Raw genomic sequence first — 288358 nt, 5'->3', positions numbered from 1 at the left:
AGGATTGACCAGCATTGACCAGCATATAGGATTGATCAGCATTGACCAGCATATAGGTTGATCAGCATTGACCAGCATATAGGATTGACCAGCATATAGGTTTGACCAGCATTGACCAGCATATAGGATTGACCAGCATATAGGATTGACCAGCATTGACCAGCATATAGGATTGACCAGCATATAGGATTGACCAGCATATAGGATTGACCAGCATATAGGTTTGACCAGCATTGACCAGCATATAGGATTGACCAGCATTGACCAGCATATAGGATTGATCAGCATTGACCAGCATATAGGATTGATCAGTATTGACCAGCATATAGGATTGATCAGCATTGACCAGCATATAGGTTTGACCAGCATTGACCAGCATATAGGTTTGATCAGCATTGACCAGCATATAGGTTTGATCAGCATTGACCAGCATATAGGTTTGATCAGCATTGACCAGCATATAGCATTGATCAGCATTGAACTGCATATAGTATTGTTCAGCATTGAACTGCATATAGCATTGATCAGCATTGACCAGCATATAGCATTGATCAGCATTGAACTGCATATAGTATTGTTCAGCATTGAACTGCATATAGCATTGATCAGCATTGAACTGCATATAGCATTGTTCAGCATTGAACTGCCTATGGCATTGTTCAGCATTGAACTGCCTATAGCATTGATCAGCATTGAACTGCCTATAGCATTGATCAGCATTGAACTGCCTATAGCATTGTTCAGCATTGAACTGCCTATAGCATTGATCAGCATTGAACTGCCTATAGCATTGATCAGCATTGAACTGCCTATAGCATTGATCAGCATTGAACTGCCTATAGCATTGATCAGCATTGAACTGCATATAGCATTGTTCAGCATTGAACTGCCTATAGCATTGATCAGCATTGAAGTGCCTATAGCATTGATCAGCATTAAACTGCATATAACATTGTTCAGCATTGAACTGCATCCTCATGTATTCAAACTCCCTCACAACACAACTCCTACAAAATAACAAACATGGAATTTTTGAATCTGGTAGAACAAAAATGTGGAAAATTACAACAACAGGAACAAGCTCAAGAGACAAGGCTGGTAAGAGGTAAGAGGTAAAAACCTAAGGAGGATGATCTGAGTGACTTCATTATCCGACATGTAAGAGCATGCGGTGCTGCTGTACCCACAACTGTTGCCATGGCAACCCTCTTGTCATGTCAGCTGTGTCTCATCTTGAATGAATGGAAACCTGAGTGACATGTGAGGGCCCTCCCCCAGGAGCATGGGGCGGAGTGGTAGTGCGTCAGGCAGCCAGGACACACCCACGGCAACCAGGGCTGTTTGTTTGTATCCTCCATGCCAGGATATGGTGACGTTGACGCTGGCTGGCTGGCTTCCTACAAGACTCTTATGTTCTCACCGGAGGGACACCATAACGACAACAACAACATAGCAACTCCTCCCTGTTCTGTGTAGAGACACCTCTGGAGCTGGAGGACTATATTTCCTGTAACCTCTATTAAGGAATGTTTGTCTCTGTGCAAAGCCTTGTTTGGAAAAGTAGGTATTGAAATGCAGTTATCCGGATCCATGCGGCTTTTGTGACACCTTGATAGGGGCATGAATAGAGGCAGGTGGAAACCAAGCAGATTAGAAGGGATAAGACATAAGTAGGACACCTGAATGCATGTGATTGTACTTGAGGAGTTCACTGCCTATGAGCAGCACTCTCTCCTACATCTGCAAACAGACCTTTTTGCTTCCACTGTTTTTCCTCTTGATGTCCTCCATTCTCTTGAGTGCAGATGGGAGGGATGAGGGGATGAGGAGGAAGGCACGGCAGGTTTCCATGACAACAGCTTTTTATTTGCTCTTCCTCCATGGCGTTGGTGGAGAGGAAAGGGTCTGGCAGAGATATTAGGCAGAGAGACAGGCTGGTGGGCCGGGGTGGGCAGGCGGGGGTGGAAGCCAGCTCGCTGGAAGCTGGCTTTGTCTAGAACAGAATGTCCTCTTTGTACACACCCCTCCCTGTCAGCCAACTTACCAACTCGCTGCTTGTTTTCCAACACTAATACCCCAGCAAACCACATTGGGACTGTTTGTCCCACACCAGCTCAACATGGGCTAACCCAGCAAGGGCAAGCCCACACAAGCCCAAAATGGGCTAGCTCACACGAACCCCCCAACACTGGCGAGTTCACACCAATCCTAGTCCAGACCAGACCAACATGGACTAGCCCAGCACAGGCTAGCTAACACCAAGCCCAGCTTGTCAACTACTTCATAATGTAGAAGCAGGGACTCATTAGAATATTTGTGTGTGGGTTCTTGCATACAGTTCTTTTTGTGTAACCGTTACTGAGTGTTGTTCCAGTTTAAAGGGAAATTTCACCTTGGCTCTGGCACTGTATATAGTCATTACTATATTAACAACATTATGTTTTGTCATAAACATTTAAAAATCACCACACCACAAGCTAGAAGAAGTGAATTTGAATTTCACCAGAAGAGTTTCAACTTCCTGTGTATTCCCGCACTCATAGTGAATGCACAATGCACGGCGGGGCCAGAGAAGGAAGCACTGCCCCACACCAAGCTGTACAAAACGAGGCAACGGTGTGCTTTAGGACCATGTGGACGCCACCGAGTGGCCGGGCAGGCTGTTTGGAGTGCTTATCCGACTGGATTACTATTATTATTATTTATTTATTTAAGTTGTCCTTCCCACTTCTAAAACCAAAGTTGCGCCCCTGAATAGGAGCATTTATATTTCACATTGCTGAAAGATGTCCAATTGCTCTATCGAAAAAGGACAAGCATATCTACACGCACACTAACATATACTGCAATCAGTATAACATAGAGGCTTCGCGAAATGCCACAAAGCAGGACTACATTCATTTTCAGATCTCGTCCCGTCAATACACCGGATGCGATCAGTGGGTGTATCAAACCCAGACACGCCTTCTTGATAGCCAATTATGTGTGAAACACATCTCACTGACTTTGTAGTGCCTCGAACACGATCAAAACAAACCCAGAATCATATTAAGGTGAAATTTCCCTTTAAGTGTTCTGTTGTGTAATGCTCAAAAAGTGTTTATCTTATAAAAAAACATATACAGTATGTGATAACAACAACTTGGTTGTCTTTCTGATGCATTGTAACACATTTCCTAAATAGGTCAAGACATGAAAATTATACAAAAATTGTGATAAATACAAATCCTATTAAATTATAGAGAAAACTGCTGAATTGGCATAGAGTGGGCTGCCCTGGTCCAATGCCTTGGCGCTAATGTGGAGTGGATGACTAGGGCACATTGCCCCAATGTGGGCAGCCGACATGGGGCCAATATTTTAACCTGCATTTTTGTTCCTCTCTGATAGAGGGTGGATGCTGACCATGGAAGACTTGGTGGACTTTGGAGTTTCAAAATAAACCTTTTTGCAATAATTCACAAGGACAACACAATCTTGAGTATCCATGTAAACGTTTATTTCAACATTGTAAAATATTCAAATCAATTGATACTGCATGCAAGTTCCTCACTGTATGTGTGTCAGTATCTTCACAGACAGATGCATCCCAGACAAAGTACACATGACAGAGGGGCTCAGTGAACGGGGTCTGGACTCTGTGGAGGAAGATCATTCTGTCAGATGTTGAAGAAGGACAGAGTTCTTGCACTGTGGTCCAGGTACACTCCCAATACTACTACTGAGGGGCGGTAAAACAAGTGGGCCTATGGCAGTAGTCTTCATATTATTGTGCCAGAAACCCCAGCCACTGCAATGACTCTCCTAACCCTAGAACTGATCACTGCCTCCAAACCTCTCCTCCCCTGCAGATCCATTTCTATGAGACAGCTAGAGAAACACGGTCCCCGCTGTTTTCTATCTCCCAGTAGCAGGTTCCAGACAGACCTTCTCTACACAGCACCTGGGGTGAGTGGTAAATCTGTATAAGTGACAATGAACAGATTTGGCCTCCCAACTCCAAGTCACCTCTCAGTCCCCCTCAGACAGATACACGTTTTTATTAGCTGTGTGTGTGTGTGTGTGTGTGTGTGTGTGTGTGTGTGTGTGTGTGTGTGTGTGTGTGTGTGTGTGTGTGTGTGTGTGTGTGTGTGTGTGTGTGTGTGTGTGTGTACTTACAGGTTCTTCCGTCCCTTAGCAGTTTGATATAGGTCACATGGACCATGACTATTTCTTGCTCATGCTCACACACACATCCTCACGCAAATGGGCACACACATACACAGAGCCATGCACAGATTTCACACACACACACACACACACACACACACACACACACACACACAAACACGGATAGTCTGTCTGAGTTAAGCATGACTCACCTCCTCTTCACCTGGAGTACTGCCAACCCTCTCCAGCCTCCACCCCCTTCATTTGCGTGAGCCCTTCAATTCACTCCAGCTCCACTGTCGAGAATTTCAATAATTACTATTAGCTTTAATCACTAGTCTTACACTTAGGGGTAGGGACCGCAGCATGTCCCTGAGCATACTTCAACACACTTAATACATTGATTTATTGCATTGAGCCTGCTGTGAATGGGCTTTCTAAGGTGAGTGGGGAAAAAATGCAAAGCCTTATCCAGGATATGCCTACATCTCAAAAACAATGGATGAAGTTAGCTTTATAATGACAAGGGAAAATGACCAGTGCAGTGTTGAAATCGGGGAAGTGTAGCATCCAAGGCATCAGCTGTGGTCTCCACATAATGACAGAATTAGAGGTCTACTAATAGCTTTGACTAGTCACGGCACAGCACCACTTGGGAGAATCTTTGGGGAAATTATCCAATTTCCACCATGGAAGATCTATAAAGCAGAGAGGACACTGAAAGACCCCCTCTCCCTCCCTAATCCATATTGCCCCCCGGAGACGCATGTTTCGAGACTCCTACACATCTCCACACCACCATCACCACCACTATCCGTCCACCTCCACAAGCAGCATGTGGACAAACCCAGAATAACAATGTGATCTTATTTTACCTCTTAAAGAGACATGGCCATGGTTTGCGTCAAGAGCTGCTATTTCAGCTGTATATCTGAACGTTTTCAACGTATTCTTCTCTTCTGGGAGGTGTGGTCAGTGTAATACAGCTTAAAGGGGGAGCAAATGTGAAAGGCATGCTATTTATGTGATTGGTGCTTGTACTTTTGTTACATAAAGTGACTTCTGATTGTACAATGTTCTTGAATTGCAGTGGCATTTGTATCCCTTTGCAATCGTGAAAAACTTTAAAATTGACAAATACACTGAACAAAAATCTAAACACAACATGTCAAGTGTTGATCCCATGTTTCATGAGCTGAAATAAAAGATTCCAGAAATGTTCCATACTCACAAAAAAAAACATATTTCTCTCAAATTTTGTGCACAAATTTGTTTACATCCCTGTTAGTGAGCATTTCTCCCTTTCCAAGATAATCCATCCATCTGACAGGTGTGGCATATCAAGAAGCTGATTAAACAGCTGGGGACAATAAATGGCCAATCTAAAAATGTGCAGTTTTGTCACACAACACATTGCCACAGAGGGAGCATGCAATTGGCATGCTGACTGCAGGAATGTCCACCAGATCTGTTGCCAGATCATTTAATGTTAATTTCTCTATCATAAGCCGACCTCCAACGTTGTTTTAGAGAATTTGGCAGTACGTCCAACCGGCCTCACAATCGCAGGCCATGTGTAACCATGCCAGTCCCGGACCTCCACATCCGGCTTCTTCACCTGCAGAGACCAGCCACGTGGACAGCTGAGGAAACTGTCAGAAAACCATCTTAGGAAAGCTCATCTGTGTGCTTGTTGTCCTCACCAGGGTCTTGACCTGACTGCAGTTCGGCGTAGTAACTGACTTCAGTGGGCAAATGCTTACATTCGATGGCCACTGGCACGCTGGCAAAGTGTGCTCCTCACGGATGAATCCGATTACATCTGCCGATTACAACTGGTGGCAGACAGCCTGTATGGCGTTGTGTGGGTGAGCAGTTTGCTGATGTTGACATTGACATTGTGAGCAGAGTGCCCCATGGTGGAGGTGGGGTTATGGTATTGGCAGGCATAAGCTATCCACAACAACACAATTGCATTGTATCGATAGCAATTTAAATGCAAAAAGATACCGTGATGAGATCCTGAGGCCCATTGTAGTGCCATTAATTTTCTGCCATCACCTCACGTTACAGCATGATAATGCACAGCCCCATGTTGCAAGGATCTGAAAATGTCCAGGTTCTTCCATGGCTTGCATACTCACCACTCATGTCATCCATGAGCATGTTTGGGATGCTCTGGAATGGTGTGTATGACAGCGTGTTCAAGTTCCCGCCAATATCCAGCAACTTCGCAAAAAGTACTGGGGGTAAGCAAATTGGCATGTCCCAGTAGTGATGTGTAGAGTTGTAGTGACAAGTGACAAGGGATTAAGAGATATATTATTTTGAATGCAGTAAAATGAACAAAAATATTGAATATATTGTAAGAATCTATAAAAACAAAGGAGGCTATTAATTAAAATAACTATTTTTGTCAATCAGTTTTATGTCATAGGTAAATGTTAAAGCCTTGTTAATCACTCATTACAAAGACATACAATGATCTTGAGCATTCCTTCCCGTGGCAAACTGTTATTGGCTAATCACACCCTTTTAGTACGTCATAAATTTGAGGATTCCATTGATAATTGGTGTGTCTAAATCAAAGTGTCACTTGGTGTTAGTCAATTTTAATGAACGTTAATTACATTGTTAGCAAAAATTATTAATCATATCACTTCAGTAAATTATTTTTCAAGGGTTTAAAGACCTTATATTAGAGAATATGTGGCCTCCGTTTAAGAAAATCCTTGATAACCTAAACATTTAAATTGGTGTTACCATCATACTGGTGGCACAATGGTATCATAATGGTAGGAATGATTCTGCCGTAGTAGCTGATTTAGACACACATAAATGATGCTCATCTTTCCCAAAATGCCATGCCCAAATGCCACCGAAATTCAAGAATGACCATTGCGATCCTATTTTAGCAGAGGTCTTGTTTTTTCTTTCGTCGTCCGTTTTGACTTGGCAGTGGTGCTCAGAACCAGAGCAGACAGTTCTGTTGTGTGGGATAATCAGTATGAGTTAAGCAACACGTATGGCAGCTCAGCCTGAACACATCCAGGTTCACACAGCCTCTGCAATGCTGCATTCACATAATAGCAATCAACAACTAACAGAGAATCCACTGCCAGGACACAGCACTATCTGCTGCAGTCAATAAACTTCTGGAAGAACTGGTCCAGGCAGCTGGCACTTACAGCAACCCCCTTCATCTGACTGTATGTTAGTGCAGCTATACTAGAATTAAACATTCTGTTAATTTCATCTGCATTCCATAGGCTACCATTAATTGAGGTTGCACAGACACACATACTAATACATACGTTTAAATGTGCACGTTTTGCAGCATTCATCACTCTTCTCTCACATTAGTTGAATTTGACATTGTTTTGGGGTCCTGAGTGAATAATGGGACATTGTGAACCAGCCTATAGCTGAGAGAGAGAGAGTATGAGGAGGCGGTGAAGCAGTCAGCATTGGGTGGAAAACCGTGGTAACGAACAGGAAGCCGCAGAGAGTGTAGGAGGTAAGGCAGAGGATAGCAGCACTCACGTTGGCCCGGCAGCTCTGGTATTTATAGCCTGGCTGTGGTCGGCACCAATATGCTCCTCTGTCTTGTGTAGTGCAAGAACAGCAACATTGGAGGGGCTGCAAAACTGTCAATCTGATCAGACAGGTCTGGTGAATAGGTGTTTTGAATGGCATGCTTATCTCTGGCATGTTTTATTCTGTATGGTCCTTTGGTTTGTAGACTTAATGTAGCCTACATACAGTAGCTTTGGCTTATTTCAGAGAACAAGTGAAAATGTAAAATCCCTATCTTCAGGAAACATGCCCCCCAGGTATACCACCATTTTCTCACGTCCATGTGCACCTCATGGTGCCATCCCAGACCACAATGCAGCGAATTGAGAAGTAGCGCCCTGACTCAAATCACAAATAAATTAAAGGGGAAACTGGCTTGTTCTACCCACAGTGCGTCCTTTCTCTCATTTGAAACAAAGCAGATTGTAACGGCTTTCGTCTGGTGGAAGAGAAGCGGACCAAAATGCAGCGTGACGGTTATTCATGTTCTTTAATGAAAGGAACTAGACATGAAGTAAGGTGCGGACTCCCGAACGCACATCAAAACAATAGGGGAGGGTCCGGGTGGACGTCTGTCCATGGTGGCGGCTCCGGCGCAGGACGTGGACCCCACTCTATCAATGTCTTAGTCCCTCCTCCTCGCCTCCTAGGATAGTCCACCCTCGCCACCGACCATGGCCTGGTAGTCCTCACCCAGAACCCCACTGGACTGAGGGGCAGCTCGGGACTGAGGGGAAGCTCGGGACTGAGGGGAAGCTCGGGACTGAGGGGAAGCTCAGCACTGAGAGGAACTCAGCACTGAGAGGAACTCAGCACTGAGAGGAAGCCCAGCACAGAGAGGAAGCTCAGGCAGGTAGTTGGATCCGGCAGATCCTGGCTGACTGGCGGATCTGGAAGAGTCTGGCTGACTGGCGGATCTGGAAGAGTCTGGTTGACTGGCGGATCTGGAAGAGTCTGGCTGACTGGCAGATCTGGAAGAGTCTGGCTGACTGGCAGATCTGGAAGAGTCTGGCTGACTGGCAGATCTGGAAGAGTCTGGCTGACTGGTAGATCTGGAAGAGTCTGGCTGACTGGCGGATCTGGAAGAGTCTGGCTGATTGGCGGATCCTGGCAGACTGACGGATCTGGCTGCTCCATGCTGACTGGCGGCTCTGGCTGCTCCATGCTAACTAGCAGCTTGGCGGCTCCTTGCAGACTGGCAGCTCTGGCGGCTCCTTGCAGACTGGCAGCTCCTTGCAGACTGGCAGCTCCTTGCAGACTGGCAGCTCCATGCAGACTGGCAGCTCTGGCTGCTCCATGCAGACTGGCAGCTCTGGCTGCTCCATGCAGACTGACAGCTCTGGCTGCTCCATGCAGGCTGGCAGCTCTGGCTGCACTGAACAGGCAGGAGACTCCAGCAGCGCTGTAGAGGAGGAAGGCTCTGGCAGCGCCGAACAGGCGGGAGACTCCGGCAGCGCTGTAGAGGAGGAAGGCTCTGGCTGCGCTGAACAGGCGGGAGACACCGGCAGCGCAGGAGAGGAGGAAGGCTCGGGCAGTGCTGGACAGGCGGGAGACTCCGGCAGCGCAGGAGAGGAGGAAGGCTCGGGCAGCGCTGAACAGGCGGGAGACTCCGGCAGCGCAGGAGAGGAGAAAGGCTCCGGCAGCGCTGGAGAGGTGAGGCGCACTGTAGGCCTGATGCGTGGTGCTGGCACTGGTGGTACTGTGCCGAGGACACGCACAGGAAGCCTGGTGCGGGGAGCTGCCACCGGAGGGCTGGTGTGTGGAGGTGGCACAGGATGGGCTAGACCGTGAAGGCGTACTGGAGATCTTAAGAGCAGTGCTGACACAGGACGTGCAAGGCTAGGGAGGTGCACAGGAGGCCTGGTGCGTGAGGCTGGCACCATCTTCACCAGCCGACTAACACGCACTTCAGGACGAGTATGGAGCGCTGACCCAGGTGCCATCAAATCCCCGACACGCTCCATTGGGTGAATATCATCCTTAAAGCACCAACACAGCAACTCCCTCATTTCTCTCTCCTCCAATCTCCCCATTAACTCCTTCACAGTCTCTGCCTCACTCACCTCCAACACCGGCTCTGGTTCTGGTCTCCTCCTTGGCTCCTCACGATAAACAGGGAGAGTTGGCTCAGGTCTGACTCCTGACTCTGCCACACTCTCCCTGAGCCCCCTCCAATAAATTTTTGGGGCTGACTCTTGGGCTTCCTCCCGCGCCGCCGTGCTTGCTTCGCCAACCTCATTCTCTCGTAACCTTCCGCACACTGCTCCATCGAATCCCAGGCGGGCTCCGGCACTCTCCCTGGGTCGACCGCCCACCTGTCTATCTCCTCCCAAGTTGTGTAGTCCAGATTTTGTTGCTCCTGCTGCCGCTGTTGCTTCTCCTGCGGCTCCTTTTGCTGTTGCCCGTTACCACGCCGCTTGGTCCTGTTGTGGTTGGTGATTCTGTAACGGCTTTCATCTGGTGGAAGAGAAGCGGACCAAAATGCAGCGTGGTGGTTATTCATGTTCTTTAACAAAAGGAACTAGACATGAAATAACTAAACAAAACAAAAAATGTGTGAAAACCTATACAGCCTATCTGGTGAAAATAAACACAGAGACAGGAACAATCACCCACGAAACACTCAAAGAATATGGCTGCCTTAATATGGTTCCCAATCAGAGACAACGATAAACACCTGCCTCTGATTGAGAACCACTCCAGACAGCCATAGACTATGCTAGACACCCCCAAGACAAAACATACCACACTAAACCCATGTCACACCCCGGCCTGACCAAATAAATGGAGACAAACACAATATATTTCGACCAGGGCGTGACACAGATGTCCTTTCTTGGGTTTGTTTAATATTAGCTCAAACTCAGGTTCCTGCAACTGTCAGTCTAACTCTTACACCAAGTGTAGTCAAAATAACATGACAATAATACCACATGTCTTAAGAGAATGATTGAAAATACAGTAGACCTAGCCTACCCACAAGATTTTATTTTATTTGACCTACTTGTCCACAACAGAGTGGTTATGATGTGAACTATACTGTTGCTTTACCGCCACCCACTGGACTGCGGAGAAACTACTCGAGGCATGCACACACAGAACTTTAGTTATTTATTCATGACTCACACAGATGCTCATAAACAGGGAGGGGAAGGGAGGATGACGCAATGCAGAAAGGATGGCGCCAAGTGCAAACAGTAAAAACCTTAGTATCCCGAATGCAAGCCTACTAATCTCACGTATTAATCAACAATGGGAGTGATTTTTACATGCTTCTCTCCAAAAAAACTCAAGATGGAATTGGTTAGTGAAGAGCTCGAGATGTCCACATCATCAGCCACAAGAAGATGAGCACTTTTAACTCAGTCAAAGAAACCAAAAGTGGACTTGTGTTGATGTTCTGTGTGTCCTCCGCCCAGAAAGAATTAGCGCTTCATGCTAGGATATGTTATCCAGTGAGAGCTTTTGTTCCTGACCCACTACAGTATTTTAGCTGTCAAACTTATGGTAATGTTGCAGAAGTGTGTAGGAGGGAGATTCTGAGATTTAAGTGTGCAGGAGGGCAAAGGCCAAAGGAGTGTTTCGTTTCAGTAGAAAAAGCTGTATGTCAATTGTGGGGGTGCTCATGTTGCTGATCAGAAATGTCTGGTGCGGGTGATATAGTTTGAGGTTGCCAGGGTTCGAGCAGTGTAGAAAGTGTCATGCTGAGGCAGTGAGGAAAGTAGATGGATGATGTGCAAAGGGTGAGGGAGACAGAGGATCCCTGTAAGTAGTAGTAGGCCAGTACAGAGTGACTCAAAGAGTCATAAAACAAAATGCAATTCCATTCCCCAATATTAAACATATTTTCACATGACCCTCCCCTTGTACTGTAAAATAAATTGAACATCCTCTCCCTGCTTAGAATTAACTCAAAATGATGTTTATGGCCAAAAACAACAATAACTGTAGCGACCCTGTGTTTATCAATGTGGATATGGCCACTTCTGTATGCTTTTGTGGCACCGTCGATGCCACACAGGGCTACGGGCCAGAATATTGAGAGTTTGTGGACCTCCATTGACAAGCTCACTCTCCCAGCCTGTTTCATTACTTCACTATCAGAGCCGACTGCAGACAATGATCAGCTAAGGGGAATCAGATTTTATACATTTTGATTCAATATTTACAATGATATAAAATATATGCAACTAATTTTCCACCAACAAGTATCTGTGCTAATGCACCACATAACCACTAAACAAAGCATACCGAATTCGGTCACTTTAATATCACAGTTTGCATTTGCAACACCAAAATAAAGAGACTATGTCAATATCGACGAACAGAAAATAGATCCCTCCCTACCTTGTAGGTTTACCCAATATCGAAGGCTTGGATTGATCATCTCCAAATGTCAAACTTTTTGGTGTTTTGTAAAAGATGTCTCTTTCCATTCATCAGTTGGCCACTGAACAATTTGGATGAATTGATTGACTTTATTTATAAGCTTAAAAAATACATTTATACACAAAGATTTTTTTAAAGTGACAGGGATTGCACAATAAAGTTGGGACTTATTTCCATTGTGGTCCCTATTTTTTACACAAATACATATTCAATTTCATAAATACAGACACATTACAAAGATACAGACAAAAAGATGCTCAACCTCCAGATAAGTTTGAGGGGGGAGTTTAAGTACAATTCTTACAAGATTGTTTGACTGGTAACTTATTCTTTAGATGTTTGGGAATCCTGGTGAACCATGATGTGCATAATCAAAGTGACATTGGACTAGCTCAATTGCCAGAGTCTTTAGGGTGTCTATAGCTAAGTTTCCATCCAATTCGCGACAGATTTTCATGGGAATATTCTAAAATCTTCATAAAAACATTTCAGAGTTTCATTTAGGAAAATGAAGCGCTGATTTTAAGACATTTGAGAAATTGAGCGGACATCCATATGCATTCAGATCGGACCTGGAGCAGACAGCTCCATCAATAAACGAGGGATGTTGACCAAATGAGCCACATTAACGTGTCCTTAAAAACAGCTATAACAATGACAAAAAACACTATTCTTAAAATAATAATGGTCCACCTCACGGTTCAGCTGTAAGAGATTTGAGTACTAAATATATCAGGGCATTGCATACATAGGCCTATAGGCTTAGGTGTCCACTGTATGATATAAATATTTTAATAAATATATATACAGTGCATTCGGGAAAGCATTCAGACCCGTTGACTTTTTTCACATTTTGTTACGTCACAGTCTTGTTCAAAATTGATTACAAATATTTTTTTCCCTCATCAACCTACACACAAAACCCCATAATGACAAAGTGAAAACAAGGGATTTAGAAATGTTTGCAAATGTATATAAAAATATGAAAAAACAGAAATACCTTATTTACGTACACTACTGTTTGAAATTTTGCGGTCACTTAGAAATGCCCTTGTTTGTGGAAGAAAACCTTTTTTTGTCCATTATAATAACATCAAATTGATCGGAAATACAGTGTAGACATTGTTAACATAATAAATGTATATTGTAGCTGGAAACAGCTGATTTTTAATGGAATATCTACATAGGTGTACAGAGGCCCATTACCAGCAACCATCACTCCTGTGTTCCAATGGCACGTTGTGTTAGCTAATCCAAGTTTATCATTTTAAAAGGCTAATTGATAATTAGAAAACCCTTTTGCAATTATTAGCACAGCTTAAACTGTGGCGCTGATTAAAGAAGCAATAAAACGGGCCTTCTTTAGACTATTTGAGTATTTGGAGCATCATCATTTGTGGGTTCGATTACAGGCTCAAAATGCCCAGAAACAAAGGACTTTCTTCTGAAACTCGTCAATCTATTTCTGTTCTGAGAAATGAAGGCTATTACATGTGAGAAATTGCCAAGACACTGAAGATCCCGTACAACGCTGTGTACTACTCCCTTCACAGAACAGCGCAAAGTGGCTCTAAACAGAATAGAAAGAAGAGTGGGAAGCCCCAGTGCACAACTGAGCAAGAGGACAAGTACATTAGAGTGTCTAGTTTGAGAAACAAACGCCTCACAAGTCTTCAACTGGCAGCTTCATTAACTAGTACCAGCAAAACACCAGTCTCAGCGTCAGCTCCGGGATGCTGGCCTTCTAGGCAGAGGTCCTCTGTCCAGTGTCAGTGTTCTGTTGCCCATCTTAATCTTTTCATTGGCCAGTCTGGGATATGGCGTTTTCTTTGCAACTCTGCCTAGAAGGCCAGCATTCCAGAGTTGCCTCTTCACTGTTGACATTGAGACTGATGTTTTAGAATAAGGCTGTAACGTAACAAAATGTGGGAAAACTGAATACTTTCCGAATGCACTGTATATAGCCTATATAAAGGAAGAGAAGCTTAGGCCTAACCCCAGAGAAATAGAGAGAGATATGCCAGGGGCATGCTTCAACACCGAGATGTCTTTATGCCAGATGGCTACTGCGTCTGCGATTTAGATATAGACGTACAGAAGGAGGCTAATTCATAAAAATTCTATCAAAATGTTTTTTTTTATAAAGACGAGCGTTATATTGTTAGATTATAAGAGTAACTCTGGTGGACCTGAAACAGACTTCCTCCCCTGTGCCCAATAAAAAATAAATATTTTGGACCACTGACCCCCTCCCCAGTCAATTTAGATGTCCTTTAGTACATGCCTCACGCACTATATGTGGTTCCTCTGGCCCACACTATGCACAGTTGCGGTAATGCACCAATGTTGGATGCCAACCGCACAAAAAAAACATTAAAGGAGGCCGCAAACTAGGGGACACCGGTACAGTAGTATTTTCACAACTGCTCCGTCATTCTTTTGAAAAAGGTCAAAGGTAATCGTTTTTAAACGTTTGCATACTTAAAAACGGCAGACTTAAAAACCTTTCCACTTCCTTGTCAAAATGAGGCTATCGTGGAGGGGAAGACAATCGTCCGTTTGCCTACTAATGAGGATGGACATTTTCCAAATGAGAAAACCCTAGCGTCATTTCCCCCCGCCTGCTTAACACAGCTTTCCCAGAGTTCTGGTAACGTTACGGCGAGGGAAGTAGCTAGCTAGCGTAGCCAATCCAACTGCGTGGCACTATAAAATAACAAAAAAAATTGGAAACTTTGGCAAAGTGTAAAGTTTACAAAACGCAGTCCACTCTGTTACATATTCTAGTTTTGGAAAAAGAAGACTATGGCTATCAAATGTTTCATCAATCATTTATTTATTTATTTTTGCAAAATGTCGTCCAAAATCCATCTTGCTCCGTCTTCTCCCACTGCCGGCCAATGGGCTTCCTCTCATCACCATATTTGGTAGTGAGTGGAAACGCCAAACGGATGCTTCACATTTATACATCCGGTGCAGTATCTACCTAGTCTGGTACATCAAATCGTATTTGTCACATGCGCCGTGAAATGCTTACTTGCCTGCAAACAATGCTGTTCAAGAAATAGAGTTAAGAAAATATTTACTAAATAAACTAAAGTGAGGTCAATATAAAAAGGATGGATGCCCATTTGATTAATTGTTCAGCAGTCATCGCTTGGGGGTAGAAGTTAATTAAGGAGCCTTTTGGTCCTAGACTTGGCGCTCCGGTACTGCTTGCCGTGCCGTAGCAGAGAGAACAGACTATGACTCGGGTGACTGGAGTCTGATCATTTTTTAGGCCTTCCTCTGACACCGCCTAGTATATAAACCCTGGATGTCAGGAAGCTTGGCCCTAGTGATGTATTGGGCCATACGCACTACCCTCTGTAGCGCCTTACGGTCAAGATGCCGAGCAGTTGCCATACTAGGATGCTCTCGATGGTGCAGCTGTAGAACTTTTTGAGGATCTGGGGACCCATGCCAAATCTTTTCAGTCTCCTGAACTGTCTTGGTGTGTTTGCCAGTGGGCGCGGAATGTAAGCATGTAATAACAGCGGTCTGCAGGTAGATATTTTTTTTGTGAACAAAATGTGCAATTCACACTCTGACCTGTGAACAGCAGCAATACCCAACAAAGCGTCTAGTATACCGGAAAACCACACGAAGAAGAAGAAGAGCTCATAAACAGGAGCCATTTTAATATCTTTCTCAGACGGCGCCAAACTACACAGAGGTGAGTCGAGAGCCACCCAATTCTAACAATTAGCGGGGGAAACATAGGCCTACTAAAATTGCATTGTTAATTTCGACCTTGCAGTTTGCGTTCCTATGGGAGGTTATTGTCTTTGACAAATTACCTGCTAGCCAACGTTAGCTAGCTCTATAATTTAGACAAGCTTACGTTTACTAGTCGATGGAGAATAGATTAACTCTTTGATTAACGTTTACTCGACCCCAGTTCGCATGTAACTTGCCCTTCAACCGTACTCTATTTTGAGTGACAATTTTACTCGTATTTTCACTATTTGACGTTATAACTGGATGTTATTCCAAAGTATAAAATCAGCGTTAACTAGCAAACGTCAGTTACTACATTCCCTACAAAATGGCCGTTCGCTACAGTACTGTAATGCACGCTGCTAGCTAGCAATCCCGTCGCCTACGTTAGCTGGCTACGATTTTTTACACTGCGTGGCAAGTAATTTTACTTACTGCCGCTAACTTTTAATACGCTGGTTTACGTTGCAGGGTGGGCAATATCTGGCCCAGGCCATGTGTACCGAGTGGCTTGAAATTGCTAATTTGACTGGTTTGGCCTGCTAACGTTGGCTAGTTAACGTTAGCTGGTCTGGCTTTGTTTGAGACGGGGAGCTGTGGGTGTTTGTCTAGCGTCGCTATCTAGTAAGTTAATCGCCATCTTTGAGAATTTCCAGCATTCCCGTGTAACTAGCTAGTTAAATTGGCCAGCTAAATTATACACTGTGCATAGCTAGGTAGTTAACTTTGCTGCACGGGTGAAAACATGGCTACTCCACGCATTTGAAAACGAACCGATGGGTGGAAGAAAATGGCGTGCCATCGCTTAAAATGTATGTCATCGTGGTGCCATCCGCATGTGAAAGCCAGTTGGTGCTTTTCTAACATTTTTTTACAGGACTTGGTCACTTTCTTCAAACAGCGAGCATGTGTTGCCATGCTCAGATTTATGAACTATGTTTGCAGGTCATACTCTTAATTTTCCCTTCTAGATAATCCAATATGTCTGACGAGGGGAAGCTTTTTGTTGGAGGATTGTGTTTTGACACCGATGAAACTTCACTGGAAGAGGCGTTTTCAAAATATGGAAACATTGCTAAAGGTATGTTGCATCCAGATCAGGGATTTTTCAGACATTGTTATCTTTGTAATTGTAATATCAGCCAGATTTTTTTTAAAGAATTCAACCGGTGTGGGAAATTAAATGACTAAACTGGACCTATATATTTTCAAATCTGATAATCACAAATATATCTAGTCAGTGAATTTAATTCCAAAACCGCAATGACACATTAGCCATGGGAAAATACACTTAATAGCCAAAAATGTGGCGTTAAAGGTGACTTTGGTTCTGGTGTTTAGACTTTTTATTCAATGTTATAGAACAGCTTTTAATGACTATGTTCAGGATTTACCATTGATCTTATTTTCAAGTGACGAAAAGGTTATGGATGGTTGCATGACAATTCCCCCCCATCACATTTTGTCCAATATCTAAGATTTGGTTGTGCATATAATGAAATTCAAGGTGATACAACACATAATTCAAATAAAATATACTTTTATGGAATGAATATGCATATTAGCAGTACATGAGGAATTACACTAACTTAAGCTCAGTTTTAAGTTATGGTGGTCATGTTCAATTTGTAGCAATTTCTGCAATTTGTATACTGTTTGAAGATAATAATAAATCCACCCAATGTTTGTTTAATGCATGAAATAATTGGTGTTAAATGCATGTAAAAACAAATGTTTTCTGTTATCTGATAGGTGACACTCCAGAACACATTTCCTCGTGTAATGTTTTGGGGGGGACTATCTGTTCCTCGTAGTGAATCTTTTATTCAATGTTTGTATGGGCAAATAGTGGTAATGTCATTTTTGTTTGAACACATTGGTTTTCATGCTCTCGGACACCCACAAGGCTTGTCTGAAGTTGGTACAGCCTCTTTTGCTGAATTTCGTCTCTAAGTGTGTCCGGTTTTAGATGCACACTAATACACCTTATTGGAAAGCTGAGACTCGCGAACACAATGGTGCTCTCCGTTTTGCTCTGATGCCTACAAGCCTAGTCTGAAAGTCCCTGCTATCAGTCATAAGATAAATGGGGTGTATATGGGATAAATGTGTGTAAAAATAGATCTTCCTGATCCATCTTATGGATCATCTTATCTCCAGACACTTAATTCAAGGAATGAAATAAACGTTTGAAGTGATTTCAATCCAAGGATGACAAATGCGCTCAGGACTTCCCCAATACGTCTTAGCAATATGTCACATCGAGCTTGGTCTGGTAGTTTGAGGAATACCTTCCGCCAATGGCGGGCTATTAGTACCAATTTTGCAGTTTTCACCAAAAGGGTTGTCCCACAGTTCAACCATAGCAAGTCACTAGCTGTTATTTGGGCTCATATAACATACATTTCATGAAGTACAGTATTGATACTTTTAGTCATGCGTAACTACTGCGTGTGTTCAAATGATTTATGCATTTTGATGCCTAATTGGCATTTAGTGCGAATGGACTTGTTTACTGCTGTTTGTAAAATTCTCACAACGTCAGTGTCTCCACCTAACATTTACACAAGACGTTCTCTCAGCGCCATAACGGAATGTATATAATTGCAGTAATCAAGTTGAGAATCTCTGCTTATGGCAAAAAAAATTTATTTAAATGTAACAACAAAAGTTGAATTGTTGCTGACCACTCCCCTTTTGAGCCAGAAAAAAACCCATTGGTTTCTACTTGTGAAGTCTAGTGGACTTTGGCCATATTGTGTCAATATTTAGTGGGGATTTTTTCATTTTTTTTCAGTCGACGTTGTCAGAGATCGTGAGACGCAGAGATCCAGGGGTTTCGGCTTTGTGACTTTTGAAAACCCAGAAGATGCTAAAGACGCAATGGCTGCAATGAATGGCAAGGTGAGGGGATGGTTTCCCAGACACATGCATATCTTTGACTGACGTGAATCATTGGTATTATAGATTTTTTTTCCCCCGCCCTCCTGTTTAGTCGGTCGATGGCAGGATGATTCGTGTGGATGAAGCTGGCAAGTCAGGAGGAAGATCTGACCGTGGGGGCGGCTTCAGGGGCGGTTCTGGTGGCTTCAGGGGCGGTTCTGGTGGCTTCAGGGGAGGCAGAGGACGAGGTAAGTGGTTCGCGTCAATTTGCTCCACGTCACACCCCTCCTTTTTAGTGTTTAACTTGCTCCAAAGTGAATGTCCTTTGACTGAAATCCTCTTAATTTTGTCCTAGGTGGTGGAGGTTATGGTGGGGGAGAAAGAAGCTATGGTGGGGACCGCAGCTATGGTGGGGACCGCAGCTATGGTGGGGACCGCAGCTATGGGGGTGGCGGGGACCGCAGCTATGGTGGTGGCTACAGGAGTGGTGGTGGAGGAGGATACTCCTCTGGGGGTGGCAGCGGAGGTTACAGAGAGGCCAGGTAAGAATGTTGCATGGTTTAGTTCTCTAAGTTATCAGTCTCCTAGTTTTAATAACATAGTATTCCATAGCTACCTAAGTTATTTCTCGGATAATCATGTACCGACATGTATTTTCCTTGGTTTCTGTTAACCAGCTTTCATTTGTCCCCCTTTTTAGGAGTGAAGGTGGTTATGGTGGCCGCTCTGGGGGATCCTACAGAGACAGCTATGACAGCTATGGTAAGTATAAAGATGTAGCCTAGTTGTTGCCATGATCTCACTGTTAGTACGAACTAGAAATGTTTAAGAGGAACTGGACATGATTGCATAGACTCCCAGAACGACCCCTGTAAGACTTTGTTGCTCAGAAACGGAAAGCTTGTGCCATCTTGGATTAGTATGTTAAAATACTCATGTCTGCTCAAAGAATCAAACATTTCTTTGAAACGATGGATATCCAGCCCTCTACCACCCTATCGAAAAGCAGAAAGACATTCCTAGATTTTTTTCACTCAGTTTCTTTTGAAGAGGCATAGGTTCTTTCAATGCCCTTGTCCTGGTGCTTTCCTGTTGCAATGATAACTGTGGCACAAAAATATAAATGGGCTCTAGTCTACTGTGAGAAATGTCAGAATGCTGCAGTGCCTTTACACTTGTGCCTACTTCTTGTCCTCAGCTACACACGAGTAAAAACAAAAACAAACTTCCTGATTGCAAGATCGTCCCATCGCTGGCTGTTTTTTTAAAGATGCGCTCTTCGAAGACTTTTTTTTTTCTGTTTGTGGTATCTGGTTCTAGTGTTTTCTTTAACAAATCAGCATCTTTAGTCCTTTTTTATCGTGTTGAAAGTATTCTTCAGGATCTCTGTCCTCATGGCAGTAACTGAAATCCTGTAGCATTTAATTACTGTAAGCCTTGATGCTCAGTAAGGGTCTGAGTACCTTAAGCTCAATATGCCCTCCTGTTGCAGGGAGAATGCACTGGGAGAAAATCAAATTTGATAATTTTATAAAAATGCCTTTGTTTGCAATTAAACCTGTTTCTACTGTTGAATCGTAACCTGTTCAACACAGCCTGATAGCTTCTAAGACAAATTCAATCTTGACGATGTTCCTGCTCAATCGAAAGACTCAAATATCAGTAGCGACATGTTTCCATTTAATCTCATTTTTAACTGGAGTTGTAGTGAATTCTGGTCTTTAAAACAAATGAAATCTATGAAATTTACACTAGAAGCTGGAAAAGCTGTGATTGTGCTCAAGACATGTTGCTCCTTCAGTTCTGTAATGCATTCCTTTAGTGTAGCAAGGTAGGAATGCTAAGTGGGAGCACTGGTTTCCAGCAGACCACCTTGATATTGCTAAAGATTTGTCAATACTCGGTATCCAAAGAGTGAATTACTTTGACTGGTGAACCTACTTTGGCTCTTTGGGCTGTATTCTAGGTGTTAGTTGCAGCCTTCTGCAGTTGGCCTAAGGTACTTTGCTCTTTGCAAACATGTGCATAATATGCTGATGGACTGAACGTTCACTCTCAATGTTACTTCAAGGATATGTGCTCTCTGTTCTGTTAACCAACACCTAAGATTTTTTTGTATATCCTGGCTTCATGAAGCCTATTAAACAACCCCGTTGAAAATGCTCTGATTTATTGTGCCTTCAAAGAACTATAGCCTGTTCACTAAGCCAGCTGAATGTTATGTAATGTGAGTGGTAGCGAGGGATTTAGTAAGGGGGTTGAGAGAAATGATGGCATAGTCTGCTGGAAAGAGTTTTCTGCAAATCAGGATTTCATTATGGAAGGGTGGCTGGGTGTAAGTCTCATTTAGGAATATTGGGAGGTCCTCTGAATTAATACTCAAAACATGCTAAAGGGTCTACCCTGATGCTGAAGCTAGTCAATGTATGTACGGGGGGGCTGGGGGTGTAGAAAGCAGAATAGAAATGAAATGTCATCCTGGTGCTGGCACTGGTTCTTTTATAACGCTTCATTGCGCCCAAGAGCTCTACTATCGTTTTGGAAATCAACAAAGTCCTTGGAGAATGAAGTGTTGTGCCTACCGACATGTGAATCCTCTCTGGTGAATGCTGCTCTCTTGGCTAGTTCATAAGTGGATATAGGCCAGTAATGTGAGGTAACGACTTTTGCTCTCCTGTTCGCATCCCTCAAACAGTTCTCATTTTGATGTCCATCTTATCTACCTTCAACTTTGCCCAAGCACCGCTGTCACTTCCTCAGGCCCTAGACGTTACTGTTCAATACCCAGAGTTGCATGAGAACGTCCAGTAAAGTATCCAGTTTTTGGAGAAACGTTTCACCCTGTCCCCCATTAGACCGAGGGGACTGCTAGAGCCTCTGAAAATCAACATTGAGCTTTTGCAAATTCCATGAGCAGTCATTGCTAAAGTATCCCTAGTGTAAATCACAATATTCTAAGTTTGATCCATCTGTGAAACCAGTGTTTTGTACTGTTCTCCCAGTGATTGCAAAGTTGTCTTCATCTTAAATTCTAGACTCACCTTTTTCTTGTCAAGTATCACTATGTACAGTTTAGTAAATGTCCAGCTTTCAAAACTTGATTATATTGTCTAATGCTAAAAGTTATCAACACATCTGTAGTTCTTTACTAGCTTGATATTGATAAGCAAATGCATGCCTTGTCATTGTTGCCCTCAGACTGTACTACAAACTAATTACCCTTCTTGTTACACGATTAGGTTAAGCGTTGGATGTGAGCAACTAACTCGAGGCCTGACTGCAACTGGTTCCTGCCGATGCTTTCTAGGTGGGTGTCCTCTGGCATGTGTACTGAATGCCTTGTCGCTTAAGTCCTGGCCCTGTTTTGTGTTCCCCCTTCATTATGAAATCGCTGATCTGACGTGAATGGATTGGTGAAAGAAGTGTTGTGGAACCCTACTTTCATCGGTCCTTTAGGCAGGTGGCTTTATCACTGCTCTATGGCCCCCACATGAATTGAAGTATGGAGGGTGTGTTCCTCTGCACAGGTGTGGCTAATACCTGCTAGAACTACGCCTGGATTTTGCGTTTCAGTTAACTCAGTCGCCAGTGTGGCATGCAACCATTGGTGGATGCATGAATGCGTATTAAATCGTTTGCAACCTACATTGTGCCCGGGTTAACTTTTCAGACATTTGCGTCTGTCGATGGACTGTTTAAGGGGCTTTAGGTCAGACCACCAAATCTTGCCATTCATCCGGTAATGGATGACTCCCATTGGAGAGAAACCTTGCAGCAGACTAGTCAAGACTGGCTGATCTACAAATCACCTTGAATAATAGATAATTACTCATTAGTTGTAGTTCAGAAGCACCGACTTGACATTTTGTGGACCAGCCTCAACTATTAGCAGTAGCATATACTCTGCATGGTAAAACTGACTCGGTTTACAAATATAGCAGTGCTATGTACAATAATCATGTCACTACTGTTTCTTCTCGTGCTAATTGTGGCTTCTATTCCAGATTAAGCACAGGATGGCTTGCCCTGAAACGGCAAACTGCTCCTTGGGAGGTCGCTACCAGGAGAGAGATTTGAAGGCTGAATTAGATGTGCTGCTGAACTGGACATGGGGTGTAAATTCAGCAAGATGCCGCGTCTTTGAAAGATGTGATGGAAATATGCCACATAGAACAAACATTACACTCTGACAAGTATAGTAAGGAATCCTGTCTGCTTTATTCATGGCATTTCTATCTGCTTTGTTAGACATTTGGCACCTGAACGTGGCCCTAACTGTCAAGACCAGCCTTAAAATGGGATTGGAAATCAAATCTGGTACTAACATGCACAATACTGTCATTTTTGCATGCTAATTAAATGCTGTATGCAGTGATGTGTATTCATGGATGCCAAAGGAAGCCAGGCTTCAAGAAATAAAATTCAAAACACATGTTAGTCTGTTTTCAAATTGTTTCTTCAATTCCTCAGTCGACTTACAGAAAAGTGTCCGAGGGAGCTAAACACTGCCTCTATGCGTAGGTTATCTGATGCTGTCTGGTCCAAAAGAGTGACGTTGCTGCCTAACTAGCCAACGTTGGCCATGAATGGGAGTTAAAAGAGCAAGAGTTTTAGCCAGGTAGCCCAAACAAATAAGTGTGTACTACATGACATGGTGAGACTGTTTTGTCAACATAGTGAAGGATTGCACTGTCGTTGCTCTACAAGTAGGGTGAGTTTACATGTATTTTTACTTGCATGAAAAACGCTTGCGGACAATCGGAACCATGGACAGCCACATTTAGCTTACGTTGATTGGACTAACTTTTGTTTAATTAGACTAGGCAGAGGTGCTTCGATTATAAAAATGGTCCTGGAATAGTGGAGGCAGTGCCTGTTTCCTTTGAGTCTTGCGGAACTCTGGTTCTAAATCTGTCTGAAATTAAGTTGCTTGACCATGCTGTAGGTCATGTTAGTGTACATGCAATGTGCACTGGACAGAGGTTGCTGTGTGGTTCTGTGATTGAACAAAGATGTAGTGTAATTTATTATCCAACAGTCTTACCTCAGCCTTTAGGCAAGGCATATGAGTTGACCGGTTATCAAGTAAACGCACTTATCACAACAGGTTGTGGTTTTAACCACGCACTGCTACTGACTGTCACGAGATGCAACATGAAATACCTATATTACCAGTATACATAACTGACATTATTTGGTGTTAAGTCATCAAATTAACTGAGTGGTCCATTAATTCTAAGTTTTTGCTTCTCTGGTATAGTTGTTTATAGGACATTACTTTAATGTCAACATTTAGCTATGTTGTAGTACAGGACACTAAGATGGAACACTTAGTTTTTATTTAGAGGACTTGATGTTGGGAACAACTCAATCATTTGACATTCATGTTGACCCAAAAAAGGCATCAACTTAAATGAGACCACGGAACGGGCATTTATACTTGAGTTTACTTATCCGTCTAGTTGATGCTACAACTTAACATGCATGATTTCGCGACCATTGACCGATTAAAAGCAAGTCGAGTTGAATTGATATGCTGGGTCAGATGGCGTGTGCCTACTTAATATTAATAAGATGGGCGTAACCGCAAAGGTCTCATCGATACATAAACCAGGAGGCCCCGCAACTCATTCGTTCCCATCTACTGCAGGTCGGTCGGAAGAGTCACGGTTTTTGTCGGCGGTAAGCGCTTGTAATAGCCTTTTGTTTAGACTTTTAAGTTGGGGACAGTAACAAGATGGTGTCGCGGTAAATTAGGGTCTGACACCCGATAAGTCTGAACGTGGCTATATATGTAACTAGTAGTTAGTCTACAATAACATTCATGTTTGTAAATTTAATTCAAAGTCAATGTATGGACAATTATATTGTGGTGGCATGCGAAAGTCCCCCTTTCTTGCATTCGTCGTTAAAGCAAGGCAATGCCAACCATTTTACTCTGCGAGCGCGCTCACTAGTCGATGCAATGACGCAGTGATGGCTGGCTACCAGGGGCTTCCATTACATTACTATAGCACTATTGTAAAGGCCGTTGTGGTTTAGCTGGACAATGTTGAACAAAGGCAGTTGAATCTAGCTAGGCATAGTACACATGGGGGCGGGAATTACATTGTGTACATACACGAGTTGGCTAGTTTACTGATTCAAATAAACAAAATGGCACCACGGTCATCTGCTTGTCCAGCGAGGCGTGCTTTTTGTGAGAACGTACATTTCATAGGACTACGGTCTATAGGAAAGGGAAGACGGCAGAACTAGCTAGTTACCGGGGGCAGGATGATCTTGGGCCTTTCCGACGTAAACCCCCATACACGTTTGTGCTTCTCTCGCTCGATTATCTCAAACTCTGCCAGGATCTCGCTGACTTTTTTATTTTCGCAATACAAAATACTTTATTAAATCAAGCCATCAACTGTTAGCTAGAATGTAATTTTATTACTGCGTGTATTTGCACCACTGCAAGAATAGAACATGAACAGGTGTTTGGATCCAAAAATAACCTGCTACTAGTTAACAATCTGAACCACATAATAAACATGTTATTCTCTTCTACAGTGGTTAAAAGGAAGGATGTCTGACGAAGGGAAGCTTTTTGTGGGTGGCCTGAGCTTTGACACTAATGAACAGTCATTAGAAGATGTGTTCTCCAAATATGGGCAAATATCTGAAGGTAACTAACTGTTTGATATTGGGTGCACTGTAATTCTTTATTTGGGCATGTGGTCTGCTATTTGAAAATGGTTTGAATGTCTATGGTCTAACTTTTAAAATTGTTTTTCCTCTGTCTAGTTGTTGTAATTAAAGACAGGGAAACTCAGAGGTCCAGGGGCTTTGGTTTCGTCACCTTTGAGAACCCGGATGAGGCCAAGGATGCTATGCTGGCCATGAACGGCAAGGTGACAAATTAAACGGGGGGGACACTCGACCCAAACTACTACAGACCTATAACCTACCCTGCCTTTCTAAGGTCTTCGAAAGCCAAGTCAACAAACCGATTACCGACCATTTCAAATCCCACTATACCTTCTCCGCTATGCAATCTGGTTTCAGAGCTGGTCATGGGTGCACCTCAGCCACGCATGGTCCTAAACGATATCTTAACCGCCATCGATAAGAAACAATACTGTGCAGTCGTATTCATTGACCTGGCCAGGGCTTTCGACTCTGTCAATCACCACATCCTCATCGGCAGACTCGACAGCCTTGGTTTCTCAAATGATTGCCTCGCCTGGTTCACCAACTACTTCTCTGATAGAGTTCAGTGTGTCAAATCGGAGGGTCTGTTGTACGGGTCTCTGGCAGTCTCTATGGGGGTGCCACAGGGTTCAATTCTCGGACCGACTCCCTTCTCTGTATACATCAATGATGTCGCTCTTGCTGCTGGTGAGTCTCTGATCCACCTCTACGCAGACGACACCATTCTGTATACTTCTGGCCCTTCTTTGGACACTGTTAACAACCCTCCAGGTGAGCTTCAATGCCATACAACTCTCCTTCTGTGGCCTCAAACTGCTCTTAAATACAAGTAAAACTAAATGCATGCTCTTCAACCGATTGCTACCTGCCCTGTCCAACATCACTACTCTGGACGGCTCTGACTTATAGAATATGTGGACAACTACAAATACCTAGGTGTCTTGTTAGACTGTAAACTCTCCTTCCAGATTCAGAATTGGCTTCCTATTTCACAACAAAGCATTCTTCACTCATGCTGCCAAACATACCCTTGTAAAACTGACCATCCTACCAACCCTTGACTTCGGCCATGTCTTTTACAAAATAGTCTCTAATACCTTACTCAATAAATTGGATGCAGTCTATCACAGTGCCATCCGTTTTGTCACCAAAGCCCCATATACTACCCACCACTGCGACCTGTACGCTCTCGTTGGCTGGCCCTCGCTTCACACTCGTCGCCAAACCCACTGGCTACAGGTATTCTACAAGACCCTGCTTGGTAAAGTCCCCCCTTATCTCAGCTCGCGTGTCACCATAGCAGCATCCACCTGTAGCACGCGCTCCAGCAGGTATATCTCTGGTCACCCCCAAAACCAATTCTTCCTTTGGCTTAAAGCTAGTGAGGGAGATAAGTGTTTCCAGTTTCAGAGATTTTTGTAGTTCGTCCAGTCATTGGCAACAGAGAACAGGAAAGAGAGGCCTCTTTCCTGTTCTCTGTTGCCAATGACTGGACGAACTACAAAAATCTCTGAAACTGGAAACACTTATCTCCCTCACTAGCTTTAAGCACCAGCTGTCAGAGCAGCTCACAGATTACTGCACCTGTACATAGCCCATCTATAATTTAACCCAAACTACCTCTCCCCCTACTGTATTTATTTATTTTTGCTCCTTTGCACCCCATTATTTCTATCTCTACTTTGCACATTCTTCCACTGCAAATCTACCATTCCAGTGTTTTACTTGCTATATTGTATTTACTTTGCCACCATGGCCTTTTTTTGCCTTCACCTCCCTTATCTCACCTCACTTGCTCACATTGTGTATACACTTATTTTTCTACTGTATTATTGACTGTTTGTTTTACTCGATGTGTAACTCTGTGTCGTTGTATGTGTCGAACTGCTTTGCTTTATCTTGGCCAGGTCGCAATTGTAAATGAGAACTTGTTCTCAACTTGCCTACCTGGTTAAATAAAGGTGAAATAAATAAAAACCTAAACTCTGCCCCGGAACACAACTCTTTGACTGTTCAATGATGATCTTAATGGTGTATTATCTTCCCACCCAACCTTATCTGTGTCAGTCACTTGACGGCAGACAGATCCGTGTCGACCAGGCTGGCAAGTCTGGTGGTGGTGGCAGGTCCGGGGGCGGATTCCGAGGGGGCTCGTCGGGTGGCAGAGGTGGTGGAGGAGGATACTTCCGTGGAGGCAGAGGTGGTGGTGGTGGAAGAGGTGGGCGTGGCTTCTCACGAGGCAAGTTTGTTGTTTTCTATCCTCCAGCATCCAGTTTCCCTCCCATGTTTGCCTTGGAGTGACTGACAGACACCCCAGTCCCAACCCTACAAAGATGTCCTCACACCTTCGCTAGCCTGGGATTCTGTGACTTGCAGAACTAACCAGAAGTAGTCAGTGTGTGCACCCCGTGCTCTGACCCTCCCCTCTGGTCCCTCATCCTTAATAACCACTCTTATCCCACTGGGCAAAAATGGATTGAATTAATGTTTCCACATCAAATAATAATTGTTGAATCAATGTAGAAAACTGATTGGATTTGAAAAAGGTAATCAGCCTGGATTTTGTCATAAAAAATCCAATGACATGGTGAATCTTTTGTTGTTGATTTTATATTAGTTAACAACTCAACCTACTGTAAGTCAAAACTAGAAGTTGAACTGATGCCTGTGCCCAGTGGGTTGTCCTCGTGTCTTGTTTTTGTTTTGCAGTGACTGTTGCCGTTGTCTGGTAGCCGTAGAGGTTTGATTGAACCATCTCTTAGCCTAGCGATAGCATGTCAACACTAAAGTGTCCAATATTCTCTTATCAACTAATTGAACCATAATATGAACACCGTACATGTTTAGTCCACCTTGAGGCAGCTGTTGACCACAAGTTCTATTACAGGTGGTGGGGAGCGGGGATATGGCGGTGGACGTTACGACAACAGAAGTGGTGGCTCATACGGATCAGACCGAGGCTACTACAACAAAGACAGGTGAATGATACACCACCTCAGATACATAGATGCTACATTTGCACATATATCTCTGTTAGACAATCGCTGGAATTTGAAAAGACAGGATTCTATAAATTAATCTTAACACATTTCAAGAAGCGTACGTGCCCACTTTTGATAATAAGCAAGCACTTTTTAGGAATTACTCAAATGCTCATCCAATTCTTGTTTACTGATGTACATTTCTTCTTCGGCCCACAGAGCGCAAGGAGGAGGATACGGAGATCGTTCTGGAGGTTCGTATAGAGATCGCTATGGCGAGGCTTCTTATAAGCTTACACAAGTGTAGTGAGTCAGGATAGGCGGCCAATCCGGTGCCTGGACAGCCACATCACTGCAAGCTGCCATAGATATGTATTCGGCCAATCGACACCAGAGCTTTGGCAGGTCCTTGACCTGTATAGTCGCTTGATGGACTTCAATCAGACTGGGTTCGCCCCCTCTAGTGTTGGGGCCAACCGATGGATGAAAATATCCATTAAAGTAATGAAATAAGTCATTTTTTCAAAGCTTTCCTTTAGTCATATGTAATGGAGAAACAGGTTCCCTATTCCCATTCTTGCCTCACTGTATTAAGAAATACACCCTCCCAAGTTACACTTTTGTCTTTCACAATATGCACTATATAATACATCTTAAAAAAGGGTTGCAAATGAACCCAGTGGTGGGTTCACTGGGCATTTCCAACGAACAAATGCCCTACCTGGTTAGTATTGTAAAATGAGTCATTGGTGCTCATTAAAGGTATGTAGTATATTGAAAGACCCAAGATGCCACTTTAGCTCAGCGTCCATTCCTTTAGGGAGTAGCAGTGGAAGAGAGGGTCTGCAGATGGGCCTTAGTGTACTTGTTTCCCTCCTTGTTGGAGAGCCTGGGACTTCGTCATTAACCACTGGGCTTTCTCTTCTCTGAACAGGCGGTGCTGTTCTCTGGTGCACAGTGAGGCTGCCTCCTGTAGTTGAAATATGTTGAACTGAAGAAACAATATGTTGATGCCCCAGTTTAGCACTGCAAAAAGCCAAGGTAGGCTCTCGGTCTGCAACCGTCTTGGCGCGAGCTGTCAGGGGTTATAGCATTAGCTCTCTACTTCCTGCTTTTCTTGTCATAAGCTTTTTCTGTCTTGCAGCAGCTTGTTTGTAGAGGTATATTTTACTTTTCTTCTTTACCTTGCAGTACTAGGATCTGCATACACAGTGGAGTCAGTCACCTTTCTGGTTGATGTCCTATCTGTCTGCTTTTGTTTAGTTCTTCAAAAACAAAATCTGTCCATGGAATATACCAAGGTAATATTGCTTTTGTGGAGCGACTGTGTTTTCTGAATGGAAACAATGAGTTTATACTCGGATGGCCTGCCTTCAGATGTCTCTGTCACAGTGCCGTTCACACCAGCATAAATTGCTACCAAATCTTAAGTATCTTCAAAAGAGATTAGCGTTCAGTAGCAGCAGGGCCCCTTTCGAAAGACGAGACTCATACCTTCCACAGAATCATGGTAACCTGTGTGTTTTCCGACTTCCTCTACAGGTGACGAGGGCGGCTGGTAGGACGGAGACGACCGGATTTCCTGTCGTCTGGGCACGGCGCCTGGCATGGCCTGGTCCCAGCCCAGGGCCTGCTGCTCCGCAACACTTTAAATCTTCTGAAACCGACCATGTAGATAAGAGCAGTCCTGGATAAGTGCGGGGAGGGCTGGCTCGCACTCCGAGCCTCCCACCACTGGTCTATTCCAAGTTTTTTGTGTTTTAACTTTCTGATTCTCCTTATTTGTTATTGAAAACTGCAGAGAACTACTTTTTTATTTAGTTTTTGTGGGTAGCTCGAAAGAGCAAGGCTCGTGCTTTAGGCCGTTTCCTCACTTTGGTCCGTGCACGCAAAGAGGCACAACCTAAAAGACAAGGAATATATCTTGGATAGATAATGTTAACGCTTTTGTAGTTTTAACTCTGCTTTGTAACAAAGTACAAAAATGCTTGCACTTATTTTGTTTATGATTGACTGTTTTGCCAACTGATAATGGTGATGAGCCTGAATGAGGTAAATGCACACAAAGGTCTGAAATGATCACCACCATGTCTGCGCTGTTCTTCCTGACTGAGAGAGGAGAGTATGAGTAGAGACGTTCTCTAATCGACTGGGCTTGCTAGGATCTCTGTGGGTTCCGGTAAATGAGAACTTACTCATTGGTTTTCTGGAGCACTGACCTGTTGCTTGACTGTCCTGTCTATGGCAGGTTCTTGTCTAATTTATTTTGGTTTCTACTGAGAATGTTTTTTATTTTATTAGCTGCACATTTTAAATAAGGAATGTTTTTTTGTGTGTATCTGAGTCACACAATGGTTTCAAGTACACACAGCGCTGAATTAATGTGAAGCGGGACAGTTCTACTACTTGCAAGCTCTTTTCAACAAACATACTTTCTACGAGGATACAAATAGTGATTTCACAACTGTTCTCGTCATAGCATCAGATTGGTTTTGTATTAGATTTTTTTAAGCGTTCTGTATCTTCATGGTTGTATTTTTCCTAAATAAAAAAACATTTACAAATCTGTTGCTGGTTTGGTCAGGTTTCATTACATATGCATATCCATAATCTAGTCATCTGCAAGTGTTTAAAAAATTAGGTGACTTAATAGCTATACACTCAGTGGCTGGTTCATTAGGTAAACCACCCCATTCACAAAAATGGTTTGCTCTTACATATAGTGAGTCATGTGGCTTGCTTTATAAAGCAGGCATTGAGGCATTCAGTTACTGTTCAATTGAAAGTTAGAATGGGCAAAACGAGTAACCTGAGTGTGGTATGATCATCGGTGCAAGAGCGTCTGCTAAATGACTTAAATGTAAATGTGTGCGGTTTCCAGCATCTCAAACATCTGGCCTATTCACGCATGTCTAGGATTTACTGAGAATGGTGTGACAAACTAAAAACATGCAGTCCTGTGGAGGAAAACAGCTTGATGATGAGAGGTGAATGGCCAGAACCGTGCAAGCAAACAGGAGGGCCGCAAATAACGCCGCAGAACAGCGTCTCGGAACACAACTCGTCAGTCCTGGTCACTGATGGGCTATTGCAGCAGATGACCTCAACGGTACAGACTGGTGTGGATGTTTTCCTGGCATACGTTAAGTCCCTTGATAACAAATGAGCATGTTTCCATGCCCCAAAGAATTCAGGCTGTTCTGGATGACCGGTACTAGATGTGTGTACCTAATAAACGTACCACTGAGTACTTGAGATTCTATTGAAAGGAGTATCTGGGTAGAAGTGTGTGTGAATATATAAATCATTTTTTTAAAGGTACTCACATGCTAATGAATAAATAGAAGTCATGCTAGCTATTGGAATATCCAGGCAAGAGTTAATTATTTTCTGGAAAGTCACGTGAAATGTAGTAGTTCCCTGTTGGAGGGTTTATAGGCCATGCATGTATAAAATAATTCCAGCAGAGGGGGCTGTTGTCCTGTAATCTATTCCATGTGTAGACAAAACTACCTTGGAACTCAAAGAGTATTCTGTCGAACTGAGGTCCCGATCAAACCAATGATTCACCAGTATTCAACAGATCGAGCCTGGCATGCCAGGGCTGATAACGGGGATAATATTATGTAGGTCGGTTGGAATGCTATCATGCTCCATTGAACCACATTGATATTTGACTTTTCTGCTGTTATATCGCTTCTGTTTGCCACAGTATTAGCGATCTTATCGTTAGGCCTATGTAAACAAGTCACGAGAGAAGTTGCTTCATTTATTGCAATTCATTTTGTCCTTGGAATACATCCCAGACTGTTTTGAAGTTCCAATATGTTTTTTAAAATCTCAATATCAAATCACTTCTGGGTAACAATTAAAGGGATAATCCACCCCCAGAAATACAAATCACAAAACTCCTGTCAATTTGGTGCTAGCCTATGTTCTATCATTGGGTAAAATACACATTTTCCCCATGATTTAACTTGTGGTCCATCTGTGAAATCAGGTGTATTATAAAACATCTAATATAATCTTTAAGATCAAATGGATACAAAACTATTTAAAAAATAAGGATTGCATTTGGAATATAATCCCTTATTTAATATTCCAACAGATTGGTGGTCTAGAATTCTTACTCAAATGCAACTTTGATGTGGGTAAAATCCCTATTAAGCTTGCAAACTTTCATAAACAAGTACTTCTAACTTGGAAACTCATGTACAAACACAATTTTTCCCCACATAGTTATACAATCTGGAGTAATAAAGACATAAAATACAAAAACAAGTCTTTGTTTTTCCAGAACTGGTTTGACAACATTATCTGGGTTAAACAATTATTGAATAATAATGATTTTATTCTATATGATTATCCAGAATTCATGAGATCACACAATGTTATATTTACTCCCGAGGAGTATCAAATTGCACTTTATTAGATATACTATATTTGCCAGACAACAAGACTTTGTTCCAGTTCACTTGTCCTAGGGCTGCATTCCATTACATCTAATAAGGTGCAATAAGTATCATACAAACTCATTCATAGAATCTACCCTGTAAAGACCTTTATTATACACAGATTTAAAATAGCTATTGATAACAAGTTGTATTTTGTGGTTGTGACCCAGAAACTCTTGACCATTTATTTTGGGACTGTTCTAGTTAGATTTTATTTGAAAAGAAACGACTATTAATGTTAATCTGAGAGACTCTGATATTATGTTTTGTTTTGATCCAAATTATATGGACCCTGATTTAAGTTTCATTGTTAGTTTGTTTATTTTTCATGGAAGATTCTTTATCCATAAAATGAAGTGGGCAGAGAACAAACCCATCTTCACATTATTTAAGATAGAATGTGAATATTATTTTAAAATGATCAGTAAATGTAAAAACAAAAAAGCAATGTGCACCATAAAAGTGTTTGACAAATTTATAAAATGTATTCGATATGTAATACCCCTGTCTGTTAGGTTTATGTGCTATTGTTTGTATATTTCTGTTTTTTTGTGTTCAAAATGTAAAAATAAAAACATTTAAAAAAATCTAAATATATATATTAACAAATACAAAAAAGTACAAATTTTAAAAAAAACCTGTGAAATCAGGAAATCGTGTAGGAATGCGTCATAGATACATGGTTCTCTTCACTGGAAATAGAGGATAACATGCTATCACATTTCATAAAGCTTTTAAAACAATTACATGCACTCCAGATCGCCAAATCAACCAATATATGGTATGGGCATATGTGTCTATAACACATCCATCCGTTTATATCATTATGACAAAGTATATATTTCGCTTAGATGTGCTCAATCAATTATTCAACTCAGTTTTTCCTTCTCGCTATGCGCCTTGTGGGAAACATAGGAAAGGCAATTGTTGCCATAGCAACGTCATCTGCCCTTGCTCTGGGCCATTTTTATTGTGCCTCAGTGCTCCAGGCAGAGATAATTGCAGGTTGAATTCGGTGAAATAGACTCCTAAATTGATAGTGCAGTTTAAGCGATTTTACAGCTAGCTAGTTAATTCACATGCTGATATTGACTTTGGTATTGTACGTTTGCTAGCTTAGCTACCTAGACAGCCCAGAGAGAGTATTGCATTGTGGGTTTTGTAGTCATTTAAAAAAAAGCTTCAACAGATTTCCACAACGATTTTCTCATGTTGCTACCATACTTATTATAATGAGAAGACAAAACATTTGTTCACCAAAAATATTGTTTTCACATATTAGTGTTATTTAACACTGTTAATCATGGGCATTTGTGGTTTGGGGTGGATACCCTTTAAGTACCTGTTTTCAATTAAAATGGTCAAAAAATGACAAAAATAGCATCTTAGCAAATAACAGTTTCTCAAGCAAGAATTTTACTAGGACTGTCTGGGAGTCTGAGTGGGGAGGGGAAAACTGAAAACTAACTGTTATTGGCAGAGAGGTTTGGAACTCTTTTCTTATGGATCTATTAACTAACTGATGTCACCAGGCAGGCTGAAATTTCAGGCAGCCTTTTCAAACAGCTCTCACACGAAAAGGGCATTATCATAATTTTCACAATTTCACAGTATTATTCAAATCTCATAGTGTGGAAATATATATAAAACACAATAAATCACGTTTTGCACTGCACTGGGCCTTTAATGTATTTTACATGGACTGTATGTTATTCAGATGTGCACAAGGGGGCAGTCTTGTTAAGATTTTTTTTATGCTCGATGTCTTTTACTGCTCATATATTTTCAATATAGCCTACTCCAAAATGCAGTAAGCATTGTGTGATTGCCTCACTGTTTAAAGGACAACTTGATCAAAGCACCTCTTCTCAGTTTGCTCATATTGATATTCACAAAATAAATGTGTTCAATAACATCAACTCTCTATGTATTTAATCCCATGATTCACAATTTAAAATTTAAAACAGCTGCAGCACAGAACAGGACTTGAAAGCATTGTTTGACAGATGGAAATTCAGAGGCTTCAACACAGAACAAGGAGGTTATACTAACAATCTTTGGCTTACTGCATGAAGGCACACAGACATTAACCAGCACCGTTAAATCAATCAGAAAGCATCATAAACACATTTAGATTCTGCAGTATCATAATCATGCTTCTAGGGACCTGGGTGAACAAGTGAACAAACTGTAGAGGTTTCTGGTCAGTGTCGTATCAATTGTTCATGGTGTTGGTGATCCAGTCCAGGTAGTCAGGGATGCGCGTGTAAATGTAGAGTTTGTCTATAGAGCAGGACACCACCCCATAGGCCACACCGTTACAGACCAATGGACTTCCGGAGTCTCCCTGGAAATAACACATGGTGACCACGATACTGACCAAATGAACAGGCACATTTCACTTGGAATGATTCATGCCATCCATCAAGGTGGAAGTATTGTTTTCTTTCTTTACTCCCATGTTCTTTCCCCTGCAAAATGACATACTTTAAGACACCACTTACCTGAGCAGGTCCATTTAGTCCTGAAGAGCAGAACGCATGGTTGTCTGAGCATACTTGACTCGCAACCAGTGTCACGTTGAGGTCCAGTAGCACAGAGGATCCTTTGTTTACTCCCCTGATATTGAAGCCCCAGCCTGACACCAGACAGTCCTTGGGCACCTCCTCATCTTCTGTCTGCGGGAGGCCAATGGGTCTCACACGGTCGGTGACAAGCACATTCTTCTCCAGCTGGGAGGCAGAAAGAGTGGGGATGTCAAATGTTACAACTTACAACCTTAGATGTTCTATAACCTACCTTAATAGTGGTAAACTAATAATTATTATTTGTTGTGACATGTCTGATACAAAGAGATTGCATACTTTGACATTGTAGTCACATCAACATGAATTGCACAATTAAACATAAAAACAGTGTGTGTAACTTTAGGTCCTAACTAGGGGATTTACCTTGAGTAGCATGATATCATTATCATGTTCTTCATTATCATAATGTGGATGTGGAAATGCCTGTTTCACAAACATTTCCTGAGCGCTTTCCTGTTGCACGTTGTGGACTCCCAGCTTGACCTTAATGGATCTGTAACATACACAGACACAAGGTAATACAATATACTGTGGTCTTACACATATCTGCAGCAGGCAGTAGTGGGTTAATCACAGAGGCTGATTGAAAACATAATGTTAATCTATGTCATGTCAATCTACAGTATATTCTTGCACTCCCCTTTGTTTAGCATGTGGCTTGACATTTCAACAGTCTGCAATACATCTTAATGGTGCGTGATCCAATGTACTGGTAGGTTTTTCATACTGGACCTTTGTTTGGCTATTGGAGCTCTTAGCCCTGGGCTAAGCTGTGTTTCACATCTAAATTCTCCAAAGGGGACGTTAGAAATGCATCATGTCAAAATGTGTAAATGCAAAATTAGTAAGAGCTGTGTGAAACATGGGGTATCGTAGGATAGCCCTAGCCTAAAAACAGTAAAAAAAATATTCAGGTGTGAAAAACCTGGTGGCCTATTAAAATGTCCTTTTAATAGGTGGGATTGCAATAAATATCAGTGTTTGACTAGCAATAATTTTGCACTTGTTTTGGCTGAAATCTAATTTCCTGCATATATAAGATAGGAAAGAGAAACAGTTGCATGATTTATAGGGCAGACAATGGCTTATATCTCCCCATATGTTTGCCCCTGGTATTCTCTCACTAGATAAGCGGACATTACTGACCTCCCATTGCAGTGGGCAGCAGTCATCACAAAGTCCTCTCTCACTAGAAAGCCAGCACAGTTTTTGGGCTTCAGGATGTTGGTGGTAGCCCTCTCCAGGAGGACCATGTAGGGTCTACTGTAAGGCACGGTCTCCTTGCCCCCATAGATGCGCCCTGCATGCACTGTGACAGCACCAAAAATCAGGACACACAATATTTAACGATAGATGTGCATTTTTCATCTTACCCTCATAAAGGTTATGCAATACTTGATGTACACCCCCCTCCATATCTATTTGGACATTGAAGCTAACATTTCAAATTTGGCTCTGTACTCCGGTATTTTGGATTTAAGGAGACAGCCCAGAATGTCACCTTTTATTCAAGGGTATTTTCAGACATATCTGCTTTACCATTTAGAAATGAAAGAACTTTATATATCTAGTCCCTCATGATCTTTGTCCCTCTGTAACTTTCTAACTTTTTCTCATTCGCAATTCATTTGTGATTACTCATAATCATGGTAGCATCTACATAAAGGTAGATGTGTTCAGAAACTATTCTAACTTAAAATAAAAGTGACTCAATACATTACTAACCATTCACTTCCTGTTGCACAAAACATAATCCGAAACACAACCAAAACAAGCTGTAAAAGCATCCAAAAAGTTTGTAAAGCCAAAAGCTTGATGTAGTCATTGTGTGCAAGGAATATGGGACCTACCAAACTTTTAACTACTTAATACACTATAAGTGAATTTGTCCAAATACTGATGGGGGTACTAGATACAGTCGAAGGTTTACATACACCTTAGCCAAATACATTTAAACTCCGTTTTTCACAATTCCTGACATTTAATCCTAGTAAAAAAATCCCTGTCTTTGGTGAGTTAGGATCACACTTTATTTTAAGAATGTGAAATGTCAGAATAATAGTAGAGAGAATGATTTCTTTCAGCTTTTATTTATTTCATCACATTCCCAGTGGGTCAGAAGTTTACATACACTCAATTAGCATTTGGTAGCATTGCCTTTAAATTGTTTAACTTGGGTCAAACGTTTTGGGTAGCCTTCCCCAAGCTTCCCACAATAAGTTGGGTGACATTTGAACCATTCCTCCTGACAGAGCTGGTGTAACTGAGTCAGGTTTGTAGGCCTCCTTGCTCGCACACACTTTTTTCAGATCTGCCCACACATTATCTATAGGATTGAGGTCAGGGCTTTGTGATGGCCACTCCAATACCTTGACTTTGTTGTCCTTAAGCCATTTTGCCACATCTTTGGAAGTATGCTTGGGGTCATTGTCCATTTGGAAGACTCATTTGCGACCTAGCTTTAACTTCCTGACTGATGTCTTGAGATGTTGCTTCAATATGTCCACAATTTCCATCCTCATGATGCCATCTATTTTGTGAAGTGCACCAGTCCCTCCTGCAGCAAAGCACCCCCACAACAAGATGTTGTCACCCCCGTGTGTCACGGTTGCGATGGTGTTCTTCGGATTGCAAGCCTCCCCCTTTTCCCACCAAACATAACAATGGTCATTATGGCCAAACAGTTCTACATTTCTCAGAAAAGTACGATCTTTGTCCCCATGTGCAGTTGCAAACCGTAGTCTGGCTTTTTTATGACGGTTTTGGAGCAGTGGCTTCTTCCTGGCTGAGCGGCCTTTCAGGTTATGTGGATATAGGACTCATTTTACTGTGGATATGGATACTTTTGTACCTGTTTCTTCCAGCATCTTCAGAAGGTCCTTTGCTGTTGTTCTGGGATTGATTTGCACTTTGCACTTGCGGAGGTCTACCATTTTTTTCTTGGCTGATTTATTTTGATTTTCCCATAATGAAAAGCAAATAAGCAAGAGTTTGAAGAGGCCTTGAAATACATCCACAGGTACACCTCCAATTTACTCAAATTATGTCAATTAGCCTATCAGTAGCTTCTAAAGCCATGTCATCATTTTCTGGAATTTTCTAAGCTGTTTAAAGGCACAGTATACTTTGTGTATGCAAACGTATGAACCACTGGAATTGTAATACAGTGAATTATAAGTGAAATAATCTGTCTGTAAACAATTGTTGGAAAAATTGCTTGTGTCATTGTGGAGTTGTTGTAAAACGAGTTTTAATGACTCCAACCTAAGTGTATGTAAACTTCCGACCTCAACTGTAGATACATGTATTTCTTTTCTAAATGGTAAAACAGATATGTTTGGAAATATCCTTATTTAAAATATGACATTCTGTACTTTCACCTCATACCAAACATTTTGTCTCAAATCCAAAACGCTGGAGTATAGAACCATATTTAACATTTTGACTTTCTGTCCAAATACATATGGAGGGGAGCGCTTCAGCTGTCTTTTATCAACACTTTTCAGACACATTCTCTTACTGTACATTCCTTGAATTCCCTTCAGTACAAGTTTGGATTGGTAGTAGTAGACTGCAAAAGTACATCAAGACCCTGAATCAATACATACATTTAAAGTCTAGGTATTTGCTTTCTTTACCTTCGCTGTAGAAAATGAGCATTAGGACCAGAGTACCCAGGTTCAGTGGAATGTCCATAGTGAATGGAGTTCAGTTGAGCAATTGATGTGGTTGGAGACCTGTGAGAAATGTCCTTCAGTCTCTTACTACACTCCAGCTTTAAATAGGCCTTGGGGGAGACAGACCAGGAACTAATCATCTATGCATATATTAGGAGCGATTGACACTGAGAGTGATGAATGACAGAGCTTAAACCCTTTCATGTTGTGTGCCTGTCATTTTTCCTGTTGTGTGCATCTTTCATTTAACATTGGTTGTGCATGTAGCCTACTGCCTCTGAACCACTACAAGCAAGACATAAATATTTGAAATGCTGATACTATAGCTAGGCTAGTTGTTGTGGACTATAGGGGTCTTTCGGGAATATCATGGGACTGAAAGGAAAGAACACAGACACATGGATTCTTTTTGAGAACTATTGTCTGCTGTAACGAGAGAAGACCCTTGCGGGTGACATTGAACAAATATCCTATGATGATGATTTATGTTTTGATAGGTTTATACGATGTGAAAAGCCACTTCTAGTGTGTGACCCAAGGCTGACTTATAATTGAGTCTACTGGTGCATCCTTTAGCATAAATCAGGCCATTTGGCCGACTGTGATCCAAATACATCCGTCATAATTTACCATTCAATGTCTCTGAGGTAGAAGCAGCAGACAGCTTTGAAGATTCCCATTCCCTGTTCAAAGTCATGGCTCTTGTAAGAGCCTCTTTGTCTGCCATCGGGCTCCAGAGGTAACGCTATTTCAACGTAACCCCAGTCAAAAGAGAGTGTATCGAAATAGGATTGGTTTGATATAAGGGTTACTTATACCAAGTGCTTTCTGATCTGGGTCATTTGTTTGGTATGAAGAAGGCATTAGTCCTTTAGGAGGAAATCAAGAGGATCAAGTGACTCTCTTACAGTATATTATATTAACATGCACAGACAACAGTGAGCATCACGGTCAGTCATTCTACTTCCAACCAGAAATCCAAATAAAATTATACCACTATTAGAAATATTAATGGATGGCATAAATCAAACGCAGTTAATGATGCATCTTGGGGAAAGTAAAGGAGAAGCTGACTTGAAAGGTATGGGTACCCTCGGTCGTAAAATACCAGCTCAACATCGTTATTCTCTTTGAAAATAATATTTGAAGGATGTTACATTTATTCAAGTGGAAAAATTATTTTAGATTGGAATTAAACTTCAGGGTCAATGATTGGACCACGGACTGTCACACAAGTATCAGAGCTGCCTCATGGATTTAAGTCTAGATCACTTTTAGGAATGTCCATTAATCTCACACATTTTGCATTTTCCCCATTAGCGTGGTGCAATTTGTTTCCAATTGCTTCAGTTGATTTTAGTTCATAACATAACAATAGCAGGGTATTACTAGTATTACCATTTGCCAGAAAAGCAATGAAACAGTTGGCTCCTCTTCTCTCTGTGACCCATGTGAACATATCTATTATTGTACTGTCTCTCACACCCACACACAGGGATGCTGAAGCTGCTTCTGGTTGCCATGCAAATCTAAACCAAAGGTCTGTTTTTCAAACCACATGAACCTCCTTTCTCCCTAAGTGACCCTCCTGTTAAGCTGTTCCAGATACCTTTATGAGATGTATAAAACCTATCAACCAGAAATGCATAAACAAAATGTGATTTGGTAACAACCTATTTCCCTTGGCTGAAAAGGGTACCCATTTGTTTCTGGTATGCAAATAAACTGACCGCATAGCCCCAGGTATGTCTATTACATACCTTCCAGAGTCTAGACTGAATAATACTCCCTTTCATACCTGAGCCACAAGCTTTTTATTTTAATTGTTTGGAATAATGTGCAACAGTGAATTTTGTGAGGAGAAAAGTGGCAGGGAGAAGTGAATGGGCTCTGGGAGCTGTGTGATGGCGTAATGGGAATCACAGGAGGAGGCAGAGAGGAGCTGGACAAAGAGGCAGCCCAGCAGGAGAGGCCTTCACCGTCAGCCTGTCAGCTTTATTGGAACCGCGGGGGTTGAGCTCCGCCTGGTTTAGCCATTGGCCATTGAGGTAGAAAGCGGGGGGAAGTAGTTACAGTCGTAAAAAGTCCATAAATCATGTTGCAAATTACATGTTTATTAAGAAGAAAACAAAACGACAACACTAAAATGAGGACCAAAAAAACGGACATTCCTTGACCATCTTATTGAAATCACATATGTGGTTGGCAGGGGATTCATTCCTGGCCCACTGTAGAGTTGTGGATGTGGCATTATCTCTGTAGTATGATCATGTTATAAAGAGGGCTACACCCAGAAACACATGGATCTGTGTGCCGACGACACGACGGTGGTTGATCACCGAAGACGATGAGACAGCCTATAGCGAGGAGGTCAGAGACCTGGCAGTGCGGTGCCAGGACAACAACCTCTCCCTCAATATCAGCAAGACGAAGGAGCTGATCGTGGACTACAGGAAACGGAGGGCTGAGCCCGCTCCCGTTCACATCGACGGGGCTGTAGTGGAGCCGGTCGCGAGCTTCAATTTCCTCTGTGTCCACGTCACTAAGTTCTTACATGGTCCACACACAGCAACACAGATGTGAAGAGGGCACGACAACGCCTCTTCCCTCTCCAAAGGAAATTGTTTTGGGGCATTGGCCCTCAGATCCTCAAAAAGTTCCACAGCATTGAGAGCATCTTGACTGGCTGCATCCCCGCAACTTCTTGGCATCCGACTACAAGGCGCTACAGACGGTAGTGCGTACGGCCCAGTACACCAGGACCTCTATATCAGGTGGTGTCAGAGGAAGGCCCTAAACCTTTTCTAAAACTCCAGCCACCCAATTCATAGACTGTTTTCTTTGCTATACCGCACGGCAAACGGTACCGAAGCACCAAGTCTGGAACCAACAGGACACGGAACAGCTTCTACCCCCAAGGCATAAGACTGCTACATAGTTAGTTAAATAGTTAACCAAATAGCTACCCGGACCATCTGCATTGACCTTTTTTGCACTCATTGCATACGCTACTGCTACTGTTAATTATCTGTTACTTTATTCATAGTTATATTTGCATATCTACCTCAATGACCTCGTACCCCTGCACATCAACACAGTACTGGTACCCCGTGTATACAGCCAAGTTATCGTTACTCATTGTGAATTTATTAGTACTTTTATTATTACGTGTTTTACTTTTCTATTATTTCTCTATTTTATTTGTCTCTGCATTATTGGGAAGGGCCCGTAAGTAAACATTTCACTGTCGGTCTACACCTGTTGTTTACGAAGCATGTGACGAATAAAATGTGATTTGATTTGTGTTGATAGGATGGAGAGGTACTGAAGACTGACTTCCTGAGTCCTCCATCAGCTCAGTTCTGATTTGTCTGTCCAGATAACTAGCTACAATGCCTCCAGCCTCTGACTGACATCATGCCATGTTTATTATAGAAGTAATCCTTTAGCCACATGTCCATCGTGGCCTCTGAAGCGGCTCACATGACAGCTGAGTGGTCTATGGGACTCTTGGTTGAGAAAGTACAAATCAATAGACATAAAATCTGTAGGGGCTCCAGAGTGGCACAGCGGTCTAAGGCACTGCATCTCAGTGCTAGAGGCCTCACTACAGACACCCTGGTTCAATTCCAGGCTGTATTACAACCAGCCGTGATTGGTATTCCCATAGGGCGGCGCACAATTGGCTCAGCATCGTCCGGGTTTGGCCAGTGTAAGCCGTCTTTGTAAATAAGAATCTGACTTGCCTAGTTAAATAAAGGCTAAATATTTTTATTTTATTTTAATTAATAAAAAAATATATATCTAAAGTCTAGATGCTGTTCTTTAGATGAGGGGGGAAAAGACAACTTCAGTAAAACATTTTATAAGGCACATAAACTGATATATTGTTTCTAAAGTTTGGTGCTTCACAATTCCACAGATGTGTGTTTCAAAATCCCATTCACACTATCAACAATGAAAACTTTGTAAAAACCCAGTCGTATGAATTTGAGTGTTTTTTTCGAGGAGCAGGGTGAAATCAGGCCATAGTTATGCACGCATTGCCCTCTCTCACTCTCTGAGAGGAGAGCTGAAGAAGAAAGGCCCATGTTTGTTGGGGTCCCGCCGGGCCCTGGAAAAGGGCCCTGCCAAACAGATGCACACTAGGCCAGGGGAGAGAGAGAGGAGCCCAGAGCAGTAGCTCAACCCAACCACGGGACCAGGGGACGTGACTAATCCAGGGGACAGAGAGAGGAGCCCAGAGTAGTAGCTCACCCCAACCACGGGACCAGGGGACGTGACTAGTCCAGGGGACAGAGAGAGGAGCCCAGAGTAGTAGCTCACCCCAACCACGAGACCAGGGGACGTGACTAGGCCAGTGTTCCCAAATGGTCCCTTACCCCTTTCCACTTGCTGAGCCAATGAAAATGCTAGTTTAAGTAGGCTTACCCAAGGAGGAACTCATGCCTTTCCCCTGCATAGAGAACAAAAATGGGGGTGGATGCACTCCCTCTCTACACAATCATAGGTAAATTGCTATTTGTTTGACAGCCTGGACTATTTAGAGAGCCAGATGTTATGCTGTTAAGCTTCTTGGCAGACCTCTGTGTATGACTTCATCTGATGTTTTTCATAAGCTTCTTTATGACAGAATCAATAACAAAATATTAATGGTAATAGTAAATGGTAATAACATTTGACAGCTGGTCACCTGTGATTCTTTTCACCAAGTATCATGTCGAGACCGAGGCCAAGTGCACATCCTCTGCCCTCCTCACTCCATTCTATCATTGCTGTATGTTCCCAAAGATGACTCCTGCTGTACGAAAGTGCTTGGAACCGTTTCGAAAGCATACAATTAACAGTAGCATGCATTTTCTAATGAATGGTGAGACTGGTGAACCGTACTGTACTAAAAAACAAGTTATCTGATCAGGTGCTGATATCTGTATCGCTTCACGAGATATACATGTTTATTAAGGCCTTACTCCTCCTGTGACACAGACAAAAACAGTATCTATATCATCTGTCATGTAACCGCTATGCACACGGCTCAGTCCACTCAAACACAAATAGAATTTGTTTCAAAATGACATGTGTAAATTCTTTCTAACTATCGTTATGTTTACTATCTGACAGGACCACACAGCAAGCGATATACTGTACGTCCTGAACATCTTTAAGCATTTGGATGAGTAACACACTCAGGAAATGTGTCTTTGTGAAAGTCATGCACTTTAAACGTTTATCATGATGAGTTGACTGGCCACGCTTCAGCACGCAGTGTATCTTTACTGTGATTATTTACAAAAACTGGCAAGAACAGAAATTAAGTAAATAGTAAATAGAATTGGCAAAGGCGATAGGCCAAAAGCTTCATGGTGATTAACTAGCCCCTTCAACTGTCTGTGTGCCAGACCCTCTTGGCCAAGTCAGCTAGATGTATGCCTGTCGCCATGGTAACGCCACAAGGGTTGCCAAGGCACTAAGCGGATATTACCTGACATCCCACTGTCCAGCACTCAGCGTCTGATGAAAGTAAGACTTCATGCAAAAGTCTCTATCCTATTTACACAGCTGGAAATGTACTGGGGCTACTCAGGTAGCTCATGCTTTCCTACAGTTACTGAAGGCCAGGGAAATAGCAGAGATCCACCTGCGATTTCAATACATGATCTCCAAGTCACGGGTTAAAATGTTTTTTTTGTTGAACTAAATGTAGCTTTTATACTTGCAAATGATCTGTACATCAACACAATGAATGTGATTAGGGTTTCTTAACTGATGGAAGTCCATGGGGGGGGGGGGGGGGTGATGATGAGCTAATGTTGTTATTCATGTGGTTAAGACTAGAAAACCTGCCACTGCTCGTTCTCCTGCAGAGACACAGACACGCACTCTGACTAGAGTTTTAACTAACTTTAGCCCATGGCAGGGATATAGCTAGCTAAATAGTGCCTGGTGGGCTAGCTAGTTAGGCACCTTGTTTGGCTGGCTACATTAGCTAGCTAACGTTGCACCGTATCTCACCGTGGTGTAGTCGAACTTCCCCAATAGACGGTGACATGCTAGCGAATGTGCCTAATGTTAGCGACTAGTTCTAACTAGTGAACTTTAAATATCCCTTCCCTGATGGACTAGCTAGCATGTCACCACCTGTGGGGTCTGGGAAAAAGTCTGACTATATGTAACAGTATAATTTTAGACCGTCCCCTCGCCCATACTCGGGCGTGAACCAGGGACCCTCTGCACACATCAACAACAGTCACCCACGAAGCATTGTTTACCCATCGCTCCTCAAAAGCCGCAGCCCTTGCAGAGCAAGTGGAACTACTACTTCAAGGTCTCAGAGCACGTAACGTCACCGATTGAAACACTATTTAGCGCGCACCACCGCTAACTAAGCTAGCGTTTCACATCCGTTACATATACAAACAATGATTTAACGTAACTAGCTAGCTAAACGTTAAATAAATATCCGTGCCCTGTTGGGTTAACATTAGCTAGCATGTTACCACATTGAAAATGGTTACTACACGAACAGTGCGCTAGAAAATAACTCGCTGGCTAGCTAGCACACAATGGACTTGTAGGCTAAATGTTTTCCAATAAAAAACACATGGTTTTGTTCCACGAGTGCATCTGCTGTACATGACTAGTCAGATAACTCGTGAAGTCAGTTATACATGTCAGCATGGACGGAAATTAAGCTAGCCTGAGTCTGGTACTTTTCACACTCGGCTAGTAGACTATGTGCCAAACTAACCTGACACTGCAATGAAATGGCTAGTAGAAAATGTGCAAACTTGCCGGACACATCAGTGAAATTTTACCGCATGCCACAGATTTAGGAATTGAATGTGCTAGTAGAAATCGTGGTCAGTGCCCAAAATCCTTATGTTCCATCCCGGAATGAATCCTTATAACTGTTGGTCCTCCTCAGTGACCTCAAAGCTGAGTGTAGTATAGCTCATAGTGCAATACTTCACCTCTTTAAGCAAATAGTACCCTAGATTGTCCTGATCATGTAGTTGAACATTCCAGATAATGCCTCCATCGCAGCAGAAATATCCTAACCACATAGTAGGATTTTAGATGTGCAGATAGACCAAAGCCCAGCCTATTTTACTGTGGCTATGATCAAATCTGTGGGTTAAGGTATTTTTTATTTTATTTATTTATTAATTTTTACCCCCCTTTCTCCCCAATTTCGTGGTATCCAATTGTTAGTAATTACTATCTTGTCTCATCGCTACAACTACCGTACGGGCTCGGGAGAGACGAAGGTCGACAGCCATGTCGTCCTCCCAAACACACAACCCAACCAAGCCGCACTGCTTCTTAACACAGCGTGCCTCCAACCCTGAAGCCAGCCGCACCAATGTGTCGGAGGAAACACTGTGCACCTGGCTACCTTGGTTACCGGTCATACCTTCCCTAACCCAGACAGGAGGCGCAATATGAGTTTGTCAGAGGTCATCGCACTGAATGGGGATGGTGATGGAGTCTTTGTGGTCCACACAACGAGAAGTGACAGGTGTTCCAGTCATGTTGAGCTGACATTGGACCTGCTGCCAGTACGGATGATCTTCAGTATGTCCCTCCCTCCTTGATATCGAAATGGTTTGACGTCAGTGCTTCCTCAATGGTAATGTAACTTGCACCGTAGGGACACTTGACCTCCCCAACTGCTGTGGTGCCCACCAGGCACCCAGGATCCCAGGCCCTGTGACCCAAAGCCCTGACTCCTGCACATCCATCCCTGTAGCCATATTGAATGCCTTGATGCCCTCCTCTTCGATATCTGTATTCCACTTTACAGACAACACCCCATTCAACAATTGTGATCTGAGGACGCTTTTTAGCAGCGATGGAGTAATGCGCTTGGCCCTAACCACTGCTCCATAATTGCTGGTCGTCAACTTCCCTCTCCACACTTCTCCACTTTTAATGCTCTTATGCTCATCCTTGAAAATGTCAAAAGTTCTGAAATAGACACCGAAGTCGACATATTGTACAAACAATTATCTAGGCTAAGTAATACAACATCATTTTTTGATCTACTGCTCTGCTAACTAGCTAGCTAAAGTGTAGTCATTGGCTAGCTAAGACAGAGAAAGGGGACAGAAGAAGTTCAACACTTTATTAAATGAATTTCAATACAGCACATGGATTCATCATGGATTGGACACAGGTCTCTGATCACACTGGTGAACGGTAGCTTCCTGCAAGAATTTGTAGTCTTCCTGAGGTCTTGTCTGTTGCTAATCCAGCATTTCACTTTTTTTTAGTAAAGTGAGGCAAATATATTGTTGAAACTCACCCTGTCAGAGAGAGAATTACACGGTTATCAAAATGTCACGCCAAGGTAAGCCTACCCCAAACGCATACCTAGTTTGTAGTGTTTGTAAAATTCACAATGTGAAAAATGAATGGTGAAAAAACAATGGGAACCATTTCCGTGTTTGACTGCTAGGTTTTATTGGTATTATGACGTGTCTGATTGGTCAAAATGACTGAACAACCAGCATCACCTACCCTATTCCACATGAATCAGGGAACCCTGAAACATGCCCCATTCAAGAAATTTAGAACCAGGAACAGATATAGCCCTTGGTTCTCCCCAGACCTGACTGCCCTTAACCAACACAAAAACATCCTATGGCGTTCTGCATTAGCATCAAACAGCCCCCGTGATATGCAGCTGTTCAGGGAAGCTAGAAACCATTATATACAGGCAGTTAGAAAAGCCAAGGCTAGCTTTTTCAAGCAGAAATTTGCTTCCTGCAACACTAACTCAAAAAAATTCTGGGACACTGTAAAGTCCATGGAGAATAAGAACACCTCCTCCCAGCTGCCCACTGCACTGAAGATAGGAAAAAACACTGTCACCACTGATAAATCCACCATAATTGAGAATTTCAATAAGCATTTTTCTACGGCTGGCCATGCTTTCCACCTGGCTACTCCTACCCCGGTCAACAGCACTGTACCCCCCACAACAACTCGCCCAAGCCTTCCCCATTTCTCCTTCTCCCAAATCCGTTCAGCTGATGTTCTGAAAGAGCTGCAAAATATGGACCCCTACAAATCAGCCGGGCTAGACAATCTGGACCCATTCTTTCTAAAATTATCTGCCCCTATTACTAGCCTGTTCAACCTCTCTTTCGTGTTGTCTGAGATTCCCAAAGATTGGAAAGCAGCTGCGGTCATCCCCCTCTTCAAAGGGGGGGACACTCTTGACCCAAACTGCTACAGACCTATATCTATCCTACCATGCCTTTCTAAGGTCTTCGAAAGCCAAGTCAACAAACAGATTACTGACCATTTCGAATCTCACCATACCTTCTCTGCAATGCAATCTGGTTTCAGAGCTGGTCATGGGTGCACCTCAGCCATGCTCAAGGTCCTAAACGATATCTTAAACGCCATCGATAAGAAACATTACTGTGCAGCCATGTTCATTGATCTGGCCAAGGCTTTCGACTCTGTCAATCACCACATCCTCATCGGCAGACTCGACAGCCTTGGTTTCTCAAATGATTGCCTCGCCTGGTTCACCAACTACTTCTCTGATAGAGTTCAGTGTGTCAAATCGGAGGGTCTGCTGTCCGGACCTCTGGCAGTCTCTATGGGGGTGTCACAGGGTTCAATTCTTGGACCGACTCTCTTCACTGTACACATCAATGAGGTCGCTCTTGCTGCTGGTGAGTCTCTGATCCACCTCTACGCAGACGACACCATTCTGTATACTTCTGGCCCTTCTTTGGACACTGTGTTAACAACCCTCCAGGCAAGCTTCAATGCCATACAACTCTCCTTCCGTGGCCTCCAATTGCTCTTAAATACAAGTAAAACTAAATGCATGCTCTTCAACCGATCGCTATCCGCAACTGCCCGCCTGTCCAACATGACTACTCTGGACGGCTCTGACTTAGAATACGTGGACTACATACGTGGACTAACTTAGAATACGTGGACTAACTACAAATACTTAGGTGTCTGGTTAGACTGTAAACTCTCCTTCCAGACCCATATCAAACATCTCCAATCCAAAGTTAAATCTAGAATTGGCTTACTATTTCGCAAACAAAGCATCCTTCACTCATGCTGCCAAACATACCCTTGTAAAACTGACCATCCTACCAATCCTCGACTTTGGCGATGTCATTTACAAAATAGCCTCCAATACCCTACTCAACAAATTGGATGCAGTCTATCACAGTGCAATCCATTTTGTCACCAAAGCCCCATATACTACCCACCATTGCGACCTGTACGCTCTCCTTGGCTGGCCCTCGCTTCATACTCGTCGCCAAACCCACTGGCTCCATGTCATCTACAAGACCCTGCTAGGTAAAGTCCCCCCTTATCTCAGCTCACTGGTCACCATAGCATCTCCCACCAGTAGCACACGCTCCAGCAGGTATATCTCTCTCGTCACCCCCAAAACCAATTCTTTCTTTGGCCGCCTCTCCTTCCAGTTCTATGCTGCCAATGACTGGAACAAACTACAAAAATCTCAGAAACTGTAATCACTTATCTCCCTCACTAACTTTAAGCACCAACTGTCAGAACAGCTCACAGATTACTACACCTGTACATAGCCCACCTATATTTTAGCCCAAACAACTACCTCTTTCCCTACTGTATTTATTTTATTAATTTATTTTGCTCCTTTGCACCCCATTATTTTTATTTCTACTTTGCACATTCTTCCATTGCAAATCTACCATTCCAGTGTTTTACTTGCTATATTGTATTTACTTTGCCACCATGGCCTTTTTTTGCCTTTACCTCCCTTATCTCACCTCATTTGCTCACATCGTATATAGACTTGTTGATACTGTATTATTGACTGTATGTTTGTTTTACTCCATGTGTAACTCTGTGTCGTTGTATGTGTCGAACTGCTTTGCTTTATCTTGGCCAGGTCGCAATTGTAAATGAGAACTTGTTCTCAACTTGCCTACCTGGTTAAATAAAGGTGAAATAAATAAATAAAACCCTAACAAAATGGCAAAATGTTTTTTAAGGGGTATAGGAATCAGACCAAGAATTATCATTTGAAAACACTTTATTTGGATAGTCTATCTGTAGATGCTCTACAAACTATCTACAGACTCAGTAACATTTCAACAAACTATCTACTAAGCATAGCACTAACCTTAACCCTTACCCTAACCCTTATTCTAAACCTTACCCTAACCGCAACATTAGCAAGCAGTTGCTATCAACAGTTTGTTGATAGTATGACCATCTGTAGAGCATCAACAAATGGAAAATCTGGACAATTCGAATGAAGTGTGACCAAAAAACCCAACCGCAGTGTGAGTGTGAAGAACGTTCACTGTCTGTGTCTGACAGACAGATGGACAGAACTGACTCAGTCTGAAGTGTCATGCCATGCTTAGAAGAGAAATAATAGAGGTATCATAGCCTTGTCTGGGGCCTGAAGGATATAAATCATGTCTTCCCGTGTGGATGTTTTGGTGTTCTGCTTGAAGCATTGTGATCCGCAAAGCATATGGTGTACATATTCCAAGGTATCAGATATACAGCAGAATAATAGGAGATGGGGAACATTTCTGCAAATGAGGCTCCTCTAACTCTCAGTCAGTGAGACCATGCAGAGAATGTGGCAGAATGTCAATCTGAAAGCATCGTACACTTGAGACTTCATCTCCTGTGTGGCTACTCAGAAAAGAGGAAATGGAAGAAAAAATAAACTTGCCACTGATTAAACAAGAAACTAACAGAGGTGAAGCCCTGTCAGAAGTCAGAGATACAAGGAGATAAACCATATCAGGGATCTTGGCTGACAAATTTTGCAGCTTTGCACTTCTGTATTGGTTTTAAAGTAATCTGAGAGAAAATTAAACCGATTCATCGTGCAACCACAATATTATGGTTGTGTTAGAGGAGCTAGAGCCCCCTCCTCACTCCTCCGCTCGTTCTATTGACAGAAATACATGCGCATCATGAAACTGAATCTTCTTTAAAGTCAGCTCTGTCTGAGGAATACAAAGCCCCAGGGGAACTACCATGGGATATAGACCCACAGTGGACACTAAAGAGCCCACCCTGTCTCCCTGTTTGTCAGTAGACATATTGAGTGTTCCTGACTACAGACAAGGGCCGTGAAATGCTAATGTGGCGGCCAAACAGTGTGAAAAGGAAAACAGACCTATTGTATAGATATTTAGTGAAAGACAATGAAGTTTGTCATTTTTATTTCATTTATTTTTATTTCACCTTTATTTAACCAGGTAGGCCAGTTGAGAACAAGTTCTCATTTATAACTGCGACCTGGCCAAGATAAAGCAAAGCAGTGCGACAAAAACAACAACACAGAGTTACTCATGGGATAAACATACTTACAGTCAATAACACAATAGAAAATCTGTATACAGTGTGTGCAAATGTATGCAGTGTGTGCAAATGAAGTAAGGAGGTAAGGCAATAAATAGGCCTTAGTGGCGATGTAACTACAATTAAGCAATTAACACTGGAGTGATAGATGTGCAGATGATGATGTGCAAGTAGAAATACTGGTGTGCAAAAGAGCAGAAAAAACAATACGGGGATGAGGTATGTACTCGCTCACTCTCTCACTCTGTGGGTAAAGGCATCATTTAAACATCACAGATATAAATTCCCACTGTGCCCATGATATGAGCACAGACCAGCTGGCTGGTGTGTTTACGGACATATTCAATCAATCCCTATACCAGTCTGCTGTTCCCACATGCTTCAAGAGGGCCACCATTGTTCCTGTTCCCAAGAAAGCTAAGGTAACTGAGCTAAACGACTACCGCCCCGTAGCACTCACTTCCGTCATCATGAAGTGCTTTGAGAGACTAGTCAAGGACCATATCACCTCCACCCTACCTGACACCCTAGACCCACTCCAATTTGCTTACCGCCCAAATAGGTCCACAGACGACGCAATCTCAACCACACTGCACACTGCCCTAACACATCTGGACAAGAGGAATACCTATGTGAGAATGCTGTTCATCGACTACAGCTCGGCATTTAACACCATAGTACCCTCCAAGCTCGTCATCAAGCTCGAGACCCTGGGTCTCGACCCCGCCCTGTGCAACTGGGTACTGGACTTCCTGACGGGCCGCCCCCAGGGGGTGAGGGTAGGCAACAACATCTCCACCCCGCTGATCCTCAACACTGGGGCCCCACAAGGGTGCGTTCTGAGCCCTCTCCTGTACTCCCTGTTCACCCACGACTGCGCGGCAACGCACGCCTCCAACTCAATCATCAAGTTTGCGGACGACACAACAGTGGTAGGCTTGATTACCAACAACGACGAGACGGCCTACAGGGAGGAGGTGAGGGCCCTCGGAGTGTGGTGTCAGGACAATAACCTCACACTCAACGTCAACAAAACTAAGGAGATGATTGTGGACTTCAGGAAACAGCAGAGGGAACACCCCCTATCCACATCGATGGAACAGTAGTGGAGAGAGTAGTAAGTTTTAAGTTCCTCGGCATACACATCACAGACAAACTAAATTGGTCCACTCACACAGACAGCATCGTGAAGAAGGCGCAGCAGCGCCTCTTCAACCTCAGGAGGCTGAAGAAATTTGGCTTGTCACCAAAAACACTCACAAACTTCTACAGATGCACAATCGAGAGCATCCTGGCGGGCTGTATCACCGCCTGGTATGGCAACTGCTCCGCCCACAACCGTAAGGCTCTCCAGAGGGTAGTGAGGTCTGCACAACGTATCACCGGGGGCAAACTACCTGCCCTCCAGGACACCTACACCACCCGATGTTACAGGAAGGCCATAAAGATCATCAAGGACAACACCCACCCGAGCCACTGCCTGTTCACCCCGCTATCATCCAGAAGGCGAGGTCAGTACAGGTGCATCAAAGCTGGGACCGAGAGACTGAAAAACAGCTTCTATCTCAAGGCCATCAGACTGTTAAACAGCAACCACTAACATTGAGTGGCTGCTGCCAACACACTGACTCAACTCCAGCCACTTCAATAATGGGAATTGATGGGAAAGGATGTAAAATATATCACTAACCACTTTAAACAATGCTACCTAATATAATGTTTACATACCCTACATTATTCATCTCATAAGTATACGTATATACTGTACTCTATCATCTACTGCATCCTTATGTAATACATGTATCACTAGTCACTTTAACTATGCCACTTTGTTTACATACTCATCTCATATGTATATACTGTACTCGATACCATCTACTGTATTTTGCCTATGCTGCTCTGCACCATCATCTGCATTCATATCTTTATGTACATATTCTTTATCCCCTTACACTGTGTATAAGATATTAGTTTTGGAATTGTTAGTTAGATTACTTGTTGGTTATGTGGAAGGACCACCAGAGGGCAGGCTGGACTCATGGATAGTAGCCCAACAAGGCATGGGAGACAAGGTAACCAGAGGCAATTAAGCACAGCTGACGGTACTAATGACATACTCTCCTTCCCCTATAAGAGAGAGAATGGAACCAGCAGAGAGGGGGAAAACTATCTCTGGAAGATGGCCACCGAGAGAGAGGAGCTATCCAGGAAGAACCACTAAGACGGTGACAATCCCGTGACTTTTTGTTGTAGTTTAAAGATAATCCTATTGTGTTCCTGTTTCATCTGCAGAAGAAGATGTATGTTTTTTTCCTTGGAAGATTTTCATTGATTATGTTGGAATGTTTTTGTTGACCAAATGCCCTCAATAGAGAACTGTGTTAAATCAAGAAAACCTACTCCTGACTCATTTATTCCACCTTCACGCTTTAGAGTGACGCCCAATTACTTGGTCCACTCACATTGGTGGAGTATGCGGGCACTTAGGTGGACGAGTGACACAAGGATAAGTGAGTAACTCAAGATTCTTCCAGTAGACCCGGAGGAAGCATTCAAGAATGATGGATAACGCCATACTACAACAATTGATCACGGCACAGCAGACAACCATAGAACTCCTGCAACAACAGCTGAGCCGACTAGAGGAACCTAGAGTTAAGCCAAGAGCGGCTGCTCACGCCATCTTACCTCGTCTCTCCAAGGAGGATGATATTGAGGCCTTCCTCATGACCTTCGAAAGGACGGCCACCTTGGAAGAGTGGCCGCCCACAGAATGGGCGAGCGCATTAGTCCCTCTTTTGACCGGGGTGGCTCAGGAAGCCTATTTTGACCTGGATTCCCGCGAAGCTGCGGACTGTGGGCGACTAAAAACCAAGATCCTGTCCCGGTACCAGCTGACTGCCCGAGATAGGGCTGTTAAGTTCCATCAATGGACCTATACAGCTGATCAACCCGTCCGTGCCCAGATCTTCGCCTTAATACGACTGACGAAACAGTGGCTAGAACCTGGAAAGGGAGTAGGACATGTGATAGAGACTCTCGTAGTGGACAAGATATTGAGAGAATTACCCAGTGACTTAAAAAGGGTTGTGGGGCAAGCCAATCCGTTGTCAGCCGACGACATAGCCCAGGCCGTGGAAACATATCGGTCTACAGGGTAGTTGTTAAAAAGTGACAAGGAGGAATGGAAGGAGTCTTCCAATCCCGTACCACGACTCACCCCGGCGCGCCCGCCACCGAAACATCCAAGCCCCCCCCGGAGGTGGGAGAAGTCAGCCACCACACAGCAGGGTCGGTGTTATAAATGTCAGTCTCCCAACCATTATGCCCCACAATGTCCTAGCAAGGATGAGCCCATGGTCACGGAGTCATCACTGCCTACCCCCACACATCCCGTTTTGAGGGGGCAGGATCAACACTGTTGGTTAGCAGAGATAGCCCCAGCCTCCGAGATTCCGGTGCGAGTCGAAGGACAAGATGTGGTAGCTATTCTCGACTCGGGAAGTATGGTTACGTTAGTAGAGGAGCGGATGGTGACCTCTGCAACACTGCTACCAGACAATGTAGCCGTATCCTGTATCCATGGAGACACCCACTATTACCCCACTGTGAATCTGCCTATTCTCACTCCAAAAGGAAGGTGTACAGTCAGGGCAGGGAAAGTGCCCCAGCTGAAGGTGCCATTATTGATCGGGAGAGACTGTCCCCTATATAAGGAACTTCGGCAGATGACGTTATGCACGGGAAGAAGGGGGACAGGAAAGAAATGAAAATCCAAGCCCGAGGTAGTAGTCCTACAAGGAGACGTAGCCGCGTCCTCGTCCTCTGCAGCAGAGGAAGAAATAGCGACCCAACGTTACGACAGATATTCCAGGAAACCACCGATGAAGACACCTGTGAAGGGTTATACACAACACAGGAAGGAAGGAGCAACCAAGCACTAAGGGATATATTCGAAGCTCCATCCGAGGAGGGAACCTGGAAGGGATTCTCCTCGGTCACCCCTGATGGGGATGTGGAACAACCTCCACCTCCCTCTACCGAGGTCGACCTGCCCCAGGAATTAAAGGGACAGTTCGGCACCTCGCAGCATAGAGACCCAGACCTAAGGGAGGCCATGAGGAAGGTGAAGGTGATTGACGGGAGGAACGTTGACGGATCAGGTGAGCCCCCTCTTCCTTACTATGCAATCAGGCGGGGTCTCTTATACTGGGTCGTACGACGAAGGGGGGAAAACCAGGAATTACTAATGGTGCCTAGGCCATACAGGGATACAGTTCTACAGTTAGCCCATTCCCACGTCCTAGGAGGACACCTGGCACGAGACAAGACTATTGACAGAATCATGCAGAGATTCTATTGGCCCCGGGTCACCAGAGATGTGGCATGGTATTGTAGGACGTGTGATCAATGTCAACGTACAGCCCCACGGCCACACCTACGTAACCCTTTGATTCCTCTCCCCATCATAGAGACTCCCTTTGAACGCATAGCTATGGACCTCGTAGGACCCCTCCCAAAATCCGCCAGAGGACATGAGTACATCCTAGTGGTTATAGATTATGCTACCATGTTCCCGGAGGCCATACCCCTGCGTAACATGTCGTCAAAGGGAATTGCCAAGGAGTTATTCCTGATGTTGGAGGTGAGGGAGATGTTGAGGATGGGCGTGATCGAGCCTTCGACGAGTGAGTGGTCCAGTCCCATAGTCCTGGTCCCCAAATCCGATGGTAGTATGAGACTCTGCAACGACTTTAGGGGCGTGAATGCCATCTCTACATTCGATGCGTATCCCATGCCCCGCGTGGATGAACTCTTGGAGCGCTTAGGAAAGGCCAAGTTCATCACTACCCTGGATTTGACGAAGGGATATTTGCAAGTGCCGTAGGCTCCGGAGGATCGCCCAAAGACTGCCTTCGCCACCCCAGAGGGGCTTTTCCAGTATGTGAGGATGCCCTTTGGACTGCACGGTGCCGCTGCAACCTTCCAACGTCTCATGGATGCCATTCTACGGCCCCATCAAGAGTATGCAGCGGCGTACATAGACGATGTGGTCATCCACAGCGAGGACTGGGATAGTCACCTCCTGCGATTACGGGCGGTGCTCGTGAGTTTGGAAGCCACAGGGTTGACAGCCAATCCAAATAAATGCTGCCTGGGCCTGTCCGAAGCGGAATACCTGGGGTACACCGTGGGGAATGGGAAAATACGCCCACAGGCAGAGAAGACCAGGGCAATTCGTGACTGTCCTCGACCCCGGACCAAGCGAGACGTTCGGGCCTTCTTAGGGATAACAGGATATTATCGCCGTTTTATCCCGGGATATGCAACCATTGCCAACCCCCTCACAAACCTCATCAGGAAAAACCTGCCAAACCAGGTAGAGTGGAAATACGAGACGGAAGAGGCCTTTCAATTGCTAAAAGATGGCCTGTGTTCTGATCCCGTTCTAAAGGCTCCGGACTTCTCACAAGAGTTCATTGTGCAGGTCGACGCCTCGGATACAGGGCTCGGGGCCGTACTAGCTCAGGGTAAAGGTGAAGCAGAGAAGCCGATTCTCTTCATTAGTAGGAAGCTCAGCGATCGGGAACAGAGGTATGCGACCGTAGAGAAAGAGGCCTTAGCCATCAAGTGGGCCCTCGATTATCTCCGGTACTACCTACTGGGTCGGAGGTTTGCATTAGTTACTGACCATGCGCCCCTCACGTGGATGGTTGGTAAGAGAAACAATAACAACAGAATAGCCAGATGGTTTTTGTCTTTACAACCGTTCTCTTTCCATGTCATCCACAGGGCCGGATCGAGGAACGGGAATGCAGACGCGCTGTCCCGACGCGACCAAGACGGTGCGTCTGGCGCCCGACCCTCCGGTTCGGTCCTGGGGGGGAAGGTATGTGGAAAGACCACCAGAGGGCAGGCTGGGCTCATGGATAGTAGCCCAACAAGGCATGGGAGACAAGGTAACCAGAGGCAATTAAGCACAGCTGACGGTACTAATGACATACTCTCCTTCCCCTATAAAAGAGAGAATGGAACCAGCAGAGAGGGGGAAAACTATCTCTGGAAGATGGCCACCGAGAGAGAGGAGCTATCCAGGAAGAACCACTAAGATGGTGACAATCCCGTGACTTTTTGTTGTTGTTTAAAGATAATCCTATTGTGTTCCTGTTTTTTGTTGACCAAATGCCCTCAATAGAGAACTGTGTTAAATCAAGAAAACCTACTCCTGACTCGTTTATTCCACCTTCCCGCTTTAGAGTGACGCCCAATTACTTGGTCCGCTCACAATTATTACTGCATTGTCGGAACTGGAAGCACAAGCATTTTGCTACACTCGCATTAACATCTGCTAACCATGTGTATGTGACAAATAAAAAAAATTTGATTTGATAAAATGCGATATGAATTGTGTTGTACTACTGAATGAAAATGTGAGGAGATGCACTCAGACCAGCCTTTGTAATTGAACTTACGTTAACTACATTACTATGTGGAATATTTTGAATATTTTTGGACCATTGGCTTCCTTGGAAACAGGTGCTGACAGGAGGCGCAATATGAGTTTGTCAGAGGTCATCGCACTGAATGGGGATGGTGATGGAGTCTTTGTGGTCCACACAACGAGAAGTGACAGGTGTTCCAGTCATGTTGAGCTGACATTGGACCTGCTGCCAGTACGGATGATCTTCAGCATGTCCCTCCCTCCTTGATATCGAAATCCTTTGACGTCACTGCTTCCTCAATGGTAATGTAACTTGCACCGTAGGGACACTTGACCTCCCATACTACTGTGGTGCCCATCAGGCACCCAGGATCCCAGGCCCTGTGACCCAAAGCCCTGACTCCTGCACATCCATCCCTGTAGCCATATTGAATGCCTTGATGCCCTCTTTGTTATCTGTATTCCACTTTACAGACAACACCCCATTCAACAACTGTGATCTGAGGACCCTTTTTAGCAGCGATGGAGTAATGCGCTTGGGCCTAACCACGGCTCCACAATTGCTGGCCGTCAACTTCCCTCTCGTCGTAGTGTGCCATTTGGGGTTGGTGCGCTGTCCAAATGTTGCCTGCCATATAGCCTTCTGCTGCTTCACTGACAGCGCCATGCCAGCCAGGATAACTGCATGCCCCAGGTGCCCTTGTTTTTTAGCAATGTCCAGTACAGTCAGGGATGACAGGGAGGATAGCAGTTGTTCTGGCTCAGGTTCAATGAGACGTTCTACTGTACCTACCCCGGAGACGGTTCCTTAGCCAATGAAGATTCTCCTCTGTGGGCTCTCAGGACAGACGGTTGTAGTCTTTGGGTCGGTACAGGTCCTCCACTGACTGCACCTGGTTGGGCACGACTGGCTTCCTCCACTCCCATTCCACATCCGTACGGCCAATATTGTCAACCACCAAAATAGGCTGCATGGCTACACTTATGAGCTCCACGGAGGCATTTGCATGTGGTATAGAGAATCCCTTGGTCACCTACATAAACCTCCCAGGAGGAAGGATGTTAAGTGCCACATGCCTTTCAAAGCATGACCTTGAACACCTTGAAATGTATTTGTTGTAAGAAATTTGCTATTTAATATATACTTCTCCACATGGCCAGACTTATAGCGGTCTTCTACACTTTTAATGCTCTTATGCTCATCCTTGAAAAATGCCAAAGGTTCTGAAAGACACCAAAGTCGACATATTGTACAAACAATTATCTAGGCTAAGTAATACAACATATTTTCTGATCTACTGCTCTGCTAACTAGCTAGCTAAAGTGTAGTCATTGGCTAGCTAAGACAGAGAAAGGGGACAGAAGAAGTTCAACACTTAAATGAATTTCAATACAGCACATGGATTCATCATGGATTGGACACAGGTCTCTGATCACACTGGTGAATGGTAGCTTCCTGCAAGAATTTGTAGTCTTCCTGAGGTCTTGTCTGTTGCTAATTAGCATTTCACTTTCTTTTGAGTAAATTGAGGCAAATATATTGTTGAAACATCACCTTGTCCAAGAGAGAATTACACAAAATATCAAAATATCATGCCAAGGTTATCAAAATATCATGCCAAGGTAAGCCTACACCAAACAAATACCTAGTTTGAAATCAAATCAAATGTATTTATATAGCCCTTCTTACATCAGCTGATATCTCAAAGTGCTGTACAGAAACCCAGCCTCAAACCCCAAACGTCAAGCAATGCAGGTGTAGAAGCACAGTGGCTAGGAAAAACTCCCTAGAAAGGCCAAAACCTAGGAAGAAACCTAGAGAGGAACCAGGCTATGAGTGGTGGCCAGTCCTCTTCTGGCTGTGCCGGGTGGAGATTATAACAGAACATGGCCAAGATGTTCAAATGTTCATAAATGACCAGCATGGTCAAATAATAATAATCACAGTAGTTGTCGAGGATGCAGCAAGTCAGCACCTCAGGAGTAAATGTCAGTTGGCTTTTCATAGCCGATCATTAAGGGTATCTCTACCGCTCCTGCTGTCTCTAGAGAGTTGAAAACAGCAGGTCTGGGACAGGTAGCACGTCCGGTGAACAGGTCAGGGTTCCATAGCCGCAGGCAGAACAGTTGAAACTGGAGCAGCAGCAGTGTTTGTAAAATTCACAATGTGAAAAATGAATGGTAAAAAAACAATGGGAACCATATCCATGTTTGACTACTAGGTTTTATAGGTATTGTGACGTGTCTGATTGGTCAAAAGGACTGAACAACCAGCATCACCTACCCTATTCCACATGAATCAGGGAACCCTAACAAAATGGCAAAATGTTTTTTAAGGTATAGGAGTCAGACCAAGAAATGATCATTTGAAAAAAACTGTAACTTTATTTGGATAGTTTGTAGAGCATCTACAGATAGACTATCTACATATTCAGTAACATTTCAACTAACTATCTACTAACCATAGCACTAACCTTAACCCTTACCCTAACCCTTATTCTAAACCTTACCCTAACCGCAACCTTAGCAAGCAGTTGCTATCAACAGTTTGTTGACATTATGACCATCTGTAGAGCATCTACAAATGGAAAATCTGGACAATTCGAATGAAGTGTGACCAAAAAACCCAACCGCAGTGTGAAGAATGTCCACTGTCTGCGTCAGTCAGACAGACAGACAGACAGACAGACAGACAGAGACAGACAGACAGAACTGACTCAGTCTGAAGTGTCATGCCATGCTTAGAAGAGAAATAATAGAGGTATCATAGCCTTGTCTGGGGCCTGAAGGATATAAATCATGTCTTCCCGTGTGGATGTTTTGGTGTTCTGCTTGAAGCATTGTGATCCGCAAAGCATATGGTGTACATATTCCAAGGTATCAGATATACAGCAGAATAATAGGAGATGGGGAACATTTCTGCAAATGAGGCTCCTCTAACTCTCAGTCAGTGAGACCATGCAGAGAATGTGGCAGAATGTCAATCTGAAAGCATCGTACACTTGAGACTTCATCTCCTGTGTGGCTACTCAGAAAAGAGGAAATGGAAGGAAAAATAAACTTGCCACTGATTAAACAAGAAACTAACAGAGGTGAAGCCCTGTCAGAAGTCAGAGATACAAGGAGATAAACCATATCAGGGATCTTGGCTGACAAATTTTGCAGCTTTGCACTTCTGTATTGGTTTTAAAGCAATCTGAGAGAAAATTAAACCGACTCATCGTGCAACCACAATATTATGGTTGTGTTAGAGGAGCTAGAGCCCCCTCCTCACTCCTCCGCTCGTTCTATTGACAGAAATACATGCGCATCATGAAACTGAATCTTCTTTAAAGTCAGCTCTGTCTGAGGAATACAAAGCCCCAGGGGAACTACCATGGGATATAGACCCACAGTGGACACTAAAGAGCCCACTCTGTCTCCCTGTTTGTCAGTAGACATATTGAGTGTTCCAGACTACAGACAAGGGCCGTGAAATGCTAAGGTGGCGCCCAAACAGTGTGAAAAGGAAAACAAACCTATTGTATAGATTTCAGTGAAAGACAATGAAGTTTGTCATTTTTATTTTTTTTATTTTTTATTTAACCTTTATTTAACCAGGCAAGTGGGGACCTGAGACTAAATGTATTAGTAATTTAGTAGGGGTCGTTTGTAATTAATAGGCACTGAAAGGTGATACCTATATTTAGACATTTCCTTGATCCTCAGTTGAGACAAGGGGGATAAACAGACATCCAGATGTAGGCCTAGCTTGTCCAGTCATGGACAAATGTCGTATTGGCTCAAAGGTTTTCTTCATGAAACTTGTTCTGTAGAGGATTAATTTCTGTGGTTGAGTGAATAGAAATTGAACTCCGGTTTATTCTGGCTGCAGGGCAGTCGGAAGAGGAAATGAGGGAGCCGTCATGGAGACAGGTGACTGACTGTTCCCATTCCCCACTGCCACGTGGAGTGACAGACAACCCGGCATCCTCTCAGCCTCTCACAATGATGTGTTGCAAGCTTAACAGCCGGAACATGTTAGATTTTCTCTGCCGGCATTTCTCTAAAGAACCCAAATTGTATTACATGAGAGAATGACAGTCACATTTTCCACGGTTCTAAATGGGTTGATTCGTTGCTACTTCCTCGCAATATAGACCCTACTCTGACTACATGTTCTCATTTGACAGGCCACATGTGTGGCGCCCTCTTGAGCTACAGTGCCTTGCGAAAGTATTCGGCCCCCTTGAACTTTGCGAACTTTTGCCACATTTCAGGCTTCAAACATAAAGATATAAAACTGTATTTTTTTGTGAAGAATCAACAACAAGTGGGACACAATCATGAAGTGGAACGACATTTATTGGATATTTCAAACTTTTTTAACAAATCAAAAACTGAAAAATTGGGCGTGCATAATTATTCAGCCCCTTTACTTTCAGTGCAGCAAACTCTCTCCAGAAGTTCAGTGAGGATCTCTGAATGATCCAATGTTGACCTAAATGACTAATGATGATAAATACAATCCACCTGTGTGTAATCAAGTCTCCGTATAAATGCACCTGCACTGTGATAGTCTCAGAGGTCCGTTAAAAGTGCAGAGAGCATCATGAAGAACAAGGAACACACCAGGCAGGTCCGAGATACTGTTGTGAAGAAGTTTAAAGCCGGATTTGGATACAAAAAGATTTCCCAAGCTTTAAACATCCCAAGGAGCACTGTGCAAGCGATAATATTGAAATGGAAGGAGTATCAGACCACTGCAAATCTACCAAGACCTGGCCGTCCCTCTAAACTTACAGCTCATACAAGGAGAAGACTGATCAGAGATGCAGCCAAGAGGCCCATGATCACTCTGGATGAACTGCAGAGATCTACAGCTGAGGTGGGAGACTCTGTCCATAGGACAACAATCAGTCGCATATTGCACAAATCTGGCCTTTATGGAAGAGTGGCAAGAAGAAAGCCATTTCTTAAAGATATCCATAAAAAGTGTTGTTTAAAGTTTGCCACAAGCCACCTGGGAGACACACCAAACATGTGGAAGAAGGTGCTCTGGTCAGATGAAACCAAAATTGAACTTTTTGGCAACAATGCAAAACGTTATGTTTGGCGTAAAAGCAACACAGCTCATCACCCTGACCACACCATACCCACTGTCAAACATGGTGGTGGCAGCATCATGGTTTGGGCCTGCTTTTCTTCAGCAGGGACAGGGAAGATGGTTAAAATTGATGGGAAGATGGATGGAGCCAAATACAGGACCATTCTGGAAGAAAACCTGATGGAGTCTGTAAAAGACCTGAGACTGAGACGGAGATTTGTCTTCCAACAAGACAATGATCCAAAACATAAAGCAAAATCTGGAATGGTTCAAAAATAAACATATCCAGGTGTTAGAATGGCCAAGTCAAAGTCCAGACCTGAATCCAATCGAGAATCTGTGGAAAGAACTGAAAACTGCTGTTCACAAATGCTCTCCATCCAACCTCACTGAGCTTGAGCTGTTTTGCAAAGGAGGAATGGGAAAAAATTTCAGTCTCTCGATGTGCAAAACTGATAGAGACATACCCCAAGCGACTTACAGCTGTAATCGCAGCAAAAGGTGGCGCTACAAAGTATTAACTTAAGGGGGCTGAATAATTTTGCACGTCCAATTTTTCAGTTTTTGATTTGTTAAAAAAGTTTGAAATATCCAATAAATGTCGTTCCACTTCATGATTGTGTCCCACTTGTTGTTGATTCTTCACAAAAAAATACAGTTTTATATCTTTATGTTTGAAGCCTGAAATGTGGCAAAAGGTCGCAAAGTTCAAGGGGCCGAATACTTTCGCAAGGCACTGTATGTTGAGTGCTTATATTCTAATTTTCTAGAGCGATATAATAATTTTTCTATAGACACAGCTAGAGATCTAGAGATGTATTATATTTCCTCTTCACACTTCCTCAAACATTCATGACAAGATTGTGCAATATGTTTTTTTTCCATTTCAATGTTTATCTCTAGATTTTAAATGAAGTGGAGATATCACATCTGCATTTGAAATGTGAAAAGAAAACTGCAGCCTATAAAATGTAGATCTTTTGACAGAGATTGGGTTTCTGAGTAATGGAATCCCCTTGGATCACCTTAGAGGCAGTCAGAACTTTGAATTCAGTGGTACCACCTGAGGGAGGCTGTCTCTCAACACAGGCAGCACACACACTGGTATTGTGGGTATTTGGCTGTGACTGAGAGGAGAGGTAGATATTTAGGAGTAGTGTGGATAGACAGAGGGAAGGAATGAGGGGAACAAAAGAAAGGATATCTTTAGGTCTTGTTAAGGGGTGGAAACAGCAGAGTAGACAGTCTGTGTTGGTCATTATCGGGCTTTAGAGCAGGGTTTCCCTATCTCTATCCTGGGGCTTGTCATGCCAAATAGTGCCGCCCTGCAAAAATGTGGGATTCGATTTACAATGGGATTTGATTCCGTTGCTATGTCAACGGTGTGATGACCTAACGCCTAGAATTTGAGATAATTATAACAAAAATGACATTTTCAAACAAAGATGATATCTGCAAGAATTTCGCTGTTTAAAGCTGTTTTTTTATTGCTAATACCATGAAAACATAATTTAAAGTTACTTTTGGGTAACTTGTTAATATTTTAAGAGCATGAAATCTATGTCTTTGTCACGTTCTGACCTTAGTTCCTTTGTTTTGTCTTTGTTTTAGTATGGTCAGGGCGTGAGTTGGGGTGGGCAGTTTATGTTCTTTCTTCTATGATTTGGGATTTCTGTGTTTGGCCTGGTATGGTTCTCAATCAGAGGCAGCTGTCAATCGTTGTCCCTGATTGAGAACCTTAGGTAGCCTGTTTTCACCCTTGAGTGGTGGGTGATTATTTTCTGTTGAGTGTTTGTATTCTGCACCAGACAGAACTGTTTCGTTCGTTCACTTTCACGTTTTGTATTTCAGTGTTCAGTTTGATTCATTAAATATTAACATCATGAACACATACCACACTGCGCTTTGGTCCTCACCTTCTTCCACCAACAACGGCCGTGACAGTCTTAAACGTTGCTACGTTTCGGAAATAGCAAAGAGCGTATGTAATCTGCTTGACACATTAATGTTACTTACCTTACAGATCACCAAGTCAACTCATTTCCACTGCATTTATATGCAAATCCAATTCATTGGATATCCTCCAAACACCAGCTTTAAGGGCATTATCACTTAAATATATTTGTACCTGTTGTAGGTCCTAGGCCCCAACAATGAATGATGTTTAACTAAAAAATACCATCAAGGGATACAGTTACAGTTTAAAGCAATGAACTCCTTGTTAAACAGCTGTGAAAACCAACCTGGCAATATTTAAGATTTACATATATAAACTTTGATATTGTGGTACAGGTGTGTCATTAATTTATTTTTACAGATTTGTTGTAGACTCACAGGGCAATCAGACTGAAATACTGCATTTTGGTGTATGGAATAGAGAGGAGGTGGGTGCTGTGTGGGTGGGAGGTTTTGCCTGTCACTTATTCTCAACAGGCAGCCAGTCTCAGAAGGAGGACTCGAAGAGGGAGTCTACGAAGTCCAGGTACTGCTGCTGTCTTCGTTCTGAGTGTTGGCAGTGCTAGTGTTTTTAGTTCATCTGTGCATCTCACATATCCTGGAGAACAGGAGAAGAGTTAAAGGGAACAGGGGAGGAGACAGATGTAAACAAGCAAACACACAGGTACAAATACAGTTATTTATTGATTTAATTTAAATGAAATGCTCGATTAGACATGCAATAATGTTAATGGCAGACAGAAAAGAATGAAAGGATATCTGTCTGTAATTTGTGACGTCAGAGGGGTTGATGAGGGCGGTAAGGAATGGGAGGAGGTCTCCAGAGATGGAGATGAGAGGGCAGATTGTTGGGCAATCAGATGTCACTAGATGTAGAATTTCGTCCGTAGGGAGAGGAGAGAAAGAGTTAAAGGATGAGGAGAGAGGGAAGAGGCAGAATCAAGAGAAAGGAGGTTCTGTAGCTAGTTCTTTCTGTCACTTGTCCTCGACAGGCAGCCAGTCACGGAAGGGGGGCTAACATTTTGCTCAAGCTGGTTGTCGTCTTGAAATCAACAGCAGAGTAAAGGATAAAGGTGAGGAGTCAGGGGTAGCGGGGTGAAAAAGCAAACACAAAGGTTACTTCATTTTCAATAACATGGGCCTGATTTAGTTGAAAACCCTCTCACCAAGTCAAGGTACAGGCAGAGAGAAGGTTTTTGTTTTATTTTACCCTGTTTAATTAAGGTCTTTAACTCCCTACTCTATCTTTTCAGGGTTTGACTTGATGGGGCTTGGATAGGTGAAGCAATATGGTGATGACTCCACACTGCTGTGTAATGGGCTCCAGGACACTTCTGCCATATTACTGACACAAATCTAGAACCTCCAAATGTGCAAACACTAGCTAGAAACCAATGTCCAAATCCAAACCAACCCTGGCCTAAGCTTTCATTTGGAATTGGGCACAAAGGATGAATGGCTAGGGAGAAGGGGTAATGACCAGTAAGGAACTGAACAGTCAATTTCAGTCAATTGAACATTTTACTAGCAATGAATACATTTAGTATGCAGATGGACAAATTTACAGCCAATTCGAGCAAGTTTCAAATATTTACCAGCAAGCAGACTCGTTCAACTCAGACATAATATGGAAATATTATAGCATTATTTGCAGTACAAGACAATTACATGTGCTGTATACTTTCCAAACAACTTACCAACTTCACAGACAATATCTGCAAGAAAACACACCTTTATTCAAATTAAAACATTATTATTACAACATGATTAAGGTTTTTTACAATAACATACAATTTACAACAAGAATTTCTGTAGTAAAATACCTACAAGGGTGGGAAAACAAGATCAGACAAAACAGATGACGGACACGATGGGCAGACAAATTCATGCATATTGATGGAGTGACACAAACAAAACACATGAAAATGCTTGCCGCATCTCATGCACCAAGCCACCTCCTTACCTTCTCTCACGTACTTCCGGCAGAAGCAATGGACACTGACCTCTGTTGTATAGGGTGTGGACACCTTGGGAAGCCTGGTCATGGGAAGCCTGGACCCAGGACGGGGACTGGAATCAGGACAAATGATCAAAGCTTGATGATTAGTTGGTTATTTGAAGCAACTGTGTAGTGCTAGGGCAAAAAACTAAACGTGTACCCAGCGGCCCAGGACCAAGTTTGGAAAACCCTGCTTTAGAGGATGGAGAAAACAGACTGTGGATTTCAGCTGAAGATTCCCAGAGCTATAGGAGGAGGGCTACGAGATGGGGCTAGGGAGAACACTGTGTGTCTCATTCCCTCCTCATGCACAAGCAATTTCTCATCCGACATATGGGCTCCACTATTTGATTAAGGATGTTATCATCAATAATAACACTGTAAAATGCACTACATTGCTTAATTTGTGTTAGTACTAGTCTGTCTACTCTCCTGAGTTAACCACTCTCATCAGTCAAAATGTGTTTTCTAATGTTTACTCACTGAGGAGTTCTCCTTGATTACCTTTGTTCTTGTTTTCTTCTTCTTACCATATTTTGGAAGTGAATTGAATTATATAAACAGCTTCACCACACTTTGCGCAATGACCTCTATATTTCACTTTCACACCTGCTATAAGCTGACCTGGATCTGACTGCAGAGAGCAGGTAACTTGGTAACTTGGGAGCAAATAGAGAGGGAAGTGCTAAAGAACAGGTAAGATTTTTAGTTTTACATTGGCAGTGTCACACCCTGACCATAGATATTTCTGTTTTTCTATATATTTTGGTTAGGTCAGGGTGTGACTAGGGTGGGTACTCTAGTTTTTGTATGTCTAGGGTTTTTGTATGTCTATGTTGGCCTGATATGGTTCCCAATCAGAGAAAGCTGTTTATCGTTGTCTCTGATTGGGGATCATATTTCGGTAGCCATTTTCCTCATTTGTGTTGTGGGATCTTGAGTATGTTTAGTTGCCTGTCTGCACTAAGTTGTATAGCTTCACGTTTCGTTTGTTGTTTTTGTTGTTTTTGTTAAGTGTTTCATTTATTAAAAGAGAATGTACGCATACCACGCTGCGCCTTGGTCCGATCCTTACAACGAACGTGACAGGCAGTGTTTATCCCGTTCTCTGAGATGGTTTATATTTGGTTTCTCTTTCGGACACCATGACAATATGCCAATGTGCTTGAGCGCTGTTCTGGCTTAAATTATGACACAGAATACTGTCTAAATCGTCCCGTTGTTATAGAAGGCCCTCCAACATGAGAAGAGGGGAGGTGGTCTGAGTTAAGATGGCGAATCCATCGGCGAGAGCAGATGTCGAGGCGGGGCCTTGGTGTTCTCAACAGTGTTTCCTGGACCCGCGGTAAATCCCGTTGATCAGAGCCTTGGCGGCTGTCTGGTCCAGAGTTCTCCTGCTAGTTGGCCGTCGGTCCGTCCCCATCACTGGTCTTAACGTAAGCACCCTGCTTCCCTGTATTCCATATTTCAGCAAGAGAATGGTGTCTATTCCTTCACACCGAGGACAGTGCTTTCTTTGGACACCCGGTGATGAGAGCCGTTTCCACTCACCTCAGCGCTCCAGAGGTTGATTTAAGAAGGGTCTCAGTGAAATGTGCATAGACTGGATGGTTTAGAGCCCCCGGAGCTCAGAGTAAACTAGCTGTGGAAGGCCAGACAGACAGTCTTATGGTAGCAGTTCCTTTTTCTTGGGACTGGAGGATGTATATATATTTTTGTTTTAACTATAAAGGTGAGCAGCGCTTGTTCCATTCCAACATAAATGCCACGTTGTTGAAGTAATTTCCTCACATAAACTACAACTCTGTACAGGCTGAGTGTTACTAATAGTATATACTCCAAATTCGACTCAGCAATCTTTGAAGCGAAGGTAGTATTTTGAAGTGAGGAACTGGGACTGAGGTCAGATGCTGTTTGTGGAAGCGGTGGGATTGGATGAGGTAATGTTGAGGCTAGCTTCTGGTGCGACTGTCTGTCACTGTGTATAAGTGCCCTTGAATTCAATTTCGATGGTATTCTTATTCATGACTTTGTTGCTCCCAGTGAACCCCAAACCCATGACCAAAATAATAACTGTTGTCCACGTTGAGGGACAGTGGAGAATCCATTAAATTATATGGGCCATGGGAGAAATAAAGCCTGATCCTCAGGACTGTAAAAGTGTTCACATAAGCCCAGGAAGAGAGGACTGTGAGTTCCGGAGAGGAAATGTATTATTCCTATTGGCATTATTGTTTTATTTTCACAGACTTTTTTGGGAACAATACTCTGCTGTGCCTGAATGATTCATGCTTCTGACCACTGGCATTTAGCAACAACTCTAATATGATATTCCTATGGAGGACGGACAATAAGTTTTTGATATTACAGTTCGCTAGTAATGTGGGAAACATTTGTGAAATACCTGGGACAGGGGCTGAAGCTTTGATTGGGTGAAAGAATGGAGGGATGGACGAGAAAGAGAGTGGGCCGGTGGTGTAACTGCACATACAAGTGACCTGTATGTGGAAAAGCGCTCTCTAACGGGAAAGCTGTCTGGAGTTGAGGAATGGGGTCCAGTGAGAGTGTGCTCAGCTAGGGACATGACAGAAGTGAAATGGAAGGCTTCTGTTCCGTAATGTCACACTGCTGATGCTGATGACCACAGCTCCCAGTAGCAGGAGGGCAGCGAGGCAGGCATGTGATATATCTCTGGGAGGAAAGGAGTAGAAATCAAAAGCTGTCACTTTGACATAATAAGAATGTAATATTATAGAGGATTAGGGGAAGCACCGTAGGGCTCTATGGGTGCCTCTGATAATTTCCTGTCTAGTGAGTGAGATTATGATGAACTAATTAATCACAGTAATAATCAAGCCCCTCAGCAGTCAGGTGATTTATCAACTAAATAGCTGTGCTACTGACTATAAAGATGTTTTTCTAAACTCCTTGCTGTCTTCTGAGTACATGCTGCTAGTGATGCAACCATTTAGGTTTATATTGGCTTCATCTGAAAGGGGATGGAAGGAGGTCCTTTTGATATATTTGCTTTTTATTTTGTAGATGTCAGGACCTGGTTTTCGAACCTGGGTCGCGGAGTGAGAAACAGTCACTTAACCAACTGAGCCACGAATAGTCAGCAGAACCCAGAAGATGAGGCAGACACAGCAGTACTTAAGACGGTGTATTTAATAAAGAAAAAATCCTAAAATACAAAAAATAGCGAATCCAAAAGGTGGTAGGAAAAACACAAAAAGACCTCAAAAGAAACTCACCAAAAAATAAACAAAAACAAAAAACAGAATACCACAAGAACTTCACCCGGAATCGACAAGAGCACACAGAACACTAGGGCAGGGTGCTAACATACAAACACAGAGCACAGAACTGAGGGAAACAAAGGGTTTAAATACAATCAGGGGAAACGAGACACAGGTGCAAACAATAATGGGGATCAAGGGAAAAACACAGGGACAAAAAGCACAATGGGGACATCTACTGACAAAAACCCGGAACAACCCTGGCCAAATCCTGACAGAATCCCCCCTAGGAACGGCTCCTGACGTTCCTACCAGCTCTCTCAGGGTGGAGGACCCTGAACTGACGAATGAGGTCAGGGTCCAGGATGTCTTTGGCAGGAACCCAGGAGCGCTCCTCAGGACCGTAGCCTTCCCAGTCCACCAGATACTGCCAGGACCGCTGCACCCGGCGGGAATCCAGTATCCGGTGGACGGTATAAGCCGGCTGGCCTCCAATGACACGAGGCGGAGGGGGAGGTCTGTCTGCCGGGACAAGGGGAGAAAAAACAACAGGTTTTAACAATGACACATGAAATGTGGGATTAATCTTAAGGGATCTGGGTAAGTGTAGGCGATAAGAAACTGGGTTAACTCTCCTGGCAACCTTGAAGGGACCGATGTATTTTTGGGACAGCTTGCGAGACTCCACCCGTAGAGGTAAGTCTCTTGTGGAAAGCCAGACTCTCTGGCCGGGGCGCAGGGTAGGCCCGGGACGGCGACGTCTGTTGGCTTGTTGTTGATACCTCTGTGAACGCATCAGATTAAGACGGGTCTTCCTCCACATAAGCCGACAGCGTCTGACGAACCTCAAGGCTGAAGGCACTCTGACTTCTGCCTCCTGGTCCGGGAACAATGGAGGAGCATAGCCAAACTGACACTCGTGCGGGGACATACCAGTGGAGGAGGAGCGCAAGGTGTTGTGCGCGTATTCGGCCCAAACAATAAAGGATGACCATGTGGACGGGTTGTCACGAGTCATACATCGGAGGGTGGTTTCCAGCTCTTGATTCATCCTCTCTGTTTGGCCGTTGGACTCCGGATGGTACCCTGAAGATAGACTGGCAGAAGCCCCCATGAGTTGGCAGAAGGCCTTCCAAAACCTTGAGGCGAACTGGGGACCTCTGTCAGAAACCACATCTTGAGGAATGCCGAAGACTCGGAACACATGATTAATTACCAACTCAGCCGTTTCCTTGGCAGAAGGTAACTTAGTCAGAGGGACGAACCTGGCCGCCTTTGAAAACCTGTCGATTATGACTAGGATAGTAGTATTGCCATGGGATGGAGGAAGTCCAGTAATAAAGTCCAATGAGATATGGGACCAGGGTCTGTGGGGAACAGGTAAAGGGTGAAGGAGTCCTTGAGGGCGGAGGTGAGAAGATTTGCCCTGGCAGCACACGGGGCAGGCATTGACGAAAGTGGCAACGTCTTCTCTTATGGTAGGCCACCAGAACTTACGCTGGATGAACTCCAAGGTGCGACCTACGCCCGGATGACAGGTGAGGCGAGAGGAGTGCCCCCACAGAAGGACCTGAGTCCTCACTGCCTTGGGGACAAACAACCGATTGGCAGGGCCTCCTTTAGGGTCCGGTTCGCTAGCTTGAGCACGTCTCACAGTATCCTCAACTTGCCACGAGATCGGAGCCACAATCTTAGCAGCAGGAAGGACAGGCATGTCCGTGTCATCTCGAATGGCAGGAGCGTAGACTCGGGACAGGGCATCCGGTTTGAGATTCTTCGACCCGGGCCGATAGGTGAGGATAAACTGGAATCGATTGAAGAAAAGAGACCATCTAGCTTGTCTAGAGTTCAATCGCTTCGCCTGCTGGATATACTCCAGATTTTTGTGGTCCGTAAGCACTTGAAACGGGTGAGAAGCCCCCTCGAGCCAGTGTCTCCATTCCTTTAATGCCATCTTAACCGCTAGGAGTTCACGATCCCCCACATCGTAGTTCCTCTCAGTCGGGGTAAGCCGGTGTGAGAAGAAAGCGCACGGATGAAGCTTCTTGTCTTCACCCCTCTGAGACAGGACAGCTCCAACACCAACCTCTGATGCGTCTACCTCCACCACAAATGGTTCATCCGTAGTCGGTAGTATCAGGATGGGAGCAGAAAGGACGCGCTGCTTGAGTCCTTGGAAGGCCGTCTCAGCTTCTCTTCCCCACACAAACCTTGCATTGCCACCTTTGGTTAAAGCTGAGAGAGAGGAGCTGCCACCAAACTGAAGTTCTTGATGAACTTGCGGTAAAAGTTTGTGAAGCCCAGGAAACGCTGAACATCCTTAACGGATTTGGGGGTGGGCCAATCCGCTACCGCCCCTACCTTCCTAGGGTCCATTTGGACTCGACCGGGTTCCACTACAAATCCCAGGAATTGTACTCGGGATGAATGGAATTCACATTTTCCGGCTTAACGTACAGATGGCTGTCCAGGAGGCGTTTGAGTACTTGTCTGACATGCTTAGTGTGTTCTTGAAGGGAGCTCGAAAAGATGAGGATGTCATCCAAGTAAACGAACACAAATATGTTAAGCATATCCCTAAGCACATCGTTTATGAGCGCTTGGAACACCGCTGGGGGCGTTGGTCAGGCCGAAGGGCATCACCAAGTATTCATAGTGACCAGTAGGCGTGTTGAAAGCGGTCTTCCACTCGTCACCAGGTTTGATCCGCACAAGATGGTATGCGTTCCGCAGGTCAAGCTTAGTGAAAACAACTGCTTCCTGGAGCAGCTCGAAGGCTGTGGCCATAAGGGGTAGCGGGTAACGGTTACGGACGGTTATGTCATTGAGTCCCCGGTAGTCGATGCAAGGACGTAATCCACCATCTTTCTTGGCCACAAAGAAAAACCCTGCTCCCGCCGGGGAGGTTGATGGACGCATGAGGCCTGCTTCCAGAGAGTCCTTGATGTAGGTATCCATAGCAGCTCGTTCGGGTGGAGATAGGGAAAAGATCCGACCCCTGGGGGGCAAGTGCCCGGAAACAGGTCGATGGGGCAATCGTAAGATCTATGGGGTGGTAGCATGGTGGCCCTCTGTTTGCTAAACACCAGTTTGAGGTCATGGTAACACTCGGGAACTCGGGTCAGGTCGATGGATTCTAAAGACTCGGGAGTAGAACTCGGGGAATTCTGGAAAATACAAGTAGCTTGGCACGTAGGACCCCACTGCTTGATAGTGCCCACAGACCAGTCGATGTGAGGGTTATGGCTGTGAAGCCAGGGGTATCCAAGGACGAGAGGGAACTCGGAACAGGAGATCAAATGAAAGTTCATCAATTCCTGGTGTTGTGAAACTGAAAGTCTCAAGGAGGTAGTGACATGAGTGACAAGTCCAGATCCCAAAGGGCTTCCATCCAATGTAGTAACCCTCATGGGGTCACTTAGAGGTTCAGAGGGAACGCCATTCTCCTTCGCCCAGACACCATCCATGAAGTTACCTGCGGCTCCAGAGTCTACCAAGGCTTGAAGGTGAAGCTTGTGGTTGTCCCAGGAGAGGGTGACTGGAATGAGCAGACGGGAGTTGGACGGATGGGAGGAGGTTATGTTTCCCGTTACAGTTCCCCCGGTCTGTACGGGACAGAGCGTTTCCCTGGAGCCCGGGACACGTGGAACGGAAATGGCCCGGTTTGCCGCAATATAGACAGCGTCGCTCCCTCATCCGGCGGTCTCTCTCAGCCTGGGAGATGCGTCCAATCTGCATGGGTTCTGGTGGAGCCAGCGATGATAAAGGTGGGGACTCGGAGCTGGGACTGATAGGAGCTAGAGGTCTACGGTTGAGTTCTCTCTCTCTCAGACGCTGGTCAATGCGTGAGGCCAACTTGATCAGGGACTCGAGATTGTCCGGTGGTTCCCGAGTGGCCAGTTCATCTTGGATAGTGTCGGAAAGGCCTTTCAGAAAGCACACCGTGAGCGCCTCGTTGTTCCAGCCACTCGCTGCTGCCACCGTGCGGAACTGGATGGCATAGTCCGTCACGCTGCGCCAACCTTGATGGAGAGTCAGGAGCTGTTTGGCTGAGTCAGAACCACTGCTTGGGCCTTGAAACACTCGTTTGAATTCCTCAGCAAAGGCAGAGTAGCTGGCACAGCAGGAACTATGGGCATCCCACACAGCAGTAGCCCAGGCCAGGGCTTTTTCCGACAGCAGGGTAATGATATACGCGATCTTAGACCGGTCGGTCGAAGGTTGCAGCTCAAAGGAGAGAGAACATTGAGTGAGAAAGCCTTTACAAGCACTTGGATCACCTGAGAACCGTTGGGGAGGTGGAAGACGAGGTTCAGCCAGGGGGTTAACTGCCATGGGTACGTGAACCTGAGGTACTGGGACGGGAACCGTTGCCGGGGTAAGTCGATCAGATATCTGCTTTATGGAAGTCAGCATCTCCGACAGAAGATGAGAATGTCTAGCCATTAAGGCCTCTTGCTGAACCAGGGCGGCTTCGTGGCGTTGGACAGTCTCCTGGTGGTGGGACAGCGTGGCAAAAGGTCCTGGGAACTGGCTGCCTCTGGGTTCATTTTTGGCTCTGTGTTTCTGTCAGGACCTGGTTTCGAACCTGGGTCGCCGGAGTGAGAAACAGTCACTTAACCAACTGAGCCACGAATAGTCAGCAGAACCCAGAAGATGAGGCAGACACAGCAGTACTTAAGACGGTGTATTTAATAAAGAAAAAAATCCTAAAATACAAAAAATAGCAAATCCAAAAGGTGGTAGGAAAAACACAAAAAGACCTCAAAAGAAACTCACCAAAAAATAAACAAAAAACAGAATACCACAAGAACTTCACCCGGAATCGACAAGAGCACACAGAACACTAGGGCAGGGTGCTAACATACAAACACAGAGCACAGAACTGAGGGAAACAAAGGGTTTAAATACAATCAGGGGAAACGAGACACAGGTGCAAACAATAATGGGGATCAAAAACCCGGAACAACCCTGGCCAAATCCTGACAGTAGAGACTTTTTTTGTGTAATGGGCATTTGTTCTTAGAAGGATATAGAAGGCCTTATATATCTTTAAAACAATTACCGTTAAATTACTCACCAAACACAAATCAAAGTCCCTTAACTTTGATTTATTTGACCTTTATTTTTCATCTCCAGGTGCAGAAACTCTCAAGGCAAATATGGTTATCATTGGCAAGGGTAAAATAAAACAACAACAAACATGTTGAATGTAGAAAGTTGTCCATTTCCAACCATCCAGCAGAAAGAAGAATGAGAGGGAATGTAAGAGGTCATCTTATAGTGCCAGAGCAGCTGCAACAATTATTTATGATTTGACCTGAGCCATCAGAAACAGATATAGATGAAAAGCTGAGGAGGTCATGAGAACCTCAGGACGGGGAGGTGGAGGTGCCCTTCCCTGTGCCTGCAGACTGCAGTAGGCTGGCAGGGCCGGGCCTCTCAGTGGAGCTAGCAGAGCTGGTGGAGTCTAAACGTCTCTGGCTGGAAAGACATTCAGCACCTCATCAACTGACTCCACAGAGATGTTCCAGCTTCAGCTCTCTCAGAAGAATGTCAGATTGAGGTGAAGATTCTCTGGCTCAGAATCCTCAACCACCCTAGCCCCGTGAGTTTACCTAGTTTCAACAGGTGATAGCATTCTGTAATTGAGGTTTTGAAGGGCACATGCACCATAAATACCTTTGCTTCAAGAGGCAAAAGAGGTATGTTGTTTTCTAACGAGGTGCTGGCATGTTTTCTGTGGCAAACACTGCTATCATTCATATCCATTAGTCTTCCATATCTAACCAGGATACTGCTGACTTGTCGTTTGACACTGATGACCCTGTAGAACGTAATCTAGACATTCTCAAAACATTTAATCTGAATTTCATAGGGAGAATATTTTCAAATCATCATGACTCATTGACCTTCCAAAGACCTCCGCTCAAAAGCACAGACCGACTGGGTCATTAACAAAGAAAAATAGGGAGAACTGGCATCAGAGAAATATTATTGCTATGATTAATGCTTGCACTCCCCCATGCCCTTTCTGGAGATGGCAGGCCACATGCTGCAGTTCATTTTCTATTTAATTTCTCTGCTTCATTCTCTGTTGCCATTTGGTCCTAAGCAATGCTCACTTACCCAGATGGGGGGGGGTCAACCTGCAACCATAACCCCCATTTACATGTCTACCACACACACACATTTATTCCCATAAGCCTATCTGAGACAGCTCCATAACACAGTTACATGAGGGGAAATGTATGAATGGAGAAATAAGTCTGCTCCCACCAAGCATCTTTATGGGTGATATGTATAGTCTCCTGGACCTTGACGGAGCTCTGTTCCTCACCATGTTTCCCCCTGGTGAGAACTGGAGAGTATGTGAGACCAGTGAGACAATTCGATGCTGTAATGTAACTCAGCGTATTGCTCTTGCTAGTCTCCTGGGCTGGCCATGATGAGGTATGATGGCACGCAGCCTTAACATTAACGGGGGGAACAACCTTCTGATCACCCTGGACAGTGCTACACTTGTGTAGGGGATGTGAATTTATCCCGTACAATGTAAGCCCTTAAGCACCTGGAAAACTGCTAGACAGTATGTATACTGTGAATTCAACCCATTATAATGATAAAATAATCAGGAACACAGGCATTAACACAGTACGTTTTCCTCATAGAGATCCTAACAACAAACACAGTGTGCTTATACTAATAACACACAAATGATTGTATTTTTCTTTTCCATATTGAATAAATAATTTAAACTTTCATAGTGTAGGGTGGAAAAATTATGTGAACCCCTAGGCTAATGACTTTTACAAAAACTAATTGGAGTCAGGAGTCAGCTAACCTGGAGTCCAATCAATAAGATGAGATTGGAGATGTTGGTTAAAGCTGCCCTGCCCTATAAAAAAAACACTCCGAAAATTTTAGTTTGCTATTCACAAGAAGCATTATCTGATGTGAACCATGCCTCGAACAAAAGAGATCTCATAATACCTAAGACTAGGAATTGTTGACTTGCATGAAGCTGGAAAGGGTTACAAAAGTATCTCTAAAAGCCTTGATGTTCATCAGTCCACAGTAAGACAAATAGTCTATAAATGGAGAAATTTCAGCACTGTTACTACTCTCCCTAGGAGTGGCTGTCCTGCAAATATGACTGCAAGAGCACAGTGCAGAATGCTCTAGAGTGTCAGCTAAAGACTTACAGAAATCTCTGGAACATGCTAACATCTCTATTGACGAGTCTATGATACGTAAAACGCTAAACAAGAATGATGTTCATGGGAGGACACCACGGAAGAATCCACTACTGCCCAAAGAAAACATTGCTGCACAAGTTCGCAAAAGACCACCTGGATTTTCCACAGCCCTTCTGGCAAAATATTCTGTGGACAGATTAAACTAAAGTTGAGTTGTTTTGAAGGAACACGCAACACTATGTGTTGAGAAAAAAGGCACAGCACACCAACATCAAAACCTCATCCCAACTGTAAAGTATGGTGGAGGGAGCATCATGGTTTGGGGCTGCTCTGCTGCCTCAGGGCCGGGACAGCTTGCTATCATGACGGAAAAATGAATTCCCAGGTTTCTCAAGACATTTTGCAGGAGGCAGGAGAATATAAAGCTATCTGTCCGCCAATTGAAGCTCAACAGAAGTAGGGTGATGCAACAGGACAACGACCCAAAACACAAAAGTAAATCAACAGAAGAAAATAAGCCTCCAGTCCTGACCTCAACCCGATTTTAAAATGCTGTGGCATGACCTCGAGAGCGGTTCACACATCCTAAGAATATTGCTGAACTGAAACAGTTTTGTAAAGATGAATGGTCCAAAATTCATCCTGACCGTTGTGCAGGTCTGATCCGCAACTACAGAAAAATGTTGAGTTTTTTGCTGCCAAAGGAGGGTCAACCAGTTATTAAATCCAAGGTTTCACATACTCTTTCCACCCTATACTATGAATGTTTACACTGTGTGCTTAATAAAGACATTAAAACATATAATTATTTGTGTGTTATTAGTTTAAACAGACTGTATTTGTTTATTGTTGTGACTTAGATGAAGATCAGATCAAATTTGATGACCAATTTATGCAGAAATCCAGGTAATTCCGAAGGGTTCACATACTTTTTCTTGCCACTGTATATGCCAGGCCAAAATGGCATTAACAGGGCAATGATCAATCAATCATTCTAACTCATACAATGCATAATTTATGTAGCCTATTACTCTCCACCAATAATGGACCAACCTAACCTATATGCCACACCATGACAGCATCAAAACAGATCGACATGGCCACCTTGGGTCTCCCTCTATGTTTTTACATGGTGATTTCTCCCCTCCTCTTCCTTCACTCCTCACTTCCCTCCCTTCTGTTTTGCTGGGCCCTGCAGACAGCAGCTTGGAGAACAAAGCGCATCGTGTCTGGATATGATCATAAGTGAGGAGATGTCGAGACAGGAATGCAGTGGAATCTGATCGCTCCTGCAGACCTGCAGCAGAGACGGAGAGAGGTGAAGACAGGGCTCAGACATAACAGTAGAAATGATGCAGTCTTTACACCCGCTAGAATACCTTCATTCTGATCCCTCATGAGTTGGAGTTTTTCCTGACCATAAGACCTGACTGTGGAAAACTCTTGGCCCTAGTTACAGCCTTACTCACGTCGTGAGCACAATCATCTGGAACACTCCCAAAATGTGATGTCTGCATTCAACTTTTTCTTTTATACCTAGAACCTAATGGAAATGTGTGCATACACATCTGCGATGTTAACACTTCCCTCTAGACTGGATCCACACTTCTACATCAGGGGAGGATTATTCCTCTTCTCACATTCTTTCACACTCCATCTCAGCTGTTGGCAAGTGAGCAATGACAGCTGTGTAACATCAAGTTCACTTGTTTTCTATGTCAAGTTATATCTCCACCTTTCAGCCTAACATTTGTACATAGAGAGCCATAGTCAATAGAGAACATGTAGATTCCAACAAAAAGTTTGGAGACGGCAACGTTGACAGGTCAAGTAGTTAGATGGAGGAGATGGAAGTATGTGTTCAATGTTGTATTTCAGCACCTTCTATTGCAGTGATGTGGTCTATTGCTATGCATTCACATAGCTCTGTCATCCAGCATATATGAGGAGCAAGGCCAAACAAAAATCATTTTTTCAAGCATTTTCTCATTTCTGAGTGCAGATGAACCCGCAATTACCTTGTGGAGGAGTGTATCCTTTTTATTATAGTTTTGGATATTGAATACAAAAGGTACATTGTCAGGTTGACACTCTGCAAAACAGGTCTTACTATTACCTGATATACAGCTTGATCTGTCTTGAACCCAAAAAAGTACAAGTGGTCTGTAAGTGAGCTCTAATCAATGTGCTCTCTCAGGACACACTATAATTTCCAGAGGCGCGGTGAGGAACTAGCTACAGGAGAGTTCACCCCAGGGTTCAGTTTCGTGTTGAATTCCCACTATGTCAAGGTCATGTCTGGCAGAACATAGGAGCGACAAATGAGGATGGATATATACCTCCAGAACTCTGGTGATGGGCCATAAGGGACGTGGACATACCTCACCGAAACAAGTTTATTACTTGTACCTCAAATTCATCTCACCTGTTGAAAACTGAAAAATAGCTACATAGCTCATTGTAAATGATGAGAATGAGGTATTATATTTACTGGTAGAGCAGGTACTGTTGTTAGCCTTTAGCTCTTGCTCTGAAGTAATGAAAACCATATTAGCTGGAAAACCGTCCCCCACTCCAAGGTTGGCCAATGAGTTAGGAGACTTTTGAGGGCGTTTGCTGGGATGACGACAGTGTTTTTGGAAACATTAGGAGGCTAATGATGGATGAGTTTGGGCCTCGCTAGCTGCTAAGTATCTTGTCTGAGCAGGGGTCTATTTGGGCCAAATTTAGCCCTGTGAAAAAAAGTTACACTGACCAGTGGCAGCGACAGTTGTTTGCTTGTAGAAGCCAAGTTAATTTATAGACAACTTGCTACGCTCTTGTGATACATTTGGACCTCGGTGGCTGTTCCTTGCTTGCACCTATATTTACTTTTATTGTTATGTTCTGGACTGCTTTCTCCATTTTCTAAAATGCAGTTTGTTTTAACCTCAGCCTTCATCTTTTTTTCTGAATAGAACATTTGGAGCCTTAGTAGTTCTTACTCAGCCACAGTGGCACACCCTGACCATAGTTTGCTTTGTATGTTTCTATGTTTTGTTTGGTCAGGGTGTGATCTGAGTGGGCATTCTATGTTGGATGTCTTGTTTGTCTATTTCTATGTCTGGCCTGGTATGGTTCTCAATCAGAGGCAGGTGTTAGTCATTGTCTCTGATTGGGAACCATATTTAGGTAGCCTGTTTGGTGTTGGATTTTGTGGGTGATTGTTCCTGTCTTTGTGTTTGCACCAGATAGGGCTGTTTTAGGTTTTCACGTTTATTGTTTTGGTAGTCTGTTCATGTGTAGAGTCTTTATTAAAGTACCATGAATAACCACCACGCTGCGTTTTGGTCCACCTCTCCTTCAACTAAAGAAAACCGTTACACACAGTCTGGACCTTTAACTCAGCCACAGTCTGGTCCTTTACATTTTTCCACTTTATACACAGCGGACAATTTGCCAAGTCAGTGCTTTGGACCGTAGCCTGTCATGGTGTCAAGGACACCTCACCCACTTCACAACATTGTATTGTGGGTGACTGGGAACCAGAGGAATGTATTTGAAGAATGCTCTATGACTGCTGAATTCAGAACCCTACCTTGTTACGCAGAGTCCTTAGCGAGAACAGCGGGTAAGGTTGATGGAAAACAAATGAGAAGGCCGTTTGTGCAAAGCTGTGAAATTCCAGTGTGCAGCCCAAGAGTCTGGCTGCGTTGCATCACAGCTAATATAAATGCCTTTGGCACATGCACTTACACAAGTAAACCAAATTTGATCGTTGTGTCTTCCAAATTAGTCTCCAAGACAATAATTTATTCTCCATAACAGATATTTCGTTATAAACCTAATGGGATTTTTAGGACTGTTTTATGAGTGTATTCTGACACCATTTCCTTTAATAGTAATTAATCTAATAAGGAGAAAAGTGGACATTTACTTTCCTTCTATGGATTGAGTCAACATCCAGTGCTGGCATAAAGCTTCCACTGACAAGCCCAGATTCAGCCTTCTCAGACAGCTAGGGCCTGAAGGTCGTATGATGGGCAAATAAAAAGCCCTACTGTCTAATTCTCTTCCGTACTTTATTTACACTCCATAAATCTGACCAGCACGTTCTAGCATCGTCAAACACCTGAGGTGGGGCAATGACTGTCATTATGGGCGCCAGCGGTACAGGTTATTGCTGCACAGCATGTTCTGGGATACGGCGACTGATTTATTCTTTCCATGCATATTTTTCTCCACACAGTATATAGAATTACTACTAAATGCATGTGCTTTCATTGAGGTCAAACCAGCCTGCCTGTGGAAGTAGTTAAGAGGTCAGAACAAGGGGCCTCTGTTTTGGGTTGTGCTACTAGACAGTTGCCGACTAATATCACTGAGCTACTGCCAGCATACCATAGGGCTATTACCATTATAGAGATGGAAACAGAGTGAATAAAAGCTGAAGAAACACAGATCATAAGAAGTAGCCAATATGTACATTTTGGACATCACACATAAAATTGTGATTAGCATAAGAAGATGTATAAATGTACCTTGGTACCGAAGGAAAACCATAACGTCTGTTTTATGTATTCATGACTAATTGGTTTTGGGTCTTTGGATTTTTTGATGATGAATGACTTTCACCATACTGGACACTTTATATAAACTGTAATCCGGAGTAGACCTGCTTAGGCTATAAGAGAAAATATAATAAATGTGGTCTTTATGAAGTGAAATCCTCCAAGCGTTTCAATCACATCATAATCATGTCTCTGTCCAGTCCAGAAAACTATATCAAAGTTAATCATCCAGCAGACTTTATTTAAATACCATAATTCAATTAGATTGATTATATCTTACATTGGGCCATGCAGGAAATTATACATTATCTTTAATTAGTCCGATCTGCGCCAACAAGGATATTCATCTCAGCGAGGCTCAAATCCCAGTCCCAGACTTTAATGAAGGCAAACATGGATCAAATCAGTTTTACCTCATTTCTACCAGCATATCTCATGTGCAACAAACGTGAAGAAACCCCAACTTCTGGTCACCTTTGGTGGCACACACATATTAAACTCTCATCTCTTCCCAACATTTGGTAAATCTGACCATAATTATTTTCTCTTGATTCCATGCTGTCACAGTTAAAACTTTAAAGCAGGACATCCTTATCATTTATCGCCCTCCAGGTTAAGGAAGTCATCAATGAGCTTGATGCCTTGACAGGACTGTTTTCCTGGAACAGACTGGAATATGTTCAGGATTCATTCATTGGGCGAGTATACCATCTCACGTCACCTTTGACTTCATTCCTCTCTGCCTCCTTCTTTCCACTCCTCCCCTCTTTTGACCTCACGTAAATATCCCATCCCCATGGACTCACAGGCAACATCCGACCTCATCTTGAAGGCTGAGCTTCCACTAACCTCATTGCAACTCCCCTCCAAGTCAGGACCACTACCTTGTATCCCCCTCTCGCTCTTATCAATCAATCAAATGTATTTATAAAGCCCTTCTCCCATAAACTGATGTCACAAAGTACTCTCAGAAACCCATCCTAAAATCCCAAACTGAAAGCAATGCAGATCCAGATTCTGCACAGTCCTCAAAAACTCTTCCCTAGAAAGACCGGAATCTAGTAGGAAACCTATCTGCCTCCTATCCTAGAGGAACCAGGCAATGAGGGATGGCCAGTCCGCTCATAAGAAATCCCGCCATGCCCTCAGACAAACCATCAAATTGGCAAAATGTCAATACAGGCCTAAGATTGAATCCTCCCTACACTGGCTCTGATGCTCCTCTGTCTCTGCTGCTAAAGCCACTTTCTACCACTCTAAATTCCAAGCATCTGCGAGCTAACCCAGGAAGCTCTTTGCCACCTTCTCCTCCCTCCTGAATCCTCCTTTATCCTCCCTTCAAGGCAAGCAACATTTTGAAAAGAAGGTGCACGAGAGCACCAGCTGTGCTGTCAAATGACACCGTGTTCTGATCACACTGCCCTACCCTGTGCTCTGAGCAAGACCTTTCTCCAGATGAAATTCACAAAGACACGGCGCCAGACAGATTGCCCGCTTGACCCTATCCTCAAAGCATCTTCTCCAGACCACTGGAAAGTGTCTTAAAACCTCTTGATACTCCCCATCCGGATCCGGGACCGTGAATAAAGTCCCTTCCCTTCAGGCTCATTAGCATAACGACCTACACTCGATCCCTCCGATTTCTGAAAATATCCCTTACATTTACATTTCTCCAAAACTCTTGAAGACGTCTCTTGGCCAGCTCCAGAGCGATCTTCAAATTGGTGAATTCACCTTCTGACATCCAGTGGAACAGCCAACTACAATGCTCTTCTCTAAATCATTAAGGGGGTGGTGAGAAGCTAACTATCTTATCCTAGGTATTCCTTGAAGGTGGGGTTTCAGGTGTCTCCGGAAGGTGGTGATTGATCCTCTGTCCCTGGCTCCGTGGGAGTTTGTTCCACGGCGGGGGCCAGAGCAGCGAACAGTTTTGACTGGGCTGACCAGGGAACTGTACTTCCTCAATGGTAGGGAGGTGAGCAGGCCAGAGGTGGATTCGCAGTGCCCTTCCTTGGGTGTCCTATCAGAGCCTGGAGTCACTGCATAACCTGCCGTTCCCCTCACAGCTCCGTAGGCAAGCACCATGGTCTTCTAGACCGGATGCGAGCTTAACTGGAAGCCAGTGGAGAGAGCGGAGGAGCGGGGTGACGTGAGAGAACTTGGGCATGTCTGAACATATCAGTGTGGATGACGGATCACCAGTTCAAGCTTAATGGCAAGGCAGGAGCTTCCTCCCAGGACAGCCCGTTGCAGTAATCCAGCCATCGGGAGATGACAAGTGCCTGGATCCTAGGACCTGCGCCGCTTCCTGTGTGAGGCCTGGACAACACCCTGGATGTTGTCAACCAACATCACAGGCGGTGGCCCCGTTCCATGATGTTCATTGACAACATCCGCAGGGTGTTGCCTCACCAGGATCACGCGCAGGTTCTCCAGGCACTCTGGGTCAGGACACGTCTGGATTTGTCAACCGTGATGGCTGAGATCATGGTGCGGGCAGTCCTACAACTCATCGGGAGGAAGAGCAGCTCCGTCTTGCCGAGGTTCAGCTTGAGGTGGTGATCCGTCATCCACACTGATATGTCTGCCAGACATGCAGAGATGCGCATTCGCCACCTGGTCATCAGAAGGGGGAAAGGAGAAGATTAATTGTGTGTCGTCTGCATAGCAATGATAGGAGAGACCATGTGAGGCCTATGACAGAGCCAAGTGACTTGGTGTCAGCCCAGAAAAACTGGGCTAGAACAGAGCCCCCAATGGGGGACAAAGTGGTGACGACGCCAGGACAGAGGAGTCAATCACCACCTTCCGACACCTGAAACCCCACCTCTTCAAGGAATACCTGTCAGGATAGGATACGCAATCCTTCGTCACCCCCCGCCTTAAATGATTTAGAGGTCTAAAGTGGCTGTTCCACTGGATGTCAGAAGGTGAATTCACCAATTTGCGGAGCGCTCCGTGATGCAGAGAAGAGCGTCTCAGTTGAATGACTAAATGTAAATGTTAATCATCCAGCAGACTTTGGGTCCTGTGTGGTCATTCTGAGAGAGATAGTGGGAGAGCTGGCCAAGGTAGTGGCACGGTCTGTAGTTGTTGACATCGGAGGGATCGAGTGTAGGTTTTTTCAGAAGGGGTGCAACTCTCGCTCTCTTGAAGACGGAAGGGATTAGCCAGCGGTCAGGGATGAGTTGATGAGCGAGGTGAGGTAAGGGAGAAGGTCCCCGGAAATGGTCTGGAGAAGACTTTATTTAGGGGATAGGGTCATAGCGGGCAGGTTGTTTTACATTGCCGTCATGCAGGAAATTAGATTTCATCTGAGAGAGAGGGGAGAAAGGATATACTACTGGTAGGGCAGTGTGAGGCAAATCCCAGTCAGACTTTAATGAAGGCAAACTTAAATCAGTTTCTCCTCATTTTCCAGCATATCACATCTGCAACATGGGGGAAGGAAAAACAACTCTAGACCACCTTTAGGACACATATTAAACTCTCCTAGGCCCAACATTTGGTAAATCTGACCATAATTATTTTCTCTTGATTACTGCCTACAAGCAAAAACTAAAGCAGGAAGTACCAATGATGCTCAATAAGGAAGTGGTCAGATGACGCGGATGCTACATTACAGGACTGTTTTGCTGGAACAGACTGGTCCATTCATTCATTGAGGAGTATACCATCTCACCAGGGAGGCGACGTAAATATCCCAACCAGAAGGCCATGGATTTTCCTCCATTTCCGCATCGACGACGTGTCCCCACAGAGGCTCCGCACCGAGCTGAAGGCTGGAGCTGACCAAGGAACAGGACACTAATCCTGTTTATCAATCAATCAAATGTATTTATAAAGCCCTTCTTACATAAACTGATGTCACAAAGTAGGGGACAGAAACCCAGCCTAAAATCCCAAACAGAAAGCAATGCAGATGCAGACTCAGGAGTGGTTGGAGAAACTCCCTGAGCAGAGGGAAGAATCTAGGATGGAAAGGAGAGAGGAACCAGGCAATGAGGGATGGCCAGTCCGGTTGAAATCCCGCCATGCCCTCAGACAAACCATCAAATTGGCAAAATGTCAATACAGGCCTAAGATTGAATCCTACTACACTGGCTCTGATGCTCGTCGGATGTGGCAAGGCTTGAAAACTGAGGTTAGTGGAAGGTCATCTAAAAGATGAAACCCAGCGTATTGCTGCCCAGTGAGTAGGGGGCCGACCAGATGAGCTAAATGCCTTTTATGCTTGCTGGAAAGAAGGAGGCAGAGAGGAAGAGCAAAGGTACACTGGGCACCAGCTGTGCTGGATGACAGTGTGATCACGCTCTCCCAGGATGTGAGCAAGACCTTTAAACAGATCAACATTCACAAAGGCACAAGCGCCAGACAGATTACCAGGACGAACCAAAGCATGGCGGACCAACTGGAAAGGATGTTCTTAAAACCTCTAACTGTGACCCCATCCCGGATCCGGGATCGTGAATAATGCCTCAGGCTCATTAGCAGAGAATGTTAACCATTTGGGAAAATGCAAATAAAATGAAAATAATGCGCCTGCTCTCAAGCTTAGCCTTTTCTTAACAACACTGTCATCTCAGATTTTCAAAATATGCTTTTGAACCATAGCAATTCACTAATTTGTGTAAGAGTATGCAAAGCTAGCTTAGCATTCTGAGTAGCATTTAGCACGCAACATTTTCACAAAAACCAGATAACCAAATAAATAAAATAATTTACCTTTGAAGAGCTTCGGCTGTTTTCAATGAGGAGACTCTCAGTTACATAGCAAATGTTCAGTTTTTCCTGAAAGAATCTTTGTGTAGGAGAAATCGCTCCGTTTTGACATCACATTTGGCTACCGAAACGAACCGAAAATTCAGTCACCAAAACGTCAAACTTTTTCCAAATTAACTCCATAATATCGACCGAAACATGGCAAACGTTGTTTGGAATCAATCCTCAAGGTTTTTTTTCACATATCTCTTCATTGATATGCAGTTCGTGGAAGCCTGCTTCCCCCTCAGAATCGCATGGAAAAATACCAGCAGCTGAAAAAGACGCACCAATTTCGACGGAGGACACCGGGCGGACACCTGGCAAATGTAGTCTCTTATGGTCAATCTTCCAATGATATGCCTACAAATACGTCACAATGCTGCAGACACCTTGGGGAAACGACAGAAAGGGCAGGCTCATTCCTCTCGCATTCACAGCCATATAAGGAGACAATGGAAAACGGAGCCTCAAAAATCCTGCTGGTTTCCTGGATGCCGTTTCATCTTGGTTTTGCCTGTAGCTCCCGTTCTAGGGCACGCACAGAGAATATCTTTGCAGTTCTGGAAACGTCAGAGTGTTTTCTTTCCAAAGCTATCAATTATATGCATAGTCGAGCATCTTTTTGTGACAAAATATTGCGCTTAAAACGGGCACGTCTTTTTATCCAAAAATGAAATAGCGCCCCCATAGCATCAAGAGGTTAACTGACATTTTCAACCTCTACCTGACAGTCTGTAATACCTACATGTTTCAAACAGACCACCATAGTCCCTGTGCCCAAGAAAGTTAAGGTAGCACTCAAGTCGGTAGCCATGAAGTGCTTTCAACACCATCATGCCGGAAACCCTAGACCCACTCCAATTCGCAGACCGCCCCAACAGATCCACAGATGACACAATCTCAATCACACTCCACACTGCCCTTTCCCACCTGGACTAAAGGAACACCTTTGTGAGAATGCTGTTCATTGACTAAAGCTAGCGTTCAACACCATAGTGCTCCCAACGCTCATCACTAAGGACCCTGGGACTAAACACCTCCCTCTGCAACTGGATCCTGGACTTCCTGACGGGCTGCCCCCAGGTGGTAAAGGTAGGCATCTTCCATGCTGATCCTCAACATTGGGGCCCCTCAGGGGTGCATGCTTAGTCCCCTCCTGTACTCCCTGTTCACCCACGACTACATGGCCAAGCACAACTCCAACACCAACATTAAGTTTACTGACGACACAACAGTGGTAGGACTGATCACCCACAACGATGAGACAGCCTACAGTGAGGGAAAAAAGTATTTAATCCCCTGCTGATTTTGTATGTTTGCCCACTGACAAAGAAATTATCAATGTATAATTTTAATGGTAGTTTTATTTGAACAGTGAGAGACAGAATAACAACAACAAAAATTCAGAGAAACGCATGTCAAAAATGTTATAAATTGATTTGCATTTTAATGAGGGAAATAAGTATTTTTCCCCTCTGCAAAACATGACTTAGTACTTGGTGGCAAAACCCTTGTTGGCAATCACAGAGCTCAGACGTTTTTTTGTAGTTGGCCACCAGGTTTGCACACATCTCAGGAGGGATTTTGTCCCACTCCTCTTTGCAGATCTTCTCCAAGTCATTAAGGTTTCGAGGCTGACGTTTGGCAACTCAAACCTTCAGCGTCCTCCACATATTTTCTATGGGATTAAGGTCTGAAGATTGGCTAGGCCACTCCAGGACCTTAATTTGCTTCTTCTTGAGCCACTCCTTTGTTGCCTTGGCCGTGTGTTTTGGGTCATTGTCATGCTGGAATACCCATCCACGACCCATTTTCAATGACCTGGCTGAGGGAAGGAGGTTCTCACCCAAGATTTGACGGTACATGGCCCATGGCCATCGTCCCTTTGATGCGGTGAAGTTGTCCTGTTCCCTTAGAAGAAAAACACCCCCAAAGCATAATGTTTCCACCTACATGTTTGATGGTGGGGATGGTGTTCTTGGGGTCATAGGCAGCATTCCTCCTTCTCCAAACACTGCGAGTTGAGTTGATGCCAAAGAGCTCCATTCTAGTCTCATCTGACCACAACACTTTCACCCAGTTGTCCTCTGAATCATTTAGATGTTCATTGGCGAACTTCAGACGGACATGTATATGTGCTGCAGGATTTCAGTCCTTCACGGCGTAGTGTGTTACCAATTGTTTTCTTGGTGACTATGGTCCCAGCTGCCTTGAGATCATTGACAAGATCCCCCCCGTGTAGTTCTGGGCTGATTCCTTACAGTTTTCATGATCATTGCAACTCCACAAGGTCAGATCTTGCATGGAGCCCCAGGCCGAGGGAGATTGACAGTTTTTTTGTGTTTCTTCCATTTGCGAATAATCGCACAAACTGTTGTCATCTTCTCACCAAGCTGCTTGGTGATGGACTTGTAGCCCATTCCAGCCTTGTGTAGGTCTACAATCTTGTCCCTGACATCCTTGGAGAGCTCTTTCATCTTGGCCATGGTGGAGAGTTTGGAATCTGATTGATTGCTTCTGTGGACAGGTGTCTTTTATACAGGTAACAAACTGAGATTAGGAGCACTCCCTTTAAGAGTGTGCTTCTAATCTCAGCTCGTTACCTGTATAAAAGACACCTGGGAGCCAGAAATCTTTCGGATTGAGAGGGGGTCAAATACTTATTTCCCTCATTAAAATGCAAATCAATTTATAACATTTTTGACATGCGTTTTTCTGGATTTGTTTGTTGTTATTCTGTCTCTCACTGTTCAAATAAACCTACCATTACAATTATAGACTGATCATTTCTTTGTCAGTGGGCAAAAGTACAAAATAAGCAGGGGATCAAATACTTTTTTCCCTCACTGTATAGGGAGGAGGTCAGAGACCTGGCAGTGTGGTGCCAGAACAACATCCTGTCCCTCTATGTGAGCAAGACAAAAGAGCTGATTGTGGACTATAGGAAAAGGAGGACAGAACTGGCCCTCATTAACATCGACGGGGCTGAAGTGGAGTGGGTCGAGAGTTTCAAGTTCTTTGTTGTCCACATCACCAACGAACTATCATGATCCAAACACACCGAGAAAGTGGTGAAAAGGGCACAACAACATATTTTCCCCCCCAGGAGGCTGAAAATATTTGGCATGGGTCCCCAGAACCTCAAAAGTTTCCACAGCTGCACCATCGAGAGCATCCTGACCGGTTGCATCACCGCCTGGTATGGGAAGTGCTCGACATCTGACCGCAAGGTGCTACAGAGGGTAGTGTGTATGGCCCGGTACATCACTGGGGCCAAGCTTCCTGACATCCAGGACCTATATAATAGGCGGTGTCAGAGAAATACCCCCAAAATTGTCAAAGACTCCAGTCACCCAAGTCATAGACTGTTCTCTCTGCTACCGCATGGCAAGTGGTACCGGAGCGCCAGGTCTAGGACCAAAAGGCTCCTTAACAGCTTCTACCCCCAAGACTTAAGACTGCTGAACAATTAATCAAATGGCCACCCGGACTATTTACATTTGTTTTTACACTGCTGCTACTCACTGTTTATTATCTATGCAGAGTCACTTTACAAATTACCTTGACTAAACTGTATCATCACACATTGACTAGGTACCTGTACCCCCTGTATATAGCCTCGTTATTGTTATGTCATTTTCCTGTGCTACTTTTTTTATTAGATTTTTTAAACTTTAGTTTATTAGTAAATATTTTCTTGACTCTATTTCTTGAACTGCGTTGTTGGTTAAGGGCTTGTAAGTAAGCATTTCACAGTAATACAACCCCTGTTGTATTCGGCACGTGACAAATAAAATTTGATTGATTTGATCCAATGGCACCATAGTTATAGTCTCTTCATAACTAATATGTCATAGGTTAGAAACAAAGCATTTGGAATATTAAAAACTCCCAGAAATAGCACATTAATTAATGTTAACAGTCCATGGTGTGGGAAAGTCAACCTGGGGATGTCCGATTGCCAAATACTGGACAGAGCCATAATCTCCACCCGGTACAGCCTCCCGGAATGTCCCCTTGCCAAATACTGGACATAATCTACACCCAGCACAGCCAGAAGAGGACTGGCCACCCCTCATAGACTGGTTCCTCTCTAGGTTTCTTCCTAGGTTTCAGCCTTTCTAGGGAGTTTTTCCTAGCCACCGTGCTACTACACCTGCTTGCTGTTTGCGGTTTTAGGCTGGGTTACTGTACAGCACTTTGTGACATCAGCTGATGTAAGAAGGGCTTTATAAATACATTTGATTGAAAGCCAGTCTGGCTTCTACCAAGTTATGGAAAGTCTGAAATCCAAAGAGAATAATAAGCACTATAATTGATAATTGAGAAAATTGTTTTGAACTATTTGCTCACTATATAAAATGTGCCACACAGTACAAAAGTACTTCCAATGTGCTGTTGCTACCCCTGAAATAGTGTTGTCCTCAGCTCTTTTGTATTCAGTGGCCAGATACATTACTGAATGACCACTACTGTATATGGGGGTTTCTAATCTGAGACATAAAATGACCTAATATGTTACATATGACATGTAGGCCTAAACCATGTTTAACTGAGCTATAAACAGAAAAGGCATTAGTGGGTTCTGTCACTGATCCCAGGCATAATGAATGAGATTAGAATCAGGGCCAGACTACTGCATTTGAGGCCCCAGGGCCACATTCTCTGTTTTATAATGCTGTTCTAAATATAATAAAATCCAATTTTATTGGTCACATACACATAGTTAGCAGATGTTATTGTGGGTGTAGCGAAATGCTTGTGCTCCTAGCTCCAACAGTGCAGTAGTATCTAAGAATTCACAACAATACACACAAATCTCGAAGTAAAAGAACGGAATTAAGAAATATATACATTTTAGGACAAGCAATGTCGGTGTGGCATTGACTAGAATATAGGAAATACATATGAAATTAGTAAAACAGTATGTAAACATTATTAAAGTGACCAGTGTTTCATTATTAAAGTGACCAGTGATTCCATCTCTATGTACATAGGGCAGCAGGCTTTAAGGTGCAGGGTTGAGTAACCGGGAGGTAGCCAGATAGTGACAGTGACTAAGTTCAGGGCATGGTACTGGGTGGAGGCCGGCTAGTGATGACTATTTAACAGTCTGGCTGCCTTGAGATAGAAGCTGTTTTTCAGTATCTCGGTCCCAGCTTTGATACACCTGTAAAGACTTCTGGATGACCTTCTGGATGATCGCCAGGTCAACAGGCCGTGGCTCAGGTGGTTGATGTCCTTGGTGATCTTTAGGTGTAGGTGTCCTGGAGGGCAGGCAGTATACTCCCGGTGGGGGCAGACTGCACCACCCTATGGAGAGCCCTGCGGTTGCGGGCGGTGCAGTTGCTGTACCAGGCAGTGATACAGCCGGACAGGATGTTCTCAATGGGGCATCTGTAAAAGTTTGTGAGGGGCCAAACCAAATTTCTTCAGCCTCCACCCACACAGACAGTGTGGGTGGACCATTTCAGATTGTCAGTGATGTGTACACCAGTGAACTTGAAGCTTTTCACCTTCTCCACTGTGGTCCCATCGATGTGGATGGGGGTGTGTTCCCTCTACTGTCTCCCGAAGTCCACGATCAGCTCCTTCATTTTGTTGATGTTGATGGAGAGGTTATTTTCCTTGCACCACTATGCCAGGGCCCTCACCTCCTCCCTGTAGGCTGTCTCGTCATATTTGGTAATCAGGCCTACTACTGTTATGTTGTCTGCTTGGTAATCAGGCCTAATACTGTTGTGTCATCTGCAAACTTGATGAGTGAGTTGGAGGCATGTGTGGCCACGCTGTCATGGGTGAATAGGGAGTACAGGAGGGGGCTGAGCACACACCCTTGTGGGGTTCTTCTGTTGAGGATCAGCGTAGTGGAGGTGTTGTTACTATCTTCGCCACCTGGGGGACGGCCCGTCAGGAAGTCCAGGTGTCATATCCTGATCTATTTCACTTGTCTTTGGGATTGTCTCCATCTCCCTCCAGGTGTCGCCCATCTTCCTCATTTTCCCTTGTGTATGTATACCTGTGTTCTCTGTTTGTCTGTTGCCAGTTCTTTTGTTTCGTCAATCTTACCAGCGTTTTTCCCTCTGCTCCTGTCTCTCGATTGTTTCTGTTTCCTAGTTTTCCCGGTGTTGACCATTCTGCCTGCCCTGACCCTGAGCCTGCCTGCCATCCTGTACCTTTGCCTGCCCTGACCCTGAGCCTGCCTGCCTTGGACCTGCCTTTTGCCAGCCCCTGTTCAATTAATAAACTGGTGTTACTTCGACGTTGTCTGCATCTGGGTTTTACCTGAAACATGATACCATGAGGTTGCAGCTTCTACACATTTTGTCATGAGGTTAAGAGAAAATGTTGCAGTTTTAAAGCTAATTTCCTGCAATTATACACTTTTAGCTATTGGTCAGAGATAAAAAAAAAAAAAGTGCTGTTATATAGCACCCCCCCCCAAAAAAACCCAACAACAACATTTAAAAAAAAACTGTGTGCCTGTGTGCCTGTTTGTTACCTTGCCCTGATTTAGAATGTATGATATTCCTACATTTTAAGAGCCAGTGTTAATGCGTTTCTATTTTGAGTTAAATTTAGGCTAATGTGCTAGAGGGAAATAAAAACAACTGTAGCACCTGTTCCATACTGTTTTGCACAAACATATGGTAACCTATGGCAGTCTGATTAAAATCGAATGCCTTTTTTAAACATGAATTAGGCTTACTGAACAGGTGTGCAAAAAATAAATGATCTGACATTCAGTTGACCCAGTTAAAAATAATCTGTCATCTCTGGCCAATCGCTTGACCTGCGTCTTGAAATCATAGGCTGTTCAAATGTTCTGATGAATGCGGATGACATGACAAGATTACCGGATCCCGATGCCAGTTAGTTTAATGTTACTGAATATTCTCACAAAAAAAACAGTCAATTCTAAAATGCGCAGTCAGTAGGCGGTAAAGGGACTTTATAACGAGTAGTGCAAATAACGGATATTCCCAATTTATTGAAATGGCGTCTGGGAATGAAGAGGAAAGTGCGGGTAGCGTTTCATGGAGGCTAATAGGCCCAGCCTCTGAGCTTTCCAAGAAGCAGTGCCGTTTGATGCACTCCTCCCTCGGCTACGGCTCGGATGTTTGCCTGTTCTACGTGAAAGGGGAATTCTTCGCCATGGATGCTCGCTGCGCTCACTCCGGTAACCACATATGCCTCACTTTACGTTCCACTCGCTATATCTCAGGGCTATAGGCTAGACACAATGCGCTGAAATTCTATAGAAATCACCAGCCGTATGCATATCATACTTTTTTGAAGCTATGAATAACAAAAACACTAATAAACTGTTTTCGTAGGAAATAGATTAAAACTGGTACATTCATTTTGGGTATAAAATGGTAAGATACTGAAAGAATGGAAAAATGCATGGAAGGCAAGTGCTCACTCATACGCATGATTTCTGTTATGAAATGAGTTAAAAAGGCCAGACAAATCAAGTAAACTGCATGTAGATGTTACACCGTATTGCATTTCAACTCCCCTTCTTTCCAGTAATGTCAACATTTCTGGAGTTTAACTCTCTTTGATAATATTGCTCTTCAACGAAATTAAGTATGACATCAGATCATTGATTTCCAGAGGAAACTGTTATTCATGTAACGTTAGTGTGCTGTCTTTGACAGGTGGTCCGCTGTGTGATGGAGACATTGAGGATGCAGATGGTGTTCTGCAGGTCTTCTGTCCCTGGCATGACTATGACTTTAACCTCAGGACAGGACACTCAGGGACTGGTTTACAGGTGAGTCTACCAACTAATGTAGACAAACCAATAAACCAACCTACACTTCTACAAACCCAGAATGCTATGCAATTAAACTAAAAATGAAACAAACTTCACCACAGTTGCAATGAACACTTCTCTAAGCCTTGACCAAGATCTGCAGCCTATGTGCTTAGCCTATTATATGGCACACGATCCATGACAACAATAGTCTCCCTTCCCTCCCTTACCTTTCCTCCTTGAAGTTCAGCTGGCATGACTGGATAGGAGAAAGTGGTGTCGGGAGAGATTTTCACGGTCACTTTCCTGGTCAATGATTCATTCAAGGAGGAAGGGAAGGTTCTGCGTTTCCTATAATGTACCAAAAGGGATGCCACTTTTTCAATCAATTTCTCACCACCACTTCATGTCAATTAATTGCTGGAAATACAAGCAATTTGTTTGTCTTTATAATTCCATGCAGGAGCAAAAACAAGGATCAAGTAGCCTGTGAATGTTATACATTGATTTGTTACAATTACAATGGGGGTAATGATCCAATGTCCAAAGTTAACATAGCTGTCAGATGAGGTGTTTGGGGGTGTCTTGGATGTTGGAACCACTCACAGTGGTGGTCTGACTGCATGTCTGCTGCCTTTTCAAAACGCCAGTAGCTCTGTGTAGGTATGTTATTGTGTTGACTTGCTCACATTTCAAAATGTGTATTCCTAATCAGTGCAGTGTGTGAAAAACAAAATTGGCCCAGGCTACACTAGCAAGTGTGACAGCAATATTGAGTGTTGTGACACATTCTGCCCTTGAGTGTGCTCTCTGCTCATGGTAAAGCTCACAGTCAAGGTGTTGTTTGTTTTCAATTTTTCCAGCCGTCACATGTCCTTGTTTTATGTGTTTATCTGTTTTAGCAACAAGTGTACAAAGTCAAATTGGAGGATGGCAGTGTGTATGTGAAGCACGCAAGCCCTCTCTCATTACAGACCTTCCCATCAGGCAAGAAGAACTGAACTGCTGCCTAAAACCTGTTGTAAGCCTGGGCAATCCATATGGAATGGCCTGTAGCAATACTGGCAATTCTTTCAGATTTATTCTACAAACCCAAGCCATCTGAGGCATTCCTTGCCTTATATGATCATCACAGACCTTTTTCCACTCGGCTCTGGCAATGTTGGACTCTGGGTCATTATCAAGAGGATCGTCTGAAGGGAAGAGATATGACATCATCTTTTTGTTTGAGGTTTTTTGTTGTCGGAGACACTGGGACTTTAGCCATCTGCTGGCAGTGAAATAGAGAAGAGGTTGAAGGGCCACTGCTGATCTTGATAACCGATCAGACATTCAGCAGACATTATGTATTAGCCACTGCTCAACTTAAGTACATTTTCATTCTTCCCTCCCTCAATATATCACAAATCCTTACTGTAACGGGCTCTTATGAAATCTGTGGAGGTTTACAAATATTGTATGTTCTAAATGATATGTCCAATATGTACATCTGACTGGTGCGTTAGGGGCTACTGGGAATATAGATCATTTTAGTAGAGAAGTGTCAACAGCCCATCTTCACACCTTTAAAATGCATTACTGTAAGGTGCAAGAGTATAATTACTGGAACTGATGTGATGTAATTGAGGTTCAAAACATGGTCCCAAATTTGAAATGCCCTTATGCGAAGCTTTTCATTATTTGACCTCAACCGTTTAAAAGCGAACATATAACAACAGCCTAAACACTGCCCAGTATCTGACCTCACATACAACTCGTCAATGCATTTGGTTCACCTCTGGTGAATGATAATAGCTACTGTAACGTTACAGCTACAGTAAAACATCTATTCATTTTGCTGAGTGGTGAGGTTTTGAATGGAATAAAGTGATCCCTGCAGTAGCCCAGAGAGTGAATAGAAACCACAGCTCAGCTATATGACACCCACCTAAACTGGTGCCTGCCATTTGTAGTACCGAGCTGAGATCCAAGCGAACACACATGAAGGGTCCTGTAATTATTACTGGTTATGGTCCAGTAATGAATATTTATTAAAGCCTTGTCAGCATTTCCCCTTTGGCCGATGCACAGACGTGTTTTTCCCTACTGAGGCAAAGGGAAGACTGGTCAACAGGCTGCAGAGCAGACTCAGGACTAAAATGCACTATTCAATCAAGAGAAATGTGTTATTGTAGCTACTTGTGTTTTTTTATGCCTCCTCTTCACCTATACTGGCAACAACATTCACTACATCTTCTATCCACTACATGTTCTCACTCTGACATTAGAGATTGCCAAAAAGGTGTCAGTAAAAGTGTGGCTTGCCATTCTAGTTTTCCCACCTCATAGCCTTTCCTGTTGTGCGACTTTTTACAATAATATTTCCATTGGTGTCGAGTGCTGTGTGGATAGGACCTGTGCCTCGTGTTTAATTATTCATCACCTGAGAGGTAATATTCACTGACAATTGAGATGCAGCCATTGTGTGTTTTGGTAGAACAATCACCTTCTACTGGGTCTGGCGTGCACAGTCCATGAGTGGTTTTCTCATTTTGTGGATCCAGACATTTCCTAGTAATCGGTTTATTGTATTGGATTGCATTCACAAGTTGTCCTTAGACATTAGAGGACCCATCGTTGATGTCAGAACTTTTCAATGTAGGCTATTACATAATGTTTGTCATATGCAAAGCTCTATATTGTTTTTTTTTACTACTGTTTCAAATGTATATGCCAGTCATTAAGCTGCTTATATGGTTTTTCATACCATTTTATATTCATTGTTATGACTGTCTTGTTATTGATGTGGATGTTATGAATTATGCAAACTAAGTTATCCCTTCATTTAGTTTTTTAAATGTAATCTCACGGTACGTCACGTCTTAGTACTACAGTAAAATGGAATATGTCCTTTTGCTGATGACTTTTTTCAAAATAAAATATGTTTCCAGCGCGATCATTAATACGTATCAAATCAGGACATAATATCACCAGAAAAGTCAAAGGTTTATTTACAATTCCTCATACATTTAGTAAATGTCATACAATACACAATTTACACATAAAAACCATATGAAAAAGAAAAACAAATGGGCAACGCCATGCAATACATGTTACATAATGATTTACAGAGAATTCTCAGGAATTGATTTATATAATGTGTGATGGGGGCCCAAGACTTCTCCCAGAGCACAGTGGCAACTATACAAGTCTCTCTTTATAGGCTAGGCAATGGTGGAAATATCCATTGCTCGCTTCACCAGAGGATATTCCAAAATAAGTCCGAGCAGCCAGACAGTACAGGAGAGGACAGATGCATGCACTCATCATGCTGATGGCACAAGCACACTCGGAAAACAACCCGATGCCAAGGCAGGGCTGTATAGTGTCTAGTATTTGACAGGACGAGTAGTAATACAAGACTGCTGAATTGCAATGGAGAAGTGGTGAAAACCAGGAGAAAATGTGAATTGTTATTTAATCACCTATCTGAATTGTGAAGCATGGGCCTGTCTTGGAATTGTTAGAACCTGAAACAGTATCTAGAGTCATAGGGAATCATGTCATTTGGCTATTACTTATTTAAAAAATAAATCACTTTTTTTCCACAAATTGTCAAGTTTCTAAATTTGAAATGGGAAAACTTTCTTTCTCCTTGTTATATGAGTTAGGAAACTCCCAACATTATTTTCAACTCATTAAACAATGTCATCCAGCTCTTAAAGATCTACTTTGAAATCCTCTGAAAGACAAAGAGACTATTTGGATATTCCTTACTATTTTTCTCACTTGATGTGTTACGTAACATTGGCAGTTAAGACTTGCTCTGTATCTCAACCTCCCCCCATAGCCTCTCTATGAAACATCTACCATTCAACATGTCAGTGCACTTTGCCTTTAAATGGTCTACTCCAATATGAGACTGCTTCTGCTTCAGATAAGTGATTGACAGCAAGGTCAAAGAATACTTCCCCCCTTCTCTCTCCAACAGCTCCCTCTTATTAAAAACTATCACAAGATAATCTCATCCTTCTCTCACAAATGACTCCTTTGGATATCTTTGGTATTACATGTCCTCCAGTTGTCCCAATAGCTCTGACACCATTCAGTGGTGAACAGGAGTTGGGAGGGATCATCACAGATGCAGCTCGGCTGCAACAATCTGCTTAGGTGGACTCTCCATGCAAAGAGGGTTTAACAGGCCCATGATGGCAGAAGTCATTGATAATGACTAGAGGACCATAAACCATCATTTCCACATGTTGCTCTTCATAGGCAATTTACAATAGATTTGTACAATCTATTTGATCTCAAAGTAAATGTGGCACATCTATTTAATTGTCCTATTTTTGACTTATGTTTTGCTGACTGAAATGTAAGAAAACACCTTGATTTTTCAGCTAATTTAATAGTAGGGTCATTTTAATGTTGAATGGACTTGACCTCTTGGGCCTAAATCATATCCAACAGCAGTCTGGAAATCAACTTGTTTGGCTTTTTATGAAAGACTTGGTCAAACTCTTCAAAGTGCTCCCAAGAGTATTTGTCATTTATTTCCTCATTAACGACTGGGCTGATAATAACGTGCCAGACCTGTTTGCCGCCTCTGTAGTCCACAGACACTCATTTGGGTTTGGATTAGTTCAGCTCTAGGAGCTCTCCAACGGTCTGAAGGGACCCACAGCCACCCACTACATAGATAAACAAGTTTGGACCTATTATCAATGGGGAACTTTCCTCCAATTACAGAATCCAATTAAATAGGCCTCCTTGAACATCTTCCCACTTGCCACTGTACTGCCAAAGCACTGGAGAGCCTCTAAAAGTCATACTCAGTGAGGGGTAGAAAGATGGTATGCTCAATATTGGTTCTACTGAGGGATTGTTTAAATAAAGATTCATTTTTCCAGAATGTATTTTCCCATTGGGAAACACTTGGAATTGGTCCTGTAATAGACGAAGGTGTGTCTGCAACTTAACTCTAGTAATAAGTTGTTTAGTTGCTACTGGAAAACAGTACAGTTGAGATGTATTTTTCCCTCTGGAAAGGTACTGTGTTCTCTGTAGCTGAAAATATGATTGTACAATTAATGCTAAAAGTTTGAGTCATGCAGCAAGATATGAAAAGTTATCAGAGCAGATTGCCGAAGTATACTTGACACAGACTATGTAAAACGATGACCTAACATTTGAATTATGGTTATTCACTGTAATGCAAAGGAATCCTCTACAAGCTCCCGTATAAATATCTGTATTATAAACTGGGGGGGTTCAAGCCCTGATTGCTGATTGGCTGAAAGCCATGGTATATCAGACTGTATACCACAGGTTTGTATTTTTAAATGTTCTAATTACAGTACCTTGGTAACCAGTTTATAATAGCAATAAGGGACCTCAGGGGTTTGTGGTATATTGCCAATATACTACGGCTAAGGGCTGTATTCAGGCACTCTGCGTTGCGTCGTGCATAAGAACAGCCCTGTCCCTGGTATATTGACCATATACCACACCACCTCAGGCCTTATTACTTAAGTACAGTGCATTCGAAAAGTATTCAGAACCCTTGACTTTTTCCACATTTGTTACATTAAAACTTTATTCTAAAATTGATTAAATAGTTTGTTTCCCCTCATCAATCTATACACAGTACCCCATAATGACAAAGCAAAAACTTTTTTTTAGAAATGTTGGTAAATGTATTACAAAAAAACATATCATATTTACATAAGTATTCAGACCCTTCACTCAGTACTTTGTAATCCCTGCCTAAGGTGCTTCAGACTTGAGTCATAGGTATGACACGACAAGCTTGGGAAGTTTCTCCCATTCTTCTCTGCAGATCCTCTCAAGCTCTGTCAGGTTAGATGGGGAGCGTAGCTGCATAGCTATTTTCAGTTCTTTCCAGAGATGTTCGATCGGGTTCAAGTCCAGGCTCTGGCTGGGCCACTCAAGGGCATTCAGAGACTTGTCCCAAGGCCACTCCTGTGTTGTCTAGGATGTGTGCTTAGGGTCGTTGTCCTGGTGGAAGGTCCTGGGCGCACTGGAGAAGGTTTTCATCAAGGATCTCTTTGAACTTTGCTCAGTTAATCTTTCCCTCCATCATGACTAGTCTCCAAGTCCCTGCCGCTGAAAAACATCCCCATGCTTCACTGTAGGGATGGTGCCAGGTTTCCTCCAGATGTGATGCTTGGCATTCAGGCCAAAGTGTTCAATCTTGGTTTCATCAGACCAGAGAATCTTGTTTCTCATGGTCTGAGTCCTTTAGGTGCTTTTTGGCAAACTCCAAGCGGGCCTTTTACTGAGGAGTGGCTTCCATCTGGCCACCCTACCATAAAAGCCTGATTGGTGGAGTGCTGCAGAGATGGTTGTCCTTCTGGAAGGTTCTCCCATCTTCACAGAGGAACCATTTAAGATTGATGGAGGCCATGTTCTTGGGGACCTTCAATGCTGCATAACATTTTTGGTGCCCTTCCCCAGATCTGTGCCTCAACACAGTCCTGTCTCAGTGCTCTACGGACAATTCCTTCAACCTCATGGTTTGGTTTTTGCTCTGACGTGCACTGTCAACTGTGGGATTTTAAATAGACAGGTGTGTGCCTTTCCAAATCATGTCCAATCAATACAATTTACCATAGCTGGACTCCAATCAAGTTGTAGAAACATCTGAAGGATGATCAATGGAAACAGGATGCACCTGAGCTCAATTTCGAGTCTCAACGCAAAGGGTCTGAATACTTATGTAAATAAGGTATGCTTTTTTATTTTTTAATACATTTGCAAAATCTATGGCGATTTCTAAAAAACAGTTTTTGCTTTGTTATAATTGGGCATTGTGTTTAGATTGATGAGGAAAACATGTAATTTAATCAATTTTACAATAAGGCTGTAACGTAACAAAATATGGAAAAAGTCAAGAGGTCTGAAAACTTTCCGAATGCACTGTATACTGAAGGATTTACCCTATTTACCAGAAGTACCAAGTACAGTATATTGGCTTGTCACATGATGATTTGCAAGGGCTCTCAAGTCAAAATGGAATATAGCTATTGTACTTCATGAGACAAAGACAGACATCCCCCCCACACCAAACAACAATACAGTCTCAGAATTAGTCTAGCTAATTCTCTGCTATGTATAAATAGGGTTTTCATGTCTGTTGTTTATTTGTTTTGTTTTTTACATTCCTGGGATGTTGAAGAACAGACAGAGGTGTGTTGGATGAGTACTTGGGGACTTTGTGGGAAGTGAGGGCTGAAGGTAATTGTGTCATTCCTCACAATCTCTTCTCCCAGGTCCCATACCGCAGGCTCTGTTTAGACTACTGGTGAAATCTGTTAAGGGATGCTTGTCTTGGCTAGGGTCCTGATGCATGTTGTGGTTAAGTTACAGTAAAGTTTGTCTGGATCGCAGTTGGCAATGTGACATGCTAAACATGATTTTTAGTAAACCTAGAAACAAGGGTACTAAAAAGCGCGTCCGTGGAACAGAGAACGATAATTCCTTGCACCCCAATGAATCTTAAATAGGCCTCTTCTTGGCAGAGAATACTTCCCGGTTTCTAGAAAAGGGGCCCACTGTCTGTTACAAACAGACTGGATCACTAGGACCTGATGTTCCTCTGATTTTGAGGAACTCGTGAGTACAATGGAAAGCTTTGGCCAATTAGGAAGTGTTTAGCATTTAGACTGGCTTTTACAGTTGGTTATAACTCATGCGATCATAGACATCAGAAAAGACAGCCACAATGGTTAATGTGGAACGCTACAAATCCAAATATAAACTTGATTTCTCAGAAATGGATTTTGTTGTTTCCTTCATAAAAGCCTATTAATAACGCCAATTAAATTAATGTCCTTTGCTGGACTGATGAAAGCTAAAGAAATGTAGTTCTTCTCAAATAATAAAATGAATATTGATATTTATTGCCAAACCCTTCAAGTAAGTTTCAGAGAAAATACATGTCTTAATTTCTCTCCTCCGTGTGGTTTTGCCGGAATGGTTACTGTTTCAATAGAGTACCGTGCTGTTCAGAGAAAGTTCACATCCAACATCACCAAGCTGACCCAACTTAACATTTCATTATTTGGTTGTGAGGACGCCATCTTCTTATTTCCAACCCAAAGACCTAAGAGTAGATTGAAAGGTGTTAGGAAAACATTACACGCACTAACAATTTTCATTCTGTGGCTCAACAAAAACTTGTAACTCACTTAACGGCAGATCTACTGCCTGTCCTGTGCACGCATCGTGGATCTTCTCCTGGTAGAGGAGCTGGATCTGCGGCTGCTGGAACCAGAGGAGTAGGTCACCACCCGGGAGGACCTTCCCCGGACCTGCAGCCCCTGCGCCTCCCGCATGTCCCGGGCCATCTGAGAAAGAGTCTGGCTGGGGTTCGTCTGGAGGCGTTGGAAGAGACTCTCCCTGGTCACAGTCCTTTCTGGGCAGCTGAAGGTCAGAGCAACTCCAGTGTCTGACTTCATCTCCCTGGAGAACCCGTCAGAGGTACCATCAAAGCAGCGTCCGATGGCGATCTCTTTTGCCACCCTAGGGTTCTGGTCTGTGACAGTGTAAATGCCATAGTTGTGCCCCAAGGGGTCGACAGGGCCCAGCATGTTGAAGGTATGGGACTCGTTGTTCGGTGAGGTAGGGGGGTGCTTGGTCAGGTACTCCTTTAGCAGGCTGTTGACGCCCACTCTCCGACAGTTTCCCTGTGGGAGGACTGATATGAGGGACCTGTCGACTGCGGCTTGGTCGAAGAGCATGCCACTGCACTTGAACTCGAGGCACGCTGCGGAGGTGTTGGCCACATGCATGTCACGGGTGCTGCGGATGTCTCTTATACCGTACAGCTGACCTGCGGTCTCAGGGTGGGTGCCTCCATGGTTCTGTGACCTTATCATGACCTCCTTTTGCCCCTGGATCTTGACCTTGATGTAGCAAGCCCTGAACTCCTGAGGGTTGGGCCACCAGGAGTGGTAGTCACCCGTCCACGATGTTAAGTCGTTCTCTTGGAAGGGCACAACATTGTATTCGTATTTGTCCTTTTCCACTCTGAAGAATCGGAAGTGGTTGGCATCGACTCCAGCATTTTCACAGTCTATTAAACTCTGATAGGGGTATATTGGTCCATTGGTCTCTTCCACATTGTTGGGGTTGGGTTTTGCCAAGTTGATTCTGAAGGCTGTTTTCTTGAGAGCTGGATCATCGTGGTCTGATCGCTGGTAGTCTATCTTGTCTAAGTATGGCTGAGACACTCCAATGATGTTTGGGTTCATCTTTGGGGTTGAGGGAGCTGCCTCCAGCTCTTCACCACCCATAACTCCTGTGACATAAGCTGTGTAAGCATCAGGCACCTGGGCATCACAGAAGGCTGGCAGGCAGGCTCCATTGGGTCCGGTTATCACACTGTCAAAGCGACCCCATGCTCTGGGGTTAGAGGAGAAGCCAGGCTTGGGCTCCAGGTTTATCAGGCTGATGACCACACCTTCCAGCTGTTCAGTATTCAGGAACTTGTCATTCATGTACGCCCGCACTTTAACGTAGCAGCGGCGGTTCTCAGGCACGTCCAGGTTGAAAAGTCGACGCTCCCTGATTTCCATGTTACCTATGAGGAACGTGCGCTCCTCTCGCTTGCTCCTCCCATTACCACCAGATGTGGTCTGAGTGTAGTGAAAGTCACTCTCCTCCTCCCAGATACCTGTGTCTGGGTTGAGGGACCACAGTTTCATTTTGGGAATGTGAGCTTGCATTTTGACGTGCTGCGTGTCTAGGAGTACTTGGACCGCTCCAGCCCCCAGGACTTCCTGGTTCGCCTCATCTCTGAAGTCAACAGAAAACATCCCATATGTCCTCAGTGGAAGCATGTCACCCTCATCGTCCACAAAGTTGAGCTCACCAGGAGCAGCAGCAGCTGTGGTGATGTTCCTGGGGTCAATGAAGGTGACACTGGCTTTCACTGTACCTTTGTACACCTCCCCATTATTCCTGTGGAAAGAATTTGGAGGTATGACGATCTGTCCAATAGGGTCCTCCCCTTTAATTTCTCCTAAGTCAATGGTATTTGTCTCTCCAGCATTGATATCAATAGGTTCCTGCTTTCTCATCACCTTTACGTCATGGTAAACAGACCCTCCTCTCCTGTCGAAGATAAACACCTTAGGAGTGTCAATGAACTTCTGCGTGGGATCCACAAAGTTGACTACTAGCCTCTCTGTGTCTGGGGTTATATTGAGTGTGAAGCCTCCTTTGTACCCTGTGGTGCCTACTCTCTCCTTGCCAATGTACATGTGCCCAAAACGCAGTGGTTCATCGTTGTCTGCTGTGACCACCCTGCCACGTACCAGCACCTTGGGCACTACACACTTCTGGCAGCCACACTCAGTTACCGCTTTGATGGGCAGGCTGTAGCTCCCACAGTCTATTACCCGGCTCTCCATCTTCTGGACCCCACAGCAGTAGCCACCTCCATCCCTGCAGCGCAGGTCAAAGTCCAGGGAGCCTGCACACTTGTTATGGGGGCAGCGGCCGGCGTTGAATAACATAGAGTCCGTCCCTGGCTGAACACAGTCCATGGGCAGTCTGATGAGGTGGTTCTCAGGAGTGGGGTTGCATGCCGGTGTGCCTTTAGCTGTGGAATACACAACACATAGAGTTAGCAATGAGAATACACTTGTGTTTTATGGCTGTAAACATACAAGCATATGCGCATACAGGAGTACATTTACTCATTCACTTATTTCATACAAAAAACAAGATGCAAATGGCCCACTCTGTCATACTTCACATTAACATGTAATTACCTAGAATTTAATTTTCATAGGGAGCATTAGTGTAATTAGTATGCAATAACAATACCTGTAACTATGGTAATATGAACAACATTTAGAGGTTTCCTTTATTCTCAGTGGGAAAAAAAGAGTAGTGTTGTTCTTATAGGTATCTGGTGGTTATGCAATGCTGGTTAATTGCATTGTGGTTATCAAGGTACAATGAAGGTAACTACATGTTAAAGGATACGCAATGTAAAGTGTTCACTTAAACACACGTTCTCTCTCTGTCCACATGCTGAGCGACAACCACGATTAGCCAAGTTGCACAACAAATCATTCATAATGGGGTAATTAGATGTGAACTTCAGGAGAACAATTGTTCACCAACCATCCAGATGGAAATTGGAAAGAAAAGATTTGTGTTTACCCAAATGTTGGCAAAATGATTCATGTGCATGACATCATGGCTGAGTATACGCTCCAGTGTTCCTGTTAAACTCCCCATCCTCCAAATAAGAAGATTATTGCAGACAGATGGAACAGTCTGATTAGCCCAATGTGTAATTTCCGTCCCTGGTCCCTTTGCGTTCTTTCAAAAACTAATTAAAATTACAACAACTAAAAGAAACGATAAGAAAATGGTACAGATGTAAGATCTTAAATTGAGACAGTTTGCTACAGCAGGAAAATAATCCTGCAGCAATAAGATATTTGAATTATGTGGATTATAAATAATGGACATTTGTCTAGGGGTTAATACATTTTTTAGTAATGGAAAATCAAGTCTGACATTTCAAAGTGGAAATTACAAACTTAAGAAGCTTTTCTTAAACCTCAAATACACTGCAAGTTTGACATTTCCTGCATTTCAGGAAAGACCCTACATCTGTAGTCCTGTCTTTTTAATATGAATGAATTGAATTGAATATTTTATTAATTAACTGGAGTGTAGCCTAATGTTCCCTAGTGAAGGGAACCACACTGGGCTGGTAGTGTGAAGCAGGTTCATCACTCACCACTAAGAGCCTTAATGCTCCAGTTGTTGTTGGTCTAGTCACAGGGGCAAATCTCTCAGGCTGTAGCCCGGGGCTGATTGCTTTAGCACACTCCTCCGCAAACCCCATTTGTCAATCTATATCGTGGCTAACAAGCAACTGGGGAATATGCACAATATGTATCTATCCCGCAAGGATGTGGAAACACATTCTTCTCTGACTTGGCAAAAAAAAAATGAACAGGATTTATTGTCAATCTTGGATTTCACTTCAATACGGGGAGCTCTGGAGAACTGGGATTTGGGTTTTTACTGTGTCCACGATTTCTCGGTAAAGAAGATTTGTTTAGACAAGGCTGCTTTCGACCAATGTAAACATAATAAAACCTTACTGCTCCACGTGCTGCCAGATTCTGTGGCCCTTGATATTTAATGATCTTATTTTCCTTGAGTGTATTTTTTTTTTTTAGTTGTAACAGATACAGTAAAATTTGCTGAAGTTTTTTTGTTTTTCCTTTCTCATTCAGTTGACTTCATCCAGCATCCTTCCCATACTGTTCATTATAGGTACAGTTACTATAGGATTTGATGGATAAGGTCTATACATACCGATAACAGTGAGGAATGCCTGTGAAGACTTGCTGCTGCCTGTTTGGCTGCTGGCTTTACAGTAGTAATGTCCAGTCTGCTCTGGCTTCAGGCCTCTCAACAGCAGATCCTCTTCGTATTTAAACACATTCCTATCTAGTAGGGTCCCATTGTGGTACCTGGAAAGGAGAACATGCCATTAAAAAGTTAAAATAGCTTATTAGAATGTTCTGTTTAACATTTAAAATAATGGCATCTAGTCATGATTAAAATAAAAATTGGAGGATTTTTCCAAAATTTAGAAGTAAATGCATTATCTTACCAGTTGTATTTGTCAGGCATGGGCGACCCTGTTGCCTTGCAGCACAACATCACACGCTGTCCCTCGTAGCGCACTTTGTCCTCCGGGTGCTTTACAACATATGGCTTCTCTGCAAAGCAGTAGGAAACAAATCCTTAAAAACCTGGCTCCGAAACTGTTATGAATGGTACCACCGAGGCATCATGATTCCATAAAACTTCATCAGGCCTACAGTTTAAACTCTTGTTGTTCTCCGTACTTATGAAAAATGATTGGTGTGATTATGGTTAAAATACTGCCCCTGTAACTGCACCTGTGTTTAGTTTCCACATACAGCGAGTTCTGGAATGATTGGATCCTTTGATAAAGATGAGCAAAAAATACTTCATAAAATAAATACTGAACTATATTGTATGCTCAAAAACATAGATTTTTACAAATATTTTGTTCAACAAGTAATACAAAAAAAATCCTTAATCTTCGTTTTCAATAGTGCAGCACTCTCCCATTGCGAGAATAACAAAACCCAGCCTTTTCAATCAAATATATTTTATAAAGCCCTTTTTACGTCAGCAGTTGTCACAATGTTTAATGAGATTGGAGAACATATTGAGAGGGATCTTAGACCATTACAGATTCCTTCCAGATCCTTGATATCCTTCATCTGCACTTATGGACAGCCATCTTCAATTCCCAGAAACCCTAGACCCACTCCAATTTGCATACCGCCCCAACAGACCCATACATGATGCAGTCTCTATTGCACTCCACACTGCCCTTTCCCACCTGGACAAAAGGAACACCTATGTGAGAATGCTATGCATTGACTACAGCTCAGCGTTCAACACCATAGTGCCCTCAAAGCTCATCAATAAGCTAAGGACACTGGGACTAAACACCTCCCTCTGCAACTAGATCCTGGACTTCCTGACGGGCCGCCCCCAGGTGGTAAGTGTAGGTAACAACACATCCGCCACGCTGATCCTCAACACAGGGGCCCCTCAGGGGTGCATGCTCAGCCCCCTCCTGTACTCCCTGTTCACTCATGACTGCACGGCCAGGCACGACTCCAACACCATCATTAAATTTGCCGATGACACAACGGTGGTAGGCTTGATCACCGACAACAACGAGACCACCTATAGGGAAGAGCTCAGAGACGTGGCCATGTGGTACCAGGATAACAACCTGTTCCTCAACGTGATCAAGACAAAGGAAATGATTGTGGACTACAGGAAAAAGAGGACCGAGCACGCCCCCATTCTCATCGATGGGGCTGCAGTGGAGCAGATTGAGAGCTTCAAGTTCCTTGGTGTCCACATCACCAACAAACTTACATCATCCAAGAACACCATGACCTTCTTGAAGCGGGAACGACAGAACCAATTTCCCCTCAGGAGACTGAAAAGATTTGGCATGGGTTCTTAGATCCTTAAAAGGTTCAACAGCTGCACCATTGAGAGCATCCTGACTGGTTGCATCACTGCCTGGTATGGCAACTGCTCGGCCTCCAACCACAAGACACTAGAGAGGGTAGTGCGAACGGCCCAGTACATGGGGACAAGCTTCCTGCCATTCAGGACCTCTATACCAGGCGGTGTCAGAGGAAGGCCCTCACAAATTGTCAAAGACTCCAGCCACCCTAGTCATACACGGAATACCTAGGATTTTCTCTGCTACCACACGTAAATCGCTCTGGATAAAGCGGTACCAGAGCGCCAAGTGCTACCACACGGCAAGCGGTACCAGAGCAAGTCTAGGTCCAAGAGGCTTCTAAATAACTTCTACCCCAAGCCATAAGACTCCTGAACATCTAGTCAAATGGCTACCGAGACTATTCACACCCCCCCACCCCCTCCACACACATCACTGCCACTCTGTTGTCATCTATGCATAGTCACTTTAATTAAACTCTACCTACATGTACATACTACCTCAAATAACCGGTGCCCCTGCACATTGACTCTTATGAGCCCCCTGTATATATTGTTATTTTTTACTGCTGCACTTTAATTACTTGTTACTTTTATCTCTTATATGTTTGTTTTTTAACTGCACTGTCGGTTAGGGGCTCGTAAGTAAGCATTTCACTGTAAGGTGAAATGTTGTATTCGGTGTATGTGACTAATACAATTTCATACCGCAGGTTTTCAATGGGGCTCAAGTCTGGAGAATGAGATGGCCATTGCAAAATGTTGATTTTGTGGTCAAATATCAATATCTTTGTGGCTTTGGATGTGTACTTTTGGTATTGTCTTGCTAAAAGATTCACTTGCGGACAATTTTCAGCCTCCTGGCAGAGGCAACCAGGTTTTTGGCTCAAATGTCCTGGTACTTGGTAAAGTTCATGATGCCCGTTGACCTAAACAAGGGGAGGCTGAAACTTGGCCCCAAGTTAATCTTCCAACAAGGCAATAACCCCAAAAACCTCAAATTCCACAAAGAAATTGTTAATTGACCCTCAAAATAAATATTTTGCAATGGCCATCTCAGTTTCCGGACCTGTGGTTTGAATTGAAGCGGGCAGACGAATGATATCAAGGATCTGGAAGGATTCTGTATGGAGGAATAGTCTGAGATCCCTCCCAATGTGTTCTCCAACTCATACATTTTTTTTGTGGAAAAGTCTCAGTGTCGTTATCCTCGCAAGGGAAGGGTGCTGGAGTATTGAAAACAGGGGAGCCAATCATTTTGACCCCTATCATTTTGAGATATTTTTTAATTACCTGTTAAACAAAATCTTTCTCTTAGCAATTGTATTAAAATAAAATAATTTCTAAAAAATTAAATGAGCATGCAATATAGCTCAAGGCAATTCCACAGTTATGCTGAGACTCAGATTTTTCACTTTAAAATGTTTGTCAAATAAAAAAAACAATGATTGCAAAGTTAAACAAACCATACAACTCTATGCACAAGGACTACCTTTAATAGTTTACTTGAACAACACTGCAGAGTTTGGTAACAGAATGATGGTTTTTGCTGTTGGTACAGTCATTCTGTTGTCAAACTTTGCATCTGCACAGTTTTTCAAGTAAATATGTTTTTGTAAAAATGTTAAATGGAAATTGTTAGAAGTGGTCTTTTTGCATAGAGTTCTATGGTTTGTTTAACTTTGCAATCATTGTTTTTTGTTTGGCATACATTTGCAATGTTTATTTTACAGTATTTTTTGCTGATTTTTAAATCAATTGATCCAATAATTCCAGGCCTCACTGTATATACACTACATGACACCTGCTGGTCGAACATCTCATTCCAAAATCATGGTCATTAATATAGAGTTGGTTCCCCCTTTGCTTCTACAACAGTCTCCACTCTTCTGGGAAAGCTTTCCACTAGATGTTGGAACATTGCTGCAGGAACTTGCTTCCATTCAGCCACAAGAGCATTAGAGAGGTCGGGCACTGATGTTGGGCGATGAGGCCTGGCTCGCAGTCGGCGTTCCAATTCATCCCAAAGGTGTTCGATGGGGTTGAGGTCAGAGCTCTGTGCAGGCCAGTCAAGTTCTTCCACACCAATTTCCACAAACTATTTCTGTATGGACCTCACTTTGTGCGTGGGGGCATTGTCGTGCTGAAACAGGAAGGGGCTTCCTCAAACTGTTGTCACAAAGTTGGAAGCACAGAATCATATAAAATGTCATTGTAGTGTAAAGTTAATATTTCCCTTCACTGGAATTAAGGGGCCTAGCCTGAACCATGAAAAAGAGCCCCAGACCATTATTCCTCCTCCACCAAACATTACAGTTGGCACTATACATTAGGGCAGGAAGCGTTCTCCTGGCATCCGGCAAACCCAAATTTGTCCGTCGGACTGCCAGATGCGTGATTCATCACTCCAGAGAATGTTTCCACTGCTCCAGAGTCCAATGGCGGCGAGCTTGACACCACTCCAGCCAACGCTTTGCAATGCACATGGTGATCTTAGGCTTGTGAGCGGCTGCTCAGCCATGAAAACCCACTTCATGAAACTCCTGACTAACAATTATTGCGCTGAAGTTGCCTCTAGAGGCAGTTTGGAACTCGGTAGTGAGTGTTGCAACCGAGGACAGACGATTTGTACACACTACAGCACTCTGCGGTCTCGTTCTGTAAGCTTGTGTGGCCTACCACTTCGCGACTGAGCCGTTGTTGCTGCTAGATGTTTCCACTTCACAGTAACAGCACTTACAGTTGACCTGGACAGCTCTAGCAGGGCAGAAATTTGACAAACTGACTTGTTGGAAAGGTGGCAACCTATGACGCTGCTAAATTGAAAGTCACTGAGCTCTTCAGTAAAGCCATTCTACTGCCAAAGTTTGTCTATGAAGATTGCATGGCTGTGTGCTCAATTTTATACACCTGTCAGCAATGGGTGTGGCTGAAATAGCCAAATCCACTCATTTGAAGGGTTGTCCATATACTCCTGTATATATAATGTATTTGGTTGTAATGGTCTGAACTACTTCAGACTGTTCTCCAGTGGTCCAGATTGTTGATTTATACATCCTTCCCCTAGTTTGACTCTAGTGGTTGGATGGTTATACAGACAGACTGACTGGCTCAACCCAGTAGTAAGTACATAGAGAACATACGTTTGTTAATGTTATTAAGCGTGACTCGCCTGCAGACTTTAGGACCACCCGTACCCAGGATGACCCAGTGCTGTTGCTGGAGGTGGAGGTGGTAACGGGGGCAAACTTCTCCTTGTGAATGTAGAGCTGGGTGGGGGAGCTGGAGCAGACTCCTGGGAGTCTGAAGAGGCCCTTGGAGTCAGTGCGGGCGTAGATGATCTTGGGCTGGCTGGCCAGCGCTATCCTGGCCCCCGCTACAGGGACACCGGACATACTGAGGACCTCGCCCTGGAGCACGTGGCCCTCACACACACAGCGACTGCAGTCCTCACTGGGCCGACCTTTGGGACACTCGCGATTACAATTGGCTGCAGATACACAGACATACACATAAACACCCACACACACAATACATTCAGTATACTTTTACACATTAGATTAGAATTGTTATTTTGTTTTCACAGACATATTCTCTGTCTCTTTAGATTTACAACTTACGTGGGGGGCATGGATTTTTCCCACATTTCTGGATTTCCGCCGCTCGTCCCACACACTGCACTGTTACAGAGGTTCTCACACAGGTCCTCCTCCTGATCCTGCGACCCTTGCCACAGGTCGCCGAGCATGCTCCCCATGGACTCCAAGGAGTCCACTTGGCTGGTCAAATAGCAGAAAGTAAACATTAATGATCCAGATGATAAACTGTAACTGAACTGTAACTTTAAAGCAAGGAGGAAGGAAAGAGGCATTGTAAAAGTATTATCACAGGACTTTTGCCAGACTACTGGTCAACTGATGAAAGTGTTACGTGTCAGGTGGTTTCCTCCTCTCTATGGGATTGAGCAGAGACGGTGCTGCTACTGATTCCCCTTAGGGAGCAAAGTGCACCGTGACAGCCTCCTCCTGATCAAAGCCTTTGGAGCCTTAAACACATCAAACGGTGTGTTTACGACAGTGACAGATAATTGAAAGAAGCCCATGTTCGGGAGAAGTTAGGAGAAATGTGACAGCTAGAGAGAAGAGGCTTTTATGTATGAGAAACTATACTGCTGCCAAAGGCTCTACTGTGGGCGTAGTCTTTGTACTTATTAAACAACCGAACGGCTAATGTACCTACTGCCACATCTCAGATCTGTTGGCTACAGTTCAATGATACCGATTGTTTTCGTGTCAGTGATGACTCTGATCAGCTGAATGTCTCTTGGCAGAGGAGGAATTAGGTAAAAGGTCCATGATAATGATCGGCTTGATGTTAAAGACTGGCGCGGTATACTGTACTGTCACGTATCAATCTCATTCCACGAAGGGCCGAGTGTCTGCAGGTTTTCATTCCTCCCTTGTACATGATTGAAGGTCACTGATTACAGTAGTTAGGAACTCTTCTCACCTGGTTGTCTAGGTCTTAACTGGACACATTGAAAGGAGAAACCAAAAATCAGCAGACACTCTGCCCTCCATGGAATGAGTTTGACACCCCTGCTGTAGGTCTATGTATAGGTTGTGTTGGGAGGGTACCTTCGCATGGTGGGGTGGCACACTCCGTCCTCTCTGTGTGGTGGCCCTGGCATGGGGGCACCAGCAGCAGGGGCAGGGGCTGGATGCTCATACACTTCCTCTTGCGCACCTGGATGCCCACGTCATTACAGGCTGTAGCAGAGCAGGTTCCCCAGGCGGCCCAGTCTGTCCAGTAGGCCTGAACTGGACACACAGAAACAAGACAGAGTGACAAGGGTGAGTGAGTTCTCCACATTGAGATAGAATGGGTAGAATGGACTCAAGTAAGCTGGCCTGAAGTTTGTACAAGCACAGTTCTTTCACAATTTGGGAAAAGACGAACAGATCATTAGTGTCCATAAGCCATGCATCTGCTACTGTGCTAAGTGGCCCTTGTAACCCACGTGAAGGGAGTATTGTGGTCTGTGGGTACCTGGTGGGCACTGGAAGCGGACGTGGTAGTTGGAGCAGATGCGTCCGTAGGGCTGCTCCTTGTTGATGCACCAGAAGCCCTTCTCTAGGCTGGAGTGGGTCACCTCCCCAGTCTCTGCTGCTGCTACCCAGTCCGTGGTGCGGGCCTCCATGGCCACAGGCCGGACACACACCCTCTCCCTGTAGTAGAACCGGATGGCCTCTAACCGCTCGTAGTCTCCATTCCCCCCTGGATGGTCGATGTTGAACCAGGACGTCCATTCAGTCACACCTGCCACACATGCAGAGGGAGACAAAGACAGGGAGATACGAGTCACAACAAGGAGGGAGGTCACAACGTTTAAGAGAAGAGTCTGCTACTGCCACTTTCTGCTGAGTTGAGTCACCCAGGGGATCCTGCGTTGACCAAACTCTTTCCAAGCCCTGCGGCCTCAACTCAGGCAGTCAGATGAGGAGGGCGGAAGGGATAGAGGCACGCTGTCTAGCTTTCGTCTGCCACATGTTCAGCTCTGAGGATTTCCAAAGATGTGAAGAAACAACCTCACTACATTCCCTTAGCAACATACCATGGATCTTTCTTTCTCTGAATAATAGATTGCTTCATTGGAACGAGACCCTTGGGAGGGATCAGGAGCGAAGTGAGGTGATCTATTGAGGGACATTATCAGGATGTGTTCTCTGTGCTGTTGTAGGTAGACAATCTCAACACAGACCTAGTGACCTCTAGTCTCTTTGTTCAATTAAAAACACTTGCAAATTTATCAAAATCCAGTGCATTTTAATCCCTGTGGTGACATTAGGTACTTAGTTTTAATTTCCTGTACTTACTTTGTAATGAATAGTTAAACTGAACTTGTGAATATAAAATAGACTCTTATTTCCATGCACGTTTTTTGTTCTGCTATGATCCTGACAAGTTAACACCATTGTCTTGTTTCACCAGACTGCTCAATCAAAGAAACAAGACGGAATCTAAGCATAATGGAATGTGAATGTCTAGTTGGAACTGAACATTAAGTACACAATACAGGCAGGTCATTTCCTTTCTGGAAATCAATTCAAACTCAGTTGATAAATTGGGGAAAAACCTCATGGTGTCTCACCCTTGGCCTTTGCTAAAAAATTGGACTTGACCCCAAACTCTGATAGGTTGTATGTTAATGTTACTAGTATGTTATAAAACTGTACATATTAACAGTCAATGTTCTGCTCTTACCATGGGTGTGTAAAGTCTAGGAGTTTCAGTACATCAAAAGGGGGAAATCCCTTCTGTCTGGCGCAGAAGACAGTGTTGTGTGAGTTTTCTTCCCTCCCGGGTTCTATTGGTAAACCAGGTGGCATTAGGATTGAGCTCACTCACCTGTGGTCTGCTGTGGCTCGGTCAGTGTGTTGTAGGCCAGCTTCCTGCTCCTTTCTGTCTGGCTCCACTTCTTAAACAGAGAGCTGTTCCAGATGGGTCCTGGATGGGGAAAACCACACCATGAATACACCATTACATCATGACCACCAACCTTACCTGCACCACGACCATACTGTAACAGTGACCTCAGGAGCTCTGTTCAATGGATCCACCACGTTTTACAACAGGGAGAACCAGATTTATGGGGGCGGAAGCATGACGGTTTTCTAGTTTGCGGAGCTACATGTCTGAATAGTGGGTGATCTGCGCGTTCTCATCAGGTTATCTGAGTGTCTGTGAATGTGAGAGGAATGTCTACGTCTCACTCCGCGGGCCATGGTTGAAGGCCACAGGGTAGTCTTGGGGTGGGTTACCCGATCTCGGTACACTGCCCCTGGGGTGTCTGGGTTTCCAGAAAACAAAGACAAGCCGGACTCTATTTTGCCGCCCCTGCAAGCTAGGGAAATGTCAGCAATCATTCTGGAAAAGCTCCATACAGATTTACATTTCCGTGAGAGTTATTTAAGATGCTCTTCAAAGAGGTAGAGTTTCAGAGGTTTTCGAAAGATTGGCAGGGACTCCGCTGTTCTCACTTTAGGGGGAAGCTTGTTCCACTACTGGGATGCCAGGACAGAGAAGAGCTTTGACTGGGCGCAGTAGGAGCTGCCCTCACGTAGGGTTGGGATGGTCAAGAGAACAGAGGTGGTGGAACGGAGTGCTCGGATTAGGATCTAGGGTTTGAGCAAATTTGAAGTTTTATTAGTCGTATGTACGAGATACACGTTATACACGATCCAACATAATGCTTACTTGCAGGTTCCTTCTCGACAACGCAACAACAATAATAAAAGATAAGAATATGAACATAAAGTAAATGTCTCAGTAGAATAGAATAATGATTTTAACACAAGTATAATAAAGGAAGGCACATTTTGTAGTCCAATATTTACACGTTTGTTTTCGGGAAATGGGGACTGGGGGCAAGTGTTTAAATTGTGCATTATTTACAAATCATAATAAGAGTCTGGTAGCATCAGTTGTGATGTAAGTGTGTGTGTGTGTTTGTGTGTGTGTGTTAGGCTTGGGCGGTATCCAGATTGTCATACGGGATATTCGGTAATACCGGCACTGAACACAAGGGGCGATCATTTCAAACCCTCCTGAGCCTTTGTATTTCGAAGATTACCAATGCTAACAAGTACATGTATAATCCAATAGAGAATGCTAACTAAATACTAATGAGCGCATTACGAACATTTTATACAGTCTCTGACTTAAAGTATTTCCGGGACAGACATCCCAGTTCATAAAGTTATACAAGTAACAAAAAAATGCTACTCACCGTTTGCTCCACGCACAAAACAAGTACAAACCAGCAAGGCTCTTATTCCAGGAGGGGATTCTCTGCTGTTGCCAAGCGAAGCTTGATTTTGGAAGACGCTAACCACATAGCTAGGTAGCTAACTAGCTACTAAATTAGCTAACCTAATACACAACTGCAGGGCATTTAGCACATTTTAGACTGTTAACTTAATAGTTATAAGATATCTAGCTGGCAAACATTTAGCTGTGAATTCTATACTGTAACTAGATCACCGGGAACATGCTGCACAACAGTGAGTAATTCACAAGGCTCCGCCCCGTCTCTTGTCGTTGTGCTTCTAAACAAACACCATGTGACTGGGGACAACCAGTAAACTTCATAATGAAAAATTATGTGACAGGTGAAATGAAGAACGCGATCTTCTTTATCTCCTAACAAATTGCATGAATTAACTGCAGATATTTACTTAAAGTATACACAATTATTCAAATTTATTTAAAAAAATCAAAGATGTTAAAGAAATACTGTAGTTTCGGTATTGGAAAAACCATCCTGTGGCTATTTCCAAATACCCTGGTATAGGTATATATGGTATATTATACAATGCATTCAGACCCCTTGACTTTTTCCACATTTTGTTACGTTACAGCATTATTCTAAAATTGATACAACATATTTTCTTCTCATCAATCTGCACAAAATACCCCATAATGACAAAGCAAAAACAGGTTTTTAGAAACCTTATTTACATAAGTGTTCAGACCCTTTGCTATGAGACTCAAAATTGAGCTCAGGTGCATCCTGTTTCCATTGATCATCCTTCAGATGTTTCTACAAGTCGATTGGAGTCCACCTGTGGTAAATTCAATTGATTGGACATGATTTGGAAAGGCACACCGCTGTGTATATAAGTTCCCACAGTGGACAGTGCATGTCAGGTGAACAAGAACTCAATGGTCACTCTGACAAAGCTCCAGAGTGCCTCTGTGAAGATGGGAGAACCTTCCAGAAGAACAACCATCTCTGCAGCGCTCCACCAATAAGGCATTTATATTATAATGGCCACGCAAAAGCCACTCCTCAGTAAAAGGCACATGACAGCCCGCTTGGAGTTTGCCAAAAGGCACCTAAAGGACTCACAGACCTTGAGAAACAAGATTATCTGGTCTGATGTATCCAATATTGAACTCCTTGGCCTGAATGCCAAGTGTCACATCTGGAGGAAATCTGGCACCATCTCGAAGGTGAAGCATGGTGGTGGCAGCATCATACTGTGGGGATGTTTTTCAGCGGCAGGGACTGGGAGACTAGTCAGGATTGTGGGAAAGATGAACAGAACGAAGTACAGAGAGATCCTTGATGAAAACCTTCTCCAGAGCACTCAGGACCTCCAACTGGGGCAAAGGTTCACCTTCCAACAGGACAACGACCCTAAACACACAGCCAAGACAACGCAGGAGTGGCTTCGGGACAAGTCTCTGAATGTCCTTCAGAGTGGCCCAGCCAGAGCCCAGACTTAAACCTGATCGAAAATCTCTGGAGAGACCTGAAAATAGCTGTGCAGCGATGCTCCCCATCCAACCTGACAGAGCTTGAGAGGATCAGCAGAGAAGAATAAGAGAAACTCCCCACATACAGGTGTGCCATGCTTGTAGCATCATACCGCAAGAAGACTCGAGGCTGAAATCGCTGCCAAAGGTGCTTCAACAAAGTACTGAGTAAAGGGTCTGAATACTTATGTAAATGTGATATTTTTATTTTTAAGAAATGTGCTAAAATTTCTGAACCTGTTTTTGCTTTGTTATTATGGGGTATTGTGTGTAGATTGATGAGGGGGGGGAATGATTCGATCAGTTTTAGAATAAGGCTGTAACGTAACACTTTCCGAATGCACGGGCCTGCAGAACCAGGAGCCAATGAACTGGGTCCAGTTGACCACAGCAGATCCATCTGTCCCTTTTGTCATCTGTACATCTGCCTTCTCTATATCTGCATCTGATCTTGTCATTATGCTGGTTGAATTCTACAGACAGCAGTCATTCCCTTTGATATTACACACACAAACACACTTCTAGTCACTCCCCACATATGCGGCAGCATTAGGCATCAAAGGGCTAACAGCGGAGTCCTTTCTTTCGGTTCCCAACCAAGTGCCTGAAGCCATTGCGGCCTGAGAAAGCCATTCACACCATGGACTGTCTCACGGCCTGACTGGCTGTCTGTGAGAGTGCTTACCGCTTTAGGAGGGACACTGCAGAGTTTTGGGACACATTCACTAAGTCACGCAATGCAGGGGCAAGCGTCAGTCTAGTCCCTCTGGTTGTTATTGCTGACTGTGGCTCTTTTTTGTTACGCCAACACGATTCTCTTCCAATTTCATGGCTTTAGAGCATTTTCTCACGGTATGCTGGTCACCCCAGGGAATGGCTTGTCTTCTAATTTGTATTACGTACATTAGGTTCCAGGTCAGTCTTCGCAGTCTGGTTAAACCAGACTGCCTGCTGTGCTCACAGGCCTACATACTGCAGGTGTATCTGTAACATGAAAGCAATGGGCTGCAGTCAATGCAAGGTGGGCTTTTCTAGCTTGATACTGTCGATCATAAACAGGGGTTTTCATATTTGATATCAGTTTTCCGTCATTGATATGGAATAACTGGATAAATAGAAACAAATGCCTCTCCACACAACCTCTGCAGCGCAGATGTGAATGCCTATGCAGCAAACTACCTCTGACAGTTTCTCTTACTCTCTCTGTAGCTTTCCTAATCATTACTAGATGAACTGTGGAGGAAAACAACTCCGACATTAATGAGTGGATACATGTCGGGTTTGGACACACGTCCAACTGACCTTGTCGCATTAAATGGACGTTGATTTGATTCGAGTTTAAAGATGTGTGGGTTGCAGTCACTGCTGTGGCTTGATGGAGCAGTTTGTTACAGGGAGTGTTTGTAAGTACCAATGCCATCATTAGTTAATTGTGTGGGGTTGTGCCTATTCTACTTCCTGCTTTTGGAAATTAGAAACTGATATTGTTTGTGTTTTTTGTTGGAAGGGGCAGGGTTTTGATGGAACAATCTACTGGACAGAGAACTGCACTATTACAGGCTGTGGCTACTCTAACATGGACACATTGCTTACACTTACCACTTCAAGATGTTTCATAATGCAACCTCAACCATTAAAAGATTACAAGAGTAGTTTTACGAGGTGCATTAGGGCATTTTATATAGGAATTCATATTTGATCAAAGGGCCACATTATGTTCTGTATTCAGCTATGGCAGGTGTCTAAGTGCACTGGCCTCTGCTCCAGTGGTTGACTTTGACTAGTTAACGTTCCTTTGAGTGCCTTGTTAACACTTTATATGTGAATTTAAAAAGCCAGTGATTTTATCTGCGCTGTTTCCTGATAATGATACGTGAGTGGGTTTACTTCATCTACAATGTGTTAAAACACACTTATGTGTGAGGAAACACAATTAAACTGAACCGGATTTTCTCCTCTGTTTGAAGTCTATACTCCTGGTTAACCTTCCCTAATAGAGGCCTCTCTCCTACCCCGCCATGACCCTTGTAAAACACCAACCCAGTAACAAGATACTGGAAATGGTCAAAGTATAGTCCCCATGTAATGGAAACAATACATTAACAACGGCTCCAAGTATGTTTCTGTACCTATTAACAGACCCTCTTTCTCCCCCTTAATATAGACACACAGGCTAGCTTAACTTAATAAAGATGAATACCAGGCAATGTTCTATTAGTCATGGAGGGAGACTCTCAACTGGGTGTTGGAATTTCTTTTCCAGCCCCAGTATTGTCTCTGTAATGCTAGCAACCCACTGCACCCGAACTGCCTTGGCTTAACCATTCTGGTGCCAATGTCTGGTATGCCTGGCGTTGTTGTACCTACTGGCCTCTGCTCCTTATTCTGGTAGCACTTCTATTTGAGGTGTGTTCAGCATTCTCCCATTCATGTCATAAAGCTGCTTTTAATGTGGTGCTGTGCTTTAGATAAAGGGTACACGAGGACAAAACCATCTATTAATACAGCAGGGTCTTCTAAAGGGCATTCTCCTGTTGCCTTCTCAGCAGCTCGGCCTGGTGTTTTCCTCGACAGAGCAGCATGTACACTTGGCCATTGCCTCATGCTAATAAAAATTTGCAAGAAAATAAAAGTATATGTTTGTGAAGTTTGATACCCAGAGAAAGACTTCAGTCAGATTAGACAGGCAGCCCAGACAGATGTGTGTTGGCAGAGACACAGACTTTTCAGCAGGTCTGGAGGTTGTTTAAAATATTCCAGAGCCTTTACAAGAAGAAAATGTAAAAACACTTTTCTGTGTTATGAAATGGCTTGGATGGAGTGGCGGGTGAGCGTTGGGCGTCTCTCCACACAGTGTTGATGCAGCTTTGCCATGCCTCAGCCCCACAGTTAAGTGTAATAACAGGCGTGTGCAGTGAAGCATTAGAGCCCTGGAAACATCTGTTACAGAGCCTGGCCTTATTTGGATTTAGGTAATAAGGAGGTATTTGTCCAAAATCAGAAGCATTTTATTTAGAAAAAAGGTTTGTGGCAAACCATTGGGCTGAAAAGTTAATTCTGCCATCCAGTATGGATTAATGGACATAAATGATTGCCCAGAACAGAAAGTAAGGGTTTTTGATGTGTGTGTGTCTGTGAGTGAGTGTTTATGCCATGGCCTTGCAAACATGTGGAAGCTGTTTTGTTTCTTTGGCCCATACTCTGGCTGAGATGTACTGTAGTGGAAGAATCAGACGGTCTGTTCTCTTTCGCTCCCTCTCTCACTCCACTCCCTCTCACTCCACTCCCTCTCACTCCACTCCCTCCCTCTCTACTCTCTCACTCCACTCCCTCTCTCTACACTCTCACTCCACTCCCTCTCTCTACTCTCTCACTCCACTCACTCCCCTCACTCCACTCCACTCCCTCACTCCACTCCACTCCACTCCACTCCCTCCCTACCTCCACTCCCCTCCCTCCCTCCCTCCACTCCACTCCACTCCACTCCACTCCCTACCTCCACTCCCCTCCCTCCCTCCCTCCCTCCCTCCCTCCATTCCACTTCACTCTACTCCCTCCCTCCCTCTTGGCTGCAGGGCTGGTTGGGGAGCTACTGATTGATTATTGGTCAGCAGCATCTGTGGTCCATTATCCTGAACACAGTTTTCCCCCAGACATTAACTAATGATGCAAATCAACCACAACATTTGGGGGGATTTTAAAAAAGGATAACAGAGGCTTTGTGTTCTTCGCGTCAACTTATTCTACCGTACTAAATGTACTAATTCAAGCTATAAAAAACAACTAATGGTCTCAGTGGTATTTTCCTAGTAATACAGTATGTCTGCAAGTGCTTGTCTATGCTTCTACAATAGCTATACAGGAGCTTGAGAAATAACTGCTTCTTGAGCCTTAACCTATTCCTATGTCTCAGAAAGTAATGCTAGTGTACATAGCTCCTTCAATGCAGACATCAGCATGATCAAACGGTAGGAGAGAAACCTGAGTCATTTCATTTGAAGAGCCTTGATGTGACGATTGATGGGAATACAGGGGACTTACTTTGATCCCTTTCTTCTCCCTCCCTTTCTCATTAAAGTCAATGGGCTAGACTCCCTGGTGACTGGTTTAGCTGGCCCACTGCTCTCCAGTCAGTCTGTGGAAGCATCTGGAGAATTAGCTAGTCTCTCTGAATGAGGCCGATTAGCACAGGACAACATTGATTTTGGAGTTCTGAGACGACGTCTTCATGGTCCCAGTTGGCCCACCTCTATCTCGAGACTGGCACGGCCACAGAACATTACAGTTCATTAACAGGCAGCCTTCTTGGCATTTGGCTATATAAAACACTCAACTAAGACCTAGGACTAGGTTTAGCCTGACTGACTGAGTAATGTCAGTCACAGTGTTCTGTCTCGGCACCTCAGTAGCGCCCAGCATCCAGGAGCAGAGCAGCTGTCTCCCCGAATAGAGAAACAGGTCATAAATCTCTGAATGCTGAGCGTGATGAAGAGAATGATGGAGGGAAGGTGAGATAGAGGCATCAGGAGGGGAAATAAAAGTGAAAGTTTTCTTGGGGAGTGCAGACTGAGTCCCGCGAAGAGTCTGCAGCTACTGATTAATGTATTGAGGTGAGATGGGGACAAAATACCACATCTGCCACAATGTGTTGGTGAGTGAATTCGTCACTGTCCATTCTATCAAACACCTAGTTAGTGTGATACTTTTTCTGTACAGACAAGACTGTACACGCACTGAATTCTAAAATAATCCCAGGGCTATCCATCCATTATAACAGCTTCAAGGCTAGCTTCAATCCGATCGACAGATACTGCATTCACGGTAAACGCTGCATATGTAGGCTCAATCGGCAAGGACCTTTCAATGTCAATTGTCCTCGGTCCGAATTGAATCTAGGCCTTACTGTATACTGTAACTAGTCTACAGCCACCAGGACGTTGTACAATCAACGTCAGAGAAACACGTGTTGCCACTAGACCAGAGCCCCAAACATCCATCTGCTTCTCATGAACATGACAGCGTGTTAATGAAATGAGCGTTCTGATGACTTAACACCACACGATTAACACCTCCAGAGGTGGGATAACCCTGCAGGGACAGACAGCATCCCTATGGTGCTACAGTAGGATCAAACCACTAACACCTAAAAGACCACACACAGCACACTGAATGTTGATCTGCTATTCTTCCGCCGATCGTTCGGGCACGCTGTGTTTTTTTTGTCGACCACCCCGCTGGTGGATGTCTGACTGCTGAACAAAAACACATGAGAAATCAAATAAGAACACGAGAATGTAAGTGAGCTATATGCAGGGCCAGAGTCAGTGCCAATACCATATTTACTGTGAATTTAACGCCTTCTCACAAAGCTACTGTTTTGATGATGCAGAGGTTGTTGATTCTGCTCTTCACAAGCCCTCACTGTCAACCCTAGTTATGGAAACAAAATGTCCCTAGTTTCACATAAGGGCGTATTCACTAATGTAACACTGGTGACCACTGTTGGTCCAACACTGACATCCACTGGGACAGGCTATTTTCTCACCTTCTAAAGTTCAGGGGGACAGACATCTGTGCACGTATTGAATTACCATAAACACCATTCTAACAACATTTTCAAACGTTTAAATCGAAGCATGAGAGCTGTCGCTATTTTCCCCATTTACTGTAGAAACCAAGAGTGCTCTACTAGAGACGGTAGATCATTGACAGTGTGTCAGAATGATGCAGCTGTTCAGGGTGCAGGGTTGAATTGGCTCTTATGGACTTCTCATTTGAGTAATGATATTGCTTACCACAGTGACAGTTAAATGGCATCTCAAACAAAGGCATTGATACAAACACAGTGTCATATATTATGAAATATTTGTGGAAAATATTCGGCTTCTTTTGGGATAGATTAACCAACATCTTAAAACACAGTTCACACTTTAAAAAAGTATATATATTTGAAAACTCTGATTTATGTAGGCTAATTTATAGCAATCAATCATTAATTCAAATGAACATGCCATTGTGAGGACATTAACTTGACGTACCTTGAGCCACAGCCACTGCCACCAGGAAAGACAGGAGTAGTGTCATCTCTGTAAAGTCCCACATGGTGTCCCTCTCACAATCACAAACTTGGATGACTTCTTTCTCTCTGTATTATAGTGTCAAGTCAAGAGGAAAATGTGTTTCTTTTCAAAATGGGATGGCTACAGTGTCTTTGAGTGTTCTCAGGTGTGGATGATGCTGGTTGGAAGCCTGCTCCTGTCCCTATACCCAGTCATATGAGGATTGTGAGTTAGACAGAGCACAGGAGTTTTAAAAGAAGAGACACCCAGAGAGCAGTCCAATCCATCCCCCCTTTGCTCACCATTGGCCAGTGCTCTCTCACATCTGTCCCCCATACCACTCCCCAAAAAAATCAGGAGAGAGAGGGGGTGGGGGGGAATTACCTCATATACAAGTTTTTTTCTCACTTTCCATAGATTAAGATTGAACCTGTTCTGACTGCTTTAAGGTCTTCATTTCCCCTGCTTTGTAATGTGTTTTTGGGATGGTACCGAAGGTGGTATCCTCTCAGAACAGGTGTGTATATACCTCCAGAATACAGAGAAAACACACTCAGATATTATGATAAAGTGTAATATTATGTGTTTGGGTCCAGAACTGACAGCTATTGTTCAGTAAGTAAGTGCTCAATCTCAGTGTAGTGTGATTAATGATACCGTAACTAACAAGAGACAGGCCTGACAACTGCCTAACAATAGCAATCCAAATTATCCAGAACCAAAAATATACACTGTGGCTTGGTTTTTGTCATGCTATTTATCAAAACAACTGAAAAGGTTAGTGCTGTCCGGGATCCTTGGAAATCGCTACCCTAAACCCTTACCTAACCCTATCCATTTTAAACGTCAACTTCAATGAGATAATGTCAGAGTTGGGACGTCCCAAGGATCCAGTATAGTTAACTACACTGAACAAAAATATTATCGCAACATGTAAAATGTTTTGTGCCATGTTTCATGAGCTGGATTAAAAGCTCCCAGAAATGTTGCATATGCACAAAAAAGCTAATTTCTCTCATAATTCTGTGCACTAATTTGTTTACATCCCTGTTAGTGAGCATTTCTCCTTTGCCAAGACGTGTGGCATATCAAGGAGCTGATTAAACAGGGTCTTGACCTGACTGCAGTTTGGTGTCATAACCGACTTCAGTGGGCAAATACTCACCTTCGATGGCCACTGGCACGCTAGAGAAGTGTGCTTCTCACGGATGAATCCTGGTTTCAGCTGTGCTGGGCAGATGGCAGACAGCGTGTATGGTGTCGTGTGGGTGAGCGGTTTGCTGATGTCAACATTGTGAACAGAGTTCCCCATGGTGGCGGTGGGGTTATGGTATGGCAGGCATAAGCTATGCACAACCATACAATTGCATTGTCTATAGCAATTTAAATGCACAGAGATACTTGGAAAAGATCCTGAGGCCCATTTTCGTGCCATTCATCTGCCGCCATTACCTCGGTCACAGTTCTTCCATGGCCTGCATAATCACCAGACACCCATTGAGCATGTTTGGGATGCTCTGAATTGAAGTGTACAACAGCATGTTCCAGTTCCCGCCTATATCCAGCAACTTTGCACAGCCATTGAAGAGGAGTGGGACAACATTCCACAGGTCACAATCAACAGCCTGCATAAGGCAAGTCACAACAGATACTGACTGGTTTTCTGATCCACACCCCTACTTTTTTTTAAGGAGTCTGTGAAATCCATAGATTAGGGCCTAATGAATTCCTGTATATTGACTGTAAAATGTTTGACATTTTAGCATGTTGGGTTTATATTTTTATTCAGTATATTTTTCTTGCCTAAATTAGCCGGACAGCTGTAGTCATGCCCAGAGTTTTTGAGCTCTTCCATAAACTGTCATGTCGTCTCCCTGTCACAGACCATGCCTTACAGCAGATCTGCACATTGTTTATGTACTGGCAGATAGCATGACAATGCCAGATGGTCAATTTCTGGTTTGGCTTTGTAACTTTAACAACCGCTGATTGCACGATGGAGTGCTGCCAAATAGGGAAGTGGCTTCATACACCATTCAACAAACACTCACTTCAAAACACACAGAGACATCCTTGTGAGATGGAATGCACTGAATAGTTGCAAATGCATCATTAGCAATTGTAATGATGTTTAGGAATGATTCTGTAAAAGTCCCTCAGGCAGGCAGGATAATTCCATGCAGATCTGTAAAAGACTCTGTTCTAGTCTACCCTCTCACTTAAATGATCTGGCTTAGTTTCATATCACTGAAATCCAGAGCAGCCTGGTGATGAACTGTATTAGAACATGTATCCTCAATGACATTAGTATCGGTTATTTAAGTGATAATGCCAGAGAAGCCGGTGGGATATACAGTACTGGCATGGGTGTTTTGGAGGGCCGGCAAACCGTGCTAATATATCCTCCAAACACCAGCTTCGAGGGCATTATCACTTTTATACAAGGTGTTATCAACATATTCAAATAATGATTGACATATTTTCATTAAAATATTTATTTTGATTCATTTATTCAGACTATTTCCTCCTTCCATGAGATACAGTCCCGACACAAAGCTAGGGTTGCTACCCAACTCCACTGGTCGTTTGTTCTATCGTTTCGGTTGCCAGAGACGCGACCCAGTCGTTCAGTCTTTTTGTTCTATATTTATGGATGCGACCCAGTCATTCAGTCTAAATATTCTATTGCCATACTGTCTGGCAATGTTCTTATCCCTTGCTTGCTATCAATCCAACTACGGCTAACTTACAGCCCAGTCAAACAGTGCAGCCAGAATAACAGCAAAGTAGCTGCATTTGTTTAAGCTGTTTTCTAATGATATTTATTTGAAAACATCCATAACAATGAGCCAATGATGCTTGATTTCACCTGGCATAGAAAAGGTGCTCTCTCGTCAGGACACTGTTGTTCAGAGGAGCTCGCCAACACCACAGCTAACACATTCACTTCAAACTGAAGCTGGAACGACTGCAAACTAGCTGCATTTCGTTTCTGTTTTACCTGTTTTCTATTGACATTTCTTATATATATATATATATATAAAATAAAATAATGCCGATTCATGATTTCGACTGGCTGAGAAAAGTCTAGACACTGTCAGAGAGACAGAGGCCGTATCTAGACTTGACAGTTCATGCAGCTTTAGTATTCTGATCATAGAGTTCTGATCATGGAATTCAGAATGCGTCGTGCATCTACATCTAAATGTGTCTACCGGGTCCATAGTGTGTCCGGATTCCCTTTTCCTGCGCTATATTCAAATGCCAGTATGCATTCTACAAACGGTGGAATAGGCTAAATATGATAACACAACAACGACTGTTGGCAGTAGCTAACTACTGTAGCTAACTTTTGTAGCTAGCCAACAAGCTAGCAAGCAACACTAAAGAGATTGCTAGCCTCAAATCCTAACCCGTTTGCAAACACTTTCCTCACACGCTAGGAACATATTTCCTCCAACGTTGTAATGAATAGGTGCCTCTCGATCCCAAAGCACAAGTTTTCTGGAGACTTGTGGGAGGAGTACTGATGACCTCGCCCATTGTTTGCGCCACTGATTGCATCCAGACTGAGAAGAAATCTGCACACAATGCATCCATGACCACCTCCTGAAGTGGTCAGCTAGATCTGAACACAATCAGAACACAATGCAACTTTGGTGCATATAGACCCGTCTTTTCAATGCAATCTTTGTGTTCTGATAGCAGAAGTTGCATGTAAGTGTCAAGTGTAGACACGACCAGACAGCAAATTTATACAAATCTCTGCTATTGAAAACTAATTGCTAGTCTAAAAGAAATGGGAGATAATGTCTGGATGCTTTTTATCGTGGAGATCAAGTTTATAAATTGTCTGGCTGGGCTGATAAGACAGTGGATTGCACATAGAGATGGAACAGAGTAAATGGGCATTTCAACGTCATAGCTTTAGCCGGTGGTAACTTGTGGAATAGACACAATGCAGTTTTAACCAATCTGCGTCCAGGATTAGACCCACCTGTTGTATAATATATCTTAATTCTTTTCCACCCTCTAAAGACTTTTAACTTTTAAAACTTTGAATATCCTTAATTTAACATCAGAAACTTAAATACATTAAAAAGTGTCTCTGAAAATGCAGAGGATCAGAATAAAAAATATGAGGTGTAAATGTTCAGCTGTACTCCAAAAGCCTCTGGGCTCTTTGCTCTTGACAGGTTAACACCAATGTTTATTAAGGGATCAATGTTCCAACACTGACTTCCTACACACGGCGGTAACACTTAGAGGACACTGCAAGGTTTGCTATAAATACACTAGCTCGTACATAAACAGTCCTGTACCCCATTTACATCCCTTCACTGGCCTATTATGAACATGTTTAGAGACAGGTCAAAATGATGAGACATTCCTCATCAACTAATTACCACTACACTGCTTTTTGTTTACCAGATTGGTTCCCAAATTTAATTCAGTTGTAAACCAATAAACCAGACAGACACCTTGTTTTACTGTAGCATCCCAAAATATAAAAGGCCTCCTCAAATTCATACAGAATATGAAAAAAGGCCTCCTCAAATTCATACAGAATATGAAAAAAGGCCTCCTCAAATTCATACAGAATATGAAAAAAGGCCTCCTCAAATTCATACAGAATATGAAAAAAAGGCCTCCTCAAATTCATACAGAATATGAAAAAAGGCCTCCACAAATTCATACAGAATATGAAAAAAGGCCTCCTCAAATTCATACAGAATATGAAAAAAAGGAAAAGGCCTCTCAAATGGATATGACACAAGTTCTGATGATTTCACTCCATCGGCTCTGGTTTCAGAGAGGAGGGAAAAGATTCACTCCGACTCTGGTTTCAGAGAGGAGGGAAAAGATTCAGCATGTCATATAATCTGTTTAATCTCCTGTCTGATCTCCTCTAACAATATCTGAGGCTTTGTATGGATTTGCATAGTTTACTGTGTGATCTCTATAGTTATAAAGCATACTGGAAATTTCATCCACCAACACAGTATAGATTCTACCAAGTTTTCACTCCTGTGGACGATTTAGAGCTCTATTCAATCTGTAATCCACGCTAGAAATATCAAGGTAATTTACGATTGGGTCAACGTATGCTGTGTTTACCGTGAATGTAAGTCTCCGCTAAGGCGGGAAAATTACTTTTAAATTTCGAACACGCTGTACAGTTGAACTTCTGAGATGCGGATTGAATAGAGCCCTTTAGTTTCATGATTACCTTTCAATTTTGTCAGCTGTCATCTTTCCTAAGTTTCTTACATTGAATCACGTAGAAATCAAAACAAATAACGACTAAATTAGATATTTTATTGGACAAATAGTTAACTCTACAACTGCCAATCAATGAACAGGTGTTACTTGGATTAAGGAAATGCAGTAGTGTAGACTGAATCAAATAAAATAAAAAACAGCTGATCGAAAGTACATTTCTGTAACCCAAAAATCAAACATTCTTCAATAAAATAAAATAAACTAAAAGAATAGCACTTAAGTCGAGGGTTGCATTCATCAGTTGAGGCTGTGGGAGAAAGAACATCTTGAAACTATGCTAAGAAGATATCACAAAAAGGAGAATGTCGCAACTCACATGGAAACTCCTCAAACCATTTCCAAAACAGACATACAACTCAGACCACCCACAGATACTAAATATCATCTTTCTATTGTTTATGAGTGGATTCTGGCTAAGGCGCAACCTCCTTTAGTCTACATCCATTGGAGAGATAGCACATGAACGATAAAGCACAGTAACAATCTATAAAATACAAAACATGTAAATATATTATCCATATTTATCCAAAATGAGGACTGCAGGGTGTACTATAGATGTTACAGTTCTATAAGACAGTCTGTGCCTGGGTATTCTGGCAGGTTCAGATCGTATTTCTTTTGGATGTCATAAGGCAGGAAGCGTCCTGCTAAGAAGTGCTTCCCCGAGAAGCTGGTGGCGCACTTCTTTGGTGCCGTGAGCGAGATGAGGACGTCTGGATTGATCCCATCTGAGGTCACCTGGTCCACATCCCAACCTTTGACAGACAAACAATGATCATCATTTAAATTCCACCTCCATAGTTTGAGCAACAAATCGGTTGACATCTACTGGCTAAATGTCATGTGACATAACAGCAAGGAGAGAGTATCTCACTTGATCTTCTCCTTTCAACTTTAAATGGGCATGTTATATCTTACAGATGAGAAACCTGCTGGCTAGCAGCATTCCAAAGCAAAATAAATGAGGAGAGGGTATGATGTAATGGACAGAGCCAGATGCCAAATAGATGTACTACACTAAGCTACATGCTTTACTGTCTCAGTCCATCCAGCTTGACCTTTACCACTCCTAGCTCGACAGTGTTGAGGTTGACTTGAGATTGATCTGACGAAACCTATTGCAGTTGCAAATGTGGTTGTGTATTGTGGTACATGTACAGGCTTTTCTTTTTTATGACTAATTCATGTTTAGCTCAGAGGTAAACCCCGTTTTGGGCAGTTTTCTGTACATCTGTGCACCATTGGCAAATGTTGGGTGTACAGCATACTGTACAGTGCCTTGCAAAAGTATCCAGACCCCTTGGATTTCTTCACATTTTATTGTGTTATAAAGTGGGACAATTTACGCAAAATACTCTGTCAAGTGGAATATGTTGTTTATTTTTGGGTGGGGGGTTAATACAAATGAAATAACTAAAATATAGTTGTTGTATAAGTATTCATCTCCCTGAGTCAATACATGTTAGAAACACCTTTCACATCAATTACAGCTGTCAGTCTTCTTGGGTACAACTATAAGAGCTTTGCACACACAATATTTGCCCATTATTATTTTCAAAAGAATTGTTGGGGATCATGGGAAGTCATTTTCAAGTCTTGCCATAGAGCAGCAGTGGTTACAGCATTTGGCCAGTAACTGAAAGGTTGCTGGATGGAATCCCCGAGCTGACAAGGTCAAAATCTGTCTTTCTGCCCCTGAACAAGGCAGTTAACCCACTGTTCCCTGGTAGGCCGGCATTGTAAACAAGAATAAAAACTGACTTGCCGAAATAAAGGTGAAATTAAAATGTAAAAATAAATGTTCAAGCAGATTTCAGTCAAAACTGTAACTTGGCCACTCAAGAACATACATTTTTCTATTATCTGCCGAAATTGTTGCAACCCCTATTACTAACCTGTTCAACCTCTCTTTCGTATCGTCTGAGATTCCCAAAGATTGAAAAGCTGCCGCGGTCATCCCCCTCTTCAAAGGGGGTGACACTAGACCCAAACTACTACAGACCTATCCTACCCTGTCTTTCTAAGGTCTTCGAAAGCCAAGTTAACAAACTGATTACGAAGCATTTCAAATCCCACTGTACCTTCTCCGCTATGCAATCTGGTTTCAGAGCTGGTCGTGGGTGCACCTCAGCCACGCTCAAGTTCCTAAACGATATCATAACCGCCATCGATAAGAGACATTACTGTGCAGCCATATTCATCGACCTGGCCAAGGCTTTCGACTCTGTCAATCACCACATTCTTATTGGCAGACTCGACAGCCTTGGTTTCTCAAATGATTGCCTTGCCTGGTTTGCCAACTACTTCTCTGATAGAGTTCAGTGTGTCAAATCGGAGGGCCTGTTTTCCGGACCTCTGGCAGTCTCTATGGGGGTGCCACAGGGTTGGACACTGTGTTAACTAACCTCCAGACGAGCTTCAATGTCATACAACTCTCCTTCCGTGGCCTCCAACTGCTCTTAAATGCAAGTAAAACTAAATGCATGCTATTCAACCGACCACTGCCCGCACCTGCTCGCCCGTCCAGCATCACTACTCTGGACAGCTCTGACTTAGAATACATGGACAACTACAAATACCTAGGTGTCTGAATAGACTGTAAACTCTCCTTCCAGACTCACATTAAGCATCTCCTTTCCAAAATTAAATCTAGAGTCAGCTTCCTATATCGCAACAAATCCCCCTTCACTCATGCTGCCAAACATACCCTCATAAAACTGACCATCCTACCGATCCTCAACTTCGGTGATGTCATCTGTAGAATAGCCTCCAAGACTCTACTCGACAACCTGGATGCAGTCTATCACAGTGCCATCCGTTTTGTCACCAAAGCCCCATACACTACCCACCATTGCGACATGTACGCTCTCGTTGGCTGACACTCGCTTCATACTCATCGCCAAACCCACTGGCTACAGGTTATCTACAAGTCTCAGCTAGGTAAAGCCCCGCCTTATCTCAGCTCACTGGTCACCATAATAGTACCCACTCGTAGCACGCGCTCCAGCAGGTATATCTCACTGGTCACCCCCAAAGCCAATTTCTCCTTTGGTCGTCTTTCCTTCCAGTTCTCTGCTGCCAATGACTGGAACGAACTGCAAAAATCTCTGAAGCTGGAAACTCATATCTCCCTCACTAGCTTTAAGCACCAGCTGTCAGAGCAGCTCACAGATCACTGCACCTGTACATAGCCCATCTGTAAACAGTCCATCTATCTACCTACCTCATCCCCATACTGTATTTATTTATTTATCTTGCTCCTTTGCACTCCAGTATCTCTACTTGCACATCTACAATTCCAGTGCTTAATTGCTATATTGTAATTACTTTGCCACCATGACCTATTTATTGCCTTAACTCCCTTATCTTACCTCATTTGCACTCACTGTATATAGACTTTTTCTTTTGTTCTACTGAATTATTGACTATGTTTTGTTTATTCCATGTGTAAGTCTGTGTTGTTGTATGTGTCGAATTGCTATGCTTCATCTTGGCCAGGTCGCAGTTGGTTAAATAAAGGTGAAATTAAAATAAAAAAATAATAAAATAAATGTTCTTCTTGGTAAGCAACTCCAGTGTAGATTTTGCCATTTGTTGTAGGTTATTGTCCTGCTGAATTCCTCTCGCAGTCTCTTGAATAAAGCAGACCGAAGCAGGTTTTCCTCTAGGATTTTGCCTGTGCTTAGCTCCATCCCGTTTCTTTTCATCCTGAAAAACCCCCCAATATTTGCAGAGGTCAAGCATACCCATAACATGACGCAGCCACCACCATGCTTGAAAATAAGGAGGCAGTTACTCAGTGATGTGTTGTGTTGGATTTGTCCCAAACATGTGGCGTTGCATTTAGACCAAAAAGTGTATTCCTTTGCTGTATTTTTTCCACAGTATTACTTTAGTGCCTAGTTACATACAAGATGCATATTTTGGAATATTTTTATTCTGTGTATTTGTATTCTTCTTTTCACTCTGTCATTTAGGTCATTATTGTGGAGTCACTCCAATGTTGTCGATCCATCCTCAGTTTTCTCCCATCACAGCCGTTTTAAAGTCACCAATGGCTTCATGGTAACATCCCTTAGCAGTTTCATTCCTGTCCTGCAGCTCGGTTCAAAGGGGATGACTATCTTCGATGTGTCTGGGTGGTTTATTATATAATCCACACTTGACCACGTTTAAAGAGATATTCAATGTCTGATGTGTTATCGTTTACCTATCTACCAATCACGCCCCTTCTTCATGAGGCTTTTGAAAAGCTCCCTGGTCTTTGTAATTGAATCTGTGTTTGAAATTCAATACTTGACTGAGGAAGTCAAATTTGACTCCTGAACTAATTTAGGCTTGCTTAAACAAACGGGCTGAATAATTATGCAATGACTCAATTTTTTCTATAAAACAGTATATAATGTATTTGTCTTGAACCAAAAAAATGAAAAATACATTTTAATCCCAGTTTGTAACAATAAAATGTGATGAAATCCAAGGGGTCTGAATACTTTTGAAAGGCACTGTAGCTCGCAGCCTTACCTGAGGGCATGTCCACACTGGCGATGGGGATCTTGACCTGCTTGAGGGTGACTAGGATGCCAGCATAGGGCTCCTTCACATCTGTGTGGTCAGTCTCTGGCCCCAGGATGGCATCGATCACCAGGTTATAGGCATCGTTGATCAGCTGCACCTGAACACACAACCCAAACTCTGATCAATATCTAGAAAAGAGCTCTACATTATTCTCCCAGCTCCAGCAAGCTCAGCCGGGGCCACATCCAGTGAGATGCAGGTGCTCAACTCATGGTGCACTTGCATAAATCAGTTACATTTGCAAATGTCAAGCTTAATTCAAGGATGAATGTGTCTATAAATGTCTTATAGTCCTTTGTGATGTTGCTCACCTCTGTTGGGAGATAGGAGAGGAATGGGATGTCCATCTTCTCACACTGAACTGTGAAGTCCTGATGAATGGTGTTAGGAGTGCGTTTGGGATAGTAGATGGTGGGCTCATACTCCTTTTGGAAGGAAGGAGAGAGGCGAGAGCGAGAGGGGAGAAAGAGGGGAAGGGAGAGCGAGCGAGGGAGGGAGGGAGGGGTAGGTAAAGAGAGAGAGCGAGCGAGAGAGAGAATGACAGAGAGGCAGTGCAAGTATATCAAAATGAAGTATAGCAATGAATACATGCCCTCTAACAAGGAGAACATTTATGAGAGGATGTACGCTGCTGTTTTTCCTGCCCTCTCTCTCGTCTGTCTGTGTATAGTAAATCAGGGCTGGATAGATAGACTGACAAGGCACCCCTCTGATTAGCACAGCACTGTAGGCCTCTAGCCCTCAGGTCTGGAGGATGACTGAATTAGACCTCCATGGTTAATGATAGACGTTTAGGGAAAGCCAGACACCTGTGGCTTGTGTTGTTAAACAATGGACACCCGTGATCTCCACTGCTAATGGACCTCAATCCCAGCAATTAATAGTCAATGTGAAAGGGCCTCAGTGTGCTGCTGCTGTGCTTTCAGTGGAAGGCCTGGCTGGTTAGATGGTTGCGTAAGGAGGAGGTACTGTAAACTAGGCAGTGAGAGGTTCAGGTCTCTCCATCTCTGACTAACTGGCCCTGGTCAGATTCAGATGGGGAAGTGGTCTGTCACTCCAGACGTCAGTCCACACGCTCCTGAGAGACATTAAACCAATCAGACCTCAACATCGGGCCAGAGAGGCCGGGGAACGGACTACTGACGCCATCTTTCGTTGCTGCAGCTAAAGTACCCAGAGAGAGATGTCCCCTCTGGGTTGGCAGCGACCCCTCTGTGATCCCCTAGTGCCTTGACCTAGAAGAGGTTACATCATCAACGTCAGCCAGACGTACCTCAGTGACGGAGGCACCGTCAGGATGCTCTCTAGCGTCAACAAGCGTCATGGAGCAGGAGTACAGGAGACATGAGGCCTATGACTACAGGTTACAGACAGGTCACAAGCCTTTTCCTGTTGATGTTAAGCATTCCCGATATTGAACTTCCTCTCCCTGAAGGCATTCTGGGTTGGCCATGAAGGAGCATCATCCCTTTAGTCACAGTCCATTGAGATTCACGTGGTTTTGTCAAATTGGAAACAAAGACCACATTGTTGAATCTTGGGGATTCATGTGTCATGTGATAAACAACTTGATTCTTTCAGACGTTGAGGCCAAGGTGTTTTTTCTTCACTAGAAACATAAAATAACCACATAATGTTCTGAAAGAACTGTGGAACATCATGTGCATTCTCCCTTGCGTGAACAACAAGCTGGACTAACGTTCACGGTCATAATGAATCATATTCAGACAGAATCTGACAAAAATGAACTTTGACTCTTGGAATATTTGTCTTTTCCATATGCAATATTTTGGTTTGGCATTTAACAGTGGAATGAACCAAGGATGCATGCCAAACACATGCTAGCTCGGTGAACACGGACGGCCAGCTCAGGGCCGCGGTGCAAATCAGTCCGGCTTAGGTCATTTGCTCCGGGGCTAAATAGTCAGCTACTCTCTGTTTAATCTAATCTACAGTTCCCAGATCAGAGCGAAAGACTATGGTATTATCTGCTGCGGTGCACTGCCTCTAAAACCTGAACTAGCAAATCCTGCAGGGAATAAGAGTAATGCCACGGTCAGGGATTCATCGACCGATGATACGTTTTCTTTGGATCAAAGTTATGTGGAAATGCTTTATGCATTCCCGGGATCCTGGTGTAAAATATATCCGTGTGTTGACCCCAGGCCAGGTCGCTGCCCCGAAAACTTCACAGACAGTCATCTTACAACTTTAACAGATTCTGTCAACGCGGTTTTAATCAGAGATATTGACACTTCATAAATCTGGCATCTCAGACACATATGGAGATGTTATATAGATACATTCTGTTCCAAGGCAGGGAAACCAAAGCACGTCTATGGTTTCCACCACATAGAATAAAGATGGTAGATTTTCCTCAGTAGATCACTGGTAAATCCTTGTTCAGATTGTTTTTAGTTAGTGTAATCGTCTGTAATATTGCAATTAATGCATGTACACCACAGAACAGCATTATCCACAGTCATGCAAACTAATGTGACCATGACATCATGTTACATTACCGCTGCCAACTGTAACCAGACAGTATTTAACGAGGGTAACGGTATTTAATGAGGGTCACAATGAAATGATGTCATTGACATTTTCAATCCCGTAATGGATCAATTAATCATGACTCAGATGACTATTTATGGGAGTTGAAATGAAAGTCTCCTAATACTGCAATTAAACCCAGTGAACCATTTGTTAACTTCTAACTATTTTCTGATATTGTCCACATGGCCATGTGTGTGTGTGATGCCTGGCGGGTGAAGAGTCTATTGTGGTATACTTACGAATATGCGCAGGTGGCGGGCACACACCAGGCCGATGGAGCCATTCTGGTCAGGACCACAGACCACCAACACTGTCGGCTGCTTCTTAGCCAGGGAGGTCAGAGGAAAGGCCTGGAGGGAGGTGATTGAGTGAGTGACGGATAGAGGGAGGGAGGGAGACAGAGAGTGAGACAGACATCACCAACTAGCCTAGCAGACTCATTGTCCAGTGGACGGGTCATTCTATCCGCGAGGCTGACCTTCCATCACTGTCAGAGACTCTCTCCTTCTCGTGCCAGGAAGTCCATGCCATGGCCAGGGGAAATAGCACCCAGGTCTTTTTTTAAAGACAGACAGCCCAAAACGCATTAAAATAACCCTGACAGGAATGGAAACAATACCAGAGGCGGACGCCACAGGATGCTCCCTTTAAATAACACACTACTTTCAATCAGGCCTGAGCCATGAGTTTCCCCACTAGGCTACTGGCATCTCCACCTCTCTGTTTTACAGGGGCACAGCACATATCCTAGTAAATCCCCTCACACGTCCTTAAATGAGGCAGCAGGTCTCTAACACTTTCCTGTTGACTTAAGTGGTCTAATCTTCCTCCTCACGCTAGTGGAGGCTGGTGCGAGGAGCAATAGGAGGATGGGCTTATTGTAATGGCTGGAATGGAATAAATGGAACAGGGAGACAAACATGTGGTTTCCATATGTTTGATGTGTTCAATACCGTTCCATTCCAGCCATTATAATGTGCCCATCCTCCTATAGCTCCTCCCACCAGCCTCCTCTGCTTCACACACGCCTAAATAGAACCAGTGGGGGAGTGAATCATGTAGCTAGTGTTGCTAGTGAGAGTGTCTCACCTCACCCCGCAACGCCTTCACCAAACCAAATGTTGGGTAAAGGCCCCTATAACCGGAACTCTAAATGGAGGGGTACATTACAGTGCAACAAATGGAGCCGTACTCTAATTGCAGTATTCAATTAATACAGACTTGAAAGCATTAATTACAGTAATGATGCTGGGAGAGGGGAGACAGCAGCCATTATCTCTAACATAAATATTCTGTCTGGGAGCAGATACACTCTAAATTAGATGGAAGAAGGATGGTAATGACAGCTCAGGCCCATGAGTCGGAAGCGAGAGATAGGCTCCATTTTCTTATCTGCGTGGCTGAAACAGTTTCCTGGTGTATCTCCCACTGTGCAACAGGATTTTGGTGTGTGTGTCTCGATGTGATGGCACCCTCTCTGACTTGTTCCCCTGAGGTAAATGCAAAGGCTAATAAGCACAATATAATGACCAGCCATCTTTGATAGGAGTGGAAGTGGCATTCAATATGAACATACTGTGCAGTGGGAAGCCCGAGTGCCTTTTACAGCTGCTTTTAGGATTAGGATGGTTTTAGGATTAGGATTTTTGCAATAACAGAGTGATTAAAGAGCTAATGTCAATAATGCACATCCAGTGGGAAACCAGAAAAGGCTAGTTTTAGAGGAGCACGATAAACAGAGAAACCTGGTCTGGATTTGGCTATCTGTTAGGGCCCTTCTGCCCAAACCCAGACCAGGTTATCTGTTAGGGCCCTTCTGCCCAGCTCCTGGCTTCTTTCTGGAGGAATGCTAATACAGTGCATTTGGAAAGTATTCAAACCCTTTGATTTTTCCCCACATTTTGTTATGTTACAGCCTTAATCATTTTTTTAAACAATTATAATAATTACAAATCTCATCAATTTATCCACAATACCCCATCATCCTTCTTCCCCCCCCCCCCTTAAATGATTTAGATGCACTATTGTAAAGTGGCTGTTCCACTGGATGTCAGAAGGTGAATTCACCAATTTGTAAGTCGCTCTGGATAAGAGCGTCTGCTAAATGACTTAAATGTAAATGTAAATGTAATGACAAAGCGAAAACAGGTTACCTTATTTATTTCAGTATTCAGACCCTTTGCTATGAGACTCAAAATTGAGCTCAGGTGCATCCTGTTTTCATTGATCATCTATGACATGTTTCTACAACTTGATTGGAATCCACATGTGGTAAATTCAATTGATTGAACATGATTTGGAAAGGCACACACTTGTCTATATAAGGTCCTACAGTTGACAGTGCATGTCAGAGCAAAAACCAAGCCATGAGGTCGAAGGAATTGTCCGTAGAGCTCCGAGACAGGATTGTGTTGATGCACAGATCTGGGGAAGGGTAAAAAAAAATTCTGCAGCATTGAAGGTCCCCAAGAATACAGTGGCCTCCATCATTCTTAAATGGAAGAAGTTTGGAACGACCAAGACTCTTCCTAGGGCTGGCCGCCCGGCCAAACTGAGCTTCAGGGGAGAAGAGGAAGGAAGTGACCAAGAACCCGATGGTCACTCTGACAGAGCTCCAGAGTTTCTCTGTGGAGATGGGAGAACCTTCCAGAAGGACCACCATCTCTGCAGTACTCCACCAATCAGGCCTTTATGGTAGAGTGGCCAGACGGAAGCCATTACTCAGTAAAAGACACATGACAGCCTGCTTGGAGTTTGCCAAAAGGCACCTGAAGGCCAGGCACCACAGGCTAATAGGGATGTTTTTCCCTTTACTCTCATCAGACTGAAACGTTACCAGTTGAAAGTATACATGAATACAATGTAGTATTGTATTACAAGTTTTATTTATAAAACATTTTAAATATGCAAATAGGCAAGCCCTCCTTAAATGGCGCTAACCTGTTATTCAACACATTGCTTCAAGGCAGGTTTTTTGTTTTATTGTGATAAGACACTCAATGGTCAGACTTTTACAGATCAGTTTATCAAAATATTGTCATTTCATTTAATTATTCAAAAAATCTCGTCACATGTTTAACGGATGCATATTTTGAATATATTTACACATAAAATGACACTTAAAATCAAAACGACAAGATAAAAAAAATTAAAAAGCCTCTGAAAATATGACTATAAGTCCTAAGACCCTGTGTGTGGAATAATGTAAATACACGTCCTTTGAAGCCTGAGAAAAATGAATTGGCGCAGGGGGAACATGTCATTTTTAGAAAATGGTTGATAAAGATGCTAATGCAATTAAAATGTACTTTCCATAAATATGACAATTTATGACACATTAATTAGACTTATGTATAGATATCTTCTAAACGGACAAATAAACATCAAATATACATTTGACATTAGCACATTTGATACATTTGTTTCAAGCAATAGAGCATATGCTTTGAATACTGGTCTGTTAGGCAGTTCTGGGCAAATTCTCATATCACTTTACTCAATTTGTCACATACAAGGATTTTTTGTATGGCTGTTGAAATGTGCAGAACATTAATCAGCTATGCCTGCCCCATATGTAAGGCCCTCTTTGAGTTGTTGCTGGTGCAGCTTTACTCTCTTGACTGTGTCATGGGACCTGCGCCTACGCTTGGCACACTCCATTGAAGAAAAATCAGCTCTCACAACATGCCTTGCATCCTCCTCTCTGATTGCTTCCAGTGTCACCAATGTGCTGTCAAGCCACAATTTGTTCATCACATTTGATTTAGCAGTGGCTCCCTCATTGAACGTGGTTACTGCCATACTGCCTGCTCCGTCAATGTGGCTTTTGCCCACAAAGACAGTTTTGGGGCATCTGCGCCGACGCAGAGTTCAGAGTTCAGACAACCATTTGCTTTCTGGGTTCCTCCGTGCTACATCCTTTTGAGGACGTTATCATTTGACATCCTATGATATACAGGTACCATTTTCTGTGCAACCTCTAAAAATGTATGGCCTCCAAGGTTTGTGACAGGGTGGATCTTCACTATTTTCTAGGGCTCGCAGCAATGCACACACCTATCCCATAGTTGGAAGGGAATCCTCTCATGCCAAGTGCCATCAAATTTAGCAGTACGTCCAACTGGCGCACAACCGCAGACCATGTGTAACCACGCAAGCATAAGACCACCACATCTGGCTTCGTCAACTGCGGGATCGTCTGAGACCAGCCACCCAGACTGCTGATGAAACTGAGGAGTATTTCTGTCTGTAATAAAGCCCTTTGTGGCGGAAAACTCGTTCTGATTGGCTGGACCTGGCTCCCCAGTGGGTGGGCCTATGCTCTCCCAGGCCGGGGGGGTTTTACTTGGGTCATCGAGCTCTAGCGACTCCTTGTGGCGAGCCGGGTGCCTGCAGGCTCACCTCGGTCATCAGTTGAACGATGTTTCCTCCAACACATTGGTGCGGCTGGCTTCCGGGTTAAGCAGGCAGTCATGTTTTGGAGGATGCATGACTCGACCTTCACCTCCCGAGCCTGTTGGGGAGTTGCAGCGATGAGACAAGTCAGAAAATGGGGAGGAAAAGGGGGTAAAATAGGAATAAATAAATAAGATTTATGGGTAAAAATTATAAAGTGTAAGAAAAATACATACACAAGGATACACAGACACACACACGCCCCCCCCTCACACACACACCCCCCCACCCCCCTCACAAACACACACACACACACACACATATATAAATACAGCCACACACTATTAATGGAAGCTGCACAGGATAATGAATATGTTTTACGACGGACATGTCGACATATTGAACACATCCTGAGTAGACAGAACAGGGACCCAGGGACAACACACTCCAGCGTTTACTGCTCCATGGAAGCAGAACATTATTTGTCTCCCCTGGTGTTGAAAGGCTTCCCAACCCAGGCTGAACGCAGGCGCCGCTCCACACGCACTCCAGCCCAGATCACAGAGGAACACACCGGAGATGGACCCGTCATGGCCCGTGTGGTTGCTGCCGGGGGGATTGGATGTCTTTGGACGTATGGGGGGGGGGATTACTTGGTGAAAAATGTATCTATCTGGCAACTGCAACGACTGCAGTGAAATCTTAAGGCCCTACTACTGCACTTTTCTTCAATAACAGTGATGTCATGCATGTGTGTGCAGAAGTCCCAGGCCGATCCGGGTCGAGCCAGGCGCTGTTTGTCTAGCTACGGTATGTGTGCTGCGGCTGTGTCCGCTCTGGCCATGGACCATTGGCTGCTGGTGATAATGGTGGTAAGGGGATGTGGTTGAGGTAATCAGACTTTCTCTCTCTCTGAAAGGAAAGTGTCTCATATGTCTGGAATCTCAGGGAACATTTATCACACCACACTGGGTGCCCGTGGAGCAAACGACCGCAGGGTTAAACCAACCAACCGTCTGGTCAAAGGAACCTCGTGTGTTCCTGACAGCTCCACAGAGACGCACTCCAGACACTGCTGCTGCTACCGCTGACTACAGGCAGTCTGACTTGGAGAACTTACACACGCACACACACACACACACACACAAGCTAAAAACAGACACATGATACATAAGCAGACACATACACGTGCTAACACACACACAAAAGGGACTGATAAGGGGCATGTGGACTTGCCAGACTGGCTCCCAGCTGAGCAGATTAGTCTCTCATCAGACAATCAGGCCAGATAGAGCCTCTGTTCACTGATGTGCCTCAGGGTTTATGGAGCAGAGACACAGCATTGTTGAGGGGGACAGTTCTCCCACAACTGTAAATAAACACCCACACTCACTGTTTTTTCAAGAATACAGGGCCTCCCGGGTGGCGCAGTGGTTAAGGGCGCTGTACTGCAGCGCCAGCTGTGCCACCAGACACTCTGGGTTCGCGGCCAGGCTTTGTCGTAACCGGCCACGACCAGGAGGTCCGTGCGGCGACGCACAATTGGCCTAGCGTCGTCCGGGTTAGGGACGGCTTGGCCGGTAGGGATATCCTTGTGTCATCGCGCATCAGTGACTCCTGTGGCGGGTCGGGCGCAGTGCACGCCAACCAAGGTTGCCAGGTGCACTGTGTTTCCTCCGACACATTGGTGCGGCTGGCTTCCGGGTTGGATGTGTGCTGTGTTAAGAAGCAGTGCGGCTTGGTTGGTTTGTGTATCGGAGCACGCATGACTTTCAACCTTCGTCTCTTCCGAGCCCGTATGGGAGTTGTAGCAATGAGACAAGATAGTAGCAACTAAAACAATTGGATACAACGAAATTGGGGAGAAAAAAGGGGTAAAAAAAGAAAAAAAGAATACAGAGAACAGAACAGTCCCTGTGTGTTCCCTAAATCTCTATTCACGGTTCCTAGCTATTAGAAAGTTGCATGGGTTTGAAATACTATTAATACTATTAGGTGGAACAGAATCTGGGGAATGAGGGATGGATGAAATGGATGAATGGTCCCAAAAAAGGTGATTATTGGAAAAGAATACCTTGGTGATGGCGATGGCACAGGCGTGCCCCCAGATCTCTATGAGCTGCTGCTGGCCAAACCTGTAGTCCCTCAGCAGCTCCGTCTCAATGGCTGCTGTCTCCACTTTACTGTAGGGAAACACAACACCGATCATTAGCATCATCAATCAGATTCAGTCAATCACAATTCCATTATATACTGCACTGTTTATGCATCTCTCAGCAAACTGGAAATAAACCTCAAAAACACATGTTTTGCGTGTTAGATTACAGTTTTTTTCGATTGCTAAACGACAGTGGACACAACTGGAGTCACATGTGCAAAACTCTAACTACAGTCTGCACAGCAGCAGTTCATGTGGACCAAACTCTAGTTCGTTTTTCATTGCTTGAACACAGTTTTCAAAACTCTACACACTTATCCCATGACTTTAACCACAACCTGCACAACACAGTGGATTTACAGCACTTTGTTCAAATGCTAACACACTGCTGTCAAAACTGTGAACCACACATTCAAAACGGAATAGATTTCAGCCTTGTGCCTTTCAAACACTGCTGATTGCAATTTCAGCTGAAAGGCTAAGCAGGTGTCTTGTTTTAGACTTGTTAGTGAACACACACACATATTACAGTATATATAGATAGAGCTCAGAAAGACTCATTTTGGAAATGGAACAAGGAAGATGGGTTCGTGGAGGGAGAAGGGTGACAGGGAGATGGCGGATGCGTGGAGGAAGACAAAGAAGACAAAGAGCTGTTATTTCAGATGAAATAAGGGCTACACTTATAGACCATGTCGTGAACCATGGTCTCTCATTGAGAGAGGCAGGGTTGAGGGTGCAACCCAATCTGCAAAGATCCACAGTGGCATCTGTAATGCGAATTTTCCATCATACAAACAGGTGAGAGTTACATCCTTACAGTAAATGAAAACATTACAGGAATCTATTTTGTATTGCAATTATAGAATATTTACACAGATATATATTACAGTAAGTTTGACTGTAAAATATATTTTTACAACAGGACCCAAAGGCTGCCCCCAATAAGGGGAAGAGGAAAAATATTTTCAGATGCGCAGGAAAATGCTATTGTTGACATGGTTGTTGTCAACAATGCAATACAACTGCGGGAGATTCAAGATAGAGTGCTGGCTGATAATGATATATTTGAAAATGTTAATTCTGTCAGAACAACAACTATTGCTCGAGTCCTAAAGAAACACCAAGTTACAATGAAACAGTTATACACTGTACCGTTCGAGAGAAACAGTGAACGGGAAAGAGCAAAGATACCAATATGTCCAGGTAAGACGTCTGAGGTTACGTACACAGCTATACAAAATATTTACAGTAAAAACAAACACTAGCATTTCTACAGTAAAATTGCGCACTTACTGTTTTTCAGAGAGTAATGGAGGTGGAAGCACTGGAAAGACCACATTCATTTGTATTTATCGATGAAGCTGGATATAACCTTGCCAAAACACGGCACAGAGGAAGGAATGTTATAGGTCAAAGGGCCACTGTGGAGGTTCCAGGCCATAGGGGGAAATATCACCATGTGTGCTGCCATGGCCAATGATGGTTTGCTTCTCAACACACCACTCATTGGCCCATACAACACAGAAAGGCTTATAGCTTTCCTAGAACAGCTCTATGCTCAACTAGTGCCAGCAGAACAGGGGGAGCCAGTAAGAAACCCCCAAGTTTTTGTCATAGTTTGCGATAACGTTGCTTTTCACCACTCTGCAGCTGTCACAGATTGGTTTGCAGCACATCACAGATTTATGGTTTTGTACCTGCCTGCATATTCACCCTTCCTCAACCCAATAGAGGAGTTTTTCTCTGCCTGGAGGTGGAAAGTTTTTGGTCACCACCCACATGACCAAATGTCTCTTTTGGAAGCCATGCGTGCCGGATGTGAGGACACAAGTCCAGAGGACTGCCAGGGATGGATAAGGCACTCCAGAAGGTTCTTCCCCAGGTGCATGGCAAGAAAAAACATTAGATGTGATGTTGAAGAAAACCTGTGGCCTGATGCTAGAGAGAGGCAGGATTAGCCCCTCAATTATTTGTTCGAATTACAGTATGTACTTTTAGTTTCTACCTTTTTTTCTCATTACTGTAATTCCGTAAATTACTACAGACTATTGAAGCAAACTGCTAATTTTCATTTACCTTAAAGAATTGTTATGTTCTAAAAAAAATTATAAATCATGTGAAAGAATGTCACTCTTTTCTTTGAAGAAAATATTACTTTGTATGAAGTCACTGAAATTGTTCAAACTGTAAAGATGAAAAGTTTGTATTTTCTGTATTGGTGTTTGATGCTAGTGTTTTTACTCTCAGTGTGTTCTGAGAGACAGTGTGTGTTATCTCAGTGAGGGTTGTGCATAGTGTTTGGCTGCACTGAGCGTGTTTTGAGCCATGTGTTAAGAGTTGTGTTGCTTGGAATGAGTTTTGCAGGTGATGTGAACTGTTTAGCTCAGGTGACTGTTGGTAGTGCAGACTGTAGTTAGAGTTTTGCACATGTGACTCCAGTTGTGCCCACTGTCGTTTAGCAATCGAAAAAAACTGTAAATGCTTGGTTGGGGATTGTCTGAGGCCTGAAGTCTTTCCGGTACCAAGTTTAAGTTTATGAAGTAGGTATTTACATGGCACTGAAAGAGGGTGCTGTCAGGAACAAAATGATTGGCACCCTTGATAAAGATGAGCAAAAACAACTGTATATAATAAATAATACAAATACTGAGTTATAAAATATGCTAATTTTTAACTAATATAAATTGCTCAGAGAAAGAGATTTTAAAAAAGATAGGGGTAAAGATTATTGGCACCCCTTTTTTCAGTACTGCAGCACCCTAACCTTGCGAGGCACCCGAACCTTGCGAGGCACCCGAACCTTGAGAGGCACCCGAACCTTGAGAGGCACCCGAACCTTGAGAGGCACCCGAACCTTGAGAGGCACCCGAACCTTGAGAGGCACCCGAACCTTGCGAGGCACCCGAACCTTGAGAGGCACCCGAACCTTGAGAGGCACCCGAACCTTGAGAGGCACCCGAACCTTGAGAGGCACCCGAACCTTGAGAGGCACCCGAACCTTGAGAGGCACCCGAACCTTGAGAGGCACCCGAACCTTGAGAGGCACCCGAACCTTGAGAGGCACCCGAACCTTGAGAGGCACCCGAACCTTGAGAGGCACCCGAACCTTGCGAGGCACCGAACCTTGCGAGGCACCCGAACCTTGCGAGGCACCCGAACCTTGAGAGGCACCCGAACCTTGAGAGGCACCCGAACCTTGAGAGGCACCCGAACCTTGCGAGGTTCACAACACAGTCTTTTTCTAAAATGTTTAATGAGATTACAGAAGACATTTGGAGAGATCTTAGATCATTCAGAATCTTTACAGATCCTTGATATCCTTCGTCTGCGCTCATGGACAGCCCTCTTCAATTCAAACCAAAGGTTTTTAATGGGGTTCAAGTCCAGAGACTTTTTTTCAATCAACTATTTCTTTGTGGATGTTGATGTGAGCTTGGGGTTGTTGTCTTGCTGGAAGATCCATTTGCTGCAAACTGCCAGCCTCCTGGCAGAGGCAAACAGGTTTTGGCTAAAATGTCATGGTACTTGGTAAAGTTCATAATGCCGCTGACCTTTAACAAGGGTCATAGTACCAGTGGAAGCAAAATAGCCCCATAACGTCAAAGATGCACCACCATATTTTACCGTAGGTATGAGATACTTTTCTGCATAGGCTTCTGTTTTTCGACACCAAAGCCACCATTGGTGTGTGTGGCCAAAGAGCTCTATTTTCATGTCGTCTGACCATAGCACCACCTGGAGTTTGATAAACGGCATTTACACTTGGATTTGAACCGCTGCATGGTCAATTATGAATTAGGTAGTTGCATGGCTCTGAAACAGGTATATGTAAAAGGATTCAAGTTGAAACAGACCGTAAACTGATGACAATATACTGGGGTGTGCTGTTAAACCAGAGAGGGAAGGGGAGCATTGAAAACCGATCCTACAGTAGCACCGAGTGTGTGCTTGTGTGCAGTATGTGCCTCATTTATGTGTGTATGTGAATTCTGGATGCATTGTTTCTGTGCTATTTGTCATTCTGTGCATGCTGGCTGTGTGACTAATGCTCCTGTATCAGAGCGAGGGAGGTTGGTCTGCTGGTTTGACCTGTCAGGTTTTAGTCTGACTGTGTGTGTCACAGGTCAGGACAGGTGGCAGGGACACTGCTACTGATATGTCCCCTCCCATCCACTACGTGAACAGATCCTATAAGGCAAAAAAAAATGGCTTGTGTTGTCTGCACGTGAGCTGCTGTAGGCACACAGAAAGTACAGTATTCCTTATCACACTAGGGACACCTGGTGGAGAGCTGGAGTACTACATCACAACTTTCTCTTGACGACGATGGAGAACATTATAATCGAAGCATATTGTATGATAGCATATCTAAATGGACGTGTTTATAAGGTGTAATAATTGAACACAACATTCTAATAACAACAGTCAGTAATGTCGATGTCCTATTTGCCCAAATGTTCGCAGATAAAAAATAAATAATGTGTTACCAAGACAACATAGATCCATTTAGTTTGCATGAGTTCAGCAGAGAAAGGGAGAGAGGAAGAGAAGGAGAGAAATCAATCACATCAATATACTATGGGAGCAGCGGGATCTAACCATTTCGAACCTCTCCAGCTATAGAGGTAACGGTCAGTTTGTGTGTGTGCGTGTTCGCACGCGGGTGTGTCACTGCTGCTTGCGCATGTGTGTCACGTGTTTGCCTTTAAAGCGGCATTTGTGTTTCCAGCAGGAGTATTTTTGTTTACAACATAATCTGTGTCAGCTGATGCTTTGCTCTCACACATACAATATAAAGGAGCACAAATAATCTCTTCTTCTCATAACCTTTTTCATCCTCCATTTGTGACTACAGAGACAATCTAAAGCAGTTAACAGCATTAGGACTCAATTCAATCCATAGCGTTGAAGATCTGCTTTATAGCGCGATTGACAATTAATGGCAATGTTCCCACAGTCGCAGAGATTGCATTCGAGGTAAACGCTGCATATGTCGGATCAATTGGAAATTACTTTAAAAATGTGAACCGCACTACAATGCAGATGTTCTGTGCTATGGATTGAGTCGAGCCCCTTGGCAGCTCAACAATGACTTTAGAAGCTCAACAATGACTAAGGAGTTTGTCTCTGATGTAAGTCTGAATAAGGTTTGACATCTTATGACGAAACGCTTTAATAGTTATTTCAGGTCCTCAACAGCTGAAAGTCATATGTTGAAAGCATTTCAAACGCTATCACCCTGGCAGACAAACCCCACATTCACATCTCCGAACCAACAAAACAGATGGTGAAAAAACACCATCCGAAGAAAATAAATAGCCTTCAGGCTAACACACAGGCATCATAAACATAACCTTCTTTCATCATAACCAGAACATTAATTTCACTGTAACTAGTTGAATGCTAAAGGTTGGCCCATTGTTCCCTTCTCTTGTGGCTCTAGGATCACTGTGTTAAAACCCACCTCTTCCAACAGGGCTTTTGGCATTTAGCTCAGCCAATAGAGCATCACAGCTGTCACCCAGGGCTAGCCTGGGGCAGACTGCCTGGCTCACTGACACATGATGGTCTTTACAAAGATCACCTTTGTCCACTATGTTGGATGGATGCTCTTATAATAGGACTATGGTACTTTTGCAGTAAGCTATGGAGTAGAATTGATCCTTGGTCACTGCCTGTAGGGCTAAATAAAATGTAAAGCTAACTCTTGTCACCTTGGTTAGATGTTGCCCGTAAGCACCAATTTAGGGTCAGCTAACCATCGCCCAATCCTAACCTTAACCATTAGGGTGGGTGGGGGGCATAAAACTGACCTAAGATCTGTGTTAGTCTGGGGAACATCATCCTACCCCACTATTTACAGTTCTCTTGGTAGTGAGGAGATATCACCACTAGGAAGCAGTGTAGAGCATACAGAATGCAAGATCCCTGATCATGGCATCTAGACCAGGCCAAATGGCACCCATATTGAGTGTGCTGGGTCGACAGAATTCAATATAACTTATTGTATCTCTTTAGCTGGGTCAATAATGAGACAGAACTCCCTGTAGTTCATGTTCCCAGTGAACAGAAAACACACAATACTGTAGTCATTCAAAAAGTATGTGAACCCTTAGTAATTACCTGCATTTTGGCATAAATTGGTCATAAAATTTGACCTGATCGTCATCTAAGTCACAACAATAGACAAACACAGTCTGTTTAAACTAATAAAGCACAGACAATTATGAATTTTCATGTCTTGATTGAACACAACGTGTAAACATTCACAGTACAGGGTGGGAAAAGTATGTGAACCCTTGGACTTGATAACTGACCCTCTATTGGCAGCAATAACCTCAACCAAACGTTTTCTGTAGTTTTCTGCACAACTGTCAGGAGGAATTTTCAACCATTCCTCTTTACAAAACTGTTTCAGTTCAGCAATATTCTTAGGATGTCTGGTGTGAATCGCTCTCGAGGTCATGCCACAGCATCTCAATCAGGTTGAGGTCAGGACTCCGAATGGGCCACTCCAGAAGGCGTATTTTCTTCTGTTGTAGTCATTCTGTTGTTGATTTACTTCTGTGTTTTGGGTCCTGTTGCGCTTCAATTGGTGGACAGATAGCCTTACATTCTCCTGTAAAATGTCTTAATAAATTTGGGAATTCATCCATCGATGATAGCAAGCTGTCCAAACCCTGAGGCAGCAAAACAGCCCCAAACCATGCCGCCCCTCCACCAGACTTTACAGTTGGGATGAGGTTTTGATGTTGGTGTGCTGGGCCTTTTTTTCTCCACCACATAGTGTTGTGTGTTCCTTCAAAACAACTCAACTTTAGTTGAATCTGTCCACAGAATATTTTGCCAGAAGCACTGTGGAACATCCAGGTGCTCTTTTGCGAACTTCAGACGTGCAGCAAAGGTTTTTTTTTGGACAGCAGTGGCTTCATCCGTGGTGTCCTCCCATTAATACCATTCTTGTTTAGTGTTTTACATATCGTATCCTCGTCAATAGAGATGTTAGCATGTTCCAAAGATTTTCTGTACCTATTTAGCTGACACTCTGGGATTATTCTTAACCTCATTGAGCATTCTGTGCTGTGCTCTTGCAGTCATCTTTGCAGAACAGCCAGGAGAGTAGCAACAGTGCTGAACTTTCTCCATTCATAGACAATTTGTCTTACCATGGACTGATGAACATCAAGGCTTTTAGAGATACTTTTGTAACCCTTTCCAGCTTTATTCAAGTCAACAATTCTTGATCTTAGGTCTTCTCTTTTTTTTCGAGGCATGGTTCACATCAGGCAATGCTTCTTGTGAATAGCAAACTCAAATATTGCTGTGTTTTTTATAGGACAAGGCAGCTCTAACCAAGATCTTCAATCTTGACTCATTGATTGTACTCCAGGAAAGCTGACCCCTGATAGGCTAATGACTTCTCCAAAAGCTATGGGTACACATACCTTTTCTAACCTACACTGTGAATGTTTAAATTATGTATTCAATATAGACAAGAAAAATACAATCATGTGTGTGTTATTTGTTTAAGCACACTGTTGTCTTGTTGTGATTTACATCAAGATCAGATCAAATTTGATAACCAATTTATGCAGAAATCCAGGTAATTCCAAAGGGTTCACATAATTTTTTTGCCAGTGTAGCAGCAGCAGAGACGGTAACAAGCTGGAGAGTCCCAGTGTTGCACCCCTCCCTTCCTCCCCTGGAGTCTCCATTAATTTCCCTGTGTGTGTGGTGGCCAAAGTGTCCCCATGGTGTGGCGTTGCTCCACGCCACTCAGGCTTTGGCTCAGGGTGCTCAGCTGTGAACAATTGCCTCTTAATGAGCCTGTTTACTTCCACAGCCCCAGCCTGAGGGGAACAGACAGACACACACGCATGTATGCGCCACAAGTACACACAAACACACACTCACTAGCATTTGTATTATTATGAGCAGAGGGCTGCTTGTAAAACACTTTGCTTCCACGTCACTCCAACAATGACATGTAAACGTACAGTAGGGCCTACACACAAAACGCACACAATTAAGACTGTGTGGACCACATGACTCAACATCACAACACTCTCTCTAATGCAGTGCTTCCCAAAATGTTTGTCATAATTGGGGGACATCCCGCACAATTCTGCACATTTTGCCATGTCTTGTATATTCCTGGATTATCTGAGTGACTCAAACATTGCATCAAAATCAATGGGCTAAAAAGCCAAGCTAAAAAAACATTAGCAGACATGGGTTAGTTGATCAAATGGACAATTCTATAAATGGCTCTCTAAGGTCTTTAATGAATGACATGACAAGAGGAAAACTCCTGATGCACTACACAATTTTCGAAATTACACTTTGTGCATTCTATTATTACAACTTTCAAGAGTAAGTTGAAAGCCCGACTGGGTTAAAAAAATATGTTTTTTTCCTTAGTATTTGTTAATCTCCCCTACCTCTCCACTAGGGCTGACCCCAATTAGTCGACTGGTCAATTGTTTGGTCGTTAGGCTGTTGGTCAACCGAGACTATTATAGTCGAGCAGTAACAAATATACACTGCTCAAAAAAATAAAGGGAACACTTAAACAACACAATGTAACTCCAAGTCAATCACACTTCTGTGAATTCAAACTGTCCACTTAGGAAGCAACACTGATTGACAAATTTCACATGCTGTTTGTGCAAATGGAATAGACAACAGGTGGAAATTATAGGCAATTAGCAAGACACCCCCAATAAAGGAGTGGTTCTGCAGGTGTGGACCACAGACCACTTCTCAGTTCCTATGCTTCCTGGCTGATGTTTTGGTCACTTTTGAATGCTGGCGGTGCTTTCACTCTAGTGGTAGCATGAGACGGAGTCTACAACCCACACAAGTGGCTTCGGTAGTGCAGCTCATCCAGGATGGAACATCAATGCGAGCTGTGGCACGAAGGTTTGCTGTGTCTGTCAGCGTAGTGTCCAGAGCATGGAGGCGCTACCAGGAGACAGGCCAGTACATCAGGAGATGTGGAGGAGGCCGTAGGAGGGCAACAACCCAGAAGCAGGACCGCTACCTCCGCCTTTGTGCAAGGAGGAGCAAGAGGAGCACTGCCAGAGCCCTGCAAAATTACCTTCAGCAGGCCACAAATGTGCATGTGTCTGCTCAAACGGTCAGAAACAGACTCCATGAGGGTGGTATGAGGGCCCGACGTCCACAGGTGGGGGTTGTGCTTACAGCCCAACACCGTGCAGGACGTTTGGCATTTGTCAGAGAACACCAAGATTGGCAAATTCGCCACTGGCGCCACTGTGCTCTTCACAGATGAAAGCAGGTTCACACTGAGCACATGTGACAGACGTGACAGAGTCTGGAGACGCCGTGGAGAACGTTCTGCTGCCTGCAACATCCTCCAGCATGACCGGTTTGGCGGTGGGTCAGTCATGGTGAGGGGGGGGGGGGGCATTTCTTTGGGGGGGGCCGCACAGCCCTCCATGTGCTCGCCAGAGGTAGCCTGACTGCCATTAGGTACCTAGATGAGATCCTAAGACCCCTTGTGAGACCATATGCTGGTGCGGTTGGCCCTGGGTTCCTCCTAATGCAAGACAATGCAAGACCTCATGTGGCTGGAGTGTGTCAGCAGTTCTGCAAGAGGAAAGCATTGATGCTATGGACTGGCCCACCCGTTCCCCAGACCTGAATCCAATTGAGCACATCTGGGACATCATGACATCAGGATGCTTTAGTCCAGGTCTGGGAGGAGATCCCTCAGGAGACCATCCGCCACCTCATCAGGAACATGCCCGGGTGTTGTTGGTAGGTCATACAGGCACGTGGAGGCCACACACACTACTGAGCATCATTTTGACTTGTTTTAAGGACATTACATCAAAGTTGGATCAGCCTGTAGTGTGGTATTCCACTTTAATTTTGAGTGTGACTCCAAATCCAGACCTCTATGGGTTGATAAATTTGATTTCCATTGATAATTTTTGTTTGATTTTGTTGTCAGCACATTCAACTCAGACTATTTAATAAGAATATTTCATTCATTCAGATCTAGGATGTGTTATTTTAGTGTTACCTTTTATTTTTTTGAGCAGTGTAGTTTGTTTTTGACGAAAATGAAAAGTGGTCAGTTTGTCACTTTCACATGTTCAACTACTTAAGACATTGACTCTAATCTAGGTTGTGCCTTTAGATTTCCAGAAAATTATAAACTAAGGAATAATTGTAAAAATTCTCTCATCGACCCTATCTGGTCAGCGGAGTCTGCTTCGGAAGCGTTCTCGGAATATCGCGATGTTGGGCCACTGGGTTTAGAAAGTTTGTGCTATTAAACCTGGTGTCTCTCCTCTCTGTTCCTTCTTTCTGTTCCTCTTCTCTGTCCTCCTCTCTCAACCTCCACTGCCCTCTTTTCTGTCCTGATCTGACCCAACACATCAGAGAATAGCCACATCACATGTGGTAAAAGAGAAACAAGTTAAAATGGAGGAGCGTGTGATGGACACAGTATGTGGATTTTTCCGGAAACCCCCCCATTTCTCTTTCTCTCTCTGTCTCAGGCTGTTCTCTCTCGCTCAGACTTCTCTCTCTCTCGCGCTCAGACTGTTCTCTCTCTCGCTCAGACTGTTCTCGCTCTCTCGCTCAGACTGTTCTCTCTGACTGTTCTCGCTCTCTCGCTCAGACTGTTCTCTATCTCTCTCGCTCAGACTGTTCTCTATCTCTCTCGCTCAGACTGTTCTCTCTCTCTCGCTCAGACTGTTCTCTATCTCTCTCGCTCAGACTGTTCTCTTTCCCTCTCGCTCAGACTGTTCTCTCTCGCGCTCAGACTGCTCTCTCTCTCTCTCTCGCTCAGACTGCTCTCTCTCTCTCTCTCTCTCTCGCTCAGACTGTTCTCTCTCACTCGCTCAGACTGTTCTCTCTCTCACTCGCTCAGACTGTTCTCGCTCTCACTCGCTCAGACTGTTCTCTATCTCTCTCGCTCAGACTGTTCTCTATCTCTCTCGCTCAGACTGTTCTCTATCTCTCTCGCTCAGACTGCTCTCTCTCTCTCTCTCTCTCGCTCAGACTGTTCTCTCTCACTCGCTCAGACTGTTCTCTCTCTCACTCGCTCAGACTGTTCTCGCTCTCACTCGCTCAGACTGTTCTCTCTCTCACTCGCTCAGACTGTTCTCGCTCTCACTCGCTCAGACTGTTCTCTCTCTCTCGCTCAGACTGTTCTCTATCTCTAACGCTCAGACTGCTCTCTCTCGCTCAGACTGTTCTCTCTCTCTCTCTCTCTCTCTCGCTCAGACTGTTCTCTCTCACTCGCTCAGACTGTTCTCTCTCACTCGCTCAGACTGTTCTCTCTCACTCGCTCAGACTGTTCTCTCTCACTCGCTCAGACTGTTCTCTCTCTCGCTCAGACTGTTCTCTCTCTCGCTCAGACTGTTCTCTCTCTCGCTCAGACTGTTCTCTCTCTCGCTCAGACTGTTCTCTCTCTCGGACTGTTCTCTCTCTCTCTCTCTCTCTGACTGTTCTCTCTCTGACTGTTCTCCCTCTCTCTCTGACTGTTCTCTCTCTCTCTCTGACTGTTCTCGCTCTGGCTGTTCTCGCTCTCGCTCTGACTGTTCTCTCTCTCGCTCAGACTGTTCTCTCTCTCGCTCAGACTGTTCTCTCTCTCGCTCAGACTGTTCTCTCTCTCTCTCTGACTGTTCTCTCTCTTTCTCTCTGACTGTTCTCTCTCTCTCTCTGACTGTTCTCTCTCTCTGACTGTTCTCTCTCTCGCTCAGACTGTTCTCTCTCTCTGGCTGTTCTCGCTCTCGCTCTGACTGTTCTCTCTCTCGCTCTGACTGTTCTCTCTCTCGCTCACTGTTCTCTCTCTCTCTCGCTCAGACTGTTCTCTCTCTCTCTCTCTGACTGTTCTCTCTCTGACTGCTCTCTCTCTCTGACTGTTCTCTCTCTGACTGTTCTCTCTCTCTGACTGTTCTCTCTCTGACTGTTCTCTCTCTCTCTGACTGTTCTCTCTCTCTCTGACTGTTCTCTCTCTCTGACTGTTCTCTCTCGCTCTCTCTGACTGTTCTCTCTCGCTCTCTCTCTGACTGTTCTCTCTCTGACTTCTCTCTCTCGCTCAGACTTCTCTCTCTCGCTCAGACTGTTCTCTCTCTCGCTCAGACTGTTCTCTCTCTCGCTCAGACTGTTCTCTCTCTCGCTCAGACTGTTCTCTCTGACTGTTCTCTCTCTCTCTGACTGCTCTCTCTCTGACTGTTCTCTCTCGCTCTCTGACTGTTCTCTCGCTCTCTCTCGCTCAGACTGTTCTCTCGCTCTCTCTCGCTCAGACTGTTCTCTCGCTCGCTCTCATTCAGACTGTTCTCTCTCGCTCTCTCTCTGACTGTTCTCTCTCTGACTTCTCTCTCTCGCTCAGACTGTTCTCTCTCTCGCTCAGACTGTTCTCTCTCTCTCGCTCAGACTGTTCTCTCTCTCTCGCTCAGACTGTTCTCTCTCTCTCGCTCAGACTGTTCTCTCTCTCTCGCTCAGACTGTTCTCTCTCTCTCGCTCAGACTGTTCTCTCTCACTCGCTCAGACTGTTCTCTCTCTCGCTCAGACTGTTCTCTCTGACTGTTCTCTCTCTCTCTGACTGCTCTCTCTCTGACTGTTCTCTCTCGCTCTCTGACTGTTCTCTCGCTCTCTCTCGCTCAGACTGTTCTCTCGCTCTCTCTCGCTCACTGTTCTCTCGCTCTCTCTCGCTCACTGTTCTCTCGCTCTGACTGTTCTCTCGCTCTCTCTCGCTCAGACTGTTCTCTCGCTCGCTCTCATTCAGACTGTTCTCTCACTCTCTCTCGCTCAGACTGTTCTCTCTCTCGTTCACTGTTCTCGCTCTCGCTCAGACTGTTTCGCTCTCTCTCTCTCTCTCTCGCTCAGACTGCTCTCTCTCTCTCTCTCTCTCTCGCTCAGACTGCTCTCTCTCTCTCTCTCTCGCTCAGACTGCTCTCTCGCTCTCTCTCTCTCTCTCTCGCTCAGACTGCTCTCTCTCTCTCTCGCTCAGACTGCTCTCTCTCTCTCTCTCTGACTGCTCTCTCGCTCTCTCTCTCTCTCTCGCTCAGACTGCTCTCTCGCTCTCTCTCTGACTGCTCTCTCGCTCTCTTTCTCTCTCGCTCAGACTGCTCTCTCGCTCGCTCAGACTGCTCTCTCGCTCTCTCTCTCGCTCAGACTGCTCTCTCGCTCTCTCTCTCGCTCAGACTGCTCTCTCGCTCTCTCTCGTTCAGACTGCTCTCTCGCTCTCTCTCGTTCAGACTGCTCTCTCTCTCTCTCTCTCGCTCAGACTGCTCTCTCTCTCGCTCAGACTGCTCTCTCTCTCTCTCTCGCTCAGACTGCTCTCTCGCTCTCTCTCGCTCAGACTGATCTCTCGCTCTCTCTCTCGCTCAGACTGATCTCTCGCTCTCTCTCGCTCAGACTGCTCTCTCGCTCTCTCTCGCTCAGACTGTTCTCTCTCTCGCTCAGACTGTTCTCTCTCTCTCGCTCAGACTGTTCTCTCTCTCTCGCTCAGACTGTTCTCTCTCTCGCTCAGACTGTTCTCTCTGACTGTTCTCTCTCTCTCTGACTGCTCTCTCTCTGACTGTTCTCTCTCGCTCTCTGACTGTTCTCTCGCTCTCTCTCGCTCAGACTGTTCTCTCGCTCTCTCTCGCTCACTGTTCTCTCGCTCTCTCTCGCTCACTGTTCTCTCGCTCAGACTGTTCTCTCGCTCTCTCTCGCTCAGACTGTTCTCTCGCTCGCTCTCATTCAGACTGTTCTCTCACTCTCTCTCGCTCAGACTGTTCTCTCTCTCGTTCACTGTTCTCGCTCTCGCTCAGACTGTTTCGCTCTCTCTCTCTCGCTCAGACTGCTCTCTCTCTCTCTCTCTCTCTCGCTCAGACTGCTCGCTCTCTCTCTCTCTGACTGCTCACTCGCTCTCTCTCTCTCTCTCGCTCAGACTGCTCTCTCTCTCTCTCACTCAGACTGCTCTCTCTCTCTCGCTCAGACTGCTCACTCGCTCTCTCTCTCTCTGACTGCTCTCTCGCTCTCTCGCTCTCTCTCTGACTGCTCTCTCGCTCTCTCTCTCTCGCTCAGACTGCTCTCTCACTCTCTGACTGCTCTCTCGCTCTCTCTCTCGCTCAGACTGCTCTCTCGCTCTCTCTCGCTCAGACTGCTCTCTCGCTCTCTCTCGTTCAGACTGCTCTCTCGCTCTCTCTCGTTCAGACTGCTCACTCGCTCTCTCTCTCTCGCTCAGACTGCTCTCTCTCTCGCTCAGACTGCTCTCTCTCTCTCTCTCGCTCAGACTGCTCTCTCTCTCTCTCTCGCTCAGACTGCTCTCTCGCTCTCTCTCTCTCTCTCTCGCTCAGACTGATCTCTTGCTCTCTCTCTCTCTCTCTCGCTCAGACTGATCTCTCGCTCTCTCTCTCTCTCTCGCTCAGACTGATCTCTCGCTCTCTCTCTCTCTCTCTCTCTCTCGCTCAGACTGATCTCTCGCTCTCTCTCTCTCTCTCTCTCGCTCAGACTGCTCTCTCTCTCTCTCTCGCTCAGACTGCTCTCTCTCTCTCTCTCGCTCAGACTGCTCTCTTGCTCAGACTTCTCTCTGTCCTCTCTCTCTCTCTCTCTGTTCTCTCTGACTGTTCTCTCTCCCTCTCTCTGTTCTCTCTCTGACTGTTCTCTCTCTCTCTCTCTCTGACTGTTCTCTCAAATCAAATCAAATCATCAAATCAAATTTTATTTGTCACATACACATGGTTAGCAGATGTTAATGCAAGTGTAGCGAAATGCTTGTGCTTCCAGTTCCGACAATGCAGTAATAACCAACAAGTAATCTAACTAACAATTCCAAAACTAATTTCTTATACACAGTGTAAGGGGATAAAGAATATGTACATCAGATATGAATGAGTGATGGTGCAGAGCAGCATAGGCAAGATACAGTAGATGGTATCGAGTACAGTGTATACATATGAGATGAGTATGTAAACAAAGTGGCAGTTAAAGTGGCTAGTGATACATGTATTACATAAGGATGCAGTAGATGATAGAGTACAGTATATACGCATACATATGAGATGAATAATGTAGGGTTTAAAGTGGCTAGTGATACATGTATTACATAAAGATGGCAAGATGCAGTAGATGGTATAGAGTACAGTATATACATATGAGATAAGTAATGTAGGGTATGTAAACATTATATTAAGTGGCATTGTTTAAAGTGGCTAGTGATACATTTTTTACGTCCATTTTTCCATCATTAAAGTGGCTGGAGATGAGTCAGGATGTTGGCAGCAGCAACTCAATGTTAGTGGTGGCTGTTTAGCAGTCTGATGGCCTTGAGATAGAAGCTGTTTTTCAGTCTCTCGGTCCCTGCTTTGATGCACCTGTACTGACCTCGCCTTCTGGATGATAGCGGGGTGAACAGGCAGTGGCTCGGGTGGGTGTTGTCCTTGATGATCTTTGTGGCCTTCCTGTAACATCGGGTGGTGTAGGTGTCCTGGAGGGCAGCTAGTTTGCCCCCGGTGATACGTTGTGCAGACCTCACTACCCTCTGGAGAGACTTACGGTTGTGGGCGGAGCAGTTGCCGTACCAGGCGGTGATACAGCCCGCCAGGATGCTCTCGATTGTGCATCTGTAGAAGTTTGTGAGTGCTTTTGGTGACAAGCCAAATTTTTTCAGCCTCCTGAGGTTGAAGAGGCGCTGCTGCGCCTTCTTCACGATGCGGTCTGTGTGAGTGGACCAATTCAGTTTGTCTGTGATGTGTATGCCGAGGAACTTAAAACTTACTACCCTCTCCACTACTGTTCCATCGATGTGGATAGGGGGGTGTTCCCTCTGCTGTTTCCTGAAGTCCACAATCATCTCCTTAGTTTTGTTGACGTTGAGTGTGAGGTTATTGTCCTGACACCACACTCCGAGGGCCCTCACCTCCTCCCTGTAGGCCGTCTCGTCGTTGTTGGTAATCAAGCCTACCACTTGTGTCGTCCGTAAACTTGATGATTGAGTTGGAGGCGTGCGTTGCCGCGCAGTCGTGGCTGAACAGGGAGTACAGGAGAGGACTCAGAACGCACCCTTGTGGGGCCCCAGTGTTAAGGATCAGCGGGGTGGAGATGTTGTTGCCTACCCTCACCACCTGGGGGCGGCCCGTCAGGAAGTCCAGTACCCAGTTGCACAGGGCGGGGTCGAGACCCAGGGCTTGATGACGAGCTTGGAGGGTACTATGGTGTTAAATGCCGAGCTGTAGTCGATGAACAGCATTCTCGCATAGGTATTCCTCTTGTCCAGATGGGTTAGGGCAGTGTGGTTGAGATTGCGTCGTCTGTGGACCTATTTGGGCGGTAAGCAAATTGGAGTGGGTCTAGGGTGTCAGGTAGGGTGGAGGTGATATGGTCCTTGACTAGTCTCTCAAAGCACTTCATGATGACGAAGTGAGTGCTACGGGGCGGTAGTCGTTTAGCTCAGTTACCTTAGCTTTCATGGGAACAGGAACAATGGTGGCCCTCTTGAAGCATGTGGGAACAGCAGACTGGTATAGGGATCTCTCTCTGACTGTTCTCTCTCTCTCTCTCTCTCTCTCTCTCTGACTGTTCGCTCTCTCTCTGACTGTTCGCTCTCTCTCTGACTGTTCGCTCTCTCTCTGACTGTTCGCTCTCTCTCTCTCTCTCTGACTGTTCGCTCTCTCTCGCTCTGACTGTTCTCTCTCTCTCTCTCTCTCTCTCGCTCTCTCTCTCTCGCTCTCTCTCTCTCGCTCAGACTGTTCGCTCACTCACACACAGCCAGTCTCCTTAATTTCTCCCTGTAGAACCTTGCATTAGCATTAAAATAAGCGCATAATGACATTAAATGTGATTAAGTGGTGCAACAGCAAAAAGGGTTCAGTCATAAGAATAAAGGCGACCGGGGAAATAGAATATTGGAGTTTAGCAGCACTTAGAGACTGATGAGAAAAGCTGTGGAATTGCTTCCTCTGCTGAGCACTCAAGAAGTTCCTGGGTTAAAAATCAGAGGCTAGCGCAGTGTTTCCCAAACTCAAACAAAAGAGAAATGGAACAGAGAGAAAATGTAGCAATTATATAATGAATATCATGCAATTCTACTCATTCGGCCATGGGGCAGAGAGAAACATTTGCAGCTAATTTCCAGTAATTCTACATATTTAGCCATGGTGTGAAGAGAAATGTTTGCAGTTTTAAAGCTCATTTCCTGTGATTCTATACATTTTGCCATGACGTATGCCATGTTAATATTTGAGTGGGAGTGACTAACAAAATCAAATGGGGGTCCCGTGGAATTAAGGGCCCCTGGACACGTGCGCTGCATGCCAGGGCCCGGTTTCCCAAAAGCATCTTAAGGCTAAGTTCATCGTTAGACTCTTCACAAGAGCATTGTTAAATCTCCAAACTGTTTCCCAAAAGCATTATTATTAACGCTGCACTTAACAAAATGATGTAATCTAAACGCCTGCCGATGACCTCTCATAGAACAGATGTGCATCACTTTATACACTAAAGATCTCCTCTAAACATAGAATCAGATGGTTTATTCGTCTCTCTGTGACCGCCGATATCTTCAGAACAATGTTGACTACAAATACAAAAGTTGTTCATGTCTTGCAATGGATAAAAACCAGCAAAGTATAAAAAATATGCTTCAAATGAAAACAGAGGACTGCATTCAAATAGAAAACGGTAGGCTATATCTCTCTCTCTCGCGCTCAGACTGCTCTCTCTCTCTCTCTCTTATATTTTGCTACTTGTAGGCTACTGTCTGTAATTTGTCTCAATACATTTCATTGTGTGTGTGTAATGATGTGCGAAATCTGGGATTTTTCTTTCATTCTTATTGGATAAGCATTAGAATAAGCCACCTCAATATTTGCAGCCATAGATGGTAATGTCTCTCTAGGAGCTGATCTGTCATCAGTACTGTGAAATAATTTGAACGGATTTGAATGGAGAATGCGGATTTTGAAATTGCACCTTGTGTATTCTACTAGTCTAACTCTCAACAGTACGTTGAGACCCAGACTGAGTTTCTAAAGAAGAAATATATTGATCAAAAATATAAGTAACATGTAAAGTGTTTCATGAGCTGACAAAAGATCCCAGAGATCTTTTAGCGCAAAATGCTTATTTCTCTCAAATTTTGTGCACAAATTTGTTAACATCCCTGTTAGTGAGTATTTCTCCTTTGCCAAGATAATACATCCACCTGACAGGTGTGGCATATCAAAAAGCAGATTTAAAAAACATTACACAGGTGCACCTTGTGCTGGGGACAGTGAAGGCCACTCTAAAATGGGCAGTTTTGTCCCACAATACAATGCTACAGATGTTTCATGTTCTGAGGGAGCGTGCAATTGGCATGCTGACCGCAGAAATATCCACCGGAGCTGTTGTCAGAGAATTGAATGTACATTTCTGTACCATGTCACCTCCAACATCACTTTAGAAAATTTGGCAGTACAGCCAACCGGCCTCACAACCGCAGACCACATGTAACCACGCCAGCCCAGGACCTCCACATCCGGCTTCTTCACCAGCGGGTTCGTCTGAGACCAGCCACCCGGACAGCTTATGAAACTGTGGGTTTGCACAACCAAAGAATTTCTGCACAAACTGTCAGAAACCGTCTCAGGGAAGCTCATCTGCGTGCTCGTTGTCCTCACCATGGTCTTGACATTACTGCAGTTTGGCATCGTAACTGACTTCAGAGAGCAAATGCTCACCTTCGATGACCACTGGCACGCTGGAGAAGTGTGCTCTTCACAGATGAATCCCAGTTTCAATTGTACCCGGGCAGATGGCAGACGGCGTGTAAGGTGTCGTGTGGGCGGGTGGTTTGCTGATGTCAACATTGTGAACAGAGTGCCCCATATTGGAGGTGGGGTTATGGTATGGGGCATACATAACTTATGGACAACGAACACAATTGCATTTTATCGATGGCAATTTGAATGCACAGAGATACTGAGACCAGATCCTGAGGCACATTGTCGTGCCATTCATCTGCCACCATCACCTCATGTTTCAGCATGATAATGCACGGCTCCATGTTGCAAGGATCTGTACACAATTTCTGGAAGCTGAAAATGTCCCAATCCTTCCATGGCCTGCATACTCACCACACATATCACCCATTGAGCATGTTTGGGATGCTCTGGATCGATGTGTACATCAGCATGTTCCAGTTCCCTTCAACATCCAGCAACTTCGCACAGCCATTGAAGAGGAGTGGGACAACATTCCACAATCAACAGCCTGATCATATCTATGCGAATGAGATGTGTCGCACTGCCTGAGGCAAATGGTGGCCACGCCAGATACTGACTGGTTTTCTGTTCCACAGCCCTACCTATTTTTTTTTCTTCAGATGCATATCTGTATTCCCAGTCATGTGAAATACATACATTAGGGCCTAATTAATTTATATGAACTGTAACTCAGGAAAATCTTTGAAATTGTTCCATGTTGCGTTTATATTTCTATAATAAAAATGGATAATAAAAAAATATTTTAGATTTGTCGCTTAACATACTTTAATTTTTTTTTTTAACCTTTATTTAACTAGGCAAGTCAGTTAAGAACAAATTCTTATTTTCAATGACGGCCCAGGAACAGTGGGTTAACTGCCTGTTCAGGGGCAGAACGACAGATTTGTACCTTGTCAGCTCGGGGGTTTGAACTTGCAACCTTCCGATTACTAGTCCAATGCTCTAACCACTAGGCTACGCTGCCGCCCCAGATAGCACTGTTGTGTGTGCATACAGTGCCTTCGGGAAGTATTCAGACCCATTGACTTTTCACACATTTTGTTGTGTTACAGCCTTATTCTAAAATGGATTCCATTTTTTAAAAAGATCCTCATCAATCTATACACAATATCTCATAATTACAAAGCGAAAACAGTTTTTTTGAAATAATAATAATAATTAAAACCTGAAATACCTTATTTACATAAGTATTCAGACCCTTTGCTAGGAGACTCGAAATTGAGCTCAGGTGCATCCTATTTCCATTGATCATCCTTGATGTTTCTACAACTTGATTGGAGTCCACCTGTGGTAAATTCAATTGATTGGACATGATTTGTAAAGGCATAAACATGTCTATATAAGGTCTCACAGTCCATGTCAGAGCAAAAGCCAAGCCATGAGGTCGAAGGAATTGTCCGTAGAGCTCCGAGACAGGATTGTGTCAAGGCAACCAAAAACATTCTGCAGCACTGAAGGTCCCCAAGAACACAGTAGCCTCCATCATTCTTAAATAGAAGAAGTTTGGAACCAAGACTCGGCCAAACTGAGCAATCGGGGGAGAAAGGCTTTGTTTTTTGTTTTGTTTTTTATACATTTGCAAACATTTTAAACACCTGTTTTTGCTTTTTCATTATGGGGTATTGTGTGTAGATTGATGAGGCTGTAACGTAACAAAATGTTGCAATACTTTCTGAATGCACTGTAGTGTGTATGTGTGTGCTCACTAAGGCACAATGTCACTTAAGGACACACAAAAGACAAAGTACATTTTCCTCATCACTCAAGACAAGTGTGGTCACAGGAAGCATCCCATCTTGGAGCACAGGATAGGAGAGGAAGAAGAGGCAGGGGTTATTAGACGTTAGCAGTGAGCCGAACAGAGAGAGATAGAGAACAGAGATTAGTGAGGCCATCCATCTCTGGCTCAGTCCAGCCTCAGCCTGAGGGGAACAAGATGATTTAGTGGTGTGAGGGCTAGAAGCGAGGAAAGATGGAGAGAAAGAGATACATATATATATAAATATATATATGAGTGCGTGCTTGTGTGTGTGCGTATGTGCACGCGTTCGCATGCGTGTGTCTGATCAGGGCCAGAGTAGAAAACATCAGGTGTGTGTGTGTGTTTGCTTTTGGCTGTCGGCCATCAGTGAAGCTGGAGCAGGCGCTGTAGCAGCCGTGATGTACCCCCACAGCCACACCTACAGCCTCAGCTGCCACAGAGAAGACTGTATTATACCTTCAATTTGCTCAGTTCAAATCTAATAGAAAGATTCAGTTTGTCACACATCTCCCCATGAACGATGCACTGGGATATCTTGGACATCAGGGTCTTAAATCTATAGTCACAGTGCCACTCACAACAGTGAGTCATAATTCAATTCATTTCAGGGCTATAATGGATCCTGGGGGTGGATGTAGGTATTGTATGGACATTTGTGGACAATATACAGTATGTATTGTATGGACAATGTATGCACTCATGACTGGAAGTCGCTTTGGATTAAAGCGTCTGCTAAATGGCATATATTATTATTAATATATATTATTTATATTCCACCAGGTGCTGGGTATCTCATATCCTGATTAATTGCCAGGTGCAGGCAGCATACAGCGTGTTCAGGGCCTTAGCACCGTGTGGTGATCTTCAGGGCAATGACTGATGTTCAGTCAGGTCTACTTAATAAGGCACAGAGAGTGGAGGGTGTGTGTGTCCGGTGCACCTGGAAATCCTATTAGGCTTCAGCTCAGCTGGCTAACTCACCACAGAAGGACTTTTATCTGGATGGATGACTACACAGAACACAAAAGTGAGCCACATCAATAGAGTAATCATTTTAGCGGGCGATGCTAGCGCTAACTTCTGGCTACTGTTACAATACCCTATACTGATCAGCAGTAACACAATTCTTCAGCCACAAGGCATCGGGAATCTGCAGATACATTAATTTAAAGACAAAGTCTTGTCACTTCCCATTGAGTTAGTGACCCTAAAACATGCTGCAGGTACTGAACCAGTGAGCAGGATCGCTAACTCAATTTACAAACCTATTGGCCTGGATACAGCCGACTGACGATGACCCTTCTCTACTTCTACCCAACCTGAAACATAACAATACGTTTACTGTCCTGTTTTCATGAAAAGACAGTCTGGGTCTAACTACGTGTCAGTGTCTGAGTTTCTCATTTTATCCCTCACGCTGCCGGCTCTCTCTCTCTCTGCTGGGGCTGAATCACTTCTTTCATTATTTTCTTATTTCCCTCTCTCGCTCACCCCCCCCCCCTTCCCCTCTACTCTGGGCAGTGTTTCCAGACACTCAGGTCTGAGATAAGCAGAGAGAAGCCAGACTGCGTGGTGGGCCGTGTGCCCGTCTGGATGGCAGCAGGAGGCAGACACCCTGATTAGAGGGGCTGAGCTGGGCTTTCAACCACCACCTCACTTTGACCACAGAACAACCACTGAACCATAGCTGCACTTAACCATGAACACAGACTGGATAGGTTAGGTCAGGTCGATTTTTGAAAACATCTGCCGCATCCAATGTTTTCAGATCTATACGTGCCTTTAGAGGCTAGAGTTTGTAGTTTACCTACTGTGCTGCTGGTTGTAATTTCAACATGATCATATTGTCTGATGCAAAGCGTCAACACCGGACTAAGATCGAATCGTTCTACACCCGCTCCGATGCTTGTTGGATGTGGAAGGGCTTGCAAACCATTACAGACTACAAAGGAAAGCACAGCTGAGAGCTGCCCAGTGACACAAGCCTACCAGACGAGCTAAATTACTTCTACGCTCGCAAGGCAAGTAACACTGAAACATTTATGAGAGCATCAGCTGTTCTGGACGACTGTGTATTCACGCCAGCCGCAGACGATGTGAGTAAGACCTTTAAACAGGTCAACATTCATAAGGCCGCAGGGCCAGATGGATTACCAGGATGTGTACTCCGAGCATGCGCTGAGTCTGTAATACCAACATGTTTCAAGCAGACCACCATAAACCTTGTGCCCAAGAACACTAAGGTAACCTGCCTAAATGACTACCGACCCGTAGCACTCACGTCCGTAGCCATGAAGTGCTTTGAAAGGCTGGTCCTGGGTCATATCAACACCATTATCCGAGAAACCCTAGACCCACTCCAATTTGCATACCGCCCCAAAAGTTCCACAGATGATGCAATCTCTATTGCACTCCACACTGCACTTTCACACCTGGACAAAAGGAACACCTATGTGAGAATGCGATTCAATGGACTACAGCTCAGCGTTCAACACCATAGTGCCCTCACAGCTCATCACTAAGCAAAGGACACTGGGACTAAACACCTCCCTCTGCAACTGGATCCTGGACTTCCTGGCGGGCTGCCCCCAAGTGGTAAGGGTAGGTACCAACACATCCACCACGCTGATCCTCAACACGGGAGCCCCTCAGTGGTGCGTGCTCAGTCCCCTTCTGTACTCCCTGTTCACTCATGACTGCACGGCCAGGCACAACTCTAACACCATCATTAAGTTTGCCGACGACACAACAGTGGTAAGCCTGATCACCGACAACGACGAGACAGCCTATAGGGACGAGGTCAGAGACCTGACCGTGTGGTGCAAGGACAACAACCTCCCCCTCAACGTGATTTTGACAAAGGAGAGGATTGTGGACTACAGAAAAAGGAGGACCGAACACGCCCCCATTCGCATCGACAGGGCTATAGTGGAGCAGGTTGAGAGCTTCAAGTTCCTTGGTGTCCACTGCCTGGTATGGCAACTGCTCGGCCTCCGACCGCAAGACACTACAGAGGGTAGTGCGTACGGCCCAATACATCACTGGGGCCAAGCATCCTGCCATCCAGGACCTCTATACCGGTGTCAGAGGAACATCCTAATTATTGTGAAAGACTCCAGCCACGCTAGTCATAGACTGTCCTTTCTGCTACCGCATGACAAGCGGTATCGGAGTACCAAGTCTAGATCCAAGAGGCTTCTAAACTCTAAACAGCTTCTACCCCCAAGCCATAAGATTCCTGAACATCTAATCAAATGGCTACCCAGACTATTTGCATTGCCCCCCCCCCCCCCCTTTTAAGCTGCTGCTACTCTCTGTTATCTATGCATAGTCACTTTAATAACTCTACCTACATGTACATATTACCTCAACTAACTGGTGCCCCTGCACATTGACTCTGTACCGGAACCCCCTGTGTATAGCCTCGCTATTGTTATTTTACTGCTGCTCTTTAATTACTTGTTCCTTTTATTTATTTTTTTGCCGGGGTATTTTTCTTCAAACTGTATTGTTGGTTAAGGACTCGAAAGTAAGCATTTCACTGTAAACGTCTACACCTGTTGTATTCGGCGCCTCTGGCAAATAACGTTTGATTTGATTTGATATCAACTCGAACAGTAGGAAACGACAGGTGTGATTGGGAAAGTGCAAGGTAATTATGGAATATTCAATCTAACTAAATGCCATGGGTTAGAAATCAGAGAGCTAAAACACTCTTTAATGACATTGCAAAAAGGCTTAAATACCTCCTGCTGGTTGGCACATGGCCCTCTGTGGTCATGTGACTAAATGCAGGAGCAGTGGAGAATGTGTAAGTGGCTTGGTAATAAAAGTAATTGTGAGAAATACTGAGTCCATGCCGGGAGATGCAGAAGCGACCATGGCAACGGAGGGAGAGAGCAAGAGAGAGAGAGAGAGAGAGAGAGAGAGAGAGAGCAGTAGAGCGGTAGAGCTGTCAGTGCATGGAGATTTAACAAAAGAGGAGAAGGAAGGAAGGAGTGGGAGAAGGAAAAGAAAGAGGTGTCACTACCTCAAACCCAATTAACACCACCACCTCAGGGGCTCTGAGAATATAAAGGAATTTAAATAAAATAATTCAACCAATCAACCTCTCCAGCCAAGTGGACAATTATTCTAGAACTGGCCTCAACAGCTGTGTTTAGCTGGGAAATAACCCCTGAAATACAAAGCTAATAGCATGATTTTACAGGATGCCCTACAAATACATACAGTGCCTTGCGAAAGTATTCGGCCCCCTTGAACTTTGCGACCTTTTGCCACATTTCAGGCTTCAAACATAAAGATATAAAACTGTATTTTTTTGTGAAGAATCAACAAAAAGTGGGACACAATCATGAAGTGGAACGACATTTATTGGATATTTCAAACTTTTTTAACAAATCAAAAACTGAAAAATTGGGCGTGCAAAATTATTCAGCCCCTTTACTTTCAGTGCAGCAAACTCTCTCCAGAAGTTCAGTGAGGATCTCTGAATGATCCAATGTTGACCTAAATGACTAATGATGATAAATACAATCCACCTGTGTGTAATCAAGTCTCCGTATAAATGCACCTGCACTGTGATAGTCTCAGAGGTCCGTTAAAAGCGCAGAGAGCATCATGAAGAACAAGGAACACACCAGGCAGGTCCGAGATACTGTTGTGAAGAAGTTTAAAGCCGGATTTGGATACAAAAAGATTTCTCAAGCTTTAAACATCCCAAGGAGCACTGTGCAAGCGATAATATTGAAATGGAAGGAGTATCAGACCACTGCAAATCTACCAAGACCTGGCCGTCCCTCTAAACTTTCAGCTCATACAAGGAGAAGACTGATCAGAGATGCAGCCAAGAGGCCCATGATCACTCTGGATGAACTGCAGAGATCTACAGCTGAGGTGGGAGACTCTGTCCATATGACAACAATCAGTCGTATATTGCACAAATCTGGCCTTTATGGAAGAGTGGCAAGAAGAAAGCCATTTCTTAAAGATATCCATAAAAAGTGTTGTTTAAAGTTTGCCACAAGCCACCTGGGAGACACATCAAACATGTGGAAGAAGGTGCTCTGGTCAGATGAAACCAAAATTCAACTTTTTGGCAACAATGCACAACGTTATGTTTTGCGTAAAAGCAACACAGCTCATCACCCTGGACACACCATACCCACTGTCAAACATGGTGGTGGCAGCATCATGGTTTGGGCCTGCTTTTCTTCAGCAGGGACAGGGAAGATGGTTAAAATTGACGGGAAGATGGATGGAGCCAAATACAGGACCATTCTGGAAGATGGAGTCTGCAAAAGACCTGAGACTGGGATGGAGATTTGTCTTCCAACAAGACAATGATCCAAAACATGAAGCAAAATCTACAATGGAATGGTTAAAAAATAAACATATCCAGGTGTTAGAATGGCCAAGTCAAAGTCCAGACCTGAATCCAATCGAGAATCTGTGGAAAGAACTGAAAACTGCTGTTCACAAATGCTCTCCATCCAACCTCACTGAGCTCGAGCTGTTTTGCAAAGGAGGAATGGGAAAAAATTTCAGTCTCTCGATGTGAAGTCGGAAGTTTACATACACTTAGGTTGGTGTCATTAAAACTAGTTTTTCAACCACTTCACAAATTTCTTGTTAACAAACTATAGTTTTGCCAAGTCGGTTAGGACATCTACTTTGCATGACACAAGTAATATTTCCAACAATTGTTTACAGACAGGTTATTTCACAGGTTGGTTCATCCTTAGGAACAATTTCCAAACACCTGAAGGTACCACGTTCATCTGTACAAACAATAGTACACAAGTATAAACACCATGGGAGCACGCAGCCGTCATACCGCTCAGGAAGGAGATGCGGTCGGTCTCCTAGAGATGAACGTACTTTGGTGCGAAAAGTGCAAATCAATCGCAGAACAACAGCAAAGGACCTTGTGAAGATGCTGGAGGAAACAGGTATAAAAGTATCTATATACACAGTAAAACAAATCCTATGTCAACATAACCTGAAAAGCCGTTCAGCAATGAAGAAGCCACTGCTCCAAAACTGCCATAAAAAAGCCAGACTACGGTTTGCAACTGCACATGGGGACAAAGATCATACTTTTTGGAGAAACCTCAATTCTATAGAACATTTGTGGGCAGAACTTAAAAAGCATGTGCGAGCAAGGAGGCCTACAAACCTGACTCAGTTACACCAGCTCTGTCAGGAGGAATGGGCCAAAATTCACTCAAATTATTGTGGAAAGCTTGTGGAAGGCTTCCCGAAAAGTTTGACCCAAGTTAAACAACTTTAAAGGCAATGCTACCAAATACTAATTGAGTGTATGTAAACTTCTAATCAAAGCTGAAATAAATCATTCTCTCTACTATTATCTCACATTCAGTGGTGATCCTAACGGACATAAAACAGGTCATTTTTACTAGGATTAATTGTGAAAAACTGAGTTGAAATGTATTTTGCTAAGGTGCATGTAAACTTCCGACTTCAACTGTTTATGATTAACAGAGAGTAGCAGCAGCGTAAAAGAGGGTTGGGGGGGGAGGCACAACGCAAATAGTCTGGGTAGCCATTTGATTACCAGTTCAGTTGTCTTATGGCTTGGGGTAAAAGCTGTTGAGAAGCCTTTTGGACCTAGTCTTGGCGCTCCGGTACCGCTTGCCATGTGGTAGCAGAGAGAACAGACTATGACTGGGATGGCTGGGGTCTTAGACAATTATGAGGGCCTTCCTCTGACACGGCTTGGTGTAGAGGTCCTGGATGGCAGGATCATTGATGTACTGGGCCGTACGCACTATCCTCTGTAGTGCTTGTGGTTGGAGGCCGAGCAGTTGCCGTACCAGGCAGTGATGCAACCAGTCAGGATACTCTCGATGTTGCAGTTGTAGAACCTTTTGAGGATCTGTGGACCCATGCCAAATCTTTTTAATTTCCTGAGGGGGAATAGGTTTTGTCGTGCCCGCTTCATGACTGTCTTGGTGTGTTTGGACCATTGTAGTTTGTTGGTGATTTTGACACCAAGGAACTTGAAGCTCTCAACCTGCTCCACTACAGCCCCCTCGATGAGAATGGGGGCATGCTCGGTCCTCCTTTTCCTGTAGTCCACAATCGTCTCAGTCTTTGAGGGATAGGTTGTTATTCTGGCACCACCCGGCCAGATCTCCGATCTCCTCCATATTGGCTGTCTCTTGTTGTTGGTGATCAGGCCTAGTACTGTTGTTTTGTCTGCAAACTTAATGATGGTGTTGGAGTCGTGCCTGGCCATGCTGTCGTGGGTGAACAGGGAGTACAGGAGGGGACTGAGCACACACCCCTGGGGAGCTCCAGTGTTGAGGATCAGCGTGGCAGATGTGTTGCTACCTACCCTCACCACCTGGGGGCGGCCTGTCAGGAAGTCCAGGATCCAGTTGTAGAAGGAGGTGTTTAGTCCCAGGATCCTTAGCTTAGTGATTAGCTTTGAGGGTACTATGGTGTTAAATGCTGAGCTGTAGTCAATGACTAGCATTCTCATGTAGGTGTTCCTTTTGTCCAGGTGGGAAAGGGCCGTGTGGAGTACAATAGAGATTGCATTATCTGTGGATCTGTTTGGATAGTATGCAAATTGGAGTGGGTCTAGGGTTTCTGGGATAAGGGTTGCGCATTTAACATGTTGATAGACATTAGGTAAAACTGATTTAAGTTTCCCTGCATCAAAGTCTCTGGCCACTAGGAGCGCCGCTTCTGCGTGAGCAGTTTCCTGTTTGCTTATTTCCTTATACAGCTGACTGAGTGCGGTCTTAGTGCCCCCGTATCTGTTTGTGGTGGTAAATAAACAGCCACGAAATGTAGATGAAAACTCTCTTGGCAAATAGTGTGGTCTACAGTTCATCATAAGATACTCTACTTCAGCCGAGCAAAATCTAGAGACTTCCTCAGATTTCGTGCACCAGTTGTTGTTTACAAATATGCACAAACCGACCCCCCTCGTCTTACTGTGCTGTTCGATCTTGCCGGTGCAACGTATATCCTGCTAGCTGAATATCCATGTCACCATTCGGCCACGATTCCGTGAAACATAACATGCTACAGTTTTTGATGTCCCATTGGAGGGATATTCGTGATCGTACCTCGTTTAATTTATTGTCCAATGATTGTACGTTGGCGAGTAATATTGACAGTAAACGGCAGTTTTCCCACTTGCTTTCTGCGGATCGTTACGAGGTACCTGTGTCCTTTTACCTTCATCTCTTTCTCTTGTCAATACCGGGGATGTTGGCCTTGTCGGATGTTGGGAAAATGTCCTGTGCGTCTTGATTGTTGAAGAAAAAAAATCTTTGTCTAATCCGAGGTGAGTGATCACTGTCCTGAAATCCAGAAGCTCTTTTTTTGCCCCAAGATACAGTGGCAGAAATATTATGTACAAAATAAGTTACAAATCATGCAAAGCCCCCCCACATAATAGCACAATTAGTTAGGTGCCCGTAAAACTGCTGCCATTTCTTCCGGCACCATTTTACAGTGGTTTGAAGGCTATGCATGTCAGCCAGGAGATGCTAAAAGTGTTTATGTTAATCAGCGGTCAATTACCATGAGACTGGCAGTTAGTTGCTTGACAATCACCGGCTTACAAAATTGAATGACCACCACAGTCCTAGTTGTACCCGAACCCGGCTTGTTAGCCTTTTTGTTTGCGTTAGCCATCTTACTCAGCCAGTTAGTTCTTCTGCCTGTTTAGCCTGGCTAACAGATTCAGTAGGAAACTCACAAAATCATATACCAAGCTTTAAGACACAACGTCCAGAAGAAGCACAGTGGGATTGTTAAGTTAGAGTAAAGCCTGATGGATTTCGGGTTCCCATGTCATTTTAAAGAATGTGTGAAATTGTTCTGCTCAGCTCGAGGTGAAGAATTTAAGGAATTAATCCATGCCTCGGGTTTATTACCGGTGGAAGGCAGGGCATTCGGTGAGACGCGGTGTTATTGGCCTTGTCTGGCGTGAATCTAATGTTCTTCATTAGAGGGCGCTAGCATGCGAACTCCCCATAGCTGTGTTGTACCAACTGAAAGGTAACCCCTCCATTTTGTACTCTTTTCTTATCTAGACTCTCCCCCCCTCTATCTCTACCTACCTCTCTCCTGTGACATTCTCCTATCCCCTGGCAGTTCCTACGAGAGAAGCAGATTAATATGCTCATTGGGAGTCAGTCCTACAGTGCCTTTCCCCAGTAGGTCTCTGTGTGACATTAACATATTGACTCGTCTTTTCAAACCAAAACAGTCTGTCAATGTTGGCTCATGCTTGCCCATGTGTTCCATTCAAACATATCTGATTTTATGGGATTGTTTATTTTGAATGTTATCTGACTGGTTTTGTGTGAATGTGTGAATTTAAAAAAATGTGTGTGAATCTGAAGATATTAAAGGTGTTGTCATTCTCAGATAGAGCAGTGTCAGATAATCCTATGAAAAGGCTATACAGCAAAGGCAATAACACGTCGTTCACACAGAACATTACGTTTCCTTTATTCGAGACTCTTCAAGCCACTAGCAGAACGACAACAAAGAGAAAGGTATTGAAAGAGGTGAGACGCGTACTGTGTCCAAAAAGCTAATTCTTTGTCGGGAAATTCCCAGATTCAAAAAAGAAAGGTTCAGAAACTCTGGAGGATAAATTGCTGCATTTTGATTACTTCAGCAACTCTGAATCACCTCTCTGCAGTACCTATGGGCCTGTATCAAATGCATTTCTCTCATCGCTGGCTTTCTATGATGGAAGGGGGTTTTCACTCAATCTCACGATACATGGCCCCATTCATTCTTTCCTTTACACGGATCAGTCATCCTGGTCCCTTTGAAGAAAAACAGCCCCAAAGCATGATGTTTCCACCCCCATGCTTCACAGTAGGTATGGTGTTCTTTGGATGCAACTCAGCATTCTTTGTCCTCCAAACACGATGAGTTGAGTTTTTACCAAAAAGTTATATTTTGGTTTCATCTGACCATATGACATTCTCCCAATCTTCTTCTGGATCATCCAAATGCTCTCTAGAAAACTTCAGACGGGCCTGGGCAACTACTGGCTTAAGCAGGGGGACACGTCTGGCACTGCAGGATTTGAGTCCCTGGCGGCGTTGTGTGTTACTGATGGTAGGCTTTGTTATTTTGGTCCCAGTTTTCTGCAGGTCATTCACTAGGTCCCCCCGTGTGGTTCTGGGATTTTTGCTCACCGTTCTTGTGATCATTTTAACCCCATGGGTTGAGATCTTGTGTGGAGCCCCAGATCAAGGGAGATTATCAGTGGTCTTGTATGTCTTCCATTTCCTAATAATTGCTCACACAGTTGATTTCTTCAAACCAAGCTGCTTACCTATTGCAGATTCAGTCTTCCAAGCCTGGTGCAGGTCTACAATTTTGTTTCTGGTGTCCTTTGACAGCTCTTTGGTCTTGGCCATAGTGGAGTTTGGAGTGAGACTGTTTGAGGTTGTGGACAGGTGTCTTTTATACTGATAAGTTCAAACAGGTGCCATTAATACAGGTAACGAGTGGAGAACAGAGGAGCCTCTTAAAGAAGAAGTTACAGGTCTGTGAGAGCCAGAAATCTTGCTTGTTTGTAGGTGACCAAATACTTATTTTACACCATAATTTGCAAATAAATTCATTAAAAATCCTACAATGTGATTTTCTGGATTTCTTTTTCTCATTTTGTCTGTCATAGTTGAAGTGTACCTATGATGGAAATTACAGGCCTCTCATCTTTTTAAGTGGGAGAACTTGCACAATTGGTGGCTGACTAAATACTTTTTTGCCCCACTGTACATGTGGGTATGGTTAAAGTGACTATGCATATATGATGAACAGAGAGTAGCAGTAGCGTAAAAAGAAGGGCTGGCGGGTGGTGGGACACAATGCAGATAGCCAGGTTAGCCAATGTGCGGGAGCACTGGTTGGGTCGGGCCAATTGAGGTCGTATGTACATGAACACATAGTTAAAGTGACTATGTATATAAGATAAACAGAGAGAAGCAGCAGCATAAAAGAGGGGTTGGGGGAGGTGCACACAATGCAAATAGTCCAGGTAAACATTTGGTTACCTGTTCAGGAGTCTTATGGCTTGGGAGTAAAAACTGTTGAGAAGCCTTTTTTGTCCTAGACTTGGCACTCCTGTACTGCTTGCCATGCAGTACTAGAGAGAACAGTCTATGACTGGGGTGGCTGGTGTCTTTGACCATTTTTAGGGCCTTCCTCTGGCACCGCCTGGTCTGGAGGTCCTGGATGGCAGGCAGCTTTGCCCCAGTGATGTACTGGGCCATACGTACTACCTTCTGAAGTGCCAGAGGCCGAGCAATTGCCGTACCAGGCAGTGATGCAACCGTTCAGGATGCTCTCGATGTTGCAGCTATAGAACCTTTTGTGTATCTCAGGACCCATGCCAAATCTTTTTAATTTCCTGAGGGGGAATAGGCTTTGTCGTGCCCTCTTCACGACTGTCTTGGTGTGTTTGGACCATTCTAGTTTGTTGTTGATGTGGACACCAAGGAACTTGAAGCACTCAACCTGCTCCACTACAGCCCCGTCGATGAGAATGGGGCCGTGCTCGGTGCTCCTTTTCCTGTAGTCCACAATCATCTCCTTAGTTTTGGTTTCGTTGAGGGATAGGTTGTTATTCTGGCACCACCCGGCCAGGTCTCTGACCTCCTCCCTTTAGGCTGTCTCGTTGTTGTCGGTGATCAGGCCTACCACTGTTGTGTCATCTGCAAACTTAATGATGGTGTTGGCGTCGTGCCTGGCCATGCAGTCATGGGTGAACAGGGAGTACAGGAGGGGACAGAGCACGCACCCCTGGGGAGCTCCAGTGTTGAGGATCAGCGTGGCAGATGTGTTGCTATCTACCCTCACCACCTGGGGGCGGCCCGTCAGGAAGTCCAGGATCCAGTTCCAGAGGGAGGTGTTTCGTCCCAGGTTCCTTAGCTTAGTGATGAGCTTTGAGGGTACTATGGTGTTGAACGCTGAGCTGTAGTCAATGAATAGCACTCTCACATAGGTGTTCCTTTTGTCCAGGTGGGAAAGGGCAGTGTGGAGTGCAATAGAGATTGCATCATCTGTGGATCTGTTTGGGCGGTATGCAAATTGGAGTGGGTCTAGAGTTTCTTGGATAATGGTGTTGATGTGAGCTATTGCCAGCCTTTCAAAGCACTTCATGGCTACGGACGTGAGTGCTACGGGTCTGTAGTCATTTAGGCAGGTTGCCTTTGTGTTCTTGGGCACAGGGACTATGGTGGTCTGCTTGAAACATGTTGGTATTACAGACTCAGACAGGGACATGTTGAAAATATCAGTGAAGACACCTGCCAGTTGATCAGCACATGCCTGGAGCACACGTCCTGGTAATCCGTCTCTCCCCGCAGCCAGTGTATGTTGACCTGTTTAAAGGTCTTACTCACGTCGGCTACGGAGAGCGTTATCACACAGTCGTCCGCAACAGCTGATGCTCTCATGCATGCCTCAGTGTTGCTTGCCTCAAAGCGAGCATAGAAGTGATTTGGCTTGTCTGGTAGGCTCGTGTCACTGGGCACCTCGCGGCTGTGCTTCCCTTTGTAGTCTGTAATAGTTTGCAAGCCCTGCCACATCCGACGAGCGTCGGAGCCGGTGTAGTATGATTCAATCTTAGCCCTGTATTGACGCTTTGCCTGTTTTATGTTTTGTCGCAGGACATATGGGACACATTACAGCGGAAGAATATCTTGGGTGGTGGACTGAAAACTATGCTGTTACAGATACACAGGCAGAACACACACAATACAACCCCCTACACACACACACACACACACACACAATCCCCACACCCCTCCCAAAACACACACGCCAGGTGCAGTGTTTCCTCCACCTCTGCCTGGCCTGTGTATAATTGATGAGAGGAGCAGTAAGGGGGATCATGACAGAGCGTGGGGGCCCGGGATGTCTACCCTGGCAAGGTGCTGACCTTTGACAGCTGCTGGCAGATGGGAGTGTGGAGGTGGGTGGAGGGCAGATGGAAGCCAGTAAAGCCACAAAGAGAACAGGACTGAAATGGGGAGGAGAACGACAGCATAATGCTCCAGAGATGCCTGGTATCTAAGGTTTCTCCTATGAGCAATGGGGAGAGGACCATTAGATCTCACTGCATCTAGAGGAGATGTTTAACGTTTCATTAGTAGAGAGATGGTGTGGGTGGGTGTGACAGCAGGGCAATCAACCTGTCAACCCACACAACAGTGATTCAATACTTGGCCACAACAAACAAATTACAATTACCTTCCAGGTAGATAACCTTTACAAAATCAAATTATGCTTCAAAGACTGTCCAGTTAAAAGGCCTGTTAAAGACCAATTACGACCCTTTTTAAAGCCTGTTCTGCTCCCCTCAACGTATATAAGATGACGGGTGAGAGCACTTGCTGAGAACGTGTTTGTACTGTTAACCTTAAACTCAGGGCACCTCTGATCTTTTCAAAGCTCGACTCTCATAAACCTTCTACTAAACCTGTGGTGCTCACTTATAAATGTATGCACACTTTCCATTAGGACACATTATGCAAAGAATGTCACCAGCAGAGGTGCTTGGGGAGCCAGAGGGGGTAGTAAAGGGGGAGTGATAGAGGGACATGGGAGGAAGGATCTACCACACCTGGCACCCCTCTGATGATTAGGAGGGGAAGCAGCAGGGAGGGACAGGTACAGGAATGTGTACATCACTTGCCATAGGAGGGGGTACAGTGGGGGGTAGAGGGGTGGGAGGGATGAGGGAATACCTACTGAGCCTGGAGACTGGAACCATTTCCCTACATGGCCTGATCTATCATCAGAGACCCAGGGAGTGAAATTATCTCCCATCCAGTGCAATCACCACCATGTCACCACTTCAGGCCCAGCACCACTGGCCCTTACTCAAGCTGAGATGAATATGCTCCATGGATCAGTGATGTAGTGGATACATAGGATGGTCCCAGGTCCAAGGTCCAAGGCCTAAGCCCTGATATGGCCAGTTACATTATTAGGTTACAGTAATAGTGGGCTAGGGCAGCCCCAAGCCCAGAGGACAGACCTACAGTACAGTATCCTTCTTATGTAAGAAACAAAAAATCACATGACCTCCAATCCCCAATAGGCCAAGAGAAGATGAGCTAACGCCATTACTCCTCATCTTTCAACCCTGACGAAGGCATTGTGTGTCAAAACACTGGTTCAGTCATTCAATAAATATCTGGGAGTGTTTCTTTTTTATTTCACCTTTACTTAACCAGGTAGGCCAGTTGAGAACAAGTTCTCATTTACAACGGCGACCTGGCCAAGATAAAGCAAAGCAGTGCGACAAAAACAACAGAGTTAAACATCAACAAACGTACAGTCAATAACACAAAAGAAAAGAAAAATAGATTTTTCTATGTACAGTGTGTGCAAATGTAGAAGAGTAGGGAGGTAGGCAATAAATAAGCCCTAGAGGCAAAAATAATTACAATTTATCATTAATACCGGAGTAATAGATGTGCAGATGATGATGTTCAAATAGAGATACTGGGGTGCAAAAGAGTAGAGTTATGGGGGCTATTTTGTAAATGACATCGCCAAAGTCAAGGATCGGTAGGAGTCAGTTTTACGAGGGTAAGTATGGCGGCATGAGTGAAGGAGGCTTTGTTGCGAAATAGGAAGCCGATTCTAAATTTAATTTTGGATTGGAGATGCTTAATGTGAGTCTGGAAGGAGAGTTTACAGTCTAACCAGACACCTAAGTATTTGTAGTTGTCCACATATTCTAGGTCAGAACCGTCCAGAGTAGTGATGCTAGTCGGGTGGGCAACAATCGGTTTAGCATGTCCCAGTTTAGGTCACCTAACAGTACAAACTCTGAAGGTGGATGGGGGGGGGCAATCAATTCACATATGATGTCCAGGGCACAACTGGGGGCCGAGGGGTGTCTATAACAAGCGGCAATGGTGAGAGACTTGTTTCTGGAATGGTGGAGTTTTAAAAGTAGAAGCTCAAATTGTTTGGGCACAGACCTGGATAGTATGACAGAACTCTGCAGGCTCTCTTGCAACTCCGCCCCCTTTGGCAGTTCTATCTTGTCAGAAAATGTTATAGTTAGGGATGGAAATGTCAGGATTTTTGGTGGCCTTCCTAAGCCAGGATTCAGACACGACTAGGACATCCGGGTTGGTGGAGTGTGCTAAAGCAGTGAATAAAACAAACTTAGAGAAGAGGCTTCTAATGTTAACATGCATGAAACCAATGCTTTAACGGTTACAGAAGTCCACAAATAAGAGCGCCTAGGGAGTGGGAGTGATGCTGGGGGATACAGGGCTGGGGTTAACCTTTACATCACCAGAGAAACAGAGGAGGAGTAGGATAAGAGTGCGGCTAAAGGCTAAAAGAACTGGTTATCTAGTGCGTTCGGAACAGGGACTAAGAGGAGCAGGTTTCTGGGTGCAGAAGAATAGATTAAAGACAATGTACAGACAAGGGTATGGTAGGATGTGAGTACAGTGGAGCTAAGCCTAGGCATTGAGTGGCGATGAGAGGTTTTGTCTCTAGAGGCACCATTTAAGCCAGGTGCGGTCACCGCGTGTGTGGGGGGTGGAACATACGGGCTAGCTAAGGCATATTGAGCAGGGTTGGAGGCTTTACAGTGAAATAAGACAAATGATTAACGGCATCAGTCAGACAAATTAAATAGCGATATGATATCACAACAAATGTCAACCGTTACAGCGGATTAAACATCTGAAAACTGCTGAGCAAAACTACGCTCAACATCCTTGCAGATAAGGAAACACCCCTCGTGTGTTTATATTGACAAGGAGGCAATGGAGCACCCCTTACTTGAAAGAGAGAGAGAGAGATGCAGGGAATTATCTGTAATTGAAGGTCGTGCCTGCGGGCTGCTTTAAGACGGTTGTCTCTGGTGTGTTTGAACTGGATAGTAGTCTATTGGTCACGCTGGGAACAGAGAGATGAGCAAAGTCATGGTTAATGGATTGAGCCACAGGAGTACAGCCATGAGGTTACAGTTAGCTTTCCACCTATAGACCAACACCAGTCTATATCGATCCAGACTGGGCTAGAATAGCTGTGGAGTCTCTCTTGGGCTTCTATGACATTAGGATTATATTTTTCATCATTAGGCAGTAGGCAGATGGTCTTAACCAGATAGACTGCTTAAATACAGGGGCATAAAATGTGCTAAAGCTTCAAGGACCAATGCAGTTTATTTTTATATCAAATAATGTATGGGTAACAATTAAGCACCTTACTGTAATAGTTTTCCATAAAAAATGTCAGCAAAATTATTCTCAAGCAAGAATCTGGGAGTGGCCTGAGTGGGGAGGGGAAAACTGAAAACTTATTGGCAGAGCGGTTTGGAACTCTTTGTTATTGGTTAATTAACTAATTTACCGCCTGGTGATGTCACCAACTCCACCCATGCAAAACAAGCTGATGAAAAAGGTCCTGTGTAGATTGTATTTTCAACCAGGAAATATATTTTTTTTAAATCACACTTTCACTTTAATTAGCTGTTGTACAATATGATACAAAACACAGGGAAACTGCATTTTGATTGCACTGGGCCTTTAAGTTTTTAAAAGCAAGTGTTGACAGAAGTCTTCTGACAACAATAAAAAAAAGAGTGACTTATTATCCCTTAACACTCGCGGGAATTGGCCGATATGGCTACAGCTAAATTAAAATGTTTCTTAATGAAGAAATATTAAATGGATATGCATCAATATGGCAGCAATTGAAAGGAACAGTTCAGAGATCATGGAAAAATTATTAGAACAAACACAACAGTTCACCTGACAAGACTGAAACCAAACATTACACTGTTTGTGCCTGACATTTACTGTACTTTTCGCCGCATTTGTTGATAACGTAATCTGAAAATACTCTGGATACATTCAGTAACATGATAAGACTATTCCTGGAAAATGTCCGGCAGGTGCAACGTAAAACATAACAGGGGTTTGTGTCTCCAAGTGGCGACACACCTCTCCAAAGTGTGCACATATCCCAAGTCATTTCAATGCACTTTTATAACTCAAAGAAGAGTCAACTGTAAGGTTGTGCCATTGAGGAACTAGAGCAAGCACACTTGTATTGGTTTAATTTGGAACACAACCCTGCATCCCTGCCGCCACACAATTACGGTTGTTTATGAAATCCAAAAACAGCCCATTATAAATCACAATCTGGGTCAGGTGGGCATGATTTTAAAGTGTGTTGTATTGCCAACATGACTAGCTACGTTATAAAACACGATCTTAGTGTATCAGAGAAAAATATCGTAATTCTGGTGCACATAGAAAGGAGACATGAGTGCATTCAGGTGCATGTGCCACAGCGAATTTTCTTCAAACAAACAAACAAAAACAGGCTCACTCTGTTCAGAACAACGCAGGGTATGACCACATGTCATCTTGTAAATGTACATCAAACATAGTGACCATAAACGTTGACACTATATGACATGCGTTTTATGATTTGGACATTTTAAGTGCACATCTGAACAGGTTTTCGGCTTGCTTGTATGACATAAAAGCGGAATGTATTATAATCCTCAACATCTCATCTTTCAAAATGCACCGAGTCATCTTCATTTACAGCATTTCTCTCACTCAGACAACAAAAAAATTACAAAAGTTGCCAAATTAGTGGGAGGGATGGTGGCAACTTCTTGTTGCACGCGGTGCTCAAGTCTAGAACCGCTGTCAATCAAAACCCATACAGAGCTATTTTAATTTGACCTTTATTTAACTAGGCAAGTCAGTTAGGAACAAATTCTTATTTTCAATGACAGCCTAGGAACAGTGGGTTAACTGCCTTGTTCAGAGGAAGAACAACACATTTTTACCTTGTCAGCTCGGGGATTCGATCTTGCAACCTTGCGGTTACGAGTCCAACGTTCTAACCACCAAATACTCTGAAGTAAAAGTTGTGAAGCGCTGACGTCCCGTATAGCATGTTACCGTACAGCCACTACATTCCAATTTAGGCAACGATTAGTGCCCAGGTCTTCAATTTTCAACCCATATACAGGTACAAGTGTAAAGGGTTGTAACAACTCCTATGGAATTAGATTCTCTGCCAGCCCTCTCTGGATTCAGTGTTATCATCTGGCTAAACTATAGGATTGTTATTATGGTTTCTCAACTCAAACAGCGAGAAATGATTGTTCAAATGAATGACAAAAATCAGTCATATGTTAAATTGGAATAATATAATAATATTGTGAGAACCTACCAAATAGCGAATTACAATTGTCACTGCCTTGAAATAAAATATTTGAATATGTGCTAACTGGCATTGATGCTCTATCATGCAGCAGTAATGATTATATTAATTCAGCGGGATGATAAAGGCTGATGCTCTCTCAAAAAGCTTTAAATGCATCTATGTACTGCCAGAAAACGGGAGAGGGATATGGAGCTCATGCAAATGAGTGGCCCCTTCCATCCTATGTGTTAGTCCGACAAATGGCTTATGTAAATGGGGTCCTGCCCTTCACAAGTCATGAGCCGGTATTCCTTGAGGGGAAACAAAACAAAGCAACAATCAAAGCTCAGCAGAGCAAGACATTGAACCCAATTATGGGCGATGGCCTTCCTCTGTCTCCTGTGACACACACACACACACATACAGTACAAGACACGTATGCACACACAGTGGTGGAAAAAGTACCCAATTGTCATACTTGAGTAAAAGTAAAAGATACCTTAACATAAATGAGTGAGTCACCCAGTAAAATACTACTTGAGTAAAAGTCTTAAAGTATATGGTTTTAAATATACTTAGGTATCAAAAGTAAATGTAATTGCTAAAATATACTTAAGTATCAAAAGAAAAAAAGTATAAATCATTTCAAATTCCTTATATTAAGCAAATCCTCAGAAACATGACCCGCCAAACCGCGCTTCTTAATTAACACACGCCTGCTTAACCCGGAAGCCAGCCACACCAATGTGTCTGAGGAAACACTTCACCTGACGACCGAGGTGAGCCTGCAGGCACCTGGCCCGCCACAAGAAGTTGCTAGAGCACGATAAGCCAAGTAAAGCCCCTCCGGCCAAACCCTCTCCAAACTCGGACGAGGCTGGGCCAATTGTGCGCCGCTCTATGGTACTCCTGATCACTTCCGGTTGTGATACAGCCTGGGAACGAACCAGGGTCTGTAGTGATGCCTCTAGCACTGCGATGCAGTGGGAGGTTCCTGGTAGAAAGCCAGACACGATCCCCAGAGTGGTACACGGGCATCTCACTGTGGTGGTGGTCTGCCTGCTCCTTTTGACAGTAGACGGGGCGCTGGAGTCTCGTGAGCATCACTCCACACTTCACGCCTGAACCACTCATCAACCACAAGAGCTTCAGTTTGGCCCGGGGTCCACGAAGCCAGGGCCGGCTGAAAACCGAGTGGAAGGGGGTCAACCCAGTGGCGGAGTGACGTAGCGAGTTCTAGGCAAACTTTGCCCATGGAAGGAATCTCCCTGCCGGTCCAGACAGTGACTCCTCAAGAACCTCCTGGTTCATCCTGTCCACCCTCCCGTTGAACTGAGGCTGGGCGTGACCCCGAGCATCTCCATAAAGGCTCTCCATATCTGAGATGTGAATTGTGGGCCACGGTCGGAGAAGATGTCCTCTGGAAGGCCATAATGCGGGAAGACCTGCTGGAATAGTGCCTCAGCGACCTGGGGAGCAGTATGAAGACCAGAAATAGGGATTATACGACATGATTTTTAAAATCTATCCACTACCACCAAAATGGTGGTGAAACCAACAGAGGAGGGGAGATCAGTAACAAAGTCAATGGATAGATGGGACCAGGGACGCTGGGACCAGGGACGCTGAGGCACAGGAAGGAGTTTCCCTGCTGGAGTGTTCTGGGGGGATTGGTTTGGGCATATACGGAACAGGAGTTGACGGAACGAGTGATGTCCTGCACCAAGGTGGGCCACCAGTACTTCCTCAGAGATGGATTGGGTAGGGCGAGAAATACCTGGATGTCCAGCGACGACAGCTGTGTGCGCCCAGGTCAGCAGCTGATCCCTTATCGCCATGGGAATGTAGATGCACTTAGGAGAACAGTTAGTGGGTGCGCGGTCCCTCTCCAGAGCCTGGCGAATGTCCACATCTACGACCCAGACCACAGGAGCTACGAGTCGGGAGGATGGGATTATAGGTGCATTCTGGACAGAACCCTCTCCCGAATTGTAGAGACGGGACAGGGCATCGGCCTTGGTGTTTTTTTTAAATCTGGGCGATAAGTCAGCGTGAAGTCTAACCTTGTGAAGAAAAGGGCCCACCTTGCTTGGCGCAGATTCAGCCTCCTCGTTGTCTGTATGTACTCTGGGTTCCGATTGTCGGTGAGGATGACGAATGGTTTCTTGGCGGTAATGGTACTTTGTGGTGATTTAATTGAGTCCTCTGTAATTGATACATGGACGTAATCCTCCATCCTCCTTGGCCATGAAGAATCCAGCCGACGCAGGAGAAGTGGACGTGCGGATGAAACCTTGTTGGAGAGCCTCTTGGGTGTAATCCTCCATGGCGTGGGTCTCAGCCACCGACAGAGGGTAGATGCGTCTGCGCGAAAGTGATGGCACAGTACCAGGGACGATGAGGAGAAAGACCCTACCTGACACCCTAGACCCACTCCAATTTGCTTACCGCCCAAATAGGTCCACAGACGATGCAATCTCAACCACACTGCACACTGCCCTAACCCATCTGGACAAGAGGAATACCTATGTGAGAATGCTGTTCATCGACTACAGCTCGGCATTCAACACCATAGTACCCTCCAAGCTCGTCATCAAGCTCGAGACCCAGGGTCTCGACCCCGCCCTGTGCAACTGGGTACTGGACTTCCTGACGGGCCGCCCCCAGGTGGTGAGGGTAGGTAACAACATCTCCTCCCCGCTGATCCTCAACACTGGGGCCCCACAAGGGTGCGTTCTGAGCCCTCTCCTGTACTCCCTGTTCACCCACGACTGCGTGGCCACGCACACCTCCAACTCAATCATCAAGTTTGCGGACGACACAACAGTGGTAGGCTTGATTACCAACAATGTCGAGACGGCCTACAGGGAGGAGGTGAGGACCCTCGGAGTGTGGTGTCAGGAAAATAACCTCACACTCAACGTCAACAAAACTAAGGAGATGATTATGGACTTCAGGAAACAGCAGAGGGAACACCCCCCTATCCACATCGATGGAACAGTAGTGGAGAGAGTAGCAAGTTTTAAGTTCCTCGGCATACACATCACAGACAAACTGAATTGGTCCACTCACACAGACAGCATCGTGAAGAAGGCGCAGCAGCGCCTCTTCAACCTCAGGAGGCTGAAGAAATTCGGCTTGTCACCAAAAGCACTCACAAACTTCTACAGATGCACAATCGAGAGCATCCTGGCGGGCTGTATCACCGCCTGGTACGGCAACTGCTCCGCCCTCAACCGTAAGGCTCTCTAGAGGGTAGTGAGATCTGCACAACGCATCACCGGGGGCAAACTACCTGCCCTCCAGGACACCTACACCACCCGATGTTACAGGAAGGCCATAAAGATCATCAAGGACATCAACCACCCGAGCCACTGCCTGTTCACCCCGCTATCATCCAGAAGGCGAGGTCAGTACAGGTGCATCAAAGCTGGGACCGAGAGACTGAAAAACAGCTTCTATCTCAAGGCCATCAGACTGTTAAACAGCCACCACTAACATTGAGTGGCTGCTGCCAACACACTGACACTGACTCAACTCCAGCCACTTTAATAATGGGAATTGATGGGAAATGATGTAAATATATCACTAGCCACTTTAAACAATGCTACCTTATATAATGTTACTTACCCTACATTATTCATCTCATATGCATACGTATATACTGTACTCTATATCATCGACTGCATCCTTATGTAATACATGTATCACTAGCCACTTTAACTATGCCACTTTGTTTACATACTCATCTCATATGTATATACTGTACTCGATACCATCTACTGTATCTTGCCTATGCTGCTCTGTACCATCACTCATTCATATATCCTTATGTACATATTCTTTATCCCCTTACACTGTGTATAAGACAGTAGTTTAGGAATTGTTAGTTAGATTACTTGTTGGTTATTACTGCATTGTCGGAACTAGAAGCACAAGCATTTCGCTACACTCGCATTAACATCTGCTAACCATGTGTATGTGACAAATAAAATTTGTTTTGATTTGATTTGATTTAGGTGGCAAGCATCTTGGAAAATACTTCCCACAGGTCCTGGTATACCTCCGAGATGTTGGACTGAAGGGCAACCATACGACTCTCAACCGACGTGGAACATCAGGGGATGGGGAAGCAGGTCCTCCGGCATTTGGGTGACCAGTCTGTGATTCTCATCCTCAACCATGAGATGGTGGAGTTGTGGCATTGAAGCCAACGGAGGCAGAGGATGATCTTGTGAACTGGTAATTAAGGGGATGTTCTCTTAATGAATGAAATCCACGGTGAGAGTGAGTGGTTGGGTGATGTGTGTGATGGTTCCGGATCCTAATGGCTGACTATCAAGGGCTTGAACCGGGAAAGGAGAGGAGAACGGGTATGAGATGATGTTGAGAGGAGGCAAGGTTCTGGTCAATAAAGTTCCCCACGGCACCAGAATCCAATAATGTTGTAGACACAGTACACAAGGGACAGTCAACTAGTGTGATGGACACCAAAAAGAGTTTAGCAGAAAGTGATGAAGATGGAATACTCACTTCTGCCCCAGGAGGTAGAAGATCATGTGACCGTCGCTCTGCTCTTGTGGATCCTGGATTGGGAAGTGCCGGACACCGCTGGAGCTGGTGTCCTCCTTGACCACAATACAGACCTCCATGGGTTCAGGCTCTGATCCAGAGTGTTCACTGATGGAGGGAGAGAAGCGATGAGAGTACCGACGCTCCCGGAGTGGGTTATCCAGATGGATGGCCATCACAATGAGTGCGTCCAAGGAGAGATTGTTGTCTCGACAGGCCAGTTCCATCTCGCGCAGGAGGTCCAGATGGCCGTGGCCCATTCCAACGCGTCTCCCAGACGGCCGTGGCCCATTCCAACGCCCGCCCAGTGAGCAGAGAAATAACCGTGGCAACCTTGGACCTCTTGGTGGTGGGGGCTCCCATCTGGTGTGTAAAGTAGAGGAAGCACTGAAGTAGGAAGCCACAACATTTAGATGGGGTACCGTCATATTTATCCAGGAGGGACAAACGGGCATTGCTGACCTGAGCGCATTGCTGAATGGGCGGTTGTGCTGGCTCGCTGGGTTGATTGGCTGTAGAGTACCCTGCGCTAGTTGACATCAACGCCTCCCGGGTATGTTCGAGACGTTGCACACTGCGAAGAACCTCTTCCATAGCCATTTCAGTTGTGCCAGCTGGTCATGATGTTGACTTAGAAGATATCCCTTGCTCGTAGACCGTCTGGTAGACATTCTATGTTGCTGCTGCTTCCATTGTTGGAGTCACTATTCTGTAAAGTATACCCTGGGAGTCAGAAAGCAAGTGCAGGTGGTGAGTTTAATAATAATTGGAACATTGAACAATATAACAAACACGAGTGGCGTATAGACATGAAACACAAACAATACTGACTGGGGAAAGAACCGAATGGCGTGTCAGATATAGGGGAGGTAATGGAGTCCAGGTGTGCCTGATGATGACATCCAGGTGTGCATAATGATGGATAGCAGGACCAGTGGTCAGTATACCGGCAACGTCAAACACCGAAGGGGAGGAGCGGGAGTAGACGTGACACCGCCAGATCAGAGGCTGTAGAGATGACCAGGGATGTTCTCTTGATAAGTGTGTGAATTTGTCAATTTCGCTGACCTGCTAAGCATTCAAAATGTAACGAGTACTTTGGGTGTCATGGAAAATGTATGGAGTAAAAAGTATGTTATTTTCTTTAGGAATGTAGGGAAGTAAAAGTTGTAAAAAAACAAATATGAATACTAAACTATAGATACCCCCCAAAAATACTTTAGTAATTTAAAGTATTGTTTACTTAAGTACCTTACACCAATGCACACAAATGACACACACATGTGCATGCACACACACAATCACGTGCACAGACACACAGGGGCAGAGAAGAGAGAGATGAAGAGAAAGAGGATAGTCGAACAGGCAAATGTAATGCAGTGTATGCACCTACTGCAACATAACACACACACACACGGATATCCTCCTACTGTCTCGTGTCTTCTTGGACATTGCAGTTGAAGATTACACAATAACACAATGTTCTTATAAAACATACTTGCTTTTATCTTAAACTGAATAACTGTGTTTGACTCAAAATAATGAAAAGCCATATAGAAATATGAAAGGAGAAAACACATCACACTTACAACCTACTTTTCCCTCTCCCACCCAACTGGTTGCACGCCCACGGTTCTATGGTGACTCAATCAAATACAACACGTGAGTGGCAAGTGTTAAAAGCTCATAAGAAAACGACATCTGCTGACAAATGATCTACACAGATCTTATTAATTGATGCCTGCTTCTCTTAGGTCCTGGATGTGTCCTATCTCTCTGGGAAGGTGTGATGTGTGCGTGTGTGATGGTACGTCAGCTACACAGTACATCAGTGGTCAATGCTCTCATTTGGTCAATATGAGAACATCTTGTTGCAGACATATTTATTTTTGACCCATTTGGATTATAGTTGCGCTGGTCGGTACGACTATATTAGGGATTGATTGAAGCGCAAGGTTAAATTCAAATCTCCCTACGGTCATATCTAAGCCAATATGACACCAATGTCAATGTAAATTCGCAACAGATCCCTGCCTCGTCATGATCCGTCTGGCCGTTGCCGAAAGCCACTATACCAGATTTTTGACAGGGTCGTTAGCATTAGGGTCGTCATACAATTTGTTGCCCAAACCTCGCTCAAATTCTAGACGTTGGATTAAAACGAGACTACAGCGTCCATGAAATGACAATTAGACTTGGATCCATTTGGACTGAATACGTTTAAGTGCAACAGTTTTGATTCAAATAAATAATTTAAAAAAATCGCTCTCACATGCACATTTCAGTCCATTAAGAACCAACTATGTGCTGCCTTTTTGTTGCATCTTTTCAGGCGAATCTCAGAGTTCTAAAAACTGGGACCATCAACCCAGTAGCTAGCTAACACCAGTAAAAAGAAAAAGGACGTATTGTCAAGTACTAGATAGGTGCAGTGAAAAGCATTGTTTTACAGGGTCAGCTATAGTAGTATGGCGCCACTGGAGCAAATTATGTTTAAGTACCTTGCTCAAGGGCACAGACAGATTTTCACCTTGTTGGCTCAGGTATTCGAACCAGCAACATTGTGGTTACTAGCCCAACACTCTAACCGCATCTAGAAGCAAGCTACAAGCAAAGGAAGCTAGATATGTAGGTATATTTTGCTATGGAACGATTTTTACATATGGCTGACGTCATCTGTGTAAAATAAATCAAAGCATAAACAAATAAGATAACAAACGTCCTTGACTGCTATTATTGCTAGTTAGCTAGCCATCGAGTAGCTACAAGCCAATGAAACTGTACCATAGCTGTATAGATCGTGCACCAACCACAATTCAATGTTGTCAATATATCATAGCTAGCTACATTATTCCATAAAGCATAGTTTGCTAGCTGACAAAGTAAAGTTCATAATCAACACCAAACTTTGAGAAACTGCCATGCTGCTAACTTGTGATACATGCAATGGGCATTGCTAATCTAGCTACTCCGGCATGATACTTCAGCGAGAAAGCTTTTATCTTACATGTGCAGCCAGATGTCAGTTTCAGCACAAACACAGCTAGCTTGCCGACATTTCCTCAACCAAAACCAGCCTCTCACAACACAGACTGTAGTTGATAAACAAATTGTCTTGCTAAGAAATAGTTAGCTATGTTGAATCTAAACCCAGCCAATGCACATGCAAGTAGCACTGTGCATTGCATTGAGTGTACACATGCTAGCTAGCTAATTAGCTAGATCAACACACATTGGACAGAAGACACAACGCTGTTCGAGCATTCAGAACAAATTCCAGCCCTTGCTGACGTTGAAGCTAGTTTCTGAATGAAAGGTGAAAAAAAAGGCTTTTCAGGAAGTTTAAAAGATGTATTTTCCGAACATTGAAAATACGAATTGAAAAAGTGTCTCCAGTGGACCAACACTGGACAATAGAGGAGTGGAAAAACAATTTTCCAAGATGGCGCAGCAGTGAGACGTGTTTGTTTTAGTTCCATGTAAATATTCAGATCTTTTTTGTTTTTTGTATACATTTCATTATATTTAAATCTCTTTTTTCCATTTTTGAATTAAATATACCTTCCTGCAACCCGCCTCTCCCAATGTGGTAGGGATCTGCTATTTCCTAGACCTTACAACTGGAACCTCCATCAGCAGCTAGCCATCAGAAGCTAGCCAGCTAATTAGCTACGAGCTATTTAGTCATTGTTAGCCACTGCTCGCGGTCTTTACCTTTAGCTCGGACACCAGCCGCTTTAGCCCAGATAGCCTGGATAATAATACCTGTCAGTCTACACAGCGCAATATCAGCCCTGAGCATGTCAGACTGCTTTTTTTCTACTACATCACCGGATTCCTGCCGCAAGCTCTGGACCATTACACCTGATCTTCGCAGTTGCTATTGTGGCTAACACCCTTGTCCAGAAGCATGCACCAGTTTAAGGAAATACAGGCAGGCAGCACATTACAACAAGACAAAAACAGTTCAAACAGCTATGCACAGTGCCCCCCCCCGTTCACGAAAATGGTTTGCGTCTACAGACAATGATCCAGTTTGTTCCGAAACAAAGCGTAGTAGACACAGCTCCAACAGCGCTGGAACCGTTCATTTACCTTTCCAGACAGAGGGCTCCATTGGAAAACTCATCTGGCACTAACTTTGTAAGCAGCTTATCTCGGTTAGCAGCTCTTTCAAGCAGACCGGGACAAAAAAATAGCGGTCCTTGCTGTTAAAAGCTAACTGCAAGAACAAGTTTGGTATTTATGTTTAACAAAAATTGGTTGTGTTTTAGTTAAAATAAGCCCCACCGATTCTTCACAACTGGTCTGCTGACGTAATTCGGACGATGTGCTCTCAACCGGCCTCTGCGTTGTGGATGTTGGTGATGATCCATCTGCTAGCCCCGGCCCAATAGCTTGCTGAATGCCGTGTCTCCCGCTCGCCTAGCGCAGTAGTTGACTAACGAAAGGCCCCCTGTTTTATCTATTGCTGCTCATTGGACCCTATGATCACTCGGCTACACAGCTGATGCCTGCTGGACTGTTCGTTAACAAGGTACTTCTTTTTGTTTATCTATCGGCCCCAGCCTCGAACTCAGGCCCTGTGTGTAACTGACACATCGCTATCAACATGCTATCAACATGCCTCAGATAGCTTAACTGGCATCTCTCGAGATGCAACCTCTCTCATCGTCGCTCAATGCCTAGGTTTACCCCCACTGTACTCGCACCCTACCATACCCTTGTCTGTACACTATGACCTGAATCTATCCTACCACGCCCAGAAATCTGCTCCTTTTATTCTCTGTTCCCAAAGCACGAGACAACCAGTTCTTATAGCCTTTAGCCGTACCCTCATCCTACTCCTCCTCCGTTCTTCTGGTGATGTAGAGGTTAACCCAGGCGCTGTGTGTCCCCAGGAGCTCTCATTTGTTGACTTCTGCAACCGTAAAAGCCTTGGGTTCATGCATGTTAACATCAGAAGCCTCCTCCCTAAGTTTGCTATATTCACTGCCACCGCCAACCCTGATGTCCTAGCCGTGTCTGACACCTGGCTTACGAAGGCCACCAAAAATTCTGAAACTTCCATCCCCAATTACAACAGGGGGCGGAATTGCAATCTACTGTAGAGATAGCCTGCAGAGTTCTGTCATACTATCCAGGTCTGTGCCCAAACAGTTTGAGATTCTACTTTTAAAGATCCACCTCTCCAGAAATAAGTCCCTCACTGTTGCTTCTTGTTCTTGACAAGTAATTTTTCCAACAATTGTTTACAGACAGATTATTTCACTGTATCACAATCCTAGTGGGTCAGAAGTGTACATACACTAAGTTGACAGTGCCTGTAAACAGCTTGGGAAATTCCAGAAAATGTCATGCCTATAGAAGCTTCTGATAGGCTAATTGACATCATGTGAGTCAATTGGAGGTGTATCTGTAGATGTATTTCAAGGCCTACCTTCAAACTCAGTGCCTCTTTGCTTGACATCATGGGAAAATATATATTTTTTTTAAATCAGCCAAATGTAGACCTCCACAAGTCTGGTTCATCCTTGGGAACAATTTCCAAACGCCTGAAGGTACCACATTCATTTGTACAAACAATAGTACGCAAGTATAAACACCATGGGACCACGCAGCCGCCATACCACTCAGGAAGGAGACGCATAGGTGCAAATGAATCCCAGAACAACGGCAAAGGATCTTGTCGAGATGCTGGAGGAAGCAGGTACAAAAGTATCTATATCCACAGTAAAACAAGTCCTATATCAACATAACCTGAAAGGCCGCTCAGCAAGGAAGAAGCCACTGCTCCAAAACCGCCATAAAAAAGCCAGACTACGGTTGCAACTGCACTTGGGGACAAAGATCATACTTTTTGTAGAAATGCCCTCTGGTCTGATGAAACAAAAATAGAACTGTTTGGCCATAATGACCATCGTTATGTTTGGAGGAAAAAAGGAGGAGACTTGCAGGAGGCCAAACCAACCCTGAAGCACGGGGGTGGCAGCATCATGTTGTCGGGGTTCTTTGCTGCAGGAGGGAGGGACTGGTGCACGTCACAAAATAGATGGCATCACGAGCATGGGAAATTATGTGGATATATTGAAGCATCATCTCAAGACATCAGTCAGGAAGTTAAAGCTTGGTCGCAAATGGGTCTTCCAAATGGACAATGGCCCCAAGCATACTTCAAAAGTTGTGGCAAAATGGCTTAAAGGACAACACAGTCAAGGTATTGGAGTGGCCTTCACAAAACACTGACCTCAATCCTATAAAAAAAATTGGTGGGCAGAACTGAAAAAGCATGTGCGAGCAAGGAGGCCTACAAACCTGACAGTTACACCAGCTCTGAGGAATGGGCCAAAATTTACCCAACTTATTGTGGGAAGCTTGTGGAAGGCTACCCGAAACGTTTGACCCAAGTTAAACAATTTAAAGGCAATGCTACCAAATACTAATTGAGCGTATGTAAACTTCTGACCCACTGGGAATGTGATGAAAAAAATAAAAGCTCAAATAAATCACTCTACTATATTGTTCTGACATTTCACATTCTTAAAGTAAAGTGGTGATCCTAACTGACCTAAGACAGGGAATTTTTACAAAGATTAAATGTCAGGAATTGTGAAAAACTGAGTTTAAATGTATTTGGCTAAGGTGTATGTAATCTTATGACTTCAACTGTATATCCATCCTGCACTTTCTTTCTAAAGTCTTCGAAATCCAAGTGAACAAACAGATCACCGACCATTTCAAATCCCACCATACCTTCACTATGCAATCTGGTTCCCGAGCTGGGCACAGCTGCACCTCAGCCACGCTCAAGGTCCTAAACGATATCGTAACTGCCATCAATAAAAGACAGTACTGTGCAGCCGTCTTCATCGACCTGGCCAAGTCTTGACTCTGTCAATCATCGTAATCTTATCAGCAGCTTCAAAAGCCTTAGTTCTCTAATGACTGCCTCGTCTGGTTCACTAACTACTTCTCAGATAGAGTTCAGTGTGTTAAATTGGAGGGCCTGTTGTCCGGACCTCTGGCAGTCTCTATGGGGGTGCCACAAGGTAACATTTTCAGGCCGACTCTTTTCTCTGTATATGTCAATGACGTCGCTCATGCTGCAGGCGATTCTTTGATCCACCTCTACGCAGACGACACTTCTCTGTATACATCTAGCTCTTCTTTGGACACAGTTAACAATCCTCTAAAATGAGCTTCAACGCCATATAACACTCCTTCCGTGGCCTCCAACTGCTCTTAAATGCTAGTAAAACAAAATGCATGCTCTTCAACCGATCGCTGCCCGCACCGCCCGCCCGACTAGCATCACTACTCTGGACGGTTTTTGTTGGAATGGAATATTGAAAAGGGACAATGTTTTAATCAAAACGGAACCAAAAGACATTCAACTTCAGGCCCAGGTTAAACTCTGGTCTTCTTCTGGAGTACAAGACTCCTTAGAAAACAATCCCCGGGGGGGACCACGTGACCCTTGAACGAGATGGCTGCATGAACAAAGAGCTCCGCACAAGTAGTTTCCAATTACTAATCTTACCTCCACTCCAAGTTCAAACTCATTTAGCTTTAGTAAGAAAAAGTCATGGCGGCTACAAAAGGCGACATTTTTACCCGGACACGAGTATTAGCGACGGAAAAAGCCTCCAGGAAGAAGCTAGCTTCAGAAAAAACTAGCGCCATTAGCCAGGAGCAAGAGAACCCTCCCCCCCCCCGAATGCCAACCTCGCACTCTGTCGAAGACATCCTTTCTGAGTTGAGATCCCAACATACAGAACTAAACACCAAATTAGATGCCATTAACTCTCAGCTCAGTGCGATAGGGGGCAAGGTGACAATCCTGGAAAACGCTTTCCCTGACTTCAACAACAAGATGTCCAGGCGCCCCGCGTTTATAGTTGAGGCAGAGGGGCGAATCCTATCCATGGAAAACTTATTGACAGATGCCATGGAAACAATAGCATATGCTAAAAAGAAAATCAAGCATCTGGAAGAGAAAACAGAGGACCTGGAAAACAGAGGGCGAAGGAATAATTGTGTTCTATTCAATCTTGCAAGACAAACTTCCCGAGTGGCTCCACCTGTCCACCGACAGGCCCATAGAACTCGAGAGAGCTCACCGAGCACTGAGACCCCCACCAGCAGCCAGACAATCACCGCGCCCAATCACCATACGTTTCCTGAGATTCACCGACAAGGAACGAGTCCTACAGGCGGCGAAAAACAACACCATCACAGTGGGAAACGCCAAACTCGCTTTACACCAGGACCTGTCAGCTGGAATACGCCGAAAGGGCCGAGAGTTTGACGAAGTGAAGAAATACTCAATTGACCGAGGCATCTTCAGGGGATTCAAATACCCAAACGAGCTCAGGATTCTTCACCAAGGAGCCTTGCGACACTTCAAAACTCCCGAAGAGGCCAAACGTTTTTTGAAAGACAATCCTGGTCAATGAGAAACAGACCAATGACTAAATGCGATTAATGCCATTACTAAAGGAGGTAAGACAACATATAGCCGATATCCAGAGACCCACCCCCTAAATGTCATTATAGCCGTCCAATTTATATTAATTTTCCTTTAACTGAGAGGGATGGGCTGTATAGCCTAACCTAGGCCTACTAATGTTCCAGCCTACTTTTATTTCCCTGTTTTTTTGTTGCTTTTATTACTCGGGGTTCCCTATGTCCCTTGGGGGAGGTATATGTAGGCTGGGCTATTGATTTTATTTTTCTCCCCTCTATTAGTGTGGTCTGGACGAGGGCAACTGTGTCATTTACTCAATGCGGGGTGGAGAGGATGAGGCATTTCTTTGGTGGGGAGAGGGAGACGTTGTGCGTTGCTAACTGTTCCCGGGTTTTTGTTTTATTCGGAACACAGAATTGAGCCTGAGCGTAATAGATCCAACGGGATGTGTAGAGTTGTTTGGGAACTCGGCTGGGGTGTTCAGAGATTATTATTTTATGTACACCATTTATTTTCATTTTATGTGAACACAGCTGTAACTACTATCCACTTTTACCCAGTGATGACTTGCACTAAAACCGATTTCTGTTCGATGACGATGACTAGTACCTTAAATCTATTGACATGGAACTGCCATGGTCTAGGGCATGCAATAAAACGGAAAAAGATACTATGTGCTCTAAAAAAGGAAAAAGCAGACATCGCGCTATTACAAGAGACACACCTCTGTGATGCTGAACATGCCAAACTCCGCAGAGCTTGGGTGGGACAGGTGTATTTCTCATCTTTCTAATCAAACAGTAGAGGCACAGCCATACTTATCCATAAAAATGTTCCATTCATAATTGACAAAAACATATCTGATCCGAAGGGGAGATTTATTTTGATAACTGGGTCACTATATGGTCAACCAATTACTATATTAAACATATACACCCCTAACACAGATACTCCTGCCTTCATGTCAAAAATTATAACCCTGTTCAATGAGCATTGTGTCTCCTTTGGCGTGGTGGCCAGAGATTTTAATTGTACCCTTAACCCAACCCTAGACAAATCATCTCAAGTCCCCACCACAAATCCTAGATCTGCAAAGATGTTGAACTCTCTTACTAAAGAGATGGGACTGATAGATATCTGGAGACGGACTAATAGCTCATCTATGGACTATACATACTACTCTAATGTCCATAACACCTACTCCCGTATAGATTACATTTTTATCCCAAAGAGTTTAATAAATTCAGCCACATGTACAATCGGACCCATAGCACTTTCAGATCACGCCTTTGTCCACCTCCGCTTTGACGTCTGCAAAAACATCCAAGGTCAAAGAGCTGGAAATTCAACACCTCCATGCTATCAAATGAAGCGTTCCATACATTGGTAACTACATGGATAGACAACTATACACAAGACAACAAAGAGTCTCCTGTTTCTCCGGCCACAATGTGGGACGCTGCTAAAGCCACACTAAGAGGCCATCTAATCACATATGCTTCCTCTAAGAAAAAAGCAATGGAAGCACACAGGCTAGATCTTGAGAGGGAGCTGGAATGCTGTGAAAGAATACATAAACAATCCCCAGACAGCACCTCCTGGAGTCATCTTCAAGCAGCCAAAGACAAACTGAATTTGGACTATACTCGGGAGATAAAAAAAGGTTTTTAAACAGAAATACCATGAGTATAGCAATAGGCCCAGTAGATTGCTTGCTTACCAATTAAAAAAGGAGCAGTCAGAGCGTACAATCATGGCTATCCGAACAGCAGAGGACGAGGTCACATACGACCCAAAAAATATCAATTTAACTTTTCATGATTTTTACTGCAAACTATACACCTCTGAGAGAAAACACACGGAGGCAGAACTCCACTCTTTCCTAGAGGGAATCTCGCTACCTAAACTATCAGACACCGACCAAGAAGATCTCAACTCCCCCTTCACTCCTGAGGAGATCCTGGAGGCAATTACCTCCATGCCACCTAATAGAGAGTTCTACAAAGCTTTTTGGCCCCAGCTCCGCCCTATCTTCATGCCAATGCTGGAGGATTTTTGCAAAAACTGAGTTTTCCCAGACTCGATGCACACAGCTCGCATTACAGTGTTGATCAAGTAAACGCACAGAAGACCCCTGTCCTGCTGGCTTCACTGGATGCTGAGAAGGCGTTTGACAGGATGGAGTGGAGCTTTCTGTTTTCAGTCTTAGAAAAGTTCAATATGGGCCCAAATGTTATTAAATGGATCAAATCACTATACTCTCATTCAAATGCCATGGTGACTACTAATGGACTTAACTCTGACAGATTCCCTCTAGAACGGGGCACAAGACAGGGGTGCTCGCTGTCCCCCCTGCTCTACTTGTTGGGGGCGGAGCCTCTGACAGAGTTGATAAGGAGCAATCCAAGTATTATGGGTGTTTCTGCAGGCGGCCTGCAGCACAAGATTTCGCTTTACGTGGATGATGTCTTGCTCTACATATCCAACCCTGAGAAATCCCTCCCTCTCATTTTAGACACAATTGCTCAGTATGGCAAGTTTTCAGGTTATAAGATCAATTTGAACAAATCCACTGTCTGCCCTCTCAATATTACACTCACCAGCTCTATGAAGACATTATGTCCTTTCCAATGGAAAACACAGGGGTTTCAATACCTCGGGATCTTCATAACACCAGATTTGAATAGCCTTTTTAAGGAAAATTATCTTCCACTCCTGGATCGAATCAAGAAGGATCTCCAAACCTGGATCTCCCTCCCAATTAGCTTAGTAGGAAGAATTAATGTCATCAGTATGAACGTCCTCCCTAGACTGAACTACTTATTTCAGATGCTCCCATGCTATCTCTCAGTTTCCGTCTTCAAAACAACTAACCAAAGCATCATCAAATTTATATGGGGCAATAAAAAAACCTAGGATCAAGTTTTCCACTCTATCAAAACCTGAATCTAAGGGTGGTCTGCCCTTCCCTCCCTTCAATTGTACTACTGGTCTGCCCAAATCCGCAACATGCTAACATGGATCACAAACAGACAAGAGTCAACGTGGATTCAGATAGAAGCCCAATCCTGTGGTTCATTGCCCTTAAGCTCAATTATATTCATTAATAACTTTAGTGAAGTGGGCAACATAGCCAAAACCTTTGTGATTTACAGCACCCTACTAGCGTGGAGAGACTGTAAGAAATACCTGGGCATTTCCTCCCAAGTATGTTCTCACTAGCCTATAGTAGGCAACCCAGACTTGCCAAAAGCCCTGAGGGATGCCAACTTTAATCTTTGGCATACTCTAGGAATCAGGACCTTTTCAGACCTATTTCATCAGAAAACCACTACACTGAAATCCTTTCAAGAGCTCTGCAGTGAATTCGATGTGCCAAGATCCAATTTTTTTTAATATCTTCAAATTAGACATGTAATTTCCTCATTTACCTCCAAGAGGAGGTTTAGAACTCAGTTGAATGAAGTTGAAACCCTTCTCGTCACAGCACAATCCATTAAAGGCTAAATATCTTACATCTATAGACTTCTTTCTGAGAAAGGAGGCTCCTCCTTTACTCATTTGAAAATAATCTGGGAAAAGGACCTTGGTCTGACTATCAGTGATGAGTTATGGGCGGAGGTTTGAGACAGGGTATACTGCTCCTCTACCAATGTAAAAATGAAAGAATAGATTTACAAATTTTTGTACAAATTTTATTATACTCCTTTGAGACTCCATAGAATGAAAACAGATATGTCTCCTAACTGTAAAAGATGTACATCTGAAAGTGGAACCTATATGCATGTAATTTGGAGCTGTAGAGAGATTGCCAGAATCTGGCAATCTATACATACTGCTGCACAGAAAATACTAGAGGTACAGTTTGATATGACCCCGGGTATCTATCTTCTTAATGCCCAGCAGGACTTTGTTCTTGATCCTGACAGAGAAAATTTGCTTATGACTATTACATACTTTGCTAAGAAATGTAGTCTTCTATTGTGGGCCTCTAATACCCCTCCTACATTTAAAATGTGAATTGACCAGATTGTTGACTTTCTCCCTCTTGAAAAGCTCACTTATGACCTCCACAAGAGACAGCCCAAGTTTGATAGACTCTGGTCTCCACTACTCAACTATATTTCAAACTGGACAGAGTGAACGGGGTGACTAGGGAAATGCGCAGATACATGTTGTGTAAGGTACTGTAAAACCTAAAAACGAATTATTGGCCCGTCTTCTCAGCGAATGCTAGAAATAGCTGATAAGAACCTTAATAGTGCTGCTGCAAGTGTTATATATGTTGTTTTTTTGTGTTTTTATTTTAATTTTGTTTTTGAGTATGTATGTATGTATGGGTAAGTGAGATAGATAGATAGATAGATAGATAGATAGATAGATAGATAGATAGATAGATAGATAGATAGATAGATAGATAGATAGATAGATAGATAGATAGATAGATAGATAGATAGATAGATAGATAGATAGATAGATAGATAGATAGATAGATAGATAGATAGATAGATAGATAGATAGATAGATAGATAGATAGATAGATAGATAGATAGATAGATAGATAGATAGACACACACACCAAGGAAAATAAATAGATAAAGTCCAATAAAAACTCTTAGTTTTCTTAATCTTTCATTTTAATTGTATTTTTATTTTTTCAAATGTACTATTATATTTTTTGACTTTTTATTTTTTTTAAGCCTGTCACATCTGTGAATGTGGAATGTGTTTTGTTGGTTGATTGAAAAACAAGAAAACTTAATAAAACTTTAAATTGAAAAAAAAAGAAAACAATCCCGTGTTATACACCATTATAAATCTGAGGTACGTAAAATGAAATTCAGAGACCTCCCTAAAATAACCCTGGGCAAGCTAGAATGTTCCTGTGCTCACCGTGCTGGAATTTGGCCTCCTGTTGTCATGGAGATGGGAGAAGAAGAAAAAAAGAGAAAAAAAAAATCGGTGTGGGGGGGGGGGGGGTCGCTCCAAACTGTTCCCCTTACTGCTTCTTCACACCTCTCTATGCTATCCATGTACACACGGAAACACACACACACACACACACTTCAGTCCTGCCCACTCTCTCTTATACCCTCGTGACGGTACTATACATTCCAGTCTCAGGAAGATATGGAGCTAACATAACATGCTGGAGCTGAGAAAACGTCTCTCACCGAGGGAGCTGCTCGTACCCTCCACAAGGGTTGTTACACAGGCAGTAGCCTGAGTAAATACTGCCAAGCTTTATCCTGAGCCCTTGGCATCAAAGGGACAAGGAGCTGCTCTCATTGGTCCTGCCTGTCCTGTTAACCCCACCTATCACTATGCATAATGTTAGCAGGGGTCCACGCACATACTCAGGTACAAAAACGTCTGCGAATACACTACTACTCATACCGTATTCATGCTAATGATCAAGGAAAAAGGGGTAATACTGCACTTCTCCTCCCCAACAACTGATTCAGTCAATGCAACAAGAAATGTGATATCTAGTCTGCAAGTTTCCATGGAACCAATATATAATGCTATTTCAAGTATCCCACCTTACCAATATACGAAGAGGGGGTGAAAGGGAATATTAAATTCGTTTTTTGGTTGGAAGGCACCTCTAAGCTCTGTGAAATTGTCCCAAGCTCTGCACATTATAATGTACTTTGCCTCTTGAAAGTGAAATAATGAGGAGGACACTGATTGGTAGAGGACAGAGAACAACAACAATGGAGAGAGTATTGGGAAGGAGAGGGCATTTTCTCAAGGGCATCTCAATCACATTACGTTTTCCAGGATGTGAAGAGCCTGTACTGAGTTTTTTTCTTCCATCACAAACAATCTCTCTGATTCCCACTCCTCCCCTCTCCAGCTCTACCTGTCCCCCACAGCACACACACACACACACACACACACTCTCTCTCTCTCTCTCTCTTCATCACAAAGACTTAGCCTCTACTGACGCTTATTAGAGGGGTTCGGAAGAGAAGAGAATCTGTCCATCTTACTTTTCCTGCTGAGTTGCATCACCCTTTACTTCCTTAATCACCTTCATACACCCCCCTTCATACACCCCTAGCTCAGTGTGTCCACAGAGAATACACACAGGTGTTTTGGCCAGAGCATCATTAAAAAAATTCTGATATTTAGAGGTCAGATAAACAAGATTTTTATCAGTCATTTGAATAATCTAAAATAAATGTTTGCCTTTTTGAACAAGCTCATTTGTACAGAGAAAGCATTTTCCCTGCCCTTTTCTCCTTCTCCCTGCCACCCTCCCTTTTCTCTTTCTCCCTGCCACCCTCCCTTTTCTCTTTCTCCCTGCCACCCTCCCTTTTCTCTTTCTCCCTGCCACCCTCCCTTTTCTCTTTCTCCCAGCCACCCTCCCTTTTCTCTTTCTCCCAGCCACCCTCCCTTTTCTCTTTCTCCCTGCCACCCTCCCTTTTCTCTTTCTCCCTGCCACCCTCCCTTCTCTTTCTCCCTGCCACCCTCCCCTTTCTCTTTCTTCCTGCCACCCTCCCTTTTCTCTTTCTCCCTGCCACCCTCCCTTTTCTCTTTCTCCCTGCCACCCTCCCTTTTCTCTTTCTCCCTGCCACCCTCCCTTTTCTCTTTCTCCCTGCCACCCTCCCTTTTCTCTTTCTCCCAGCCACCCTCCCTTTTCTCTTTCTCCCAGCCACCCTCCCTTTTCTCTTTCTCCCAGCCACCCTCCCTTTTCTCTTTCTCCCAGCCACCCTCCCTTTTCTCTTTCTCCCTGCCACCCTCCCTTTTCTCTTTCTCCCTGCCACCCTCCCTTTTCTCTTTCTCCCTGCCACCCTCCCTTTTCTCATTCTCTCTTTCTCCCTCCCACCCTCTCTCTCACTCATTCTCTTGTTCTAATGCGTTGAAAGCCTGGACACCCTGCTGAATGAAGCTTTGGGTCGAATATAAACCAGACTCAGCAGTGTTCTGTCAAGGGTAGCTAAAGAAGACAGGAACTATCCAGAATTTAAACATTCATAAGAACAAAAGCTCCCATCTCAGAAAATGTTGGGCAGCTGTGTCCCTCATTCCACCCTGCCCAGGGGACTGGGAACGGCTAGCTAACTCTGCCCAGAATGGATGTACTGCTGTTGGCAAAGACAGTGTCCCTCTCCCTGTCTGCGGGTCTCTTAACCCTGCACACGATCAGCAGGCCACAGTAAACCAGAGACTGTATGAAAAACCAGATCAAAGAAGGCATCCTTTTTCACTCCCGTAATTCAATTGAAGCCGGCCTATCTGCAGCTCCGCGCCCACCCACACCCAGACCCCCCACAGCCCACCTCCTCAACCCTCACACCCTCTCACTTCAAACACAATAAATCAAGTGCTTGTTACACCTAATTTGACTTGAATGGCCTGCAACCATTACAGATGATACATCATCCCTCTTTCTGAGTTTCCACCCTCCTTCCCTCCTCCTCAGTCTCCATTATTACGTTTGGAACCACCTATAAATAAACCCCTCAGCTCAGCCGCCCCTCAGTCACACAGAGAAATTGAGCTTTACAGCAGAGCTGCTGCCAATGTGGCAATGAACAGGAGGCAAGCCAGAAGAATAACAATCAGGCCTTTGCTGCAGTCGAGACAGATGGACAAGACAGACTGATGGACAGGCAGGCAAAGCTGTCTGGGACAGCAGTGTTACGCAGGTCGACTGGCTTTGACACAGAGAGAGAGAGAGAGAGAGAGAGAGAGAGAGAGAGAGACCGAGAGAGACAGAACTAGCCCAGCCGATTACACTGACAACACTCCACTCTAAACAACATCTATCATTGCCATCACATATCCCTCCCATCCTCGAAGATAGTTGCTATGACAATAACAGTTCCGGTGATCAGGACTGTACAATGTTGGTCCGACCAATCAGAATCCATTCTCCAAGACTGTTTTGATCAGGGGGACTGGAATATGTTCTGGGTCGCCGTGGATTGATGCCAGTCTTGTCGGGAAACTGAAGGAGAGAGATGCTGCTGATAAACATGGAAAGTTGACCGGGGACAATTGTATAGTTAAACAGTACAAATACGACATAGGCAGATCGATCAAGATGGCGAAACAAAGGTATAGGGGAAAAGTGGTGGAGCAAATCAGCGGGTCAGGCATGAGGCGTATGTGGCTGGGACTTCTAACGATCACGGATTACAAAAAGATAGCCAGGCACGTTGCGGACAACAACACCACCCTACTGGACGAGCTTAACCTCTTTTTATCATGCTTAGAGCAAAACGACTCTTCACTGCCGAGAGAGAGAGAGCCCCTGAGAACAATGAGGGCTATGTACTGACGGTCTCCACGGAGGACGTCTGGAAGTCACTGAAACATGTCAACCCTCGCAAGACTGCTGGCCCAGATGGCATTCCTAGCCGCACCCTCAGAGCATGTGCTGTTGTGTTGCGTTTTCAGACATTTTCAATCTGTCTCTAGCTCAGGCCGTTATCCCCACCTGCTTCAAGTCGTTCACTGTCATCCCCGTGCCCAAACAAGGGAAAGTAACTGAATGACTACCGACCCGTAGCACTCACTTCCGTCATCATGAAGTACTTTGAGAAGCTAGTCAAAGACCACATCATCTCCTCCCTCGCCGACACACTCGACTCTCTCCAATTCACCTACCGTCCCGACAGATCCACGGACTACGCAATAGCCATTGCACTGCACACTGCCCTCATCCACCCGATCAAAAGGAATGCATGTGAGGAAGCTCGACAACAGCTTGCATAAAAGTAAGGTGCCCTCTAAACTCACGGCCCTGAACTCCTCCCTATGCACTGGGTCCTGAACCTTAGGCAACATTACCTCCTCCACACTGATCCTCAACACAGGGCCCCACAAGGGTGCGTCCTCAGTCCCCTCATGTACTCCCTGTATACCCACTGAGTGGCCTCACACAGGTCCAACTCCATCATCAAGTTCGCTGACGACACGACAGTAGAAGGCCTGATTACCAACAACAGCGAGATGACCTACAGGGAGGAGGCATTATGACCGCGTGGTGCTAGGTAAACAACCTCTCCCTCATCATCAGTAAAACAAAGGAGCTGATTGTGGACTTCAGGGGGAACCAGGCTCGGCACGCCTCCATCCTCCGAGGAGCTGAAATGGTCAAACCTCACGGACACCAGGAGGATGAAGAAATTGGTGTTGCAGGAAGACCAAGAAGGTCATCAGGGACCCCAGCCACAGACTGATGGAAGCGGGGAGAACACTGGCAGTATAGGAGCATCATGGTAAAAACTGAAAGAATGGTCAATAGCTTCTACCCCCAGATCATCAGGCTGCTGAATAACCACCCTAGTCATCAAAATGTTTACATTTGAGTCATTTAGCAAACCCTCTTATCCAGAGCGACTTCCAGGAGCAATTAGGGTTAAATGTCTTGCTCAAGGGGACAGAGATTTGTTTCACCTAGCCAACTCGGTCATTCAAACCAGTGACTTTTCAGTTACTGGCCCAACACTCTTAACCGCCCCACTACCTGCTCCCCCTGTCCCCCAAGACCCCCCCCGCTGCTCCCCCTACGGAAATGTTTTCCTCGCCCTCAACTGACATCTTCTTTGCCCCCACCCCAATGGTCATGTATCATGTATCAGTTGTAAATACAGTATATTATTATTATTATTTCATTCACTTCCCTTTGACCTGCACTGTTGTAACTCGGAGCTTAAGATTTTCACTGTGCCCTGCATTTATATATGTAACCCTGTGCATGTAACTAATAAACTCTCCAAATCTTATAATAATACAGAAAACAATGGATGCATATGTAAAATATACATCACGCACTACATAATGTGACCTATCCCTATGCATTATGAAGGGAGTTATTGGTGTTTGGTAAATGAACCACTCATCAGCATGGTTATGTGAGTGGCTGTTTCCCTGCAGTATACCTAAAGCCCAGAGGTAAGGACTATAAAAGCAGTGTAACCTGTTACTGGCATGGCTTCATATAGCTTCATTAACACCATTATCCTGCACAGGCAGCAAACAACCAGGGGAGATCAGTGAGACTGGAGCTCTCTCTCTCCAGGGTAATTCTCTACTCTATGAGGCTCACGTCTGGAAGGCAGTGGCACTACAGGACTCATTACAATGAGTGTGTTAGTAAGAGTGGCAATTAGGTTTACCATAGGGGACATGGACAATGTTGAGACAACATCACTCTGAGGCTGAAAGACTGACACTAGTGAATGTGAGGATAATGTAAACCAATCTCACTAGTCAAGTTCATTACATGCTAATGCAGACTAACTGAATACAGCATGGCAAGTAATGCATATCAATGGGCTGTCAGCTACACTATATACACAAAAGTATGTTGACACCCCTTAGTGGATCCGGCTATTTCATTCACACCCGTTGCTGACTGGTGTATAAATATGAGCACACAGCCATGCAATCTCCTTAGACAAACATTGGCAGTAGAATGGCCTTACTGAAGAGTTCAGTGACTTTCAACGTGACACTGACATAGGATGCTACCTTTCCAACAAGTCAGTTCATCAAATGTCTGCCCTGCTAGAGCTGCCCCGGTCAACTGTAAGTGCTGTTATTGTAAACGCCTAGGAGCAACAAGGGCTCAGCCGTGAAGTGGAAGGCCACACAAGCTCACAGAACGGGACCACTGAAATGTGTAAAAATCGTCTGTCCTCGGGTTGCATCACTCACTACCGAGTTCCAAACTGCCTCTGGAAGCAACATCAGCACAAGAACTGTTTGTCGGGAGCTTCATGAAATGGGTGTCCATGCCTGAGCAGCCGCACACAAGCCTAAGATCACCATGTGCAATGCCAAGCGTCGGCTGGAGTGGTGTAAAGCTTGCCGCAACTGAACTCTGGAAACACATTCTCTGAAGTGATGAATCACGCTTCACCATCTGGCAGTACGACAGACGAATCTGGGTTTGGCGCTACCTGCCCCAATGCATAATGCCTTTTCTTGTTTCAGCAAGATCAATGCCCTCTTGCACAAAGCGAGGTCCATACAGAAATGTTTGTCAAGATTGGTGTGGAAGAACTTGACTGGCCTGCACAGAGCTCTGACCTCAACCCCTTCGAACACCTTTGGGATGAATTGGAACTCCGACTGCAAGCCAGGCCTAATCACCAAACATCAGTGCCCGACCTCACTAATGCTTGTGGCTGAATGGAAGCAAGTCCCCGCAGCAATATTCCAACATCTAGTGGAAAGCTTTCCCAGAAGAGTGGAGACTGTTGTAGAAGCAAAGTGGGGACCAACTCCATATTAATGACCATGATTTGGGAATGAGATGTTCGACCAGGTGTCCACATGCTTTCGGTCATGTAGTGTATCAGGCCAGTAGCGGTGACAGTGACAGACCAACCTCATGTGTTTCATGCCAAGCTAATACATACAAATGAATACAAATAGAATGTCTGTTGGTAATGCATATGAATGAGCCATAGCTATCAAGGCTGGTGACAGTGTGACAGGCCATCAGGACATAAAGACCAGACACAGGGGTGTGACAGTGACAGGGAGGGTAGAAATCTCCCCAGCATCCATATATTAAGCCTGTAATATCCCCATTGTGTTATATCCAACACCATGTAATTGACCATGTTCCTCACTGACTGCATGGTGCCAGTATGTGCCAGTCAGTGTGTGTGCGCATTTGTGTTAGTGTGTGTCTCTGCATGTATGTGTCTATGTGCAGCATGTGTTCGCGCAAGTATGTGTGAGGAGAAGCCCCTTCAAAACACCTATTTTGGCAGTGCTAAGCTGTCTCCTGCTCTATAGATAGAGGAACAAGCCCTCTCTGTGTGGACTATGAGGACATGTGGCTGAGTGCAACCTGCTGTGTTGCCCACCGCCAGGTACCATTGTCATGGTGTTATGTAATGGACTGATTAACTAACAGGGCCGATTTACAAGTGACGAAATGACATTAGGATGGCAGCAGGGACATGGTCAGCATAACAACACTGAATTAAACATGAATAGCTGACTCAATCACAGAAACCGTCATTATAATTCAATCAGGCATCTTGATCCCGCTAAGGAGGAAAGGAGGGGAGAGAATGGACCTAGCTAGAAAACTCGCAGCAGATTTTCTGGGATTGATTTCTGTTATTTTGTGGGGGGGGGGGTTCCATAGTCTCTGCCGAAGTCTTATCAAAGTCAACGCCAGGTCGCAACTGTAAATGAGACCTTGTTCTCTACTGGCCTACCTGGTTAAATAAAGGTGAAATAAAAAATAAAACATGTACTAAAAGCAATGCTCAAAGATCAATGTATGCAAATTGTCTTTAGAGAAACCATTTGATATTCATATATTCATTCATTATAATGTAAATTATAGAAAACATTATCCTAGGGGATTTGCTCATGCAACACCTCTATAGCCCTACCTACGCACTGTAGCCTATGCATCCTCTGTGTCAAGTCACAATAGGGAGCCAAAGGTTTGTGGACACACGTTAATATTATCCATCATCATCTTTCATTCCGACACAGAGTGTAGGTAATTACAAATCAGCCTGGAACTTTGCCTTCTGTCTTAGACAGACAAGGGATCGCCGGCAGGTGATTACACATCCTGCTCCTCAACAGTACCTGACAGGCAGGCAGAAAAATCAAGCACCAGCAGGTATCATTGCAGCCTTGATTTGAGCCCCTGATCTCTTTCTCAGACACTCTTTTTTCCCCCTCACACGCTCTCTTTCTCTCACACACACACACACACACACACACACACACACACACACACACACACACACACACACAAATAGACTGATGTGAAGGGCAGAGATAGAAATAAGAATTGGTGCGACAGGTTCCGTTATCTGTTGCATAAAAGTAAGGTGAATGAATGCAGCCGCTGGCAGGACTGCTCTGGACACCTGTCTCTACACAGAGAACCTCTCTGGATGGAAAAACTGCGTCACACACCCAACTTTATGTCTACAACATAAAAACATGCACAAGAGCTCATACGCCATCAGCGATCAAAGGTCAGTTCATATTTATAAGCAGGATGTGCAAAACAGAGTTCACAAACCACAATAAAAGTTGTAAACTACTGAGGGTATTGGAGAATTTAAGTGAATTGAGAGCAGGAATAGCGGTGTTGTCCTGATTTTGTTGGTGCCTACCTGAGATAGCGCAGGGGCTCGATGGTCTCCGCCAGTTCAGTCGAGCTGTGGTTCATCTTGTCAGCCTGGGAGGATTCAGCACAGAAGAAGAAGAAGGGAAGAATGAGTTGCACTGCTTTACAGAATACACTCTTGTTCTCTCTCTAACTGCCCGCTATCTCCCACTCAAAACCTTCCTCTCTCTCTCTCTGGCTCCTGTTCTCTCTCTCTGTGATGAAACCGGCTAGCTGTTTGTATCAGTAGCCCTTCTCTAGAGGAGGCAGCCAATTAAGAGGCAGGGAGACACGGGAGTAGCCAGCTTATTGGCCCAGCCTTCGGTGAGTCATAGCAGCTCAGTCAGCCAGAAAGTGGCTGAACCAACAAACCCTCTGTGGAGAAACTGGAGCAGAGTGGGGAATGACTCAAAGCTCTGCAAGTGGCACTCACACACAATAACAATGCCAATCACTTTATAGAGGAGGCAGGAAATGCATATGGATTTAGATAGAATTGTACATATTTGCTGGCATTGAGCATAATAACAATGGCATATGTACAGTATATTCTAAAATACCAGATAAATGTATTGCATTTCATTCATTTATGGTTTCATCTGCATTGCCTGAAACTTGAAATAGATTGGATTTGACATCAGGTTTAAATGTGTTTAAAGCATCAAAGAGAAGTTTTACAAAATGTAAGGGAAATCCCCAACAGCACACATACACACAGCCACACATTATGCATGCAAGTGTATGACACAGACACACGCACAACCTCCATAAGCAAAATTGTATATAGTATATTTCATTTGCACAACTCTTGCCAATAGCTGCCAAGCCAAGGGCTGCAGCTCCTAACTGGGTCATATTAACAAACAATAGCTCACATTCTTCAGGAAAGGTCAGTGCTGCGCTCAACATTCTAGCCTGTTTGTTCAGCGTTCTAGCAGGCCTGTTCTATAAAGTCTGCTCGTTTTATGAACAATTGAAAGGCCAGTTTTTTTGGTCCGTTTGTAGAGTGGTGAGTGACAGGACAATGGGAAGACACTCTTCTGGACACCAATTTTAAGGTCAATTTAGATTGGACTACATCCTTTTTGTTCCTCCTATTGAGTTATGTAAGCCCTTGTTAAAAAAGGAACCCCAAACAGCTGTACCAGTATATTTTTTGAGAAAGAGAGAGGTGGATAAGGCGAAGGAGATTCTTGGTGCAGTCTGCCATCCTGAGGTCATATGAAGACATTACAGCCAACAGTATCCAATTATCGGAAGTCTACTCCAGATGATGGAATAGAACTGTCATTTTGTTTAATTTCATACAGCTAAATAGTCCAAATAAGGTGATAGAAATCTAGTTATTATTGTTCAGATGCAATAAATCATAACACGAATATAGTACTGTAAGAGAGTAGGACTACGGTAGCCTAGGCCTGCCACTGAAGCTTAGCGACCCTCAGAATGTCGTCACGGTTTGTCACAATGTCGTCATAATGCAAGCGCAAAAACGCCCGTGACCTTATCAATAAGTGTATCTAGTATATCACAACGTTGTCACCGCCACCTGAGAAACATCCTAACGTTCCTCAAATTGGTCGAAGAGCTTGTGACCACTCGGGGTTTATTCCCTGATGGAGCAGCAGCAAGACAAATTTTGAAGAGCAGTAAGTCAACCATACCTTTTTGAAAATGTACACAGAGAAAGTTCTGCGCGAGATGGGCTACAAGTTGGGAGCAACAATCGGCGAGGGAAGCTACTCCAAAGTGAAATTAGCCATCTCCCAGAAACACAATTCTGAGGTGGCCATAAAAATTGTGGACCGCAAAAAGGCTCCCCACGACTTCGTCCACAAGTTTCTACCCAGGGAGCTGACACTTTTGAGGGGAGTGAGACATAACAATATTGTACATGTGCACGAATTCATTGAGGTTTGCAACGGCCGACTATACATAGTGATGGAGGCGGCAGCGACGGATCTTCTTCAAAAAATCCAAGAGGTCAATTCCATCCCCATAGCCCAAGCCAAGACCATGTTTTCCCAGATTGTCAGCGCTGTGAACTATCTCAATCAAAACAACATCGTCCATCGGGACATGAAATGTGAGAATGTGCTGCTGACTAGGGACAACCAAGTAAAGATCACAGACTTTGGTTTTGGGAGGTTTGCTAAGGGCTACCCTGAGCTGAGCAGCACCTACTGTGGTTCAGCGGCCTACGCTCCACCTGAGGTACTGCTCGGAGTTCCATACGACCCTAAGAAATATGATGTGTGGAGCTTGGGTGTGATTCTCTATGTCATGGTCACTGGGTGTATGCCGTACGACGATTCCAATGTCAGCAAACTCCCGCGGGCTCAGCGCAAGGCCTTGGTCTACCCGGACGACGTCACCGTGGAAGAGCCATGCCAGCAGTTAATTGCCTATCTGATGCAGTTCAGCCCTTCTAACCGCCCGACAATCCAACAGGTGGCAGAGCAGTCTTGGTTGCAATAAGCAAGAGGCCAGGATAATGTGAGTGATTAAATCATGTGCAATTGAAAATCTCTTGACTTTCGTTTGTTCCCCATGTAGGCTAATAAAAGTTATTAGCGGTCAGCTGCTGGAAATATTGTAGGTCTAGCCTACTAATAATACTGATAATATGCTATTCACATGTATCCTATTCATCACGGACAGTGATTTTATATTCTCAAACAATAAAATTGTATAAGTAGACTCGGGAGACCACAAACGCTGCAATCTAAAAGTAAAACATTCAATAGTTCTTAGGTCTGGCTACTTTGCCTAGCCTACTTTTTTTCTGCCATTGATAATGAACACACATGAAGCAAACCGTTCACTGATCAACTGTTAACCTGGCAACTGTCCTGTTGAAACAGAAAACGGTCTAATTACATGGTAACAATATCTGAACGTTCGTTCACACCTGTAAATCAAAAAGGATGACAGATGCACTGGCCGCGTTGTCTACACAGGCACACACCACACCCACAGCTTCAAAATGTCGAGCACAGAGAGAGTCAGGTCTCTTACCGTGAGCCAGAAACATGCTCACAAAGCGAACCCAAGAACGCACGGCAAGTGGAAAGATACTCTGCTTTGGAGCGGCATGACCAGACGGCCAACACGTCTCCAAAATGGCGAGTATTTTACGCACACCTATGCGGTCTTACTATTGATGGAAAATGTGGATTCTATGCTGAATTCTAAATCATGCCTTTAGATCATTTATGAATAGACTCTTGGGCAATTTCAATGACGTATGTGAGTGGTATAACAAATACTAAATCCCTGATGACCTTTTATATGGCTTTGAAAAGGGCAGGGCAATAAGCCAGATCATGTTATAATTAAACTACAAGGTAATCTAATTAGTTTTTGTATAGGCCTACAAAAATCATTAAAACATTTTAGTCAGGAAAAGTCATTCAAATCAACATTGTAAAATCTATAACAAAGCCTGGACTAAAAAGGAAAAGGGGTTAAATTGTTTATTTTTTACTTGATAGAGCAAGAAAACAATTCTAAACAAATAGGAACTTTTTTTTAGGGTGAGGCGCTACACGGTAAACAGTGCTAGCACCCCAGATAAAACGGAATGGTGTTAGTCGTCAAACAGCAGTAGTCAGCACAGCACACTAATGGCTGCTGCACCTGCAGCCTGGAACCAGAGATAGACAGAGGACTCATCTTTATATCTGTGCCATTATAGCATGGACAGCACCATTGAGGCTATCTCCATTTTGAAGTAGTCAATTCATTTTCTTCACGATTAGCTGATCCCTCCTGATAACCCGGTTGGACATGTCACCAGGAGGGATCAGCCAATTAAGTTGGAAGTCCCACTGAGTTGACTACATTAAAATGGTGGAAGCCCTCAATGGCGCTGTGCATGCTAATACAGCCTTTTGGCGACTTAGAGGCCCGATCATTCTCTATGCCTGGAACGCATGCCAAGGACCCCAACCATCATGGCTCTGAGCAGGGCTCCAGAAGATGAACAGGCAAATCTCAAATGACACCCTATTCCCCATATAGTGAATTTATCTCTCTGAAATCTCATAATAGGGTAGGTATGGGGGAGGGGGGGCGGCAAATCTATAACAATGGGAGATTAGCCAAATTGCTTGGTGGTTACAGAAAACAATGGGATTCATATGAAAAGGACAAGCTGGGGAGTTGCTGTATGAACCAGCACTTTATTAATTAACACTTACGGTGTCTCATTGTTAACACAAACACACTTGGTTTATCCGGAGGTCTGGAACACCACACACACTGCTATCAAAACGTATTAAATCAGGGGAAAGCATGTACTCCACATTTGTTGGAGGAAAAAAACAAACATTGTGGCAGCACAAGATAGAACCTAAATTCAAAGCATTGTTTGATAATTTCCTTTCAGTTTAATTTCTATTAGGCCACTGAACTGTTGTGTAGCTCTGAACCATGTTTGGATACAGAAGCTCGACCTCATAAGACCTCGTACTGACACAGCACCATCTTATTCCTTCTGAGAGGGAGCTTTGTAAGCATGGTGCATATTTCAACACTTTCTTACCCTGTACTGCACCACCTATATAAATGCAATACCGCTGGCATTTCCACCAGATGGGCTAGCAAGCTAGCTAATTAAGGGATCTGACATAACTCATACTCTCCCTTGTAAAAGAAAACAGAAATAAAAGTATAAATGTTTCTAGGGTTTCGCATAACTACATTCTGAAAGCTGTCCAGCTTTTTAGACCAATGAATGGGCGCGCGTAGAAAACACTGGACACAAGAAAATAATCTAAAGTGGAGATCCATTGGAACTGAGGGCATAAGCATACATCTTAACTAGTGACCCTATAAATATACCCAGACACAGCATGTGTCTGTAAGAAAAGTAATGTCCCACAATCTATGACTAAAAGCAAAATGGCTTCATAAAATGAAGTCCCTTTCCCCTCCCCTTTTGCATTTCAGAAAAAAAGCACATCCTGTCTATTTTGAACATCAAGGATTTAAAACAAGAGTAGAATGAAAGGATCATTTGGGCTGCACTATTTCTTTGGAAGGCTCCATTTTTAGTTTTTTTTAAAGTTTTTTTTTTACCATTTACAAGAATAGTCCTCCCACAATGTGTTCCGTGTTTGTACATATTAAAAAAGTTAAGTTAGTTACTTAATCCTTTTTCAGCTTAGAAAACAAAGTCTTTCAAATTGAAACACTAAACCAACAGATGTAAAACCACCTCAACAGTAACGTTACCTTTCAAACAAACAGAGACCTCCACAAAAGAGTCCAGTTCCAAAATAGAAGGGAGCAGAATCTTTTGACTTATAAAAAAAACAAAAAATATTCTAACATTCAGCCATACAAAATAACCAGACACACTCCGGGCTGCTCCTCTGTTCTGCACACCGTCGGTTCAAAGACAAGGCAGTCTATTCTGTGGATAGATTTTGTTCTTCTTCCAAAAGTCTTCTTTTTTTTTTGCAAAGCTTAAGCTATTTTAGTATTCCTTGGATGGTCCTCTAGGCTCACACCTTGATCACACCGATAGTCATTACGCAAATTAGTACGCAGCATCATCTGGATATGTGTGCAACAAAAATTCAACATTCACCGTCTGCTACCATTTCCGTCAAGCTGTCTATGCATACAGTTTGACACACAAGTTAAATCCAACGTATGCACCACACAGAGCGCACTGAAACTGCCTCTGCAACGCAATGCTGCAAGGCAAACGCAGCGTTCCATTGGAAATGAATGTACTTCTGGTGTAACAAAATGCAATAAAACCGTCGGTGTGATCGAGGCATCACCCACAGTCCCTGCCACGACATCTGTCTGTCTGCAGTCTTGTGCCACCAGCCATGCCAGGCTACCACTGAGGCCAGAGAGAGACCCGGTCCTGGCTCTCCCAGGTAGAAGGGGGAGATGAAGTAAGGCGCATCATTCACAGTGGACAATGTTGACGGTTGCGTCACCTGGATAGCCAATCAGAGCCACAGACACAGCTGGACTGGGACATCCCTCCCTCTCAGTGTGAATGTATGAAGATCAAAACTGACCAGGAAAGGAAGCGAGGCACCATAAATGTTTGAGATTGATTAAGTCCATGCCACCCTTTTAGATGTAGCATCTCTCAGAGCCCTGTAGTCTCCCAGTACAAAACCAGTGCGCCACACTAGAACTGAAGACTCACAGGAAGATAGATGGCGGAGGGAGAGAACATAAGGAGAGGTGCGTTTTAGTTTTTATTTCATTGGTCAATGATAGATTATGTGAAATTGTTTTCCAGAGAGGAGTCCTTTGTTAAATTGATAATGAGTGACTATTATTCAGATTAATTATAAGGGTTGATAGAGGGGTGGTGTTATTTCCATGTGTTGGCTGTCTGAGAGATGGAGCGGGAGGGGATCATGTCCAGGAGGTACTCTCTCTGGCGCTCCAGGTTGGTGGAGGTGGTGGTCTTGTTGACAGACAGGCTGGGGTTCACATATGCCATGGTCACACCTGGAAGGAGACGATAACCACAGCAGTGAGTACACAGGACTGGAACCAGGGACACAAACAGGAAACATCTCAAACATCTCACCCTCTACCATCCTTTTGCCTGTCTGCAGCCATTACAGCAAAAATCAAGGACACACTTTTTTTATTGGAATGAATGGATTCTACATTTTAAAAACACACAAATGAGTCTGATCCACCACCAGAGGAAAGGCAAAGAGAGAGAAAGGGTCAGCTGGCTAAAGCCTATCTACATCTCAGACTAATAGTCACCCCATTTGTATTTATTTATTTATTTAACTAGGCAAGCATACAGTCACCCCATTGAGGTAGTAATGCACCTTCCACAACCTTTTGTGACACTAGAATGTATTTTAGGTCGCCAGGGAGAGCGAGAAGAGGAGAAAGAGGGAGAGGAGAGAAAAAGAGAAGCAGGTGAGGACAGGGTCTTGTCTCTGTCCTGTAGAGGTTCATCTACCTGAGTTCCCGGTGGTCTGCTTCCTCCAGGCGTTGGGGTTGGCCGAGGGGTTACTGCTGCTGCCCTTTGTCCCCTGCGCCGGGCGCATGGCATGCTTACCTGGCCTGCTGGCCAGCGCGGCCGCCGTCACAGCGTTCTGCAACTGCTGAGAGGATGTGGGGAACGAGTGACTGACACCGCGAGACCCCACCGCCTGCTGCACACTACGGGACAGTTGACCAGGGCTCTGAAAAGGGGAGGGAGAAAATATTAGGTTTAGTAACCAATGTGTTAATATAATTAAAAAGGATGCCACTGTTTTTTTAAGGTATCAAAATGTACAGACAAGCTTCCCCTTTCGTACAAGTTAGTTGTGTGTAATGTTGCGTCCCAGTGCTGACCTGCTTGATGGAGGAGTGGTGGCGGGCCACAGGCGTGCCTCTATGCTGCTGCTGAAGTTGGGCTCTGGCCTGCTTGTACTGCTGTGACACCAGCACGTGCTGCTGGTGCTCACTCTTCATCCCAGAGGAAGAGGAGGGTGTTTTGGAGACAGGAGAGGCGGCCTGATGGAGGATGCGCTGCTCTATCTCCTGCTCCTGCTGCAGGGCCTTGACGAAGGCCGCCTTCAGCCGGTTGGTGTGCTCTGCCTTCAGGGCCTTCTTCAGGTTGGACGACATGCAGTGGTCGCACAGGACGGGGCCGCTCTTCTCCGAGCGCCAGCGCGACGTGAAGTCAGTCTTGCACTGGGCGCAGGTGTGCGGCTCCTCGGGGACGGGGGTCTCCGGGGCAACAGACTGACCCTGCTGCTTGCCTGAGAGAAACACAGAAAAGTGACATGCCAGTATTACGTACCTTATGCCAGCAGCTTTCAAATAGAGCAAGGGAGGTCGAATGAAGAGATTAGCTACTACTACTACCATAAAAAGCGTATAAAACTGCTGATGCAAGGAATCAATATTTCTGAATGAAAGTTTTAACTCACCCCGTCCCAGTGTGTCCAGCAGGTTCTGCACCACCTCCTCCAGGCCCACCAGGTAGATGAACTCGTTGTTGGCTGCTGACGGCAAGAAGTTGAATTCGGGGGCGGGAGGTTTGGGAGGAGGGATATCCAGCAGGGTCTTCTCCAGCTGCTTACGCAGAGCCAGCTTGGCAGCCGCCTGGCGAGCAGCCGGGGACTCATTGGCCTGGACCGTAGACACACTGCTGCCCATCCCGGCCTGGGACGTCACGGACGAGCCCTTCTGAGAGCCCTGTGGAACAGAGACACATATTAGTCCAGATGAAAAGCGATGGAGAAGTAATGCTGTTGGAAGTCGAAGGGGTCTTAATGTAAAATGCTGGCCAGTACGTTTAGTGACCTGTGTTTCTGACTGTCCTGGGTGATAGTGGTCTGACCTGTGGTATGTTGACCAGGACGTTGGTGTTTGGGACGTTGGCTACCCTGATGAGGCCCTGCTGGATGATCCTCTGGCCCTGCACCTGGACGTTGGGGACCGAGGCTCTGGGGGCCAGCAGCAGGGGAGGAGGGCCCGACCCAGAGTGCTGCTGCTGCTGCTGCCGCAGGGACGCGATCTGCTGGGGAGATACCGCGATGGGCTGACAACGTCACACACACACACACAGGAAGATAGGGTACGGCATGGACATAAGGGAGAGGGGAGTCACACACAGGGAGAGGGACAGAGGCAGGAGAGGGCGTGGGAGAGAGATTGAGAGAAGATATGCAAAATATAATTGTAAAATGAATTTACTGGAAAAGACTGACAAGCGTGTGTGTTATGCATTTGGTCTATTGGTTGCAGAGAGTTCACATCCAAGGAATTTGTTTAGAAAGCAGCATAAAAATGTGAAAATATACACTGAATATGCAGAGAACTTTAGAAATCGTATTTCTTAATTTTTAAAGTCAGTTAAGAACAAATACTTATCTACAATGACAGCCTACCGGGGAACAGTGGGTTAACTGCCTTGTTCAGGGGCAGAATGACAGATCTTTACCTTGTCAGCTCGTGGGTTCGATCTAGCAACCTTTCAGTTACTGGCCCAACGCTCTAACCACTAGGCTACCTGCCTTATTAATAACTGACATTGCACAAGTACCAAAGGGGCATACTCAACAGACAACAACAAAAGTATGTTTAAAAAAGGTAAGTACCAGAGTATAAGTTACCTGCGCCCCTCTGACCAGGGGTGGCATGGTGGTCTGGGAGTTCTGCTTGGACGGGACATGCTGCCCACCCCGGACTAATGGAGGAGGGATCACTGTGCCTGAGCTACGGACTGACGACACCTGGACACAAAAACAACAGGGTTTACACGCAACACAACCACATGATGAACCCATACGATGAGGGGCGATTCCCAACTCAAAAGCCACACGTGTAACTCAGACCTTTGGCTAAATCATGATTTAATGGCAATGAGATTTGCCCATGAAAGCGTCACATGATCAGTGTTGACATTTGCTGGCAAGTGGCCAGTCCCTGTCATGTCATATTTAAAATTGTTTTGTCAAGTCACATACAGTAAATGCTAAACAGAGCCATTTCACATCAGCTGTAGTGTGTCACCGCTAACTGCGTGTGATTACCCTCAGACAGCACAGCATGGTTGAACAGATGACACACTGACAACAAGCTAGTACAGAGAGCTTGAATGTGCTTAGTGGCTGAATGGATGCAATGGTATACTATTACAAGGAGCGTGAATGTATGGTACACAACAGCAGCAATGTACATCCGTATGATTGTATTGTGTAGTGGTGGTGAGCAGTAGCTGCCTGTACCTGTAGCACTCCTTTGCCTGATGTCATGCTGCCTCTGACCAGAGGTGGAGGAGTGGCTACAGAGCCAGAGGTTGGCTGGAAGAGAGAGAGAGACCAGACTATTCATGGCAATCTAGGGGTTTAGCGCAAACAGTGTGTGTGTGCGTGCGCATTTGTTTAGATACCTTCTGTACAGTGCTCTCCTTCTGTGTCTGGCTCTGTCGTAGTTTCTTCAGCAGCACCAGCTTGGCCTCCTGTAGTCTCAGCTCCTCCATCAACTGTTTGATGATGCACTCCCTCTCATCTGGCCTGCTCTTCTACACAAGGGAAGACAGCAGGGGGTCATACACACAACTACATTAGAATGTATTTGCATCCGTGGTAGATAAAGAAACATTGTGAATAGTACAAAGGAGAGGAGTTGCTGTGTGTGTGTGTGTGTGTGTGTGTGTGTGTGTGTGTGTGTGTGTGTGTGTGTGTGTGTGTGTGTGTGTGTGTGTGTGTGTGTCGGTTCGTACCATGAGCAGGTCAGTGTCTGTCTTCCTGAAATGGTTCAGGCCGTTCATGACGGGGCTGGACGGCTCGTTGTCTGACAGCACTATGACGTCATTGTTTGGTGATAGGGGCTGCCTCTCTTTCTTTAAGTCACTGGGAGAAGAGAGAGAAACAAACAATTTACTTTATAAGCTAAACTCTACTAGGCAAAATGTAAACATGGAGAGCAAAACCCCCCTTGAGTGACAATCCCTCTCCTCACACAATTTGGAAATTAATCTGAGTGTGATCATACAACACTAATCACCTAGCAAATGAGAACCACAAGGGCATGTATGCAAAAAGCTACAGTTGCAAGATGGGTCCAGTAGAGGGCGGTAAATTCTAACATTTCAGTGGTCTATGAGTGAGCAGCAGTTGTGGGACACCCAAGTTGATCTGAGATCAATAGAGCCGTCATGGTGGAGTGGGAGCTCTGTTCAGAGCCCTGTCTGAATAACAAGCAGACTCCAACTCCTTACAACTGGAATATAAGAGGAGAAAATGAATGCATTCAAAACAAGGCCAAAATACGTGAGCTTCTAGGCCCGAGCTACAAGTTGCAGACTTAGGCCGGCTGTGTGATTAGATCTGGCCTCATAGCTCCCTCTGTGGCTTTAGCTAGCTGTTGTTTCCTCCAGCCTGAGGAGGACAAAGAGGAGCAGCGGTATACAGCGTGGAGCCTGTGACGGAGAGGGGGAGTGAAAGGCCGATGGAGGAGATAGCTCGCTGGCCCCTACACAGCAGGCGTCCTGCTTATACCCAGTGGGGGAGTGAGGCTGGGAGGTGGGTAGGTGACGCTTTGTACGGACAGTAGCTATGCCTGCGGCCCCACCCCTCCCAGCTGCTGACACCAGAGTCGCAGAGCAGAGGCCCGCAGGAGACACTGGAGGGGAGAGAGAGGGGTGGGGGAGGGGAACATGGCTAGGAGACAGCCTATTGTATACATTCTGACTGACTGTGTGTCTTGGGCTACGGTGCAGAGGGTAGGACACAGGCATATCAACAAGGACACAGTCATCCTGGTTGGTGCAAAACATCCCAGGGCCCTGCGGTGGTAACAGGGCTGAGGCCTCGTTGTTTAGAGGGCAGGCCGAGAAAGATAGAGTAGCTATGGTTTACAAATCACACAATCCACAGCTTGTGATACAGAGGGCTTGTAAAGCAATGGACCAAGTAGGGCAAAAAGTAAACCAATGGATAGGACCACACACACACGACCTAACCAGGAGTAACTCCAAGCCCAGGCAATGGGCAAAGCGAGGGTTATTATATATATGGTGACGAGGTGATCATCTCCACCCTAAAAGCTGATTTGACAAGCATAAACAAAAGCCAAGTACGTGGTTACATAAGATCCAGTGGCCACGGCTTCCGTTTCTACAAGCTACTAACGTTAGTTCTCTGGAATACTCAGCAGTGTTGACTCACACTTCCTCTGAAAGTGTTAACTCATGGGTGGTAGGTATTCCTACCAGTACAAACCACTATTCATGAAACTGGACATGGACAAATGTCCTCAACCGTTTGCTTTAGCCTATAAAAAGGTCTATCTGGCCAAAATAAGTGTTTTTATATCTTTCTAATTATGACATTGGAAAGCAATGCATATTCTATTACTCGGCACCCAGTTTCTGAAACAGTTGGATCAAAATGCTAGATCTCCTCTGCAAACACTAAAAGTTCTACAAAAAAAAAACATGGAAACAGTAGCAGCATAGGCTTAGGGTGAAGAAAAGGGCAAAGGTGACATGAGGGTGAACTACTACAATGCATAACTGCAAAGCCCTTCCTTGGCGGCTATCTTCCTTGCGTACTACTGCTCTCACCTCCAGTGTATATTAATGACTCTACCAAGTGAAGAGATCACATCATGACATCAGGCATTTGGTCATGTGACACACACACTCAACAACGGCCCCCTCCTTTCCCCAACTGCTCCTTCCAAAGTGGAAACCATGGCAACGACCGGCTGGAACCAGTTTGTGACACATAGCCTTCATTTTGTATGAAGTGAGGCAGAGTTCAGGTGCTGGAGAAAATGGAGCCCGTCAGCCAAAGCCTCAGACTTCTCAAAATGGGTGCAGGCCACCAGGAACAGAGGGAGCACAGACATGCACTTCCTGTGTGAGAAGCCCACTCGCTAGCTAACGCAGACAGCAGTTCAAACACACCTACACATAGTTGTTGCAACACACACACACTAACAGCCTAGGCTTCAACATGTCAAAAAATAACTTTTTCCATAACCAACCAACCCCCCCACCATCAACAACAGCACATGACCATCCATGCATACCCTCATAACTCATTTTAACCCAACCATATCTGAAGATCTGGACAAGGCCTCTCTCACATACTGCCTCAGTAGAGACATACAACTTTCAAAATTAACCAAAACCTTAACAGCTGGATAATCAATTCAAGACATTATCAACATCATCCCATATTTGCCTTTTTGGATTTGCAATGTTCCACTTTTAAAATGGTATTTTGAAGGCAAACTTGCTTTTCCTTTCCAGTCATAACAAAGCACTACATTCCCTAGTCACAAATGTACCATGTGCAGACTCCAAGACAACCCATCATATTGTAAACATGCACCAAAGGCCAGATGGAAAAAATAACATTTTAGAGCAATGTTCTAAAACTAAATCCAGAGAGTGATGGTAATATTATTATTACCAAAAATAGACACGTCTGAGGGTACCACAGTCCAGTTAGGCCTTGTTCAAATGTACAGCCAGAAAGAGTGTAGGCTTAGACCATGTGCGTAATCAGTGTTCTTCTCACCTCTTGGGCGTGCTCATGTCGACAGGCCCGTCCCCGGTCTGCACCTCCACTTTGATGGTAGCCTTGACCTCGTCGGTCTTCAGGATGCTCATGCTGGCCACCTTGGCTGCCTGCTCCGTCTTCACCACATCTCCTCCCCCCACAGCCACGAGAGCTATAGGGCCGTCTGCTGCAGGTGGCTGTTCACTGTTCTCCAGCTTCACCTTCTTAATGTCCAGCTCCCCCCCGGGGCTGCCAGGGGCCACCACGTCCCTCTCCAGGGCCCGCTTCTGGCTGCGCGTCAGACGCACCGCCTCCTCCGACATCGCTCTACCTGGCGACACAGAACGAGAGACAGGGGGGTTAAAGATATGGATAAACAAACACAGAGGTCTGTGTCAGCGGCGGCCAGGCTTAAGTAGCATCGCACCACCCCAAGATGAGATGGAAGTTGAACACTGGCTGATAATGAGTGGTCATGCAATGCAAACACCACTGTCGGGGAAAGACAAACAAACACTGGACCAATTCAACAGTGAGGCACTTGACCAATGAAAACTGGACAAATCTAGGCCTAAATGCTCACTGAGGCACCATATCAGTGTGGATGTGTGGTAGCGGGCCGGTCAGTAATTCCTCCAGCTGTGCTGGAGGGGGGGGAGCTCTCTGTCTGACTGACCTGACTGCAGCACAGGCCTGCCTCAGTGCCAGCTCCCCAGATGCTGACCCAAATCCCCCATCATTAAAGTAATAGCAGAGGATGGAGCAGGAGGAAGACGCACTCAGCTTGAACATCAGCCTGACCCACAACTATGGCACTACACCATGGATAAAGCATACACTCACACAGACATGAACATCTCACAGACGCACAGGTTATGAACTGAAACAAGAATCAGAGCTCAATGTGTACTTGACACTGTGTGTGTGTGTTCTGGACTAGAGTTGAAGTACAGGGAAGTGGGGGTTTGGAAGACCATTAGGCCTACTCTTATCACCTTTCAAGCCTGCTGACTCCAGTACTTCTAGTCTGCCGTCTCCCCTTAAGTAAATATAATTGCCTCATCACTCCCCTTATAGAGGTTGTAAACAATCATTGGGGCAGCCACTGTATAGACTACCTGAGTGTACACACTTCTACCATCAGATAAAGAAGGCTGACTCAAGGTCTTTCTCATCCACTGTGACATCACCAGAGCAGAGCTCCATATTAACCTTCCCAAGATTCTATGGGAGACACACAAAGCCTTTCCATGAGAACCGGTTTAAATCAGTCTGAGGGTTGAGAAAAGGCTGGGGGGAGCAGGTTTTAACCCAGAGAGACCACTGGGAGATTTTCTTGGGGGGGTGAGGTGCTGTCGCCTACATTCCAAAACACAAATGTTTGCCAGAGAACAGGAGGCGGACAGCATCATAGACACCACTGAAAAATGTACAGAGACAACTGAAGGATGCAAAATGGCAATCAATCTATAACACAGAACTAATCACTATCAATAGTGAAGTGTTCCATGTCCATAACATGTCAACTTTATTTAGGTCTAATTGCTTAAAACATTGATTGTCAATGACACACACACGGAATCAATAGATTAATTCGGAGGGGGAAAAAGGAGACTTAAGAGATTCGAACGCCTAGATTTCAGTATGATCTGTATTTAATTAATTCAGGTGGTGACACAATATGCTATAGAATAAAACTTCCACCAGTGCTCTGAATCGTGTTTACCCTTTCACATCTGGAAACCATAACGTTGGCCATGTTCAATTAGTGTCATAAACTGTGCCCTATAAAATGTGCTGGCACATTAGAATCAGGTCTTTACAAACTTTGTACACATGAAAACATCTTTGCTATGGCTCACATCAAAACGGGTGAATGGGTGAACCACACCTCGTGTTGGCCTGTCAAACAAGGAACTGATTTTCACACTTGCGTACCTTGGAGTGTGTACAAGGCCAGCCTAAACCCTCAGTCACTCAGGCTACTTTCTGCAAAATGGCTATTGTAATATCATCTTGACACAAGCACAAAAATACATTCACCAGTCAAGGTTAAGAATTAACACGTAGAGTAAAATGCTTTGATGACTGTAAACTAAATCGATGATGCTCACAAGGCCGATAAATTCATCAAGGGCTTGTCAAGTGTATGCAGTTCACATTGACAACAAACTCACTTGTGACAAAAAACAACACTTGATTGCCAGTTTGTTGGACCTGTAACTGAGTTGAGTGGATCAGTCTGAAATTCTCCAATGTTGGTTGGGACTCAGTTCAATTCCCACTTGACTTAAAACACACATAAGAAGAAAGAAAAAAAACAGATGCTTGGACTTGGCGTTTTAGTGAGTCATTGGTAGCTGAACACACACACTTCACCCCAGGAGACCAATACCAGTCACTCCTAGCACTGATGCTTAGACTACCTAAACAGGATTCAAATTAAAACACCCTCAAACATGAGAGGTAGTACAGCTGGGCAATACATCTAATTAATGTTTTAGCAAGATATTCCAAATGCCTGTATCGCAAGAATGTAGCTCTGATTGTTCTCATTTCCTTCACTCTTTCTACTGTGACTGCACCTTCCCATTCACACACCAAACTCCTCCCCCTGCAACTCAGAACAACAATGATGAAAGATCACTTCTTTCTCTGACAAGTGGTTTCAACTCGCTATTTGCATTTAAGGTTTGGTCGAATAAAAAACACTTATATGAACTAGAGGTCGACCGGCTATGATTTTTCAACGCCGATACCAATTATTGGAGGACCAAAAAAAGCTGATACCGATTAAATCGGACGATTATATTATTAATTAATTAAATTAATTAATTAAATAATTAAATATCAAATTTTATTTGTCACATACACATGGTTAGCAGATGTTAATGCGAGTGTAGCGAAATGCTTGTGCTTCTAGTTCCGACAATGCAGTAATAAACAACAAGTAATCTAACTAACAATTCCAAAACTACTGTCTTATACACAAGTGTAAGGGGATAAAGAATATGTACATAAAGATATATGAATGAGTGATGGTACAGAGCAGCATAGGCAAGATACAGTAGATGGTATCGAGTACAGTATATACATATGAGATGAGTATGTAAACAAAGTGGCATAGTTAGTGGCTAGTGATACATGTATTACATAAAGATGCAGTGGATGATATAGAGTACAGTATATACGTATACATATGAGATGAATAAATAATAAATAATAATGACAATTACAACAATACTGAATGAACACTTATTTTAACTTAATATGATACATCAATAAAACAAATTTAGTCTCAAATAAATAATGAACCATGTTCAATTTGGTTTAAATAATGCAAAAACAAAGTGTTAAAGAAGAAAGTAAAAGTGCAATATTTGCCATGTAAAAAAGTTAACTTTAAGAAAGCTGGTGGTTCCTTTTAACATGAGTCTTCAATATTCCCAGGTAAGATGGTTTTTAGGAATTCTAAGACTCTCTCTCTATATACCATTTGTATTTCATACACCTTTGACTATTTGATGTTCTTATAGGCACTATAGTATTGCCAGCCTAATCTCGGGAGTCCTATAGGATTGAAGTCATAAACAGCGCAATGCTTGAAGCACAGTGAAGAGCTGGTGGCAAATGCAGGAAAGTGTTGTTTGAATTAATGCTTACGAGCCTGCTGCTGCCTACCACCGCTCAGTCAGACTGCTCTATAAAATATCAAATCATAGACTTAATAATAATAATAATACACAGAAACACGAGCCTCACACGAAACCCAAACCGGCTGCGCGCGTGCGCCATTGTGCATTTACATTTATTTTGTCCCCCTACACCAAATGCGATCACAACACACAGGTTAAAATATCAAAACAAACTGACAATGAGATTAATTTGGGGACAGCTCAAAAAACATTAAACATGTATGGCAATTTAGCTAGTTAGCTTGCACTTGCTAGCTAATTTGTCCTATTTAGCTAGCTCGCTGTTGCTAGCTAATTTGTCCTGGGATATAAACATTGAGTTGTTATTTTACCTGAAATGCACAATGTCCTCTACTCCGACAATTAATCCACACAAACAATCAACCAAATCATTTCTAGTCATCGCTCCTCCTTCCAGGCATTTCCATCTTTGAACTTATATGGTGATTGGCAACTACACTTTCATAGTATTACCACGACAACCGGCAAAACAGTTAGTCTTTCAATCACCCATGTGGGTATAACCAATGAGGCGATGGCATGTGGGTACGTGCTTCTATAAACCAATGAGGAGATGGGAGAGGCAGGACTTGCAGCGCGATTTGCGTCAGAAATAGGAATGACTTCTATTTTAGCCCTTGGCAACGCAGACGCTCGTTGGCGCACGCGAGCAGTGTGGGTGCAATAATTGAATAACATGGATTTCTAAATTTATTTTGCATTACTCACGCACGCGACTTGTCCGGTCTGGTCAGCATGTTAGGTCATTAATATGGTCAAATCCGGAAACTATCATCTCGAAAACAAACATTTATTCTTTCAGTGAAATACGAAACCGTTCCATATTTTATTGAATGGGTGACTTCCCTAAGTCTAAATATTGCTGTTACATTGCACAACCTTCAATGTTATATCATAATTATGCACAATTCTGGCAAATTAATTACGGAAGAAATGGTCCTCACACAGTTCGCAATGAGCCAGGCAGCCCAAACTGCTGCATATACCCTGAGACTCTACTTGCACAGAACTCAAGAGAAGTGACACAATTTCCCTAGTTAAAATAAATTCATGTTAGGAGGCAATATTAACTAAATATGCAGGTTTAAAAATATATAATTGTGTATTGATTTTAAGAAAAGGCATTGATGTTTATGGTTAGGTACATTGGCGCAACAAGTGCTTTTTTCGCGAATGCGCTTGTTAAATCATCACCTGATTGGCAAAGTAGGCTGTGATTCGATGATAAACTAACAAGCACCGCATCGATTATATGCAACGCATGACAAGATAAACTAGTAATGTCATCAACCAAATCAAATCAAATTTTATTTGTCACATACACATGGTTAGCAGATGTGTGTTTTTTTTGTTTTTTATTTTTTTTAAAATGTACCCCTTTTTCTCCCCAATTTCGTGGTGTCCAATTGTTGTAGTAGATACTATCTTGTCTCATCGCTACAACTCCCGTACGGGCTCGGGAGAGACGAAGGTTGAAAGTCATGCGTCCTCCGATACACAACCCAACCAGCCGTACTGCTTCTTAACACAGCACGCATCCAACCCGGAAGCCAGCGGCACCAATGTGTCGGAGGGTACATCGTGCACCTGGCAACCTTGGTTAGCGCGCACTGCGCCCGGCCCGCCACAGGAGTCGCTGGTGCGTGATGAGACAAGGACATCCCTACCGACCAAGCCCTCCCGAACCCGGACGATGCTAGGCCAATTGTGCGTCGCCCCACGGACCTCCCGGTCACGGCCGGTTAAGACAGAGCTTGGGCGCGAACCCAGGGACTCTGATGGCACAGCTGGCGCTGCAGTACAGCGCCCTTAACCACTGCACCACCCGGGGGGCCGGTTAGCAGATGTTAATGCAAGTGTAGTGAAATGCTTGTGCTTCAAGTTCCGACAATGCAGTAATAACCAACGAGTAATCTAGCTAACAATTCCAAAACTACTACCTTATACACATAAGTGTAAAGGGATAAAGAATATGTACATAAAGATATATGAATGAGTGATGGTACAGAGCGGCATAGGCAAGATGCAGTAGATGGTATCGAGTACAGTATATACATATGAGATGAGTATGTAAACAAAGTGGCATAGTTTAAAGTGGCTAGTGATACACGTATTACATAAAGATGCAGTAGATGATAGAGTACACTATATATGTAAACATTATATTAAGTAGCATTGTTTAAAGTGGCTAGTGATATATTTTACTGCCACGCAGTCTCCTCGTGGAGTGCAATGTAATCAGCCATAATCGGTGTCCAAAAATGCCAATTACCGATTATTATGAAAACTTGAAATCAGCCCAAATTATTCAGCCATTCCGATGAAATCAGTCGACCTCGAACATGGACACCGAAACACATTGAGACATCATTTCACTATAATGGAGGACAACTGAACCTTTCTAACTATAGTCTTTATGTCTCAACTCCTCAAACTGCATGAAGAGCAGACCCCTAAAAACAGACTATCAATGAACATTGATTCTGGAAAATGAATGTAGCAGTGTAGCCACAGACCTATACTAGCTGTCTAGTCTGTGTTATGTACAATGAGCATAAAAAACTATTATATAACGAATTGGCACCTCGTTCTCATTCTGAGAAATAAGATATTGAAATCCAGTGGCCCATCTGAACAAAGTGGACAGGCTAGCATGCTGTTCAAACAGTTGGAGTCGGACAGACGGGTGCGTTCATAACAATTCAACTGTTCTACCATGTTAACCAGCAAAAAGCTTATTTAGAGACAATATAATACATTGATATATATTGTGAATCGCCATAAGGTTGAAAAAAATCTAATCAAATAGATTATTTTTAGGCCATATCGCCCAGCCCTAAGAGGAACCAGTTGGCCAGGCTGCTGAAACTGGTCAGCTCAGCTTTTTTCGCCCACTCAGCACTTGCATTGCCACAGTGCTATAGTGATTCATAATATCCCCCACATCTGCTCAATGTCTCACTAAAATCTGCCTATTTTCCAGGAAGGCAGGGCATTTTCAACTAAAACAAACAAAGGCCAGATTTAGGAAGCTCAAGCAATGATAACAGAACCAAGAGAGGTGGAGGGCATGAGAGGTGGAGGCAAGAGGGACCCTGCCTATAAAATGGTGGGGTGGAAACACTGTTGCGCTAAGAGGGACTGAGCACTGCGACATAACAAGGACAGATGTGCCCCATTTCTACCCATCCCATGAGCACAAAGGGCATCTATCTGAAGGGGGTGGAGCATGCATGAACCACAGAGCACACAGCTCTTTACTATCATGCCCTGAGCTCACACATTCACAAACACAATTAGTGACACTGGAGGGAACTGGTGGTCGCTGAACGTCCTCCCTGAATGCAGCCAGGGACAGCAAGGCTCAAAATGGCCGCAGGGCCTGAGTGGCACAGCACAGTGTAGTATTACCTGCTCTTGACGTAGGTCTACATGTGAATCATAGGAGCCAGAATGGCCTCTGCAATTCCCTCCCCGCTGATGAGATCCAGTAGAGTCATCTCTAAGGGAGCTATTCTTGTTTGTAGCTCGGGCATGCATGACTCATCTCATAGTAGATGGATGGCATCATGAAGATGTAACATTTGAGAGACTTATGTGCCCGTCCTCAAATGTCACGTCACACTTTGCCTACCTACCACCCTGTTGAAGCTCATTTGCTATTCACCAAGCAATGTCTATCTATAGCTAGGTTTCCATCCAATTGGCAACAGATTTTCATGCAAATATTCCAAAATCTGCATTAAACAATATGCGCATTTTCCCACCAAATTGACTAAAGGCTGGGCGTGATAACGTAGTGCACATACAAATAACTTGCCGTTAAATTCCCATTTACTGAATAAAAGTTCAAATGCGTTTCCATTGCATTTCCAACTTTGATGGTTGTCTGCATTATATAGCAAAATGTGCCCACTCTGGTCTTGGCACGTGCTCTCTAGCCAACAGCTCTCAGATACAGTGTGGGTAGGCTACCTACATGATGAGATTATTATGGACAAAAGAGCCAGATTACTTTTATTTGTCAAATGTCAGCCAAGCGTCAATCACCATGTGATTGCAATTCCAAGTTTACGTCAAGATGGTTATTATATCAATATTAGCAAATAAAAGGCGTTTCACTGCAATTTTTAGCGTAGTTAATTTTACAGACAAATATATCCCACCTTGTCTAGCGTATTTTGATTTGTTGACATTAGGAACATTTACCGCCAAATTTGCTGTTTCCATCAGGCCTGTCTTGACATGTAATTTATTTGCATAAAAACACTTGGATGGAAACCTGGATTATGTGAGAAAAATCAGGAGATGTTGCATTAGACAACCTCTGGGAAAACAGACAGAGCAATAAACAGTAGAGTACAGCTAAAACATGTGTACTAAAAGGCCAAGTAGGAAAGTGAGTTTATCCATTCACTGCCTTTCAAAGTAACGTGAGAGGGATTGACTGGGGAATAACATGGCAACAGTACTTCAACCAGTCATCTGCACTGACACGGGCTGAGAGAGTACTTTGGAAGCAGGTGATGGCAGGGAGGTACCAGGAAGGAGTGGAATGAAGAGAGTGCTTAGAGCCCATACAAGGACAGATTGATGACATTTCTTTCTGCCTCTCACTATAGGGTGTCAATCACGAGACTGTGCTGTGAGAATTGAGCCTTGCTTTCAGTCAATGACCCTCCATTCAAGAAAACAAAAGCATTTCATCATGAAAAGACAGGAAAAAACGAGTTCAGGATTTCTTTCATTACTTGAAAATGGCCAGTACAAAACACTGAAAAACATGTTTAGTTTGAAACAGAGTGTAGATCATTCTTGCTGTGGGCAGAGGGCCAAGTATGGATCTAGAATCAATGATGGTGCCTAATGACACTATCTGGCAACTCCAGTGAGAGTCAGTAAAATACAGTGGAATTTGGAAGACAATTTCATCTCACAAAATAACCCCAATCTGTCGATCAACACCTGTATTGTAAAGGAATCAACCGGTCCGACTGAAGTAGGCTATGCATTTCAAACAAGCAAAACATCATGTGTCAAGTGGGGGTGGAGTGAGACAACCTGGTCTCAGAGCATTTTTTATTATTCTCTATGTAAATTCGAGACACTCCATTTGGTATGCTAGGTTATGTTTCGTATGGTTACATAAGGAAGATGGTTAATTAAGGCAAAAAAGAAAGGAAGGTGGTTGGTCGGGGTGGATGGGTCGGCGTATAACAAACTTCGAGCAACCCAAAGGTTTGCAAGTTGGAATCTCATCATGGATATCTTCAGCATTTTAGCTAATTAGCAACTTTAACAACTTACTACTTTGCATGTTAGCTAACCCTTCCTCTAACCTTAACCCTTCGCCTAGTCCCTAGACTAGCTAATGTTAGTGAGCTAGCTAACGTTAGCCACCTAGCTACAATTTGTAACATATCATACATTAAGAAAATTAGTAACATACTGTACATAATGCAAATTCGTAACATAATAAAATTGTCATTCTTAAAACATAACATAAATTAATACTTACCATATCATACTAAAATGGAATGTCTCAGATTTATGTACAGAATAATACAAAATGCTCTCAGCACATCACACGATATAAAGTTTGCAAAGGTGATGGTAACATAGTATGTATCAGAAAACAAATGCTTTAATTGGACTCGATAACTGGCTTTGTAATGTACAGCGTTAATCTACACATTCTAAAGAAAAACCGTCACCTCAGGTTTCTAAATGACGTGTGCTCATACATTGCACTCTATCCATTATCAACAGGGTTGGAAAATTACACCCGCCAAATGCTCGGCCTCCAACCGCAAGGCACTACAGAGGATAGTGCGAATGGCCCAGTACATCACTGGGGCCAAGCTTCCTGCCATCCAGGACCTCAAAACCAGGCGGTGTCAGAGGAACGCCCTGAAAATTGTCAAAGACTCCAGCCACCTAGTTATAGACTGTTCTCTCTGATACCACACGGCAAGCGGTACTGGAGAGCCAAGTCTAGGTCCAAGAGGCTTCTGAACAGCTTCTACCCCCAAGCCATAAGACTCCTAGTCAAATGCCAAATGGCTACCGAGACTATTCACATTGCTGCTGCCCCCCCCACTAAAGTGTGACTTTGCCCTCGTGTTTCTTGGCCAGTTATATAGTACTGCATGTATTGTTTTAGAAAAACAGAAAGCATGCTCATTTACCACTTTTGAATTAGTTTAGGCCCATTCCATTTTAAGCGATTCCTGCTATAAACATTGGATCGATTACACAGTTGGATGGAACAATATGGAGAACCTGGTATGACTCTCCAGTGAGCACATTCTAATTTCATGTGAAATCCTTCAGGGGTATAGGATCAATCAAAATGCTCCATTTCCTCAGGCTGCTAGCTAATCTTCTATCTGATATGTAAATTACCTTCCCTAGGGATTGTATTTAGCGAGCTAGAACATTAACAGCACACTGACACTTAAAACGGGCTCTATTGGGTCCAGTGAGAGAGGGATACAACATAATATTGCCCAATAGGGATACAATAGGGATACACAAAGCTATTAAATCTCCCTCCTATGCAAAAATCTGTTCCCTGTGATATGCCGATTTTAAAATGTGTATCGTCCTAGATATGAATAACGCAAAATACATTTGTTTAATTATCCATTTAAGCACTACAGATCATGTTTTAGGTTCAGAATGACGTCAACTCCTAATATGAATTTAGAAAGAAAGTAAAACTTCAACCCGCTGCATTTTCTTTGGAATATCTGATTGTGACAAAAAACACATTGCTTAATCTGGTTCCACCAAGCTGAGTACATGGATACTAAACAGAGAGGGAGAGAGAGCATAGAAAGAAGAGTGAAAGAGAGGGAGCCAGCTGACTGGGTGGTGGGGGAGGGTAGAGTGGCTGGCCATAGATCTACTGTACACTGATAAACACTTTTCCTCTTCAGCGTCCTCACTCTCCGTCTCCCATTGGTTGTGGCAGCATGGAGGCAGGGAGGGTGCCCCTACTGGTTCGGTCCTGAACACCAAGGGTTAAGCCCTGCCATTTTAACGCAACTGACAGATCAGGCCATTAGGGTGTTACCTAACAAAATGGAGGCCTTTAGCCCTGCATCTACCAGAGTGAGGCTCCACCTGGATTCCCCTTAGCAACCGGACGACGACCGAGGACACGCGCAAAGCCCAAGAGGTGCAGCGAGCCTCCTACACGTGAGCACAAAGGAATGTGCACGTACGGAAAAGACTCAATCACAAACACCAAGCACACTGCCCCCCCCTCAAACATACACGCACACACACACACACACACACACACACACACACACACACACAATCCCAGTTTCTGAGAGGAAGAGGACTACTTTACATTAGTGTTTGCAGTCACGATGCAGGCCGATCGAGCCGCAGCATGCATTGGGACATTAAGAGCAGATTAGTTCATAGATCATAATTAGTATGAAATACCAGCCGCTGTACCTCTGATTCCATTAACCATGTGATCTTCATGATGATACTGCCAGTGGATAAACTGATCAGCTAGACTAGACTCGTTTTAGCTTGAAGTCCTGAATTTGAATGGCAGCACTGTTGAAGTTGAGTTTACCCTGCTCAATAGGTCAACTTCCTGGACCGTGATTCTGCAGAACTCAAAGTGAAGGGTTGCACAGGGGTGGGCAATTCCAGTCCTCGAGGGCCTGATTGGTGTCACAGTTTTGCCCCAGCCCTGACTCCAATAATCACCTAATAATGATCTTCAGTTTAGAATGCAATTTGATTTAATCAGTTGTGTTTGCTAGGGATGGAGAAAGTGTGACACCAAATCAGGCCCTCTAGGACTGGAGTTGCCCACCCCTGCAGGCTAGCACATAGCCTACTTGAGGCAATATGCTGGCAACAATATTTGAACGTTATTCTTCAGCACAGGCTACCTGTAGCCTAAAAATAATTTCTACCCTAGTATATGGAAAAATACCCTTCTTAAAAGGGATATTTTATCCCAATCATATAACGCATCGCCACACTATTTACTTTGTACTGAAAGTGATACATCTTGAAAACTTACTGCTTGACATGGGATCATATCAACAGTGGACTATTGAACAAAATAATCAAATATGTTTGCGTAAAATATCCCTTTAAATCTCTACTGTTATAAGGTGTTTGTGAATCCTGATGCAAATTCCCTTAAAGGCATACTATGGGATTTTGCCATGAACTTCCTTCCTACTGGATGCAGAGACTTAAATGGTATCCATGAGTTCATCTGACTCATACAGTACACATAATCTAGCAACCTCAGGGATTCCTTTTCCTCTGGGAATATGGAGCAATTTCTGTGCCAACAGAAATTGTATTTGAATTCCATTATTTTGAATTTGTATTAGGATATTGAATTTGAAATGCACATATTGAATCATTGAATTCATAAACGTAACTTGTATTACATGATTTTAAACTGTATTCAATGAAGTGCATTCTGTTAAATTGTATTGAATATTCAATTTAGCATATATACACATACATAGCATTCATTGTCTGTGTATCAAGTTAAACTATAATTTCTCAAGTTTATTATAAGTTTCATAATCAACTTCCCTGATGCAGTTTTGAAATTCAGTTCTCCAAATTCAGATCCAAAACCAGACACAACATCCAGGTACTTTGCCAGCCAAGAAAAGTAGAAGAGAACCGATAGATTTAAACGCTCTCTGTGATAAAAACCAAAGCTAGTAGTATGAACAGTGTGATTTCTGGTGCTTTTTTGAAGACAATGTGGCATGTTTATTTCTTCCTATAAATTTGGCTCAAGCATTAATAATGGCGCAGGAGAGGATGGCTGCCGTTTTTACAGTCTCCTAACCTACTGTGCTATTTTGTTTGTAATTCATTTTGTACATAATGTTGCTGCTACCGTCTGGACATCAGAACAGCGATTACTCACCACGAACTGAACAAAGATTTTTTTATTTAAAATTAGTCCGACGTGAGAGAAATACTGCCCGAAAAAAGGGGGAGGAGGGCGCATCACTAAGCTAAGGACCCTGGGACTGAATACCTCCCTCTGCAACTGGATCCTGGACTTCCTGACGGGCCACCCCCAGGTGGTAAGGGTAGACAACAACATGTGCCACGCTGATCCTCAAAACTGGGGCCACTTAAGGGTGCATGCTCAGTCCCCTCCTGTACTCTCTGTTCACCCACTGCTCCGTGGCCAAGCATGACTCCAACACCATTATTATGTTTGCTGACGACAACAGTGGTAGGCCTGATCACCGACAACGATGAGACAGCCTATAGAGAGGTCAGAGACCTGGCAGTGTGGTGCCAGCACAACAACATTTCAATGTGAGCAAGACAAACGGGTCTGATCATGAACTATAGGAAAAGGAGGGCCAAACAAGCCCCCATTAACCTCTTGAAACTCTGGGGGCGCTATTTCATTTTTGGATGAAAAACATTCCCGTTTTAAGCGCAATATTTTGTCACAAAAAGATGCTCGACTATGCATATAATTGGTAGCTTTGGAAAGAAAACACTCTGACGTTTCCAGAACTGCAAAGATATTTTCTGTGCGTGCCTTAGAACGTGAGCTTCAGGCAAAACCAAGATGAGACGGCATCCAGGAAATGAGCAGGATTTTTGAGGCTCTGTTTTCCATTGTCTCCTTATATGGCTGTGAATGCGAGAGGAGTAAGTCTGCCCTTTCTGTCGTTTCCCCAAGGTGTCTGCAGCATTGTGACGTATTTGTAGGCATATCATTGGAAGATTGACCATAAGAGACCACATTTACCAGGTGTCCGCCCGGTGTCCTGCGCCGAAATTGGTGCGCAAAAGTCAGCCGCAAGTATTTTTCCACAGAATTCAGAGAAGAATGCAGGCTTCCACGAACGATATATCAATGAAGAGATATGTGAAAAAACACCTTGAGGATTGATTCCAAACAACGTTTGCCATGTTTCGGTCGATATTATGGAGTTAATTCGGAAAAAGTTTGACGTTGTAGGTGACTGAATTTTCGGTTCGTTTCGGTAGCCAAATGTGATGTACAAAACGGAGCGATTTCTCCTACACACAGACGCTTTCAGGAAAAACTGCGCATTTGCTATGTAACTGAGAGTCTCCTCATTGAAAACATCCGAAGCTCTTCAAAGGTAAATGATTTTATTTATTTGGTTATCTGGTTTTTGTGAAAATGTTGCGTGCTAAATGCTACTCAAAATGCTAAGCTAGCTTAGCATACTCTTACACAAATTAGTCAATTGCTATGGTTCAAAAGCATATTTTGAAAATCTGAGATGACAGTGTTGTTAAGAAAAGGCTAAGCTTGAGAGTAGGCGCATTATTTTCATTTTATTTGCGATTTTCAGAAATCGTTAACGTTGCGTTATGCTAATGAGCCTGAGGCTGTATTCACGATCCCGGATCCGGGATGGGTAGTATCAAGAAGTTTTAACACCGACGGGGCTGTAGCGGAGCGGGTCGAGAGATTCAAGTTCCTTGGTGTCCACATCACCAACAAACTACCATGGTCCAAACACACCAAGACACTTGTGAAGAGGGCACGACAACACCTTTCCCCCCTCAGGAGACTGAAAAGATTTGGCATGGGTCCCCAAATCCTCAAAAGGTTCCACAGCCGCACCAGAGAGCATCCTGACCGGTTACATCACCGCCTGGTATGGCAATTGCTCGGCATCTATGTACATTTATTATGTAGATTTATTGTGTTTGTTTTTACATTTAGTAAATATTTTCTTAACTTTCTTGAACTGCATTGTTGGTTTCGGGCTTGTAAGCATTTCACGTTAAGTTCTACACCTGTTTTATTCAGCGCATGGGACAAGTAAAATTAGATTTGATCTGTTTGGGCTTCCCCTCTATGATGCTCACAGGCCGAGCAGTATATGTTAGAGCTGAGAGTAACAAATACCACAATTTGGCTCTCATAAGAATATAATTGAATAGCCCCGTCATGGCTCTTCTAAGGATAGCTTTTCCACTCCCTATTTAAATCTTACTCTTGTGACTGACTTGGTTCGAACAAGGTCTACTGCATGTCACAAGACTGTGTTAGTTTCCTGTGGGCTTCAGCTAAGTGGGCTAACAAGTCTCCAGCTTGGTTACTCTACTAAAAAAAAATGTATATATAGATCCAGTGCCTTGCGAAAGTATTCGGCCCCCTTGAACTTTGCGACCTTTTGCCACAATTCAGGCTTCAAACATAAAGATATAAAACTGTATTTTTTTGTGAAGAATCAACAACAAGTGATACACAATCATGAAGTGGAACGACATTTATTGGATATTTCAAACTTTTTTAACAAATCAAAAACTGAAAAATTGGGCGTGCAAAATTATTCAGCCCCTTTACTTTCAGTGCAGCAAACTCTCTCCAGAAGTTCAGTGAGGATCTCTGAATGATCCAATGTTGACCTAAATGACTAATGATGATAAATACAATCCACCTGTGTGTAATCAAGTCTCCGTATAAATGCACCTGCACAATGATAGTCTCGGGGGTTCGTTAAAAGCGCAGAGAGCATCATGGAGAACAAGGAACACACCAGGCAGGTCTGAGATACTGTTGTGAAGAAGTTTAAAGCCGGATTTGGATACAAAAAGATTTCCCAAGCTTTGAACATCCCAAGGAGCACTGTGCAAGCGATAATATTGAAATGGAAGGAGTATCAGACCACTGCAAATCTACCAAGACCTGGCCGTCCCTCTAAACTTTCAGCTCATACAAGGAGAAAACTGATCAGAGATGCAGCCAAGAGGCCCATGATCACTCTGGATGAACTGCAGAGATCTACAGCTGAGGTGGGAGACTCTGTCCATAGGACAACAATCAGTCGTATATTGCACAAATCTGGCCTTTATGGAAGAATGGCAAGAAGAAAGCCATTTCTTAAAGATATCCATAAAAAGTGTTGTTTAAAGTTTGCCACAAGCCACCTGGGAGACACACCAAACATGTGGAAGAAGGTGCTCTGGTCAGATGAAACCAAAATTGAACTTTTTGGCAACAATGCAAAACGTTATGTTTGACGTAAAAGCAACACAGCTCATCACCCTGAACACACCATCTCCACTGTCAAACATGGTGGTGGCAGCATCATGGTTTGGGCCTGCTTTTCTTCAGCAGGGACAGGGAAGATGGTTAAAATTGATGGGAAGATGGATGGAGCCAAATACAGGACCATTCTGGAAGAAAACCTGATGGAGTCTGCAAAAGACCTGAGACTGGGACGGAGATTTGTCTTCCAACAAGACAATGATCCAAAACACAAAGCAAAATCTACAATGGAATGGTTAAAAAATAAACATATCCAGGTGTTAGAATGGCCAAGTCAAAGTCCAGACCTGAATCCAATCGGGAATCTGTGGAAAGAACTGAAAACTGCTGTTCACAAATGCTCTCCATCCAACCTCACTGAGCTCGAGCGGTTTTGCAAGGAGGAATGGGAAAAAATGTCAGTCTCTCGATGTGCAAAACTGATAGAGACATACCCCAAGCGACTTACAGCTGTAATCGCAGCAAAAGGTGGCTCTACAAAGTATTAACTTAAGGGGGCTGAATTTTTTGCACGCCCAATTTTTCAGTTTTTGATTTGTTAAAAAAGTTTGAAATATCCAATAAATGTCGTTCCACTTCATGATTGTGTCCCACTTGTTGTTGATTCTTCACAAAAAAAATACAGTTTTATATCTTTATGTTTGAAGCCTGAAATGTGGCAAAAGGTCGCAAAGTTCAAGGGGGCCGAATACTTTCGCAAGGCACTGTATAAATATAAATAAAAACACATTTTTTTGTTAATATGTGGTTTGTTGAACCCCCTCGTTTACATTTCACTCGCCTTTGACCTCATACTCAGAGATCACGGAACCAATATAACTGACTGTGCTCGAAACCAGGCCTACTGCAAAACACCACCACTTTCTGTGGCAGAAGGATCTCAGAAAAGTCACTAATCACACAAGCGTAGTCACAAAACCACCGGTGTTACACTTCACCCCCCTTTGACCTCCTCCTTGAGGAGACCCATCCAAGTCACAGGCGCAATGCCTAGGCTTTAGCTCAGCAGGCTAACACAGTCAACCCAGTCAGTCACATTACCATTATAATGACTACCCTTGCTGGAGACTTGAAACTAACACGTCTCATCACATAAGCACAGAATACCAAACCACACTATTTTGATGAGTAACATTGCTGGATCTTGAAGACTTGTATTAGTGTAGCAGATGGGGATCTGTGTAACTCACTCCTCAGCCTGAAGTGTTGCTTGCCCCTTGCGCAATTGAAGAAGGCCATTTTTAATACTACGATGGGTTGGAATGCTTCAGGAGGGTGGTCACGTGTGTTTGAGGCAGTGTCCAACGTGTGTCCTAAGTTCGAGTATCCGAATGAGCTGAATCAGGGGGAAGTAGCACCCGCCAAGCAAGCAGTGTGTCGTCCTTTACATGAACTTATCCCTATAGGCTTTAGCTATATGGGCTAACACAATTTTGTGACATGCAAGAGACCGGATTCAATCCCAGACAGTTACAAGAGCAAGATTAAATATGGATTGGAACGGCTATCCTTAGAAGGGCTATTCAACTATAATCTTATTGTGGCCAAATTGTGTTTTTTTTGTGACACTCCCTTCTTACGTGTCCGTCACAGCCTGTGATCATCAGAGGGCAGCAGAAGGCATGTCCATGTGCCAGTGTCTTAGCTTTCAGGAATGGGGTCAAAATAGCTTATAGCCAAAACGGTTCAAACGCTAGAGGCAAATTCATAGAAAGAAAATAAATTCAACAGGCAACATTGGCTTCAGAAATAGCCAGAAGCTTCCATTTACCACAGACTCATACACTCTATCTTTTCTCCTCTACCTTTCCTGGCTGGCAAAGTACTAGAATGTTGTCTCTGGTTTTGAATCTGAATTTAGATAACCAAAACTGAATCTGAATGTGTCGGGGAAGTTGAATATATTACATTTTGATCAACTTGAAATTATATTTTGTAAACTTGATACAGACAATGAATGCAATATCTACGATATTGAAACCGAATATCAATATCAATATTGAATATTCAATTATATTGAAATTTTAAAATATGCAATGTCCATTCAATTTATGAATTAAATTATTCAATTTGTGCATTACAAATAAACATATCTTATTCAAATTCAAAATCCAAAGACAAATTCTAAATCATGGAATTCAAATCACTCCATAGGGGAACTCTACAAAAGTTCCACGTATTTGTTAAGTCTGACAAACAAGCTATTTAGTAACATTGATCTCACATCAAACCTTGAAGGAATCCCCATCAAGGGTAATGTATATTGCCCCAAAGCATAAAAATGTAACTAAATAAGGCTGCTTGAGATGAACTTCCAAATAATGAGTTTAACCTTCAAACCACACGTGTTCCTGGTGAAAGGGGCTTCTTGATCTGCACTGAATATTACTTCAAAACACTCATCACAAACCCCAGAAATCTAGACAGGGGGGGGGGGACAATTGCAGGCAATCTCTCCCACAGCACTGAACAGATAGAGGGGATCCCAACAAACAAAAGACAATACACTCCTTTTGTGCCAGATCAACAGCTACCAACAAAACCAGTATCTGACCTCCAGTACTATTATCTACCTGGAAGCCCACTCCTGAGCGTTGACGCAGGTAGCCATGTTTAATTAAACACCCTCTGAAGCGGTGACGGTCAAACACACTATAGGTGTGCTAGATGATGAGCAGTCAGCACCTCCACTAGTGTAACGTCAGCTCAGCAAACATCAAGCTGGCATGTTTGCGACACAGGCAGCCAGCAGGGCATCTGGATGCTTGGTACCCCTCCTGGATGAGTGCCTTGATGCTGTATACGTGTGGCTGCCGCACTGAGTTCCAGAGTTGCCATGTCAGAGCTGGCCAGTTAAAACAGACAGTGGGAGCTATTGTTAGGCGAATAACTGGAATAATGTAGCAATGTCAGAGCCCTCACTTCTTCATCCACTACTCTTAATATACCCAGTCGGAAAATGATTGGCAATGTTGAGGCATTCCTGAGAAGTATGTGTGATCATATTTTGAAACCGTTTTCAGGAGTTTGACGATATGTATGATGTCGCAATAACAACTCAACGCATTATTCATGTGAAAATAGGACACAAGGATAACTGTTGGCAGACAGGAAAGTAATTTGGTTCTCATAAAAAGTCACAACTCAATAAAATATATAGCACACTAGTAGACAAGATACTCCATAATTATTGAAGAACCCCTATGGCCTACCTACCTGGTTAACAGGTGGCGAATCCCCTATGGAATACCAGCACCGACTCCTAATGTCTGACCAGCTTTACAGCTCCATGTTGAAAGACAGGAGCCTCTCATTTGTGAATTCACAATAAGGCAACACAATGAGGAACCATGCTTGAATTGAGCTAGCTGCCCGTTGACCCCTGGGCTATGAATGAGCAGCCATGTTGGAGATGATGGCCTCCACCAAGTATACAACTCAGTCATCAACAGCCAAAGGGGGCATTTCAATAAACTACTTTTCTCTCCTAACCTCCTTTCCTCCCTGATCTGAAATAATAGGTCAAGTGAAAGCAATTCCTTGGTAGAATTCTGTCCTGTTGCTTTCACCTGTCAAACCAGTGCAGAGTCGTCGAGGAGAGGAATATACTGTTGAGACGCACCAGAAGTGGAGTACTCACTTCTTCCTGATACTAAGGGTCATTGCTCAGAGTTCACATCTATACTCACATGATCACCAAAGTCCTAATCTGTTCTGGATTACCAGATGAGGGTGGAATCCAGTACAAACACAGCATTTCTCAAGTGCTAGAGCTGTTCTGGTCCTGACATGAGGAAATGGTCAACTTGACATCCACACACAGTTGAGTCAACATGAAGTCCAACTAGGGCTGGCGATATGGCCCAAAAAAATTCTCCCTAATTTACTCACACATACATTGTGTTTTCTCTAAATAAACTTTGTTGCACAACTAAAGGTCAAAACACTGCATTTCACAACTCAATAAATTGTTGTAAATGAGAACTTGTTCTCAACTAGTCTACCTGGTGAAATAAATGTGAAATAAAAAATAAAAATTCAAACTGTCAGGAATAATCAAATAAAATCAGGGCTTGTAAAATTATACCTAGGCTAAATAAGCCTTCCACAACCATAAGACCCACTAATAATTGAATTATTTTATCAGAATTGTTTAACCTGCTTTGTTACAATAAATATGTCTATGAAAATGCCCTTTAGGTTACAAATGTAACCAGAACCATGCACAATACACATGCCCTTATAATGACCAACTTCTGGTAGAGGCATTATAGAACATTAACACAGGTCTCAAACAATCTCTCAAGCACAAACCCACGTGCCAGTGAGTAGCCACCTAATCTTTATATTTAGTGGACATATTTGCTTGATAACAAGGTAGAACTTATTAATCCACCCTCCTGTCCATCTCCAACTGTTGGAACAACATAGGCTGTTCACTTTGTTTAGATGTTGAAATCAAGTGGCCTAGCTGGATAAGATGCTTACTTGACAATGAGTTGCCAATTCCTTATATAAAATGTGTATTTTTATGCACGTGGCACATTTGTTGGACCAAACCTCAAATGCTAATAGCGAGATGAAACTGCCCGTTGTCATAGAGGCAGAACCGATATTTCGTCTTTGTTGTTGCGAGTTGAAGGGGGAGTGTTGCATCTCGCTCATCTCAATACCCTTAACTTGGAAAAACAGCAAGCGACAGCAGCGAAGTCCAGTATGGCAATACTTAGAGAAGTTAAATGAGAAGGAAATGCAAACTTTGCGAGGTGGAATGGAGGTTCAGTAATTGATACGTCACCTTGTCCAAAAGAGATTTACACAGTTATCAAAACTTCACGCCAGGGTAAGCCTCCACGAAACAAGTGTTTCTAAAATCCCCTATGGGAAAAATGAATGGTGGGAAAAGATTAGAACCATTTCCTTGTTTAACCACTAGGTTTTATGGGTATTATGACTCATACTGTGGTACGCTATACTCTTAGTACAAAGGAAAACATGTGGATTGACAGGATCTGTACTCCTCACACACTGAAGATGACACCAAGACATGCCCTAGAAATGTACACAACATTATCACCACAGGACGGATCTGAAAAAGAGACAACCTGACGTGTTCCCCTCTGGAAAATGATGTAACAGATGAAAAATTCATATTTTATCAATTATTGAAAAGCGCCACATCATGTGAGATATCATAGGGACCTTTTGGCATTTGCTCCACTCCCTGGAGCTCGAGTCGTGACATGCACACTAAATTTGCTAATGAAGTGTCTTCTAAAGATAAAATGAGCATGTGTATCTTTAGGCTGGCTCTACCTTGTACTACACATCCTGATTTGAATGCCTGCACTGGCCCTGTATAGCCGAGTAATAGAACATTAATCTGAACCCATCCTCCCTATAGTGTCAGGAAGCTGGTCTCAGGGAAACTGAAGCCTCTGACTGGTTGACTCGGGCCACGTGTCGCCTTCCTGCGTTTCCTGTTTACCACTCTGCGACTCCGTACAATTCCCTGGCCAGCAATATCAACAGAGAGGACACCAGCCCACGAGCGCGCCATCTCATCTGACCGGCTGCCATTCCATATTCATCTCTCTGTCCCTTATAACCTCATCGCTCAAGATGACCAGAGCCCGACCTGTTCAACAATCACTCTGTTCCAACGTTCACTGTAGTCCTTGAAGGTTCCCTGTTGTGCTATGACAATACATCAGCCAGACATGTGGATGGATGGAAACAATATTCACCCCTCCATAGAGTGCAGTAGGCTTCTAAATGAACTCTAAATTGAGGAGCATTAGAAGAGACCGATGCAGAGCTGAATATTTTATTAATCACACAGAGACACTTTTCTATCTGAGAATCCCCTTTCACTCATCAGCTGAAGAGCGGCAGACATCTCGCTGTGAAATCAGACATCCAGCTTGCTCTCTGTCAACTGTGGTGCTGAAATGGATGCTAACTTAGCACTAAACACAAAATGTTTCTATCCCATGCATTCTGTAACATTTCTAAACAATAGATGAACATACTACTACTACCCCCCCCCCCCCCAGACCCAAGGAGGTTAAATTACATAACAAGGTCGATAGTGTCCATAGCTCATCAATCTCGTGGGAAAAGGTAAGCCAATCTGGTGGCGCAACTGACAGCAATGAGACAAAGTCCCCACAAAGCAATTCACAGTCACACTGAAACAGACATTCTGTTACTTTGTGGTAACAATGAATTCTGGCAGACAGACACACTGACTTGTAATGAAAGTGAAAGTCATCACCCATTTGAGGCATTGGTAGAGGCCTGTAGTGCAATCCAGTCCTCTAAACAAGTTCAATGCACCTTAATTTCTCTAATAATGTCTGTAAAGAAATTGGCTACTGAGCCACAATACCTAAATTACATTTTGAAAAGCTTATCTTAAATCCTGGAGTTCAAAAAGCTGAGGACTGCGTAGATGGAGGGGTAGAAAAACAAAAGAGAGTCCAAATCTAACCTTTACTCATTTAAACAATTCTTTCTCAATGTGGTCTAGTCTAGTAGTTAGCTCTAAAGTTCTACCCTGATGCAGCACCCGTGGATGTCAAGTCAGCCGAGTCATGCTTGTCTGATCACATCATTCTTTAAAGTGTTTTTCACAAGGGACACCGCTTCTCGGGCAGCTCTATGGCCCGTCACAAGATGCAAAGTGACATGTCTCCCGCCACTAGCCAAGGGTGCCCAGTCTCCATGGAGGCCGCTTGGCAGGAGGGGGAATGTGCACTGCTATGGTACCTAATCTGGAGGCTATTGACCCCCACAGAGGCAATTACATCTGGAAAAAAAGAGCACTTTCAAAAATGTCCACAAGGCCATGGAGTGCAATGCCTCATTCGCTAAATTTGCCATATTATACAGTGTTCGCTATTACTCTTTTTTGTATCTGCATTAGCAGTTAACTTGATCCCAATTATAATTCCAAGACTTCAATAAAGTAATTTATTTGCATATTGAACCATGTTGCAGGCAGTACAACTCTGTGGTAGTGCTAAAACAATGACATCATATCTGAATTCCTCCATCGTTATGCACCTTAGCCATTTTGGTGTAGCCCTGAACCAGCATACCTGATTCAAATAGTCAAGGGCCTGTTGATTAGTTGAAGAGTTAAATCAGGTGTGCTAGTTCTGTGGTCCTCAATAAGAGGTTCGAAAAGGCTGCAATTAGAACAACTACCAGGCAATGAGTCTTGTCTCAGGACTTGAGCAAATGGCTTGCCATGCGCAGAACTTTATTGCAGAAAGGAAATAAAGTCCAAACAACTATTTAGGTAAAATTGTATATTTTTGATTATGGCAGTCATGTGGGGTCTCACACCAAGGGACACTACCATCGTCCACCATTACGTACGCCTCCAATTTCCTATCAAAATAAAAACCACTCCAAGCAATTATGAGAGAATGCCGGCTTCTTAAGTGTGCTGCAACTAACATATACAATTATTTATTGTAATGTGTTATTTAGTGATAAAATAAAAACCCAAAACTTTTTTTTGTCGCTCAGTAACAACAACCTGTCTCCCACAGTCCAACTGACTAGCTAACGTAGTAACATATAGCCAGGTCGTGGGCTAACAAGCTATCGAGTTAGCATAACTGCCATTGGATTCATACGGTGATGAAAATTGAAGACGTCCTGAGATCGTATGGGTTAAATCTCTTATTACAATGTAGAATAATTCGTATGTTAAACCAGCAAGTGGTGAGATTGACCCAATGACTATAGGGATTGACCAAATTCGGACACCAAATCCACTCTCCTGGCTGGCTAGCTAACGAACTCCCGGCCTCGGACACTTGCAGACAGAGACAGACACTCCGGATTCGGTCACAAACAATCGATGTGTGAGAGTCGAAACTAAAATGTTAGTTTTTAGACTGCTTGAATGGATGTTGTGAAGAAAATACGTGTCTCCGACTTTTTAAACATCAACCGGTACAAGTTTACATGCATTCTTTGACTTTTGAGGCGGTGTGTTCTTGGCAGTCGCTAGGTAGGTGTGTGTGGCTAGCTAATTACAGCTAGCGAGGCACACACAAACCATTACCTAGCACTCACTCAGCAGTAAGCTAGGTAGCTATGATAGCTAACGACTAGAAAAAAAACTTCAAGTTGTCGACTTAATTAAATAAAAAAATCAATATTACTTTTACCCATCAACTGAAATTATATTTTAACTTACGGAGAAGAGGTGTCCCTTTTGCTTTTCACTTGTTTTGACAGACAATTTACACCCGTAATTCGATGTACAAAAAGAATAAATCCCGGGGATCCCCTCTTCAGCCCTGCCCGCTGCCACTCTGACCGGTTGCCAAATAATGAGCTACTCTCACACATGGAACAAGGCGTCACTTCACTATCATGTGGTCACACAAGGGGCAACCGAGTCAGCATACATTAGGACCACTGATCATATCATACATGTAAAAAGTCCACTGTTTTCAGTTGCCTCCTCTGTCTCGTCATTGCAGTGCTTAGCCCCCCATCTAGTTTTGAATACTATAGTTGCCATCACAGTCTCCACCACACTGCTGTTTTGTCATAAAACAATTAAATTATTGTCTGAGAAAAAGTATATATAAGCAGTAACTATGAGAAAAAAAAGTAAAAGCATAGGCCAATAGATAGTCATTGAAAACGGTTATTGATCTGTAAATATTTCTTATTGTCATCATGGTACATGACACGTCATTGCTTTAGTTTGAAATCTCAACAAAACAATAATGAGCAGCTCGAAAGTCAATACTACAACAACAACAAACAAACTAAATACTGGTGCTTAGCAATGTGGGACATACCAGACTTATGAATGTGCTATATGATGTCTCCACTCTCTTTCAATGAGTCCTGACCAATACCAATAATTCTCCAGATCATGTCCTTGGGGACATGCAGATCTTGGAACAGTATCTCAGTGCAGACTTATTGAGAGAGAGACTGGGAATGGGATGCAAGTAATATAAGTGAGAACTTATATCAGATTGCATCAGATTGTGGGCTAAATTCCACCAATTCAAAAGTCAAATTCAACCCCTGAATATCACTATAATTGAACCTTATCAATATCACAATCCCACCACAGCGGTCCCAATACCTCCCTGTGACTGAGTCATGCTATGAACCTAATTTCAATCTAAAGTGAACCAAACCTTATACTGATCAACTAGGCCAGGGTTTCCAAAACTTGGTCCTGGGGCCACCCTCCTGGGTGCACATTTTGTTTTTTTGCACTAGCAACACACAGCTGATACAAATAGCCAAGTCATCATCAAGCTTTGATTATTTGAATCTGCTGTGTAGTGCTAGGGTAAAACCCAAACATGTACCCATGGGGGGCCCCAGGACCCGAGGGGAAACCCTGAATAAGGCTGATTGAAGTGCCTTCAAACCTTGGTGTCCTCATAACAATCAGTTATAAATTCAAACATGAAATTGGATACATTGACCAAAAGTGTATGTTATGCCTGGACCAAAAACAAAGCATACATCCAACTATAAATAGCTGAGGGCACCAAAATCAATGCCCTTGTCTAGCCACTGTATTCGCAATACCTAATTTGTTGTGTGAACTCAAGAGTAGTTCAAAAGAACACCTGTGGCGTAAAGCTTGCATCCTCTTCTGAATGAGTTGATGACATTCCCTTTCCTGGATGGAGCAGTGAGAAATTAGAGAAACAGGAGAAATTATACAGTACCAGTGCCCTCTGCTCAATCCTTTCTATTTGGGGCCGAATGTCAAGCGATATGTGAAGTGTCATAAATCTGGCCTTTAGAGAAAAGGAAAATGGATTGAATCCATTGCTTCAAATCAGTACAAAATAAATATATGGACTATGTGTGACACTGGCTGTAAACAACAAGGCACTATTAACTTAATCCCTTCTGAAGTACAGTATCAAAGCAGGAAGTACCCCTCCCTGTCATGATCAACATTACTCACTATTTGGCAGGAAGCAACTTCTTTCAGAACTGTTTATGCTGACACTTATCACCTAACAAGCATCACTGCCCCAACAGCACTTATGAACATAGCCAAAATCCAACAATATATTACTTTTTAAAATGACATACAAAACCGTGAGGCTGATTGGTGTAAAACGATTGTAGTTTGTTGGGTGTCCAGCAATTGTAAACTTGTTGAGTGTGCAAGTCATATCAAAGGAAAGACAGCCATAACAACTGCATGGCGGACTAGTCAAATGTGACCATTACTGCAACACTGACCCTGAGGTCAGTATTTATCCCTGCAGTAATTCACCATCAGGAGGGCTTCAGCATTCCCCTGGATAAGGAACACCTCACAAGGACTACAAATCAGACTCATCCGTCAAGTCAAAGGGAAAGGGTGGTTTAAAAAGGTACCCTCCTCTATCCTGTGCCTGAATGATACTCTACCCAAACTAACTCAACTTTGAATCTCACATTAGACCCACAAGAAGCAACGTGTCTTTTCTGTATGGGATCATGTATTGGAATGTGCAGTTAGCTGGGGAAAATGTACTTTATGAAAGTGTTATCATAAAAGTTAAAAGAAGTTGTTTCCAACCAATTTCACAGCACAATATGAATATAGTTCTAATTCTAATTCATGTAGGCTTTACAAAAGTTATAATAAACATCTAAGTACACTTCCTGACAAACATTTCCAAACAGTTTGGTTGTAAAAAAAAAATCATGTTTATTCAGACTTCTAAAAAAATAATAATAATAATTAATAAAAAAACACATGCACAGAGTACTCAAGCTTTGTGTCCATATATTTTTACATTTCCACATGGGACACCTTCCTGAACTGTGGCAATTTCAAAAATAGTTCTGAGTTTGGGATGTACAGTACCAGTCAATAGTTTGGACACACCTACTCATTCAAGGATTTTTCTTTATTTGACTATTTTCTACATTGTAGAATTAGAAAAATAGTGAAGACATCAAAACTATGAAATAACACATATGGAATCATGTAGTAACCACATTCTCTTTAAACAAATCCACATATATTTTAGAAGCCACCATTTGCCTTGATGACAGCTTTGCACACTCTTGGCATTATCTCAACCAGCTTCATGAGGTAGTCACCTGGAATGCATTTAAATTAACAGGTGTGCCTTGTTAAAAGTTAATTTGTGGAATATCTTTCCTTCTTAATGCGTTTGAGCCAATTCGTTGTGTTGTGACAAGGTAGGGTTGGTATACAGAAGATAGCCCTATTTGGTAAAAGACCAAGTCCATATTATGGCAAGATCAGCTCAAATATGCAAAGAGAAATGACAGTCCATCATTACTTTAAGACATGAAGGTCAGTCAATCCAGAAAAGTGCAGTCGCAAAAAACTTCAAGTGCTATGATGAAACTAACTCTCATGATGACAGCTCCAGGAAAGGAAGTTACCTCTGCTGCAAAGGGTAAGTTTATTAGAGTTAACTGCACCTCCGATTGCAGCCCAAATAAATGCTTCCCAGAGTTAAATTAACAGACACATCTCATCAACTATTCAGAGGAGACTGTGTGAATCAGGCCTTCATGGTTGAATTCCTGCAAAGAAACCACTACTAAAGAACACCAATAAGTGGAAGAGACTTGCTGGGGCCAAGAAACATGAACAATTGACTTTAGACTGGTGGAAATCTGTCCTTTGGTCTGATGAGTCCGAATTTGAGATTTAGAGTAGGTGAACGGATGATCTCCGTATGTGTGGTTCCCACCATGAAGCATAGAGGAGGAGGTGTGATGGTGTAGGCATGCTTTGCTGGTGACATTGTCTGATTTATTTAGAATTCAAGGCACACTTAACCAGCATGGCTACCACAGCATTCTGCAGCGATACACCATCCCATCTGGTTTGCGGTTAGTGGGACGAGCATTGGTTTTTCAACAGGATAATAACCCAAAACACACCTCCGGGATATGTAAGGGCTATTTGACCAAGAAGGAGAGTGATGGAGTGCTGCATCAGATGACCTGGCCTCCACAATCATCGGCCTCAACCCAATTGAGATGGTTTGGGATGAGTTGGACTGCAGAGTGAAGGAAAAGCAGCCAACAAGTGCTCAACATATGTGGGAACTCTTTCAAGAATGCTGGAAAAGCATTCCAGGTGAAGCTGGTTGAGAGAATGCCAAGAGTGTGCAAAGCTGTCATCAAAGCAAAGGGTGGCTACTTTGAAGAATCTCAAATATAGAATATATTTTGATTTGTTTAACACTTTTTTGGTTATAACATGATTATATCAGGTATGAAGGTAAGACCCAGATGCAGACAACGTAGAATGAACAATGGTTTAATAATCCAACAGGGGCAGGCAATAGACAGGTCAAGGCAGGCAGGGGTCAATAAACCAGAGGTGGGGCAACGGACGACAGGCAGGCTCAGGGTAGGCAGAGGTCAATAATCCAGAGGTGCAGGTTGGCAGGCATGGTCAGGCAGAATGATCCGGCAGGCAGAGTCAAGACAGACAAGTGTCAAAACCAGAAGGGCAATAAAAAGAGAGACTGGGAAAAGCAAGCGCTGATCCAAAAACGCTGGTTGACTAGACAAACAAGATGAACTGGCAACAGACAGAGAACACAGGTATAAATATACAGGGATAATGGGGAAGATGGGCGACACCTGGAGGTGGGTGGAGACAATCACAAAGACAGGTGAAACAGATCAGGGAGTGACAGATTCCATATGTGTTATTTCATAGCTTTGATGTCTTCACCATTATGTAGAAAACAGTAAAAATAAAGAAAAACCCTTGAATGAGTAGGTGTGTCCAAACGTTTGACTGGTGCTGTATATAATCAAAAAGGAACATGTGTATTTATGACAGGGGCCAAATGTTACAGAAGTTTGCTGTCTCAAAGCAGGTTTATCAAAACACAGCTCAAAAGGGGCACCTGCTGGTCCAATAAATAACTGCACTTGAAATGCAAACCTTATTACTGAATTCAAAAGAATGTTCTGCTACAAAAATTATGCCTAGTTGTGAAAATCCTCAGGAATTGACTAGCAGCAGCAATTGCATAATTGTATCAGTAAATTCAGTGCATAAGGAAAATAACATTTGTACAAAGTAAACCAAACTGTTTACCACAACTTAATAACAATCCTTAAATGAAAATCAATTATTGAGTGTGATCATATCTGTTTGGCTATTCTCTCTTTGCCACATAGTTGAAGACGTGCACAAGGACAACTTGGTCATCCTGGCATTTCTTTCCTCCCATTCCTCACGGGGGCCAGACAGTTCTGGTTCCTTTGGCCCAGCGTCTTTGGAACAGTTATTGCGAGTGTTCATATCTCTTTGGCTGCCTATTTCTTTGTTCTTCTCTCTGTTGTCCAGCAGCCACAGTGTACCCTGAAACAAAGATGCCTCTGCCCTTTTCCTGGCATGCCTTTCCTTCTCTTCCTTAGTGGGACAATAATAATGTTTGGCACAGTCTCCTGTCTCCCAGAATCCTTGCAGTGTCCTTGTAAACCAATTTCACTGTTCTGCATTTAGCCCAGCACTCTGTCAGCTGTCAGCTGGTCATGCATCATCTGCAGCACTTTGTCCAAGTTATGCTAGTCCTCTGATAGGGCTGCAGCTACTCTGCAGTGCTGCTGCTGCTGCTGCCACTGCAGCTTATGGTGCAACTCCTGAAGCTCTGACTAGAGTGGCTGCTGCTGTGAGATGACAGCCTTGTGTACCAAGATCAGAAAATGGTGGTCAGAGTAGAGGCTCTTGCACTTCAAGGCAACTTTAAGGCCTTGCTCTTTGTCTACATGACTCTGTACTCACTTGTCAGAGTATGGAGCTTGGTCTGGAGGCCCTGGTAGTCTAACCCAACGTCCTGGAGCTTAGACTGCAGGCTGTGCTAGGAGGGTTTCATGTTCAGAGACCATGGTTTTATGTTCAGACATGAACTTCTGGTATTCAGCGAGGAGGTTGTGATGATCTGAGAGGAGCTCCTGAAGCTCCCCCTCTAGCGCCTGGTGATGAACTTCCAGTGGTTGGTGCTGATGGTTTGGTGCTGCAACATCAGGGCTTGGTGCTGCAACATCAGGGCTTGGTGCAGCGACTTCTGAGCCTCACATGCTGAGCTTTCTGTCTGCAGCCTCTCACTCAGCTGAGCACTGTGGACCTTCACTGTGTCCAAAGCTGACTTCAGCTCCTTGACCATGGCCTCACATTCCACTAATAGCCGGTGGCAGCGACTGCTCTCGGCCTGCAGGCTGGAAGCTAGGTCACTCTGTTCTTGCTTGCTCTTTGCAAAATTAACGGAATTTCTCAGCTTTGACCATCTCTGAGGCCACAGCCTCCTCCAAGTCACTGCAGACCGCTTTGGTCTCTTGACGCTCCTCCAGCACAATCTAATGCTTGGAGAGGGCAGCCTCGAGGTAAGCCTCAAGGTCAGCCTGGAGTTTCTGTGTCCTGTTCTTTTCCTCTGTCATTCTGACAATGCTCAGACTCATTTCTGCATTGACCTCCAGGAAGGCCTTCACTTGAACCCTCAGGTCCTGCACTTGGGAGCTCTGATGTCGCTTTTCAAAGATCTCTCTCTCTCTCGGCTCCCTCTCTCTTTCGGCTCTCTCATTTAACTGTTCACTTTGAGATTTATCTGCAGATTAAGTATCTCTATCACCATGGCCTGCCTCAGATGGACACACTCTTCCAGAGGTTATTGCTGCTCATAGAGGGCAGCCTCGACGTCTAACTTTAGCTTCTGGCTCCTGCCTTGTTCCTCTGCCAGTTCAGAGGCCAGTTGGTCAGCCTTCAGCATAAGAGAAGGCAAGAGATTACTCTGTTCCTGCGCTCAGCTCCAGCTTCTCATCTTGCTTCTTGATCTTGCTCTGCTCCATCTTGAGGTCTGAAGCTATTTGAAGCTTCATGCTTGTGCAATGCTCCTTGTCCAGTGATGCCTGCAGAACAGCTAGCTGCCCCCCTTTTCTTCAGAGCCTCTCTCAGTGCAGCCATCTCGGATCCTCCCCGTGGGATGGATGTGCAAGGGACCTAGATGACTTGTTCCCTTCCTCAGCATACTTTTTTTGAGCTGGCAAAGACAGAGTGTGTGGAGTGGGCAGGCTGTTCCCGGACCTCGTTAGCAATAGATGAGGCAGACTTTTCACGTGTCTCCTTAATGATAGAGGTAGATTCCTTTCTCTGCATTTATTCCTGGGGCAGCAGCACCAGATGAAACATAGATATTTTAGTATCAGTATGTGGCCACTCTTTGAGCATCTTTACTCACATTAAAACAGTCATATAAAAATGATTCTCACCCGTGTCCTGAGGGATGGAAGGGAATGGGTGGCCTTGTCATGGGCATGTTCTTCACACTGTACCTGGTTGAAGCAAAGAAGTCAGAGAAGGTGGAAGAGGACGATTGCTCCTAGAGGAGGCAGACAGCTTCTGGGCCTCAATGACAGGGACAGACTTCTCATTAGATTCCTGATGTAGCAACATGAAACACATGAAACAAAGGTATCTAGCATTAATGTGGCAGCTGGGGCCTGTCTTGTTGGATCTTTACTCACACTAAGATCACACTATTTGGCTGCTCCTGGATGCCCATAGGAATACTCTGAAGAGACTCCTCATCAGACAACTGAGGCAGCAACATGAAACACATGAAACATCCAATATTTGTACGGGCCACATTGAATTAATGTTTGTCCACCCACTGTAAGTGTAGTAGATTAAATGTTACCTGTTTATTGAGGGAAGACTTGTCACTTCCCTCTGCTTTCTGACTTTGGACACAAGAGGCAGCCATGCCATCAGTATTGTGAAAGGATGATGCTGAGGAGGCAGGTTGCTTTTGGATCTGCTCAGCAATGGTGGAAAACTGCTCCTCTGCCTCCTCAATGATAAAGGCAGACTGCTTGTGGGCCTCCTTGGTGATAGAGGAGGCAGACTGCTCTAACTGTATCTCATCCTGTATCTCATGTATGTGGCCATTCTAAGAGCCTCTTTACTCACACTAAGAACAGCAGGGTGATTATTACCAGTGTCCTGAGGGATGGAAGGAACCAGGGTTCTTGTTGCCTCCCTTATTGGACATGTTCTCCACACTGTGGTTGACTGAGTCAAAGAAGGCGGTATATTTCTCCTGGACTTCAACAATAGAGACAGACTTCTCCTGCACCTCCTCCACAATAGAGACAGACTTCTCCTGCACCTCCTCCACAATAGAGACAGACTTCTCCTGCACCCCCTCCACAATAGAGACAGACTTCTCCTGCACCTCCTCCACAATAGAGACAGACTTCTCCTGCACCTCCTCCACAATAGAGACAGACTTCTCCTGCACCCCCTCCACAATAGAGACAGACTTCTCCTGCACCTCCTCCACAATAGAGACAGACTTCTCCTGCACCTCCTCCACAATAGAGGCAGACTTCTCCTGCGCCTCCTCCACAATAGAGGCAGACTTCTCCTGCGCCTCCTCCACAATAGAGACAGACTTCTCCTGCACCTCCTCCACAATAGAGACAGACTTCTCCTGCACCTCGTCAACAATAAAGACATACCTCTCCTGCACCTCGTCAACAATAAAGACAGACTTTTCCTGCACCTCTTCAACAATAAAGACAGACTTCTCCTGCACCTCTTCAACAATAAAGACAGACTTCTCCTGCACCTCTTCAACAATAAAGACAGACTTCTCCTGCACCTCTTCAACAATAAAGACAGACTTCTCCTGCACCTCTTCAACAACAAAGACAGACTTCTCCTGCACCTCTTCAACAACAAAGACAGACTTCTCCTGCACCTCTTCAACAATAAAGACAGACTTCTCCTGCACCTCTTCAACAATAAAGACAGACGTCTACTGCACCTCTTCAACAATAGAGGCAAACTTCTCCTGCACCTCTTCAACAATAGAGGCAGACATCTCCTGCACCTCTTCAACAATAGAGGCAGACTTCTCTGTCTGTCTCTCACCAGTCCTAAAGCAGCAACATCACATGAAACAGGTTCCTTATATTACCTTTAGTTCAAATTAAATACATCTTTACCCACCCACTGTAAGTATATGTGAAGTAGATATAATCTTAACAGTTTATTGAGGTTGGACTTATCACCTGCCTTGGATGGTTCCTCCACTGCTCTCTGGGTTTCGGCAAAGGAATCAGTATTGCCAACAGCATTGTGACACGAGGATGCTGAAGATGGTGGATGTTCCTGGATCCCCTCAACAACAGAAGAGTCAGACTCCTCTCTCCTCTTTTCATCACAGTGCTGGGGCAGCAGCATCACATGAAACAGAGGTATCTAGTATGAGAATAATGGTCCATTCTCAGAGCAGCATTTTTACGGACTCCTCTTTCCAAAACTCAGTTGTCCTGAGTCTGCACAGAACTGCAAGGACGTATGATCAATGGAGACACTCAAGTTTTTTTATCCTGTATTTCTCAACACATTCATGAAAATGGCCTCCAAACCTTCCAGCTGGGGGAGATCTTCGTGGGCTATACTCCACCTTGTTTCAGGGTAGTAAGTTGGTGGTCTGTTGATATCCTTCTAGCAGTGTGGGGGCTGTGCTTTGTCCAGGGTTATCGTAGGATGGTGCCAAAGTGTCCCCGACTAACCCCTGTCTCTGTCTCCAGTATCTATGCTGCAACAGTCTATGTGCCGGGGGGCTAGAGTCAGTCTGTCCGATTTGGTGTAAATCTCCTGTCTTATCTGGGGTCCTGTGTGAACTTAAGTATGCTCCCTCTAATTCTCTCGTCTCTCTCTTCTCTCTCAGAGGACCTGAGCCCTAGGACCATGCCTCAGGACTACCTGGCCTAACGACTCCAGGCCCGGTCCCCAGTCCACCTGGCCGTGCTGCTGATCGAGTTTCTGCTGCTTTAACCTTTTGCTATGGAACCCTAAACTGTTCACCAGACGTGCTACCTTGTTCCGGACCTGCTGTTTTCGACCCTTTCTCTCCCTCTCCCTCCCTCTCTAACGCACCTGCTGTCTCAATCTCTGAATAGCTATGAAAAACCAACTGACATTTACTCCTGAGGTACTGCCCTGTTACACCCTCTACAACCACTGTGATTATTATTTGACCCTGATGGTCATCTATGAACGTTTGAACATCTTGAAGAACGATCTGGCTTAAATGGCCATGTACTCTTATAATCTCCACCCGGCACAGCCAGAAGAGGACTGGCCAACCCTCAGACCATGGTTCCTCTTCCTTGGTTCCTGCCTTTCTATGGAGTTTTTCCTAGCCACTGTGCTTCTACATCTGCTTTACATGTTCTTTTTGGGGTTTAATGTTGGGTTTCTGTATAAGCACTTTGTGACGTCTGCTGATATAAAAACAGCTTTATAAATACATTTGATTGAAACCTCACCGGTTTATTGAGGGATGTCTTGACACTCTTAGAGGAGTTTTCACCTCCCTCACCATTTATCTCCTGCACTTCCTGGCTATGAGCACAGCATAGTGGCCTTGTCCCCAGTGCTTGGACAGGAGGGAACAGGAGTGATGCTGCAATGGATAGCAGCCTTTTTAAGGGCTCCTGACCAATCCTGCTATTTTGTGTGTTTTTTGCACTGATTGTAACTCTTTTTTGAAAATAAGGTTTCTGCCATTTTTTCCTATGACCGGAAAGAACTTCTGGACATCAGAACAGCGCGAAAATATGTTGGTGAGTGCATAAACCGCCTCTACCCTCCATTCTATTGGCGAACGTATCACTGGAGAACAAACTGGATGAGCACCGTTCAAGGCTATCCTATCCTAACGGAACCTGAAGAACTGTAATATCCTATGTTTCTCTGAGTTGTGGCTGAACAAGGACATGGATCATATGCATCAAGCTGTTTTTTTATGCATCGGCCAGACAGAACGGAAGCGTCCGGTAAGCTCAAGGTGGAGGTGTGTGTCTCTTTGTTAAAAACACCTGGTGCTCAATCTCTAATATTAAGGAAGTCTTGAGGTTCAGCTCACCTGAGTTAAAATACGTCATGATAATTTGTAGACAATTGTAACGGTCGTCGTATGAAGGAGAGGACCAAAGTGCAGCGTGGTAAGTGTTCATCTTGATTTTTAATACGAATAGTGAACACTGAAACAAAAACAATAAAACGACAAACGAACAGTCCTGAACGGTGAAATAAAACACAGAACAGAAAATAAACACCCACAAAACACAAGTGGGAAAAGGCTACCTAAGTATGATTCTCAATCAGAGACAACTAACGACACCTGTTTCTGATTGAGAACCATACCAGGCCAAACGCAAACACAACATAGAAAACGGAACATAGACAACCCACCCAACTTACGCCCTGACCATACTAAAACAAAGACATAATAAAATAACTAAGGTCAGAACGTGACAGTACTCCCCACCAAAGGTGCGGACTCCGGCCGCAAAACCGAAACCTATACGGAAGGGTCTGGGTGGGTGTCTGTCCGCAGTGGTGGCTCTGGCGTGGGACGTGGACCCCACTCCACCATAGTCCTTCTCCGCCTCTTTACCCGCCTCCGTGGCCTCTTTAACGTGGCGACCCTCGCCGCTGACCTTGGACTGGGGACCCAAGCCACGGGTCCCGAATGGACGGGAGATTCTGGCAGCACCAGACGGACGGGAGATTCCAGCAGCACCGGACAGGCGGGAGACTCCGGCAGCTCCAGAGTGAAGGGCGATTCCGGCAGTTCCGGGCTGACGGACGGCTCCGACAGCTCCTGGCTTACTGATGGCTCCGGCAGCTCCAGGCTGACGGACGGCTCCGACAGCTCCTGGCTTACTGATGGCTCCGGCAGCTCCAGGCTGACTGACGGCTCGATGCCCACTCTAGCCCGGCCGATACAAGGCGCTGCTATGTATCGCACCGGGCTATGCCTGCGCAACGGGGACACCGTGCGCCTCACGGCATAACACGGTGCCTGCCCGGTCCCCCTCTCTCCACGGTAAGCACGGGAGTTGGCTTAGGTCTCCTACCTGCCTTAGCCACACTCCCCATGTGCCCCCCTCAATAAATGTTTGGGGCTGCCTCTCGGGCTTCCCTCCGCGCTGCTGTGCTGCCTCCTCATAACGCCGCCTCTGGCCAGTGATTTTGATGCAGTGAAACTGTTTTACCTCACTTCTATCAGCATGTCACCTGTGGCGAAGAAACTCTAGACGATCTTTACTCCACACACAGAAACGCATACAAAGCTTTCCGTCACCCTCCATTTGGCAAATCTGGCCATAACTCTATCCTCCTTATTCCTGTTTACAAGCAAAAACTCAATCTGGAAGTACCAGTGATGCACTCAATATGGAAGTGGTTCGATGACGCGGATACTAAGCTACAGGACTGTTCAGGGATTTATTTAGAGTTTATTACATCAGTCACCGGCTTCATTAATAAATGCATCGACAACGTTATCCCCACATTGACCTTATGTATATATCCCAACCAGAAGCCATGGACTACAGGCAACATCCGTGCTGAGCTAAAGGCTAGAGCTGCCGCTATCAAAGAGCGAGACACTAATCCAGACACTGATAAGAAATCTCGCTACGTCCTCCGATGAACCATCAAACAGGCAAAGTGTCAATACAGGACTAAGATCGAATCCTACTACACCGGCTCTGATGCTCATTGGATGTGGCAGGGCTTGCAAACTATCATGGATTAAAAAAGGAAACCCCGTCGCGACCAGTGACGGAATCCTACCAGACAAGCTAAATGTCTTCTATGCTCACTTCGAGGCAAGCCACACTGAACCATGCATGAGAGCACCAGCTGTTCCGGATGACTTTGTGATCATGCTGTCCTTAGCCGATGTGAGTAAGACTGTTAAACAGGTCAACATTCACCAGGCCACAGGGCAAGGTGGATTACCAGGAAGGGTACTCAGAGCATGCGTTGACCAGCTGGCAAGTGTCTTCACTGAAATGTTCAACCTCTCCCTGACACAGTCCGTAATACCTAAGTTTCAAGCAGACCACCATAGTTCCTGTGTCCAAGAACGCCAAGGTAACCTCCCTAAATTACTATCGCCTAGTAGCACTCCCATCTGTAGCCAAGAAATGCTTTGAAAGGCTGGTCATGGCTCACATCAACACCAAAAGATTTTGCATGGGCCCTTAGAAAGTTCTACAGCTGCACCATTGAGAGCATATTGACTGGCAGCATCACCGCTTGGTATGGCAACTGCTTGGCATCCGACCGCAAGGCACTACAGAGGGTAATGCATATGGCCCAGTACATCGCTTGGGTCAAGCTCCCAGCCATCCAGGACCTCTATAACAGGCGATGTCAGAGGAAGGCCCTACTCCAGCCATCCAAATCATAGACTGTTCTCTCTGCTACCGCACAGCAAACGGTATCGATGCACCAAGTCTGGAACCAACAGGAACCCGAATAGCTTCCACCACCAAGCCATAAGACTGCTACATAGTTAGTTAAATAGTTAACCAAATAGCTACCCAGACAATCTGTATAGACCCTTTTTGCACTAACTTTTTAGAAGTCACATAGGCTGCTACTATGTATTATTATTCGTAGTTATATGTACTGTACATATCTACCACAATGAACTTGTACCCCTGCACATCAACTCGGTAATGGTACCCCTGTATATAACCAAGTTATCATTACTCCTTGTGTATTTATTAGTACTTTTATTATGAGGTGCTTTACTTTTCTGTTATTTCACTATTTTCTTTGTCTCTGTATTGTTGGGAAGGGCCCTTGAGTAAGCATTTCACTGTTGGTCTACAACTGTTGTTTAGGAAGCATGTGACAAATAAAATGTGATTTGATTTGAGAGGCAGGATGGTCCGCCACCACCTCCTTTGACTCTCTGGCCTGACATGGCTCTGCAATGAAGGAGCAATGATTTCAAGATAGAGCTATTTGTACAGACACAGTACGTCTTTCTTTATGGTAGGAAATAACTGGTGACATGATAGTATTAGCATTTTAGTATTTTATTAGGATCCCCATTAGCTGATGCTGAAGGAGCAGCTACTCTTGCTGGGGTCCACACAAAACACAAACATGGCATAATACAGAACATCAATAGACGAGAACAGCTCAGAGTTGCATATTTGAATACTCTGAAATCTTAGGAACACTTTACATGGAATGGTGGAAAATAATCCAAAACATACATATCATCTTCTGAAAGGGCTTCAATTGCACAAGGAGATGCATGTGTTGTTTTCGAAGGATACACACAAATACCAACAGAAATAGCAGTACATTAAAAAAATGTATCACTGGAGCTAAAGTCCTGTTGCACATCTGGAGATGAATCAAAGTATAAATGTAAGTTATAATACAGAATGGGTGTATCACTGAAACAATATTTCTCTGTCCTACTAAACACCTACTACATTGCAAACCTGTTACTGGACTGTTTTAAAGTGCATTGAATTCATATCACACTAATGAATACTGTTAGTTGTACAGATAGTTAGTCCATACCAATATAAATCAAATCAAATGTCGTTCTTCACATGCGCCGAATACAACACCTTACAGTGAAATGCTTACTTACAAGCTCTTAACCAAAAATGCAATGTTAGAAAAAAAGTGTTAAGAAAGTATTTACTAAATTAAACGGCAGTAAAAAACGTATCACTCCAGTAGCCTGCACTCCAGTAGACTGCACTCCAGTAGCCTGCACTCCAGTAGACTGCATTCCAGTAGCCTGCACTCCAGTAGCCTGCACTCCAGTAGACTGCACTCCAGTAGCCTGCACTCCAGTAGCCTGCACTCCAGTAGACTGCACTCCAGTAGCCTGCACTCCAGTAGCCTGCACTCCAGTAGACTGCACTCCAGTAGCCTGCACTCCAGTAGACTGCACTCCAGTAGCCTGCACTCCAGTAGACTGCACTCCAGTAGACTGCACTCCAGTAGCCTGCACTCCAGTAGACTACACTCCAGGTGCCTGCACTCCAGTAGACTGCACTCCAGTAGCCTGCACTCCAGTAGACTACACTCCAGTAGACTGCACTCCAGTAGCCTGCACTCCAGTAGCCTGCACTCCAGGTGCCTGCACTCCAGTAGACTGCACTCCAGTAGCCTGCACTCCAGTAGACTGCACTCCAGTTGACTGCACTCCAGGTGCCTGCACTCCAGTAGACTGCACTCTAGTAGACTACACTCCAGGTGCCTGCACTCCAGTAGACTGCACTCCAGTAGCCTGCACTCCAGTAGACTGCACTCCAGTAGCCTGCACTCCAGTAGACTGCACTCCAGTAGCCTGCACTCCAGTAGACTACACTCCAGGTGCCTGCACTCCAGTAGACTGCACTCCAGTAGCCTGCACTCCAGTAGACTACACTCCAGTAGACTGCACTCCAGTAGCCTGCACTCTAGTAGACTGCACTCCAGTAGCCTGCACTCCAGTAGCCTGCACTCCAGTAGACTGCACTCCAGTAGCCTGCACTCCAGTAGCCTGCACTCCAGTAGCCTGCACTCCAGTAGACTGCACTCCAGGTGCCTGCACTCCAGTAGCCTGCACTCCAGGTGCCTGCACTCCAGTAGACTGCACTCCAGTAGCCTGCACTCCAGTAGCCTGCACTCCAGTAGACTGCACTCCAGTAGACTGCACTCCAGTAGCCTGCACTCCAGTAGACTGCACTCCAGGTGCCTGCACTCCCAGACTGCACTCCAGTAGCCTGCACTCCAGTAGACTGCACTCCAGGTGCCTGCACTCCAGTAGCACTCCTGCACTCCAGGTGCCTGCACTCCAGTAGCCTGCACTCCAGGTGCCTGCACTCCAGTAGACTGCACTCCAGTAGCCTGCACTCCAGTAGACTACACTCCAGGTGCCTGCACTCCAGTAGACTGCACTCCAGTAGACTGCACTCCAGTAGACTGCACTCCAGTAGACTGCACTCCAGTAGCCTGCACTCCAGTAGACTGCACTCCAGTAGCCTGCACTCCAGTAGACTACACTCCAGTAGACTACACTCCAGGTGCCTGCACTCCAGTAGATGGTGCAAATGAAGCATCAATTTTCTGTAAATTTCTTAGGCCTATTTAATCATTCTATTTCATTGCTCCCATTTGACTTTAGTCTTGGTGCACTGCACACACAGCACAACTGACCATTATGCATGAAGTTAAAGATTGTCGCATACAGTAGGTACAGTGAAATGTGTTGTTTTACAGGGAATTGGGGTCAATAATTTACAATTAATTAATTCAGGGGGTGAATTGCACTCACCTATGACTCATGTTGACATGTCTTTCATAAATAGTTATCATGGTATGAAATCATATGCATGCATTTCACTACATGTTCGTGGGAAAAGTCATGATAAATTGAAGATGATCAAATCTGCCACGGACAAACAGAGGTTTTTTGAAAACTGCATTGTTGGTTAAGGGCTTGTAAGTAAGCATTTCACTGTAAGGTCTACTACACCTGTTGTATTCGGCATGTGACAAATACTTTTTTTTTTTTGAAACAACACAAAATGGTTGCAAATACCACATTTATTCAGACTTTGTCCCCCAAAATATTGAAAAACAATATAATCAATAAAAACATAGGCATTGGATAGAATATGGCAAATACTCAAGCTTCTGACATGTCCATATAGATTGACTTAAATAGCAAGCATTGAGTTGGATTTCTACATGTGATACTGGTAGTTAAAATACATTACACACTTGACTACATTTACTTTATAAAATGTCACTGTACAATAAAGGTTTCCCATGTGGCATATGTATACAATGTATTGTAAAGAAAACCTTTAACTAGACAAATTATAACACAACAAAAAGTAATACACTGATTTGTCTTTATCCAAAAGTTTCTTGTATGTTCAAAAAATGTCCATCTTCATGATCTATGGAACTCAATAAATGAACTAGAATTCATATGTATATCCAATAGTTGTGTTTGTGATGCATCTTTAAAATGGGCAAATCGGTGATCTATGACATGCCAAATGTTACAACAAATATTCCTCTCTCAAAGCAGATTTATCAAATCACAGCTCAAAAGGGACACCTGCTGGTCCATTAAGTAACTGCACCAATGAACATTCCAACTCCTTCACTATTCTCTCATGCACTCTTTCAGGAAGTAATTCAAACCCTTTATCTCAACACTACCAATTTAACATGAAACAAAACATGTTGCTGGTTCAATCCATGAGAAGTAATGCCAAGTGTACCTACACTAATTTACGTGGATGTGGTGCTAGAAAACAATGACTAGCTGTGTAAATCCTCAGCAAATGATGAGCAACAGTTGAAGAGTTAATCAACATCAGTAACTTCCATGCATAGGAAAAATGGCATTCATACAAAGAAAAGCGTTCAAATATTTTGCTAAAGTTACAAAAATATCAACATTAATAAATTAATTGTATAACTGCTACTGTTTTCCTAGTACCCCTCTAATTTTCAAAAGACGTAAAGAAACAATAGTTGAATTATAGACATCTTTGAGGCGAGAAGAATGGTAGCCCTTGTGTGTTGTCAGTTTGCTCTCGCTCTCTCGTATGCATGTGTATGACGGAGCCATGTGTTCATAGCAGGCTGGCCAGGCTGGTTGTCGGGCCGTTCTGGGCTTGAAACTGCCCAGGTGGTGGGCCGTCCGTCCACTGTCACAGAGGAGATTAGTATTGTTAATTACCCATCTGAGCCAGACAGACAACAGAAGCACAGCTAAACAACCTATATTATCTATTTATAATACACAACTTTTACGGCAGTAATAATTCAAGATAAAAAGTTAAAGATAAATTGATATGTACGCTGATGAGGTTGTGCTCGGGGAGGCTGCAGGCAGCGATGTGGTCCTGGAGAAGCTGCTGGGAGAAGTTCTGGTGCATCTGAGCAGCTTCATGGGCATCTATGGTGTTTCCCAGGGCCTTGTTCAGATCTACAGGGACAAGACAAAAACAGCGTGGTCAAGGAAACCTGCATCAAATACTTTAAGCTTAGGAGGGAGCATTGAAGCTCAATCCAAAGACAAAAGAAATGCACAGGTAGGGACGTACCTTTTAAAAGGGCAGAGGACCACAGCTGGACAGACATGTCAGGGATCTTGCTGGCCAGCTGCATCGCTGGAACCACCATGTTGTTGCTTTCCTAGAGAAAAACAAAAACATATTGTTACGCAAGCTACAGTTTGAGTCAGAAGTTTACATACACCTTAGCCAAATACATTTAAACTCAGTTTTTCACAATTCCTGAGATTTAATCCTTGTAAGAAATTCCCTGTCTTTAGGATCACCACTTTATTTTCAGAATGTGAAATGTCAGAATAATAGCAGAGAGAATGATTTAGTTCAGCTTTTATATGTCTTTCATCACATTCCCAGTGGGTCAGAAGTTTACATACACTCAATTAGTATTTGGTAGCATTGCCTTTAAATTGCTTAACTTGGGTCAAATGTTTCAGGAAGCCTTCCACAAGCTTCCCACAATAAGTTGGGTGACTTTTGGCCCATTCCTCCTGACAGAGCTGATGTAACGGAGTCAGGGTTGTAGCCCTCCTTGATCGCACACGCTTTTTCAGTTCTGCCCACAATTTTCCATAGGGTTGAGGTCAGGGCTTTGTTATGGCCACTCCACTACCTCAACTTTGTTGTCCTTAAGCCATTTTGACACAACTTTGGAAGTATGCTTGAGGTCATTGTCCATGCGACCAAGCTTTAACTTCCTCGCTGTCTTGAGATGTTGCTTCAATATATCCACATCATTTTCCTTCCTCACAATGCCATTATTTTGTGAAGTGCACCAGTCCCTCCTGCAGCAAAACACCCCACCAACATAATGCTGCCACCCCCATGCTTCACGGTTGGGATGGTGTTCTTCGGCTTGCTAGGCTCCCCTTTTTCCTCCAAACATAATGATGGTCATTATGGCCAAACACTTCTATTTTTGTTTCATCAGACCAGAGGACACTTCTCCAAAAAGTACGATCTTTGTCCCCATGTGCAGTTGCAAACCGTAATCTGGCTTTTTTATGGCAGTTTTGGAGCAGTGGCTTCTTCCTTGCTGAGCGGCCTTTCAGGTTATGTCGATATAGGACTCATTTGACAGTAGATACTTTTGTACCTGTTTCCTCCAGCATCTTCACAAGGTCCTTTGCTGTTGTTCTGGGATTGATTTGCACTTTTCGCACCAAAGCACGTTCATCTCTAGGAGACAGAACACGTCTCCTTCCTGAGCGGCATGACGGCTGCGTGGTCCCATGGTGTTTATACTTGCGTACTATTGTTTGTACAGATGAACGTGGTACCTACAGGCATTTAGAAATAGCTCCCAAGACTGAACCAGACTTGTGGAGGTCTACAATTTGTTTTCTGAGGTCTTGGCTGATTTCTTTTGAATTTCCCATTATGTCAAGCAAAGAGGCACTGCTTTTGAAGGGAGACCTTGAAATACATCCACAGATACACCTCCAATTGACTCAAATGATGTCAATTAGCCTATCAGATGCTTCTAAAGCCATTACATAATTTTCTGGACTTTTCCAAGCTGTTTAAAGGCACAGTCAACTTAGTGTATGTAAACTTCTGACCCACTGGAATTGTGATACAGTGAATTATAAGTAAAATAATCTGTCTGTAAACAATTGTTGGAAAAATTACATGCAAAAAGTAGCTGTCCTAACCGACTTGCCAAAACTATAGTTTGTTAACAAGAAATTTGTAGAGTAGTTGAAAAACAAGTTTTAATGACTCCAACCTTAGTGTATGTAAACTTCTGCCTTCAACTGTACATACACAAATACCTTTTTCCGTTGAATAAAATGTATACTATACAGTAAGCTATGGACCCATACATCATTTTTGTAAAGGGGCAGGGTAGATGTTCCTTGAAAAATATCAATTTGTGACCATTGTGGAGTGATCTTACCCTGTGGTTTCCCAGTACATAGAATATATGGCCTAGCAGAACCAGTGAGCAGGCTGTCAGTCTATTCAGGTCCTCCGCATTGGACATCTTCAGAGTTTCTCTAAGGAACCGTCTGTAATAAGAGTATCATTATGAAATTATGTATTTTCCAATTCCCACTGAAAATTTGAGGACTTATGGGACACTTCTCAGCAACTCTGTAAAAGAGGTGGGGGAGACTCACTTGGCCTCGTTGTAGCGTCCTTGGAAGAAGGACAGGAGTCCTCGGATGTAGAAAGCTGCAGCGCGGAGACAGTGAGAGCTGCAACACAACCAAACAAACAAGCCTATCAGCTTGTAGTCAAATACACCAGCTCAGCAACGGGCTGCATTCTTAGCCTTAAAAAAACAAGGTATTTGGCTCTGAGAATGTGTTTGGATTACAAAGCAAAATTGAGCAACCATTAAAATCTCTGTGTTATGCAATACATATCAACACACCTCACAGGAAAGTTGTGATCAGGGTTTATCCTCTCAAGGAGACTGTAGAGCTTTAAAAGAAACAAGGTTAATACAGTTGACAATACTTTATTTTGAGTAAAAATTAATAGTGTGTGTGTGTGTGTCTACTAACCTCCTGGTGTCTGTTTCCTTCCCTGATGTAGACGCTGGCCAGGTTTGTCACAATGAACGCCCACAGTTCCTGGTGTGTGGTTAGCTGGAAAGGAAACACCTACAGATGAACTTACTATCCAAAACGTGACAATGTAATACATATTGAACACATGCAGAGAGAACCCGTATAATAAGCTTAGCGTTACGACTTACGTCACTTACCCGCAAAGCGGCGGTGAACTGTGCCTCTGCGTTGTCCATACAGTTGACAGATATGCAATACAGGCCCTGAGAAATGGAACAGCACATAAAGTTAAAAGAAGGGAGTTTTAGAGTTCCAGTTAGAGAAGTGGGTGGTAAACTGTTATTCAAGATAGTGAATTGAGGGTATGTATTCTGGGTGAAGGTTTCAAATACTTACTAGTAGAGTGTGGAGTTGGGCAGCGTGATTGGTGAATAACCTGGGGGACTGTTGGCACAGTTGGCAGACCTGGGAGATCTGGGATATGGAGAGAGAAAGTCATCATCTCAACTGTCAATGGGCATGAAATTGCCCATCATATATTCCAGTAGCTACTTTGATTGAACTTTTAAACATTCCACTGTAACTTCGCACAGTGTTTATGTTCAGAGTGAACGAGTAAAACAGAAATAAGATTGGTCCATGGATGCTTCTACATTACCTCTTGTAATGCAGTAGCCTTGTGACCAGTGACTAGCCGACACATGATGATGTGCTCCAGCAGAATGACCTGGAACGTTGAAAGGATGGGACTGCTGTCCAGCACTGAAATAAGGGGGGTGGGACGTTTTAGACAACAGTGGGTGTTAAACAGATGATTTTGATAGTGGTACAGAAAAGAGGCGACGCATGTGGGCTTCAAATCACTTACTTTTTAGTTTCTCAAGCTGCATGAGTGCTTTGTCTGTGTATTTCTGTGCCTTCTCCAAATACCCTGCTTGCATGGAGTGCATGACAGTCACCTGGAACATATAGAGAACAAGGTTATTACCATGTTACATGTTGCTTTTACCTATCCAGTCCTTTCAGATCTGAACCAGTGTCTGTGGGGGATCAGTCCTCAGGTATCAGATGAGAAGGGGAAATATGGGGCTCACCAGGTAGACGAGAACACACATGTGCTCCTTGGGCAGCCAGTGGAAGAGGTCAGCAGGGTTACTGGGCAGGATCTCATCATCATGGAGTGTAGAGATGGTCTGGATGCACTGCTGCAGCTGCTTAAGACAGGGCTTCACACTCTTCACCTGCAACATAACATGAAGGTGGTCAATACCAGTGAAGCTGTTTCAGCTACACTACAAATGAGTGGGAAAGCATATAGGCCATCTTGTCCAGGGGTGCATGACTACAATGTTGGGTGTTATTGCCGTTGTGGACCACAGTTAGTGCATCGGTGGTTTTGATCCAGCCTGACAGGCGTCTTTACCTGTCCGGCATCCAGGTAGTGTGTGACCTGCAGCACCAGGAAAAATACCCTGAGAGACTCTTTCTGGATGGGGTTTCCCTGCCAGTTCTCCACGATCGTCCCGCACAGCGTGAGCAGAGGGTGCACCTCCCCCAGCTTCCTCTCCATCAGTAGGAGCTGATACAAAGGATAAACAGAACATTATGGTATGGATTCTCTAGTGCAAAATATTAGTTTATAACCATGCTATAAGTGCATTGCATACTTAAGATATCTGTTAATACATACTAAAACACAAATGACAGATACAAAATTCTGCATTTTCATAAAAGAATTTGAGACTTACCATTCCTTTACTCAGGAGGAACAGCGCCCTGAGAAACACACATTGCATACTCAGCCGACCGCGATAAAAACGTTTTCATTAAGTTCACTGGAGGGCATGTTTAACATAACATCTACTGTATCTTGTTTTATGGATGATTAAATGTGGACAAAAAAAGTAAATAGTTCAGCGCAGCAAGGTTACAGTACCTGGTGTATTCCGAGCCCACCACTCTGGCATACTCAGCACCGACCCCTAGGAGGTCACAGGCAGACACAAGGTCTTTCTCCAGAGTGTGCAGTTGCTGATAAAAGGAAAAAAAATAAAGACACATTCAATGCACTGCAATGTAAAGGCTTACAATCAAACATCCAAAAGAGACAAGTCAATTCAGTCAGTATTTACAGTACATCTGACAGTACAACATACCGCTAGTTGAAACAGCAGGCGACAGTGCCAATAGGGAGTTTGCTGTGAGATCTGGATTGCCTTTCGCAGTAAAGGCTTTGCAGAATCCACCAGATTCTGAAAACAACAAATACAGAATCAAAACTACTCGACCTTACACTTGAATGAAAACATGTTTGTCAAAATGGGTCTCCAGACATTGAAAAAGCAGGAAATGTGTTTTAGCTTTATTTACCGGTACCTGCTGACAATAGAGTTCGGACAAAAGACTTGCTGCTTCAAATTTAACATCTTCAAATTGTGGGATCTGAGATATTCTGTTAAGGAAACCCCTTAATTGACATTGAATACAGATTTTTACTATCGAGAAATAATGTACCAGATGGAACAGCAAACACAGAACTGAGAAATGTTCTGCAGAATTGCACGACATTGTAATGCTCGTTACTGTAGTGTTGGCGTTGAAACCATAGCATTGAAAAGGATACTTGTTGTGATATTAACCACTGAAAAAAATAGAAAAGAGGAGATGTTAGAGACAAAATACAGTACAATGTTGCATGCAGTCAAAGGAAGCAACAGTAGTGGCAACTTCTAACACATTGAACGTGTGAAAGATGCGCAGGCCTACCGGCTAGGCTATCATGCTAGCAAATTATCTTCTGAGTCCAAATACTTATGACTGATACCAGAAAGCCAGGCTCTAACGCTAGTTATCGAACTTATTACTGTTCCCATTTCACTATTCAAGGCCTCGACTAACGCATCTCTGGATCCATCATCGAGCTTTCCTAAACTCTCCCTCACCGCTTTCTCCAAGTGGCTCCGCGCCAGCTCGCTGTTCTTCGTATGATGATAGAGCACCGAGCCGAGTTGAAGGTGAGTTCTGGCCTCCACCCTTTGCGGGGGTTTAAACTGAAAAACCGCTTGAAGACAATGCACACACAGACGAATTTTGGGTGGACTTGAGGTGCGGAAATGTTCTGCAAAGCCAAGGAGGGCGAGGTACCACGACTCCGGGGCTTCTACGTTGGACGCCATTTTCCCGAAAACAACAACAACAACAAGTACTGATCGCTGTGTCAAAAAAAAACTGAGTGCTGTGTCTCCCTCGCGTGATTTCGCGTGGAGTCCAATGTTCGGTTTGAATTATATATGGGACTTGTAGTCCAAAACAATTGTACGTGCCCTCAAACTGATAAACCTTTGAAAGACAATAATCTCGTGCGCGAGCAAACTCCAATATTTTTAGGATAAAAATAGGCCATCACCTTCCTTGTCGCAGTTTGGCAGCTGTCGTTTTCAATCACCTTGGAAAAAAACGTAAACGCTGAGATAGACGGACAAGTTGACTGTTGTGTTGACCACAGATATTGACCCAACGACACCAAACAGAGAGAAATGTGGCGACGGATCTCGGAAGACGACAGAGGAGTTGAACACTGAATGTGAAACATTGCTGAAGATTGTTCAAGATTGGCCGGATTTGCAACAAACACAGGCACAGTAATCAAGATTAAAGGCGAGGAATTCGTATGCGCATTCATTTGCACTGCTTTATTTTTAGCCCAAGTGGTGTGCGGCAATGCTTACTTTTTCACACTTAACGTTTCATTATTTATTTTGATTATTTTGCAGGGATTGGTGAATGTGTCATAATAATAGTAGATCATATATTGTGTTCATAATAAGTAAACATGTTACATTTAGTTGGGAATATTCTAGAATGAATTGGATAGCCAATTGTGATGTACTGTTTTATTACAGAGGAAATTAAACAGTGTGTAGCTAGGTGGTCATTATTTTCTGTTACTTTGCAAATAGGGAAGTTGATACATTTAACAGCATATTTATTGAAGGTGACACAGAGCTCCTCTATGCATGCAGTGGGAGGATATGTTGTTTATCATCATGTTTCTATCTCCTGCAGTGGATTGTCGGGTGTTGACTGACTGTCAGATACTGGGCGTCATCAAGGGCACACATGGCCCATACAGTGCAGGACCACCAGATGGCACAGCCCCAGGCAGCAGTGTTGTCTCTCCCTCCCTCCGGCCAGGCTAAAGTGAGCCCCCCTCAGCCCCTACATCATGGGTTTTCCCTGATGCAGTAGCCTAACAGCAGCCAGGCAGGCTTACATACCACAGAGCTGTTTATAGCAGGAACATGCAGGCCAAGACCAACCAGCTGAAGGCTGCCATACATGTTTACCAGAACAGCAAGTAACCTTTGGCTAGTATGGGAGACCCTGGGACATGGATATGGGGTTAGAGTGGACTAGACTAGATTGCACCTTTTATCTTTATTTATTGTTAAGTAGTACCAAATGACACTGGCAACATTAGTCATCACTAATTTGGGGCTCTGAGTGGCGCAGCGGTCTAAGGCACTGCATATCAGTGCTAGAGGCTTCACTACAGACCCTGGTTCGATTCCAGGCTGTATCACAACCGGCCGTGATCGGGAGTCCCGTAGAGCGGTGCATAATTGGCCCAGCGTCGTCCAGGTTAGGGTAGACCGTCATTGTAAATAAGAATTTGTTCTTAACTCTGTAAAAAAAGGTGCTGTAATGCAAATGTTTGGGGTGGCCAAGAGCGAAACAAAGAGCAGTACAGAAGTCGGACACCATAAAAAGCAGTATCTCTCTCTCTCTCTCTCTCTGCCTATCTCGATGGCTGCTCAAGTCAAAATATTCCTGCATTGCTGCAGACTGCTTGGAGATTCCCAGTGTGGCCTCAAAAGCCTTCTCTCCCTCTGCATCCTAAACATACCTTATCAGGGTTTTTACTGGGTCCACCGTCCAATTAACTTTTACAACCCACACCCTCACACACACAAACACATTCTGAACCAGCTAAGAGATTATCTCCACCTCCAGTTAGAGGCAAGTAAAGCTGTTTATGTCTGGAGTGCTGTACACTAAAGTAGCCTACATGATATAATGGCGCATTACTGCTCTGCAGATCATATGAAGTGTATACTCATGGAGGAGAGGTTTACTACAGTCTACTGTAGAATGGGTTCGGAATCTGTTGAAAGATAGTTCAAATTACACCCTGGCAGTACTCCAAGAGCATGAGAAACCTATATGTGATACCTTTAGCCCAGGGGTCTCCAACCCTGTTCCTGGAGAGCTACCCTCCTGTAGGTTTTCACTCCAACCCCAGTTGTAACTAACTTGGTTGGTTTATCAACCTATTCTAATTAGTAGAACCAGGTGTGCTAGATTAGGGTTACAGGATGGTAGCTCTCCAGGAACACGGTTGAAGAGCCCTGCTTTAGCCTGTATCTGCAGCCAGTGATCATGACATATTATAGTCCCCATTACTGCTGTAGTGTTTATTTATTTTATTTCACCTTTATTTAACCAGGTAGGCCAGTTGAGAACAAGTTATCATTTACAACTGCGACCTGCGACAAAAACAACAACATAAATGTACAGTCAATAACACAGTCGAAAAATTCTATGTACAGTGTGTGCAAATGTAGAAGAGTAGTGAGGTAAGGCAATAAATAGGCCATAGAGGTGAAATAATTACAATTTAGCAATTAACACTGGAATGATAGATGTGCAGATGATGATGTGCAAGTAGAGATACTGGGGTGCAAAAGAGCAAGAAGATAAATAACAATATGGGATGAGGTAGTTGGGTGTGCTATTTACAGATTGGCTGTGTACAGGTACAGTGATCGGTAAGCTGTTCTGACAGCTGATGCTTAAAGTTAGAGAGGGAGATATAAGTCTCCAGCTTCAGTGATTTTTGCAATTCATTACAGTCATTGGCAGCAGAGAACTGGAAGGAAAGGCAGCCAAAGGATGTGTTGGCTTTTGGGATGACCAGCGAAATATACCTGCTGGAGTGTTTGATACGGGTGGTGACCAGTGAGCTGAGATAAGGCGGGGCTTTACCGAGCAAAGATTATAGATTACCTGGAGCCAGTGGGTTTGGCGACAAATATGAAGCGAGGGCCAGTCAACGAGAGCATACAGGTCGCAGTGGTGGGTAGTATATGGGGCTTTGGTGAAAAACGGTTGGCACTGTGATAGACCGTATCCAATTTGCTGAGTGGAGTGTTGGAGGCTATTTTGTAAATAACATCGCTGAAGTCAAGGATCTGTAGGATAGTCCGTTTTACGTGGGTATGTTTGAAAGCATGAGTGAAGGATGCTTTGTTGCGAAATAGGAAGCAGATTCTAGATTTAACTATGGATTGGAGATGCTTAATGTGAGTCTGGAAGGAGAGTTTACATTCTAGCCAGACACCTCGGTATTTGTAGGTGTCCACATATTCTAAGTCAGAACCGTCCAGAATAGTGATGCTAGTCATGAGTTATGGAGTATGTTTATGACTGATATAATTTCAAAGTGAGTTTGTCTTTTGTGTCCTGTGTGAAGTGGAACACTGAGTGTTTCTTTCTGTGTGCAGAGATGGACAGTGTTGGACTCCCTGCTATGTGGAGCATTGGCAGGAGCCGTGGCCAAAACAGTCATAGCTCCTCTGGACAGAACCAAGATCATCTTCCAAGGTAATGCCATTTCCCTGGAAGACCATGCACTCAGAATATAAAGTAGGGGTTCCTTTTGTAAATATATAGTTAGTATCTTTGCCTTAATACTTATTTTCTTCCTTCTCCTACTTTAGTGTCTTCACAAAGATTCTCTGCTAAGGTGAGTTTATTATATAACTCACATTGAAATAGTAAAGATGTACTCGATGTACTGTATGTCTTCCCAATTGGCAGAGGCTGGCAGAGCAGGATTTAATGGTGTTAGCTCTTAGATGGGAATGTTATTTGGTCACTTGGGTGTGTGTTACTTTTTAATCTGTCTGTCTGAAGCTGGATGACACAAAACATTGCTATTTCAAAGGTAATGTTCTGTATATTAAATATTAGAACGCTGAACAGTCACAAATTCTCTCCGTGCTGCCATAAGGGTGAATCCTAACTTCCACTTAAATCACATTTTCACATAGTCATGCATTGACGTCAATGGGAGACTAAGTGACAACTTGAAGTTGGTGTAGACTGTCTTGTTTAGTTAATAATAATACATATAGCTGCAAGCTGCAATTACCTGGGGTCCAAGCCTTTTTCCACGTTTAGCCCTCTTCTCTTTCTGAAATATTACGGCCTTATTTTACATAATCAAATTCGGTTCAGGCACAACACCAACAATTCCTCACTGTCTAGGGATGTCTATCTGAAAGCTGCATTGGTGAGATTTGAACCCGGCCCGCCATGGGATGGCATGTTGTATTACAACCCTCTGAGCCATGCTCACCTCATGGAAAAAGTCAGGGTTGAACACTATGGAAGAGCATGCATTTGTTGTAGGTTCCAGTCCTGACTCCATTTCTTGCACTTACACAAATCTTATAACGTGTAATATATGCCATTTAGCAGGTTGCTTTTATCCAAAGCAACTTACTCATGCGTGTATACTTTCTTTACATTTGGGTGGTCGCGAGAATTGAACCCACAATCCTGGCGTTGCAAGAGCCATGCTCGACCAACTCAGCTACAGAGGACCACCATGTGAATAATGGACCAGTGCACGCTTCAGGAAATAGTATAGATTATTGAGATGCTTAGCCAGTAGGGAGGTCCAACCCTCCAAGAGCCCAAACATAGACGCATCTTTGGCCCAAACATTACCAGTCTAATGTATTGTACTTTACTGTACTCAAGTTTACTCTACTGATCTTGTTTTTCCCCATTTAAACTGGTCTGGTCATGGTCTCGATACACTGGTCCTTGGTCTGTGTCTCAGAAAGTCTAGTCTTGTTCTGCGTCTTGATTAGGGATGTACATTTCTGTCAATTTTCCGGCTGACTAACCGACCCTCATTAATCAGTCAACAAACGGTAAAAACAATTCCAAATAGTAAAATTGTGTGACCAACAAAAAATACTATGCATGGATACAAGGAACAGACATTTTTCATTAATGAAAACATGCAACAATAAGCCTATCGTCTTAGTCAAAAGGCTATAGCCTATTATGGAACATGCAGCTGCTGTAATGAAGCAGCTAATAAAACATAATTTGCTAAAACAGTTTTAAACCTAATGCCTGCGGAGCTGAAAACACTGTTCTAAACAGCTCACCTAATGCCAGTGGTTCCATATGTGACAGAGGTAAAATCTCAGTTAGCAGTAGAAAGAGGGTGAATCTGATAGCCGCAACTAGGATGGGTTGCTAATATGACTAGGATTGTGCCACTGGCATCTGGACAATGAAATAAAGTTGATATGAATGGGAGTTGCGCTTTAATTCCAAGTTGAGATTGAGAAATAAAAATATTAGCTTTTTTAATCGTGGTCATCAAAGTTTTTAACACGCAATTGCATTTAGAATTATAATATTTTGCGCAATGACTGGGTTATAAAAAGCATGTTTCACTCCAGTACCAGCTTTTTGAGGAGCCGCTCTGACAGGTGATAGGCCATTCCGCTCCTCAAACTAGGCTGTGTATGCTGTGCGAGTGTGATAAGACGCATGACGACTAACGAAAATACAAAGTCGGCAATTTAATTCCACACAATTAGGCAAATTAACCTATAGACCGATAAGCATGGTCAAATATATTTTTTTCCGGCGGCTAACGAATTTAATGGTTAACCATTAACATCTTTAGTCCATTCCCTCCAAGAGCGACTTAAATTGTCAGGCCCAACCTCACTCAACTTCATTAGCTCACAGCGGCCATGACGTTTAAGATATCAACTTAATTTATAATACATTTACAAATCTTGGTCTATAGATGTTTTACACCAAGTTTTGGAGAAATCGGTTTAGTGGTCTCTGAGGAGATGCTGTTAAAAATGTAAAACCTTTTTTAAGTCAAATGTTGTTTGTAGCGCCACCATTTGGCCGAGACTGTAACCAGACGTGTAACCAGATGTATTCAGCCACCAATTTACACCTCCCACCAAGTTTGTAGGTCTTACCATTTAAGAGCTATAGCTCTCCAAAAATAGGGGAAACAATTATAAATGTAATATTAATCCTAGCAATTATAATAGGGTTCCATCCCTTTCAGGGCTTGGACCATTAATAATAGTAAAAATAATTTGGTAGGTGCTTATATTTCTCCTATTTCACACACGTACATGTGTGATTTGGAAATGTTTTTTTTTTTAGCATATTCCACACAATGAGACATCCTCGGAGAGTGGGTTCAGGATAGAGGTCAACCGATTATGATTTTTCAACGCCGATACCGATTATTGGAGGACCAAAAAAAGCAGATACCGATTAATCAATTTTTATTTTATTTTATTTGTAATAATGACAATTACAACAATACTGAATGAACACTTATTTTAACTTAATACATCAATAAAATCAATTTAGCCTCAAATAATAAATATGGGCTTGAACCAGGAACACAACGACAACAGCCACCCTCGAAGCAGCGTTACCCATGCAGAGCAAGGGGAACAACCACTCCAAGTCTCAGAGCGAGTGACGTTTGAAACGCTATTAGCGGCACCCCGCTAACTAGCTAGCCATTTCACATCGGTTACACTAGCCTCATCTCGGGAGTTGATAGGCTTGAAGTCATAAACAGCGCAATGCTTGACGCACAACGAAGAGCCGCTAGCAAAACGCACGAAAGTGCTGTTTGAATGAATGCTTACGAGCCTGCTGCTGCCTACTACCGCTCAGTCAGATACTTGTATGCTTGTATGCTCAGTCAGATTATATGCAACGCAGGACAAGCTAGATAAACTAGTAATATCATCAACCATGTGTAGTTAACTAGTGATTATGATTGATTGATTGTTTTTATAAGATAAGTTTAATGCTAGCTAGCAACTTAACTTGGCTTACTGCATTCGCGTATCAGGCAGTCAGTCTCCTCATGGAGTGCAACGAGAGGCAGGTGGTTATAGCGTTGGACTAGTTAACTGTAAGTTTGCAAGATTGGTTCCTCGAGCTGACAAGGTGAAAGTCTGTCGTTCTGCCCCTGAACGAGGCAGTTAACCCACCTTTCCTAGGCCTTCATTGAAAATAAGAATGTGTTCTTAACTGACTTGCCTAGTTAAATAAAGGTGTAATTTTTATTTATTTTTTTAATCGGCAAAATCGGTGTCCAAAAATACCGATTTCCGATTGTTATGACAACTTGAAATCGGCCCTAATTAATCGGCCATTCCGATTAATCTGTCGACCTCTAGTTCAGGACCACAAATGTCTTGTTGAGTTAGTGTTAAGGGTGTTGTGTTGCTGTGTGCCCCCTCCCTCCAGGAAGCCTTCAGACTCCTCTACTGTACATACATGAAAGATGGCTTCCTCAGCCTGTGGAGGGGCAACTCTGCCACCATGGTGCGGGTCATCCCCTACGCTGCCATCCAGTTCTGCTCCCACGACCAGTACAAGAGAATCCTGGGGGGATACTATGGCTTCCAGGGAAAGTGAGTAAAGTACCCCTCAGTAAAAATAATTGAGAATGCACATATGTATCATGGCGCCGGAGAAGATGGCTCACATTTTACGTGCCCCTAACCGAATGTGTTTTTTTATTCATTTTTTTGAGTTGTTTGTAACTTATTTTTGAACTTTTTTCTGTACATAATGTTGCTGCTACCATCTCTAATGACGGCAAATAACTTCTGGACATCAGAACAGCGATTACTCACCACGAACTGGCAGAAGCTTTTTTTTCCTTTAACGAGCCCGACGTGAAGGACATGCTGCTTTCCCGGGAACAGGCCCAAATCCCCGTTATTTGCGAGAAGTCAGAGCAAAAGCGGACGGAGGTCGGGCTGGCTTCTGAGAATTTGTAGGCAATTGAATAAACCCCCACTGCCTTCCATTCTTCTAGCTAACATGCAATCATGTTAGCTAGAAATAAAATCGATGACCTAGGAGGAAGATTAAACTACCAACGGGACATTAAACGACATACAGCTGTCTGGTTATACACTGTATGGCAGGATAGAACAGCGGCGTCTGGTACAGGGGGGTGCGGACTATGTGTATTTGTAAACAACAGCTGGTGCATGATATCTAAGGAGGTCTTGAGGTTTTGCTCGCCTGAGGTAGAGTATCTCATGATAAGCTGTAGACCACACAATCTACCTAGAGTTTATCTGTATTTTTTGTAGCTGTTTACATACCACCACAGACCGATGCTGGCACTAAGACCACACTCAATGAGCTCTATTCCGCCATAAGCAAACAGGAAAACGCTCATCCAGAAGCGGCACTGCTATTGGCCGGGGAATTAAATGCAGGAAAATTTAAATCCGTCTTACCAAATTTCTATCAGCATGTTAAATGTGCGGGGGAAAAAACTCTAGACCACCTTTACTCCACACACAGAGATGTGTACAAAGCTCTCCCTCACACACCATTTGGAAAATCTAACCATAATTCTATCCTCCTGATTCCTGCTTACAAGCAAAAATTAAACCAGGAAGCACCAGTGACTCGGTCAAAAAAAAAGTGGGTCAGATGAAGCCGATGCTAAGCTACAGGACTGTTTTGCTAGCACAGACTGGAATATGTTCTGGGATTCTTCTGATGGCATTGAGGACTACACCACATCAGTCACTGGCTTCATCAATAAGTGCATCGATGATGTCGCCCCCACAGTGACTGTACGTATATACCCCAACCAGAAGCCATGGATTGTAGGCAACATCCGCACTGAGCTAAAGGCTAGAGCTAGGACTCAAACCCGGAAACTTATAAGAAATCCCGCTATGCCCTCTGACGAACCATCAAACAGGCAAAGCGTCAATACATGACTGAGATTGAATTGTATTACATCGGCTCTGGTGGTCCTTGGATGTGGCAGGGCTTGCAAACCATTACAGACTACAAAGGGAAGCACAGCCGAGAGCTGCCCAGTGACATGAGCCTACCAGACGAGCTAAACTACTTCTATGCTTGCTTCGAGGCAAATAACACTGAAACATGCATGAGAGCACCAGCTGGTCTGGACGACTGTGTGATAACGCTCTCCACAGCCGATGTGAGTAAGACCTTTAAACAGGTCAACATTTACAAGGCCGCAGGGCCAGATTAATTACCAGGACGTGTACTGCGGGCATGCGCTGACCAACTGGCAAGTGTCTTCACTGACATTTTCAACCTCTCCTTGTCCGAGTCTGTAATATCAACATGTTTCAAGCAGACCACCATGGTTCCTGTGCCCATGAACACTAAGGTAACCTGCCTAAATGACTACCAACCCGTAGCACTCATGTCTGTAAACATGAAGTGCTTTGAAAGGCTGGTCATGGCTCACATCAACACCATTGTCCCAGAAACCCTAGACCCACTCCAATTTGCACACCGCCCTAACAGATCCACAGATGAGATGATGCAATCTCTATTGCACTCCACACTGCCTTTTCCCACCTGGACAAAAGGAACATCTATGTGAGAATGCTATTCCTTGACTACAGCTCATCGTTCAACACCATAGTGGCCTCAAAGCTCATCAATATGCTAAGGACCCTGAGACTAAACATCTCCCTCTGCAACTGGATCCTGGACTTCCTGATGGGCCACCCCCAGGTGGTAAGGAAAGGTAACAACACATCCGCCACGCTTATCCTCAACCAAGGACCCCTCGGGGGTGCGTGCTCAGTCCCCTCCTGTACTCCCTGTTTACTCATGACTGCACTGCCAGGCACGATTTCAACACCATCATTACGTTTGCAGATGACACAACAGTGGTAGGCCTGATCACCGACAACAACGAGACAGCCTATAGGGAGGAGGTCAGAGACCTGGTCGTGTGGTGCCAGGACAACAACATCTCCCTCAACGTGATCAAGACAAAGGAGATGATTGTAGACTACAGGAAAAGGAGGACTGAGTACACCCCCATTCTCATTGTTGGGGCTTTAGGGGAGCAGGTTGAGAGCTTCAAGTTCCTTGGTGTCCACATCACCAACAAACTAACATGGTCCAAGCACACCAAGACAGTTGTGAAGAAGGCACAACAGAACCTATTCCCCCTTAGGAGAAAAGATTTGGCATGGGTCCTCAGATCCTCAAAAGGTTGTACACCTGCATCATCGAGAGCATCCTGACTGGCTGCATCACTGCCTGGTATGGCAACTGCTCGGCCTCAGACCGCAATGCACTACAGAGGGTAGTGCGAACGGCCCAGTACATCACTCGGACCAAGCTTCCTGCCATCCAGGACCTCTATACCAGGCGGTGTCAGAGGAACGCCAGCGACTCCAGCTACCCTAGTCATAGACTGTTCTTTCTGCTACCACACGGCAAGCGGTACCGGAGCGCCAAGTCTAGGTCCAAGAGGCTTCTAAACAGCCTCTACCCCCAAGCCATAAGACTCTTGAACATCTAATCAAAATGGCTACCCAGACTATTTGTATTGCCCCCCCAACCCCTCTATAAGCCGCTGCTATTATGTTATTGTCTATGCATAGTCACTAACTCTTCCTACATGTTCATATTACCTCAATTACCTCAACTAATCGGTGCCCCTGCACATTGACTCTGTACCGGTACCCCCTGTATATAGTCTCGCTATTGTTATTTTACTGCTGCTCTTTTTATTTCTTAATTTTTAAACTACATTGTTGGTTAGGGGCTTGTAAGTAAGCATTTCACTGTAAGGCCTACACCTCTTGTATTCGGCGCATGTGACTAATACAATTTGATTTGTTAATGTAGCACCATTCTGAACTCTGATGGTCATCATCAGCCTCCAAGGCAACCCTTCAGTGATCTTTCTTGAACAGAACAAACCATTTTCTCTAGTGTGAAAAACAAAATCATAATAATACAGTGATCTCCATTGTCGAAACCATAGCTGCACTCTAATGTAATTTGATCTGTCTGTTTCAGAGCCCTTACTCCTTTTCCACGTTTTCTGGCAGGGTCGTTGGCTGGCACCACAGCTGCCATGCTCACCTACCCCCTGGACATGGTGCGGGCCAGGATGGCAGTGACACCCAGACAAATGTAGGGCTCTCCAATAACACTCGTAAATGTCAGTCTTTTGAATGTATAAACATACCTGCACACGGGGCTCTAAAGTGCGACAAAAAAAATGTGAACAAATATTTTGCTGTGCGACCAGGAATTTTATTTTGGGAGCACTGTGTGACTATGAACAAAATCTCCCATAATTGTTGTTTCCAAGTGCCTTAAAGAAACAAGTGAATGCAGATGTGTTAGCGTCATGGTTGCACCATTACTACATTAAAACAGCTAGCTTCCTTCGAACCCAACTAAGATCTGACCTATATTACCACCTCAACATTTTTATATTTCTATAGTGGATTGCATTGACCACATTTTACATTCATAAACCATTTCGTGGGCCATTCTAAAACTACTCAAAACTCCGGGAACACTTGCGAAACAGACCAAGCAGACTAAGCCAGGGTTTGGGGTTTGAGAAGTCAATGAGAAAAGTGAAAAATTCATCCATAGTTGTTAATTGTCTCAATCTAAAGACACAATCTAGACTCTAGCGAATGTCTGAAGTAGTTAAACATGTTACTCCTCCAACCGTGTGAAAGTGATTTTCGTCAAGAAATTACTTTATATTGAGGATTGCCTTTGATTTGATGGCCTGCACATGAACAGTTTGGCGCGATACAAAAGTTAGACCCAATGACATGTTTCTACTCATGAGTTTAGCTAGCCAACTTCGCCATGACATCGCCGACAAGTGTGATCTGGGATTTATATTGAAGAAGCAGTTTCTGCCTATCTTCATACTGTACTGTCTTTGTCCAAACATTTGGGGTCTTAGAAAGAAAGGACAATGGATAGATTCTTCAGGAGATCAATGATCGTCAATACAAACCTTACGTTTTTTTAAGAGACTGTGTACAATTTTCAATGTAATGAATCTCAATAGGAAAATAGTGATTTATACACAATGTAGAAATCTACGATTCCACAAAAATTCATTACATTTAAGTCTTATCCAGAGCGACTTACAAATTGGTGAATTCACCTTCTGAAAGTGCATCTAAATCATTTGACTGAGGGAGTTTGTTCCACCATTGGGGGCCAGAGCAGCGAACAGTTTTGACTGGGCTGAGCGGGAATGGATGAACGCAGTGCCCTTGTTTGGGTGTAGGGCCTGATCAACTGCGGTGACCATTACCTTCCTGTGTGAGGCAGTACTCTGTGGATGTTGTAGAGCATGAACCTACAGGAACGGGCCACCGCCATGATGTTGGTTGAGAAACAGGGTTGTCCAGGATCACGCCAAGGTTCTTAGCGCTCTGGGAGGAGGACACAATGGAGTTGTCAACCGTGATGGCGAGATCATGGAACGGGCAGTCCTTCCCCGGGAGGAAGAGCAGCTCCGTCTTGCCGAGGTTCAAGGTGGTGATTCATCCACACTGAATGTCTGCCAGACATAGATGGATTGCCACCTGGTCATCAGAAGGGGGAAAGGAGAAGATTAATTGTGTGTCGTCTGCATAGCAATGATTTGAGGTTTGACAAGCCAAGTGATTATAGCGAGAATAGGAGAGGGCCTAGAACAGAGCCCTGGGGGACACCAGTTCAAAAGAAACCTGGTAGGAGCGACCTGTCAGGTCAATCCAAGCGTCGCGCCGGAGATGCCCAACTCGGAGAGGGTGGAGAGGAGGATCTGATGGTTCACAGTATCAAGGCAGCCGATAGGTCTAGAAGGATGAGAGCAGAGGAGAGAGAGTTAGCTTTAGCAGTGCGGAGGTCCGTGATACAGAGAAGAAGTCTCAGTTGAATGACTAGTCTTGAAACCTGAATCAAGAAGGTCATTCTGAGAGAGATTCATCCACGTTCAAGAGTTTTGGAGAGAAAAGAGAGAAGGGATGTCTGTAGTTGTTGACTATCGGAGGGATCGAGTGTAGGTTTTTTCAGAAGGGGTGCAACTCTCGCTCTCTTTAGCCAGCGGTCAGGGATGAGTTGATGAGCGAGGTGAGGTAAGGGAGAAGGTCTCCGGAAATGGTCTGGAGAAAGAGGAGGGGATAGGGTCAGGTTATTGGGCGGCCGGCCGTCACAAGAAGCGAGATTTCATCTGGAGAGAGAGGGGAGAAAGAGGTCAGAGCACAGGGTAGGGCAGTGTGAGCAGAACCAATTCGTTTGACTAAGCAAACGAGGATCGGATGTGTTACTCTTCTTTTCAAAATGGTTGACGAAGTCATCTGCAGAGAGGGGGAGGAAACAAAGATAGAGGCAGATGCTTGGAATTTAGAGTGGTAGAAAGTGGCTTTAGCAGCAGAGACAGAGGAGGAAAATGTAGAGAGGAGGGAGTGAAAGGATGATTTTCTGTGAGTCAAATCTGGAGGATAAGAGTCAAAGGATGCAGAAAGGGAAGAGAGGAGGTTGAGGAGGCAGAATCAGGAGATAGGTTTATTTGAGCAGAGGGAAGAGATGATAGGATGGAAGAGGAGAGAGTAGCGGGGGAGAGAGAGTCGAAGGTTGGGACGGCGCGATTTAGGGGCAGTGGGAAGTGTTGGATGAGAGCGAGAGGGAAAAGGATACAAGGAGTGGTCGGAGACAGGTTTGCATCTAGTAAAATATAAAAGGTGAGAGGGTAGAGGTCCCAATGAATGTTTCTACTCACTGAGTTTCAGGAAAGGAGCTTATCCAATTCATTCGCTCCGAGGGAATGATATGAATGATAAGGATGTTAAGCTTGAAAGGGCTGGTAACTGTGACACAAGGCGATAGACAGATGGGTAAGGGGAGAAAGAGAGAATGACCACTTGGGAGAGATGAGGATCCCGGTACCACGCTGACCAGAAGCTCTCGGGGTGAGAACACGTGGGCGGACGAAGAGAGAGCAGCAGTGTTATCTGTGGTGATTGCCAAGAAGTCGAGGGACTTAGGCTGAGATGAACTTGCCTTGTCTGGCCGCAGATAGTTTCAGAGGCTACCGGAGACCTTTGTCCAAACATTTGGGGTCTTTAGATAGAAAGTTGACAGGACAATGGATAGATTCTTCGAATGTTCAGAAAGTTAAGACGTAGCAAGAATCTTATTGACTAAAATCATTGAAATGATACAGTACTGCAGGCTAGCTGGCAGTGGCCAATGTTGACACTACACTAATCAAGTCGTTGTCGAGTTAAAGTTTAATGAATCTCTAATAGGAAAATAGTAATAGCTGGCTAGCTAACCTAGAAAATTTATTGTCTTAGACAATGTGAAATCTAGCGATTCAATAGCAGACTACAAATTACAAATGACTGTAATTTCAATGAGTTATTCATATTATTTCTTTTAGCTTTTATAATAAACTAATGTTTAAAGGTGTTACAAAATTAGTTATCTCTCTTGCAGATAAACATGTGCCTTACAAAAAAACAAAGGTTAAAAGGCCGACTCAATCCATGGTTTACTCATGAATTGTCTGAAAAATGACAGGAAAGAAATGTAGCTTGGGTTAAGGTCAGATGACTGATTCTACTTGGCAGTCCTTCAGACATTTTGAAAAATGAGTGTCTAACCCTGTTTAAAATAACAAAATCAACATGCTTCTTGAATTGTGTATCTGAGAGTGGTGGTAATCTAGCCAATTTCTGGAAAGTGGTCAGATCTTTGAAACAAAACTCCCCCTTGAAATACATTCACAGGTCCACCTCCAATTGATGTCAATTAGCCTATCAGAAGCTTCTAAAGCCATGACATCATTTTCTGGAATTTTCTAAGCTGTTTAAAGGCACAGTCAACCTAGTGTATGTAAACTTCTGACCCAATGGAATTGCAATACAGTGAATTATAAGTGAAATAGTCTGTCTGTAAACAAACAAACAAACAAAATTACTTGTGTCATGCACAAAGTAGTTGTCCTAACTGACTTGCCAAAACTATAGTTTGTTAACATGAAATTTGTGGAGTTTTAATGACTCCAACCTAAGTGTGTAATCTTCCGACTTCAACTGTACATCTATGATGTACTAATAAAAATAAAACATAGGGCCCTGATTCACTTCAAATCTAATTTTATTGTTCACATACACATATTTAGCAGATGTTATTGTGGCTGTAGTGAAATGCTTGTGTTCCTAGCTCCAGCAGTGCAGTAATATCTAACAATACACAACCATACACACACATCTAAAAAGTAAAATAATAAGAAATGTAGCAATATTAGGACGAGTAATGTCAGAGTCTGAAGTATAAATACTGTGTGTGTACATACAGTACTAGTCAAAGGTTTGGACACAGCTACTCATTCAAGGGTTTTTTTTTAGTTTTTTTTTTACAATTTTCTACATTGTAGAATAATAGTGAAGACAAACTATGATATAACATTTTGTTACCAAAAAAGTGTTAAACAAATCAAAATATATTTTAGATTCTTCGAAGTAGCCACCCTTTGCCTTTGACAGCTTTGCACACTCTTGGCATTCTCTCAACCAACTTCACCTGGAATGCTTTTCCAACAGTCTTGAAGGAGTTCCCACAAATGCTGAGCACTTGTTGGCTTCTTTTCCTTCACTCTGTGGTCCAACTCATCCCAAACCATCTCAATTGGGTGGAGGTCGGGTGATTGTGGAGGACTGGTCATAATGTTTAAAAACATACAGATGAGCTAGTTAAAAAGCTAAGAATTATAGGGGGCTTTAAAAAAAATGTTTTGATCTTGCCTCTCCCTAAATAGCAGGAAGCAGATTGTACAGTCAGTTCTTGATTTTGGTGACACCATTTACCAGATTGCAACAGCCACTGCTCTTAAACCTTTGGATGCTGTCTACCATAGCACCATTAGTTTTATCACTGGTGACAGTTTGGATACTCACCACGGCGTCCTGTAACAAAAGGTTAGCTCGTCCCCATTAAAGTGCCGCAGATCAATTCATTACTCCCTTTCTGTTTCCGAAGCCCTACTACACAAGCTTCCAACTTACCAAACTTCATTGCTAAAGAATGAGCTACCAAACCCGCTTGACCAATTTAAGCCAATCCTCCTTTAGTTTCAGTGCCCTTCATTGTTCGAATAACCTGCAAAATTCCTTGTATCTTGAGTCCCTTTTGCTGCTAGGACAGGAATTCATTGAGGATTGCACTTGTTTAAATTATTTGTAATGGTTTATTTGTTGAAAGTGTAGTATTGTACCTTTTTTTGTAGTTTTTTTTCTTTTTGTTTTATTTGTAATGTTCATTTTCTTGATTGTGAAAATGTTTGTACTCAGGGCACCATTGTGATTGAGCCCCTGGTCTCAATTGGGCTCCCCTGTGTAAAAGTAAAAACAAAACAAGTGCTTCAAAAGTAACTAGACTTCATATAGGCCCAATAAAGGCTGTATCTCAATCCCAAAAAAAATAAAAAAATCTTCGGGTGCTCCTAAATTTTATGTGGTGCTCCTAACTTTTATGTGGTGCACCTAACTTTAAGTTGGGTGCACCATTGCTACCAATGAAAAAATGTTAATTTCGAGCCCAGCCTGCACGTGGTTCCCCTTTTCCCCACTTACTTAAGTTTAACAAGTATATAGGGTAATATAGGTAATGTTTTTATCCTTATCTAATATCCATATAGGTTAATATCCTACTCTTCTCTTTCTTCCCTATAGGTACAGCAACATTATGCACGTGTTTGTGCGCATTACGCAGGAGGAGGGCATTAAGACCCTGTACAGAGGCTTCTGCCCGACCATCCTGGGAGTGATCCCATACTCAGGAATCACCTTCTTCACATATGAGACCCTCAAGAAACTGCATGCAGGTACAGCCTCCTTTTTCTTTTACAACTGTCTTAATTTAATGATTAGCTTTTTGATTAAGGGCTTAATTGGATCTCTTTCTCTCCTTATCCCATTTCTTTCTTCAGAGAGGACGAGGCGGTCCCAGCCGTACTCCTACGAGCGTTTGGCATTTGGCGCGTGTGCTGGCCTACTCGGCCAGTCGGCCTCTTACCCACTGGACGTGGTTCGCCGACGCATGCAGACGGCCGGGGTGACGGGCCAACAGTACGGCAGCGTCCTGAACACCATGAAAGCGATCGTGGTGCAGGAGGGTGTGGTGCGTGGACTCTACAAGGGCCTCAGTATGAACTGGATCAAAGGGCCTATCGCTGTGGGGGTCAGCTTCACCACCTTTGACCTCATGCACAACCTCCTGCACAAGATGCACCAGTTGGGATACTTCACACACTGAGCCAGCAGAGGGAGCCAGAGGAAAGGTTCACTGTCGAGACTAGAGTTGACGTCCGTCGGTCACAGACACAATATGGATCCTCTGCAAGTCAGATAGGGATTGAAAGGGGAGAGTGGATACTGGACAGAGAGGAGGAGACAAGCTGTCAGTTTATTTAAGAGCACATCCTCTGACACACATTAAGCACGCACAGCCAGACCCCCCACTCTTGCTGTTGATGGATGGGATGTCTGTACTAAGGCTACAATAAGTGTCATCAAACAGGGTAGATGTTTGATGACTTTGCAATATGAGAGGTATGAGAATGTGAATGATTTTACATTTCCAGTCCTGATATGTTTGAGATTGTGGTATTATCTCTGGTAAGGGCACTTAATGGGGCTGGAGATTATCAGAGGCGAAGAACTTTACAATCGGTTCATTTTAGTATGGAATTTTATCAACTATGCTCACAATGTTTTCTGTTGAAGATTCACTTATATTTTCAACCATGCATTGCTGCTTTTTCTTCTTGATTATTTCAGGGCTTGTTGCAGCTGTAATCCGCTGCTCTGCTCACTTCTGCATTTAGCATCAACGTTTCATGGAAGAGTCACCTAGTGGACCTTGCTGCCAGAAAATAGTTTATTGGTTGCTGGTAGTTGGGAATGTAGTCTTATTCCAAAGAGCTTGTTTCTGTTTTGTTACGGTTAAAAATGTCAATTTTATGATGTGCCAAGATAGAATGTACTGTCAGGAAAATTATTGGCACCCTTGATGAAGATGAGCAAATACTGTATAACAAGTACTGAGCTATAATGTATGCTCAAATGAGAAAATTATATTTTATACTAATACAGTTGCTCAGAGAAAGAGATTTTGTTTATCAAGTAATATTTTTTTCTCCAAAAAAGATAGGTCAAAATTAGTGCCACACTTGTTTTCAATACCTCTCCTTGCGAGGATAACGACACTGAGCCTTTTTCTACAATGTTTGATGAGATTGGAGAACACATTGGGAGGGAAATTGGACCATTCCTCCATACAGAATATTTCCAGATCCTTGATTTCCTTCATGTGCACTTATGAGCTACCATTTTCAATTAAAACCATAGGTTTTTCCATGTGGTTCAAGTCTAGAAACTGATGGCCATTGCAAAATGTTGATTTGTGTGGTCAATTAACTGGTGTGCGTGGCCAAAGAGCTCAATTGTCATGTCATCTAACAAATGGAGATTGCTAAACGGCATTGGCAGTTGGTTTGGAACCTTTGCTATGGTCAGATGACACTACAATAAAGCCTTAGGGTTCCACAGAATGATGCATATGAAGAGAAAAAAACACCTACTGTTCCATATGGTGGTGGATCTTTGATGTTTTTGGGCTAATTTGCTTCCACTGGTTCTGGGGTTCTTGTTAAGGTCAACGGCAGCATGAACTTTACCCAGTACAAGGACATTTTAGCCCAAAACCTGATTGCCTCTTCTAGGATGCTGAAACTTGGCCACAAGTGGATCTTCCAGCAATATGATAACCCCAATCACATATCCAAATCCACAAATGAATGGTTAATTGACCACAAAAATCAACATCTCAGTCTCCGGACTGGTTTAATTTGACGAGGGCAGACGAAGGATATCGAGCATCTGGAAGGATTCTGTATGGAGGAATAGTCTGAGATCCCTCCCAGTGTGTCAATCTCATAAAACATTTTAAAGAAAGGCCCTGTGACATTCTCCTCGCAAGGCGAGTTTATAAAACTAGTGATCATTTGTACCCGTCGTTTAAAACAAGTTTTTTTTGTATTGTTATATTTTGTTGTTTCTCTGAGCAATTGCATTTGTAAATGTTTTATTCTCCATTGGACCTGACCGTCGGTGTGCAATAATAATAATAATGTCCTCACGTTGATGAGACAGACATGGTGATATCATAAATAGTTTATTTTTATTAACAACATGCCTGCAGTCCCTCACACACACTGAATGCCATCCTCCATTTAAACAAACTGAAGCGTTTCAGGCAGGAGGCCACAGGTGTGTGCAATCAGCATATTAGCAAGGCTCGCAAGCAGTCAGCTGACAATAAAGGGACGTGTCACTCATTTGAACGTTCAAACCAACAGTTAAAGGTTGTGCTGATGAATAAAGATGAGTTTATTGGATTTGCATGTGATAATGGATTGACAATTTAGCTAGGATCCTAGATATATAAACACACAATAAATACATTCATTCATTTTACAGTGAAGGCTACTCCTTCACAGTCAGTAATCATTTCAGCCTGACTGCACAGTTTCACTATCTGGTGTCTATAAATATAGATTTGTGGTGTCTAACTGGAATCTAATGGATATCATCCATATTTTCCCACTACATGTAGCCTAAGGCATAAATATATAATCAGTATATTTCTAATATTAAGGTAGTCTTTCTATTATCTGTAGTCTTATTGTGAAGGAAATCCAGTTTGTCATAAATCTGTTTCTATGTTTATTGATACTTTACACAAGAATTTCACTACACCCGCAATAACATCTGCTAAATATGTGTATGTGACCAATAAAATTGGATTTGTTTGACTTGATATTGATGTCTTGAATATATTAATATACTAAAAAACGTACTTCTCGAGATCAGTGTATATGTGAAATAACCATTGATCAACACAAATTATGCTAAAAACATCCTGTATTAATTACTAAACTTGACATCTAATTGCAATATAGCAATGTTTCCCAACCCTGGTCCACGAGTACCCCCAACAGTACACAGTTTTGTTGTAGCCCTTGACAACACTGGCTCCAAAACTCGTTGGATGTGGCAGGGCTTGCAAACCATTACAGACTACAAAGGGAAGATTACCAGGATGTGTACTGCGGGCATGCGCTGACCAACTGGAAAGTGTCTTCACTGACATTTTCAACCTCCCCCTGTCCGATTCTGTAATACCAACATGTTTTAAGCAGACCACCATGGTCCCTGTGCCCAATAACACTAAGCAAACCTGCCTAAATGACTACCGAACTGTAGCACTCACGTTTGTAGCCATGAAGTGCTTTGAAAGGCTGGTCATGGTTCACATC

General features: G+C 43.9%; 9 protein-coding genes and 1 long non-coding RNA gene across 21 annotated transcripts; 5 read left to right on the top strand and 5 right to left on the bottom strand.

The window, feature by feature from the left end:
- Window positions 1–1395: 1395 nt before the first annotated feature.
- Window positions 1396–3984, top strand: LOC135511717 (uncharacterized). Its single transcript, XR_010451303.1, has 3 exons — window positions 1396–1560; window positions 3391–3701; window positions 3852–3984. It is a non-coding gene; the product is annotated as an uncharacterized LOC135511717 (long non-coding RNA).
- Window positions 3985–15721: 11737 nt separating this feature from the next.
- On the top strand, window positions 15722–23193 carry cirbpb (cold inducible RNA binding protein b). 4 transcript variants are annotated; one of them, XR_010451451.1, is made up of 8 exons: window positions 15722–15829; window positions 16845–16954; window positions 18671–18777; window positions 18869–19004; window positions 19112–19298; window positions 19457–19518; window positions 21996–22063; window positions 22761–23193. XR_010451451.1 is itself a non-coding variant. In XM_064935087.1 (7 exons), the coding sequence occupies exons 2-7, from the start codon at window positions 16855–16857 to the stop codon at window positions 19966–19968; spliced, it is 606 nt and encodes a 201-aa protein (XP_064791159.1). In that variant the 5' UTR covers window positions 15722–15829; window positions 16845–16854; the 3' UTR covers window positions 19969–20918. The 4 variants fall into 4 exon arrangements, 3 of the variants coding, with proteins under 3 accessions (XP_064791159.1, XP_064791157.1, XP_064791158.1); XM_064935087.1 differs by lacking the exons at window positions 21996–22063; window positions 22761–23193 and adding an exon at window positions 19955–20918; XM_064935085.1 differs by lacking the exons at window positions 21996–22063; window positions 22761–23193 and having other exon boundaries at window positions 19457–19944.
- Window positions 23194–34550: 11357 nt separating this feature from the next.
- Window positions 34551–39232, bottom strand: LOC135511715 (mast cell protease 8-like). Its single transcript, XM_064933189.1, has 5 exons — window positions 39114–39232; window positions 36622–36784; window positions 35839–35968; window positions 35392–35619; window positions 34551–35234 (listed from the first exon to the last, which is right to left on the bottom strand). Exons 1-5 carry the CDS (start codon window positions 39169–39171, stop codon window positions 35103–35105), a joined length of 711 nt encoding a protein of 236 aa, XP_064789261.1. The 5' UTR covers window positions 39172–39232; the 3' UTR covers window positions 34551–35102.
- A 54342-nt stretch (window positions 39233–93574) lies between these two features.
- Window positions 93575–97438, top strand: si:ch211-212d10.2 (uncharacterized protein LOC557710 homolog). The gene is made up of 3 exons (XM_064935084.1): window positions 93575–93921; window positions 94406–94521; window positions 95406–97438. The coding sequence occupies exons 1-3, from the start codon at window positions 93738–93740 to the stop codon at window positions 95502–95504; spliced, it is 399 nt and encodes a 132-aa protein (XP_064791156.1). The 5' UTR covers window positions 93575–93737; the 3' UTR covers window positions 95505–97438.
- A 31-nt stretch (window positions 97439–97469) lies between these two features.
- Window positions 97470–124153, bottom strand: LOC135512747 (cartilage intermediate layer protein 1-like). The gene is made up of 10 exons (XM_064935083.1): window positions 123927–124153; window positions 114976–115074; window positions 113617–113886; window positions 113205–113387; window positions 112188–112346; window positions 111740–112057; window positions 107156–107264; window positions 106855–107012; window positions 102693–105109; window positions 97470–102607 (listed from the first exon to the last, which is right to left on the bottom strand). Exons 1-9 carry the CDS (start codon window positions 123988–123990, stop codon window positions 102705–102707), a joined length of 3765 nt encoding a protein of 1254 aa, XP_064791155.1. The 5' UTR covers window positions 123991–124153; the 3' UTR covers window positions 97470–102607; window positions 102693–102704.
- A 5092-nt stretch (window positions 124154–129245) lies between these two features.
- Window positions 129246–208075, bottom strand: LOC135512746 (yjeF N-terminal domain-containing 3). The gene is made up of 6 exons (XM_064935082.1): window positions 207802–208075; window positions 142834–142942; window positions 136604–136714; window positions 134120–134233; window positions 133755–133905; window positions 129246–129985 (listed from the first exon to the last, which is right to left on the bottom strand). Exons 1-6 carry the CDS (start codon window positions 207855–207857, stop codon window positions 129789–129791), a joined length of 738 nt encoding a protein of 245 aa, XP_064791154.1. The 5' UTR covers window positions 207858–208075; the 3' UTR covers window positions 129246–129788.
- A 1393-nt stretch (window positions 208076–209468) lies between these two features.
- LOC135511714 (testis-specific serine/threonine-protein kinase 6-like) lies at window positions 209469–210272 on the top strand. The gene has a single exon (XM_064933188.1). It carries the CDS (start codon window positions 209469–209471, stop codon window positions 210270–210272), a length of 804 nt encoding a protein of 267 aa, XP_064789260.1.
- Window positions 210273–211256: 984 nt separating this feature from the next.
- Window positions 211257–244974, bottom strand: LOC135512745 (transcriptional repressor p66-alpha-like). 6 transcript variants are annotated; one of them, XM_064935075.1, is made up of 11 exons: window positions 244815–244974; window positions 220829–221141; window positions 218020–218149; window positions 217687–217818; window positions 217523–217597; window positions 216893–217027; window positions 216133–216333; window positions 215720–215987; window positions 215139–215548; window positions 214759–214984; window positions 211257–214283 (listed from the first exon to the last, which is right to left on the bottom strand). In XM_064935075.1, the coding sequence occupies exons 2-11, from the start codon at window positions 221131–221133 to the stop codon at window positions 214144–214146; spliced, it is 2022 nt and encodes a 673-aa protein (XP_064791147.1). In that variant the 5' UTR covers window positions 221134–221141; window positions 244815–244974; the 3' UTR covers window positions 211257–214143. The 6 variants fall into 6 exon arrangements, with proteins under 6 accessions (XP_064791147.1, XP_064791149.1, XP_064791150.1 ...); XM_064935077.1 differs by having other exon boundaries at window positions 216133–216312; XM_064935078.1 differs by having other exon boundaries at window positions 216133–216309.
- Window positions 244975–261026: 16052 nt separating this feature from the next.
- On the bottom strand, window positions 261027–268380 carry LOC135512743 (MAU2 chromatid cohesion factor homolog). Of its 4 annotated transcripts, none has more exons than XM_064935069.1 (19): window positions 267993–268380; window positions 267674–267691; window positions 267421–267492; window positions 267207–267302; window positions 266987–267081; window positions 266799–266826; window positions 266474–266629; window positions 266145–266291; window positions 265919–266009; window positions 265709–265812; window positions 265447–265524; window positions 265239–265313; window positions 265045–265128; window positions 264912–264961; window positions 264655–264732; window positions 264432–264543; window positions 262565–262655; window positions 262319–262446; window positions 261027–262165 (listed from the first exon to the last, which is right to left on the bottom strand). In XM_064935069.1, exons 1-19 carry the CDS (start codon window positions 268224–268226, stop codon window positions 262091–262093), a joined length of 1812 nt encoding a protein of 603 aa, XP_064791141.1. In that variant the 5' UTR covers window positions 268227–268380; the 3' UTR covers window positions 261027–262090. The 4 variants fall into 4 exon arrangements, with proteins under 4 accessions (XP_064791141.1, XP_064791143.1, XP_064791142.1 ...); XM_064935071.1 differs by having other exon boundaries at window positions 265248–265313; XM_064935070.1 differs by having other exon boundaries at window positions 267427–267492.
- LOC135512744 (mitochondrial coenzyme A transporter SLC25A42-like) lies at window positions 268280–287859 on the top strand. The gene is made up of 8 exons (XM_064935074.1): window positions 268280–268707; window positions 269116–269250; window positions 271614–271713; window positions 271830–271855; window positions 275443–275609; window positions 279028–279144; window positions 284712–284863; window positions 284969–287859. The coding sequence occupies exons 2-8, from the start codon at window positions 269170–269172 to the stop codon at window positions 285292–285294; spliced, it is 969 nt and encodes a 322-aa protein (XP_064791146.1). The 5' UTR covers window positions 268280–268707; window positions 269116–269169; the 3' UTR covers window positions 285295–287859.
- Window positions 287860–288358: the final 499 nt, after the last annotated feature.

Source organism: Oncorhynchus masou, chromosome 24 (assembly GCF_036934945.1).
Source record: "Oncorhynchus masou masou isolate Uvic2021 chromosome 24, UVic_Omas_1.1, whole genome shotgun sequence".
In the NCBI taxonomy this organism is placed as follows: Eukaryota; Metazoa; Chordata; class Actinopteri; order Salmoniformes; family Salmonidae; genus Oncorhynchus; species Oncorhynchus masou.
The sequence above is the reverse complement of the archived record's forward strand: the minus strand, read 5'-3'. Positions and strand labels throughout refer to the sequence as shown.

What these genes read in the sequence shown, in the direction of transcription:
- cirbpb (XM_064935086.1), top strand. Translation starts at nt 16,855, where the DNA reads ATGTCTGACGAGGGGAAGCTTTTTGTTGGAGGATTGTGTTTTGACACC. An exon ending in ATATGGAAACATTGCTAAAG is followed by an intron (nt 16,955 to 18,670) that starts GTATGTTGCATC and finishes ATTTTTTTTCAG; the next exon opens with TCGACGTTGTCAGAGATCGT. An exon ending in CAGGGGAGGCAGAGGACGAG is followed by an intron (nt 19,005 to 19,111) that starts GTAAGTGGTTCG and finishes ATTTTGTCCTAG; the next exon opens with GTGGTGGAGGTTATGGTGGG.
- LOC135511715 (XM_064933189.1), bottom strand. Translation starts at nt 39,171, where the DNA reads ATGGACATTCCACTGAACCTGGGTACTCTGGTCCTAATGCTCATTTTC. An exon ending in GCTGCCCACTGCAATGGGAG is followed by an intron (nt 35,969 to 36,621) that starts GTCAGTAATGTC and finishes TGTATGTTACAG; the next exon opens with ATCCATTAAGGTCAAGCTGG. An exon ending in GACTAAATGGACCTGCTCAG is followed by an intron (nt 35,235 to 35,391) that starts GTAAGTGGTGTC and finishes TGTTATTTCCAG; the next exon opens with GGAGACTCCGGAAGTCCATT.
- si:ch211-212d10.2 (XM_064935084.1), top strand. Translation starts at nt 93,738, where the DNA reads ATGGCGTCTGGGAATGAAGAGGAAAGTGCGGGTAGCGTTTCATGGAGG. An exon ending in TGCTCGCTGCGCTCACTCCG is followed by an intron (nt 93,922 to 94,405) that starts GTAACCACATAT and finishes TGTCTTTGACAG; the next exon opens with GTGGTCCGCTGTGTGATGGA. An exon ending in ACTCAGGGACTGGTTTACAG is followed by an intron (nt 94,522 to 95,405) that starts GTGAGTCTACCA and finishes TATCTGTTTTAG; the next exon opens with CAACAAGTGTACAAAGTCAA.
- LOC135512747 (XM_064935083.1), bottom strand. Translation starts at nt 123,990, where the DNA reads ATGTGGGACTTTACAGAGATGACACTACTCCTGTCTTTCCTGGTGGCA. An exon ending in GGTGGTCCTAAAGTCTGCAG is followed by an intron (nt 107,265 to 111,739) that starts GCGAGTCACGCT and finishes ACTGCTTTGCAG; the next exon opens with AGAAGCCATATGTTGTAAAG. An exon ending in ATGCCTGACAAATACAACTG is followed by an intron (nt 107,013 to 107,155) that starts GTAAGATAATGC and finishes TCTCCTTTCCAG; the next exon opens with GTACCACAATGGGACCCTAC.
- LOC135512746 (XM_064935082.1), bottom strand. Translation starts at nt 207,857, where the DNA reads ATGAACCACAGCTCGACTGAACTGGCGGAGACCATCGAGCCCCTGCGC. An exon ending in CCCGCCACCTGCGCATATTC is followed by an intron (nt 134,234 to 136,603) that starts GTAAGTATACCA and finishes TCCTTCCAAAAG; the next exon opens with GAGTATGAGCCCACCATCTA. An exon ending in CAGTGTGGACATGCCCTCAG is followed by an intron (nt 129,986 to 133,754) that starts GTAAGGCTGCGA and finishes TGTCTGTCAAAG; the next exon opens with GTTGGGATGTGGACCAGGTG.
- LOC135511714 (XM_064933188.1), top strand. Translation starts at nt 209,469, where the DNA reads ATGTACACAGAGAAAGTTCTGCGCGAGATGGGCTACAAGTTGGGAGCA.
- LOC135512745 (XM_064935075.1), bottom strand. Translation starts at nt 221,133, where the DNA reads ATGTCGGAGGAGGCGGTGCGTCTGACGCGCAGCCAGAAGCGGGCCCTG. An exon ending in CAGGCAAAGGAGTGCTACAG is followed by an intron (nt 217,028 to 217,522) that starts GTACAGGCAGCT and finishes TTTTGTGTCCAG; the next exon opens with GTGTCGTCAGTCCGTAGCTC. An exon ending in ACCACTCCTCCATCAAGCAG is followed by an intron (nt 214,985 to 215,138) that starts GTCAGCACTGGG and finishes TCCCCTTTTCAG; the next exon opens with AGCCCTGGTCAACTGTCCCG.
- LOC135512743 (XM_064935069.1), bottom strand. Translation starts at nt 268,226, where the DNA reads ATGGCGTCCAACGTAGAAGCCCCGGAGTCGTGGTACCTCGCCCTCCTT. An exon ending in CCCAACTCCACACTCTACTA is followed by an intron (nt 265,314 to 265,446) that starts GTAAGTATTTGA and finishes TCCATTTCTCAG; the next exon opens with GGCCTGTATTGCATATCTGT. An exon ending in ATGTACTGGGAAACCACAGG is followed by an intron (nt 262,656 to 264,431) that starts GTAAGATCACTC and finishes GTTTTTCTCTAG; the next exon opens with GAAAGCAACAACATGGTGGT.
- LOC135512744 (XM_064935074.1), top strand. Translation starts at nt 269,170, where the DNA reads ATGGCCCATACAGTGCAGGACCACCAGATGGCACAGCCCCAGGCAGCA. An exon ending in AACCAAGATCATCTTCCAAG is followed by an intron (nt 271,714 to 271,829) that starts GTAATGCCATTT and finishes CTCCTACTTTAG; the next exon opens with TGTCTTCACAAAGATTCTCT. An exon ending in GCAGTGACACCCAGACAAAT is followed by an intron (nt 279,145 to 284,711) that starts GTAGGGCTCTCC and finishes TCTTCCCTATAG; the next exon opens with GTACAGCAACATTATGCACG.